This window comes from Malaclemys terrapin, chromosome 6 (assembly GCF_027887155.1).
Source record: "Malaclemys terrapin pileata isolate rMalTer1 chromosome 6, rMalTer1.hap1, whole genome shotgun sequence".
NCBI lineage: Eukaryota > Metazoa > Chordata > Testudines > Emydidae > Malaclemys > Malaclemys terrapin.
In genome coordinates, this window is record NC_071510.1 from 117796344 (window position 1) to 118023791 (window position 227448).

Sequence of the window (227448 nt, forward strand, 5' to 3'; positions counted from 1 at the left end):
CACGGAGGTGGTGGGGGGATGGTTTAGCCTCGGCTCCATGAAGAACAGACCGAGGGTGGGGGAAGGTTGGTGGTGTTATTTGCAGAGAGATGGAAAAGGGGTGAGGGTGGGAGGAGTGATTATGGGGGGACTGAGGTGGTGGCAGGTGGAAATGGGGCAGTGGGTGGGGGGATCTGGGGCCTGAAGGGGAGAGGACACCACAGTGCATGGAATGTAGGGAACTTCAGGACTAAAACAAGGGGCATTTGAGAGGTAGGAGCGTGAAGCCTTTCTGGGTTCATCCAAACCAAGCCAACTTTAGACATAAGTAAGGCTGCTGTATGTCTGTCATGGAGGTCGCAAAAGTCACAGATTCCATGACTTTCCATGACCTCCATGACTTCTGCAGCAGCCAGTGTGGCTGACCCCAGGACCAGCTGCTCGTGTGGCCCCGAGACAGCAACACTGGCCGCTGCTGGAGTGGCCCCCACAGCCAGACGCTCGGGCAGCCCTTCATTTAGCCGCGCTGGCTGCCACTGGAACAGCCCGGGGGCCAGCCCCATGAACCACTGCTCGGGCAGCTTCGGCCCCAGGGACCACCTGAGCAACAGCTGGTGCTGCGGGCCCCGTGGACAGCCTGAGCAGCAGGCAGTGGGGCTGGCCCCAGGGGCCCCCCAGAGCAGCAGCTCCCAGGGGCCCCCCAGCTAAGATTTAGTTAGGAGTATTTATAATAAAGTTCAAGGACAGGTCACGGGCCATGAATTTTTGTTTATTGCCTGTGATCTCTCCATGACTTTTACTAAAAATACCCATGCCTAAATCATAGCATTAGACATAAGCAATTGTTTGGGGCATAGGTGCCAACTCCGTGGGTGCTCCAGGGCAGAAGACATTCCTACAAGAAACAGCATATTAAATACAGCCTATTGTTAAGTGAATCTTAATCATGGCAGGCCGGGGTCCCATGGCCCAACAAAATTAGACCTATCCCAGGGCATAGAGGAAGAAGGGATGTGGAGAAGAAAGGGACCAGAAATCATAGACGTTGGGGATTCAGTTGGGGGCTGTTCTCTGTTGCTTGCTTCTGTTTGAATTTAGCATGTTACTGTATTATGCAAGAATGAACTGGGACACATCACAGTGTATAGCACAATAGTGATCTATATTAATAACACAAGGGTTGGCAAATGACAGAAGCAGGGCTGTAACTAAGGCGGGGTGAGAGGGGCAGCTGCCCAGGGTGCAGAGCCAGCAGGAATGCAAAAAAGGGGGCAGCTCAGGATCGGGCCCAGCACGTTAGTGCCCGCTGCAGGATTGGGTCCAGCAGCATCGGCTGGATCCATGGGCATAGTTTGGGCCGGGGGCGAGGGGGTGTTGCCCCCCCCCCAAACAGAGACCCAGCCCAAGAAGGGAGGGTGTGGCACAGAACTGCTTCTCCTGCCAGGACACCACCTCCTGGATCCTAGTGAAGCTGGTCAGCTTCCCCTTCTATGTGTGCTGGGTGCCCTATATGGCCACCATCCTAACAGTGAGTGCCCGAGGGAGGCCAGGGCAAGGGGATGAGTGATGAGGGATATGGGGGAAGGGAGGTGTGGTTGGGCGGGAAAGGAAGGGGATAGGGGAATGGGGCAAGAGGAGAGGGATGTGGGGGAGGGGGATATAGGCAGAGGACAGTGGGGAACGGGGAGTGGGAAAGAGAAGGGGATAAGGGAATGGGGGGAGGGAAGCGGGAGCTGCAGGCAGCGTTACCTCAGAGCAGCAGCAGCTGGGGCTCCCCTTTTAAGCTGACCCATTCCGCCTCCAGCACTGGTAGCTCACCTCCAGTGGGTATCCCTGCCACAGGTACCCCCTCTAGTGCCCTCCAAATACCCTCTCAAATACCCCCTGCAGCTCCTCCTCCCCCTGCCTGCGCCGTGTCCTCTATTTGGGAACTTGAAATATGGGGTCGCTCTTTTCTCATGGCCTTGGTTTCTGGAGCTGGCAGGAGCGAGTCCATCCTGCCAGCAGCCACCTGCTCCCAAGGCCTGGGCTGGGCACCGGCTCGCGAGGCTGAGCTCAGAGCGTAGGCTGTGTGACTGCGAGCCTGGCAGCCATGGGGCTGCAGCAGGGCAGCTAAGGGGAGCAAGGAGTGTGGGGAGACTGACCTGGCTGCAATGGCAAGTCCCCGGGTGGTGACTGGGGTGTGACCGCGCTGCTGAGAGGCAGGTGCCCAAGGGGAATGAGTATTGCAGGGAGCGCTTTGGGGAGCATCTCATGGCAGCCAGGCTGCATGGGCAGGGGACGGCTCCAGGGTTCCTTTGGGGGCGAGACAAGAGCGTATCTGGGAGACAGCTCAGAGCTGTGTTGCCCGACCTGCCTGCAGAGCACCCCCCCATGCAGAGACAGCCAGGTGGTGAGCAGGGCAGGGAGGATTGCCAGCACAAAGAATCAGGGGCCTGAGCTCCCACCAGCTTCTGATCTGCCAGCTCTTGGCAGGAGGCGACGGTTTTCAAACTGTGGGCTTCATCCCCCTAGGAAGGCATGCCCCACAGTTTTGAAAACCTCTGTGCTAAATGTGAGGCAGAAATCTGTGGGGGTGTCACATGACCCTATGTGAAACCTTGTGCATTGCCTCTGGGGGGCGCAAATACGATTGCTTGCCCCAGGCTCTGAAATGTTTTGTTACAGCTTTGGACAGAAGGGCAGCACCTGTGGCAGGCCAAACACTGTGGTAGCAGGGCCCACTGGAGAATCACAACACAAAACTGCACAGCAGTTCTTCCAGCCCCTTTCACAGAAGAAAAAATATACTTTCCCCTATGTCATAGGGGTGGTGATTGGCTTGAGGGCCAGACACAGTATGAGCCACCATTGCCCAGACCACCTGGAGCCACTTGGTTCTCCTTTCCCTGGGGACCTGTACCTCTCCAGTCTGATGCTGTGCAGTTTTGTTAATGTTAAAAGATGCAAAGCTATTAATATTGTCATGGTAGCTGTGATGACTCGGATGGGTAGGCATGCGAATGAGCACTGTGTAGTTCAGTGAGGCAGAGTTGCTATAGTAACAACTGTAATGAATATATATACTACAACCCTGTTTAACCAAAGCTCCCTCTTCTCCTAAACATGATTTTGAGCCCTGTTGTGAATTACATACCCAGCTGCTTCCTCCTCCTCTCCCCTCCATTTATCAATATGGCTTTGATGCCCCTGAAACATTTCAGATAAGCACGGTATGGAAGATGGAAACCAAAAAAACTTGTTATAGTAACATGAAAGTTCAAGGCTGCGTGTCAGGCTAAGACAGCTTGAAGGAGAGAGATTTAAAAACATTTATCCTCAATGGGCATAAATCAGTGTAGCTCCATTCATTTCAATGGTGCCATCTCAACATACACCAGTTGAGGATCTGGCCCAATATGAGTGAGGAACATTAAATGCCTTAGTCACAGTGAAACATGCTGCAACATCATTTCTTCTGAGGGAGTGATTCTTTAAAAACGGTCTTGAAATTAATCCAAGAAGAATCATAGAATCGTAGGACTGGAAGGGACCTCAAGAGGTCATCTAGTCCAGTCCCCTGCAGTCATGGCAGGACAAGTATTATCTAGACCAGTGGTTCTCAACCATTCCAGACTACTGTACCCCTTATAGGAGTCTGATTTGTTTTGCGTACCACCAAGTTTCACCTCACTCAAAAACTACTTGCTTACAAAATCAGACATAGAAATACAAGTGTCACAGCACACTATTACTGAAAAATTACTTACTTACTCATTTACTAAGCTAGACCATCCCTGACAGGTGTTTGTCTAACCTGCTCTTAAAAATCTCCAATGATGGAGATTCCACAACCTTCCTGGGCAATTTATTCCAGTGCTTAACCACCTTGACAGGAACAACACCCCTGCTAATTCATCCCAAAATGCTATTTCCTTTTTTTTGCAACAGTGCTACAATGTTGACTCATATTTAGCTTGTGATCCACTATGACCCCCAGATCCCTTTCTGCAGTACGCCTTCCTACATTTTGTATGTGTGCAACTGATTGTTCCTTCCTAAGTGGAATACTTTTGCATTTGTCTGTATTGAATTTCATCCTATTTACTTCAGACTATCTCTCCAGTTTGTCCAGATCATTTTGAATTTTAATCCTATCCTCCAAAGCACTTGCAACCTCTCCCGACTTGGTATTGTCCACAAACTTTATAAGTGTACTCTCCATGCCATTATCTAAATCATTGATGAAGATATTGAACAGAACCAGACACAGAATTGATCCCTGTGGGACCCCAGTCGATATGCCCTTCCAGCTTGACTGTGAATCACTGATAACTATTGTCTGGGAACAGTTGTCCAACCAGTTATGCACCCACTTTATAGTAGTTTCATTTAGGTTGTATTTCCCTAGTTGGTTTATGAGAAGGTCATATGAGACAGTATCAAAAGCCTTACTAAAGTCAAGATATAAATATCTATCACTTCCCCCCTATCCACAATGCTTGTTACCCTGTCAAAGAAAGCAATTATGTTGGTTTGACATTATTTGTTCTTGACAGCTCCATGCTGACTGTTACTTATCACTTTATTATCTTCTAGGTGGAGCAAATAATTAAGCAATCAATATGCAAACATTATCTTTCTGGGTACTGAAGTTAAGCTGACTAGTCTGTAATTCCTGGGTTGTCCTTATTTCCCTTTTTATAGATGGGCACTATATTTGCCCTTTTCCAGTCCTCTGGAATCTCTCCCATCTCCCATGATTTTTCAAATATAATTGGTAATGGCTCAGATATTTCCTCAGCCAGCTCTTTGAGTATTCTAGGCTGTATTTTATCAGGCCCTGGTAACTTGAAGACATCTAACTAGTCTAAGTAATTTTTAACTTGTTCTTTCCCTATTTTAGCTTCTGATCACCTCATTTTCATTGGCATTCACTGTGTCAGACATCAAATCACTACTGTCCTTTTTGGTGAAAACTGAAAAAAAGTAATTGAGCACTTTTCTGCCATATCCACATTTTCTGTTATTGTCCGTCCGTCCGTCCCCCCCATTGAGTAATGGGCCTACCCTGTCCTTGGTCTTCCTCTTGCTTCTAATGTATTTGTAGAATGTTTTCTTGTTGCCCTTTATGTCTCTAGCTAGTTTAATCTTGTTTCATGCTTTGGTCTTTCTATGTTATCCCTACATACTTCTGTTATTTGTTTATAGTCGTCCTTTGTAATTTGGAATCCTTTTGAAGTTTCAGATCATTAAGCCAAGGTGGTCTCTTGCCATACTTCCTATCTTTCCTACGCAATGGGATAGTTTGCTCTTGTGCCCTTAATAATGTCTCCTTGAAAAACTGCCAACTCTCTTGAACTGTTTTTCCCCTTAGACTTGCTTCTCTTGGGATCATAGAATCATAGAGTATTAGGGTTGGAAGAGACCTCAGGAGGTCATCTAGTCCAACCCCCTGCTTAAAGCAGGACCAGGACCAACACCAACTAAATCATCCCAGCCAAGGCTTTGTCAAGCCGGGCCTTAAAAACCTCTAAGGATGGAGATTCCACCACCTCCCTAGGTAACCCATTCCAGTGCTTCACCACCCTCCTAGTGAAACAGTGTTTCCTAATATCCAACCTAGACCTCCCCCACTACAACTTGAGACCATTGCTTCTTGTTCTGTCATCTGCCACCACTGAGAACAGCCTAGCTCCATCCTCTTTGGAATCCCCCCTTCAGGTAGTTGAAGGCTGCTATCAAATCCCCCCTCACTCTTCTCTTCTGCAGACTAAATAACCCCAGTTCCCTCAGCCTCTCCTTGTAAGTCCCAGCCCCCTAATCATTTGCCCTCTGCTGGACTCTCTCCAATTTGTCCACATCCCTTCTGTAGTGGGGGGGTTGGGGGGAGAGGATCAGAACTGGAAGCAATACTCACCAGTGTCAAATAGAGGGGAATAATCACTTCCCTCGATCTGCTGGCAATGATCCTACTAATACAACCCAATATGCCGTTGGCCTTCTTGGCAACGAGGGCGCACTGCTGACTCATATCCAGCTTCTCATCCACTGTAATCCCCAGGTCCTTTTCTGCAGAACTGCTGCTTACCCAGTCGGTCCCCAGCCTGTAGCGGTGCATGGGATTCTTCCTTCCTAAGTGCAGGACCTGCACTTGTCCTTGTTGAACCTCATCACATTTTATCTTATCTCCCCACTCCTGGAATTTGCTAAAGTCTGCCTTCTTGAAATCCATTATCTTTATTGTGCTGTTTTCCCTCCTACCTTTCTTTAGAATCATGAACTCTACTATTTCATGATCACGTTCACCTAAGCTGCCTTCCACTTTCAAATTCTCAACCAGTTCCTTCCTGTTTGTCAAAATCAAAACAGCCTCTCCCCTAGTAGTTTTTTCCACCTTCTGAACTAAAAAATTGTCTCCGATGCATTCTGAGAACTTGTTGCATAATCTGTGCCCTGCTATACTATTATTTTCCCAACAGATGTCTGGGTAGTTAAAGTCCCCCATCACCATCAAGTCCTGTGTTTTGGATGACTTTGTTAGTTGTTTAAAAAAAGCCTCAACCTTGTCTTCTTCCTGGTTAGGTGGTCTGTAGTAGACCCCTACCATGACATCACATTTGTTTTTTACCCCTTTTATCCTTACCCAGAGACTTTCAACAAGTCTGTCTCCTATTTCCATCTCAATCTCAATCCAAGTATATACATTTGTAATATACAAGACAAACCTCCTCCCTTTTTCCCCTGCCTGTCCTTCCTGAGCAAGCTGTACCCTTCTATACCAATATTCTAGTCATGTGTATTATCCCGCCAAGTGTCATAGTTGTGTTTATTAACTAGCATTTCCAGTTCTTCCTGCTTATTCCCCATACGTCGTGCATTAGCATACAGACAACTAAGATACTGATTTGATTTCCCCCCTACGTTCTCTCTTGTCTCTCCCTCATCCCTGCTATAACAGCCCATGCTCCCCACAGATTCCAACCCTTCTCCCAGGTCTCCAGGTTCTTGACTTACCTGTCACCTGCCCCCGTCGAACCTAGTTTAAAGCTCTTCTCACTAGGTTAGCCAGTCTGTAGCCAGATATGTTCTTCCCCTTCCTCCAGAGGTGGAGCCCATCTCTGCTTAGCAGCCCTTCTTCCTGGAACAGCATCCCATGGTCAAGGAAGCAAAAGCCTTCCTGGCAACACCATCCTCGCAGCCAAGCATTCATCTCCAGTTAGTGAGATGTGGCAGGTCTGGAGGTCTAAAACTCACAGCAAAAACTCTTCATAGAAGAGAGGAGTAAGGGCTGCTGTTTCGTTCATATACTGAACGCAGGCTGCACTGGTGATGCCCCACATAACTCATTAAATCATTGCTATGTTTATGTGATTTTCTAAATTGTATATAATGAAAGAAATAGTCCCCCTCTATCGCTTTTGAGCTCATGTTTGTGCTCAGCCCAGTAGCTTATTTTGGCTTCTGTGATGGTGGTGGCATTAGCTTTATTATTGCCAGAGACTTACTGGTCCCTTAGGCATCAATACATTCTGGACTCTTTAGCCGCTTCTGGAAAGTGCCTAGAAGCCATTGGAAACTGCTGCAATAAAATTAACACTATTAATAATTTGATGATCTGCAGGTAGTAACACCTGCGCTGGAGGGCCTTTTTCCACCCACTGAAGCTATGGAAAGAAAACTTGTTTCTGAGTTAAGTATATGTGATTCTTAGACCGTTAATTTTTACAGCATTAAAAAATGCAGATGGTAGAGAGGGGGATGACTGCCCTCTCCTGGTCATTTGGTATATGGTAGCTTATGATTTTCATTCTTTTACGTCACTTGATTAAAGCAGAGATTAAGCCCAGTAGCAAGTTGGGGCCAAATTCATATTGATTTACACTCCTTGCAATGCCATTGACTTTAGGGGTTTGCTTGGGGTGTAACTCAGGGCAAAGCATGACACTTTCAATGTTGTTTAATAAGGTAGCATTAAGATTTAAAGCCCAGGAACTACTATATAGCCCTCTCTCCCTCTGCGTATAAAAGGGCCTGTGCATATGAACTGCAGAATATGAATGTGGTCGTCCTAGGTACCATTACATCAGAGCTCCATCTCTGGACAGGAGTGACAGCCTCACTAAGAAAAAGCACATGAGAGAATACTCACTATTCACAGCTGAGACCAAGGACGGGCGAGATGTAATGGGATGGGAAAGGAGCCCCTAAGTGGTTTCTTTTTCTTCCTACTTATATTGACCCTTGAAAGTAATCAATCCCGTGAAAGCTCAAAAGTCCTTCAAGGTGTAATATGCCAGAATTATCAAGGCAAAAAGGGACTCTCATTTTATTTGTTGGTCCAGTAGAAAGTCTCATTGGGGGGAGAGCGGGGGACACAATACTTTGCCACAGAGCGGTGCAGACTCCCCAAGGCCCCACCTGGGCTCCCCAAGAACCTTGTGAGAGTTTCAGGCTGGTAACAAAACATTCCCGTAGCTACAATATGACCAGCCAAGATTTTTAGACTAGGCTCCTAAGTCCATATTTAGGCACCCAATTAAGTGGCCTGATTTACAATGTGAGCTGCTGGGGGCCCTTACTTCTGAAAATCTTGGCTACAGTCTTTCTACATACAAACCTCCTACTGAGAACCGTGGGCGTTACCCAGGTACAAACAGTGCAGGATCAGGCTTTCAAAATGCTTGTTGAAATGGTTTTGCTAAAATATACCCATTAAATCCCTTTATCCACTGTACTGTCCTGTCCAGCATGATGATAGTGGCAGTTGTCATTTTCTCTCATGCACCAAAACCAGCTGTTGGCCAGACATGTTATCCAGCAGTTCTTCACCAGGGCTTTAGTGTGACCTCTCCTGGAATATTTTGAAATAGAAAAGTAGTTATTGCCAGATAGGAAAGTTAGCTGTTGATTTACAGTATGGTTGGGGGCTGAAAGAGCAAAATGATAGGTGAAAGGAGAGTCTGGGCACCTTATCGTAAAGATACTGAAACTGGAGGGAGTTCAGAAAAAGGCATCAAAGGTGATCCAGAGGGCTAGAAAACATGAGTCAGAAGGGAAGATTAAGGGCACGATGTATGTGTGCAGTATGTATGCGAGCAGGAAGGGAGGGACATGGTAACAGGGTACCTGAAAGATTCAAACACCACGGAAAGAGGCATAGGCACCGACTCTGTGGGTGCTCCAGGGTTGAAGCACCGCTGGCAGCCAAGCTCCCCTCCCCTCCCCTGCTGCCCCACCTCCCCTCCCCCCTGAGTGCACCGCATCCCCACTCCTTCGCCTACCTCCCAGCGCTTCCCGTCCAGCTGCCGCTAAACCGCTGTTTGCACGCTCCGGGGGCAGGGGAGGAGGCGGGGAAGAGACGGGGCCGGGGCGGGGATTTGGGGAAGGGGTTGGAATGGGGGCAGGGAGGGGGCAGAGTTGGGGCAGGGACTTTGGGGAAGGGGCTGGCCTCGGGCAGGGCAGGGGCTGGCCTCATGGAAGGGATGGGGCTGGGGGTAGAGGGGGTATCGAGTACCCACGAAAAACAGGGGAAGTTGGCGCCTATGGAAAGAGGAATTATTTCGTGTCATCCAAGGGGAAACAATTCCCAGTTATGGGATGAAATTAAGGATGGGGAAAATTTTGACTGACTGTCACTGGAAACCGCTATGCTGTGAGAGGGCTGTGCTCCCCAATGGAAACCTCACGTAAGAGCACTGAAGTACATGCTGCAGGGAACGCTCCTGCATTGGCAGGGAGAGGGACTACAGGAGCTAACTGGTCTTTCCCAGCTTTACTTTATGAGAGCTATTCCGTATGGACAGTGATTAAGATTTGCACTATCTGAACTCTGAAAAGCCACAGGCTAGGAGTAATTTAAATAAATGCTCTCTGCTGTCCCCTCCATATGTTCAATGGATGTCGCTCTGTGATTAGACAGATTAGTTGCTCAGGGGCTCATAGAACGACATTTCCACATTTTGATTCAGTCTGAGACAAGTTCGCTTTTTTACAGTGGCCTCCGCCTTGCTGGGCCTGGCAATGATGTCATGCAAACACGCTGTCACCGGCAGTGCTCTGCAGAGAACCCTGACCCTGCACTCCATCCTCAGGCACAACCTCCTTTCACTCCAGCGGGAGAGAGGAATGCGGGGTCAGAATGTAGCCGTGCACTCTCAGAGCAAACATTTTAAATAAGAGACCCACTAGACTGAGGTGGGGGTGGTCAGAGCATGGAGACAGCATTGGCCAGTGGCCAGGGACTGCAAGTCAGTTAGACTTGGGTTCCATGCCTCATTTGCCCACTGATGTGCTGTATGATCTCGAGCAAGTCATCTCCCTCTGCCATTCAGTTCCTGCCTCTGTAGAAAGTGGGAAATGAAATTACCTCAGTAACCCACTGAGATTTCCAGATGGGAAGTACTCAGTATTAAAGGTAGAAGCACCCAAGTTAGTGCAGTAATTGCCTTATTTTGCTACAGCTGCAGCCTTTACAGTCCAGTATGGATAAATAACACGGGATTGTTACTTGCATCTGAAGAAGTGAGGTTCTTACCCACGAAAGCTTATGCTCCCAATACTTCTGTTAGTCTTAAAGGTGCCACAGGACCCTCTGTTGCTCTTAACACAGGATTGTTTCCCTTCGGTTTGCTGCTATCACACACACACACACACAAAAATCTATTCCTACTTCCCTGTCCTCCCAGGAAGGACAGATGCAGGTGATTGAATAAGTGAACCATGCAGCATCTCTGAACTGCTTTATGCTTTTTCCCATGGGTGTTCTCCCAAGTTTCTTAGACATTTCTGGAGACTAATTTATCCACACACCATGGCACAAGTGCCCTCGCACTGCCCCAACCCTGCTTCAAAGCCCCTGGCATCTAGGAATGAAAGCGTCATTAATTCTCCCTGGCCTATTCAGTATTGATCACCATGCTAAGATTGCTAACATAGGCATCAACTTGTAGGCTGCTAGGGCTTTCTCAATTCGACGGTGAACACTAGGCCCCCAGAACTTGTCTGAGTCCATTCAACTCATTGTATATGGACTACTGATCCGATGTCGATAACATTCTTTGGCTCCAATGTGTACTAGATCTGGATCTGGTGACTTAATGATGGAAAGCTTAGCATCCCACTACCTGATTCTCTGAGTATCCAGTGCCCTTAGTCATATGGGCTTAAGGAAGGAGGAAGAGAGCACAGGATCAAGAGATATAGACTGAGCTATCAAGCCCCTCCCCCAGAGTTAATAAATCAGACCCCACAGAGGAGCTTTGTGTTTTCAACCAATTTAGTCTGCATAAGTGATTCAAAGAACGGGAGGTGCAATGCACCTACAGGGTCCCCCTGCGGGGAGGGAGGGAATGTTGGGGACTGTGCCCCATGATAGTAGCCCGTGCTGTACTATGCAGGAGTGGACTGGAAATGGAGAATCATTTTAACCAACTTTGTCTGGTCTGCAACAGTCAGTGCCTCGGTTGTTTGTGCAGAGTAGATGCAAAACGAAGAAAAAAATCCTCCAAAGTTTAGTGATCAAAATTGGATTTGCCATAAACTTTAAGTAGGAGGGTGAAGGGGAAAGGGAACAAGTGATGCAAAATAGTGATTGCGTTCTGCCCGTGAAGAAATGGTGCCTGTACGGACCGGCCGACTGGAGTACGTGCATCCCCTATAAATGTTTCTATTGTTCCTCTTTCTGAGCATGCCACTTCCCCCCACACCTGGCAATGGTAATCCCACCAAAATGCAAGGCCCGCTCCCACCTGGTGGTCAGCTATGGATTGCTTCAGATAAGGAGGTGTGATTATAGAACTGCACCAAGAGATATTGACCTCGGATACCAGTTTATTTGGCTTGGCATCTTGCCTAACATGTAGCTCTGTATAGGATCAATAGGCCTGCTCGGTGTGGGGCTCTGTCCACTAATGGCACCTAAACCATTTAGAGATTGAGTCTGCTACAGCCTTGGTATGCAGTAGAGGCTCATACACTAAGCTTCAGAGATCCCAGGTTCAATCCCACCTGCTGACAACTGGGCCCGTTGGCTTTGCACCAGGAGGAGAAAAATCAAAGTATAAAGTTGCGAGAACTGCAGGCCATTCATTTAGCCCTCACTGGCCTGAAAGAACATAGATAACACAACACATTTTGTGGCTACAATCTGACCCCAACCCTAACTGCCTCACTCAATAACAGGCTGCTAATTATTGTGATTGTACTGCTGAGCCAAAAATTAGTTTTAAGAGCTAGAAAACAATTTTTAATAGCTGGATCTACAGTAGTACCAGCTAGGGGCTATATAGTATTTCAAACCCCTTTTCACTATGTGCTTTCAATGTGTGCTCAGGACATCTACAAAACGTCACTTTGTTAGTGGCCCCAGGTCACACAGCTTTGGGGTCATGGAAGAGGCCTGATGAACCCTCACCCCTGTTCAGGAGACCCCCAGCCCCTTTCTGCGAGCTGGGGTTGGCCTTCAAAGGGTCACACTCTCCTCCTTGGAGCTGGGCTGTAAGTTAGCGAGCGGTAGGGCCTTAGCCAACATCACCCTCAGCTGGCCCCTGTTCCCCAGTCAGTCCTTAAGCTCAGCGAGTTCCCAGGCTGGCCTTTTCGTGCTTGCGGCTGCCCAGCTGTGAGGGAGGAGGACAGGCAGCATATAGACTGATCCTCTTCCTTAAAGCTCACCCCAACTGGTTGGGTGAGAGGGGAGCCTTGCACCACTCCCTCTGCAAGGCTCCTGGCCCTGGGCCCTTCAAGAAACAATTACAGGATTTCTTCCCCAACCACCACTTATTCCCATGGCCACGTCCTCTCTATTATTATCTTCCAAGTCCTTACACACACACACACAAAGGGTCATGCCATGTGAAAGATGAGCTGACCCCTAGGCAGCACTACCCTTCCGGGGCAGACGACCCCAGTTGCAGCTACCAATTATGTCTGCTCATTGTATGGGGTGAAGGGATAAGGGTACAAGGAGGCTTCCTCTCCCCCCTGCAACACACGATTGCATCCCCCTGCATTTAGGGATGCACAGGGACTGTTCTCTTCTGGTGCTCCTGAAGGCACAAGTCACCCCAAAGTAAGAAGGGAGGTGGTGCCCTGGCTCCAATCCCCTCTCCACCTGCCAGTAGAGCTGGCCAGAGCTGAGCCAGGGTCATGCAGCACCATCCTAAAGAACCAAACAGCACATGCACTCCTTCTTGCATGTCAGCTGCTGTGGGAGAGAGGATGTTTGCTAAGAATCAGTTTCCCCTTGGGTGGTTAGGCTCCATGCTGCTCACAGCACAGGACAGTGTGTAAGATGTGAAGAACGGTAGTCAGCACAGCTTGGAGACAGGGAGGGGCACCCAGGCCACGTCCTGACCACTTTCATGCAGTTAGATAGGCAAATTACATCTCTTGACGGGCAAGAGACTAGTAAAACCTGCTCGGCCGGTCAAAAACCAGGCAGGTGGCAGCCCTATTTTCTTCTTTTTTGTGAGGCACGTAGAACTTCACGTACACCCATCTTGTAACTAGTGGCCACACACGTCGCAGCTGGCGCCTGGGTCCCCCTCTGCATGTTCAGGGAGCCAGGCCCTCACCTGCCGGCTGCCAAAACCCCAGCAGCTCCCAGCGCCGAGAACCAGGACCTGTCACCCAAGGGTGAGGCTCATCAGCAGGGAGGGGTAAGGTAAGGAGTGGGGTGGGGTAAGGCAGGGGCTGATGGAAGGGGCTCTCTTAAGGGCTGAGGCTTCTGGCAAGGAGCAGGTGTAGGGGGTCCTTGCTGGGGGTGGTGGTCAGGTGACTCTCGCCCTCCTCGCCCTACACAGACACTTTAAATGGCATTCCACTGCCCCCAGGCAGGAAGCATTCTGCAGAGCATAACTATAGTCGAACCCCATTTATCCGACCCTCCATTATCCGGCTCTCCATATTAACCGAACAACCAGTGCACACAGGTGCAGAAGCGGGAGATCTCTCCTGTAGCCACTAGATGGCACTGCAGCCCCGCACTTTCCCATTCTCTAGCTCGGTGGTTCTCAAACTTCATTGCACTGCGACCCCCCCTCTGACAACAAAAATTACTACATGACCCCAGGAAGGGGGACCCAAGCCTTAGTTCACCTGCTTCCCACTGCCCCAGGTGGGGGAGCCAAAGCCCAAGCCCCATTGGCCTGGGTGGGGAAGGTGTCAAAGCCAAAGCCCAAGGGCTTCAGTCCCACGCAGGGGGTCTGTAACCTGAACCCCACCGCCCAGGGCTGAATCCCTTTGGCTTTGGCCAGGGCGGTGGGGCTCTGGCTTCAGCCCTGAGCCCCAGCAAGTCTAAGCCAGCCCTGGCAACCACATTAAAACAGGGTTGTGACCTACAGATTGAGAACTGCTGCTCTAGCTTATCTGAATTTTTGATGATCAGATCTGGCCCTGGTCCTGGTCCCAGTTGGCTCGGATAAATGGGGTTCTGCTGTAGTTGTCTAGCAGACTTACAAACAATGCTACATATTTGTTTGTTAGTAGATGGCACACTTTATACTAACCAGCTACACTACAGACAACACTTAGTTATGCTCCTTTTTTAAGAGCCCTCTCCTAGCATCAGTGACCCAGACTGACTAGTGGGACTGGCTGAGCAGAAGTGTGGTCAGAATAGCTTGTCTCTGGTTGTCTTAGACTCTTCTCCATACAGCAATGTTTTGTATGGGAATTACATTCTTTGTGTGTGCTGAGCTGTCTCCTTTCACCCCTCCAAGCCAGTAGTTCGTTTATGCTCACCGTGATTCTCCTCCATAGCATTATGCAGCGGTGGAACTCAGCAGTAATGTTTTGTTGGGACAGGCACTTGTCAATACCACATATAACTGATAAATGCATTTTTTTCTTCCTGTGTGCCTATTAAGCTAGACAGCACCAAAGCAGTTAACAGTGGTTGTGAGCATGGAATCTTTCAATTTGAAAAAAAAATTAAGGAATTCTGGTTATATTAAGTGTCATTCAAAAGCCTATTTCACATCATGCACCTGGTGTCAGCTGTCCCACGATGGCTCGGATGTTGGGTGGAGTGACTGTTTGGAGCTGATGGAATGAGCTGTAAAGTGGTCTGTCCTCCTGTTGCCTATTCCTCTCTGCACTCAACTGAATATTAGTCCTAGATGGTTTCAATTCCCAGCAGCCTCAGTTCTATTGTTAGACCAGGCTGATGATTTTCATTTTTTTAATCTGTTACATTTATTGTCAGTTCATGTTGAATGCTTTGAGAGAGTGCTGAGCTCGATTGTTAAAAGAGCAATAACCACAGTGAAAACAATATAACAGAGCCGCCTATTCCGTCACAAGGATGTACATGACATCAATACTGATGGATCGCAGCCCTGCTCTGTGTGTTTGCCAATGTGTCATGCTGTTCGTTGCAATGAAATGTTTTCCCCTCCGGTCCAGCTTCACAAGTGAGAAAGATGGCTGGTTGGTAAATGTACCTTTTGGCCACTCTGAAAGCTAGAGGGTAGGCGAAGACCACATACAACTTAAAATATCCCTGGTAATTGGCCATATGTGCCCTAATGTTTTTAAGATGTGCTTATTTAATAAACCGACACTGCATCCAGCATGAAATGGCAACGGCTGATCTTTAGGGAGCGTGGCGAGCAGTCACTGCGGCAGTGCAACTCAACTCCAGCTTTTCACCTCCATGCCCTTTCTCCTGCACGCTGTTTTCAAGGCAGCAAGTTAATTGGCCATTTATAGCTTTATAGACAGGCTGGGCACAGTGTCAGCTGCTATGCTGGTCCATGCCAAAATGTACAAGACGAGAACGAAGGATCTTTGCTTCTCCAAGGCTTGATGCTTTCAGGAATTGTTTCACGAGATGCTTTTAGCACAGCTGTAAAGCACAGTCTGTACCCATATGAACCGTAAGCCATTTTCAGTACACTTGGCCGAAGCCTCCCGTTCAGATTATTTTAATCAGAGATCTCCTTATCAGCTGCATGATTAAAAAATTCTATTTCGCTCCTGTGGCAGGGCCACCTTACCCAGTCTGGTTTCAGGCGGGCTGCGGCCTCAGTTTCCCCTCACTCAGGCTGACTCTCCCACCTTCCCAGGAAGGACTTGCTGCCACGCCCATGTCTCTTTCTAGGCCCAGTTTTAGCCTTCAAACACAAAACTTAGGAAAAACATTAAACAAAAACAGCTGCTTTGCCCACGCTGGTTCCAGCTCCCAGAGGCTCACTCGGTGCTGAAAAGGAGGACAGACTCTTCCCATCAGTCCCGCTGATTCAGTGGGTACTGCAGGAGCCCACCTCCCTCCTACTGTGCTTCCTCCACCCTTTATAGAAGACACCGGACCCCTTCCCAGCTGGTTGTGATGAATGAACAGGACTGACAGCTCCCAGCCCTTAAAGGGCCAGACCACCCTGTTCCACCTCCAGAACCAGGAAGTACCAAAAGAAATCTTACATGAAAGTCCGTTCTCACAAGCCTAATTCTGAAGGCTGGGGCAGTTCAGATACAATTCGTATAGCCATCCAAATCTTCTGGCTAGGTTCTTATACCACATCCATCACAACGGTGTTCAAGTGAACACATACAGTTATGTTTTTCATTTCCCCATTCTTCTTTATGGAGATTTTTTTTTGTCTGCATCATAATGTGAACGGTGAGCAGTACTTAAGAGAACACTAAGTGAAGTTAAAATAGCAGGCTTTACAGTTCATTGTGAAGGCACTGAACTCCTTGTTCATTCTGACCTCTTCCAGAAGTCAGTTCTACTATATGGTGCCAGTTGTGCCAGAAATCTGTCTCCTGGGTAACTTTTGGATGCTTAAACCAAATGAATCAAAAAGCCAGCGCCTTCCAGAATCCCCATACACATACTTCTGTGGTAGCACAGTATCGATATAGGAAATTATGGACATTTAGAACATGAGCTTGGAAACTGGACTATCTTTTCCTTTTATTTTATAAAGCACTAAGCCCCTTGTTAATGCTCCACCAATCCTTAGATTATCAAATGTGTAGGTAATCCTGCCCTTTTCTGTCTAGAGTCAGAACATTCAGACACTATGCGATGGGGTCATTTAGTAAGTTCTGAGGCAGTTTAGAAAATAGTAAGTCGACTCTTCAAAGCATGCTTTGAACCATGATGTTCACCGTGAAATTTTCTGGGTGCAGCTCTTCATTGGTGCAACAATGAAGTATTAAAGTTGTTCTTACAGGGAATCTGTCCAAAGCATAACAATTTATGCAAATTTACTACAAAGTCATCCTTATTTTCAATGCAGGCTTAACCAGAGTCACACTCAACCATTCACGGCTCCCTTTAGACCAGCCTGTCCTGCCAGAATGGATAAGCTCTAGCAAGAAAGGGTCTTTTCAGCCAAATTTTGCTTATTTGAATAATAAAATTCTAGCCTTTCAGTTTAACAAAGTGAATATTATAAGCAGTGATCCCACCATCCAGTTTCCAGAATGTAATTGTCAAGGCTGATTCCCCACACTGGCACTTTGAGTGCAGAAGGTTGGGGCACGCAAGGATTTTAAAAATTAATACTAGCCACTCCAGGCTTGTATTACACTCCCAAGGTTATAGCTTTTCTCTGATCTTGGATGGGTAGATGCTGCCACCACCCAAGTGCAAACCCCCCTTTTTTGGAACCCAGGAAGGCGCACTTGGGAATTCCTTCCAGTGGGGTCCCCTCAAGCCCTTTCGCCCCCCACTCTGGGGAAGAGCTGAGAAAGAAAACAAAGGAAATCAGCTGTTGCCACCAGCTAATTAAACAACATGCACAAACCTCTTAGGGACACAAAAATCTAATCCTGTTCTTTAAAAAGGTACATTTTATTAAAAAGAAAGAAAATACATCTGGAACTTAGGCTTTTTGCTAGGTAAAAAAAAAAAAGCAATTACAAGGATTAAGCATCAAGATAGCTTCTTGAGTTCCAACTTAAAGGTTATAAGCAAAACAAAAGCATTTGGGGTTAGCACAGAGGAGTCCACAAGCCATAAAGAAATAAAAGATATAAACTTAATCGCGTCTTCCTAGACATTTCTTGGTCTACTTACATATCTGGGGTTCCAAATGAGTAGTTTCTAGGTATGATTTGATGATTTTCCATACCTGACCCAAAGCTTTTTACAGCGTAGTTTTAGCCCCGTCTCTGCTCTGTCCCCTCTCTCTGGAGAGCAACAGACAGAGACAAAGGAAAAGCTTTTTCCCCCCCCAAAATTTTAAAAGTTCTAACCTTCCCATTGGCTCTTTTGGTCAGGTGTCCACTCCCTTCCTTTTACCTATGCATGGAGACTTTTTAACCCTTTACAGATAAAGCAAGTAGAGAACAACTATCAAGAGGGATTCTACAGCTAACTGGCTGGGTGTCCACAAAAGGGAGCTACCCCCACTCTCATTTATCACAGTAATTAATGTAATTTTGTGGTCACTGTCTTCACAAAATTTAAGATGCCTGCACTTTGAGATTACTAGATTCATCAGAATTTTGTATTGTCTTAAAAAAAAAAAATCAAACTGTCTCTTTGAAAATGGGAGAGAATTTTATATGAATAAACACCACATAGTATATTGGTGCCCTCTTGAGCTCCCCTTACAATCAGAGAAACCTGGATCAAGTCATTAATTATAGTAACAGGGCAGCCACTTCCTGAGCACTCCCTCATGGCCAGAGCTTGCTCTGTAAGCATCCTGCCTCAGTTTACCCTCTTTAGGACTCCTTAAATAAACTCCACCAGTGCAGAGGCCTTAAAACATTCCCCTTCTAGATCAAATTTATTTATAAAATTTGAAAACAAACTCACTCCTGCAGCTTCTGCCCTTTCTGGTTCTTCCCTGATTTTGGCAGGCCACTCAGCCCTACCTGGCTGAAGTCTTTTCTTCCTGGGGTCTCAATCTCACTCCTAGAGTCTTCTAATTCTCAGTCACTTTGCTTTGCCACCATTTCCTCTTTTATAAGGCCCAGGTGCCTTCCCTTGAGCTCAACTGGGCAGCAGGTAATCAATCCCAGCTGCACTGGACCCCGGCCCCTCATTCCTTCTTCAAGGGCCCAATCACCCTGGGATACTGCTTGTATGCAACATTGTACAGTATTCTTATTGTAGATTCCAAAAGATTCTGTTGCTTTGAAGTTGCTCAAATATAGATTTTCTTAGATGAAAACAGACATTATAAATCATCACCAATAGTCTGATCTCCAACATCCCTGTTTATAATACCGCCAGCCATAGCTCTGTTCAAGGGCTCCATAGTGGCTTGTATAGGAAATAGTTATTAGAGTGCCCACACAATCATATTAAAAAGTAGGGTTTAAGTAAATCTTTTGCATAACTTCAATGCTAGCCCTAGAATAGCCCATTTAATGCAGTTCTGCGATGGGGCCAAGACTCTTTAAACAGAATTGCAATAAAAAAGGAATTCCTACAGGTTAAATATTTGAAAGTAGATCATGAATAGTCCTGGGGATGACTGCAGAATTCCTGTACAGTATTTACAGAGATCTGAGATTGTCAGCATCCATTCTGGAGGTAAGGACCTGATGAACAGCCATTCTCTAGCTGGGTAGCGAGTTATCCTCCTACAGTGAAAAGTCAATTTTTCTAAAGATTTCAAATATTCCCTGCAACTTTTGGACACACAAGGCTGTAATGTATAGGAGATCAGAACTGAGTTAGGCCACAGGTTTTGGCTGTTGGACATCCAGGGAGTAGCGGTGCTGCTTATTCTTTTAAATAAAAAACTAAATGTTGTTCACAAAATGATTTTCACCATAAATATCATTTCAGATAGAAGTAGAAGTAATTTATAAATTGTAAAGTCTATGTCATCCAGGGGGACTGAACCATGTGATTTAAGTGGCCAATCACACATTATGAATAATTAATAATGGTGACGCTTATTGTGCCAATAACCTATAGCGTAAAGTGCATGCACTAAAATGATTCAAACAATTATGAAAAGAGCAGATTTGTACAAATCACTACAATACCTATTTGTGAATAGAAAAAAGGTCTAAAATAGTCAGATAAACTATTCTTCCAAATAGGTCACTTCGCTGTGGGTCTGACCATTAAGCTGATACATTGTATTCTATTGCAACAACTGCTCTATGGAACACAAAATAACCTAAGTGCAAATGTCTGTGAATCAGAACAACTCTGACCTCTTTCATTAGACTGAGTAGCATGAATGACCAAAAAACCCCCAGCAAATAAAAAGTCAGAAGCACCAATGGTAATATCAAGAGCGGGATGAATGTCACAGCTCAGTGACATTAAACTATGGATGAAATGCAACCTTAACTAAAACGAGAAGTTTGGTTAGATCCCATCCAGTAGAAAACAACCAAGTTGCCTCCTTATAAAACTTCAAGAAGTATTCATGATAATTTACTGAATGAATTTAGAACCAAGTTCTGTTTTCAATGATATCGCACTCCATATCACAAAAAGAAAAATGACAGAACACTGTCAAGCAGGGAAGAATCAGACCTTAAATTTTATTATAGTTACATACATGAGAAAAAAACTGGTGTGTCATTGGCTGAAACAATTATGTGACGCGTTAGACACATTTCCATTGTTTACCTCCTTACAGGTGGATAATACTGACATTTGGAACAATGTTAACTGATCAGATCACAACTCAAAATGGAAAATCCTGAGTAGCTTCAATGAGTTCCATGACAATCTAGTATTTACTTCTTTGAGGTTTCTATTTCTGAGCCTCAAACGTCATCTCCCCATTACAATGCTAGTTCCAAAGGAAAAACTGATAAACTTTTGACATTCATCACCACAATGAAGAGAGTCCCAGATATTTCTGATGAAGACATTCAGATTGTATGTAGCAACAAATATAAAATGGCTTCTTGTTTCAGTGAACTTGAAGATTTATTGTCCCTTGGGGAAAATACTGACATTGTTTGATCAATATTAACTTCTCAGGCCAGTAAATATGGAGGTTTAACAGAACAGAAGTAAATATTTGCTTATTCTATCAATATACAGTGTTAAAAGTCGCTTCCCATACTACTTGTTTGATCCTACAATCTTACTCGCTCTGTTGTGTCCCAAAAGTTTTCCTCTCATTTGGGCCTCCAGCTGCAAGGTTGGTGCATCTCCTGCTAGATATTGGGCACGCTCAACTCCTGACTTCAGTGGCAACTGAGGGCACTCAGCCCACTGCAGGATTGAACCCAGGAAGGGTTTATATTCACTCTTATATATTTATATTCATTCTTATAATATAAACCCAGGCAGGGTTTATATTCACACATATTATATACTCTTTCCTGGCGGCTAAGGAGGTGGGATATGGATACCACAAATGCTGTGGTGCCATGAATAATGTTTCAGGACCTCATGGCTTGCTGCAAGGTATACTGATAAACTGACCCCGGGTGACAAGTCATAAGCTCACTGGGCCAAATTCACCTGGCATAAACAGGAGCAGCTCGACTGGAGAGACATCCACTTTCTTAGTCTGAATTTGCCTCATCATGAGTAAATGCGCTGAGCTTCTGTTGAGGTATATAAATAATTTTTAACACACTTTAAGTGATCTCTTCCTGTCCCTCCCTTATTTCTCCTTCCAGGACAATGTGTTGACATCTAAAAGTAGGGCACCCAAACATTCAACTCCAAGAACCAGGACATAGCCCTTCTCTCTGCTGGACGTTTAGGTAGTCACTTTCTTTGCATTCCAGGTGCCTTTTACCTCTGAACTAGGTTTTCCCCTGCCCCACAATCTGTTCAGCTGGCAGCCTGAACTGGGCAACTAACCAAATGGAGTAACAATATTTAAAGCAGCTTAAGTACAGTAAATTCTTAATAGTATGAACAAGCACGTTATTCAGCTCTTAAACACCCAGCACAAGTTGTCATAAAGCTGAACCTGTCCCTAAATCCTGATTCCACCAATACTAGAAATGTTGGTTAGTAGGATTAAATTCTGCATTAGTTAGTCTTTCATCCAATCCTCATAAGATTTTCCTTCATATCTCACAATATTTAATAGATCATTTTTCAAAAGGGTAAAAATAATTTGTAATGTGACAGTAGTGACATATGAACCTTCAGTAGTTTATCTTTTCACAAATAAAAGTAATGCCATCATGCTGGAAAACAAAAATGGCAGGATGACAAGAATAATACATATATTTTTTAAAACACTTACTATTTACATGTTTTCCATTTTTTAAAATTTGATCCGACTGATTAAATATACGTATATAACATTTATTCAATGTACAAATTCTAGTTAGCGGATTAGTTATTAAGGTGCTCAGAAGTGTGGATGAAAACAGAACCTACAATAGATCAGTTGTGGTTATAGTTATTTACAAAGCAGCATTGTTTTTCTACTGACTTAGTTACCTTCCAAGGAAGCTGAAAGCAAAGGGCCTTGGAAAGATCTGACTGTTTCTTCATATCTGAAGTGTATATACTTCATATATACACACTGTCTATATACATATATATAGTGTAAGAATCTAATGCCACCAGTAAGGGGATCAGCTTTCCTTGCTGGTCCCTGTTGTGCAGCCTGCACAGAGGACCATCTCCAACAGCCAAACCATTGGTTTAAGTGACCACTTGAACATATCTTGAAAGTTTCCAGTACAATTTTGTTCAAATTTTAGCCAAAGACCACCAATTTCTGTTAGAAAAAATGATATAACAATACTTAGCACTTATATAGTACTGTGGCTATTCAAAGCACTGTACAAACTTTGGCTAATTTACCTGCCCAACATCTATTTGAGCAAGGTATTATTATACCTATTTTGCAGATGGGAAATTTGTAATGGAGACATTAAGTGACTTGCCTAAGGCTACATAGCAAGTAAGTGGAAGAGCCAAGATCATAACTCAGTACTCCCGAATTTCCAACTCTCTCCTCCCTTGTAGACCACACTGCTAGTATTTGCTGGTCCTTTCAGCAGTTGCTTAAGACAGGTTTCGCTGCATTATGTTTTTTTAATTCATCCACCCATAGTTATGGTGCTGGATCTTCTAAAAATGGCAGACTTCAGATCCACATCTAGACTGCAGAAGGAAAGACTTGTTTATGTGAGGAACCAGATTAGAAGAATGTGCTTATTAGTGAAAATTCTCTCTGCCAATGAGAAAAACAAAATGACCCATACACTGTGGGTCAAATTCTTTCCCCATTAATATTCTTGCAGCCTCATTTTCTGTCCCGATGGCCAAATTCTGTCCTCAGTTACATTCTTCCAAGCCCTATTTCCTGATTAAAGGCAGAATTTGGTCAAAGGTGTATAAAGGACTAATTACTGAAAGAGATACCCTTACATTATTCCTTTTTGTATAGACAATACTCAGATGAGTTCATCAAAGAAGCCCTCTGGTTCAACGTGTTTTGAACCTGTCAAACCAGAGGAGTGTCTGACCATAATGAAGGGACTCCCCTTCATCCTTATTCCTTTAAGATATTATATATAAAAAAGGAAGTTGATTCAACTTCTGTTTGTAAACTTGTACAGTCATCTCTCCATTGTACATTGAAGTACCAAATAGGTCCCAGAAGTTACAAGGCAAGATTGTTAAGGCAGCATAAGAAACTCAGTATTTCATTCACACCTCTTGATTCCTTTAAGTGTATTTCTAAGGCATCAAAAGGGGTTCCTGGTTTGTGCTCACCTTTTAATAAAAAGGCATTCATTATAGTGTAAGAAACTGACATGTTCAACGACAGATCAAACCTTAATTACTGTTCACCGTAGGGTAATTGATGCATTATCAAAGACTTACAAAGAGATTAGCAGTGAATATCAGACATTGTTTCTTTACCACCTCTCTTTCTGAAACACCTCTGTTTGTACAATCTCATTAGGGTGTTCTGAAATACAAGCCCCGTTGATATCATTGAGCTTATTATCTGGAAGATCCTCGGGTTTTGTGCAAAGTTTCAGCGCCCTAGAGATGAAGACATCCAAGTCAAACTGAGGGTCTGTTTCACTGTTTACATCCTTGGATTCTTTATGATGATGGTGAGGAGAAGATGGCAGACTCTGTTCTTGAAGCTCTGGAAGAGGACTAGGGCATTCAAGCCCTGACTGTGTGCTCTTTACCCATTGAGCTATCTCTAGAAAGAGGTTGGATGGTTCTTCTTCCAGTGATAACTCTGCAGTGGGTGATATAGTTGCTGTTTTCCAGTGCGACAAGTCTAAGATAAGTTTGGGCTCTGAGTAGTGATGGGGTTTATTGTCTCTCCATAGCAGTTTGTCCAAGTAAGAAGGTGACCCCACTTTGTAATCACATGATTTCCCATAATCAGCATCAAACATTCGATCCATTGAGGAATGTGATTGCTCCAAGAATCTCTCTGAGCTGCTTTGAGAATATTTGCGTGGATCAACTTGTGCTTCTTCAGCAATGGAGTCGGATCCTGCTCGTGGGTCCCGTTGTACCTCATCTATATCATGGTATTTGTCGTGTCGCCACTCCAAATCAGAAGAGAGACTTACTTGATACCTGGGAAAGACATTCTGCGATTAGATGGACAATTGTTGGCTTTATTTGTAAGTAGGAGGAGTGTTTAAATAGATGTTCCCACTTCTGCTGCTGCTTTTACCTTTCCTATGCTAAAGTACCTTTTATCCAAAAATTTCAACGGTCCAGATCCTCAAAGGTATTTAGGCACCTAACTCCCATTGATTGCAACGTGTTTTACAAAGTGTATTTAATTATACCTTCAAAAGCTATTGTGAAATAAATACATTTTACATATGTGTTAAAGGCAAAGGGTTTAAGTGATTTGCCCAAGGTTATACATGCAACCAGGGGCAAAGACGGGAATAGAAACTAGTAGACCAAACATCCAGTAATTCATCTAACCACTAGACATATTCTCTCTCCCTAGAACATTAGACTCTTGGGCTAACATTAGTGAACTTTGGGGATCTCCCTAGAAACACTTTAAAAAGACTTGTTTTTCAGGGGGCAGGTGTACTTTCTGAAAATCAGATTCCTTTAAGATGTCCCCTGTTGGGCCCAAATATCACTAATGACTTTTGAAAATCTTGCCTTGTGTTCTGAAATACACTTCCCTATACCAAAGATCTCCAGGCAGCTAGGAGAACAGTCAAGACCACTGCTTTAATGTGTCATACCAGGAACTATAAAAGCAAAGGGATAAAAGAGTGACAAACTGACCTTGAGATATTGATTTGCTGCTTCGGCAACCATAACTGACAAGGATCTAGTATATGCAGGTTTACACTGACAGCATGATTAGTGAGGCTCCCAAAATTACTCCCTACTTAGTAAGATGCTTGTTCACTCAGACAGGGAAATTAATGATGTTGAACAGGACGGATTTTTAAAATTATTATTTTTTAGTGATGGTGAAATGTGGTGAATTGACAGTTCTGGAGACTTGACTCCTAACCTGATATGACACCTGGAAGGAGCAGCTGTGGGGATGTGAATAGAGTTAGGTCTCTCTGGCCTATTCTGTCATTGACCTCTCTGCTTCGACTGCCAACAGAGCTGCCAGTTAGCAAATGATAAAGGACACCTGTTCACTGGGAACGGAACCAAGACAACCAAATTCATTTCACATCGGCTGCTGAACTGCATCAGATTAGTCACTATCCACCTGCTGTGGGTTTGAATGTGCAGCCTGGACTTCAAAGGTTCCATAGCACAGTAAAAATCCTCTGAGCCAACCAGGCTCCCCAGGAAGGAAGGAGTTAAAACTGAAACATAAATTTACCTTCTCACACCTCCTCACAATTCACAGCCTCTGTCATTAAAAGTCATCATTTGCCAAGAATTGCCACAAAGTAGTTCCTGATATACCGCAGTTATTTCCTAATGAGAATCTGCAGTATCTCAGATAGCACTGCGTGGAAACTCTAGGCAAAGGTTGACTTTTTAATGGCAACTTTTAAATTACACAGTTACTAACTAAAAATCACTGATGTAATAAAAGACCAGCTTCCTAGGCACAATAAAGCTATCCTCCTGGTGTGTCACTTGTCCATATTTTTAAAACAAATGCATCTTATTTATTTTCAGTCCAAAGCATCGTAAGTCGAAACTAGTAGCATTTTTTAAACAGCAGAAACAATGGAAGAGGGTATTGAATCAGCTGTGGTCTCATAAGCAAATGCCTTTTTTAGAAAAGATGACATTTCAAAAGAACCTTGTAATTCATTCAATTGTCTTGTTCATCTCATCTACTTCTATTTCCCTCAAGACAGGAATGGAAGGAAAATTATGTCTCAGGAGGAAATCACATCAGTGATGGCTTACAAGTCTGAGCCCCACCTGGATAGCTTTCATATCCTCAAAATATAAAAGGGTTAATAATAGCCAAAGGATTGAGACATCATTTGCCTTGACAAATTTTTACTCCTGGAGAAAGAGACTCTATGAAACTCCATGAAGAGATCATTAATCTTTGAGACACTTAGCAGCTTAACAGCACTACTTTGCAAAGCTGCAGTCACTGTATCAGGAACTGCTAATGGAACGCCGACAGACCCCAGTCGTCGGCAGACGGGATCAAACCTGGGGCCTCTGGAGTTTAGTGCATGAGCCTCTACTGCATGAGCTAAAAGCCAACTGGCTGCTAGCTAAGGCTGTAGAGCAAACTCATTTTATCTCTCTCTCTAGGTGGTCTCGATGCCATTAGATGGGACAGAACACCACACCCAGCAGGTGTGTGGGTTACACTAATACACAAGGTGAATCTTCTCCAAGCTGTAGGGTTCCTCCTCGGAAATACAGGCTATATACGGAATGTCCAGTAGGGACAGGGTTTCACAACTTGTTGGTTCAAAGAAAATGTGTTGGTGGATATATAGAGAAACAGAAAGATGCTCGGCAGCAGAATTGTTTAAACATGGTTATTGCTGGCAGGGTTCTAGAGCAATTTCTCTGACCTTTGTGGACAGGGTTGATTTGTCTGAGAATCATGGCGAAGCTATGCTAACGACTGCCTAGGAGGATCATCTGCAGGCATGATTCTCGGAAAGAAATATCCCTCGCCTTATGGTTAGAAGAAGCCCCACTCAAACCCTGTTAGCTGTAACTATGTTAAAACATAATGAAGAAATAAAATAATGTAAAACACAGACCATAATCCCATTCCCAATGTGGCTATGACAATGCTGAGTGCACTTATCAGCCAGAAGCTGAGATGATTAAGTTATTATCAGACACTACAAACAGAATAGATACTTCCACTGTGCAGGTCAAAAGATCTAAGTCATTTTGCATATTATTATGATGTCTTCGTAGTTTGTATGGTTTTCCAAACAGCGACTGAGTCACCTGAACAATCTACATTAAAATGGGATGGCAGCAGCTATCTTAAATCTGTGTGTTCTGCAGAAAAGTAACTGATAAAGATGATTTTGTGGCTGATGGGCATTCATAAATTTATGGATTACAAGCCTAGAAGAGACCATTGCACCATCTAGTCTGACCCCCTGCATAACACAGGCCAATGGACTTCCCTGAATTCATTTCTGTTTCGTTAAGAGCATGTCTTTTAAAAAAAACATCCTATTTTGATTTAAAGATTTCCAGTGATGGAGAATCCACCACAACCCTTGGCAAATTGTTGCAATGTTTCATTACATGCATTGTTAAAAATGTGCACCTTCATTTATCTAGCTCAGCTCAAGCCATTGGATCTTTTATACCTTTTGGATTGAAGAGCTCTTAGCAAATTTCTGTTGCCCATATAGGTACTTACTGACTGTGACTGAGTCACACGTTAGCCTTCTCTTCGTTAACCTACACAGATTGAGCTCCTTAAGTCTTTCACTATAAGACAGGTTTTGTAACCCTCTAATCATTCTGTGGTTCTTCTCTGAACCGTCTTCAATTTATCAACATCCTTCCTGAACTGTGGACACCAGAACTGGACACAGTATTCCAGTGCCAAATGCAGAGGTTAAATAACCTACTTAATATTCTCCTGTTTTTACACCCATGGATCACATTAGCCCATTTGGCCACAGCATCGCCGTGGGAAATCATGTTCAGCACATTGGCTACCATGACTCCCAGTCGTTTTCAGAGTCACTGCTTTCCAGCATAGAGGCTCTCATCCTATAAGTATGGCCTACATTCTTTATTCTTGGATGTAGTACTTTCAATCTGGCCACATTAAAACAAACAAGTGTGTGTTTGTGCCTAGATTACCAAGCAATCCAGAGCCCTGTGTATTAGTGACCTGTCGTCTTTGTTATTTACCACTCACCCAGTTTTTGGGTCATCTGAAAATGTTTTCTTCAATCTGATTGACTTTACCCTCAACTGGCAGCATGGATGAGAATACACGCCTGATTCCTTCACCTTCGCTCTGTAGCCACTGCTGATTAGTGCCCATGTGGCTGAGCAGCATGGAGACATGGGACTTGGCAACCTTTCTGTGATGTCCTGGAGGCAGGCTCCAAGCAGGCAGCACACCTCCCGGGACAGCAGGTCAGGTCAGCAGCTGGATGCCTCCATCTATCTTATATTATCCTATATTAACTATATTACCCTCCTTTCATTCTTTATTAATCCAGTCCCATGTCAGTCATTCCCTTCGTTTGCCTTGGATTGACTTGCATCTGGTGTGTTCTTAGAGAGCCTGTTTCTCTCTACGGAAGTCATGGAAGCTCCTTCACTGGAGGGTTTCAGAAGGAGGCTGGAGAGCCATCTGTCTCGATGGTTCAAACACAACAAACCCTGCATCTTGGCAAGGGGTTAGACTAGATGACTCTTGCAGTCCCTGTTAGCCTTATGGTTCTATGAGCCAATCGTAAGAGCAGTGTAGGTCCTCTCTGCCATTGTGTGAAGTAAACAGATGTGTACAGTTCACATTTTGGAGCAATTAGACAAAATGGATATTGACATGCATTGGAACTGATCTGGACATACAAGCCAATAAGGCTGAAAGACCCTTGAAAGCGCCATAATCACAGAGGCAACCTGATTTTTTTAAGGAGATCTCCCGCCCAGTCACTTCTAGTGCCTCCAGAGTGCTAGATGGTGCTCAGTATCTGCTCCTTTTCAAGGAGTGGAGCATGAAACTGCATGAAAACTGAGCTCTTTGGGAGTATGCCCAGTAAATCCCCCGATGTGCTCAAAGAGGGCAAGTTAATTGCCAGATGAGAAAATGTCAAATATCTAAGGAAGAAGTTTTAATTGGCCACAGCTCAAAAGTATTGGGATCTCCCTGGCAGGCAGCTCCATTCTAGGTGTGCTCTAAAGAGAGGAAATGTTCAGCCATCATCCATGTGCCCTTAATATACGTGGTCCTCTGTGCTTTGGTAAATGAATTGGGAGGAACCTTATTCCCAGGTACATTTTTAGTTTCTTAAAAACATGGTGCCTCTACTAGGCTCAGACCTCTCCTCCCCTCCCTTCCACCCATCTGTGGCAACGAGGGAGGTTTATGCTAGCCATAGAGCTGTAGTAACTCAGTCAGACTGCACAGCCCAGCCCTAGGAGGGCGGATGGAGTGTCCCAAGCACTGTGAGATGCAAAGCACAGATGGGGAGAGCGCCGCATTTCACACCTGCAAAACTGGGGGCTTGTTGCCATTTTAGGCGTTCTGCAGCAAACCAGCCTTTCAGCTTTTCCATTGGCTAGGTCAGGCTACAACAGACCCAGTATCTGTGGCCTTATGCAGCTTGAAAGGTGGCAGATATAGTGTTCTTCATCAGACCTTTAATGGTCCCAAAGGGTACCAGAATGAGTATTATAGCATTTGGATCAAGAAATAGAAAATAGAGAGAGAGCGCCAAATTCTTCTCATTTAAACAGATGCAACTCAGCTATAGTGAATGTAATTCCACTCAGATAACTGAGAGCAAAATACAGCCCAGTAATTTACATGTACAGTGAAAACTTGGTCCCACTGGAAATCAATGACAAAATTCTCATTGACTTTAGTGGGACCAGATTTGAGTTAGAATGATCAGCTGTATAATAAAAGATCAGTGTCCGTCCTGGTTTTAAAGCATGTATTGCTGATTCGTGTAACAATGGATCAGAGAAATTCCAAATGAAGTCAGTGGGTTTTGCGTGAGTAAGGAGTTCATGACTGCCTAGCCTGTTAAGCCGTGGATACTGCACCTGTCCCAGTTGGACATCTGGCTCTGGTTGGCTTCCATCAGTAAAATATCATCAATCTCATCCTCAATCCGAAACGGATGCTGAGAAATTGGTTCATCTTCAGGGCAGGAGTATGGGCTCATGTAAGGATGCTGCAAACCCATCTCTGCAGTTAATCGATCCCTGGGGTTAAATGTCAGGATCTTCTCCAGAAAATCAATAGCTGTGTACCACAGAGAAACAGGTTCATTAATTCCCCAAAAGCAAAACTGATTTTATTAACAGAGAAACAGGCTCCTGAATCCATAGAGACCCATCTGTTTGATGTTAATCATCATTAAAATAAGAACAGAATTAAAGGTTAAGTCCTATGTACATCTAACACAGAAGCATATTTGTTCTGGATGCTTATGTACCGATCTTACCCTTATTGGGAGTTATGGGCATGCATTGGAACAGTACTGTAGCCTACAGTTTTTAGTTCTTTTAACAAAACACAGGGTATGGCAGAGATAGATCTACATCTCCAAGAGAGAATTGTAGAGTCAAGGCTTTGATCCAGCAAGCAGGTCCTTGTAGCTGAGCACTGATCCAATTTAAGGATAAGGGGCTAAAATGTTATTGTGGAATACTAACGTCCCAGTCCAGCTTCCACAGAAATCAATGGGACTCTTTATGGGTGATTATATAAATCATTCAGTGTCTCAGAGTAGGGACATGGCTAGTACTCTGAAACCTGCTTAATTTGGATGTGTGACCAGTACTTTCATGCTTTCAAATCCATTTTATGGACTCACCTCATAGCTGGAAACAGGGACAGCTGTAAACTGTTAAATGTTTATGTGCTTCTGAGGTGGAATTAAATTAAAAGTGCTATTTTTGAAGTGATTGGTGTAATCAAGGCTATGAAATAATTCTGTCCATTAACATTTAAAGAATTCTTTGTGCATAATTTTTTTTCCAGAAAATACAGTACAGTGTGACCATTTCAATGTACACAAACAAATGTGATGTAAGAGCAGCTATAGTGAGATTAAAGTGCATATGAAATACTATTTAAACATCTATGATTTTTCTATCTGTTTGTTTATGCTTCCTTTGCATAGGGTATGTGAAAACGTCAGCTCCTGTTGTTAAGGACATCTGGTTTACTGGGATGCTTCTCAGGCCACGGCCTTAAAGTCAGATAATAAAAATAGAGCTGTGTGTTATTTTTTCTGTCAGATCATGTTTTTAACCCTAAATCCTGGAAATATTAACTTACTGTACCTGTAACAATGCTGGTAAATATCCCAATTCATCTGGAAAGAAACTGATCTGGAGGCTTCTTTGTGTGCTCACAAGAAGAGTTAACAGTTAATCACAAAGAGGAAGGAAGGATGATACCTGTTATACCTGTGCATAAATATTAACCAATACCTGGTTGTCTCTCACTGGATGATTTTACTGTTTGCATTAATTAATTATGACAGAACCAATAGTTTTATAAGGTCATTGGCTTGCAACAAGGATCATGGTGAAACAATTCACTCAGAGTTCAAGTCATTTGGGCAAGAAAACTTCAGTAAATTACGTAAGCATGGCAAGTGACATTCCTTCCCACAAATCATCAGAGAGAATAAATCCCTTCAGTACTTAATGTTTGGAATCTGACTCAGGCTTGAGATAATGAGGGCTGATGGGTATCACTGTTGATAAGGACCAATAATGGCCTACTCTAATTAAGAGTCACACTGATCTACACGCCTAGGTCTCTGTTTTGACTCTTTACCCACATAAAAGCAATTTTTTCCTTGTAGATCTTCTGTATGGAATGCCAGCCACACTGACAGCCCAGGATTCAGAGCAAAGAGAACAGAGAAAACACACTGCCACATGGCAGCACCTGAGCAGGCTTGGCCAGCCATGGATTTCAAATAAGAGCCATGGGAGTTCCCTTCTTTTTCACCATGCAAGGGAACAGCACAAATATGAATGCCGAGCCCGTGACTTGGCATTCAGAAGCATAGAGGCAGCCTTGGCATCTGCTCCCTGCGATGCTCTTGAAATTGCCCTGCCACCCCCGCCAATTAAAAACCTGCTGCAGAGTACCAGTGAAATGCTCAAGCCAGGGTCCAAAGGCTCATTGCTTGCAGCACTCAGGCACGGAGACAGAAGTCAGTTTTCCCTGGCCCCTTGACCACAGAAGGGAACGATTGTGCTGGAAGCGATTGAAGTGCTACCAGTCATTCCAGGCGGGAAAGTCTTGAAGGTAAATACACCTTCTGCCCCAATCCCACCAAAAAAAACCAACAACAACAGCCAGGAGTTTGGGGAAAGTCCTGCCTTGGGATACTGTAGAGGGGTGTCAGGGATCTCAGATCTACATGGAAGATGTCCTCAATATTATTGCCCACAAACCTGGAGCAATTCCCCAGCATAACACTGATCCAGGTAGCATTAACTTAAGACATTTCCCCATGCCCTGATGTGATTCCTTCCTTATGATGGGGCTGGGAGCCTACTGGCCCGGGGGACACCATAGGGCCTAGTTGCTGAGGGGGTGAGTGGGGCAAGATGAATCATGGAGGGAATTCTTCCTGGAGAGAGCAGCTCTCCAGCAGCTCTCCAGTGGTGTTGTGTTTGAGCTTGGGGGATGGGTTCCTCTTGTATAGGCCACTGGGGGAGATCTGGTCTTAAAATCGGGAGTTTGAGAGAAACCTGATCAAAATGTGACTTAAAGCTACGGTACCTTCGCCGTTCACTTCCGGGAGCAGTTTGCGTAAAGGTTTCTTCACTTCCCAGGTGCTGTTGATGAAAGTTGGCATCACTTTGAGCAGCTCCTCTTTGTCCTCTTCATGGACAACGGGGATCGTCTCCAGAATGAGCTGCATCTGTTCCAGCTCATGATTCCCTATATGAGCAAACAACAGGCTGTCAGTGCTGGTGAGATTTTTTTTCATCGTTGGGTGCCTCTATGTTGTTGTGGTTTTGGTTTGGAGTTTTTGAAGACAGAGGATTTTTTCCCACTTCTTTTTTTAACCTTAGGAAAATCAAGAATATAAAGTCTTGAATTCATTGGGTATTTTCCCCCTAAAAGTCTGTGCTGTGTCTGTTGAATAGTTAAATAGAGGAGGACTTCACTCCCCTGACCCATTGACCTGGCACCTTCCATATGCTCTATATCCACTAAACAAAACAAGAGTGGTCAAACTTGGCTTTGGCACCTCCCTTTTGTTCTTGAAGAGGATGGGCCAATGACGCAGGCCAAGCCTACTCTGGAAAAGGCTGCCAGCTTAGCTATGCCAGCAAACTCTCCTAGTGGAGATGCAGTTTATATGGGCAAAAAAGTCCTTTTGCTAGTATAGCTTATATCAGAAATAAACAATACCAATAAAAGCACAGTAGTGCAGATATGTGTCTACACTAGGGCTTCTGGACGACATAGAAACATCACACACACAAAAATCACACCCCATATCACATTGCTATGACAGCAAAAGTTACTAGCGTGGACCTGGCCTTAGGCAAATCCCTAGAGGAGGCAGCATAATGACCTGTGGGGTTTCACACTGGGATGCCTAGGGAGCCCACCGGGGGGTGCCATGCTTCTCTTTCTGTGTGCAGGTCTGGAACTGGGGAGCGGGGCTGAGTTGTTTGGAAAAACTCCTGATTTAAAGCTTCAGTTCTGGAGATCGGTGGACAGGAAACTGATTCCTGATAAGAAATATGTATACGGGCAGTGTGGCTTTACCCCGTGATTTACAAACACGGGGCCAGATTACTCACTGCCCAGGCAGGATAAGAGGAAAGAAGCTCCTTCCCTTGTGCTCCCACATTGTACCTGCTGCTGTGCTTCCCCAAGTGTAAGGACTGCTTCCTCCTCGCACCCCAGGTCACCCCAATGAGTATGGTGAGTGCACGGGCAGAGGGGGCGGTTCTGGAGCTCTCGCAGTGCCTCAGCTATGACATCAGGAGAGAAAGGAAATGAGGCTGGACTGATTTTATACCCTAATGTAACCTCTATCATTAGCACACTGTATCTAGTGCAGAGGCCGGCAACGCCTCATAGAAACCAGGGCAGGGGCGGGGGGGGAGACTAGTCCTCAGTACCAACAGGACAAATGGCCTTTGCTGTCGCATTTGACTGTACCCAATTGCCATGTTATGTCTCTGATTTGGCAGCCTTGCAGAATCTTTGCTAATTAAATGTCCCCCTTGCCTCATTTTAAATTCTCATGCAAAGGAACAAACTGACACACTCCATCACGGTGTGGCTAAATGTCAGCTGCAGGCTGGTAGCTGCTCAGAAACTAGCAATGAGAACGCCCAGTGAACCTACAGCCCTGCCTGAACTCCCCATCTGTCTTTTCCAGAAATCACTTCAACAGCCAGGTATTAAAAAATCCTCTTAGCATTTGCAGACCCGGGCTTTTAGCCAGCATTTTGGCCTCACATGGGCTTTTTCAGGCCAGTGTTTTCTTGAGTACAGTTAAAGGTGACATCCTATGATTATTTATTTCTATAGCAGTAGCACTTAAGGGCTGCAAGACATCAGGCACTGCCTAAGGTTAGGCTCCTAACTCCGTACTTAGGAATTTAAATAAAAGAGGCCCGAATTCCAAGGTCCTCAGTGGGTTTTCTGGGTGCTCCGAAGGAGAGGCCTCTTATTTAAACAGACATACTGGACAAATCACACCTCCCACCTGGAACAATCTGTTCTGTTTAGCAGGGCACAGCTAGACTATATGATAGTTTAGAGTGGGTGATAAAGAATCAACTGCACTCAACTGAAACTTTGGGTAGTGTCTTAGCTGCCACCAGTGGGATTTCAGTAAGGCCAGGGGCCAACGCTCCTACTCTTATAAAAAGTGCTGTGAAATCTTTAATGATCCTCTAAAATATATGGGTGACCGCTACAGTATTACAATCTGAAGAATGTCTGGCTTACCTCCATGTGGCTGTTCTCTTTACACTATCCCAGTGCTGGTGCATTATCTGAAATGACTAGCCCAGTCCACACATGACCACTATGACAGCTAGGATATTTGTCTCAGTGTTCCCCCATCTGTTATATCCATTTGTCGTCTCTTGTGTTATGCTTAGAGTGTAAGCTCCTCTGAGCAGGGACTGTCTTTTTGTTGTGTGTTTGCACAGTGCCTAGCACAATGGTCTAGGAGTGTCCCCTAGATGCTAACACAATACAAATAATATTTAATAGGATAATAGTGGAAAAAATTTCAGTCACTGTAAAATCACATTTTTGCTTTGCCCATATTCACACTCCCTTTGTGTTCATTTCTCACAAACATTCAGTGCAGCAGAGTTTTCTTGGCATAAATGTTTGTGAAAGCGAATTTCAGAGGCCAAGAATATCCATACACATGAAAGGGAATTTTGCGTGCATCAGTATTTGCTCTAGAAATACTTGAGCACTCATCCGAGCAGGGACCAGAAACGCTATCCTGTGACTTAGCTGACAATTCGCAGTAAAGCAACACAGCTGGAACAACAGAGAGAAGGGAACTGTTTTCAAACAATCAGCAATGTTTAAAAAAATGCCATCACATAACAAATTCAAAGGAACCAAGATTGGCTCATGATAGTCTGTGACCAGAAAAAGAGGCTGAATTTTTCAAACAAGTCTTCATTACAAATTACTTGGCTCTAGAGACTAACATTCAGATCTGGTTCCACCATTCCTTCTCAGCTGAGCTCAACAATTGAAGTTTTCTAACGGCAATCTATTTAGCAATCTATCTATTAAGAGCAAATAAAGGCCAGTTTTGGTGCTTGGAGATTGGTGCTTGGAGACTGTACTAAAATATTCTTTTTCTTGAAGCATGCACAGGCTGATATAAGAAAAGATCAACACAGTGAGAATTTCTATAAAGAAGACAAACAAACGTATTAAAGCTTCACAGACAGCACAGGCAAGGATTAGCACTGCCAAGGGAAGAAGTTTATCAGTACAAGCAGTTTTCAGATGTTCTCCATGGATAAAATGGACTCCAGTGCAGAGAGGGCTGGAACAAGGCCCTATGCACCATTTAAACTTAAATTAAATCCTTGATGTGGGATTTGAGTTGCTCAGTTGCTTATTGATAGGTAATGCACAGGAGCTTTTGTTGACTCTCTGCACTAGGATGAATTTCACCTTTAGGTGAATTTTGCTCTATTCTTAGCTTTACTTTGCACGGGGCCAGCACTACCAAAGTCACTCAACCCCGGTCTACTCTAAAGAGTTAGGTTGTCAAAAGGCAGCTTACATCAACCTAACTCTCTAAGTGTCTACACTAAAATGCAGCTCCCACTGATGTCACTCTCCCATTACACCGACTTAATAACTCCACCTCCGTGAGAGGCGTAGCGCTTAGGCCGTTGTAGTTAGGTCAACATAGCATCAGTGTAGACCAGGATTGGCAACCTTTGGCACGCGGCCCGTCAGGAAAAGCCACTGGTGGGCCAGGATGGTTTGTTTACGTGCAACGTCCACAGGTTCAGCCGATTGCAGGCCAATGGGGGCTGCGGGAAGTGGCAGCCAGCACATCCTTCAGCCCGGGCTGCTTCCCGCAGTCCCCATTGGCCTGGAATGGTGAACCGCGGCCAGTGGGAGCTGCGATTGGCTGAACCTGCGAACACTGCAGCTAAACAAACTGTCCCGGCCCGCCAGCGGATTTCCCTGACGGGCCGCGTGCCAAAGATTGCCGATCCGTGGTGTAGACACTGCGTTGCTGACATCGACTGTTGCTGCCTTTCAAAAGCTGTCCCACAGTGCCCCATACTGACAGTTAAATTGGTGCAAGTGCTCCTGGGGAGGATGCACTCCACCGATACAAGGAGCATAGTGTGGAGATGCAAAAGCGATTTAATTACTGCGGTGGCTATAAGTTGATGTAACTTAGGCCGAGTTAATTTTGTAGTGTAGACTTGCTCTTAGACTACTCACCGCATAAAGTTAAGGACATGTGCAAAATTTTTCAGGTTTGGGACCTAAATGAAATGGTTGCCATGTATCAATAGAACTGTCAAAGATACCTCTTTTAATATTGGTACGTTTCTCCATTACGTAAAATCCTGAGATTTAGCAAACGATGTATTTGTCCAGATATTACTAAATTTCCATTCAGAGGTGATTATCGATCAGTGGCAAGAAGTAAATGGTGGAGGAGTTAGAATGGATCCAGAGTTCACTGTGTCATCAGCTCTTAATGGAGCAAGTCTGGGGCGAAGTCAATATTTTACCTGTTAATTCTATTCTTTATCGAATATTGAATTTGGACCAAGAGTTCCCATGACGGTTTTCACTTCCTTATGTGTACTGAGAAGCAGCACTGCATAAATACTGAGCTCTACTATCAGCCTTCTGTCTGCCTGAATCTCGGATTATAAACATCCCGTCACTAGTGCTAAGCCTATCCGCTAAGATCAGCTGCATGTCTGTAGCTGATCAACAAGAGGGGACTTTTGTACTACAAAGTTCCTTTACGGTTGAATGATTTTTTTTCAACCTGCTTTGCCAGTAAACAGTGGGCTGCAAAGCTACAGCAAGAGTAATGAGCATTTATCTGTGAAATATTTACAGGCCAGCAGTTCTGAGCATGCTGCTAGCGATGGCCAAGTGAGATAGAGCGATCCAGCCCAGAATGTGGCTACTGCAGGAGAGTTTGCTAGAATCTCATCAGTGTTGTTCTAAATTATTAACACTGCTGCCAAACTCACATCTACGTGCATTATTATTTTAGTAGCTGAAATTACCTGCCTTTATTAACCAGGGATGCTAGACAGAGACATCATTTACAGGGGGCAATCACCTCTCTGAGGCAGAACATAAGGAACCCATGACAACAAACGACAGACACCATAATCGCCAGCTGAACTACCAAACTGCAGCCTCAGTGACAGAAACTAGGACTTGCAGCTCCAAAACAAACTGGCACCTTCCACTTCAGTCACAGGAGAAAGTCTATCAGTTACAGCAGCATCGGTGCTTACCCTGTGAGCATCAGTCACTAGAGGAAAACACAGGGTCAGATTCTGCTGTCAGTTACCCTGTGTAAATCCAGAGTAACTCCCACTCCCAGTCAGTGAAATCAATGCAGATTTACAGCAGTGTAAATCAGATCAGATTCTGGCCCACTGTCACAAACACTTAAACATGCCGGACAATCCAGCTGGAAGAGGGCACTACACACTCAGTGCACATGGTGCCTGCCCCGTCTGTGGGTGCTTGGGGAAGGAGGAGACAGGGCCTGGCAGAATTATAATCCCTGGGTTTAGGGGACAGGAGTGACTCTTCTGGACCTTCTCTGCAGGGGATAGGTCACACAGAGTGTGAAAGGGGCAGGGAGGACGACCAGTGGGTAGACGGAACCATGCCTCCACCCCCAGGAACCAGCAGGTGCAGTGCGAATGGCATGCAGGTGGGAGGATAGGCTGTGCCCTAGAAATGGGTATGGTAGTGGATGGGCTCCCTCTGTGTGCTGGGGAGTTCAAGGGGGTCTTTTTTCTCCCCAGTGTATAATACCTCCCAGGGGGCTCTCTCTGGAGCAATGCATCATCACGCCGCCCCCCCACCCCCCACCACGTTCTGCCTACTGGCCTGATAGAGCCCTTACCCAGCATGTGACAATGGATTTAAATGGACATTCCAAAAGGCAGTGATTAAATTAGTGCTGATGGTCATCATCCCCCCCAATACACACCATCAGTAGGGACTCATATAAAGATATTTCAGATTTGGGGGTGAGAAGAGAAAGAAACAGCCTAATTTAAATGACAGAGAGACCTATTCCTAGGCCCTCCTGCAGCGTTCTGCTACAGTGATGCTCCCCTAATCTCCATCCAGCTGCAAATGAATACTTTCTCCTATAGAAAAGCGACGTTTTGGACATTTAGAGATTTGCATAGCGACTCCAGGTCAGGCTAAAGGAGAATAACAGAAAACAAACGGTTTGTTGTTAGGCTAAATCCCTAAGTGGGATGCAAATTACAAGTCGTTAAAAATCAAAAGGTCTTAATGGTTATTCTTATTTCACCGAAGATCCGGCCACTGTTTGCTGAATGTGTCCAACATGAGGGAAAGGCATATATCCATCCACACAAAAGCTGCTAACTGAAACCCAAAATAGCTAATGCTAAGACAGGCCTCTCTATCTGTTTATCCTGGATTTATATAACTGGTCTGGCGATTGTGAGTGCATTATTTATGAAAGACAAGAGAGGAACTAAAGATACTATGTAAATATTGTTATCTAGAGTATCAGGAGTTGAACGTCATGCCATATCTCTTTGGAAAGGTGACTTCCCCTTAGACTTGCAAACAGGTCTAGGATTTGGAGTCAGGACTTCAGTCTCAGGATAATTAAACTTTTCAAATGGATCCCTGCACTATGTTAAAAATGAGAGAAATGTGTCAGAGAAATCCCCCGTTGGCAGTGTTGTTGTAGCCGTGTTGGTCCCAGGATATGAGAGAGACAAGGTGGGTGAGGTAATATATTTTATTGAACCAACTTCTGCTGGTGAGAAAGACAAGAGCGCTTCTTCGGGTGTGTGTAAGCTCAAAGCTTGTCTCTCTCACCAAAGGACATATATCCAATAAAAGATATTACCTCACCCACCTTGTCTATTACTCCAGTTTACAAGATTGTCTTGATCTTCTTGTATGATATTCCGGTCTTCCTCTGTATTGGCAATACCTCCCTACTATGTTTCATCTGCAAATGTTATTAGCACACTCCCACTTTTTGTGCCAAGGTCAGTAATAAAGATGTTACATAAGATTGGCCCCAAGACTGATCCCTGAGGAACTTCACCTTTCAGCATGACCTGTTGTAGTCTCCCCTTTAACCAGTTCCTTATTCACCTTGCAATTCTCAAATTAATCTCAATCTTAACTAATAATTTCTCATGTAGAACTATATCAAATACCTTACTGAAATCCAGGGGGATAAGATCTCCTGCATTTCCTTTGTCTAAAAAATCAGTTCTCTCTTCAAAGAAGGAGATCATCTGGCATGATCTATCTTTTGTAAAACCATGTTGTATTTTATCCCAATTACCGTTAACCTCTATTTCCTTAACTACTTTCTCTTTCAAAATTAGTTCCAAGACCTTGCATACAATTGAGGTCAAACTAACAGGCCGGTCATTTCCCGGATCATCCCTGCCCCCCACTTATTAAAAATAGGAACTATCTTAGCAATTCTCCAGTCTTAGGGTATGACCCCCGAATTTACAGATTCATTAAAAACCCTTGCTATTGGGCTTGCAATTTTATGTGTCAGTTCCTTTAGCAGTTTGGGATGGAGATTGTCCAGGCCTCCCGATTTAATCCCACTGATCTGTTTGAGTTTGACTTCCACCTCGGATGTGGTAATTTCTACCTCCATATCCTCATTGCCATTAGCCACTCTGCCACTACCCCTAAGCTCTTCATTAGCCTCATTAAAAAGTAAGGCAAAGTATTAGTTTAGGTGTTGTGCCATGCCTAGATTATCATTAATCTCCACCCCATCCTCAGTGTTTAGCAGTCCCACTTCTTGTTTTCTTCTTATTTATATGGCTATAGAACATTTTACTATTAGTTTTAATTCCCTTTGCAAGGTCCAACTCTGCTTGGTTTTTGGCAGTTCACATTTTATCCTGGCACTTTCTGACTTCCAAGAGATAGCCTACAAGGAATGGAAAAAGGGAGGGATCAGCAAGGAAAGCTTTCTGCTTTCTCTTAATCACCTGTTTGAGATGCTTTTTCACCCAGCTTGGGGTATGCAACGCTTCCCTATGAATTTTTCCCCTTGCTCGGGATGCAGGCTTGAGCTAGCTTCTGCAACTTCGACTTAAAGTAATTCTAAGCCTCCTCCACATTCAGACCCTTCAGTTCTTCAGTCTAGTCCATTTCCCTAACTAATTCTCTTAATTTTTTAGAGTTAGCTCTTTTGAAATCAAGGACCCTAGTTGCAGATCTATTTTTGTTTATCCTTCCATTTAGTTTAAACTGAATTAACTCATGATCATTTGAACCAAGGTTGTCCTCTACAACCAGTTCTGCAATGCGGCCCTCGCTATTAGAAAGTGAATCCACAGACCATAACACACAGAAAAATTAAAAAGAGACAAAATACTCGTGACATCGGAGATATCATGAAGCAGAAGTGGAGGGGGAGGTGGTGATACTTTTTGCCACCTGATATTACACGATCACAGTACTTCCTCCTTTAATTTTTCACTCCCAATTTCATGTAGCTTTTACTTGTAAATTCATATATCTATATGAAGGACAGGTCCCATGGGCCTGGCATAAGTGGGTGCAGCTCTTTCGACTTCAGTGGAATTGCACTCAATGACCTCAGCTCTGACTTCGGCCCTAGAACGCTGGCACATAAAATATGCTGCATTGTTGGATCCTGCGATTCAATCACAGATTCCTCCTCTTGTTCACAGGAGGGAACCAATCTCACGTCCAAAAATATGTTTGTATCAGCAAAGCGATGAAACACATTCTGCATCCCCGCTGGAGCTCCCCTGGAGCTTCGCTGGGTGGAGCAGCATCGCCTCATCTTGACCTAACACACTGCTCTGTTTTTTTAATTATCAAATTTACTGTAAGTTTGCTGTGCTGGGTTGGCTGAGAACGAGCTGAGAAAGTGTCAACTTGTTTGCGCCTCTGAATCCAAACCATCCTTCTCACCAAAAATGGACTAAGCTATTGTTGTAAACAGCTAACCTCAGGGAGTGGATGGCTCGGGAGTTAGTGATGGCCTTTAGAGCCTTTGTCAGAAGGCTACCAGTTCAAATCCAGAAAAGGTCACTAGTGATAGGTGTTCAGTGGCTTCTGTGAAGCACAAGCTGGTGGGTCTGTCCTATTCTTAGTGGACACACAATACCTCTCCTCACAAAGGGCATACTTGTTGGCAGTGCCCCAAGAGGCAGAATACCGATGGAGGCATGTCGGCAGCATGTGGCAGAGGGGGAGAAACTTGCAGTGCTCCTTCCTTTGCTATACCTGCTTTGTGTGTAAACAGAGGATCAGACTCACCAGGGCTATTAGTCTGGCACCTTTCACAATCTGTTTATTGACTAAGGGCCTGAGAATCTATGAAAAGATCCCCATTGACTTCAGTGAGCCCTGGATCAGACCCATAATATGGTTTAACTGAAAATCACGGGTTTGGCAAATGTTGAGGGTAAGGGAAGCAAATAAACATGCAAGAGTCTTTTACAAACGGGGCAAGGTAGGCAAAGTGTGGAAAAGACGTTCCAAAAAGAGGGGCCCATTGTCTGATCATTACACAAAGACATAGAAAAGTTGAAGTAAGGCTACTGAATGAATTGCAAGTGGCCAGGCAGAATTTTTATTTTTATTCATGAAATTGTACCACCACATTCAGGGAGGCAGTGTGACCTAGTGGCTAGAGCAATCAGGCGACCTTGGTTCTATTCCTGGTTGTGCCACTGGCCTGCTGGGTGACTCTGGGCAAGTCATTTCCCCGCTCTGTGTCTCAGTTTCCCCACCTGAAAAATGGGGATAATGATACTGAATTCCTTTGCAAAGCACTTTGAGTTCTACCGATGAAAAGCCCTGTGTTTGTATTATAGTACAGAATGATTCATGATATGCTTTTGCATTTCAAACATTTTCTCTTAGGGGGACTGGAGAGAACAGGATTCAGGTTAGTTGCTTGGCTGTGAATTCTGTTCTCAAGGTAAAAACAATAAATCTGATTCTGGTGGTATTACAGATTACCAAAACTTCAATTTTCTGAGCTATTTTGCTATACTCAGTGCCCTTTGATGTATCTGTAGCCTTCTCATTTATTTTCATCCTCTGTCTCTCACTCCCCTCCCCCCATCTACTGTACAGATAGGCACAGAGGACAAAGGTCTAACAACAGACCCTAGTTTAAGAGCTGTTGTTTCCAATAATTGATCATCATTATTCATCTAAATTGTTTAAGCATCCCAGACAGTCTATTGAGCTAATGATATTGATTCGTGCTAAGCACCCAACTTAAACTATATCACTGAGGCATGTACAAAAACCAATTAACCCAGTAGAATGTAATTATAAAGAGGTTTACAATGGTCTCTGTGAGCAAAATCATGCAATTGTCTCTTATGGCCAGAGACAATTGCAGAAACATGCTATGTAAGCTCAGAGTGACAGGGTCAGAGACCATATGGGCACTGTGTTTGTGCAGCAGGGATGGAGCAGCTAACCTGAGCTGCTGTGCTGCCTGCGTACGCACACAACCTGACCTGCAAACAGGTGTAAACCAGACTGCTGGTCAAATCTCTGATTTAAAAACAGACTTGTAAAGAGAGAGCTGGGGGGATTCTCAATTGTAGACGGAAGCCTGCCCTTCTCTTTACACTGAGAGTTGTGTGTCCATGTAGAGAGGATCCCTCTCCTGAAGCGGTCCTTAAGCACAAAGGCCTGGGTAGGTGGGATCTCTGTGCCATACCTTGGCTCTGTAATCAGGGGAGCAGGGAGAGATGCCATGTCCACAGCCACAGAAATATTTTTAGAGTGGCAGAAACTGAAGATCAATAAGAGGTAGTGGTGCTAGGTTGCCTGGTCCCCACTGCTGTCAGAGCAGGAGTATTACAGATATATGCACACACACTATGCTTGGTCAGGTTTGAGTGATTCACACAACTGGGTTTTCATCAATCCTCCCCCCGGGATGCTGTTGCACAGTATCATGTGTCTCAGACCTGGCCTGCACACAGCTTTTGTACCAGCATAACTAAGTTGAGTAAGGGTGCAAATTTTTACTCGATATAGTTATGCTGGTACAATCCTAGTAAAAAAGTGCCTGATACTGGTATAGTTTATGACTCTTCCCATACAAGAATAGGTACACGAGTAACTTCACTTATGCTGATATAACTGTATCCATACTATAGGGGTTGTACTACATTAACTAGCCTCGTACAGTTAACATGGTACAACTTTTGTGTGTAGACACAGCCACAGTCGGGAAAGTTTTCTTCTTATGTAGCCTAAATTTTAACTTTTTAAGATGTCATCTTATTACCACTAGCTAGTAGAAAAGCCTTACAGGAGATGGAGCATAGACTAGGGGTTAACCTACAAATCTGATAGGTTGTGTCTGTGTCTACCACCGATTTTGTACAGGTCACTACACACCTCTCTATGCTTCAGCTTCCCCTCCTGTAAAACGGGAAGAGTAAGACTTACCTTACAGGGTGTTATAGGGCTTAATTCATTCATGTTTTGAAAATACTTTGAGATCCCCTGATAAAAGGTGTATAGAGATGCTAAGTACAGCACTACTCTTAGGAAAAAAATAAAACAAAGGGACAGGTGTTTCTTGCCATTTTAATTTTGATCTTCACCTTTATATTAGCATTATGGGGTCTACTAAGGAGTCATCAAATGGTGAAAATCAGAAAAACAAGGAGCCAAACACAGTTTTAAAGTTTTGTCTAATCTGGTTTATGCCAAATCCTGCTGTCTTGGACTATAATCTGGTTTGGGTTCTGAAAAAACAAACAAAGTAGGTTTCAGGTTTTGCGGAGCAGTATTTCTGAGGGTACGTGTACACTGCAGTTGGAGGATAATTCCCAGCACAGGTAGTCAGAGATGCGCTAGCTCTGCTTGAACTAGTGCCTAAATGGCGACACAGGGAGCGACTCGGGATAGCCACCCAAGGACGTACCCAGATGATCAGGAGGGTTACTCAGGCAACTACCCTTAGCTGTCACCTGTGCCATCATGACCACACTGCTATCTAGAGAACTTACAGGGGAGAGAGAGAGAGAGAAAGAAACAGAGAGAGACACACATACACAAAGACAAGGGCAATTTTAACAATCTCTTCTAAGCAACACTGAATGCTTAATTGTAGCTTTTACAAGAGAAATATGGAAGTTGAAAGCTTTGGTCCTTGACTGAAATAAAATAAAAGGGATGAAGAGATCCAGGGAGTGGCTGCAGACCAAGAGTCACACGGCTGCAGCACAATGCAGTGCACTGAAATATTTTTAAAGAAAGGGTTGTTCTACATTATTAATGGATCTGATGATTTATTTAGAAAAATCTGCGCTTGGCTGCTTATGAATGCATTAAACTCCTCCTGTCTTTCAAAATAATAATAGGCAGTGATAATGATAGAGAAGGAAGACTATTAAATACCCCAGGAAGGAAGATGGGCATTTTTGATCACTTCAGAGTATCCACTTCATTGTTGAAAAAACTACTGAATGTCCCAGCTTCATATAGTGCTTAAGGGCCCAACCAGTATTTAGCAGGTGATATGGCCCCTGCTTCTTACGGTAACAGTTTAGCAAATACCTTGGATAAAGATTTTCTTGAGAACATCAGGATATCTTCCACGCTTTTACTGCTAAAATATTGTAGGTTTCTATGTGGCGCTACAAAACAATGATCCTTTTTTATTATAGGAACATAGAAGCAAAAGGGACTTCCAGGGTCAACAAATGCAGTTATGTCATATGATCAATCAAATGCACCTTTAGAGTTCTAGTAACTACCCCTTCCATGCAGAGTTCAGCAGCCATTTTGTTCTCAGGTCTGGTTCTAGCCTGTACTAGCAGAGAAACATGCATATTGCACAGTAGCCACTGAAGTCAGTGGATACCAAGCCCTGCTCTGTGACAGGGGCGTTGACAAGACTTTCCATAGTGACTAGTGGTTTTCAGTGCCTCTATCTGTGAGTGCCCAACTTAAATTACCTTAAAGGAGCTTGCTTAGGCTTAGCACTTACTAAAAATCAGGCCTCCATAAGGTGTGTCAAGGTAAGCAGACAAAATCTTCAGTTGCTTGTAAAAATCTTGGCCATTTCTAACCTTTTCTAAACCTGATCCACTTCCACAGAGACTAGCCTCATGCCTTATAGATTCATAGATTCTAAGACTGGAAGGGACCTCGAGAGGTCATCGAGTCCAGTCCCCTGCCCTCATGGCAGGACCAAATACCGTCTAGACCATTCCTGATAGGCATTTATCTAACCTGCTCTTAAATATCTCCAGAGATGGAGATTCCACAACCCCCCTACGCAATTTGTCAGGGGGGTTAAACACTGGAATAGTTAGGAACTTTTTCCTAACGTCCAACCTAAACCTCCCTTGCTACAGTTTAATCCCATTGCTTCTTGTTCTATCCTTAGAGGCTAAGGTGAACAAGTTTTCTCCCTCCTCCTTATGACACCCTTTTAGATACCCCAAAACTGCTATCATGTTCCATCTCAGTCTTCTCTTTTCCTAACTAAACAAACCCAATTCTTTCAGCCTTCCTTCATAGGTCATGTTCTCAAGACCTTTAATCATTCTTGTTGCTCTTCTCTGGACCCTCTCCAGTTTCTCCACATCTTTCTTGAAATGCAGTGCCCAGAACTGGACACAATACTCCAGTTGAGGCCTAACCAGCGCAGAGTAGAGCGGAAGAATGACTTCTCGTGTCTCGCTCACAACACACCTGTTAATGCATCCCAGAATCATGTTTGCTTTTTTTGCAACAGCATCACACTGTTGACTCATATTTAGCTTGTGGTCCACTATAACCCCTAGATCCCTTTCTGCCGTACTCCTTCCTAGACAGTCTCTTCCCATTCTGTATGTGTGAAATTGATTTTTCCTTCCTAAGTGGAGAACTTTGCATTTGTCTTTGTTAAACTTCATCCTGCTTACCTCAGACCATTTCTCCAATTTGTCCAGATCATTTTGAATTATGACCCTGTCCTCCAAAGCAGTTGCAATCCCTCCCAGTTTGGTATCATCTGCAAACTTAATAAGCGTACTTTCTATGCCAATATTTAAGTCGTTAATGAAGATATTGAACAGAGCCGGTCCCAAAACAGACCCCTGCGGAACCCCACTTGTTATACCTTTCCAGCAGGATTGGGAACCATTAATAACAACTCTCTGAGTACAGTTATCCAGCCAGTTATGCACCCACCTTGTAGTAGCCCCATCTAAATTGTATTTGCCTAGTTTATCAATAAGAATATCATGCGAGACCGTATCAAATGCCTTACTAAAGTCTAGGTATACCACATCCACCGCTTCTCCCTTATCCACAAGGTTCGTTATCTTATCAAAGAAAACTATTAGATTGGTTTGACATGATTTGTTCTTTACAAATCCATGCTGGCTATTCCCTATCACCTTACCACCTTCCAAGTGTTTGCAGATGGTTTCCTTAATTACTTGCTCCATTATCTACCCTGGCACAGAAGTTAAACTAACTGGTCTGTAGTTTCTTGGGTTGTCCTTATTTCCCTTTTTATAGATGGGCACTATATTTGCTCTTTTCCAGTCTTCTGGAATCTCTCCCGTCTCCCATGATTTTCCAAAGATAACAGCTAGAGGCTCAGATACCTCCTCTATTAGCTCCTTGAGTATTCTAGGATGCATTTCATCAGGCCCTGGTGACTTGCAGACATCTAACTTTTCTAAGTGATTTTTAACTTGTTCTTTTTTTATTTTATTGCTAAACTTACCCCCTTCCCATTAGCATTCACTAGGTTAGGCATTCCTTATTCTTTGTTTTTGTTTTCCTTAATTAACAAGAACTCATTTTAGAGCGGACATGCATGTTTTGTAGTTAGTGCGGGGAGGGATAGCTCAGTGGTTTAAGTATTGGCCTGCTACACCCAGAGTTGTGAGTGCAATCCTTGAGGGGACCACTTAGGGATCTGGGGCAAAATCAGTACTTGGTCCTGCTAGTGAAGGCAGGGGACTGGACTCGACAACCTTTCAGGGTCCCTGCCAGTTCTATGAGATAGGTATATCTCCATATATTATTTTATTATACAGAACTCTCGCTAGCATAAACACAGCAAATGCCAGAGTCTGAAAGGAAGCAAAACTCTATCCTGAACTTCCGATGTGCTCACTAGTAGCCTGTATTCTCTTCCATGCAGCTTAAAACAATTTCAGACTTGTTTTCTGATCACACTTTTATTTTTTGCCCAGCTTCTCAGTAACTACACTCTCTTTTGCTATGTTTTTATTGTTTCATTTTTTATTTCATGCTTCTTTCTCTATTATTTGCTGATATAACTTGTCAAACTCCCAAACAGCTGTGGGCAAAGCTGTGAAAGGCAACCAAAATCATGCCTGCAAGATTTGGGGACAAGTTCATTTACAAGCCTCCATTGATACATGCCACGCAGGTGCCCTTTCAGTGCATTTCCAGAAGTGTGACCCCTGAGGAGTAGCGGTCACCTCCACAATGTGTAGCAAAAAACCAAAATGATGTCAATTTTTCATCTTGCCTTCCATTATAGTCAACACAGCCGGCCTGTTTCTGAGCTTTCTTTCACAGGTGTTAATCAGAAGGTAACACCATTGGAGCTAATGGAGGTACGGCAATATGAATACAGAATCACACTTCATATCTACTGAACACTAAAGTGGATTTTCCCAGTGAGCAGTAGGACCCAGTCTTGCAAAGGCGCATGCATGTGTTTACACAACGGCAGTATTACCCTTTGACTTAAATGGAACTACTCACAGTACAGGTGTATAAGTCTCTGCAGGACTGGATCTAAGATATTTTATAGGAGACAGTTTTTAGATTTAGCAGTTTTTACAGCTGGTTTTCAAGAATATTGTAGAAACAGTCATTGCAGGGTGACAGGATTCTGGCAGAAGAGCAGCAGGCACCAATCAGCATACAGCGAACTTCATGTCCTTTCCAAAGTGAAATGTTATTGGTGGAAATTTTGTAGCATACGTTAGGATGTTCTCTCTCACGGCAGAGGAAAAGATCTTTAAGATACTGACCACAATTCAAATCCACCACAGAGCATAAACCTCTTGGATAGGGTCATGTCATCTTATGCATCTGTACTAGAGTTGATCAAAACTTTTCATCAATTTTTTTTTTCAAACAAACTAGAAATTTTTGCAAGAAATCTCCATTTTTGTTGAAAACCCAAACGTAAAAAGTTTTCAGTTTTTAGTGTTTGATCAAAAATCTGAAAAATTCTGATAGATCTAAATCTATAGATAGATTTACATTACAAAACTGACAACTTTTCATTTTCATTTAACTGTTTATGTGGAAAATAAAATCCATTTCCTGCTCAGCTCTAGTTTGTGCAGGTCCTTGAACAGCGAGGCCCTGATCCTAAGTGCAGTCTCTATGCACTGCAGTAATAAAAATGTTTAATGATAATAACATGTTCTGTGGCCAGTTCAGTTCCCAGGGGATACAGATGTAACAAAAGCCACCATCACAAGCAGCAGAGTTGTAGGCAGGGTTACTAGGGACTGAACGGAAATGAAGATAGTGAACTATCTTCTTACTCTTCGGGCCTATCTACTGTAGGGGAATTTGCACTAATGTAGTTGCACGAGGGGCAACTCTAATGCTGCACCAGTGTAAAATGGGGCTTGGGCAGGTGCAACTTACTCTGGTGAGAGGCGTTACCTCTAGCACGAGGTATTATAGGACACTCGCCTGTGCTGTTCCTGACTGCAAGTAGACAGGGATTCAGTTAAACAGCTAAACATTCGAAACAGCTTTAAACATTTACTTGAGGAATAGAAGGGGGGAGGGGAGTAGCAAACAGGAATTAGAAACCTACCAGCAAACAACATCCTTCCCGTGAGCATTTCCGCCAGGATGCACCCTGCCGCCCACATGTCAATGGCTTTGGTGTAGGCGTTAGGTGAGAGGAGCAGGCGTGGAGATCGATACCATTTTGTTACTAGGCCTTCAGAAAGATAACCCTGAAAGATTAAAAATATACAAGTCTATATAAATAACTTTGGAAAACACACTTCATCCATCCCTGCCTTTTGCTGTCTAATCGCCGGGTGAAGGAATGAGTTTTGCACTCATAATCCCAGCTTGGAAAGACTTTGCTTTAACTCGTCCCAGTTACATCACGAAGAAGCAGGCAGCATTTTTTTTTCTTTCAAAATGTCACGAAAAAGAGGAAGGCTGAGCCAGACGATCAGTACTGTAGGAAACTGCAAGACTGACGTCCTCACTGCGCCTGACGGTGAGTGGTAAATTCAGTCAAACTGTGCGAGCGTGTGTATAAACACACACAGCCACACAGCGGTGATCTCCAGGTACCAAACTGCAGAGCCACAGGGTTGCATTGATTATGCACCTTTCACCACTTCCCCTGCACTCTGACCAAAATACCACTGCCTTTGCAAGGTTCTGATTGCTTGTTTTAATGATGGCTAGATGGCTGGAGAGCTGCATTTACTGCTACTGACTGCCCACTGATTGTACCCATGGCTAATTTAAATTAAAGCATCCTATTATTTTTGTTACCCCAGTCTCCTTGCCTGCCTCCAGACTGTGCTCATTTCATCTTCTCGTTTAGATTGCAAGCTCTTCAGGATAGGGACCGTCATTTACTAAGGGCCAGCGTTTTCAAAAGTGCTCAGCACCCACACCTGGGGCCAGGCTGTCAGAACAGCCAGTACAGTGGTTGCTGAGCTCTTGAAAATCAGGCCTGACACATTTGTACAGTGCCTAGCACAGTGGGGCCCCAACCCCAATGCTGGACTATAAAACAATGTGCTAGAGAGATGTTTTCTTCTATCCCCATACTGCTCCCATCAAAGGTGGAAATTCCCCCCTAGAGAGCACGAGTCTGAGATGCAGGACAAGCAATATAGAATCCTGGTCAAATGACAGGTTGATTGATATCGCACAGGAGGTAGAGAGGGAAACGTTCAACTCTCCGGTAAGGTGAGCACTCGCTTCTAACCCAAGACGATCTGTCTCGGGATTTTATACAGCTGCCCATCACCGTAGTGTCTGAGCACCTTCCACAGAACATCAGTAATGAAAGATAAGTGAACTTAAAATCGCAACATTATTTTGCATACAAACGCTATTTTAGATACTTGTTAAAGGATTCAGAAATGGACTGTATTAAACCCAGAGGGGTAGCCGTGTTAGTCTGGATCTGTAAAAAGCGACAAAGAGTCCTGTGACACCTTATAGACTAACAGTCGTATTGGGGCATAAGCTTTCGTGGGTGAATACCCACTTCATCAGACGCATGTCATGGGTATTCACTCACGAAAGCTTATGCCCCAATACGTCTGTTAGTCTATAAGGTGCCACAGGACAATTTGTCGTTGTATTAAACCCAATTCAGCAAAGCACTTAAGCACATGCTTAAAGTTAAACATGTGCTTTACTGAATTGGAGCTAGTTATAATTTTTCTGTGTCTCTGAAATCTGTACAGTGGACCTATTGTTTCTATGCAAAGCACCACAATGTGAGAGTGAACTGACTGATGAAGTGACGGACCAGGTCTAACATTTTGTTATTGATCTGGTTTTGGGTGGAGAACCCGAGGGTTAAAAAAACTTTACTGTTCTGGTTTTTGTTTTATGTTATTTTATTGTACGGGCATTTAGAAATATTCCCAAGTTAAAAATCATCAGTAATGCACAGAAAGACATACCGTATATTTACTACGCTCATTTGTTAGTGACTGTGTTTGTATACACACAGACATCAACACCTTAAAAGCGTAGATGAAACTGCAGCCTGAATCATAATGCTGAAGGTGTTAAATAGCTGACACTGCATAATAACTAGCTGTGGAGGCAGAAACTCTGAAAGCGCCATGTGTGATCCTGTATCTCACCTGAACTGGTACCTCAGCGAACATTAACTCTGATGAACCAGAGGTTTTTTTAATACAATTCACTGTTGAATTTTGCATGCATTCATCATTTTTATGCAGGGGCAATGGGCTTACACTTTATTCTGAAGTTTACATGAATGATTCGTCGGACCAGTACATGACAATCTGCTAATCACTCCTCAGTGTCGTTAAAATCAAAATAAAGTCTTGCATGTGAAGGAGGCCCTGATTCTGCTCTCCTCTACTTTAGAATCAATGGGCCAAATTTTGCTCAGAGTTTCCCCAGGACAAATCTAATTTCACAGTTGTTATTGACCTGTGTAACTCCATAGACCTCAATGGAGTAACATCTGATTTACACCAGTGTAAGTGACATCAGCATCAGACACAGAGCTGCAACTGGTGTACGGTATCTGAGAACTAATTTGGACCATTAAACCATGTGTTCTCTGGGCCTGGGTTTCCATTTGGTACTAATTTTAAGGAGATTGCCTTTTGATTATAATACTACTACTACTTTGCTCTTCAATAGCACCTTCCATGAAGAATTTCAGAGCACTGCAAACATTCATAGATTCGAAAGCCAGAAGGGACCACTGTGATCATGCAGTCTGACCTCCTGGATAACAAAGGTCATAGAACTTCCCCGAAATAATTCCTAGAGCAGATTTTTTAGCAAAACATCCAGCCCTGAATAACCTAAACCTCAAAACACCTTTGTAAGGCTGATATTATTGCTGCTTACAGATGGGGAAACTGAGGCACAGGAAAGTTAGCACTTAACTTGACCAGGGCCATACAGGGAGACAGGCTTTCAGCTGGTAATAAAGTCCAGATTTATTTATACCCAGGCCAGTGCTTTAACTTCTAGGGCCAAGATTGTCAAACCTGGGGCTAAAATTTTCAAAACCACCGATGATTTAGGAGCTTATGTTCTATTTTCAAAAGTGACTTAGGCATGTAGGAGCTAGAGACATAGGCTTCGAAAATAGGGCTTAGGCTCCTAAGTCACTTACTCCTTTTAAAAATGTTTACCTGGGGGAACTATCATTCGGCTCCTAAATCTTTATTCAGGCACCAGAATAAGTAATGTGGCTTTCAAAAACGCTGAGCATACAGAACTCCATTGAAGCCAATAGGACTTGTCACATTATTAACAATACCTAGCTGGAGCACAGTCCTTGATATTAAATAAAAGGTACTGCTTTGAGAATTGCCTCTCTTGTCCTCCAATAGTATTTTCCAGGTTCCTTAATTTATTCTCACCAAATTTAACCCTGGTGCACATCCACTCTGTTCGAGATTACAAGCTGATGGTTCATTTTGTAATAGCAATGCTAATATTAATTTCATAATTATTTATTGCTTTGTGGACAGAACCCAAGGCTAACGTGACCGTTACACTTTAATTCCAAGCTAAGGCATAACTTTCCCAGACAGCCACTGTTGACACACATTACAGAAGGTTAGTGGTGCTCAGCTGGGAAGGACAAGAAGTTATGCAGCAGAACCTAGGGAACTCAATTGTTACAAAAGTGCTCATAAACCAGTGATGTCTGTATAGATATAAATAGTCATTGGTAGGTGCCACTAGATGGTGCTCAAGAATACGAAGCATAGTTCCTGGGTTTGGTAGGATCCATACAAATTGTTGTTATTGTGCACTGTAAATCTCTTTAGGTGGCGTTCTTAACGTGATCAGGGCCTCACAGTAATAGTCGTGGAATAACAACGAACCACAGAGACTGTCCCCGTCCCAGACAACTCAACATCTATGGAAGGATGGGTATTAGGGTTGCCAACTTTCTGATTGCAGAAAACCAAAGACCCTTGCCCCGCCCCCTGCCCTGCCCTTCTCACGCTGTCCCCCCTCCCTCTGTCACTTGCTCTCCCCCACCCTCACTCATTTGCTCATTTTCACCAGGATGGGGCAGGGGGTCGGGGTAAGGGCTCCAGCTGGGAGTGTGGGCTCTGGGGTACAGGAGGGGGCTCCAGGCTGGGGGGTTGGGGTGTGGGGGGAGGTTAAGGGCTCCATCTGGGAGGGAGTTCTGGGGGGGGCCAGGGCTGAGGGGTTTGGGGTGCAGAATGGGGCTCTGGGCTGGGGCTGAGGGGTTTGGAGTGCAGGAGGAGGTGAGGGGCTGGGACAGGGGGTTGGGGTGTGGGAGTGAGTGAGGGGTGTGTGCGCTGGGTGGCGCTGACCTCAGCGGCAACATGTCCCTCTGGCTCCTAGGTGCAGGGGCAGCAATGGGAGCTCTGCATGCTGCGTTTCCTGGCCAACGGGGGTTGCGGAGCTGGCTCGGGGCGACGTCTGCACTGTGGGTAGGGGCAGCGCGCAGAGCCCCCTGGCTGCCCCTGCACTTAGGAGCCAGAGGGACATGCTGGCTGTTTCCAGGAGCCACTGGCTGCTGCAGCCAACCGGACTTTTAGCGGCCCAGTGGGCTGTGCTGACTAGAGCTTCCAGGGTTCCTTTTCGACAGGGCGTTCCAGTCGAAAACCAGTCGCCTGCCAACCCTAGTGGGTATACATCTCCAGACTGGCAGTGCCAGACAGTGATTTGTAGCCATTAAACTACCCATCATTCCCAGTGATCAGATTGGACCTGCATCTCTCATGGAAGCACCCTAGATTCTGTGTTAGGTTCACCTACTGCCCTTATCTTTAATATGGAAGTTCAGCGTGTCCCAGAATGCAGTGCTCCGTCTTCCTCTAAGCATCATTAAGGTTGAGCATTGCTTGCAGGCCTCAAGCTGTAACTCCATATTAAATGATGGCAGCCACGGGTTACCCCATGTGACTCTGTGAGGCTGAATTTATCCCACAGGCCACATTTTGCCTGTCTCTTATCTAATTCCTTCAAAACAACATCATCTCTGGCAGAGGCTCAAGGAGACTCTGAAAGGAAAACAGCGTGGAAGCAATTAACTGATAAAAGAGGAGACTGGGCTTGTGACATTATTGATATAATCTGGGACCATATAGATCATTGTTGCAACCAAGGTCCTGTAGTGGCACGCAAATCTTGTATAAAGGGGGTCAAATGGGGTGTCTAAGACAAGGTTATGGTTTACTGGTTATGATTATGCTGTCCATATGTGTATATCAATTTTGTAGTTGAAGTTATGAATATTGGCTCTATACGGTCTGTATTTCAAACTTATGCTATGCTGCTGGGTGACATCCCAGACAAACTGGTGTTAGCTCTGCCTAGCCTGCTTGATGGCCAATTAAGGACCATCAGCTATACAATGGACCCATTGAGAGAAGGCAAATATGCCTTGAGACTCAGCAAAGTATGCAGGAACTTGCCCATGTGACTCCAGACTCCATTTTGCTGTAATTTTCCACAGTAAGGACAAAGAGGTGTTCTTACACCTGGAAAAGACTATATAAGGCTGATGCCTCATCTCCATCTGGTCTTCAATCCTGCTTCATACCTCTGGAGGAACTTTGCTACAAACTGAAGCTCTGAACAAAGGACTGAGGACCCATCCCAGCTGGAGATGTATTCCAGAGACTTGATTTGAACCTGCAGTTTATTCTATCGCTGCTGCAAGCCTGAACCAAGAACTTTGCCATTACTGTATGTAATTGATTCCATTTAACCAATTCTAACTCTCATCGCTATCTTTTTCCTTTTATGAATAAACCTTTAGATTTTAGATTCTAAAGGATTGGCAACAACGTGATTTGTGGGTAAGATCTGATTTGTATATTGACCTGGATCTGGGGCTTGGTCCTTTGGGATCAGGAGAGCCTTTTTCTTTTACTGGGGTATTGGTTTTCATAACCATTTGTCCCCATAACGAGTGGCACTGGTGGTAATACTGGGAAACTGGAGTGTCTAAGGAGATTGCTTGTGAGACTTGCGGTTAGCCAGTGGGGTGAGACCGAAGTCCTCCTAGTCTGGCTGGTTTGGTTTGCCTTAGAGGTGGAAAAAACCCCAGCCTTGGGCTGTAACTGTCCTGTTTGAGCAATTTATCCTGAGTTGGCACTCTCAGTTGGGTTCCGCCAGAACCGCATTGTCACAGGGCTACAGGCTGCTTCGTCCTCTGAGGTCCCTGGGATGCAGAAGAGTCCCTCATTACCAGGCAATGAAGCATTTCTAGTGAGTGTTCGGAGGGAAGCTGGGAAGAGTAACGGAAGAGGAGAAGGACCTAGGGGTCCTTGTGGACCGCAGGATGACTATGAGTCGACAATGTGACGTGGCGGTGAAAAAAGCCAATGCGGTCTTGGGGTGTATTAGGCGAGGTATATCTAGTAAGGATAGGGAGGTCCTGCTTCCGTTGTATAAGGCGCTGGTGAGACCTCATTTGGAGTACTGTGTGCAGTTCTGGTCTCCCATGTTTAAAAAAGATGAACTCAAACTGGAACGGGTGCAGAGAAGGGCGACTAAGATGATCAGAGGAATGGAAAACCTGTCGTATGAAAAGAGACTAGAGGAGCTTGGGTTGTTTAGTCTGACAAAGCGAAGTCTGAGGGGGGGTATGATTGCTATCTTCAAATATATCAGAGGGGTTAATACAAGGGAGGGAGAGGAATTATTCCAGCTTAGTACTAATGTGGACACGAGAACGAATGGATATAAACTGGCCGTGGGGAAGTTCAGGCTTGAAATTAGACGAAGGTTTCTGACCGTCAGAGGGGTGAAATATTGGAACGGCCTTCCGAGGGAAACGGTGGGGGCGACGGACCTGTCTGGTTTTAAGATTAAGTTGGATAAGTTTATGGAGGGAATGGTTTAATGGTAAAACATAGTAGCCAAGGAAGACCAAGCAATGGTACATGAATAGCATAATGGCCAACAAGGGTCAGGCTAGAGACTCTTGCCTATATGCTCGGGGTATTACTGATCGCCATATTTGGGGTCGGGAAGGAATTTTCCTCCAGGGTAGATTGGCTGAGCCTCTGGAGGTTTTTCGCCTTCCTCCGCAGCATGGGGCAGGAATCACTAGCAGAAGGGTCTCAGCCGATTGAAGTCACTAAAACACAGGATTGGGGACTTCAACGGCAGAGTCCAGGGAAGGGTCTTGCGGCCTGAATCATGCAGGGGATCAGACCAGATGATCATAATGGTCCCTTCTGACCTTAAAGTCTCTGAGTCTAAGAGCGAAAGCAGAAGCCACAAGAAGCAGCAGCTAATTATGAGAATGGAGTCTGGCAAAAAGTGAAAGGCCTGCAGCAAAACAAACAACTCCATTAACCCAGGGGAAGATGGATGTGGGCCAGCACAGAGGACCTGCATCAAATGAAGATATGGTGGGGGGAACACCAGGCATGTAAGAGGAACAACAGCACCCTCTCCTCTCCTGAAGAACATAAGTACATAAGAGGATTTAATGCAGGATTTTTGTAGAGATAGGTGCTGACCCTCCACCCCCAAAACTTTGGGGAAAATCAGATGTGGATTTCAACTTTGCAGCTAGTCCCCATCTCTATAACGGGTCAAGTCAAAGCCCTAGATGTGAACGCACTGAACTCTGGATCTGAACTGTCCCAAACTTTGCTGCTTGGTCCAGCCATCTGCTCTGCAGAAACGGGTCAGATTCTTTTAGGGCCCAATACAGATGCAGAGTGTGGTTCAGATAAGTGCCAGGCAAAAGCGCTGTGCAGGACAGAGCATGGGAGGCCTGACCCCGGCCAAGTGAGAGCACTGAGTTACCGCTGCCTAGTCATGTCCAAGAGGGAATATTGTAACTCAGTGCCCCATGTTAGGAACAGCGTTTATGTCGCTCTCTCTTCAGATACACCCATTTGTTCTTCACGCCCTGCCCATTTTTTGCTCTGTGATCCTGCAAGTAAAGGAGCTGGCGAGCTGTGGCCTGGAGATCCCTTCCTAGTGTGGGGGACGATGCCTAGCATTTAACCATGGCTGCACCTGTGTGGAGCCTGCACCGCAGGCAACCTGCTGTACACCAGGGTCTGAACAGCAGACCTACACTACTAACCACATGGGCCTCTGCCACTTGAACTAAGTCCTCTCCCTGGCAGCTGTAGCAGCCTCAATAACCTCTTATGGGGACTGGTTACTAGAGGGGGGCAAAGAGCAGATAATACCTTTATGCATGTGCTTGTGAACTGATACAAAGCTACTCTGAGGCACACTAGAACCAATGTGATTCCCTGCAGCAGGTGCGACGGTGAGTTTGTGTGGCATGATCTTGGGTTGCTGTGGGCAGCGTGGAAGCAAAGTGTGATTGCTAGGTTAAACGTGCACAGGAGATTGTCTTTGAAAAGCAAAAGAAAGAGACAACTTGCCACTTGTGCTTTTGGGCTATATGCACCATTGTGGTAAGCCGGTATGGGGTGGGAACCCATTTATTTGCGAGAAAGCTGAGCGTGGTGTCCAGTGGTGAGAAAAGGAGACTGGGAACTGGATCTCTTGGGTTCTTTGCCCAGATCCTGTAAGGTATGCACAAAAGGGAGTGCACAGTGACACAAAAGAGAATGCATGGTGGTTGAACTTTTTGAACAACTTCCACACTGCATTCCCCTGCGGTGGTAATCTGTAGACACTCCCTGTGCTTGCTGGCTGTTTGCTGAGGATGACATTTCGTTTTGGAGCCCTGTTTTTGCACAGACCCCTGAGTCTCTGCTCTGTGTTACAGGTGTGGGCTGTGTGTTTAATAATAAAGAATCCTGTGTTTTCAGAAGACAGAATCTGCATTTTGACACGTGTTACACTCAGTCATTGATTCCTTGTGGGACTCTGAGCAAATCACTCAACCTTTCTGTGCCTCAACAACCCCTTCTGTAAAATGGGCCTGATACTTCCCTACCTCACAGGAGTGTGGGGAGGGTTCATTTGTAAAGTGCTTTGAGATCAGCAGATTAATCACACTATTAAGCTACTCAAAATCTAGGAAGAAAACGTGCGAGGTGACATGTTCTTGCAACATGCCAGGAAACACAGAGTTGTATTCAGAACGTGCAAAGCAATCCAAAACCTTTGAAAATATATTTGTTCAATATGTGTTTACTCCTTCAACAAAAGGATCTCTAAATTGAGAGAAGATAAACATTCACTAGCTAGGCAAAGGTCACCAGTGGGGGTACGTCAGGGTCAGCAATTGAGAACACACTTGTTTATAAGAACTGATTTAAAATGTTTATTATTTGATCAGCCAAGTAAAGAAAAGGTCAGCTGTATAAATACATGATACCTCCGAAAAAGCCAAGATAAGAACAATTTAGCCATTTAAATGGCTGAGCAAAGCATAACCACAGCTTTGTTCCTCTCCCTGTCTAGGCAAGGAACCAGTCACCTCCAATTGTGTGTTGTTCAACTGGCTCATTTACATTTTGGATTAGCCTTGGCTACACTATTTTTGTACATGTAAAGGGTGGTATTTATGTCTGTTCCTGTGTGAGGGCATTAATGGGGAAGAGGTACTGGGAGCTCTTCTCACACTTACCCCAAGGGGCAGGTAGAGGAGGAATAATGGCTCCGTGGTTAGATGCTAGCTCAGAACTTGGGAGACCTGGATACAATTTCCTGTTTTGTTATAGGCTTCTTGTGTAACTCTGGGTAAGTCACCTAGTCTCTCTGTGCCTCAGTTCCTCAGCTATAAAATGCAGATAATAGTATTTCCCTCCATTGCCAGGATGCTCTAAGGATAAATACATTAGAGACTGTGAGGTGCTCAGATACTATAGCCATGTAAGTACCTTAGATGGCCATGTAAGTACCTTAGATAGGCATTATCTGGCGCAGAACACTAGGGAGGAAGAGCCGATCAGTGCTGCCCCTTGTTAAGCCTCCCACGAAATCAAGATACCAACCCAGAGTCTTAGGATAGCTGAGAAAGAAATGAGCAGGAACTGTCAACTCTGAGGGCAGTAGACTGTATCAGGGTGAATGGCACTGGAGTAGGAAACAGAAGACCTAGGTTCTATTCCTGTCCTAATCACTAACCAATAGTGTGATCTTGGGGAAGTCACTTCATTTCACTTGTATATATCTCCATGTGTCCATCTTGGAAATAAGACACCTGAACAACAATGCTCATGAGGCATCGTGGCCCCACTATTTCCATTCTCGATATTTTGCTGAAAACTTCCATTTGTGGGTATTTTGTGTTTCTTCAGAATGTCTACATTTTCTGCAGCAAGCAGAAACTTGTAGCAAAAAGTTTTATTGAATCAAAACCCCACTTTTCCATCAAAAAAATTTTATCTGGAAATTTTTCAACCAACCCCACTAGCTCCCCACTGATGTGTGTGTCCAGTCCCCATTACTGTCAATGGGAGGTATGCTTGTTTATCAAGAGAAATACTAACACCGCCCTTAAAAATGATCATGAAATGGATTCAACTACTAAAAAGCCCAACACAGTATTGTCACTTATTAGGGTAACTCTGGATTAGATGGCTTGTGATCAATGGGCACATTATGATCCATTTTTTCTGCATAAAAACAGGGACAGCTAAATACAACAAATAAGAGAGAGTTTATATTTTTCCTGTCTTCCCATAAATGCAGGTTTTTGTTCTGATTTCTAAATGCATGAGTCAATACTTTAATCAACAGCATTTGCTATTAAAAGAATGCTGTAATTTCTCTCTCCCTAAGGTATAAATTAATTGAGACTGATTAGCCGAGCATTTGCTGCTGAATCAGATATAGCACACAAGCCCTGAAGTGTTATCAGATCAGACTATTGGTTTTCAGACACTGCTATTATTCACTTCAATGAAGATACTCTCCTTTATTGGAAGCTATACAAGAAAAATCAACAAATACTTGTTGAATAACACATGGAAATGGACAATTTGGGACAATTTGTTTTTCTATTCTCCAAATGCTCAGAAGTAATAAATATTATAAACAAACCAAGCGAACAGAATAATGAATCCAGTATTGATCGGGCCGATATCGATCCTTATATGTATAACAATTCTGGAAAAACACAAATGGGAAGATAATAAAACAGCAGCACATATAACCATCTGCGCTTCTCTTGTATATACACCCATTGTCTCTTGCCTTCTAATTAGACTGTGCACTATTCCAGGCAGGACTATCTTTTTGTTAGGTCTTAGTATATAGACTAGCACAATGGGGCCCTGGTCTCTAATAAGGTTCCTTAGGTGCTATTGTAATACAAGCAACAAGAACAAAAAAACACCCAACACTTCATTACAAGAAGCCAAAGTAGAATGAACATTCCTATGAGCAAGTGCCATGAACCACAGCTCTGTATACTATTAGAAACGAGTAAGTATACAACACTCTTATACTCACAGTAAACTAGTCTATAAGCATGAAATCGATCCCATTCACTGTGCTGGCCCACTGCATGGATGAATTTCACCCTTGAGTCTCTGCTGCTAAAGTTATTAACTAGAGATGGGCCTGATCCACAACCCTGAAGAAGTGACTAACTGATAGAGCTAATCATCTAGTGAGAATGATGGACACTAGACCATCATAGATAGGTATAATCTATTCAGAAGAAAGAGAGCAGCAAAATGGCCAATGCAGATTTGGGCTGCAGATGCAGAGACATCAAGAGCAGGGAAGTGACTGTTGTCCCTTCTATGGCTATGTCTACACTGCAAGTGAAGGTCTGATTGTAGCATAGAGAAGCATACCTTGCTAGCTTTAGTCTAGCTAGTACAGATAACAATAGTAGTGTAGATGTGGTGGCACAGGCTAGCAATCAGGGTACTTACCCAGGCTCCCCAGCAGGACACTGGTTATCAATGACCTAGATTAGAGATGTCTAACTGTGCTACAATCACACCTCCACATGCAGTGTAGACAAACCCAATAATGGCTTCAGTGCAGTCATACCTGGAATATTGTATTCAGTCCTGGGCACCACATTACTAGAATGAGAATGACAAACTGGAGGAAAGTCAGAGAGGAGACAAAAAAAAATAGTAGGGGCTGAAGTGATGAGCAAAGATTAAAACATCTAAATCAGAGTTCAAAGAGCTCAGCTAAGCAATGACTACGCTGGACATGACAGTTAAAGAATATTTGTAGGTTGCTAACACAAAGAATGGAAAGGAATTATGGAGGGCAGTACCAGAGGGGAGAGCCAGGAGCAAAGGGATAACTTGGGCTAAATATCAGTGGAAACTTTGTGACAGCAAGAGCTACTAATTTATGGTGCAGACTCCCAAAGGAAGTGCTGGAAGAACAGCCTCTTGGAGCACTTCAAATTAGATTGGACAAAGGACTGGGTGAGGCACACTGAAGAACAAGCTTGCATTGGCAGGCAGAGGGACTGGATGAGTCTCACCCATCTCTAATTCCCATGAGTGGTAATGATTCAGGTGAGTCATTGCCTGACTGAGAAACCACCCAGCTTGATCCCCTACAAATGCTGGCCTCTCGGAAACAGGAAGTCGCAAAGGTGCCACTCTAGCTGTAACTGCCTCAGTGTACTCCGTTACACTACCTGCGGGCTCGCCCCTCCATGGGCTTCCGAGGAGAGCCTTATGTTACTCCAGAGAGGTCTTAGTTGTCAGGAAGCTGCCTGTAACTGCTTGACCCAGAGTGAGAAGCAGATGTTTTGATTGCTGCCCTTTGGCATTGTTATCCAATCTTGCTGAATTAACTACTTTTTCTTTATCCCACTCAACATCCTAGGAACATCAGACTCCCTAGAACACTTAAACCTACCTTACGGCAGGCTGTTTCCCTCTGGCAACAGAAAGGTTCTAGCATCTAGTGCTGCATGCAAAATGGCACCTATGTTTGACATCACACTCAGTGAACTAACTGTATCTAATTTAGAGACTGATCCTTTGCGCTGTCTCCCATGTGCCATTTCTGCATTAGAAGAGCTTCCTGTAAAAATTCACCAAACAGTTATATTGACCTCCATCAAATCCTTGCTTAACACTCACCACTGCTGTGGGGTCGACAATATACTCAGTGATGAGACAACTGGAATGCTGTAAGTCAGTGGTTCTCAAACTTTTGTACTTGTGACCCCTTTCACACAGCAAGCTTCTGAGTGTGACCCCCCCCTAAATATATAAAAAGGTGTTTTTAATTTATACCACCATTATAAATGCTTAAGGCAAAGTGGGGTTTGGGAGGAGGCTGACAACTCGTGATCCCCTGAGGGGTCCCAACCCCCAGTTTGAGAACCCCTGCTGTAAGTGCTGCTTATTATGCTAATTATAATCATTTCACTTGTGTTTCCCTGTCTGCTTTACCCACCTGTTGCCTGTCATCATATATTTAGACTGTAATCATTTGGGGGCAAGGACCGTCTCTTACTAAGTGTTTGTATAGACCAGCGGTTCTCAAACTGAGGGTTTCACCAGGGCCAGGATCAGATGTGTTGGGGCCTGGGACTGGGGCCAAAGCCAAACCCAGAGCCCCACGGCCCAGGAACAAAGCCAAAGCCCAAGGGCTTCGGCTCTGGCCCTCCTGCCCGGGACGGTGGGGCTCGGGTTTTGGCCCTGGGCTCAGGCTTCGGTCCCCCCTCCCTGGGTCATGTAATAACTTGAAGTCTGAGGTACAATGAAGTCTGAGAACCTCTGGTATAGAGCCTAGCACAATGGAGTCCTGATATCTGTTTTCAGAGGGTTTAATGCCAGAAGGGACTATTGGGCCATCTCAATGATCTGTCATAGGCCACAGTCTTTAACCAGCCACTTCCCTTGGTAGCTTGTCCTCACTGTTAAATTTTGTGTGTGTTTTATGCCTAATCTGAATGTGTTGAAATGTATATAGAGCGGCTAACACAATGGAGACGCAGTCTGTGATTGGGACCACTAGTCACTACCATCATACAATAATGATCCTGAGAAGTGCTGAGCACCTAAACTCATTAATGGGCTCAATGCTTCTAACAATCAGGCTCTTTAGTTAAGCATTAGAGTCCTTAATGGCTTCCTTGTCCTCCCTGATCTGTCTCCACCTGCTTTGAGGCCAGGATAGTTCTTTTGTGTTTGTACAGCACCTAGCACAATGGGGTCCTGGTCCATGACTGGGGCACCTAAGCACCACAAATAATAAAGGAATACTGAAAACAGAACTCTGTTCAATGTTTGTTTCCCCTGCCTCACATCTTTTTTGTGATGCGTATTTTGGACTTGCTCTTTGCTTTTACTGCTTCCTTCACTCTGGTTTCCTGTTCCCCCCCACATTACTCCCTTCACTGAGCTTCTCATTTTTTGTCCTTTCACTGAGTGTTTTCCCAAAGTGACGCAGAACAGTTTTTCTATGGCAGCAGATCTCAGCCCGAGGTTTTGGTTCATCACGCAAGTGAACGGCCACATTGTGGGATTCCATACAAGAAAAGAAAACACAACCTCACTCCATGAACACTTATATAAATTAAGCCTTTGTTCAAAGTTCTTCCTTACAAACCATTTTCTAACGTTCAAATATTTCAGATATTGAACAACTAAGTCTCCTCATTTCCTTCCCCATCTCTACAGGAAACATAACCCGCCAACAAAGAGAATGGTTGGGGGTGACTTGATCACAATCTATATAACCAACATGGGGAACAGAAATTTGATAATAGAGGGTTCTTTAATGTAGCAGATAAAGTTATGACAAGATCCATTGACTGGAAGTTGAAGCTAGATAAATTCTAACTACAAATAAGTCACACATTATTCATGGGGAGGGTAATTAACCATGGGGACAAGTTACCAAGGGTTGTGGTGGATTCTCCATCTCTGGCAGTTTTTAAATCAAAACTGGATGGTTTTCTATCAGAGATGCTCTAGTTCAATCCACAGCTTTTGGGCTGGAAGAAGGAATTAATTCAGGAAGTCTTGTGGCCTGTCTTATGCAGGAGTGCAGACTAGATGATCAGAAAGTCCTTCCTGGCCGTCCAATCTATGCACCACCCACCTATAGGGATCTGATGGTTAAGGCCACTGGCTAGATTCTTGCACTGCACTAAAAGCCTCCTGTCCAAAAAAGGCACAAGCATCCATTCCCATACAGAATATCACCAACCAAAGAAGTATACATGGATTGCTCTGTGTTCACAGATAGTGCTAAAGTTGGATTGGCCTGTGTAGCCACAACATTCCCATGGTGATTCAATGTGACAGTTGCTATATGACACAGTACATACCCTTGAAAAATGTGATGAACTCCCCGCTCCCCTGTATTTTTCCAGAACTACATGCAGCTCTGCAGATGGAGAAATGTTATCATAGCTTAACCTCTGTTCCCAAGGCAATACATTTGCTCAGTTGTAGGAAGATTATATAAGTGTTTAAATAATCTGGCCTTAGATAATTATGCCAGATTTTAGATGTACTGTGTTAGAGTTTAGATAGTTATGGCAAAACTGACAAGGTAGAAAGGTTTTTAATCCTCTGTAGTTTTTGGTGTGCTTAAGTTTTCTCTATCTTCACATGGGCACACAGCCAAAGTGCCTGGATCCAACAAACCCTTTCGGAGTCTCATTTATTTTAATTTGTGAACAAGAACTACTTGCTTAATAGGGGGTTGCAAAATTGCCCCAGGTTACTTGCTGCTAATGCTTGTCTCTTCCTTGTAAATCTGCCTTTTTTCTGATATTACCACCTAATCTCCTCTTCCAAATAACAGACATCACTTAGACTCTCTTCGCCAGCCCAGGAGGACGGATGTGCAGACAGCAGAAGGCACAGAGTGAAGAGGCTAAGAAGATACATTTTTAGGTGGGATACTATCCACAAGAAGGAGCCATGAATGTAACAATACCTACAACACTTTAGGGACCATGATCCTAGCCCCACCGATGTCAGTGGCAAAACTCCCTTTGGCTTCAGCCTGGCCAAGATTTCACCCCTGATGTACATGAAATCTCTCGCCCATCACTGAAATGGCACTGCCTAGAGGGTACAAAGTGGCAGCCTTTGCTCAGAGAGTAGAGAGCAACCTATCATGCAACACACTGGCTAATCTCTCATGATGGACTATAAAACTGCTGTGGAGCGGTTAAACTGTATTATGCAATAAATACATCTTTCGAGAGTGACTAGTCTCTGTTTCCGGAAAGCAGATACAGCATTTAAATGTTCGGCCATTCAGTCATTTTCAGTCACTTGTCTTTCCATCTATATTCTTATCGATAAACTAGGCAAATACAATTTAGATGGGGCTACTATAAGGTGGGTGCATAACCGGCTGGATAACCGTACTCAGAGAGTTGTTATTAATGGTTCCCAATCCTGCTGGAAAGGCATAACAAGTGGGGTTCCGCAGGGGTCTGTTTTGGGACCGGCTCTGTTCAATATCTTCATTAACGACTTAGATATTGGCATAGAAAGTACGCTTATTAAGTTTGCGGATGATACCAAACTGAGAGGGATTGCAACTGCTTTGGAGGACAGGGTCATAATGGTAGAGGCAGCTCCACTGTGAGATTCATAGATTCTAGGACTGGAAGGACAAATTGGAGAAACGGTCTGAGGTAAACAGGATGAAGTTTAACAAAGACAAATGCAAAGTGCTCCACTTAGGAAGGAAAAATCAGTTTCACACATACAGAATGGGAAGAGACTGTCTAGGAAGGAGTATAGCAAAAAGGGATCTAGGGGTTATAGTGGACCACAAGCTAAATATGAGTCAACAGGGTGATGCTGTTGCAAAAAAAACAAACGTGATTCTGGGCTGTATTAACAGGTGTGTTGTGAGCAAGACACGAGAAGTCATTCTTCCGCTCTACTCTGCTCTGGTTAGGCCTCAGCTGGAGTATTGTGTCCAGTTCTGGGCATCGCATTTCAAGAAAGATGTGGAGAAATTGGATAGAGTCCAGAGAAGAGCAACAAGAATGATTAAAGGTCTTGAGAACATGACCTATGAAGGAAGGCTGAAAGAATTGGGTTTGTTTAGTTTGGAAGAGAGAAGACTGAGAGGGGACATGATAGCAGTTTTCAGGTATCTAAAAGGGTGTCATAAGGAGGAGGGAGAAAACTTGTCACCTTAGCCTCTAAGGATAGAACAAGAAGCAATGGGTTTAAACTGCAGCAAGGGAGGTTTAGGTTGGACATTAGGAAAAAGTTCCTAACTGTCAGGGTGGTTAAACACTGGAATAAATTGCCTAGGGAGGTTGTGGAATCTCCATCTCTGGAGATATTTAAGAGTAGGTTAGATAAATGTCTATCAGGGATGGTCTAGACAGTATTTGGTCCTGCTATGCGGGCAGGGGACTGGACTCGATGACCTCTCGAGGTCCCTTCCAGTCCTAGAATCTATGAATCTCACAGTGGAGCTGCCTCTACCATTTGGCTTTCATGGGGCAAATCCTGACCCTGAGGTTCTCTGGAGTTCACAGTCAGCCACAGCTCCAAGGTTCAGCAGTCTAAATTTACTCAGAGGCTTGGAATACTGCATTAGTAGTAGGTTCAGGAGAAGTAGATCAGTGGGGAGAGTTCTGGTGAGACTGGCAAAGATGCAAGACAAATGCGGTTTAGTATCAGCCCCACCACATGAAATATAAATATGCATACACAGCCATGGCAGAGCAACAGCAAACTCTATATTAAGATGGCATATGTGTTTCCACAATAACCCCACGCTTTGAATACATCAGAACTTTCTCAAACGTTCACATTTTGGAGCTGAAATATACCATGGAGTATCATTAAGAGACACTGTCAACTTGAAATCTAGATAATTTAAAAATAAATGATTTAAAAGTAGTTTCAGGTGTCCCCATATCATTTGTGTGTGTAATTTTACAGTGTCATTTTCCTATTTTTTCCTTTCTAGGCCACTATTATGCCTGAAGGCCCATATCCTCAAAGGTATTTAGACGCAAGACTCCCATTGATTTCAATAGGAGTTAAGCACTTAAATAATTGAGGATCTGAGTCAAGATCCACACAAACAATATGGGAAACTGACTAATTGGCTACAGGGAAATAGTGAAACTGACTTGTGGTGGGGGCCCTCACCCCTGAAGCACCCCCTGGCAGCCCAGTGCAGCATCACCATAATATCTGACTCAGTTTCCTCTAGTGAGCTTTCAGTAAGTCCCATGAAGCTTATGTATATTGAACAGTACCCCATCAGGGGTCTGTCTAGTTTATTTAACCCAATGGTAGATCATCATACAAACAGGGCTCCACCTCAGCATCTCTAGGTCAAGAGGGAAGAGGGCTGAATTAACCCCCAGTGGTCAAACCACAACAACCCTTCCTCAGAACAGCATATCATTCCTCTCATCTGGGGCTTCTGCTGCTACGTGGCAAAGTCCCGCCATAGGGCTAGGTTTTGCTGAAGTCAGCATTCAGAGCTCCTCCCTTGCAGAGCCTATCCCACCCAAGGAGCATTCTTCCTGGGTTCCCTTTGTGGAGCCTGGCAGAGGTAAGCTGAGCCCCTGATTAACTCAGAGGGCAAGTTACCCTCTGACACGACTACACACAAAGTAGGGTCAAACAATACACGAAAAACTGAAACATGGGGAAATAGTTGTTCTTTCTAATCTTTCAGCTACAGTAATTTTAGGTGTTGCTTGTAACAACAACAGAAGGTAAAACACAGAGAGAGAAAAGTGGTTTTTTTTGCCTGTATCCCTGTAATTCACACACTGACTGGGAGGCACATTGCACATAATGAAATTTTGTGATGTAGTAAGTGACAGATACACACACGCAATCAAGGTTACTGAATTATGAATGTACTTTGTTCTCTCTCCCCCTGCCCTGCCCTGCCCCAGGGTGTAGTTTTGTTCTGATCACGTCATAGTTTACTAGTTAATATCCCTGGAGTAATGGAAAAAATCTTACCAGCATGAGACCTCACTAAATACTTTGCTGAGAAGTGGTGAGAAGTTTTTTAAATTTGAGATTCTCCTTTACTTTTCTAGCTCTCACAAATCAGGCAGCCCTGTAAGCACATGACCCAAAGCCCACTCCGCTTCACTGGACTTACTCCAGAGTTATAGTGTATCTGACATTGGACCCCAGCCTTCTGAGAAGTGCGTAAAGAGCAAAGGATGGGTACAAGGTACCAATCTCATATGACAGCTTGTAGCTCCTGCAATCAGTGGGATTTCTGCCATTGACTTCAGTAGGAGCTGGAATGGTTCCTGGTTCTAAGAACTGCAAAGGGAGGGGGAGGGAATCTGAAATAAAAACAAATAAAAGCTTTTGGAATAATGCTGATACAACAGCAGATTGATTCCACTGCAGCTTTTTTTTTTTTTTAATGCATTTTTTTTTTAAAAAAAAAAAGCGTGGGTGACAAATTGAATTTGTCTGGTTTACAGGCCGAACACCGTTCCTGGCTCAGAGCAAAGCACAATAAAAATGTCATTTTGCATGACTCTTAAAAAACGTGACATGTATTCTCATTCTCTTTGGATTACGGAATCAGTTTATTTAATTATCCCGGCCTATTATAAGCTTCGTCAAACAGGAAGGAACAACAAGGGCAAGGGGAAAAAAATAAAAAATAACCGAAGGCTGTGCTCTTGAGAGCACCGTGTTCCAGAGGAGCAAGAGCAGCCAAGGGCTGGCTCATCCATCAAGTGCAAACATGCAATCAAGGCTTGGCATTGTCTGAATGTAGGGCATAGGCAGTACTTGAAGACAGCACCAATGGGACCACCAGAATACCAAATGTTAGCTACTTAGTAGATATTTGTTCTGCAGTGATTGTTCAGCAGTGCTGGCTAAGTTACCTCAGAAGACAACACAGGCATATAAAATAATTAGAAGAACATACGAAAGGGATGGAAAAAAAAATGCATGTTCTTTCCAGTTACTTCCTCCTTCTTAATAAAGCCATCTGCCCACATTTAACTGTGAGGGCACTGGGTTCCACCACTGTAACTAGGAGAGGTCCCATTTTTTCCTATTTTAAAGATTTCCTCATGATTAACCAACTGAAATTTTGTTTTGATTGAGCTGAGAGTGATTATATTGAACCCCTTAGCAAGTGCACAACAAATGAGAGGCTTTAACTTGCAAGATTTAGAGACATTTTGGAAACAAGATACCAACAGGTCTCCCTTAACAAGGGTAATTACGTCCCTGCTAAATGCAAATTCATGCTAATGAAAGTCATAATTAAATTCACAAGTATTAAGGAGTAAGGAACTTGCAAAAGAGACTGAAATTGTAGTACCCTGTCATATCATTTACAGGGACTTGGGCCAGAGTAGTGAACAGATTAACTCTATTAATGCAACCAAAACTTGAAGGAGAGCTATGGGTTCCAATTCTGATCTTGACTACACCTGTGTTAAAATCAGAAGAAACTCTAATGAAGTCAATAGAGTTACATGGTTGGAAGTGAGATCAGAATCAGACGTTCTGAGTTTTGTAACTCTACTGAGTGATGAGACAGCCAGTGTATTACATATTCTTCCTATTAGGTAAGCCAGTCCCAAGTGCTTGAGGTTCAATGTAGTTCAAATCCCACTTGGGGTGCCATTTTGTAACAGCTCCATGGCTGAATACACACAGACACCAGTGATCAGAATCCTTCTGAATTATGTCGTGCATACGAGAGCAAACGTGCACTTGCATTCTGAATGACCTTATTTTAGTTTAGCCGTTCTAATTGGTTTCCTTACCATACAGAATGTGGTAGAGATGGTTAGGACAAACCAACCGAAATCATACCACCCATAAAAGACAACTCCACGCAACCGGTGATTTATCCTTCTCAAATGATAAAAGCAACAGGGACCTTGGTGCAGGGATTTTATTGGAACTAAATGACCCATAGGGGTTAACAAGATGAGACTGCCCAAGGGTCTGAAAATAAACCAAATGTTCACAAGTTCCAAAACAGCAATTTTCCAGTTAGGCTACAGAAGCTGCTGCAATTGGTCAGCTAATTAGCAGAAATAGGCCTGAACTAAAACCATGTCTGAAAGGGTCCTCTTCCCCACCCTCCACCCCCAATTATGGAAAAGTCCAGATTTCACAGCTGGTCCATATAACCAAGACCCCCAGATCAAAACAGCTGCAAAACTGAGCCAACATCCAGACTCACATGTCTGGACTCAGGTCCATGGAGCCACTAACTCATGGTAACTTTGATGTTTAAAAAATACTTATTTGTATAAATCTACTGATTCCACACATCATCTAACAGCCACGTGAGACCCTGAAGGTGTGATCATTCCAGCACGGTGTGTAGTATTTTTAATCTGATACGCTGCTGTCAGGAGAGAGGCATGTGGAGGTCTACAGAATCAAACAGAACTAGATTTTCCTCTCCCCAGGTTGCTTGTGCAGTGCCAATGAAACTCAGTTGAATTAATCATTCATTTTTTCCCTCTCTCACCTCTGAGCTCCTCGGATGGAATCCTTACCACCCAACAGGAAACTTCAGTACACAGGCTTTGTGGCGGTGACACACAAAAAGGAAGTGGGAATTAAATTCTCCTCTTGGCCTGCAGAGTACCTCTGCTGTCACCCAACAACTGCTACACTGGTAATGGTCAGGGATACGTTTGTCTTACATGAGGTTTTTGGGCAAAGGAGTTGTGTAGGTCATGGTCCGGATGGCCAATGGCCACACTGCTACTGCAGACTACGCTACCCTTAAGCACTGCTCTGGATGCAGTCTCTTTGTATAGCATCTCTGGAACTCACAGGGAAACCCTGGCAGTTCCACTATAGTGGTAGAATTCAATATAAGACGGTTACTCACCGTTGTAACTGTTGTTCTTCGAGATGTGTTGCTCATATCCATTCCATTAGGTGTGTGCGCGCCGCGTGCACGATCGTCGGAAGATTTTCTACCCTAGCAACACCGGCGGGTCGGCTGTGGAGCCCCCTAGAGTGGCGCCTTCATGGCGCTGAATATATACCCCAGCCGACCCGGCGCCCCCTCAGTTCCTTCTTGCCGGCTACTCCGACAGTGGGGACGGGGGGCGGGTTTGGAATGGATATGAGCAACACATCTCGAAGAACAACAGTTACAACGGTGAGTAACCGTCTTTTCTTCTTCGAGTGCTTGCTCATATCCATTCCATTAGGTGATTCCCAAGCCCAACTTAGGTGGTGGGGTCGGAGTGAGACATTGCTGTGTGCAAAACCGCTGATCCGAAAGCAGCATCGTCTCTGGACTGCTGCACTAGTGCATAGTGAGCTGTAAATGTGTGGACTGATGACCAAACCGCTGCTCTACAAATGTCCTGGATCGGAACTTGTGCCAGGAAAGCCGTCGAGGAAGCCTGGGCCCTCGTGGAGTGAGCGGTGAGGTGCGGTGCTGAGACACCTGCCAGGTCATAGCAAGTCCGGATGCAAGACGTAATCCAGGAGGATAGGCGTTGTGAGGAGACCGGTGAGCCTTTCATTCGGTCGGCCACTGCAACGAAGAGTTGCGTCGTCTTTCTAAAGTGCTTTGTGCGGTCAATATAGAAGGCCAGGGCCCTTCGTACGTCCAGGGAATGCAAACGTTGATCCTGGCGAGTGGCATGTGGTTTGGGATGAAAGACCGGGAGAAAGATGTCCTGGTTGATATGAAAAGGAGAAACCACCTTAGGGAGAAAGGCAGGATGTGGACGAAGCTGCACTTTATCCTTATGGAAAACTGTATAAGGGGGCTCGGATGTAAGCGCCCTGAGTTCAGAAACGCGCCTTGCTGAGGTGATGGCTACAAGGAAGGCTGTCTTCCAGGATAGGTACAAAAGTGAACAGGTGGCCAGTGGCTCGAATGGAGGACCTGTGAGCTTGGAGAGAACCAGGTTGAGGTCCCACGTCTGAACGGGCTGACGTTGTTGTGGGTACATCCAGTCTAAGCCCTTGAGGAATCTAACGACCATCGGGTTAGAGAATACCGAGGACGCGAGTTCCCCTGGGTGAAAGGCCGATATAGCGGCCAGGTGAACTCTAATTGAAGATATCGCCAACCCCTGCTGTTTTAGGGAGAGGAGATATTCCAAAATGAGAGGAATGGATGCCTGCAACGGGGACATGGCTCGTTGTTCGCACCAACAGGAGAACCGCTTCCACTTGGCCAGGTATGTGGTGCGTGTTGAGGGCTTCCTACTGCTCAGCAGAATCTGTTGGACAGAGTGTGAGCATTGCTGCTCTGCCTGGGTGAACCATGGAGCAGCCACGCCGTGAGGTGGAGTGATTGCAGGTCGGGGTGACGCAGCCGGCCGTGGTCCTGAGAGATGAGATCCGGACCCAACGGAAGCGGGATCGGTGTCTGAACCGAGAGTTCCAACAGTGTGGTGTACCAATGTTGTCTCGGCCACGCTGGAGCGACCAGAATTACCCGTGCCTGGTCTCTGCGCAATTTTAACAGTACCTTGTGGACCAGAGGAAACGGAGGGAAGGCATAAAACAGGTGGTCTTTCCAGGGAAGGAGAAACGCATCCGAGAGGGAGCCCGGAGCTCGACCTTGTAGGGAGCAGAACACGTGGCACTTCCTGTTGTCTCGAGATGCAAACAGGTCTATCTGGGGAAACCCCCACTTTTGGAAGATGGAATGTATGATGTCCGGACGGATAGACCACTCGTGCGTCTGGAAGGACCTGCTGAGTCGGTCCGCTAGAGTGTTCTGGACTCCAGGGAGGAACGATGCCGTGAGATGGATTGAGTGGGCGATGCAGAAGTCCCACAGGCGAATGGCCTCTTGGCATAGAATTGACGAACATGCTCCTCCTTGCTTGTTGATGTAAAACATGGCCGTGGTGTTGTCGATGAGAACTAACACACATCGGCCACGTAGGAGGTTGAGAAATGCCTGGCACGCCAGGCGCACCGCCATCAGTTCCCGAACATTGATGTGCAGGGCTAGCTGGGGTGCAGTCCACAGGCCCTGGGTATGGTGTTCGTTGAGATGGGCGCCCCAACCCAGAGATGAAGCGTCTGTGACCAGGTGCAGAGAGGGTTGTGGGGCGTGAAATGGCATCCCCTCGCAGACCACATTGTGATCTAGCCACCAGGTGAGGGAGGTCAGGACCGAGATCGGGACCGTGACCACCATGTTCAGGCTGTCCCGATTTGGTCGATATATTGACGACACCCAGGTCTGGAGTGGGCGAAGCCGAAGTCTGGCATGCCTGGTTACGTACGTGCAGGAGGCCATGTGACCCAGCAGGGTAAGGCACGACCTCACCGTGGTAGTTGGGAACGCCTGGAGCCCTTGAATGAGGCTCGTGATGGTGCCAAATCGGTTGTCTGGCAGGATGGCTTGTGCACGTCTGGAGTCTAGAACTGCGCCTATGAATTCTATTCTCTGGGTAGGTTCTAGAGTGGATTTGTCCTTGTTGAGTAGGATGCCCAACTCGTTGAATGTGTGCACTATTATGTGGACGTGAGCTTGAACTTGCTCCTTGGTGCGACCGCGTACCAGCCAGTCGTCTAGGTACGGGAACACCTGTATCCCTTGCCGACGAAGGTACGCTGCCACGACAGCCATACATTTCGTGAACACTCTTGGGGCCGAGGATAGGCCGAAGGGAAGGACTGCAAATTGGTAGTGCACCATGTTTACCACGAATCGCAGGAAGCGTCTGTGAGGTGGGTAAATTGAGATGTGAAAGTATGCGTCTTTCATGTCGAGGGCGGCGAACCAGTCTCCAGGATCGAGGGAAGGGATAATGGCCCCCAAAGAGACCATGCGGAACTTCAACTTTACTACGAATTTGTTGAGTCCGCGCAAGTCCAAGATGGGCCGCAGACCTCCTTTGGACTTGGGGATCAGGAAGTAACGGGAATAAAATCCCCTGCCCCTTAACTCTACTGGAACCTCCTCTATGGCCCCCATAGCAAGGAGCGTGGAAACCTCCTGTATAAGAAGTTGCTCGTGAGAAGGGTCCCTGAAGAGGGACGGGGAAGGGGGGTGAGAGGGGGGGATAGAAGAAAACTGGATAGTGTATCCCCTCTCCACTGTGCGGAGGACCCAACGGTCCGAAGTTATAAGGGACCAAGCACGATGGAAGTGGGAGAGACGATCCCGAAAGGAGGGGGCTGGATCCTGGGGGATGACTGGGGCGCCGTCCTCGACCGCACCTTCAAAAGTTCTGCCTGGGGCCTGAAGGTGGTCTAGGTGGCCCTTGGTTCTGGCCGGGTTGAGGGCCGGCCCACCTTCTTCTACCACCTCGCCCTCGCCTCCGGGTCGAGTCCTGTCTCTGACGAGGCGGGGGGGGGTAGAAGCGCTGAGGCTGCGGCCTAAATGGTCTGCGCTGAGGGCCCACAACATGCATCCCCAGGGAGCGCATGATTGTTCTCGAGTCCTTGAGGCTCTGCAGGCGAGAGTCCGTCTTGTCCGAGAACAATCCATGTCCCTCAAAGGGCAGATCCTGTAGGGTTTGCTGTAGCTCCGGAGGCAAACCCGAAACTTGAAGCCAGGAGATCCTCCGCATAGCGATACCCGAAGCCAGGGTCCTCGCAGCTGAGTCTGCTATGTCCAAGGAGGCCTGCAAGGAGGTCCGAGCCACCTTCTTACCCTCCTCTACCATGGCTCCAAACTCTTCCCTGGACTCTTGGGGAATCAACTCCTTAAACTTCCCCATAGAGTTCCAGGAGTTAAAATTGTAACGGCTCAATAGCGCCTGTTGGTTCGCCGCTCTAAGTTGCAGCCCTCCGGCTGAGTAAACCTTACGGCCAAACAAATCGAGCCGCTTAGCCTCTTTTGATTTAGGCGCTGCAGCCTGCTGGCCGTGGCGCTCTCGTGCGTTCACTGATTCCACCACCAGTGAACACGGTTGGGGGTGGGTATACAAGTACCCGTAGTCCTTAGACGGGACAAAGTACTTCCTTTCCACCCCTCTCGCTGTGGGTGGGATAGAGGCAGGAGTTTGCCATATCGTATCCGCATTGGTTTGTATCGTGCGGATCAGGGGTAGCGCCACCCTCGATGGGGCATCCGCTCCGAGGATGTTCACGATAGGGTCCTGTACTTCCACTATCTCCTCCGCCTGCAGGTCCATATTTCGGGCCATCCTACGCAGGAGATCCTGGTGAGCCCGAAGATCTATCGGAGGGGGACCCGTACATGAAGTGCCCGCCACTGCCTCATCCGGAGAGGAGGAGGAAGACGCCTCTGGTGGTACTGGATCCAAGGGGGGGTCCTGATCCCCCTGCTCTTGGGCCGGAGCATCACCTGTACTCGGGTCTATGGTGTCAGGTGGCGTGGACACGGAAGCCTCCATGCCCCCTGGCGGAGGCCGAGAGATGGTGGATTCTGGGCCCCTTCTAACCGAGTGACCCGAGCGAGAGGTCGATGGTATTGGAGCCCCTTGCTCCTGGTGGTACGCCCACGGGGTCCAAAATGACCAGTGAGATGGTCCATGAGAGTGGTCCTCTGCCATCTCCTGCCAATGGCCCAAGTTCCGTTCCTCGGCTTGCCCTTGAGGGGGGTATGCCGATCTCGACAGGTCCTCCGAGGAGCGAGACACCGATCTTGACGGCCATGGCGGTGCCGAGAGAGATGAAACGACCCCCGTGGGCTGCGGTGCCGCACGGTACCGGTCCGGAGATGATCTATCTCTGCGCGGTGCCGGCGAACGGTGCCGGGACCGCGATCGGTGCCGATGACCTCGTCGGTGCCGGGAGCCGGATCTGGACCTCGACGAGGACCTGGAGTATGCCCGGTGCCGGGAGCGGCCTCTCGACGTCGAGCGTCGACCGTAGCGGTGCCGAGAACTACGTCTCGACGTTGATCGGTGCCGACGATCATAGCAGTGCCGAGACGTAGACCGGTGCCGCGACGAAGATCTTGGCCGCGAGTACGACCGGTGCCGAGGTGATATTCGGTGCCGGGACTGCGAGCGGCGTGGGGACCTGCTTCTGGACCTGGACCGGTGCCGAGGTTCCAGCCCTTGTGATGGAGGGCGCATCAAGGCAGATTTCCCCCTTGACTGGACCGGGCGGGTCAACGGTGCCGTCGGTGCCAGTGGTTGAGGCGGTGCCGGCTCCGTGAGAGCTATCAAGTCTCTCGCCGCCACGAAGGTCTCCGGAGTCGACGGGAGTTGTATTACTGCCGGTCTCGGTGGAGACGCTATCTGCACCGGACTCAACGGCCTCGGTGCCGGAGTCGACAGTGCTGGAGGCACCTGTTTCCGGTGCTCCACCGGCGCACTCGGCTCTACCCCCGGCACTGGGGGAGCCGGCGTCTTCGGTACAGAGGTCCCCGTCTTATGGGCTTTTTTATGCCCCGGGGATAATGACCGGCGCCGAGGTGCCTGCTGCGGTGCCGACGAGGTCCGGTGCCGGGGAGGTTTGTCCGACACCGCCCGCGTTGTCGGCATTGCCGGTGCTGCTGGGGCACTGCGCACCGAGGCGCTAGGTGCCTGGGCCTGGCTCGTAGAAGGAGTGTCCGGGCTAAGTGCCGCCTCCATCAGGAGTTGCCGGAGCCGAAAGTCCCGCTCTTTCTTGGTCCTTGGTCTGAAGGCCTTACAGATCTTGCACTTATCTGTTTGGTGGGACTCTCCCAGGCACTTCAGACAGGAGTCGTGCGGGTCGCTCGTGGGCATAGGTTTAGCGCAGGAGGCGCACTGCTTGAAGCCGGGAGCTCTGGGCATGAGCCCGGGCCCGCGGCCGGGGGAGAAAGGGGGCGACGACCCCCTTAGTCCCCTGGACTATTATAACAAATCTAACAACTTTAAAAACTATTTAACTATTAAACTACAAACACTAGAACTATAACTATAACTACAACTGCGAATAACTAACTAAGCTAGGGAGAGTGGAGAACAGCTATGCCGCGCTCCACAGTTCCAACGACCGTCAGGGGCGGTAAGAAGGAACTGAGGGGGCGCCGGGTCGGCTGGGGTATATATTCAGCGCCATGAAGGCGCCACTCTAGGGGGCTCCACAGCCGACCCGCCGGTGTTGCTAGGGTAGAAAATCTTCCGACGATCGTGCACGCGGCGCGCACACACCTAATGGAATGGATATGAGCAAGCACTCGAAGAAGAAATATATTTTTTTTATAATGTCGACTGAGAATATCAAAGTTTATTTTTAAGCATTTTTTTTTAATTTTTATTGATTTAAATTTTCACAGTTGTGGGCAATTGGGAGGGGTTCAGACAATAATTATTTAATGATGGTAGACATTGAGATTCACAAAGATGAAGCTTTATAATCATTTAAATATACTTATATCCAACTCTGGTAAGTTCTCAAGCAGCATTTTCCTTACTTTGCCTATCTGTACACTTCAATTTTTATCGATGGAAGTATTTTTTGTCAGCTTGTGTATATGGTGAAACTGATGTTTACTGACATTTACTGATAAAAAAATTATCCTTCCAAGCATACTTATAGTCCAGGCCTTGCACACCTGGACTAGAGAAGAAGCAGGATTTCTCCTTGAAGGTCTATTACTCCAAGCACAGCACTAACCACAAAGCCAGGGGGCATGGACCACCGCTAACGTCGCACTCCCCATCAGTATCCGGCCTGGGCCGGGAAAGCTAATGATCCAACCAGTGGACCAAATTTGGTGATGTATCCTAGTCACGTGCCACTGGAGACATGTTGTGCATACGCTAAGAAGAAGAAGACCACAAAGCCAACTCCAGCTTGCGAGATGAATGGGTCAATGAATAAATAAATACACCAGAAATATTCTCCCTCCCTCTCATAATCTTAAACAGACACAGAACAAGCATTATAAGTCCTGTTCCCACCACCACACCCAAGTCATTTCTAGAAATTTGGCAGCATTCTGGGGTTGCTGGCTAAAGTGCCAATAGATTCAAAGAGAGAAGAGAGCAGAGTGGGCAAGGGAGAGGTGGGACTGAGCCACCCAATCTGGGTCTGGAGTTCAACAGGTGCAGAACTTTTGCGATGGCCCATTACAATGAGATAGGTTTTGGTTCCAACCCACACCTAGCTAATGGTAAAAACTCCTTACAATGTTTTCATAGCTTATGTCTAAGGATTCTCCTGGCATCTAGAGATACCTTGGGTTATTCAGTGTAGGACGATGATCATTCCTGCATTGTTCAAAGAAGCTTTCCTCTTTAAAGGACAGTACTGATGATGATAAGCAGCATTCAACATAACCTACTCTCTCCCTAACAAGAAAAGTGAGACAAGGCAGAAGGGAGCCTGCAAATTTGGGTATTCCTTTATACCTAGTCAAAGTGCATATAAGACGCTACTATTGGTCTGAGCCTGCACAGGTGTCAATGAGTACACAGCATGCAAGGGAATGGAGTCTTTATCATCTTCTCTCCCCTGGTCTAGAGACACACTTTCCATTTACTGGTGAGTCTCATCTTACGCGCATTTAACATGCGCGAATTCAGCTTTGCACAGTCGGCAAAAACAACAACAAAAAGACAAAAGTAACAATTTAAATACTGTAGCTGTAGTGCAGGCGATTCTGCCCACCATTACACTCAATGTAATTTTGACTATACACGATTTTCGCTTTATGCGCTGACAGCGGAACGTAACCCCAGCGTAAGGTGAGACTCACCTGTACTTACCAGGCCCTGGTGAGAAATAGTTACTGTACTGGTATGCTTTTAAGTAGCGCTTTCCCTGAAACTACACTTCTTGCTTCAGTTAATTAGAACCTGGTGAAACAGAAATTCGACTCAGAGGAGGTCCCCACAGTTGCTTTAGACCCCCATCCTGCATTCCTTACAAAGAAAAAAAGTCTATGGACCTGAGGAAGGAGAGCAAGATCAGGCCCTGAGATGTCACTGAGCTCATCAACTGTGCAGGAGAAACAGAAATATGCGGGACTAACCACAAGTTCTGGCAGGTACCGAATCATAGATGTTGCTGAAGGAAATGAATTACGGGACCAACTCACCCATCCCCTGCCAACGCAGAATTGTTCACTATGGGAGAGATTTTCAAAGGCACAAAGGGCAGTTATTACCCAGCTCTCATTGACATTCCTCACCGAAAGTCAGTGGGATTTAGGCACGCAGCTGGCCTTTGCAAATCTCCTATAGTAGTACATGTCCAGTCTACAATTTATGCCCTAGCTGATGGGACTGCCCTTGCCAGACATCAATGCAGCTCGATAGATCTCTCACTGTCAGGGTTTTCTTCCCCTTGATATTCAGCCGATGTTTTCCCATTATTAATTTCATCCAATTACTTTTAATTAAACCCCAGTGTACTACCTCAAATATTACCTCTGCAACTTCAACGATTACATACTTCAAATATTCATAGGCTATTGTGTCCTCCACTGCAGATGGCATTAACCAAGCCATACAGTTTTTTCTTTTAAAACTTTCCTCATCAGTCAATTGCCTCAGTTCCCAATCATTTTTGTTGCTCTTCTCTGAAATGAGCTCTTAAATCTGAATTGCTTTTCTCTGAATACAGCTTGCCTATATCTTTCTGGTCCCCAAAACTGAATACAGATTCCAGATATGGTCTTCTTCATTAAGACATATTTATTTTTTATGCAAAGTCCACACATTTTCTGTTAATTATTTGGTATCTCAATTTTTTAAAAATATATTTTGCTTTTTTAAAAAGTAATTCCACTTAACTACTACTAACTTGCTACCTGACCAAGTGTGTTAATTTTGAGGCCTAACAAACTTGACATTGCCCCTTTAAATCCTGAAAATTGGTATTTCTAAAGGAAGAGCCATACCAGGTCATTTTACAAGCATCAGTGGAGATGTCAAAACAACGACAATTTCAGCTGGGAAAGAGCCTTCACACACCAACTCATGGAGTTAAAAGTTTAAAGTTTTAATTCAACCCGTCATAAAATATTAAAAGAAATAAAATAAAGAAAAGAGGAGAGAAGGGAAGAATCTAATGTTTTTGCAGCAACTTGCCAGCTTTTTGGGTCTTTGGATTCATCTTTTTGGATCTTTGCCTGAAATTCACCTCTGCATGCATGTGCACTTTCCACTGACTTCAAGCCATTGGGCTTGGCTTGTAGTGGTTCTGAGCAACTCCAGCCCCTACTGATTTTATCTGGAATTGTAGGGCCAGATGTTCAAATGAGCTCAGGGCGAGATGATCAAGTGCTCAGCTCTTATGATTGGGAACAGATTTCCCACAGTGCTTGGTACCCAGCAGCCCCCAGGAGGACACTTATGACCTGACTTTGGAAAGAGTTGAGGCCCCAACAGGTTGAGCTCTTTTGGAAGACCCAGCCATTTATTTAAGTACCCTAATGGGAGCTGAACTCTGGTTAAAATCTGGCCCTGGTTGTGGGTGCTAAACTCTTCTGAAAATTTGAGCCTTAGATATTCTTGTGTTAGAGTAAATCAGTCTTTAAGGTTAAGCAACTGATGTAGCATGACAGGGAGGGAGTGTGATATAATGGATGCAGATAGGAGTCAAGACCCTTGGGTTCTTCCCCAACTCTGCTCTGTGATTTTTAGTAGAAATTGGCCTAAACTGTAAAATTCAAATCCAGATTTTGAATCCATGGGCAACGGGACGGTGGGGTTGAGAGCTGTTTGTTTCTGTTCATTATAGAAAAAGTGCCCTGACTCTGAAATCCAGATCCATGTTCAGATTTCAGACGCTCCCCTTCCCCGAAGTCTGGGGGGTGTCTGGATCCTGGATTTTGACTGTGACCCATCTGTAGCATTTCAGAGTGATCTGAAGGTGAGGGAGGCTGCTTGATAAATGTCAATTGGGCGGCAGCTCCAAATACAAAGGCAGCCTGCAAGAAAGCACAGAATCAGGAATGAATAAGGGAAACAAAGAAATGTTAAGGAGACTTGAGCAGAGTGCTGAGTGCAGGAGGGATGTAGGAAGCAATGAGATCAGAGATGTAGGAGTGGTACTGTGGAGTGCTCTGAAGATGAGAAGCTTGAACTGAATGGCAATACAGAAATAGAGCTGGTAATTTAAGAAAGGGAAAAAGTGATCTTGGCTGTGTTTTCGATAGATGGAAAAGGCTTGGCATACTGGGGGAGGATGAATTTGATGTTTTTAGTGGGAGGAGCAGCAGGAGGATTTAGTGACTACTGGGATATGAGACAGAAGGAGCTCAGATGACCAGACTGAAGAGGTAGTATCAGTGAGAGCAGCGGGAAGGGAGAGGGGCTGGGATCAAGATGATGAACTCAGAGTTAATTATTCACCATTACTAGATTTGATATTCTCTGTCCAGCAGAAGCATTTGCAAATGTCTCAACATCCAGGGGGGAAATTTAGTAACTTGATCAGAGATGGGCCTGAGATTTAAAACTCCAGATCTGAACAGCCTCAGAATTTGGAGACCCGAATGAGTCTGAATTCTGCAGCCTGTGCTCATCTCCGTGGTTAATTGAAACATCTAATTATCTGATGCAGTGAGTACCTTTTAAAAGGTTCAGAAGGATACCTCGGTGATAAGCATTGTACAAATGCTTAGAGAGAGACAGAGATGCGTTTCTTTGTCACTGATCAATCTCAATGATGAAAGTGGCCAGTTTTTTCCATCAGCATCTTCCAGTAGTGGAGAGCGCTCCCTTTCCATATATAATTATCCTAATTAATGCCTGCTTGCTGTAATTCATATAAACAAGATACACTGCCAGGAAAAGACTATTATTAAGCCTGATTTTTTAAAGACTGTATTTACAGCATCAGTCACAATATGCAGTAGCTATTATCTGCCATTTTGTTACTCAGCTGGAGGGCTACAAGGGAGGGAGGGGTTGGACCGGAGACACATTTGGTTGGAACAGCGGCAGTATTTTATGGTAAGTGATTGATATACAATCTGCAAGTTCTCAGATCCTAGACATCAATCTAAGCACATTCCAGTGATGACAAATCACCAAAAAACAAGCACTAAAAGGTGATTTCTTGTCATGGAGTCCTACAAGTGAAATGTTCTTTAAGGGAAACAATTCTGCACTAGGCTCTAAGGGGTTGGACCTGCCAGATCTTTTATAACAATTCACTGCCTACAGATATAGCAGCTGGGAGGTGGGTTGCATTTATTATTATTATTATATATTACAGTAGAGCTTAATGGACCCAACCAACATGGGCACATAGTATGAGACAGTCTTTGCCCCAAAGAGCTTACAGTCTAAATGGACAAGACCAACAAAGGATGGGAAGTGAAACGGGCACAAAGCATTGAAGTCACTTGTCTAAGGGCCACCCAGAAGGTCAGAGGCAAAACTGGGACTAGAACAAAAGGTTTTCTCCAGCCTAGTCTAGGGGGCCTATCCACTGGACCACAGACTCTCTTCATGTCAGATGGTGCTGTGCCTACCACTTGCATCCTGGTCCTTGTAGCAATTCAGACTAACCAGGAATGCTCAAGGAACACTGCTGCTTCATTCAATATTTTCACAGGGAGTGACCCTTAGAAATGGGACAGAGCACTAAAAGAAGGGAGGCTGTGAATGTTGTTGTTGATGACACAACACTACTCAGCCTCAGATTAGACATAGAAACCATGAAACACACTCACTAGTGCTACGCAACTGCCTGCAGGAGCGATGGAGGTAAGGTGCGGATGGGAATTCCCCCGGCATATGGAAAATGTTACCTACTGTAAGTAGGAAATTCATATTGCTATGACTAGCTTTAAGCTTACGATCCTCTCCTCCGATTGGCAAATACAGCCCTCCCCCATCACCTGACTGTACAAATAACTAACATATTCCAGAGTGTCTCTGTACTGGAAGCTCATAACACAACAGTTAATCTATAGCACACAGGCCTCTGTTCTTATGCCTGACCCTGTCCTAGATTCACAGATTATGAAGCCAGAAGGGACTACTGTGATGATCTAGTCTGACCTCCTGTATAACACGGGCCATAGGATATCCCTGAATTAATTCCTGTTTGCACAAGAGCACCTCTTTTAGGAATCCTAACTGGATTGAATTTTATGTGCCCTGTTTTCCTGTTACAGAGCAGGGTGTTTTTATTCAACACTGCAATCTCTTGACACTAGGAGGGAATCAGAAGGTGTTAATGTGATGGCATTTTCCAAAGGTGTATCCCACGAGGAGGCACTGACCCCCGGCATCTCTCTTTCCGCCAGCACTGGCTGATACTAATCCAACACACAACTGCTTGGGAATAACAGTAATTCTGCTACAGAAGTGGTTAGACAACTATCATTATCTTGTACTCTGACAGGAAGATGATATTCTTTAAGTAAGTTACTTTACGTATTCATGCAGCACAGTGTTATTTGGAATACATTACTTTAAAAGTTACCCTTCCTTAGGAAAGGCATTTGCTTTGTACATGTCTGGCCAAGACACCTATTTCTAAAGGTAGGAGCCTCTTGTTGGACTGGGAGGTGGTAGTGTGCAATGACTGAACCAAGGGATTGGTAGTGTGCATTCTTGGCTTCTATTCCCTCTTCTGCCAATAATGTGCTATCTGAGGAAGGGGCTGTACGACAGCGTACAGACTGGCCAGCTGGGGAAGGAAAAAGAAGAGTCCCAAGTACAGGTCACTGCATATCCCCTTCTTCTGGGCTTGTTTTATTTCAAAACCAAGACTCAAAATCAGAACAAATCAACTCAAACCACTGGGTAAATAACCACCCAAGGTCTTTCCAGGTACAGCCAGCAGGAGAGGAGAAGGCATAGCATTCCTCTGCAATACACATTTCCCCTTTTCCTTTTATAACCCCACCCAGATCAGACATGTGATAGGCTGGAATGGAGTAATCCTATGCATGCTGGAGTGCATTTACACCTTGCCACAGGGAGAAATTCAGCAGCTGCAAAGAAAGAGACCAACTCTCCTGCTCAGAAGGACCCAGTTAAAGAGCAACAAACAACATCCTACTTTACCGACCTACTGCACAATTAACTAGTAATTGTACCAGAAACTAGTTGGGGGTATTTTCTTGTCAGCATCAGCAGACGTGATATTTTGCTCTCAGTTTGATCACAGAAATCTGTGATCATATGGAGAAGAACTGCATGTCTTGGCAGGTCAGATAATGGAAGGATAAATATGGAAGGAAACAGCAGGACCTAGCAGCACAACAGCTAGAACGAGGAGCATGTGCTGTAGGGTTTGCATTATCCCAGCAGCACAGATAACGAAGTTTTGCAGCATGGTAGCGTCTATTCCTGATAGAGAATGTTCATTAAACTTCAACCAGGCTTCACTAATACCACAAAGCCACAGACTGAGGCCATGAGGCATTAAGCATCCCTAGCTTCCATTGAAATCAGTTAGTATTAGACCTTAATTCAGCAAGTTCTTAACTCTCTTGTGTTTCCGTTACTCTGGGGGAAGCCTTAACTCTTCACACAAAGTAAGACCAGCACTAGGAAAGGAGGAATTTGATTGGTCACTGGAAGTTCTAAACCCTGCAACAATTGGGCAATATCATCAGGGCTCGGAACCTTGAGACCCTTAATGTCATAACTTGCACAAGCGTGTTTCGATGCCATCCTCATTGCCAATGTAGAATCTCTCAAAGCTGGTTGGACCCAAGCAGTAACTCTTGGTTTCCCAGTGGCACATGTAGAAGGGATTCAGGCCCCCTACCCTCCAGCTCAGGCATGGCTTCTCAAGGTGTCTGTCCCCATCTCAAGTTGCATGTATAGGAGGAAACCATTTCCCTCCTGGGGGACAATTCCTTGATCTATCCACAGAGCCAAATACCTCTCTTTGCCCCCAGCTCCTTGTGGGTCAGGAACTGGGATCCCCTGTGACAATACATCAGTTTCCACAATAAGGAGGAGGCAGTGAACTTGCCTTTCCGGTTACCAAGTCTGGCCGCCATGTGGCTGCACCTGAGCTAGTATGTTAACCTGCTGGGGCACATTGCAGCCCCATGCACCAGGATCCCTGACGGTTTGCCCACATGTGCCCTGTTCCCTGACACATAAGACACCTCAGATCTCTATGATCTCTCTTTGGTGGGTCATTATAGAGCCTCCACTCCATCCAGACTGTGATTACCCGCTTCCAGAGGGTGGGGTGCACTCATCTGTGTGTTCCTCCCCCCACTCCCTCTCCGAGAACATCCTCCTAAGGTGTCTGCCCTTGTGCCTTCTCCTCTCGTGGAGTGGAATCACCCACTTCTCCCGCTCTTAGACCTGTCCCTGTGGATCAGACGTGCTCACCTTGCAATCCAACTAGGTTCAGCACCCATGGTTCTTCACAGATGAATACGTACAGCTCCTTCTCTCCTACAGCTTCCCATAGAAAACTCAGCGAGAGAGGCTGCCAGAAAACAGCAGTGCCTTGAAAGATGGGTGATCAGTAGCATAGATAAAACATGATATGAATGGAGGGCAGCATATAGGATTACTACCCTTTGGGATGGCTTAACTGCCAAGATACTGCCATGCTGAATTAATTATGTTTGCAGCAAAAATACAGCATGGGTTGTTTTAATAACTGAGGGTGGAATTGACTTCAGTACCTTAAATAGATTACTTTGTGGGATGCTGTAGCTGCCTGTGAATATATTGCTGCACAGAGGAGGCTGCAGTATATAACTCAGTAATTGCTTTAGAGAAAGTTCCACTTTTGGAGCTGGGTCACTCCTCCAATGCAAACCCAGGGTCTGTGAGAGTGGGAAAGGGAAACTGTAAAGTAGCCCTTATTAAGCTTCCCAGATTATTCCATCGGGAGGGGTTGGCTTTATTCCCCCGCCCCTAATGAAACAAAGAGGTTCAGGCATTAGAGCTCAGATCTCTCAGATCAGTTGAAGGACACAGCATTCTCCAGGTCAGACACTGCTTACCCTGCCTGGACCCTGGGGCTCCCCTCCCTGCACATTCACACTGCTCCCAAGCAGGCCCGGTGCCACTGGAGGGACATTTGCCCCAGCAAATAATCTTAAAGGGGACCCAAATTCTGGTCAGAAAGATCAAAATTATAAATCACAGCAAAATACTAACACAGTAGCCAAATTTTACTTTTTTAAGCTCTTAAACTCCAAGATTTTCCAGGGTTCTGACTAGTTCCTGAACGCCTGGAAGGTTGTTTGTTTTTTAAAACAGCAACATCCAGAGACCCCAAAATACTCACTTGTCCCCACAATAATGATACCCTACCACCAGCCCTGCTCCCAAGGACTATCCATCTGCCACCATTTTGGGACCTTCCATCCTATAAAGTCAGGGAAGATTCAAACCACAGAAGGTTTTCCCAGAAAAGTTAGCAAAGGTTCAGGTTCTTGTCATTGGGCTAAGCTCTAGGAAGGAAGGTCTGTGTGATATACTCTTCCTACCAGCTCTTCAGTCCTGCCCCCAGAACACCCCATTCCTGTATACAGACCTAACACCACACAATGTGAGCTCCCCAGGGATAGGGCAGATGGTGCTACAGAGGCAGTTGTGAACAGGGGTGAAAGTAACTTAAAGGACTTACCAGTACGCTGGAGTCCTGAGCAGGGGCGAGGCCTCAACCAGAAGAGGTGGGGCCTTTAGAGCCCTGGACCCTTTAAATCCAGATTTAAAGGGCCGCAGGCTCTGGCTGTGGTAGTGGCGGCTGGGTGGCCCGGGGCCTTTAAATCACTGCCGGAGCTACCAGCTGCAGAGGTGGCTGGGAGCCCCAGGGCTCGGGGGCCATTTAAAGGGCCCGGGGCTCCGGCTGCCGCTACCGCCCTGGGCCCTTTAATCTCCGCTGGCTCTGGCAGCGGGGCTTGGGTGACAATTTAAAGGGTGTGAGGTGCTAGCGGCAGCCAGACCCCCGGGCCCTTTAAATCGCCACCTGAGCCCCACTGCCAGAGCCCCGGGGTAGCAGCAGCAACTGGGGGTTCTGGCAGTGATTTACAGGGCTGGGGCTCCCAGCCGCCGCTACCGCAGCGGAGCCCCGGGGCCTTTAAGCCAGAGCCCTGGGAGTCCCAGCCACCTCCACTACCCGGGGGCTCCGGCAGCGGGGCTCTGCGGCAATTTAAAGGGCCCAGGGCTCCAGCCGCTGCTGGGAGCCCCAAACCCTTTAAATTCCACCTGGGGAAGCTGGTCCGGTACAGCATACCAGCTCTTGCCGGTACATCATACCACATTTTCTGCCAATGTATGGTGAGAACCATGTATAGATTCTAAGGGGAAGAGTTGGCTTTGAAACTCTGCCCACTCCCCATCCTCCCTTGCTTTCTGCTTCTAAGGCTTTTTCTGTACAGGGACATTTTCTTGCTCTAAGCTAAGCTAAACAGATATAGTTACAATAGTTTAACCATTGTGTGGACACTCTGGTAGAAGAGTGTCCCTACATGGGACTAAATGGGTATAAATATATCTGTATAACCAGGATAGCTTCCCAGGTAAGCAGGGCCTAAAATATCCAAGTCCAACTCCTGAGCTCTTTCCTAGTCCCTGAACCTGCCTCCCTTGTAACAATGTGTTAGTACCTCATGCCCCGAGCAGTGTCTTCGATCTGGTGGAGTAAGGCGCTTACTCAACAGGAGTAAAGGTGACAGACTCTGCCCGACCTCCAATTTAAACCGTCCTGACTTCGGCAATATCCCCAGTGATGTAAATAAGAGGTTGCTCTGAGTAAGGACTTCTGGGTGTGGCCCCTGCTGGCCATGGCATAGTACTTGCCCTTTGTCCTCCTAAGTAATATTTAATGGCCGTACAGTTCTATTCTATTACTATGAGTGGTTAACTCTACTCCACCGGCTGGAACAGAAAGGGCATTTGACCTTCAACCTTTCAGCCTTGATCACAGCACAGACCATGCCGGTTTGAACTAGGTTCTCCTGGTTTAATTCAACCTTAAGCTAATTATAAGAGGACAGATAGGTTGGGTATGTACAGCACAGTACGATAGAAATCTGTGCAATGGGGACAGGTTCCGTTCATACAGCCAGTCTCCTACCTCGCTAACCTATAAACCCTACAGAACAGGATTTCTCATGAAACCTTTTTAATGCCAGATTTGTGTAGTTCACCTTTGTGCTGTTATCTGAGTCTCCCAACAGGGAATGTACAGTATTTGCATTATAATGCACTATGCAAGGTGCCAAGGAGTGGGAGGCTTTATAAAGTATTTGGTCCTTGACCTCAATGAAAGAAGATAATTGCATCTCAAAGGTTTGCTCCTGGTTACGTAAGAAGGAATAAGTATAATCCAGATAGATGTGGTAGGTTAAAAATAATGGTTTTTAAACAGGTTGCTCATGTTCAGTGAGCTCCATTCTAATCTTTGCTGCTTTCTCCCTTATAAAGGTACAGCGTCAGGCATCACTCCCCCCTTTTGGGGCATTCTGAAGTTAGACAATAACATTTCTTTCCCTCTCAGTTTTACCCTCAATAGAGCAGGCAACGTTTTTTCCACCATATGTTTCTAATAGAGATTGAAATTACCGTGGCTTTTTGAAAGAGGGATCCAAACTGAAATACAAGATCTGAACACCCACCTCCCGCAACACCCCGAAGGTATTTAAAATTCAAATCCTGATCTGCAGCCACATTTAGTGCCTTGAACCCTTTTTCACTTGTTTCCTTTTGCACCGACAGCTCTGATCATACAGGCATACTTAATCATGCCTTAGCATGGGGGGACCCCTTTCAAAGCTACGTGTCTATGAAACTACCCTTTCAGCTCAGCTCTGTGTAAAATATTACTTGACAAACCCTCACTGCAGAGCCAACAGGAGTGCACGATGGGGTGAAATCCTAGCCCCATTTAAGTCAATGGCAAAACTCCCACTGACGTCAGGAGTGCACAGATAGGCCCTGCATAAACAGCAGCCTTTGCATCTTTTGCAATATTTTTAAATTTCTCAATGGCAGAAGGATGGAGTTTTGATAAGTATCTACAAAGCCAGAGGCCAGGCTCTGCTACCTTAGACAGGCTGATTCTGCTACCCTTGGGTTCAGTGACAGCAGACTTCATGAGTAGCCCCGCTGATTTCAGTGGGATGACTCACAGAGTGAAGTGTCACTCAGTGGGTTCAATCAGAAGTCATAACCCATCCCAGGCCTGCTCATGGGTCAGCACAGCTATACAATGCCCCTTATTTGCATTACTTACTTCCTGAATTGAAAGGTGCCCATCCAGCCTGACGGGAATGAAAATGGCAGAACCTATCCGTGGTGGGAGAGACATAAGAAGCCATTACTGTGTAAGCTGAACAGACTAGACAGGACACATTGCCTTCATGGGAGGGAGACAGTGTGGACAAGTGAAGGGAGGTTTAGACAACGACTCAGAAAATCTGTTCCTGGTTCTGCCACTGGTTTGCTGGGTGACCACGGTCAAGACGCATCTCTGAGCCTCAATTTCCCCACCTGTAAAATGGGGATAATGATACTGATCTCCTTCGTAAAGCACTTTGCGATCTAGAGATAAAATCCACTCCATAAGAGCGACATGTCATTACTATTGGCTTCATTCTATGGCAAATCACAATCCTCCACAGCACAAGAAATAATCTCCCTAGTGACAGTTCTCTGATGCATTAAGTCCTAGCTCTGCCTTAAACATCACGCTTTTTCAAGTCCTATTGCTTCCTCATTGTCTTACCCAAGCAGAGGTTTGCATCATGCAATGTCAGGAGGGATTTGCTTTTATTATTCATTGCTGAAGGCAAGGGATGTTAGATAAAACCCCATGGAAATCACCACCTGCATTCCCTCCTCCCCCACAGAACATATTTTACATTCCTCATTCTGTGCATCTCTCTTTTTCATCTGGATTAGTCAGGCAGTTACGATCAGCTCCTGCTGAGCAGTAAAAGCGTACAGCAAGGGCACAAAGTGCCATTTAACAAGGTACCACGGGCATAGTTCTCAGTAACAGGATATTCCCTTTGCACAAGCATTGCACTGCAATTTGCTGTGTTAAGACAAGTTGATCATTTATCCTGCTCTCAACAGTGGAGCTGTTTGAACTAGTCCAGTCTGGTACAAAAAAAAAAAAAAAAAGACACCCCCCCCCCAAAAAAAAACAAAAAACCATCCAACCTTCAGTAGCAAACATGAAGAAACTGAAAATACTGCAGCAACACAGCTTCCAGGCTAATCCTGGTTTAACTATATGAAGGTATCTCTGCCTAAGCTCCATTCAAAATACTTTTCTAGTAAGCATTAGATATTGTAAATCTGTGGCCACCTAGAACTTCATACTTGTCAATGTGCTGAACACCACAGTGACAGACAGATCGCTGAGCCTTTTGCTCCAACTGAGCTAAAGAAGAATCTCCATTAGCTATAAGTGGTATAAGGCCTATGACACACAGCTGATCCATCCTAAGTCCTTCCAGTAGGAGAGCAGTGGTGCACGTACACACACTAATCATAGCATTACAGAATGAATGGTGCGCATTGATCATGCTGCACAAGGTCAAAAGATAGGAGCTTGCTGGCTGGACCACACACTTGGTGGTGTTGTGTTTTATATAGCTGCAGCTTCTCCTGCTTAGAGAGTTATGTAAGAATCTTAAACTGTTATATGCCATTAATTGGGCACTTAAAATGCAAGTCAGGCACTATAATCTACTTGGTTGGATTTGTGATGTTTTCTGGAGTTTACATAGTGCTTGGTGAAGCCTTAAATGACAGATTTTCTGTTTCCTAATAGGCTAGAGTCTAAAGAGAACCCAGTATTCTTATTTAGATGTCTCGTCTCGGAAACAAGCGAGAGGAACTAATTAGTGGGACTGCCAGGCTAACCAGAGCAGAACCTACATACAACAAGAATCAAGATCTGACTGATTTTGTGATAAGGGGCAAACAGATTGGCAAATATGTATCTTTAGCTGAATATAAAATATATAATGAATGATGGATGGGATGTTTTTGACATAAGAAAAACTAAGGGAGATAGACCTAGTTTACTAACAGCATCAGAATATGCACCGTGCATTGGTCAGTGATTCAGATAAAGCAGAAAAGGGGCTGCATTTCAGAGTGGTTGATACATCAGTTTATAATGTATTCTACCCTTGTTCCACATACAAAAATCCCAGATGAGGTCAGCTAGACCAGTGGCTCTCAACCTTTCCAGACTACTGTACCCCTTTCAGGAGTCTGATTTGTCTTGGGTACCCCCAAAACTACTTGCTTACAAAATCAGACATAAAAATACAAGTGTCTCAGCACACTATTACTGAAAAATGGCTTATTTTCTCATTTTACCATATCATTATAAAATAAATCAATTGGAATATAAATATTGTACTTACATTTCAGTGTATAGTATAAACAAGTAATTGTCTATATGAAACTTTTAGTTTGTACTGACTTTACTAGTGCTTTTTATGTAGCCTGTTGTAAAACTAGAAAAATACCTGGCTGAGTTGATGTACCCCCTGGAAGGCCTCTGTGTACCCCAAGAACCACTGAGCTAGAGCACTGCATAATGACCAAGCGCAATATGTGTTTCTAGGGTTCAAAAAAGAATTGGATAAGTTCACGGAGGACAGGCCCATCAATGGCTATTAACCAGGATGGGCAGAGATGCAAAAACATGCTCTGAAGGGTCCCTAGCCTCTGTTTGGCAGAAGCTGGGAATGGGCGATGGTTCACTTGATGATTACCTGCTCTGATCAGTCCCTCTGAAGCACCTGGCATTGGCTACTGTCGGAAGACAGGATACTGGGCTAGATGGACCATTGGTCTGACCCAGTATGCCCAGGCTTATGTTCTTATCACCATTTCACCTCTAAAGACTAGGCTGAGTGCGCTAGAGAAATGTGTTTGGTGGTTTCAGCTAAGTCCTCGTGGATGCTCATACACAATCCTTTCTGGCAAGATGGCACAAACTAGAAGAGCAGGGCTGTGGCAGGCCAAGAGTAACACAGAGGAAGTAACACAAGGAGAGCACAGCCTGAGTCAGGCCTGCAGGATTTGACCTTAAAGAATGAAAAGTGATATAAATGCGCCCTGCTGACGAGAGAGCCGAGGCCTGGTTCTCCACTGTTTGCACCTTGCATAGCCACTTACACTAGGCAAAGTGGGGGTAAAATTCTATCACCCGTGAGCATGAATTAAAAAGTCAGATGTGGCCACACTTTTGCATAGGTGTGAAAGGTGAAAGCACCACACGACTATGAAATGTGTGTTATAGTCCCCGTCCCCAAAGTAGCTAGGCCACGTAGAATTTAACAGCCTGCTACTGCTAGCTGCTACCTCCTCCAGCTCACGTGTGCTTTGGTGCTGAAGTGCACAAGTTCAAACCTGGCTGATGAGCTGGTAAGGAACAGAAGAGAGTGGAGAATGAGCTCCTTGGTATGCAGCCTGAAACACTCAGATCCATCCCCAGATTTCAAGTACTCCAAGAGTAGTTAGGTCTGGGGGATTAGTTTGGGCTCATGCTGTTCAAATTTCTCACTGTTCAAATTTCTGTTGAACAGCCACTAAATAGTGCATGAGAGAGAAGGTTCCATGGCATAGCTACAGCTATTCACGCTGGAACTGGAAGACAGAATTAGAACCTGACATAGGACCAACCTCAAAAAGTTTGAGCTGCTCCAATTACAACAGCAAAATTATCAGGCAGCCCCTTCCCCTTTTCCCCACTCCCATCACTGCCCAGGGGGCTGTGGCTGCAAAAAAAGCCCCTGGTGGCTGCATACGACTACGGTGACTGCATTTGAGAAATGATACACTAGAGACGGATTGCTATGATTCTGCAGTGTGCCGGGGGTTGAGGAAGTTCTATGCACTGACACCCAGAAATAGAGCATAATACTAACAGAAGGTGTTCTGGGCAGCTGCAACAGGTGCCCAGAATAGGAACAATAAGTAGTTTCCCCTTAGAAGAAGTGCTGTGGTCCTAGTGCTTGCAGTCACAAATATGTAGATACCAAGAGGCTGAAGAAGCAGCAATGGAAGAGTGGGCCTAAGATGCAGGTTCTCCTCTAACACCAGTGTTAAGTCAGGAATAACTCAAATGCAGTCTATAGAATTCTATGGATGCAAAACTAGTGTAATCAAAGTCAGAATCAGATCCACTGCCCAGAACTGAACACGAATCCAGAGCTGAGCTCTTCCAAAATTTGTGGGGGCTGATCAGTTCTGGGGATTTGGTTTGAGCCCATCTCTCCCTCGGACAGCAATCTGATTGACACAGAAAGAGTAGCGGTTTCATTTCACATACCTTATGAGAGTAATGTTGATCTACAATCCTTGCCAGCCCAAAGTCGCCAATCTTCAACACCAGGTCCTCTGTGCTGATGAAAATGTTGGCAGGCTTGAGGTCTCTGTGCAGTATATTAGCTGAGTGGATGTACTTCAGCCCTCTCAGCAGCTGGTACATGAAGAGTTTGGCATGTTCCTCTGTCAACGTTCCTTGCTCCAGCAGTCGAGCCAGGTCAGTCTCCATGTACTCCTGGATTATGTACACCGTGTTAAACTTGAAAATCTCCCCTTGCAGATCTGCTCCCTTAGGCCCCAACACCTCATACACTTTCACAACGTTGTCGTGGTCCAGCCGGCGGATGATCTTGATCTCTCGGAAGGCATGCTTCATGCTCCGCGCGTCGCTGATGGTGATCTTCTTCACAGCCACTTTGCGGCAACTTTTGCTGTCAACCGCAGACAGAACCAGTCCATTTGCACCAATGCCCAGGGGCCTGAAATCAACAAAGCGGCAACCCAGATCGTAGCCATACATGCTGGCGATACAGTCGCACTTCTCTGCCATCCTTGGGCCCCGATCTTTCTTTATCACTTGAAAAACTGAGCAAGGCAAAGAACTTCCAGATCACAAATGTATCTTGAAATAAAGCAAGTCATTATTGCCCACAGATACCTGGGGGGTTGCTTGTTCTGAGCCCATAGTTTCAAAACAAGAAACTTCCAGATACGTAGAAACGGTGAAAATAGATGTCTGAGCAAAATGATATATTTCAAAATAGATGGGGGGAGGGGTGGAGGGAGACTTTCCAAAGAGCTTTGAAATTTGGAATGCAGAAAAAACAATGAAAAAATAGTTCTTCCTATCAAAACTCAGTTAGTTTATTTTTCTTGAGGCTATTAAAAGATCCACTCCTCTAAGTTCTTCAGCCCCTCTCGCTTTTTTCTCTCAGAAGTCTACAATATATTGCTGAAATAATAGGCTAGCTGGTGTTGTAATTAGCCGTTTTCCTAGGTCTCTGTATTCTCACTTACTTCAGGTGTTGCTTCACAGTGGAGTCAAGCTAGCAGTTTCAGCATTTAACGTGGGAATCTAGAATTGCTTTGGATCCTGCTAGCTTCCAACCATGACCTTCAGCCCCCAAATTCCTCAAACAACCTTCAAACTGGAGAGCTACACTTTCCAGAGGTGAATTTGAATGCCAGTTTTCTTTCTCTGAAGCCAGTAGTTCAGCGAGACTTTGTTATTCTTTCTGCCACCCTCTCTCTATATACAGGCCCCATTTCCATTTGGTAGGCAGAAGTAAACCGCTTTTCTGATTGAAACTGGTTTTTCATCAGCTGAGCTCAGCACAGTAAATTTCCATGCTCAATATTCCAACACTTTTCCCATGTATATCTTTTATTAACCAACCCAAGTGTCATTTGATCTTTATAGCCGGTTGTAACGTTTATTGCTGGTGGAGTTTCCTGCATCATACCTCCTGGCTATCCCTCAGTGGTTCTCAGCCCTCCTCCTGGAAAAAAAGAAGAGATTGATTGATTTGATAAGAACATCAAATATGCGCCTCTTATGTAAATTCTTTCTCCTTGAAGGTTAAACATGAGCAAAGCAGTAGGTGGGAAATATCAGTTATGACCTTTAGGAAATTAATTAGTTATGCTCTCCAAACGCACACATCATTAGCAGCTTTGTTCAAATGCTTAATTCTCTCTTTTTAAACATAAAGGGCCAATAATACATACTTTGTGTTTTGCTGGGTTTTCTTTTTTAATGTTTGAATATTTGATGAGGTTATTTGCAAACGTCTAAGATTTAATAACACTTGTGTCTCCAACTGTCCAGTTAGACAGCACAGGCATGCTTAACTGAATTGCAGGAACACTGTATTAGCGGTGCATGACACGCACAAGGCATTATGTGCTAAGCAATCCAGAGTAAAGAATTTGTCATGTTTTTCCTCAGTTTGTAATTTATGTTCTTTTTGTTTAAAAGCTGGTCAGTTCGGGTTTTTTCCTCTTTTGTACGTAAATGCTGCACCGGGGGGGGGGGGGGGGGAGAGGGGGGAGGCACTCCCACCGATACACAAATACCTGGCTTGCATTCGTTCTCTGCACAAGCCAAGGTAATTGAAAAGCTGCCTCAGCCCAAGCTATGATAATGATCTTACATTTCAGTAGTGCTTTCATTCAGAAGGACTTTAACATGCTTTATAAACATTACCAACTGACACGCAAACTATACACAGGAATACGTTCACCTGCCACTGAAGAGGAGTCACCTCTAGGATTTAATCGAAACTACCGTTTAACTTTATAAAGCAGCCTCAAATAACAGGCATGCCTTATGCCGTTCTTAGACTAAATTCTTCAAGGTAATGACTGACTTTATACATGTTTGAACAGGGCTCAGCCCAATAGGATCAGGGTTCCTGACTGGGCCTTTCATGGTACTGCTGTAGTATCCATGTGAAATGAAGGTGGTTCCTCTAACAGCAGTAGACAGGAAGGATAGCTCAGCCCTTAAACCACTACCCTAAGGCTTTGGAGACCTGGCTTAAAGTCCTTGCTGTGTGTGACCTTGGGCCAGTCACTTAGAACTAGGTTCACAAAAAAACCTTAGGTGTGTGACACTGAGCATCACCATCCTTAATTTTTAGGCACCTAGAAAAAAAACACTAGGATTCACAAGGCCGGTGCTCAGCGCCTGAGCATGGGGAGATGTAGGCACCTCAGCATGGGATTCACAAAAGCCAGCAGCACTCCAGGGGGCTCCTTGCTGAAGCAAGCCAATGGGTGATGCCAATCCAAGAGCTGTGTGCTCAGACCCTAGGGTTGCCAGGTGTCCGGTTTTCGACTGGAACGCCTGGTCAAAAAGGGACCCTGGTGGCTCCAATCAGCACTGCCATTAAAAGTCCAGTTGGCGGCACAGTGGGGCTAAGGCAGGCTCCTTGCCTGCCATGGCTCCGCATGGTTCCCGGAAGTAACGGCATGTCCCCGCTCTGTTTCCTAGGTGTAGGGGCAGCCAGGGGGCTCCGCATGCTGCTCCTGCCCCAAATGCCAGCTCTGCAGCTCCCATTGGCCCAGAATCGCAGCCAATGGGAGCTGTGGGAGCAATGCCTGCGGACGGGTCAGCACGCAGAGCTGCCTGGCCGCACCTCTGCAAAGGAGCTGGAGGAGGGATATGCCATTACTTCTGGGAGCTGGAGGGGGGCCATGCCATTGCTTCCAGGAGCTGCCTGAGGTAAGCGCCACCCAGAGCCTGCACCCCTGACCCCACCCCCCATGCCTCAACCCTCTGCCCCAGTCCTGATCCCCCTCCGCCCTCCAAACCCCTCAATCCCAGCCCGCAGCACCTTCTGCACCCCAACCCCCTCATTTCTGGCCCCACCCCGGAACCCTCACTCCCTTCCTTACCCCAGCCCCCAAGCCAGCCTGGTGAAAATGAGCGAGTGAGTGAGGGTGGGGACAGCGAGCAACAGAGGGGGGGGGGATGGAGTGAGCGAGGGCAGGGCCTCAGAGGAGAGGCAGGGCAAGGGTGTTTGGTTTTGTCTGAGTAGAAAGTTGGCAACCCTATAAGCCCCACCCCTCTGTCAGAGATAAGTGCCTAGAGTCCAGGCTGCAGGGAGGCGCTTGCCTCTGCCTGGGACTCTCAGCTGTAAACCTGCCCTTGGGGTTAGGCGCCTATGCTGTTTTGTCAAGAAGCCCAAGGGGCAAAGGAGCAGCAGCTCCCTCATAACTTTTAGTCCAAGTGGTTGGGGTACTCATTTGGGATGGGGGAAACCCTCAGTTCAGGTTCCCCCCACCTGAGGGGGTTCAGGGATTTGTACAGGGACCTGCCACCTCTCAGGTGAGTGCGCTAAGTGCTGGGCTATGAGATAGTCTCTTTTAGTCTCTCCTGCTGAAGTTGTTCCACTGTGGCTTAATAACGAAAGAATCGTTGGGCCAGTGAGAGAGAAAAAGCAAGACTCTGTAGCCTGGTGGTTAGAGCCCAGACACAGAAGACCCAGGATCTGCTTCCCTCCTCCAGGGATCTTTTCACAATTATTTATCCACAGTGGAACTGCTTCAACAGGAGGGACAGATCACCCACAGCAGCGTGTCCCACAGCCTGGGATTAGGGCACTCACCTGAGAGGTAGCAGAACCAGGTTCAAATCCCTTTACCTGAGGGAAGACTTGAACTGGGGGGTCCCAAGTGAGCACCCTAACCCCTGGCCAACAGTTATGAGGGAGCACCTCCTCTTCCCTCCCCACATCACACGCAAGCTCCCCAATGGGGCCCAACCCACATAGTGAGGTCTGAGCACGCTTACAGGCTCAGGCCCCACGGGTGAGTGAAGCAGAGAAACACCTATATTCCCCTGGTTTGTGCATCCCTCTGAGACTGAGACGTCTGGCATGGGACTGCAATGCATATGCTCAGAGGCAGAAACACAGGACATTTTTACTGCCAGGTGAGTTTAGGTGCCAGGTGAATTTAGGCACCTACAGGCTCAGAGGCAATTGAGCAGGGGCTTTGTGGATCCCAGAGGGTCCTGATTTTGGTGCCTAAAGGAGCAGGTAGGTGCCTAAGTTCTGTTGTGAATCTAGCCATTTCTCGGTGCCTCTGTTCCCCATCTGGAGAAAGGATAATAGGACTTCTGTAAGGCACAGGGCTGCCGTGAGGATAAATACATTAATGACTGTGTGGTCAGGTGCTCAGATGCTGTGGTAGTGGGGCCCCAGATGCACCTAAGGTAACCATACAGCACAGCTTAACTTTGTGCTGGAGAAGAGAGTGACACCTACTGAGTTATCAGCACCAAGGGTTTTCCCAAAGACCTCCGAAGGTATGTTCTACACTGCAGTAAAACATAGGCAGCTGGCCCGTGTCAGCTGACTCGGGCTCATGGTCAGGGCCGGCTTTAGCAAGAGCGGGGCCAGATTCCTGGGAATCGAGCCGCGCCGCGGGGGGGGGGGGGGGGGGGGGAGACCCGAGCCGCGCAGGGGACGGGACCCGAGCCGCGCCGCAGAGGGGACGGGGGACCCGAGCCACGCCGCGGTGGGGAGACCCATGCCACGGGGGGGACGGGACGGGACCCGCGTCGCGGGGGGGGACGGGGGGGACCTGAGCCGGGGGGGGGGGGGGAGACCCGCGCCGCGGGACTGGGGGACCCGAGCCGCGCTGCGGGGGGGGGGGGGACGGGACCCGAGCCGCGCCGTGGGGACCGGGCCGGGCCAGAGCCACTGGGGCCTGCGGGAAGCGGCCGCGCCTACCTGGAGCCCTTCTCGAGCCCCCACCCCCGCTTACCTTGTGCTGCTGGCCCGCCCCTGCTTCTTTTCAGACTTCCCGCGATTCGCGGGAAGCAGGGGAGGGGGCGGGGCGTTCAGGGGAGGGGAGGAGGGGCCGGGGAAGTGAGCGCGGGGCCCTCTTGGCGCGGGGCCCAATTCAGCCGAATCAGCTGAATTGGCCTAAAGCCGGCCCTGCTCATGGTGCTCAGGCTGCGTGGCTATAAAACTACAGTGTAAAAATCCAGGCTTGAGCTGCAATCTGGCCTCTGGGACCCCGCAATGCGGGAAGCTCCCAGAGCCTGGGATCCAGCCCAAGCCCGCAGCCTGGACATCGAGATCCTCCAGATCTTAAAGACATGAGGCTAAATTCAAATCTGGCATAAGCAGGTGCAACTCCCTTTGAATTCAAGGTCCAGTGGTAAATATTCTAAACATTGGACTTGGTAGGTTGTTGGCCACATGCCTGTGCACTTTGGTGGCTGCCAGAATCTTACATCATGTAGACAAACCATTAGATTTAGTACATTTATAAAGACAGACAGGATCTGGGACCTTTACCAAGGAGAACAAGAGTATTATCAAGAGTGGAGTAGGATAGTCAGCTAACAATGCAGGTCATGTCTCCTCCAGAAATGCAAATAGTCCAGTGTGTTCCAAAGGGAGGAGAACATCTTTATTAAGACTCATGCTTTGTGTCATTCCAAAAGGGGGGATATGTCATTGATTGGCAGAGTCTGAGATGGAACGGTAACGTGTTCAGTTGTATTTAGGTACCAATCTGTAAGGGTAAGAATGGCAGGAATTCCTTCATTCCTTGGTCAACTCTGTGAGTGACAAATATGTGAGTGGAAAATGAAAATAAAAGTTGGCTTTACGGTTCATGGTCTCTCTCATGAAGCTATGCTTAATAGTAACATTCTCCTACCACACACCCCCAGATTGGAAGGGCTTCAAGTCTAGAGGTCCGGATCTGGATCTATATTTGGGCTTTGGGAACTGAAAAAGGCCAATTACTGATTCCAGAAACTGAAATTAAGCCTGGACTTGCCCATTCTCTGGTCCCTTGCAGCCACTGCTACTGAGTCTGTCCATCTCTACAGAGGTCATGTAGCAACCCTTATAAATCTATTTTGGGGAGGGTAATGGGGAATACTTGCTTCTTTCTCTGCCTCAAGAATCATCCACATTAATAATTTGCTGTATATGGGGCTCTTTATCCCAGAGTATCAAATCAAATCACTTATAAACACAACTCTCCCATATGGTAAGTATGTTTTATTTCCGCTTTATAGGTGGGTAAAGAGAGACAGAGATATTACATGACTTGCACGAGCCATAGAAGGAGTAATTGGCAGAATTGGGAATAGTTCCCAGAAGCCATGACTCCTAGTGCCTTGTTCTAACAATTATACCACACTGCCTCTCTTGAATTAGTGTTTCCCCTATCCAGACTCTCATTTTGTGTGGCTGCATATAGCACCTATTGCTAGTTTACTTACACAAGCACTTACATACACACTGTTAACCTCAGCACCAGTCAGCAGTGAATGAGACAGTAACATCTTTTGAAATCCATGTTTATACAAGGCTGCCCTAAAAGATCTGAACTGTAGGTTTGCAATCAAAATATGTCATATACATCAGATTGTTTTCCTTCTATTAAAAAAAAAATCCACCTCAAATGGTTTGCTCTTCATACTGTGGCAACCTGCATGGAACTTGGAAGGAGTACTACAGATTGCAGGAGGAAAGAGTTTGGAGATGGGACCAGAAAGTTAGTCTGTGTGCACATGGCTTGAATGCTAGCTGTAGTTACAGCATCTTTGTAGACCGTTCTCTTGATAAAAAGCCAATTGCATGTTAGAAACAAATTTAGTTTGGAGTCCTTTCATATTATTACCGAGCCAGCAGTATAAGAAACACATATGATGTTCAGTCTGAATAACACATTTAAAATAGCATTATACTTCATCGCAATTATGAAAGTTCAGATGGCATAGCAACAGCACACTGGCTCCTACTCCACCTTTTTTCCTTGCAGCTAGTGTATGGGCTATGACAGAAGGGACATGGCCAGGTTTCTCTCTGCACTGGACCATAGGAAGACAGAATTAGATTAGAATTCCCTGCCCACTTCTGAAATGCATTGTGCTGCCTTCAACCAGAGCCTTGTCTCTATTCCACATGTATATTATTTGTTGTAATTAAATACACAGCGTTAAAGGCAAGCAAAACATATGGGATTCTTCTTGTGTGTTTGCTACCACAGCTGTTTGGCTCTATAACATAAGCACCTAAATGGAAAATTTATTTTGTTCTATTTGCTGTGGGTAACTGCACATCCTTAGGTGAGAAGGCTCCCTTTTCAGGCATCACACAGATGCGTGGCCAAAGTGAGTCTACTCCCCTTTCACATGTGGCAAAGAGAATGAATAACCCCCAAACAAGGAAATATTGTTGTTCTCTCTGTGTCATGTCACCTGCAGGGAAATTTCACAGAAACGGGCTGTCTCTTTTCTGGATCAGGTCTCAAGAGAGAGAAGCAAACTTTTTCTTGAACAGGGAACAAACCTGTTTGTTTCTATTTAACAATTTTGTTTGAGGTTTGACACAGCTAGTGGGGTGTGTGTATACAACACCCACACACCAGAGAGAGCGTGCAGCTTGAGGAAGTGCTGTATCCGGTGGCAACAGCCGCAGTTGGAAAAAACAATACATTTGTCAGTCTAGTAAAGTATAATTCTACACGCATCCGAGACCCCAGAAGATCTTTGAGGTACAGCATGCACAGCAACATAAGATTTCGTTCTCTTCCATATGACCTGGAAAACACAGATGTGGTTCCCAAGCTGGGGTGGCAGCTTGCTATGGTCTGTGTGGTTTTCAGCTTATGAAAAAAACATTCAATCTTTGACAGAGAATAGAGCTGTAAATGCAATGCGATTTTGTAGGGTTACGTTTTTGGTTAGAATAGCTCTTCAGAATTCAGGTCAGCCTTGCAAAGTGAATGTGCCATGGGCTCTTTCCGACTGTAACAATCTGGGGGATTTCCATGTCGTGATAGAATGAGAGAGTCTGAAGGCTTGTCTAGACAAACAGTGTGCAGCAAGCTGGGGTGTAAATCTACACTGCAGTAGCCTGCTACACACTAAGGGCTTGTCTATACTTACGCGCTGGTTCGGCAGCAGGCAAGCGAACTTCTGGGTTCGATTTATCGCGTCTTGTCTGGACGCGATAAATCGAACCCAGAAGTGCTCCCCGTCGACTCCGGTAATCCTGCTCGGCGCGAGGAGTACGCGGAGTCAACGGGGGAGCCTGCCTGCCGCGTCTGGACTGCGGTAAGTTCGAACTAAGGTACGTCGACTTCAGCTACGTTATTCACGTAGCTGAAGTTGCGTACCTTAGTTCGAATTGGGGGGTTACTGTAGATCAGGCCTAAGGGTTTATCTGCACTGCACACTAAGCCCAGATCCGTGGGACCCGGGCTTGTGGACTTGAGGTTTCCAAGCCTGTGCTTGAGTGTCCACACTGCATTGTAAACCTGGATTTACAATTGCTTGACCCGGGTCTTGCAGCCCTGTTAACTTGTCCATGCTGCATAATGAAGACCTTCTGACTTGGGTCTGTGGCTTGGCCTATGTCCACACAGCACGATGACAGGGTTGGGAGCAGACTCACAGTGGGCTCTGACCCATTCCTCTAGCAGGTCCTGTGCACCTGCTGACCTGAGTCTGACTGAATTATGTATAGATGGAAGGGGGGCTTTGGCTCAAACCTGAGTCAGAGCCTGGCCTTAGTGTGAAGTGTAGACATACCCATAGTCTCCATGTGAAACCTGCTGCCACACACTAAAAGTCCTCTACTGCACTTTGACCTACCCCACTTTGAAACAGGAGTAGGTCAATATGCACCAGGAACTGTTACTGCCTGGTATCAGGATCCACATGGACATATATTGAGTGACAGCTAGTGTGCTATAGATTTACACCCCAGCTTGCTGCACGCTAACTGTTCGTCTAGATAGGCCCATAGATATCAGACCAAATTTAGAGGAGATGCAACTTAGAATATCTCACACTGATTTTAATTCCCTGTCCACTCACATTCTCTTAGACCTCCTGACTCCCGCTCAACAGATGCATAAGTGAGTCTAAATTGGTGCAGTTTACACACCAAGGAGACCAAAGGTGTAACAGAAGAGCATGTTTAAGTAACTGCTCAACCCCCTCTCCCACACTTTAACACAGTGGTTCTCAATCAGGGGTACATGTATCCCTGAAGATACGCAGAGGTCTTCCGGGGGAACATTGACTCATCTAGATACTTGCCTAGTTTTACAACAGGCTACATAAAAAGCACTAACAAAATCAGTACCAACTAAAATTTCATACAGACAATAACTTGTTTATACTGCTCTCTACTATACACTGAAATGTAAGTAAAATATTTATATTCCAATTGATTTATTTTATAATTATATGGTAAAAATGAGAAAGCAAACTACTTTTCAGTAGTAGGGGGCTGTGACACATTTGTATTTTTATGTCTGGATTTTGTAAGCAATTAGTTTTTAACTGAGGTGAAACTTGGGGGTTATGCAAGACAAATCAGATTCCTGAAAGGGGTACAGTAGTCTGGAAAGGTTGAGAGCCACTGCTTTAACACACAACTTCTCCACTATTTTTCCCAAATCCTGGTTTTCTCACAGCTTTGCTTGGGAAAGTCACCAACTCTGTATCTCAGTTTCCCCATCCATACAGAGGGGATGAAGTAGAATCTTGCTAATCACACAGATGCCTGAGTAACCCACTGTGGGTTACATGAGTGCCCAAATACTGACACAGCAAGGCTAATGCATTACAGTGTTCTCTCTCTATTTACTTTGCAATTGCAGTTTAGCTCTATTTACAAATATTCTTCGTTAAAAAAATAATGAAGCCTCAGTAACATGAGACAGGCTACAGCATCTGATAAGAAGTGTGGACAGTACCATTTTTGTGTGTAAATTAAAAGGAGCCTGTGATGGGGTGTATTCAGCCATTGCAACTCCCTGCTGGGGGCCCTTTGGTCCTACTGCACCCCACCCCAAGAAGCAGCGAGCTGGGAAGAGAGGAGCAGGGAAGGTGGGTCCTCCAAACTTGCCTAAGGAGGACTCTCCAAAGCAGCCATTCTGGAAACCATAGAGACCTGGTCCTCCAAAGGCTAGAGGAGCTAGCCACAGCCAATCAGGGCCCTGCTGGCCCAGATAAAAGGAGCTGGTTGACATTAGCAGGTCAGTCCCTGGCTGGAACCAGAGGAGTGAAGACAGGTGCTCCTCTCTGGCCAAAGGAGTCCAACAATCACAGAGAGTTTATGGCTGGCTGAACTTACACAGCTGTGATTGCAGAGGGAGCAGGACCTGGGGACGTTGGCCCCAATATAGGGCTGGAAATAAAAGGGTCCAGTAGGAAGAGGCCCAGAGAAACAGCGGTGGTAGAGTGAATCAAGCAGTACATGCCTGCTACGTGTAGAGCAGGGGTTGGCAACTTTTCAGAAGTGGTGTGCCAAGTCTTCATTTATTCACTCTGATTTAAGGTTTTGCGTGCCAGTAATACATGTTAACGTTTTTAGAAGGTCCCTTTCTATAAGTCTATAATATATAATTAAACTATTGTTTAGTATGTAAAGTAAATAAGGTTTTTAAAATGTTTAAGGAGCTTCATTTAAAATTAAATTAAAATGCAGAGTCCCCCGGACCGATGGCCAGGACCCGGGCAGTGTGAATGCCACTGAAAATCAGCTCGTGTGCCACCTTCAGCACACGTGCCATAGGTTGCCTACCCCTGGTGTAGAGTCCCTGGGTTGGAACCAAAGTTGTGGGTGGCCCTGGTTCCCCAACCACCACAGGAAGGGACAGGGCTTATATGAGAGACTGAACAACAGGCTGAATTTAAAGGGCCCAGAGACAGGTCTGGAGACCCTAGCGAGGGCAAATTTGTGGGAGTCTTTAATATTCCAGAAGGGGTCCATTAGAACTCTGACTCAGCCGGAGGGCCAAGCCACTGAAGACCTGCCAAGGTCAGCTGGCAGCCTACAGGGGACATTAGGGATGAGAAGAGGACTGTGGCACCACACCAAACCACTCAGAGATGCTCAAGAGGTGACTGCCCCTTCACAGAGTCAAATTTTGCAGCCCTTCATTGAACAAAGCTCCTGATGTCTCTGTTAATTTAGTGGGCGTGCTGCTCCATTCAAAACCGCAGGCTGAGAGAGCAAGGGGAGGAGAATTAACAGGCTATTATCACGGGTGAACGCAAATCAGGAGCCATTTCAGTTCTTCTGCCAAGGAAGTTATAGTTTTTATGACCATGCGCATTTATTTTGGATTTAGAATAAGTAAATGCATATACAAATTAGGCGGGGCTCTTGGGCTCCTGGCAAGATGCCAACACAACCTTCTGTGCAGTAGAGTCAATAGGGTTATTCACAAGAGTTAAAGGCCAGCAGGATTTGACATGGATAAATTATTAGTGCATTTTATATAGGGCTGAAAGAGAAAGACGTTTGCTTTAGTATAAGTCCAGCTCTCGTCTTCCCTCCCATGATGCCCAGCTCACGAATCATTATGACATCAGATGCCAGTCCTATGTCTGGAAAACAGGCTCTTTTTCTTTGTGCATTAGCTGGTCAGTGCCAGTGCTAAGCATGGTGGATGACAAGATACAGACCTGTTGGACTCCCAGACTATTACCAACATCTAAGCATTTTGAAATCTATGGGTGAAAAGCACTTTTCACATGTAACTGCTGAGCAACGGCATCACCAATTCACATCAATACTGCAAAAACAGACAGTTTAGTGACCTGGTTACCTACTCCAGCTATGCCATGGACTGTCTGCCATACACTGGATACACTTAAAAACTGACACTGTCATTTCTAGAATAATTCCCCATTATAGAGCTCTCTGTCTCTACCCACGGATTTGTATGGTCCTTGGCACCATAGTGCCTAAGGATGGGATTTTTTCAAAAGCACTTGGAATTGGGCGAAACCTCCTCATACTGATGTCAGGAGGAGTTTTGCCACCACTGACTTTGATGGGAGCAGAGTTAGGCCAGTGCAGAGTACTTCTGAAAAACTCTACCCACTATCCCTCCATAAGGTGTCTCTGAAGACAGCAGAACCTTTCAATACAGTAACCTTAAGTGCAATACACTATGTGTGGAGTCATTTATTTGGCAAGTCAACAATACACATCAGCATCTTGCCCCAGTTCTTCTGGAATGGCTTAGCTAATTGTATGAATTCAGTTCCACACATGAACTATATCTCTCCCGCAACTGTCTAGCCAAATACCCTGCATATAAGCATAAAATACTCTCAACAGTCGAATCCCTCTTGGATTCCTACATACCAGTGCCCCTCTGCTCTGATACAGGGGATTGTTAGCACCAACTGCTGAAACCCGGAGAAATCTGCCAATCTCCTGAAACAGTGCGTGTGACACTCTGAACGTTTTCATCACTTCAGCTCCTGCATTCTTAGTGGTTCAGCAGGAATTCCAGGCACATCACAGCTTCAGCTGCCTCTGCGTTACTCCCCCTCCACCCTCCCTCAGTAGCTCAGCTTCACGATCTGCTCCTTCATTACAAATCATAGCCCGAGCAGCCACTGCCCCATACAAAAGTTGGGGGCATCACTCCTGCTAACCCACGCAGTGCAGGAGGTTCCTCCTTTCCAAACCCATCCTGTCCCTGTGTGGTTCCAATCTGGTGATCTCTCTACGCATTCAAATCCTCCACAATTCCCAACTGCCAATGTGCCTGTTTGCTTATTCCATTTCTTCTGCCTCTTCCCTTTCTCACCTCCCGCAAGCTATTCCCTATCACGGCTCAGGGACATGTTTCTATGGCAACTAAGTACTGGGGCTGTTCAAACCATCATAGCAAAACTTAAAGGTAAAAGGTCTCCTTGCCAATTCTGTATAATATATAGTGCCCTCTGTTTGTAAGTTAGGACATATCCCATATTGTACACATGGGGAACTCAAGCACAGAGAGATTAGAGGTCAGTTTTCAAAAGAGCTTCAGCTATTTTCAGGTTTCAGAGTAGCAGCCGTGTTAGTCTGTATCCGCAAAAAGAAGAACAGGAGTACTTGTGGCACCTTAGAGACTAACAGATTTATTAGAGCATAAGCTTTCGTGGACTACAGCCCACTTCATCTGAAGAAGTGGGCTGTAGTCCACGAAAGCTTATGCTCTAATAAATCTGTTAGTCTCTAAGGTGCCACAAGTACTCCTGTTCTTCTTTTAGCTATTTTCAGGTGCTTCAGTTTTTAGGCGCCCAATGTGACACACCTGCAGCCTGAATTTCAAAGGTAACTGAAGGGGTTAGATAAATGTCTATCAGGGATGGTCTAGACAGTATTTGGTCCTGCCATATGGGTAGGGGACTGGACTCGATGACCTCTCGAGGTCCCTTCCAGTCCTAGAGTCTATGAATCTATGAAGGCAACGGGAGCTGTAAGTGCTCAGCACCTTTGAAAGCCAGGCCCTGGGTGTATCAAGGGGTTTGTTCAAGGCTGCACAGTGAGTCTGTGGCAGACATGTCATCAAATTCAGGAGAGTTCTTGGTTTCCAGGTCCGTGATCAGTCCACTAAACCACACTGCCTCCAAAAGTAAAATGGAACAGAGAATTATCCCAGGGCTGCTCCTACACCACTCTGACTGCATGATACATAGTGTTAACAGACGGCAAGTAAAACGCACAGACACACTGACCTGATTCTCCTGACTCCAGTATAAATCAGGATAACTCCACTGGCCTGAAAAAAGCTTCAGTCCCATCACATGATCAGAGCACGTCCTATTGTCTGAACTTACTCTGAGGGCAGGACACTTAAGAAGTAACTTCTAATAGCAGTTGGCTTTATAATTAACTCTTTCATACACTACACCACAAGCAATGTGAAATAGGGGTTAACAGACTCAGAGTTTGTCTACACTGGCACTTCATTGGCAAAACTTTTGTCATTCAAGGGTGTTAAAAAACACCCCCCCGAATGACAAACGTTTTACCAATGAAAAGTGCCGGTGTGAACAGCGCTTTGTCGGCAGGCGCTCTCTCCTGCCAACAAAGCCACAGCCACTCGCACGGGGGGGGGGGGGGGGGAGGGGAGGTGGGGTGGAAGTTTTTTGTCAGCAGGAGAGCTCTCTCCTTCTGACAAACAGCAGCTACACTGCACAGCTTTTAGCAGCACGGGTGTAGCGGCACAGCCATGTTGCTAAATGCTGCATAGTGTAGCCATACCCTTAGCTGAGGGACACTTTTGACTTCTACAGGCCTCATAATATCTGTGGTTTTTTTAAAAGTGCTTTTCTTTTAAACTTATTTCTCATAGTTTTTTGAGAGGAACACCTCCCCCCAACCCCATTCCCTGCCTTGGTGTTTGTTAGCTAGACACAAAACGAGAGACATTGCTTACCATCATGCACTCATACTACATCTGATCCCTGCCTCCCTTTGACACTTATGTGCTTAAAATAGGGCAAGGGGAACAGGACTCTGCCCAGGGAGGGAGGAAAATCCAGAACTGGGACCGAGTTGGGATAACAGAAGTCAAGGCTCTTGGTTGCCCCGTCATCCCTGTGGGTGACCTGACTGACACCCCACTCATGCATAATGTCAGCAGTGGTAGGGTACCCTGCTAATGGGCTCCCCTACATGATCTTTCAGCTGTTGAATCTGCCCTCAAAAATCTCAAGGCCATTCAAGTATGAAGATGACACCTCCTTTGTTTCAAGAGGCAGAGACTTCAAAATAGACTGAGGACAACCTGAACCAAGACACGGCAGCCATCAGTGGCTATTGCAAGAAGTAGAGACTTAAGCTCAATGTGCCAAAGACAGTGTTGTAATGCTTCCATCTCAACCACACCAATGCTTCGCAGGAGTTCAACATCTTCTTGAATGGAGAATGACTAGTACATGATCCAAAGCCGGTATATCTAGGAGTAACTCTAACTCACACATTTACCTACCTCAGGAAGTTAGCTCAGATGATTAAGAGCAGAAACAGACACCTAAATAAGCTTGCGGGCTCAACTTGGGGAGCTAATGTACAAATACTGCACAGCTTGGTGCTAGCTCTCTGCTACTCAGCTGGAGAATATTGTGTTAAATTCTTCCCACACAAAACTCGTTGATTATAATTGAATCAAGTTAGAAGAATAACAACAAGGACTATGAAACCAACAAACAACAAATGGCTACCAGCTCTCTCCAATATCCTGCCTCCTAACATCAGGTGTTAAAGGGCAGCAAAGAACCTCCCTGACAAAATCCAAAAGATACCACAATTCCCACTTTTCAGAGATATAGAACTCATCAGCAAAAGACCAATCTGGGCTATGTTACTGACCAGCTCTACTGCGGATGCTGCCACGTTGTGGGGAACAGAATAGGAACAAGCTGCACCCTCTGTGAAAAACGCCTTCCTCATCACTCAGCCTGATGAGAGACTGCCTGGCTTCAAACTGCCGTGCTCTCTCTGGAGCAAGCTCAACCATTTCAGATGAGAGGTGGCCAGGTGTGCAGTGAATGACACACCTGGGGACTCAGGCCCTCTGTGTAGTCGCAGTGCAGCTGGAGGTCCTGCACACCACCTGAACAGTTGCTCGTCTTACGCAGACTTATCAGAAGGCCTTCCCTGACTTCACACTGCTTACCCCAATATTAGTGAATGGCTAGAATGTGTCCGATACCTACTTAAGCTGTTCTGATATTTTCTTTTTCCTACATACCTCTGTTTTATCTTCCTATTTCATATTTTGGTATAACAACAGTTGGAAAAAAGTTCAGAGAAAATAGTCAATAATAAAATAACTGAACCCGACCAACAGTCTCATCTCCCCACTCCCCTCCTGCATCAGGATCAAGGTCAGTGATGGGATTTAAATCGATGGGGCCTAACAGCCTGCTAATCATCACATTGCTGCTCACAAGGCCTCTATTAATGAAGCCTTATGAGGCTACTCTGACAGAGCCAAGAAGTTTTCCCTGCCAGTGTGTTGCATGAAGCTCATCTAGCCCTTTAAAAAAATCCTCAATCAAGAAAACATAATAAAAGCACAAAAAAACCCACCACCCCCACCCCTGAAACCCTACGGCAGTGGTGCTCAAAGTAGGGCCACCGCTTGTTCAGGGAAAGCCCCTGGCGGGTCGGGCCGGTTTGTTTACCTGCCGCGTCTGCAGGTTTGGCCGATCACGGCTCCCACTGGCTGCGGTTTGCCGTTCCAGGCCAATGGGGGCTGCAGGAAGCGGCACGGGCCGAGGGATGTACTGGCCGCCCTACTGGAGCAGACCCAAAACTACCACACCCAATTCCAGAAGCTTCTGGATGTGGAGTGCTTAATCTGCCTAGCAACAATGACCCAGACACAACTCACTCCTACCTCCCCACAATGGGTCTCTTAAAGAGACATCTCCTTAATAGGCACGTGGGTTACATATGCACTCCCCCTTTCTGCCTATATAACACGGTATGGTGACTGACTCTTCAGACAATTTACCCGGAGAAATGATGGTTCAAGAAGCTCTAGAATTTCCTCTGTTAAAGGTGGAAAAATAATAAGTTGTTAGCTTTAAATCCATTGTACTGATGTAAAGTTCAGAAGCATGTTTAGCTGACCTTTGAAATATTAGCTTCACGGATTTAATTTCAAATAATTAGATTTCCCAAAATAGACCTTCCGAAACCTGCTTTGATTCTTCTAAAGTACTTTCCACCATTAAACTAAGTACAAAAGCACTTGTCGTGTAGCTGTGCGTTTCTTTTGCAATACCTACAGAATAATTAGCATTTTCCTTTCTAATATTCTGTTTGAGAAAGTTCAGTTTAGCAACTGTACTGCAGAATTTCTCTCTCCTCACAAGTTCCTCAGTGATTAGTCCCAGGAGCGCCGCCAGCTTTTCTGCCGCCCTAGGCGGCGGAAGGTCCCGCCCTGAAATGCCGCCCCTCACAAGGGCGGCGGAAGGTCCCACCGCCGCAATACTGCTGCAGTCACCGCCCCCCAAATTGTAGCGCCCTAGGCGACCGCCTAGGTCGCCTAATGGGTTGCGCCAGCCCTGATTAGTCCCAACCCTGAGTAAATCAAGAATGGTCTTGCATATTTGAGAAATCTTTATTACTAATTTTTATTGAAGCCAAACATCAGGTGTTTTAGGATCCCCTTGCACCATTTTTATAAATCAAGAGTCTTAATCTAGATGTCCTGGCCCAGTTAAACTCAGGTAACCCAAATCTAAATCCTCCCTTTCAGTTTCAAATGGATAAGGTATTCCTCATTTCCTGTCACAGACTCTTGTGTAGGTGTTCAGCTATTACAGCAATGCGGCTCATAAAAATACCTAGACAGATAGTGCAGTCTTGCTGTGTGCCCTTAAACAACTGCCATGTTTCACCTCAGAATGGATGTATTTTAGTGGTGGGTGAAATATTCCCTAAACTGACAAAGATGATATATACTATTGGCCAGATTCTGAAACTTTTACTTAAATTGAACAATACCTTACTTCAGAAGTAGTGTCACTGAATTCAGTAGAATCAATCATGGACTAAGGTACTACTCAGCATGAAAAAAGATCCTAAATAAGAGACTGACACTGCAGACTTACTCATGTGAGTAGCAGGGACGGCTCTATGTTTTTGGCCACACCAAGCACAGCAATCAGGCGGCCTTCGGCGGGTGATTTGCCGGACCCACACCTTCGCCGTACCCGCCACCGAATTGCCGCGGGACCGGCAGACCTCCCGCAGGTGTGCCACCGAATACTGCTTGTCTGCCGCCCTCACAGAGACCCGGCCGCCCCAGGCATGCGTTTGCTGCGCTGGTGCCTGGAGCCACCCCTGGTGAGTAGTGCTATTCAGGTGAGTAAGAGTCAGGTCTGGTATAAAATATTTTAGAATGAAAAGCATGATGATTAATAATAATACATTGCATTATGTCATAAATGACAATGTAAAAAACCTTAAAAGTAGCAGGAATGTAGATTCCATAAGATAATTTGTGCAAGTTTTGCATTGATAGGATAAGATCACTTAGTTATGTAGTGACCTTAAGAAAGGGAGAGCTAATCAATAACTCACTTATGGGAATTTACAGCATGCAAACGCTTTCAAACCACCCTTCTTGACATGATGTCCAAAGTCAGGTCTCAGTTCTAGACTCTAGAATCAAAGTTCTCCCATGTTTCTATAGCAGCAGTGATGGGATACATCCTTCCACATTCCTTAACATAATACAAACTGAGAGATACAACCCAGAATGATGCATCTGTGACAAATGAGATTTGGTATCTAAGGAAAACATCAAGCGGCAACTACCAGAGAATTGCAAACTTCAAAACAAGGGGGGATGGGAAACCCCAAACTTTTTTGGGGGTAGGAATACCAAACCAATACATCTACCCTTCCCCTGTGAGACCACTACAAGCAATGATATTACTAACTAATGAGAGTGATTGCATCAGTTACAACATTATCAATTACAGCATTAGATAATAAAATAAGCTGCCTGTAGCCAGCAGCTGTCAGACAGCCCACGTTAAAAACAGACCATCTAGCACAATAGATGTAACAATAAAATCTAGCTTTTGCCTTATTCCAAGAAAAGAGATCCCACCCTCCACCCCTGGTCACCCGACGCACCTTTCAAAACCAACCAGAGCAGGTTCCCGTATAGCCTGGACAAGAGACTTCAGATGTTTGTGGCATTTCCTTGTATGTTTAGCAAGAACTCAAACTCATGCTGCTTCAATGCAAAAGGAAAAGCATGCAAAGCCTCTGACATACAGGCAAACAAAACTGACAAGACAGGTGTCATTTCTGCAGTGCTACTGGAATTGCTTTCTCTCGTTCCATTTTCTTGCAGAGAGGCCAATTAGTTTCTTGTATTGTCAGTGTCTGGCTCATTTATTTTTCTCATAATAAATTGGTTTTGCTCTCGCTGTAATCTTGGATACTAGATGAAAGTATAACATCCCCATCTCCCCTCCCCCCATACCAAAGAATATTTTTATAACAGCACTAGCTAAAGAGCCAGTATGTGAAATAAAATCTTATGGTTTGATGTGGCCCCATAGAATAACTCTAAAGCAGGTCAGCCCTATATCTTTTGAAGGGGTGTCTACTATTAAAATAGTCCACTGGATCAGTGGTACCTCATGATAAGACTTTGTTATTTTCTGACCTGTGGCTGCTGGTTTTATTAAAAGCCAACAGACCCACCCACCCAATCAATGCACACACTGCAGGACAAGTCCAGGTGCTATTTAGAATCCTCTCAGATGTCTGCACGGTCCCCTCTGGGGCTGCAGATGACAATCCGAGAATCTTTCGGATGTAGCATTTAGAATCCTTGTTACACAGATGCAGCATTACACTGCAGGGACGTTCAAGCTCCCTTGACATTAAAAAGCTAAAACAAACTGATATGAGCATGAACCTAGGATTCAAGCCCTCTTAACACATGACAAAAGGTTACCTGGTGGCCCTCCAGTCCTGTTTATATATTCCTGATAGGCACAGAATACATTACTGCTCTCATTAGGTGGAGGCTCCTATGAACCATCCCAGTTGTTCCTTTGTCTCACTTAGTAGAGAGCTCCCATCTCATTGCCAGAATCCAATGCAAATAAGAAGAGCAAAGACAGCTTAATGTGGGGTCTCAGGAGCATAAAATTGCATTTCAAAGCCTACTTGAGCTTCTGGGTTTCAGCTGTGCTAACATACACTCCCAGGAGAGGTGGGGAGAATCTCTTAATAACTTCCATTGACCTTTAAAAGGAAAAACAGAGAAACATCTGCTGAAATGATAAGCAACTTGTTGGCCATGTTCAGCTGGAGGAGGATCTCAAGTGGAACAGTTCTACCCTAAGAATTACATGTTAGTGCAGTAGTTCCTTCTAGAAATTATATTCCAGAGAAGCAGGATGAACTAGTGGTTAGAGCAAGGAGCAGGGAGTATGGTTCCTTCGGTCTTCTTATTACAAACCATCATCTGGGCTGCTCTGTGAACGTAGGTAGATCACTTTTTGGTACTATGGGACTCCAATTCCTGCAGCTGTAACTATAAGAAGTGTGAGTAAATATTGGCTTCTATTGGACATGGAGATGCAGATTTACCTGGAGGCACAATAAAGTCTTGAAATCCACTGAAAGGAGTTAATATCCCATGGACTGGAACACCAAATGAGTGTAGCAGTCTTTTAGACAAGGCTAGGGTTCCATCTAACTGCACAAACTACCTCCAGGACTTTCAAACTAATATTCTCAAGCAGAAGGTGAAGTTGAGGGGGGAGGCAGGAAGATAACACTCCCTACCTGTGCTGAACCAGTGAATGCACGGGTGTAATCAGATTGATCAGCACTGTTCCACACTGCATGTAATGGAGTACACTGGCCCTTTAAGAGTAGATGGGGCCAGAAGATCCTGTTCCAGGAAGCTAGAACGAACAAAGGCCAAGGAAATGGCCTTGTAGCAGAAGAGAGAAAGTGATGCTGGGGAATTAGGAGTTGGACGGAGGGGGAAAAAACCCAGGACACTATCCTTTTAAGGGCCTGGAACCAGAAGCCCTGTAGTGTAGGATGGAGGCAGTGCTCCCTTCTCTTCCAGCCAATCCAGAGAGCTCTCTGGTGGAAAGCAGTATATAAACTGCTTTCTTCCTCAGCATAGGGGAGATGCTGGGAAGAGAAGGAAGCCGGAGCTAGAAGGCCGAGCGCCAGTTAGAAATGGCTAGGAGTGGTGACCCTGTGAAGAACAGGTGCTAGCAGAAAAAGAGCTCCATGTGGGTGGCAGAAGAGCCAGAGATAAGTGTGAACTCTTGGATTGCCTTGCTGCACTTGATTTTTGAGATATTAAGGACGATACAGGACAGTTAGTGGTCGTCAAACCAGCTGCAAGTGGAGAGGGATAGCTCAGTGGTTTGAGCATTGGCCTGCTAAACCCAGGGTTGTGAGTTCAATCCTTGAGGGGGCCACTTAGGGATCTGGGGCAAAATTGGTCCTGCTAGTGAAGGCAGGGGGCTGGACTCGATGACTCTTCGGGGTCCGTTCCAGTTCTAAGAGATAGAATGGGTCCACTCATACGAGAGACTGAGTAGAGCTCAGAAGGGGCCCTGAAGGAGGGAGAACAGGTGGATGCCACAGGGACCTCTTTGGAAATGTGGGGCACTCAGTAAGTGGCAGCCCAGGGCTGCCCAGAGTGGGGGGAAGTGGGGCAATTTGCCCCAGGCCCCACAGGGGCCCCCACGAGAGTTTTTCGGGGGCCCTGGAGCGGGCTCCTTCACTCGCTCTGGGGGCCCCGGAGCTTCTTCTGCTCCAGTAAATGTGGACTTTTTCATGTCAAGCCCTCAGCATGGAAATCAAATATTGCAACTAAATGGACAATCCAAAGCACATAGGATGCTTTGCACGGTAAAGAGAAAGACAAGGTGAGTGAAGTAATATCTCAACACTATATATAACAACACTGCAAACTTGCATGGTAAAGTCACATGGAGAAAACCTGAACAAAAAGGAAAAGGGGGAGAAAAAAAATCAAGTCCCAAGGTCCTGAAAAGATGGCACCTTGATGCTGAAGGTTAACAAGGTAGAGGACAATTCACAAGTCTATGTGGCAAAGAAATTACACGTGCATCACAGTTTTAGCTGTGAAGGTTGCAAAAAGGAGTCTTTGGTAGCTTAAAACCTGGGGGGAAAGATTTGGTGGTTCACAGGACTGGCAAAGAGAGATGAAGCCTAGGCTTAAGGTTCAAATCCAGGCCAGTTGACTTAGCCCCAGAGAAGGGCCAGTGACCTATGAAAAACAGTGAATTCCTAGTCTAAGGCCTCGTCTACACTATAGGAGGAGAACAATCTAAGTTACGCAACTTCAGCTATGTGAATAATGTAGCTGAAGCCGATGTACTTAGATCTACTTACTGCGATGTCAACTGAAGACGCTCTTCCATCAACTCCCCTTGCGCTTCTCATTCAGGTAGAGTACAGGAGTCGACGGGATGAGTTGATCGCTGCCCGTCGAACCCCTGGTAAGTGTAGACAAGGCCTTAGTCTAGTGTCCTATGCACAGGTGCCTGCATAACAAAAACAGTTGTCCAAACTTGTATGTATCTTTGCTGGCAGTTTCAGTAAGGAGGCATGGGAATCGAATGTGAGCTAGGACAACTCTGGATTTCAGGGGGAATAGCGTACAAATCTAAAGCCAGAATTTGGACCCATAATTTGCTGTAACTAGCCAATAAGACAAGTTAGAGTTTAGATTCCCTTCTCTGTATTTCCCTCCCACTCCATGGGTAGCGTTCACGCCACTCATGTTTGAGGCCACTTTTAAGCTTTGAACCCATGGTGAAGGGCGCTAACTAAAGCAAGGAAGCTGTGGCCAGGTGTGAGTGGATGAGACATGGTGCTAAGAGAACCACCACCAAATAAATCAAGGGGGGAAAGGGTCAGAAGCGTGATCAGAAGAGAGTGGCACCATCCTGAGCCCATCGGAATATTTTAGGTAAAATGGAAGGAGATCAAGATTTTCCTTGTCGGCGTAATTGTTAATAATTGGCACAGTCCTTGGAGCAGTGAAAGGGAAAATGCAGTGTGCATTATGAAAAAAGAAACCATTTTATTTCAGTCCATGGATATGCTGCAGTAGTTGTACATCTGCCTTAGATGCATCAAGCTGGTAATGTCTGTGAGAACAATGCACAAAAATTCAATGTGTACATGTGTTCTGAAAATGTAGATATTGGAACTGTCAGGTACTATTGGGTACTGTGGAACTGTTGGGCTTGATGTGAACAGAACCATTTAGCAGCTGGCTGGGTTTTGAGCAAGGTTTTGGATCAGAAAGGGCCGTATAAATAAAACTCTAGTCCTTCAGGAAGCAGGCTTGGTAAGGAAAATGGTAAAGAGTAATAATAATACTACCACCTAGCTCTTATGTAGCACTTTTTATCTATAGGTCAAGCAAGAAGAATCTACTATGAGGCAAACACCATGGACACAGGGGAAAATCCTACCCTGCCCACCACAATAAAAGAATGCCTGGTTGGTTCCACTGCACAGTGGGATTGGAATAGGACACCCTGGGCAGAGGGTGCATGGAAGCGCCTTCTGCCATGACAGAGGACAACATTGCACTATGATAGGCCAGGACATGCGTGATGGATCCCTGCTTATTTGGCTCCATTTTTCAATCCTATGGATGGTGATGGGGCTGCAGCAGTGGCAGAGGCTATTGCAGCCCTGAGGAAGCAGTGACACCCACAGAGCAGCTTTGTGGGTTGGGGGGAGGGTGGCATCCCATGCTTCCCTCCTCACTGCCACGGCATGTCCCCTTTCCCTAGCCTATTGAGATCAGGATTTGGCCCTTAGGGCAGAGCTCCAACAACTGACAGAATGCTGCACTACAGCAGGAAGGCAAACACGCAACCTATTCTCTATCTCAGCAGCACCAGTGGACCGAGGGATGTGTCCATCTGTGATTTTCATGTGACTGCCCTTTAGTACAGGAGGAAACCCCAGGAGGTGAGGAAGTCCAGGACCAGGCAATAAAAGACGTGACAATTCCACCCACAAGGTTAAGGCACAGCTACCACAGCAGGCAACAACCATCTCATTCTGCCTCCCCAGTCCAATAATTAATGAAGGGCCTGATCCTAGGAGGTACCGAGCCTAATACAATGGGAGTTTTGGGAGGCCAGCTCTGTCAGGGTCAATGAGCATAATAGTAATGGCACATCTACTTTCTCTCTTCTTGATTCCCAAAGCCCATTGTAAAAAAAAAAAGAAAAAAAAAAAGCATAATTTCAGTGACCTTATGAAAATAGCTGAAAACCTACAATGATCATCAAAGCAGCAGTGATGCCATTTAGCTGTGGATGGTCTATTTAAATTGGACCAGGAATTGGAGTCCAACTGATGTGAGATTATGATTAGATATTAAAAATTGACCAGGCCATACATCTGCCACCCATTTTAAAGCACTCTGGGGGAGCGTTAGGGAAAATGCAGTGGCACAGTATGGCTGGCTGTTTTGAACGGATTTCAGAATAAGTCAATCTATCCAGCAGGTGAGCATGATGAGGGGGCAAGCTCGTGGCTGCTGAGGGGGGAGTGCAGCAGAGATTTTGTTCTGGGTAGAGCAATGGACTCACTGAAATCTTTAGCTCCCAGAGCTGTTCCCACCACGGTACATTAGTGGAACATTGGGGCTAGAAGGGGTAAGACTAGAGAGGGACACCAGTTGTAGGGTATATGGATGTTCCCTTTGTTGATCCAGCCCAACTTGTGGCTATTCTCATTTATAATACCTAGAGGTGAAGCTGCAGAGAGCACAGGCTGCAAGATGCCATGCTCCCTCTCAGTCCTACTGAAAGGCCCCTTAGATTCAGGAGGACATGTGGCCAGTTGTCAGTATGGCCCTTCACTGGGAAGACATCACCCATCCATATTTTGCTGCATTCAGACTTTATGAAATTCCAGATATGACAGAGATCACATGCAGGAGAAGCACAACACAGAGGATGAAGGGGATATAACCAGCCCTGGCGGTAGGAGAACCACCTAACCAGTCAGGACGGTGATTCTGTCATTATTCTGACTGGTTACAAGCCCACATGAAAAGGTCTTGTCATCTTCCAGATTAGTGGGATCGGTGCTGAGAGCTGTTTTCCTTCCGCAGTGTGCACAGGAAAGGCTCCCATGATAAATGGCACCAGGAGAGATTACTGACTGATTAACATGAGGCAACCTCCCATTTAAACAGGTGATGCTTTACAAAGCATTCCCAACTGCTCTGAAAGCAGACAAGAAGGGGAGAGCAGAAATGCAGAAGACAACAGGGCTTAGGGTAGGGCAAAGGTTTCAGAGGCAGGACACATGGGTTCTACTCCTAAATCTGCTACCGACATGAGGGGGGGGGGACTTGGGCAAGTCACTTAATTTGCCTATGCCTCCATTTCCATAGCTATAAAATAAGGATAAGGACACTCTCCTTTAGAAAGAGCTTTGATATCTGCAGACCATAAATCTTAGCTATTATATAAATTATAAATACACATGACCTACAGAACATCACTGGCAGCACTGTAGTTCCTAGCTCAGCTTCAGGCTCCCAGCATGATCACAGCATCAGAAATTAGAGACAGAAGAGGCCTACTGGAGCTATTAGTTCATTGCCAGTGCTAGTGCAGCATGGTTCCCTGTAACCTTCTCCAGGACTTGTAAAAACGGTGCAGGAGTCATAGATTCTAAGTGTATTTTGTCACCCAGGAATGTAGTTATGTGGAATAGCATGGGATTTAGCTGCATAATGTCCGAATTGTCATAGCTGAAAAGAGGGCAGGCTTGTACCACACTCCACTTGCACCCTCCCCCCCCAATTGGTTCTTCCCTTATTGTTTGGGCAGTGGGTTGATTTTAAATTGCTACGTGAGACATCCAGTGTCTGACCATTGGCTGTGACGAGCAGAATTGTTGCCTTGCAACAGCCTTTGAGAATCTTGGGGGGGGGGGGAAAAGATCCCACAACATAAACAATACACACTGGATAATAATGATACTGAGCATTGATAAAGCACTTGTCACCTTCAAAGCACTGTACAGACACGAACTAATTCAGCAGCACAACACTCATCGCGAGGGCAATCATTATACCATCTTTGCAAATGGGGAAATGGATGTCGGAGGAGTTAAGGCCGTAAGAAGTTTTCAAAACATGATGCTTCAATGCAGGCATCTAAACATAAGGCTTGCTGACAGAGCTGCTGTGTACCCACAGCTCCCACTGAAGTCAGTAGGAGTGGTGAGTGCTTAGTAGCTATGAAAATCAGGCCATTTTTACTTGGGTGCCCATGTGTGGATTTAGACATCTGATTTGGAGAATCTTGGTCTTTTACCTGCCCAAGGACACGCATCAATTTTGTGGCACACCTGGCTCTCAATCCAGTGTTCAGACCATTAGAAGAGGGCACCACATCTTTTTCAATAAAAAGAAGAAGAAAATTGTGAACTATACAGTCAAATTCCCCAGGAATAGTTAAAGGAGCACTGTGAAGACAAAAATAACCTAAGAAATTTCTTTGCCTGGATTTAATTACATCATCAAAATTGAAAAGGTGTTCACATTTTAACACACTTTTCACTAACTTCCTGTTGATAAGTGCTGTTAAGGGCAGGGGCTATGTGTAACTCTGTTTGCAGAACTTAGCATGGCGAGAGCCTACAACTGGGGCCACTTGGTCCTACAATATTACCACTAATAAAGAATACTACCAGCTACTTATTCTGTCGATTTACTTCATGCCCTTCACTCTGTTTGGATGGTTAAAATATCCTGGTTGGTTTCACTTTATGGGTCTCGTGCATGAGCAATTATATCTGGGTTTCAACAGTGAATGGAAATGACTTTTGATTTTTGTTTAAAATAAAATATCCATGAATATAGTCATGAAAGCTGGCCGGATCCTGCTCACTTTATAGACACACACAATCCCACTGAGTACAATGTGTAAGCAAAGCACTCAGGATTTGCTCCCATGTTGCTGTTCAGACTCTTTTACAGAATCACTTTAAATTCACCCACCCTGCTGTTTTCTTTAGTGACATGTTAGTCTCTCCGGCTTACTTAGATTCTTGTGCCAGTCTACGGTATTTAGGGAGTCTTTGATGTTTTCTATTTTTTTCTTCTTTGATATGGGTTTTTTTTTTATGCTGTTAGACAGCCTTCAACTAAAATTTCCATGTGGTTTATTTATGCCCGGTGACTTGCTAGGGTTCCTTCCTCTATAATGTACAGGATCCAAAGGCACTCTCAGATAAATACTATTTAAGAAATAAGCCTTTTATTTTTGCTGGATTTATTGAAAGTCTGGAGTTCTCCCTAGTTGGATGGATAATTAAACTGTAAGTGTTGCAACATGATGGTTATTATTAACACAGCACCACAGGAACCAATTAAAGAACAAAAGCAGACAGACATATCCCTTGCCTGAGGTCCTTGTATTCTAAAAAGTCCTGATCCTGCAAACCCTCACTCATGAATAGACAAGATGACTGGGCCCTAAATTAAACAATGCACTGCAAAATGGGGCTGGGGCAGCAAAGAGGGCATTCTGGGAAAGACCATGAGGTCTGCTTATTGTATGTGCTCAGCTTATTAGCTCCTTTATAAACTGCTATACTAAAAAACCAGCAAGGGTTGAGTTGGGCACGAGCGTAACAAGACTTAATTCGCCCTTTTCTCCACTTCCCCAGCAGCACTTAATTGTTCTCTCCCTCCCCTAATCAAAGGCCTTTAGAACAGCCTTCCTTCCTGCCCCATCTCATTATTAGTTGTATTGTGGTAGCCTCAACCAGCTGGGGCCCCATTGTGCTAGGGGCTGTACAAACACAGTAGATGACGTTCCCTGCCCCAAAGAGCTTGCAGTCTGACTAGAAAAGACAGAACAGGTGAAAGAGACGAGCAGCGTGAGGGAAAGGGAATGAAGTAATAACGAAGGGGTGTTCTAGTGCAGACTGGTCGTGTGCATGATTCAAAGAATTGGACAGTTTTCTGTTCCTGATGGTGCAGGTGCTAGTGGCAGATGGGAGGTGGGCAAATTCCTTTCTCCTGTTCCCTACAGGATGGCTCCGTAGGAGCAAACAGTCAATCCAGCAGTTCCAGGAACTGCCGCCTAACGAGCCTGATTCTCTGTTCCAAAACCTACTTACCAACATGAACTAGTAGGAACCAGCAGAACGTTTTCCTGTGGAACTCTCACTACAGGAGTGACTCAACCCCTCCCCCCTACCAAGGTCTGGATTGACTTCCCCAACACCCCACTGAGAAGAATGGGGCAGTTTCCCTATCTCACAGTTATCAGGCTGTATGCAGAGTAGGCAGATGTCAGAGCATCAGTTTGCACTTGAGTCACATTTTAAAGCTTTTCCCCACAACCAGGACTAGAGAATTCCCCTTATTCAAATGAAATCTGAGATTGTGACATTCATATGGCTCAAGGAGCTCAGGGCCTTGGCCTTAATCTAGCACTACTTATTTGCAGCCGCCTCTTCTCCTTTCTAACTCCACTACCCTCCTCTGCCACCCTTCCAGCCAGAGTAGCCTGTCTGCATTTACTCTGCCCTGCTCCTTAGCATCTCCCATCTCCTCACACAGCGTTACGGTAGACGAGCTGCACATTATCAAAGAATCATAGAAGATTAGGGTCGGAAGAGACCTCAGGAGGTCATCTAGTCCAACCCCCTGCTCAAAGCAAGACCAACACCAACTAAATCATCCCAGCCAGGGCTTTGTCAAGCCGGGCCTTAAAAACCTCCAAGGAAGGAGACTCCTCCACCTAAATTATGCCACCTCCAGGTGAGGAGGAAGAGCTGCATCTGCTCTGCAGGGAGCGTGCAGCTGGGCTACAGATGAGGGCACACTGGGAGACCAGCAGAAGGACTGGATTTCAGTGGAAGGGGAAAACTGAGCCCCAGACAACCATCCACTCCCCAGGACCTCCCCACATCATACCATGAATGCAATCAGTGATGCAGACAACTTAGTTTTCCCAATGTTGCTGAAAAACAAGCAATGTTCTTGTGCAGCTTGTCCTCATTTACCTCTGCACCAGTGTTTCCCATCACAGATGTCCTGTTCCGAGGCCCCTGAAAGGATCACAAGATTATGCGCTGAGGCACTGGCAATGAATGGCACTTGGATCCATATAAAAGGAAGTTACATAATTAGAGGGTTATTGTGCTGAACTCCTCACTGAGTTAAGTTCCTTCTTATTGTGACAAGCGAAGCCACCCCTTCCCCCCATTCAGAATCATCTCCTATTATGCAGGGATGGTTTAAAGCAGAACAATCAAAGGCTATAGATATTGACACCGGCATAATACTCCAGCTGCGTCTGCCCCACCTGTTCTAATGTGGATCACCTTTATAGAAAGGGTAGGAGACCCTAGAGAAATTACCGGATATAATAACAGGGTTCTGTTATTAAACTACATCCAGGCAGTGATGAAGTGTTTTCATTACCAGTTCAAATCAATGAGCTCCCACAGGGTTTTGCAGGTTTGGGGTTTGGTTTGGTTTTTAACCTTCATCTTTTCATCTTCCCAAACAGGCAGAGAAGTAGCAGCACAGGGAGCAATTCTGCTTCAATTTTTTCCTGGGTATTGTTGGGCCTAGCAAAGCACAATACACCAGGTCCAAAATACCCTTGGGTTCAAAAAAGAACTAGGTAAGTTCACGGAGGATAGGTCCATCAATGATTAGCCTCTGTTTGCCAGAAGCTGGGAATGGGCGACAGGGGATGAATCACTTGATGATTACCTATTCTGTTCATTCCCTATGGGGCACCTGGCTTTGGCCACTGTCGGAAGACAGGATACTGGGATAAATGGACCTTTGATCTGATCCAGTATGGCCGTTCTTATGTTCTTTTATGTTTTTAGGTGTCACAGGGGCACTAGCGTAACCTGCTTTTTAATTAATCAGCAAAACAGTTAATTCTGCTTTGCAGGATGCTGTATAAACAGGAGCCGCATCTTCAGTAACATGTAAGCTACCCAGGACCAGATCATATCAGTTTTGTCAGCATGGAGGTTTTCCTCATTCTCTCATACTAGAATTCCTGGGAGAAACTACAGCTATTCTGGTCAGCATCACCAGGTGTGAGGTCTTACGTTTTTAATCCTTATAACTGGCAGTACCCAAAGATCACAAGGCATTCAGGGGCAAGATAATCTTGGATAGGGGCTTACAGCCTAAAAATTGGGTTTGTAAAAGATAAATTGCTCACAAGGTCAATCCAGACCTTTACCCTTCTGTGACAGGGAAGTTGAATTTTATGCAGTTTAATGTTTGTAGTTCTTTTAGATGAGATCTTAAAAATAAACAGTCCTATTTGCTCTGTGTGAAATTTAAAAGATGCCATGGAATAATCTGTAGGAGGGGGTTTTCCCCAGGTATCCGGGGTCAAAATGCCCCACACACTAATGTCTGCAAGACAAGATACCCTCCACCCTAAAAATGGATGCTTGCATATCAATCCAGTATCATGGTCTGAATGGTGGTAGAATATTTACAATTTATTTGGATTTAAGCACACATTACACAAAACGAACACTCCAACATAAAGCACAGCAATACCATTCAGTATGGTCCAACTGGATATTCTCCCAACACCTGCTTATATGGGGGAAGGACTTTTCTTTGTAAATTATTGTGCTTATGGTCAGGCCAAATTACACTGAGGGAATTAGACAACGCTCATTTGATCATGGAATGAATGGAAAGCAATGCAAGGCACACGGAGACTTAAATAGACCTGAAATAGTGCAGAAGTGATATTCACTCAGCAGCAGACCCACAGTCAGACAGACAATCTTACCAATTCAACCATGGTGTGAAGTGTCAGATCACCCGAATACAGAGCAGAAATGGGAAAAGATCACTTTTCCACTGGGAGATAATGTAAGAAGATGAAATGCTGGTCTAAAATCATAGATTCCAAAAGGATAACCAGATAATGCCTTGAAAAAATAATTATTCATTACATGACCTTGCTAACGCCAGTTCCTAACTTAGTGATGTATTAACAATCATCCAATGAGATCCATACATTTCTCTTACCCGATCATTTCAGCAAGCTAATTCTGACTCTCATAGTCCTCACTTTTATTGTTTTATAGCATTCCCAAGTACTTCACAGAAAAATAGACATGATCTATCCCTAAGCAGACTGGTATTATAGCTATAATCTTTTGTTACATGCGTTACAACAATTCTCCATTTGCAGCCTGGTTTAATTCTACCAACCATAAGTTTTTCAGTTTGATACACCACTCTTTTTAGAAAAAAATAACTAAAATTATTGAAGTGGTGGAATTCTTTTATTAACTAATGGATCATTTGGGACTCTCCTCCTTATGAATTAGTATGAGTGAAAACATGATGCCTAATCATGGCAAATCACTTTGCAATCTTGGATTGGTATCTACAGCCTTTTATTACAAAAAAGAAATGTGCCACCAGCAGTGTGTGTGTGTGTATATATATATGTATTTATATACTGTGCACACTCAAAAAGGAACAGACTAACATAAAAGATACTGTGGGCTTACTTCTGATCTCACACCAGTGCAACTCAGATGACTTCAGTGAAGTTCTTCCTGAGTACCCTGGTGTACATCAAGAGGAGGATCAGGTACTGTTACTGCTACTCCACTGAGATACCAACAAGAATTTGCACAAATTCAAATTCCAGAATATCAAAGGTGCTGCATGTAAAGGTTGCAAATAATGATGAGCAAAATTCAGGGGTTCCGTTTGGATGCTTTTATGATGCAGTTTGGATCTGAACTTTCCCAATGTTGAAAGTGATCAGATCTAGAATTTTAGTTTAGGCCTCAGCTCTAGGGGCACTGGTTCCAGCTCGTTTTTATGATCTCTGGAACTCGTTCACTCATCACTCGTTTAAACATGCTTAATATAGAAAAAAATAGAAAAATTACCTATTTAAATAGGTTAACACTAGAGAGCCTTATTCTGTCCTATATATGCATTAACACCAAACACCACCAAGCTCAAATGTACCAAGAGGAGACGTTCCTCCTCTTTTCAGAGCAACATTCTCTTCTAAATACAGAAATGGGGGATGCAAGTCCTTTCAAATTATTTTTTTCAGGAATTAATATGATAAAATTTTAGGAACATGTGATAATGGGAAACTGAGAGCCAGGCACTAAGTAGGCAGGCCACGTGTAAGTGTAACAGGCTTGGGGAAAGCACTATGCTAATCACTAAGTCACAGAATGTAGGGCTGGAAGGGACCTCAAGAGCTCCTCTGGTCCGGCCTGCTGCACTGAGGCAAGACCAAGTATACCTAGATCATCTCTGACAGGTGTTTGCCTACCCTGTTCTTAAAAACCTCCAATGATGGGAATTCCATGACCTCCCTTGGAAGCCTATTCCAGTGCTCAACTACCATTATAGTTAGATGTTGTATCCTAATAGCTAACCTAAATCTCCCTTGTTGCAGATTAAGCCAATTACTTCGTTTTGTGCCTTCAGTGGACATGCAGACCAAATGTTCACCACCTCTTTGACATATCTGAAGACTTATCAGGTCCTCCCTCAGACTTCTTTTTTCAAACACTAAATACGCCTAGTTTTTTTTTTTTTTTTAAACCTTTCCTCATAGGTCAGGTTTTCTAAACCTTTTATCATATTTGCTGACTCTACAATTTGTCCACATCTTTCTTATAGCCAAGATGGTCAGGGGACACAACCTCATGCTCCAGATGTCCCTAAATCTCCAATTGTCAGAAGCTGAAGTCTGATCTACGTTAGAAAATTATGTCCGTTTAACTACATTGGGCAGGGATGTGAAAAATCCATACCCATAAGTGGCGTAGTTACGCTGACCTACATCCCCATGTAGACAGCTCTAGTTCAACAGAAAAATTCTTCCTTCAACCTCGCTACTGCCTCTTGGGGATGGGAGGTAGGTAGCTGTCCCGCTGTAGCATTTTAATTGTAGACAAGCCCTTAGACTGGACGACTCAAAATCGCCCTGTTCTGTTCATTCCTTCTGAAGCATCTGTCACGAGCCATAGTCAGAAGACAGGATACTGGGATAGATAGACCATTGGTCTGACCAGTATGGTCGTTCATATATTATGTTCTTATAAACCTTTGCAACAACTGTGAATACTGTCAATAACAACTGTTAAAGACCATACTTTGAGGGGATTTTCCCCAAGTTTGAGTACTTGTGATTATCACATCTTCACATGCAAAATATAATTATGTGCACATGCATATATACCCTCTCCCCAGAGCTCTTCCCTGGGAGGATTTACCCTTCTCAGTCTCTGTGGAATGGTGTCCAATCCTCTGTTGAGCAAGACAGCTCCTTCAAACGGGGAAACAAGTGCTAGTCCCACAATCTCCTTCAAAACCCCATTGACTTTTTGCAACAGAAGTTTGCAGTTTGCACAGCCTGTTGCAGTTCTAGTCCTCTTCTCCAGTGGAGCGAGAGAACCTGCTGTCTAATCCAACAAGCCTGGCAAAGTCCCTGGAGCACAATCCTTACAACAGACCCTTCTAGTCCTTGCACTGTTACATCATTCAACCCTTCAGTCTGGCTCCCACTCTTCCTGTTTATAAACTCCGCCCTGTCCCCTTAAGTTCCTGTTGATTCCCTTCCCAGAGAGTGACCATGGGTGTGCTACCAGGCTGCTTGCCCACAATGGAAGTCACCCAAGTACTTCAAACAGCTAACGAACACACTGAGTGCCCGTCACACCCAATTTCTGGATAATTCAGGCCCATCCAATAGAATCATCCTGCGTGGCTCTGGCAAGTCTGCAGGCATGCCGAGCCACCCAAAAGAAGGGTCTAAGTATTCTCCCCACTGTTTCTTCCCTTCTTTGCACCACTAAATGCTGCCATGCAAGCATGTGGGCTACATAAGCGTCTCCAAAGACACAGCTCTGCCAGCCAATTACTGCCAGACCACACCTCCTAGACCACTCCTATGCAGAGACTAACACATAGGGCTCCCTTAGGGCCAGAATTTCATAGCCTTACTCACAATGAGTAGTCCCTTACGAGTAGTCCCACAAGCATGGATTTCAATGGGACTATTCCCACAATAAGATACTACTCAATATGAGCAACAGTATCAGGATCTGGCCCTTTAACATAGGCTAAAACCATCCATACTAGAACTGAGACTACACTGTTCGTTTTACTTGTAACCCATATACAATACATTGAAGGAACACGACGTAAATCTTCATAGAAGAAAGGCTACTGTGTGAAACTAGTGTGCCATCTAGATCTCTTTCCTATGCACTCCTTCTAGATTGCTAAACTGGGGCAATGTTCCTCCAGTAGAACAGACTATCATCACTAGATACAGAATAGGAAGATTATTGTTAAAATGGTGACAATACCAATCCAAATATTCATCCTAAGCATCTAAGGAACGTACAAGGACAATTTCGTAACCTCAGGTGCGGTAGCCTAAAAGCCTGAACACTCCAGAACCAGAACCTTACTTAGAAACTCTCTTTTACTTAGGGGGGTAAAGTATAATGTAGAAACAGCCCCAGAGGCTTTTCACAATGACCACAGGGAACTAATGCCAAGGGAAATAAAAGCAGCATTTAAAAGCTCCAGCGGGTAGAGAAATGGAATACAGCAATTCTGTCTACTAACTCCTACCTTCCGACAAACAGAAGGCTGTAATAAACCACAAGCAATCTCTGCAAGATGAGCTCCTGATATCATTAGAAACACTAAGCTATCATCTCACACGTGCTTGCATTTGTGTCTCCGAAAGCAAGGTCTGTCATCACACCCTTTATCCTGCTATTCACTGACAAAGCTCATGCTGTATTGCATTATATTTTGGGATGCTGCGCTTTATGGCTTGCAAATCTGCATGCTCAGCTTATAAACACCACAATAAAGATATGCCTTAAAAAAAGACAGAAGAAATTTCATTTGTCTGCACAATCTATTTCACAAAATGCCAGTACCTTCACTCTTCAACTCCTCGCCTTCCTTAGCAGTATTGCCTAGAGGTCCAACCAAGAATGGGGCCTCTTTGTGCTAGGCGCTGTACAAACAGAGCAAGAGACAGTTGCTGCCCCAAAGAATTTACATCTAAATAGATGAGACAACAGGTGAGAGGGGAAACAGAATCCCAGAGAGGTGAAGTGACTTGCCCAAGGTCACATAACAGGTCAGCGATGGAGCCAGGAACAGAAGCCAGGTTACCTGATTCTCAGTCCAAGTGCTCCATCTGCTAGCCCATACTGTCACCCACTTGTCCGACTTTCCTCCCTCTATACAAATATAATATATGTCAACAAGCAAACACGATGATAAAAAACAAAAGAAAGAATAGGAAGCAATGCAATGTGTATGGTCTCTTACTTCCCATATCAGTCCCTACTCCTCCAGCTTTGCTTGGCATTCCTTGCCATCCCTTCTCTGACTTCCATTCTGGATGCAAGGACCTGTCTTTTTAATGTGTCTGTCCAGTACCATGTACCACTTAAGGGCTACAGAAATAAAATACTTCTCTGGGGTGGGTTTATAGAGAACATTCATTTGATACCATGGCCTGTGGGCTCAGGAGAGAGGTCAAGGAACGAATGACTCTGGAGACTTCCTTCCATGAACAAGCTTCTCATCCTTCGATCTGTGGCACAGGTGAGGAACACTAGCTGAGTAGAACGGGGAGGTTTGTACTGACATGTCACCTGTGCTGTATAAACAGAGGACTAAGGCTTCCAGGGCTTTCCATACAACAGCTTTGGGGAACGCTGAAGTCACTTAGGTGACCTGGCATAAATTGGCACTTCACCAGGCTGCTCCAGCTTCCCAGTCATTTGTCTTCTTGCAAATTAAAGAGATTTAAGCTTTACCTGTTGGCTGGGCACACCAGCTCCTCAGAGCATTGCAGCTCCGGGCTGCCCTCCATATTAAAACTTGCAAAGGCATTGTGGGGCAGACTGTGCTACTGGTATTCAGCACAAGTTAGATCTTACTCCACAAGTAGTTCCATGCATTTTAAATAGGATTTATCAGAGGAGTCCGGTACTACTCAATATGAATAAAGGTGGCAGTCTGGTCCTATATGAGAATTAAACACTAATCAGTAGTTTTGCTGACTTGTGCAATTTTACTGGCACTATTTGGTGCTTTTCCTAGAGCTTCAGCTCTCAGAGTCTGAGGAATATGTGAGAATCTGAGCTTTCATTTAAAAAAAAAAAAAAAAAGTATGTTTCTAGACTTCATGGTTAGAGAGAGACACTGGAAAACATGAACCCTAAACTAAAGGTTCAAAACCAAGAAAACAATGATCATATTATTTTTTAAAATTCTCACGACTTTTAAGCCAATCTCATGATTTTTCGGGGCCTGGCACACGATTTTTGAATGTGTGGGGCTGGCAATGCTGAATGCCAAGGGCAATGAAAATAACATGCTGGTAGCAGCTTGTCAGTGTCAGAAATAATGTGGGAGAATTTTCTAAAGAGAATTCAAAATAAAAGTATTACAAGTCCAGGTCCCAAAATAGCATGAACCAGAACAAAGCACATACCAAGATACTTAACTATCAACATTACACGTGGAGAATAAAAAGTTATGCTGGGAACAAGCTTCAGCAGCAGCTCGGCACAATCACCTACAGGAATAATGCGATTATGTGGAATAACCTTCTGAAAAAGAGCATCACCGAATGGAGCAGCCCATCTGTGCAGAGTCTGGCTGCTATGTGGGGTGATAGAGAAGACACAGCTCAAACCAGCTGGCTATTTTTAGAAACCACTTCTGTAAATAACCTACCATGCAGAGGTATGGCAAGGAAATAGAGAAGTGTACTGTAAGAGACACAGCAGTCAGAGCATTGCACAGAAATACTGGGCCAAATTCATCCCTGGTGTCTCTTGTCTGAAGTCAGTGGGGTTGCACTAGGGATGCATCTAACCTGCAGTTCTTTACTGTTTTGATGTGAAACAGATGCAAGAAGTTTGCTTTTGGGGAAATTAAAAATCTGGGTGATGTTCTAGTAAGAGATAAAGCTGCAACATTCGGATCCAAATGTTAAACACCCCGAAGTTCAGGGGTGTTTGGGGATATGATTATTGGTATTTGGGAAGCAGAGCTCTGAGCATGCCATAACAGCAAGACACAAAAGGAAGACATAAGCCCTGCTCTGGGGAGATTACAGTCTAAGGCCCAATCCTGCCATGTGACCTGCACTGGCAAACCTTTACCCTTGAGCAACATCCCACTGAGTTCAATGTTCGATGGGACGCCACACAAGCATGTTCACACCCACACAAATCCCATTGCAGAAAAAAGGCCTAAGTAGGAAGATCACACCAGAATGCACTGGGAGACCCATAGGATAGTGCTAATTTACAGTGGGTTTTTTTTGCAGGGTAGGGTGCCCATTATGAAGATAAGAGGGGTCTGCAACAGGCCCATCTGATTTTAGATTCTGAACACCCTGAAAGCACAGGCTGTTCTGTAGAGCTGGCTGGAAAGATTCAAATAGCTCAGACCAAAGGTGCTGGTGCTGATCTCTATAGAAGTGTGCTGGGTTGATCATTCATTCCCAATTACTAAACTTCTCCTGTGGTCTGAGGTACCCCCAAGGTGGATCAAAGTAGGATCAAATAGATCAGCCAATTCAGCCACTAAGAAGGTGCCAGCATTCTCTGGAGATTATTTCCACTCCTGCCTTTGGTCCACCAAAGCACACAAATGGGCTTGGGGCCCCGTATTTTCATTTGATCCAGGCCAGGGTTATCTTGAATCTCTCCCTGATGATATATACCTTGTGAACACACCAAGAAGATGGGCAGGAATCACTGAAATTCTTGGCCCAAATTCATCTCTGATCTTATTACACTGGCTTCCATGGAGTTACACCAGGGGTGACATGGGCCTCTTTCCCTTTCTATTCCGCTAGTAATAATGAAGCCTGCTCCCCACAAAAGCTAGAATTCAGCCTCTTCCCTTCCTTGCCTCCTTAATCATCTTATTACTGCTTGTTTCTGTTTACTGGGTAGAGATTGGCTTAGAGGGTTTAAAGAGGCAACTAGATAACTCAGTAGGCCTGAAATTAGATCTTGCCACATGGAAACATGCCTGGAGTTCTGAAATGGGGCAACTATTTGCAAAGCAGAGACTGAGTCATTTAAGGTGTTGTCCTTGCAAACTGTACTGGGAAAGAACAGAAGGTTCTGTTTGTTCAGAGTTTAAAGGGGCAGTGACATTTAGGCCTCTGTTGCCATTTTGTTTAGGAACTCAATTTAGCTCTCTCTCTTTTTTTTTTTTTTTTCCCCTTCTTTTTAAGCTCAGCTAGTTTCAGGGTCTAACAAGAACTGCCAAAACAACAGTTCTTTCATTGCCTATTTGTTATGTCCCTGGAGCCCCATCAAGCAAATCTCCCACTGATTTAATTGTAAATGGGATCAGGCACACACCCCCTAATCCCCAGAACCTAAGTGCTTTGCACAAACTCGGTTGTCTTTGACTTTTTCACTGAAGAGAGGCTCAATCTGTGAAATTTTGATTTGGATTTTGAGTGTTCAGATGTTTTGGTATCCTGTGTTTAGTTCAACTTCATCTTTGTGGGGGGACATTTCCTTGTTGTTATTCAGTTGTATTGCACCTTGAGGCCCCAAGCAGGCATCAGAGCCCCATTGTGCATGGCCCCATGCAGACATACAGCAAAAGGACAGTTACTGCCCGCAGAAGTTCACAGTCTAGGTTCTGCAACTGTCACACAAGTCCAATGACTAAAATAACCCATTCAAATAGGAGTTCAGATGCCCAGTCAGTGCTTTGCAAAAGACACTTGGGAGGTCAAAATGAAAGCCTTAAGCAGTGAATTCCCATCTGTTCTTCCCCTTCTAGTCTTAAATTTTAATTGGAAAAAAAAAAAGTGACATTTGAAATGCTGCTGAAAGAAGTTTCAAGAAAAAAATCCTTTTCTGAGTTCTACTCAGAGGTACTGCATCACACATTAATTATGACACATTTGCAACATTGTAGAAAAGGGCAAAAAACTTGTGACACTGGGGCTTAAATGCAGACAGTGATACATTCTGGCGGCTCCTGTTTTTGAGTGGGATCTGGCAGGGACTCTACAGCTACGGGATCTGCCTGTATTGTTATGATAAAACCAGTTTTCCAGCCTTTATAATTGGTTCCTGCTGTTTAATTTGTTATCCCCATCACCCTAGTATCCAGACTGTGCTGAGATTTAACATAAAAGTTGTTGGCTGGATGCAATTAAGAAAGTTAGTTTGTTTTATATGTCCAGTTATTGATTTTTCATCTTGGTGGCTGAACCAAAAAAAATTGGTTCATTCTGAACCAAAACTATTTATTTTTCAGTTTTTCACACCAAAATGTTTTGACATTTTGGAAGGTGGAAAATTAACTTTTTTCAGCCAAAATATTTGCCTAATTTGACTCAAATTCACAAATAGTTTGGGTGCCCTGAAAAATGCTAATTTACTATTCACTGAAAAAGTTTGCCCAGCTCTTTCTCTTTTATACAGACACACAGAGAACGAGATTGTGAAAAGTACTAGATCAACAGCCCTAGAAAAAGGTTCTCTGTTTAGCTGCAGAACAGGAACAACATGACCAATAAACTGGTACACTACATCTATTATTATGATTTATTATTTGTATTAGTACAGCACCTAGGAGCCCTAGTCACGGACCAGGACCCCATTGTGCTAGGCGCTGTACAAACACAGAACAAAAAGATGGTCCCTGCCCCAAAGAGTTTATAATCTATAAGGTTAGAGACAACAGTTGAATACAGACTGGGGACTACAAGTAAACAAAGAGACAATATTGATCAGCAGGATGGGCAGTGGTCATTTGGCATTTTATATTGCCATTGCACTACACTATATTTCTGGCTGCATTTTCTCAAAGTAAGTCCTCTAGGAAACCAGGATGGGCAGTTGCATCCAGAAACTAAGCTAAAAAGCCAAATAAATAAGAGAGAAAAAGCAATAAGGAGTCAAGCCAAAAAGAAATTTTTAACTTGAGGGAATGGATAGCCTTTTACCTCTAGGTTACCAGTTCAAATCCAGCTCAAGACAACGGTGATAACAGGTTACCACTAGCTGATGACTGTTTATAAAATATTACAAAAAACAGCACAAAACTGGCACCCACGTGTGTCAGCTGATAAATGGATTAAATGGACATGTACATTGAAATAGACTGATAGGTTGTCCCTCTAGGTCAGGACTGAGACATGCTGGCATGGCGAGGTGGAAATCTTATATATTATTATTCTTTATTATTTGTATTACTGTAGTGTCTAGGAGCACCCGTCATGGACCAGAACCCCAGTGTGCTAGGTGCAGGACAAACACAGAACAAAAAGACATTCCATGCCCCAAACAGCTTACAATCTGTAACTGCTGCCTTCTGTTCAGGGGTGGCTCTAGCTTTATTGCCGCCTCAAGCACGGCAGGCAGGCTGCCTTCGTGTCCCGCAGATTTGGCGGTATGCCTGCGGGAGGTCCACCGGTCCTGCGGCTTCGGCGTACCCACCGCCGAATTGCCACCAAATCTGGACCTCCCGCAGGCATGCCGCCAAAGGCGGCCTGACTGCTGCCCTCGCAGGGACCGACAAGGCACCCCCCATGGCTTCCCGCCCCAGGGACGTGCTTGAAGCGCTGGTGCCTGGAGACGCCGCTGCCTCTGGTAACCTGTTCTGTGGCTATACATAGAAAGAGTATGTCAATCAGGTCCCTTATGGAAAAATTCCTTTAGAATGTCACAGGAGTCTATAGAAATGTGTTAGGATTCTACACGAATAACTTTAAAACAGAGCTAAGATCTCATTATATATTAAATTCTATAGGTGTTTTAATCACTCTACCTAATTTTAAAGCAGGGATGCAATTCTCGGTTAACTTCCACACATTGGCCAAAAAGTATATTCAATTTCTTATTTTCTATTAATTTCACAGGACTTTTCTATAAGGGGTGCCTTATAGAACTTTACATTAAAGATTTAATTTATGAATAGTCTTGCTTCATTTAAGCTGTTAACAGAATAATAAAAAATAATAAATAGGAGACTAGGCTGCATATTGACATCCAAGGATCTTTTTGACTGGGACAAAAGGATTTCTTTGGGCTGAGATTCCGCTCAATTTTTGCATTAAAAACTTAAATGAGGCTTTGGTGCTGAAGAGGGTTGGTGCCCAGCCCTCTGAACTAGTCTACATTTTGCCTTAGAGGAACACAGCGTACTAGTTTATGTGACTCTGAGGTTACTGCATTTGCTGAATACTGAAGAAAACACAGCTTGTGTTCCACAGAAAAAGTTGACATTGTTGTACCAAGGTCATTAAAAATACAAGGGTATCTAACAGCAAAAATAGATGCAATAACATAATATTGAAAGGTATACTCGTTCTGTCCTTGAGGCATGTTTGTAACTCCCATTAATCTTAGTAAGATCTAAGCAGAGGAACCAGTCCCCTGTGCACCCAAAATGGGGTGCACCACCCTCAGTGCCACTAGATTGCTAGAGAATATGAATGACCCAAGTGCCACTGGGTATTATTCTGGGGTAATCCTGCCATGAGGAGAGGGAGGGAAAGGACTGTGCTTCTTTGAGGTAATTGTGACATTAAGAGTGGGCTGCAGGGTCAGAGAGGACAGGTCAGGGCTCAGCCTTGGACACAGGAGTGAGAGAGACTCACGTTCATCTGGATCCCAGAGTATAAATGTTGCAAAGACTCAAAGGATACAAGGCCAGCTCTCAGGTTACTGGCCAAAAGAGAGAAACAAGGACCAAGAAAATCAGACACAATCAGACTCATAGGACTGGAAGGGACCTCAAGAGGTCATCTACTCCAGTCCCCTGCACTCCTGGCAGGAGTAAGTATTATCTAGACCATCCCTGACAGGTGTTTGTCTAACCTGCTCTTAAAAATCTCCAATGTGGAAATCTCCACAACCTCACTAGGCAATTTATTCCAGTGCTTAGCCACCCTGACAGTTCGCAAGTTTTTCATAATGTCCAACCTAAACGGCCCTTGCTGCAATTTAAGCCCATTGCTTCTTGTCCTATCCTCAGAGGTTAAGGAGAATAATTTCCCCCTCCGCCTTTTAACAACCTGTTATGTACTTGAAAACCGTTATCATGTCCCCTCTCAGTCTTGTCTTCTCCAGACTAAACAAACCCAATTTTTTCAATCTTCCCTCATAGGTCATGTTCTCCAGACATTTTTGTTGCTCTTCTCTGGACTTTCTCTAATTTGTCTACATCCTTCCTGAAATGTGGCACCCAGAACCAGACACAATACTCCAGCTGAGGCCTAATCAGGCCCAATCCATACCTCTGATCTGTGTTCCTTTACTAGGGTTGCTACTGAAGGGCCTGCCCGAACAACCTTCACCAGATCCTGCCCCAGGCTGGTTTCCTGAGCTAATTCTTATTTTATACACTAGAAAGGGACCTCAGCCTGCCCCGTCCTGAAAGGATCTTATCACAATGGGCCTCAAGAGCCATGGGTAGGGAGCATGAACTGTCATAGGGTTAGACTGTGTCTGGGTGTGAAGGGAGCAATGAGTGTAGAAGGAGCATTCCCCCTTCCCCTCGGAGTATGTCTACACTGCATGCTAAACCTGGGCTCTGAGTCAGGTTTGAACCACAGCCCCCATTCTGTCCACACAGAAAAATCAGTCTGACTCAGTTCAGCAAGCACTCGGGAGCCAGGTCCTAGGACTCTACTAGCGGGTTGGATCAGAGCCGGAGTCCAGCTGAGACTCAGGTCCAAGTCCTGTCATTTTGCAGGGTGGACGCAGCTCAAGCCACAGACCCGACTCAGAACATCACATTAGCATGGCTGTGAGACCAGGATCATGCAACTGTAACCCCAGGTTAGCCATGCAGCATGGACGCTCACTGCAGGCTTGGAAATAGACCTGGGTTTCTAATGTAGTGCAGACATCCCTTTAGCGCCCTGCAGAGGGGCTAGACGCAATCCCCACCCTTGCACTCAGGGATAACTCAGGGCTAGTGCCAACAGCCAATGGCCCAGCCCTTCTCCATACCAGCTCTCAGAGGTAGCCCCAATGGGGTAGAGAAGCATATGCTGCACCCGAGAGGTGATAGCAAAGGGAGTGCGAGCCATAGCTGCCCAGGAGCCCTGGGAGTAACTATACCTGCCTCTAGCACAATGGCTCCTTCCCACCTCTGCAGACCCTCTCATCCCACAAAGGGACGGCTGTTCTCCAAAGGCCCTCAGCAAGTTGCACCGCGGCCCATCTTCTGCAGAAAGTTCTCGGATAACAGAGAGCACAATAGTTCACCCCAACAGCTTGGTCTCACTGCAAAGGACGCAAACAGGGGAAGAGCTTATACTTCAATTAAGGGCCAGACGCAATTCACAGAAGCAAGGATGTGGTGTGTCACCAGAGCCCTGGTTATTGCAGCAGATATGGTCCTCTCTAAGGGGATCCTCTGAACAGCGAGCAACCCTGATCCCTTTGTAAGCTGGGCACACCAGAGCGGGGTGGGGAACGACACAGCCACCTGAAGTCAGAATTCTGGTGTGGTCTGAGTTTCTGTGTTGTTTTTAATTGCTTTTAAATGTTTATTAGACTCTGTAGATACCAGACCAGCTCCTCAGCTGGTATAAAGGGCAGCAGCTCCACTGATATCAGTGGAGTTTTTCCCCATTTACAGGAGCGGAGGATCTGGCCTGCCAATGTTTTATATTTAGCTGAATACATCTTAATAGTATCCCTGCTGCCTCAAGGTACAGTAATAACATGGTGATCTGAAAGGAGCAATTAAGGCAGGCATAATCTCACTCAACCTCTGGCCCCAGTGGGAGGTGGCATATCCATCACTGGCAGAGGAATCTTGCCAAGAAAACCTAGCTAAGTTGTTTGCTTTATAAAATCCAAGTTGAAGATTCACTCTCTCTCTGTCTGTGTCTTTATTATTATTTTATAAGGATACCTTGGATTTCCACAGCACCTTTCATCTGCAGATCTCACAGTACATTACAAGGATCAAGGAAGGCTGCAGAGTAGATATTATAGCAAGGGAAACCTGCTTTTCTTAATAGTAACAAATACATGGAATTTATTGTGATAAAGAGGCTCAGACAGAGGATAAGTTTTGCCTTGTAATCAATGCATATTACCATAGGTGCTGGAACTAGGCGTTCTGGGGATGCTGCCACACACCCTGGCTTGAAATGGTTTCCATCATATACAGGGTTTACAATTTGGTTCAACGGCTCTCACCACCCACACTAAACAAATTGTTCCAGCACCCCCTGCACATTACAGGACATAACCCTAAATTCAGATACTGTGGGGTTTAGCTAGGAGGAGTTTGATTGCATCCTCTTTTCATAGATCGGTACATATGAGCACTGTTCAACATCACAGTGAAGGAGCAACAGAGCCAGAAGCAGAACCCAGGGATGGGAAATCCAGACTTCCAGGCTCAAACCCTAAGCACTCCAATAGACCACCTGCCAACCTCTTTAGTGAGCAAACAGCCTTCATACACAGGGATTGGTGCGCTATGCAATAATGCATAGACAGTTGTCCTTGATTTCAGTTTACGGGCTGCTTTTCCCCCTTCAGTCTGTTAAACACTTAGTTTAGATAAAATAAACTAAAATATCCCATATTATTCAAAAGGGGGGAAAAAAAGCCAAATTTTCCAAACTTCAAGCTCCGATTTTTCACCCCGGCTGCTCTTTTGCTACATGAATCTCTGCACCGCCTCTGAAATTTGCAAAAACGCATGACATTTTTGTATAATGAAAAGATGTTGCAAGCATTACAAAGTGTCATTTACTTTAAACTTCTTCCCTCTTTTTAAATTGGGTTCAGCCCACTCCACTTCATTTGAAGAGCAAACTGTTGATTAACTTTCAAGATTGTGGTTTTTAATCATTTGAACCTCTTTTTCACATAAGCGTTGTGGCATTTCTAATGATTTAATGAGACAAAGACCTTAAGCCTTTCCTGAGTATGGAATCATCTTTGCACTTTATTGATATATATAATGAGGACTTTCAAGCACTGTGATCATTCCTATCAATTTGATTAACACTGCTGATGCACATTCATCTCTGCTATCGTGACAAAGTTTAGCAGAGTGGTCTTGGAAGCATTTGCATTTTGCTAATGAGCTAGCATTTATCATACAGTAGAGACAAGGAAAGTGAGGAAGTATCTTTTTTTGCACCACCAGAAGTTGGTCCAAGGCTTTCGAACCACACAGAGCTCTTCTTCAGGTCTGGTGAAGGAAGCAGAATGAGACAGATTGTTAAACAGAAGGGATAATGCATGTTGGAGGCAGTCAGTTGATATGAAGTGGACAATTGGGGGTTAGATTTGTTACACATAAAGGATTCAAGTTCCCAGGCTCACCTTTAGATGGTGTGAAGGTTTCCTTTGAGGACAAGTACAGAAAGATCAGATATGGATCAGATATGGTGTGATCGTTTTATGAGAAATTTCACCCACAGATGATATGATGTTTTTGTCTACTATCATTTCTTTGTGCGCGTTCATTCAAGAGTGTAGTGATTGTCCGGTTTCACCCAGATAGTTGTTATTGGGGCATTAAATGCAATGGATGAGGTACACCACATGCTGTGATAAGCAGGTGTAGACCCATGGATCTTGAAAGGCATGTTGTAGGGTGTATTGATCACCGTAGCAGTGGAGATATATCTGCAGGTTTTGCATCTCTGTTGTTCTGACAGGGCCTGGTGCTGTTTTGAGTTGGTATGTCCTGGTCTTGCTTCTGAGGATGAGTTTGGTGAGGTGGGGTGAGGGGGTTTGAAGGCTAGAAGTGGGCATTTGGGAAAGCTTTCTTTCAGGATGTGTTCCCCCCTGTGGTGGGGCGATTACCCCACACCCAGAGAGACTGGGCTGCGGCAGGCCTAGGCGCCTGCGTAGACGCGCGGCCAATCAGGAGAGGGCTTACCGGGAGCCAATAAGAAGGCAGATTGGAGCCAGCCAATCAGGGCCCGGCTTAGCCATATAAAAGGCTGCCCAGAGCAGGAGCAGTCAGTCTGTCCCAGGCCTTCAGAGGGGAAGGTCTGTCTCCAGAGCTGGGAGGCCAGCACCACGGACAGCGCAGTGCAGGCCAGCCTGAGAGAGTGGGAGAAGGCCCCACTCCATAGCCTGCTAGGCAGCAGGCCTGGGAGGAGGAGGCCTAGCGTAGTGAAGGGCTGTTGGGGAAGCGGTCCAGAGGGATAGTCAGAGGAGGAAAGAGAAGGAAGACAGGGAGACTGTCACCCGAGGGCCTCTGGACCGGGACTCAGAGTAGTGGGCGGGCCTGAGTCCCCCCCCCTCCTTTTCCCCCCTTTGTTTGCTGTGCTACCCCACGCACAGCCACGGGCCGCAGGGAGCGGCCGGTCAGAACCACACCAGGTCCTGGACGGTGAGGGTCGGACTCGAAGGTGTGGGGGTGTTGTTTATACCCCCCCCCCCCAGAAGGGGGTGTGAAGAGGCAAAAGGGACACTCTCGGAGGACAGTGCTCCAGAAGAGGACTCCGTACATTGAGGGTGACGCAAGTCCGCGCACCCAACGCAGGTGGAACGACAGGCGGGACGCCACCCGAAGAGGCGCCCTACTGGTTCGAGCCAATTCCCCAAGACGACCAGGAGGAGGCGCCACAGCGGTGAGCTACTACCCTGTCACACCCCCCAAATATGGCTTATAATTGTTTGATGATACCTCAGATGGGGTCCAGAGTGGGGTGGGAGGTGAGAATGAGCGAACTTAAGTTCATAACTCTGCTGGACACCAAAAAACATTGGCTTAACCGGGACACTGATTGTATAGCTCATTACAACAATTTGTAACACACCACACTGCCTGCTACCCTTAATTACCCACTTCAAACCCCGCTTAACAATCAAACCTCCGGTTGCCCACTTCATTTCAAGTGACCTCTCTAACACTCATTAACCCCTTCTGCTTAACATTCTGTCCCCACTTGTATTTAGCTCAGACACTCTGCTTCCTTCCCCAGACCTGAAGAAGAGCTCTGTGTAGCTCGGAAGCGTGTCTTTTTCACCACGAAAAGTTGGTCCAATAAAAGATATTACATTACCTCACCCACCTTCTCTCTCTCATACGTTGGGACTAACATGGCTACAACAATACTGCAAACACAGATTCTAAGTCCCTTAACCAGTCACCAGCTCTCTGTTCCTCAGTCTTCTTGTCAGCTTGGTATGGCGATGCGGTCGTATAAATTAGAGGTGTGTAGTGTACAGGAATTGGGTAATAGCCCTTTACATAGTTAGCAGCATTCTAGTGGGCCTCCCTGTCTTCTGCTGCAGTAGCCACCAGAACCCTTTTAGAGCAGCAGTATACGTACGTAGCTAGACCTAGCATATGGTTAGTAAAGGTGGGTATTTGGAATCCAACTGGGTCCATGTGGTTTCCTCATATTATTATTATGAGAGCAAAGACACAACAGAATGCTTGAACAGTGAATTGCTATGTCTGATATCCACTGGATCGCATGTGTTTGGGGCAGAACACTACTGTGATGAACCACAGCTGTATATGCATAGACACCACAGTCATCAGCAGGGATAGTACCCAGATCTTAACTACCAAACCCACAAGCCTTTAGACTCCGCGTCAAGAGAGCTCCTTTAGTGTGGAGGAAGTAGTAGGCTGTTATAGTTGCTCAGGCCACCCACTAGAGGGAGACAATATCAATTCCTAAACCAATATACACCTCTACCTCGATATAATGCGACCCGATAGAACACGAATTCGGATATAACACAGTAAAGCAGTGCTCTGGGGAGGGGAGCGGGGCTGCGCACTCCAGCGGATCAAAGCAAGTTCGATATAACGCGGTTTCACCTGTAACGCGGTAAGATTTGTTGGCTCCTGAGGACAGCGTTCTATCGAGGTAGAGGTGTATTACACTATGCTGCAAGCACAGTCTAGGGCACATAACTCCTCCCCAGTGCAGGCAAACACATGCTTTGAGAGTTGTCCCTGGATGCTGGCGAGTGGTCCTGCGATGCACTGTGGGAGGTTGAGGCTGCAGCAGGGGTCTGGGTGGTGGTGGTGGCTGAGTGCCTGTCAATTTGCTTGTTGCTACTGGCACTTGCGTATCAAAAGCTCCCTTCTCTGATGGTTTGTGAAGAATCAGCACTTAGAAGAGCTTCAGAACCGGTAAAAACAATAAGGAGTCCGATGGCACTTTAAAGACTAACAGATTTATTTGGGCATAAGCTTTCATGGGTAAAAAACCCACTTCTTCAGATGCATGGAGTGAAAATACAGAAACAGGCATAAATATACTGGAACATGAAGAGAAGGGAGTTACCTTACAAGTGGAGAACCACTGCTGACAAGGCCAATTCAGTCAGGGTGGATGTGGTCCACTCCCAATAATTGATGAGGAGGTGACAATGCCAAGAGAGGGAAAATTGCTTTTGTAGCGAGCCAGCCACTCCCAGTCCCTAGGCAAACCCAAACAACTCTTCGTTGTTTCTGTGGATACAGACTAACACAGCTACCTCTCTGATACTTAGAACCAGTAAAATATTTTATGGACAATGTTTCACTGCTCAGTCAAGTCATGAAACACTGGACTCCAAAGCATAAGTGTCTCCAAAGTCAATACAGTATTTCTCCTTTCAACTCCCCTCTCCCTCCCTCCACCCCCGCAATTTGTTATTTTTGCCTGATAAACTATTGAAATGTACTAATTAAGAAACCAAAATTGATATTTTAAATTGATGATAAAGTCATTGCGGAGAAACTAAATGGATTCTTTGCTTCAGTCTTCACGGCTGAGGATGTTAGGGAGATTCCCAAACCTGAGCCGGCTTTTGTAGGTGACAAATCTGAGGAACTGTCACGGATTGAAGTGTCACGAGAGGAGGTTTTGGAATTAATTGATAAACTTAACATTAACAAGTCACCGGGACCAGATGGCATTCACCCAAGAGTTCAGAAAGAACTCAAATGTGAAGTTGCGGAACTGTTAACTAAGGTTTGTAACCTGCCCTTTAAATCGGCTTCTGTACCCAATGACTGGAAGTTAGCTAATGTAACGCCAATATTTAAAAAGGGCTCTAGAGGTGATCGCGGCAATTACAGACCGGTAAGTCTAATGTCTGTACTGGGCAAATTAGTCGAAACAATAGTTAAGAATAAAATTGTCCGACACACAGAAAAACAAACTGTTGAGCAATAATCAACATGGTTTCTGTAAAGGGAAATCGTGTCTTACTAATCCATTAGAATTCTTTGAAGGGATCAACAAACATGTGTACAAGGGGGATCCAATGGACATAGGGTACTTAGATTTCCAAAAAGCCTTTGACAAGGTCCCTCACCAAAGGCTCTTATGTAAATTAAGCTGCTATGGGATAAAAGGGAAGGTCCTTTCATGGATTGAGAACTGGTTAAAAGACAGGAACAAAGGGTAGGAATTAATGGTAAATTCTCAGAATGGAGAGGGGTAACTAGTGGTGTTCCCCAAGGGTCAGTCCTCGGACCGATCCTATTCAACTTATCCATAAATGATCTGGAGAAAGGGGTAAACAGTGAGGTGGGAAAGTTTGCAGACTATACTAAACTGCTCAAGATAGTTAAGACCAAAGCAGACTGTGAAGAACTTCAAAAAGAGCTCACCAAACTAAGTGATTGGGCAACAAAATGGAAAATGAAATTTAATGTGGATAAATGTAAAGTAATGCACATTGGAAAAAATAACCCCAACTATTCATACAATATGATGGGGGCTAATTTAGCTACAACAAGTCAGGAAAAAGATCTTGGAGTCATTGTGGATAGTTCTCTGAAAATGTCCACGCAGTGTGCAGAGGCAGTCAAAAAAGCAAACAGGATGTTAGGAATCATTAAAGGGGATAGAGAATAAGACTGAGAATATATTATTGCCCTTATATAAATCCATGGTATGCCCTCATCTTGAATACAGATACAGATGTGGTCTCCTCATCTCAAAAAAGATATACTGGCACTAGAAAAGGTTCAGAAAAGGGCAACTAAAATGATTAAGGGTTTGGAACGGGTCCCATATGAGGAGAGATTAAAGAGGCTAGGACTCTTCAGCTTGGAAAAGAGGAGACTAAGGGGGGATATGATAGAAGTATATAAAATCATGAGTGATGTGGAGAAAGTGGATAAGGAAAAGTTATTTACTTATTCCCATAATACAAGAACTAGGGGTCATCAAATGAAATTAATAGGCAGCAGGTTTAAAACAAATAAAAGGAAGTTCTTCTTCACACAGCGCACAGTCAACTTGTGGAACTCCTTACCTGAGCAGGTTGTGAAGGCTAGGACTATAACAGAGTTTAAAAGAGAACTGGATAAATTCATGGTGGTTAAGTCCATTAATGGCTATTAGCCAGGATGGGTAAGGAATGGTGTCCCTAGCCTCTGTTTGTCAGAGGGTGGAGATGGATGGCAGGAGAGAGAGCACTTGATCAGGGCCGGCTCTGGTTTTTTTGCTGTCCAAGACAAAAAAGCCTCCCGCCGCGTGCCCCCCTCCCCCCAGTGCGGCAGGGGAGGGCGCTGAGCCGGGCCAAGGGGCCACGCTCCCCGTCCGGCCGGGGGAGGGCGGCGAGCCGGCCGGGGCTCCGCTCTCCCCGGCGGCTGGAGCCGGAGCACCGCGCCGCCCCCCTCCAGGTGCCGCCCCAAGCACAAGCTTGGTGGGCTGGTGCCTGAAGCCGGCCCTGCACTTGATCATTGCCTGTTAGGTTCATTCCCTCTGGGGCAGCTGGCATTGGCCACTGTCGGTAGACAGGATACTGGGCTGGATGGACCTTTGGTCTGACCGAGTACGGCCTTTCTTACGTTCTTATATTTGTCCCTTACTTACTTCAGTCCCAGGCTGCTGCTGCTATCACAGACAGGTCACGTTTCCAGGATTGCTAGGAGCTACATGGGCAAAGTTAGTTCAGAGGAGAAAATATCCGAGTTCTTTTGTCTTCCATCCTCCACTTGATATTTTCTTCACTGGGCAGTTGTAGCTCCCCATAAATATGGAAACAGGAAAGGCTTCTTCTGGGGTTAACAGCAGTCTACGACTTGATTGGCCACTTAGGCTCTGTTAGGAGAAGGATTCGCAGCAAGGGAAAAGTATTCAAACTACTGAAAAGTTTTATGTAATTCACATCCAACAGCAGCAAATATTGGGAGCAGCAGTTCAATTAGGTGACACTCCTGCTTTGAAGTTCTGTCATTCTGATTAAAGATGGGTAAAAAAATGGTAATGTGATAAAAGATTGATCGTGCTGTTGGCTTTTGCTCTGTAATTCCTCTCCCACTCCCATCTGTTCCATTCCTCCCTCTGCCCTTGTTCATTCGCTGTTCCCAGGGCCGGCTCCAGGGTTTTGGCCGCCCCAAGCAGCCAAAAAAAAAAGCTGTGATCACGATCTGCGGCGGCAATTCGGCGGGAAGTCCTTCACTCCCAGGCGGAGTGAGGGACCGTCCGCCGAATACCTGGACGTGCCGCCCCTCTCCGGAGCGGCCGCCCCAAGCACCTGCTTGAGAAGCTGGTGCCTGGAGCCGGCCCTGGCTGTTCCCAGAGCCTTTTGTCACCTGCACAGGCAGGCATATTTAGCATGTAGCTGTGCAATCTCTTCCCACCAGGTGGGCTCAGCTTCAGAACCCAGGGCTGTCATTAAGAAAGTATTTTTCCAACCACCCGAGTGTCTTGTAACAGCCCAGCATAGCCTAGGCCCACTCCCCATCTCCCAGGCTGGTTTGGACAAGGAGAAAGCAGCACTCCCAGTGCCTGGGTGGAAGTGGAAATTTTGCAATCCATAAATCTTGCAGAATCACAGTGAGGTGACATTCACCTTAGAGTAGACTCGTAGGGATGGTCTGTGAATCAAGTAATAGCCAGTAGGATCAAATTGCTTTGACATAACATTGTTCTCTGTAAGTGGGGAAGCTTTGGGGAAAAGAGTTTGTTCTCTCCTGCAGTTAGTATTAAGATGTAGTCTATGTTTTAGATTATCGGATACTGGCTTTGTTTCCTGTACCTATTGTTCCTTGCTTATTTTAATCACATTCCTGTTTTTTTTTAATGTTATTGCTGTTGTGTGCAAATAAATCCAACTTTTCTCTCGCCCATCTCTGTTGGGACATTACCTATTGTAACAAATCCATAGCCTAATGGTTTTCACTATGCTACACACCATGGCAACTCAGAACTGAACAGAACCATCAGCAGTAGAACTGAGATCGTCCTGCTCCATCAATATAGGCCTCCACCTCTTGGCACATCTCCAAAACTATTAGCAGTATATGATCTACAATGTACAGTTGAGTACTTCTCACCTCATGTAGCAGAGGACAGGTGTGCACATGCACAAACCAATTCATTACAATATTAGCAAATGATATAAAAGAGGAAATGTTTTCTAAGGCTGGTACACTTTGGAATCATAAAATCAAAGCCACAGAGAGATCAGGGGCGTCCCTCTTCCCTGAATGGCAGGAAGCAGGAAGGGTGGCAGCAGCGTCATAAGCATTAAAGAAACAGTCAAAGTTTCAGGGTAACTGCACCTTTAAACCCCCCTCCCTCCATCCACCCACCCCCATGGTCTGCTTCAGGAATGCCCGCTCAAGGTCTCAGGCTGTTAGCTGCCAACTTTCTCTGGGAAAGGATCAGTGTTCTTCTCCCTGCAGACCTGGGATTTAGGTGGCAGTCCCTTGCACTCACTGTGATTCTCTTTGAGCAGGTCTGACTAACATCCAAGCTCTCTGCTTTTTCTCCAAGGGCTATGACCAATGTGTCTCAGCAGCTACAAGTGACCCAAACAGCTCTTCTAAAGCAGAGTATCTTCATTTAAGGTCAAAGGCACACACAGAAAACAATAACAGAATCTAAACATACCAGAAGCCGCCCATCAGACCTATGCGGGATGTGGCAGGTTCCAGTCTTTCCAATAGTTCAGCAGGGTGAGGTGCCCCCAGGAAAAAGATAGTGTCTGTTTACTGAATCAAAAAAATGTCAGGTTAAAAACTCAGCCTTTTTATGCCAGAAGTCATGTACCTGTTTGAACTAGTATACACAAACTATCGCAAAGGCGGTACTTTTTTGGAGCGGTTTATGGACTGGTCCCAGCAAGACGGACAGACAGACACAATTTTTAGTTCCTGGAGGACTTGTAATCCTCCCCAATGGAGCTGAATTCAATCCCAAATCCATAACGATACAGAAATAATACATAAATTGTAATACAACATGGTTCTCACAGATACTGCATGTGGCTGCAATATCTGTCACAGAAACTCCCTGAAGGACGGTTAGGGCCAGTTTCAGCACTTGCACAGACATCTGTGACAGGGTCATGCACTTTATTCTACATGGGACCATACAGCACACAGACTAGCGCTCAAGGAAGACAGAGAACTGCTCTTCACTCCCTCCAGGAAGGGGGATAGGCCTGTAACGGATCACTTCCTCCCTGCCCATCGCTCTCACTTGTATATTGGGATCAGCCTCACTTGAGGCAGGTCCAGAGGAGTTTGACTTGGACAATGAGAAAGCAGCACTCCCAGTCCCTGGGTGGAAGCGGAGATTGCCATCCATCCTTAATGTCCCCCTAGGAATACATTCTCATTTTAGACCGGGCTGAGTTTTGCATTTGCATTTTAGCTCTGGCCTTCTCACAGCATGAAAGGGTTTTATTGACGCCTTTACTCGGAACATACTATCCAACATTTCAAACTTTCCATCTTCCATTGGCCTGGATGGCCCAAGGGGTGAGTTAATGGACTACATGGCCTTTCATCTGCAGGCCACTGGCTCCACTCCAGCTCAGCGATAAGTGCAAGTCCTTACCCGGGGATGGCTGTCGACTGGCCCATGCGAGGTGGGCTTGGTGGTCTCAGACTAGTTCCCCATGGATACATCACACAAGAACACCACCCTAGTTGTCACTAATTGGCCCCGGTTGGCAGTTGCGTTAGAGAGATGCCTGGGCCTGAACAGATGTGGAGAGACTGAACTACCAAATCACACCTAGAAGCATTTGCTGCAAGTCAGGCAACTGGCTAGGACACAGATAGCGTATGCTGCTGCTACCCATGCTGTGCCTTTTTGTTCAGCCAGCGCCTCTCACCAACATTAAATTCACTTGCACCATAGGAAGAAGAGCCTTTTTCACAGACTAGTGCTAGAGTCTCAAAACCTGGAGCATGATATTTCCCTACAGGCCCTTCAGGCAGTGAAAGAGCTGATTTAGTGGTGGAGCCCATAACTGATGTATTCATACAAGCAACAGCAGGAATTTCCATCACCAGCAGCTTGATTGTGAATTTCATGGGACCAGCAGAACATTTTTCTCTGGCATCTTAGGAGCAGCAAACCAGAATAACTGACCAAATGAAAGAGCAGTGTATGAATCTTGCACTCCTAATTCCTTCTACCCACAGTCTTACTGTGACACAGACTGTGCTAAGCCTGGCACTTTGTACTTGCCAATTCCAGAAAGACTCCTGAAGCAGAGATTAATTGTTAAAAGCTATTACTGGAACTCTGCTTCCGTTGTCTCACCTCGCAATGAACCCGTCTTTCCTGCAGCTTGTAAGATCTTCCCGAAACAAGACTAGTGAGTAGAACTAATATATTCCTCCTTGAATCAGTAGAGCTTAAGCTGGTGCAATGACCTGGATTTTCACATGGCTTGCGAGCATGATCTGACTTGTGCTTTGGTTTTTCCCCCCTTTTTGATATGCAAAGACGAAAGATGAGGCACGTGGATATTCTAAACCACAAGAACTGCTGGAGGCTCACGAGCAGTTGCGGGGTTAGGAATACACCCTCTCCTTTCCAAAGATAACAGCATTTTAAAATTAATACATGTTAGAGGTGGAAAAAATAATTTAACCATCTAATCCATCCAGTGGAGGATTGTTCTCTATGGTATGTCGCTTGACGGTTCCTTGGAGATCTTGGGTGAAATCCTGGCCCCACGAGAGCCAATGGAAGTTTTGCCATGGACTTCAATGGAGACAGGATTTCACCCTGTGACTTCTTACCTGTCTATAAGGCACCTACCCCACCGCTGAGGCTATACAAATAATTACATCATAATGCAGTATATTCTCAAGCCTAAATGCCTTGAGTGACAGGCTTCGAACACCTCTATCAGGAAACTATTTTACTGCCTGATGAATGTAACTATTAGGAAATTCTTCCTAATAGCCTAAGCCATCGTCTAAATGGCATTGAGGCAGATATTACGGACATATGCATCTCTTTGCGACTATTGTATCAACTTTATATACTTAATCTGTATCTTCTTGTAAATATTTGAGGCAGGCAGCTACGCTGTCATTGTGAGGGATGTTGGTATACATGGAAGTGACATCGATGGTGGGGAGGATGATATTCTGAGGGAAGCTATTTATGTTGAACAGTTTGTGGAGGAAGTAAATTGTGTCCTGGAAGAAGCTGCCCCTTTGTGTGGTGAGTGGCTTGAGGATGGTTTCTATGAGTCCCAATACTCCTTAAGTAAGAGTGCCATGGCCAGATATGATGGGTCTGCCTGGGTTCCCTTGTTTGCATATCTTGGAAGGCATGTAGAAGGTCCTGGGGTGGGTTCATGGGGGATGAGTTTGTAGAGTTTCTCTTGGAGTTGTTTGGGGAAGGATTTGATGATATCTTTAAGCAAATTGTGGTGTGGGGTCTTCTTTGAGTTCTTTATGGTAGGAGGTGTTGGAGAATTATCAGTTGGCCTCGTTAACGTATTCATCACAGTTGAGGGCTACAATGGCATACTTTTAGACTATGTCAGTTTGCATTCTACGTGTCTAGAGAATTCACTTGAGTTTTGAAGCTGTGATGGGCTAAAGTGTGAAGATGTAAGACAGAAAGAAAGATCCCATGCTTACATGAACAGAAATAATAATTAAAAAAAAAAGCATCCGATTTTCCCCAGCAGTGGTAATGTTAATTGCAACTATATCTGCTATATGCTCTTAGGCCATAACCATGGGGTTTCACTCTACTTTGTAATATTAAATTACAATCTAATATACAAAGCAGCAATATTTGCCATGTCTGCAAACCATGAGAGACAAATAAATACTACAATGATAATAATGAATCATCAATAAAAACTAATAAACCAGCTGAAATCTTTCAGCAGAAAAACCAATGGCAATTACAAGATTTTATATTTTTGGAGGGGCTACAGAGTGTCTGTTTCAGTACTACTTTCAGCATGATGTAAAATCCAGCATTATAGGACTGGTCCCACGTTCAGCGAGAACATTTATTGGGGTTCTCCCCTTCCTATACTAGCTGTACAAACAAGCACCCAAAATAATCTAATTCCTAGTTTGGCCATTCCCAGGTGGTCTGTAATCTCCTAGTGAAAGTGGAGAAAGGGCCAAAGCTGAGCGTCTTCAAAAGGGTAATTTAGTCCAGTGGTTCTCAACCTTTTGGGGTTTAGGAACCATTTGTAACTGTTTATGGCCTGTCACGACCCACTAAATAGTCTGGGGGTGGAGGCCATTGGGTGGTTTCGGTCAGATCCTACCCCCTGAAGGGTTGGGTCCTGCCTGGCACTCATCCAAGAGTGGCGGCTCCTGCAGCTCTTGTACTGTGGGGCTGGCTGGGCTTGGCTCCGGGCGTTTCAACCTCTGGGGTTGCAGTGCCCCTCAGGTTTGGCCCCACCCACCTGACTGGACCAAATTTGTGTGACCTGGCTAATGGGGTTGCCATGCCACTCACTGAGATTCGGCTTATCTGGACGCCTGTCGTCATGACGGCAGAGCTAACCCTGAGTGGTGCTGGGACCTCAGAGTTTGCAGTGCCTGGAGCAGGGAGGCGAGCCCAGCCAGTCCTGTGGGACAGGAGCCACAGGAACCATGCGACCCTTTGAAACATTTGAGCGACCCAATTTTGGCTCCCAACCCATCAGCTGAGAACCCTGATTTATTTCTCTGCTCAAGCCTCATGCAGGTCTATGCCCTACTTAAATTCCACTTAACCCTACACTTGGAGGACTTAAATGGAGAATGGCCCTTTGCACAAGGTGAATTTCACCCCGAGACAGAAACATATTCTTAATCAGGCAAACACACTCAGTGAGTTGTAGATCTATAACACCTTCCCTCCAAAGATCTCAAAACACTTTACAAACATTAACTGATCCTCACAACAGCCCCGTGCAGTAGGAAAATAGCATGCTCATTTAAAAAACAGATTAAGACAAAAGGATAAGGCCAAAGTTGGTACACTGTAGATGCCTAAACAGAAGTACTCTGAATTGCAAATGTTAATGGAAGGTGTTTCAGCCCCTCTGAAAGTCAGGGCACTTGTATTTAGGTGTCTAAATATGGATTTCAGTTCCTCATCTGGGGCACCCAAGTTTGGAAGTTTTGCCTTATGTAAGCTGCTCACAGCAGAAGAGTAGAACCATAATCCTAACTCCGAAATCCTAGCTCCTTGCTTTAACAAGGTCACAATTCCTTTTCTTGGTTTGCTTTAAATATTCTTTTTAAAAAAGTTAAAATGACATCATAGTTGTATTTTTTAAACACAGAGTCTCTGGCCATTTGCACAGGATTTATACCATTCTACAGTCTGCCCCTCTGGTTCAATATGTGATTTATTTTTATACATTAAATAAGGTAAAGTGGCTTGTATGGTGTAATGATTTAAATATTCTCCTTAAGCATAAAGGTTCCTCTGCATAATTAGGAATTTGAATGGGAATACATTGTGGGAGATCTCTGCCTCACAGTGAGGGGCACTTCAATACCCCAAGGGAACTGAACAGTTTGAAGTTGGTTGATATGCTCATTACTCAGTTTCCTGTAGTCTACCAATGGGGAAGGGCATCTGACTGGGAGTTCAGTCTCCATCTAAGGCCTCACTCACAGCCAGGCTGAATATCAGGACAAGGGAGGGGCATACAGGGATGAAATTTCAGAAAATGCTGTTTTCAGAAACAAGAACATTGGGCCCAATCTTCAAGAGGCTGAGTTCCCACGGAGGACAACAGGAGTGGAGAGTGTTCAGCATCTGTTAGAAGGCTCTCAACGCCATGTAGGACTAGGTTATTGTTAGTCGTGATGAGTAAACCACAAAGAGTTGAGAATTTGAGTCTGGATCCGTCTCAGATAAATCATATCGCATGTCTCCAAAACAAGCTGGAGACCTCATAAGAAAAGGCTTTCTCATGAGACACCTGGTATTTCTGGCTACTTATCCTGCTGGAACTCTGAATAGCACAGACCTATGATAAACTAGATGGACATGTGAGAGATACCCAAGCGTTTCGGAGCTTCAAAAAAAGGTTTGGTTCTAAAAATGGACTGTGGCTCCAATTAAGAGAAGGCTGGGGGGGACGGGAGGAGTTAGAATTGGTTTACTCAACTCTAGGGTTACTGACTTCAAGGACATTTGCCCAGATCCTGAAAGGTATTTAGGCACCTAGCTCAAGATGGGAATTAGGAACCTAAATACCTTTCAGGATCTGAGCCACTGTTACGAGTGCAATCAAGTGCCCGTGGCAATAGGAGCATAATACATGGTGTGAAGACTTGAAAGGTATGTCTACACTGCAATCAGACACCCCCGGCTGACCCGTGCCAGCTGATTCGGCCTCATAGGGCTCAGGCTAAGGGGCTGTTTAATTGCAGTGTAGATGTTCCAGTTCGGGCTGCTGCCTGAGCTTTGGGACCCTCCCACCTCGCAGAGTCCTAGAGCCCGGGCTCCTCCTAAGCTCAAACGTCTACACTGCAATTAAACAGTCCCTTAGCCCAACCCCCACAAGCCCGAGTCAGCCAGCAGGCCAGCTGTGGGTTTTTAACTGCAGTGGGAGACATATCTGAAGAGTGTAGGTAGTGGTAGATAGACAGGAGCAAACATAGAGGCCCACAAAAAGTAAGTGAAGGACATAATGATATATTGCCAAAGCATTCACTATTGGAAGATCCAGCCAGCTAAAGGGTCAGTCACCCACATACTCTGGGGAGGAGGGCCATATAGTATCTAGACAGACAGAAAGCACTATGATTTTTAACATTTCTATTTATTCAAGCTACATCTGTCTAACTTAAATCTAAGATAGGCACCTACCAGTGTATTATCTAAAGTGCTGACTTAAACTACATCAGTGGATGCCAGTAAAATCTGGGCATTTGCCACATGTGGCATTAAACAGAGCAAATCACATACTCTCAAGTCAGAATGATTTATGACTAAAAACAAAATAAATAAAACCTAGAACTAATAGAACTGTTTTGGGGAGAGAGAGACCTCCCGCTATAAAACAGCCTTCTAGACTCCCTCAGCAGACAGAATCATATGTGAAGGTAGAGTGCATAAGAAACAGAATCATAATACCTCCCATGCAATCACATAGCTGCATATGCCTCATGTAATAGCAGTTGACTTACAGAACTATTTGCAATATTTCCCATTCTAGTTATAGGAAATATCACAATAAAAGGTAATAGCAACCCACAATATGGTGGTGTATCAATTTTTTAAAATATCACCCTCTATACCACACTGAGCTGGATGACACTGTTTCACGGCATTGAGAATACTGTCTGAGAGAGAAAAACTGACAGGCAGAGCAGGAACAAGAAAAGGGGTCATGGAGTGAGGCAAACTGAACTCGATTTGGTTCTACATGGACTTGGCCTTATAAGTCAAAGCTACACATCTACCCAGATATAACGCGACCCAATATAACACAAATTCGGATATAACGTGGTAAAGCAGTGCTCCGGGGGGGCGGGGCTGCGTACTCCGGCGGATCAAAGCAAGTTCGATATAACGCAGTTTCATCTATAATGCGGTAAGATTTTTTTTGGCTCCCGAGGACACCATTATATCGGGGTAGAGGTGTATTTACAAAACCAGGGAGATACAATGACAGAGAATGGTTTTTTTTATCGTGGCTTCTCTGGCATCAATCCCAAGCTGTAGGCACCTCATATCTAGGCTTGGTAAAATTCAAGTTTATAGATAGATAGATAGAATTTCAAAGAATATCAGTGGGTTGTTGTTGTTGTTGTTGTTTTTTTAAAAATAAGTTTAATTTTTATCTATTTAAATGTTCACAGTTGAGCAAAATTATGGATTTTAAGCATTTTTTAAATTATTTACATTTTCATTCAATTTTATAGGGGTGGAGGAAATCAGACAAATGTATTTAATGCGTGGTCATTGAGATTCAAAAAGTTAACGTCTTAAAACCATTAAGATACAAATTGTTAACATCACATCCAAAATATACAAAGTAAGTAGCCTTAAATCAAATCAACATTTTTCTTACTTTGCCTAGCTGTAAATTTCAGTTCTTATCAATGGAAATATGTTGCATCTGTTTGTGTGTGTATTGTGAAATCGATTTCAACTGACATTTACCAATAAAAAAAATCTCATCCTTCCAAGCCCACTCATATCTTTTAAAAAATACCCACACAATGATAAAAATTATAGTCTCCAGTAAAAGTAATTCAGACTTTCAGGTACCCACCTACAGTTCTGCAGTTATTAAACTGGAGCAGCGAACAGCGGAGGCTAACAGAGGGAGTTTGCCTGGGATCTGTCTCAGAGGAGATACGCTAAGTGCTGCATTGGGGGGGCTGTATTGGTGAGTATCTGAGTGTCTGTTGTGGGGACAGTTGGTCAGTTTGACCATGTGCTTGATTGTTTGCTTGAAAAGTGTGAATTGGGAGTGCTTTGTTCCAGGTGGGCCTTGAGTAGGCCTGACTGTTATAAAAAGGCAATCAGCAGCAAACCAGCTGAGCGGCGAACAAGAGGCTAACAGAGGGAGTTTGCCTGGGGAGAGCCCACTGCGGCTTTCATCTTGCGGGCTTCTGTGAGTTGCTGCAACAGCTGAGGAAGCTCTTAGAAGGAAGAAATTATGGAAGGTGAGCTGTTGTAACCTGCACAGGCTGTGTCAGGTTTGTCTTTCTTCCACAGGACAGAAGCGACTTTGTTTGTACAAAATGCAAGCTAGTTTCCATATTGGAAGAGACGGTTCGAGGTCTGGAGAAACAAGTATCGACCCTGCATTGCATAGGAGAAAATGAAGATTTCCTGGACAGATGTCAGGATATGCTTCTACGGGCACAACGTTCTGAAGAATCTGAGCAGGCTGCGCAGAGGGGACAGAAGGACGGTGAAGAAATTTGGCAGCATGTGACCTCCAGAAGAAAAAAGAGGAGCGTCTATGTACCAGCAATGGAGATACAGGTGAGCAACCATTTTCAGGTTCTCTCCACAGGTACTAATGCGGAGAGTGGACTAGAGGACACATCTGAGGGAAGGGAGCAGAAGGAGACTTCACCGATTGGAAGGCATGAGATGCACTGTCCTAGGGATGGGGGTTCCACGACCACCGCTCCCAAGAGAAGGAGGCAGGTGGTGGTGGTGGTCAGGGACTCCCTCCTCAGGGGGACTGAGTCATCTATCTGCCGCCCCAACCGAGAAAACCAAGAGGTCTGCTGCTTGCCAGGAGCTAGGATTCACGATGTGACGGAGAGATTGCCGAGACTCATCAAGCCCTCGGATCGCTACCCCTTCCTGCTTCTCTACGTGGGCACCAATGATACTGCCAAGAATGACCTTGAGTGGATCACTGCAGACTACGTGGCTCTGGGAAGAAGGATAAAGGAGTTTGAGGTGCAAGTGGTGTTCTCGTGCATCCTCCCCGTGCAGGGAAAAGGCCTGGGTAGAGAACGTCGAATCGTGGAAGTCAATGAATGGCTATGCAGGTGGTATCAGAGAGAAGGCTTTGGATTCTTCGACCATGGGATGGTGTTCCAAGAAGGAGGAGTGCTAGGCAGAGATGGGCTCCACCTAACAAAGAGAGGGAAGAGCATCTTCGCAAGCAGGCTGGCTAACCTAACGAGGAGGGCTTTAAACTAGGTTCACCAGGGGAAGGAGACCAAAGCCCTGAGGTAAGTGGGGAAATGTGATACCGGGAGGAAGCGCGAGCAGGAGAGTGCAAGAGGGGAGGACTTCTGTCTCATACTGAGAAAGTGGAACAATCAGCGAGTTATCTTAAGTGCCTATACACAAATGCAAGAAGCCTGGGAAACAAGCCGGGAGAACTGGAAGTCCTGGCACAGTCAAGGAACTATGGTGTGACTGGAATAACAAAGACTTGGTGGGATAACTCGCAGGACTGGAGTACTGTCATGGATGATTATAAACTGTTCAGGAAGGACAGGTAGGGCAGAAAAGGTGGGGGTGTTGCATTGTATGTAAGAGAGGAGTAGGACTGCTCAGAGCTCTGGTATGAAACTGCAGAAAAACCTGAGTCTCTGGATTAAGTTGAGAAGTGTGAGCAACAAGGGTGATGTCGTGGTGGGAGTCTGCTATAGACCACCAGACCAGGGGGATGAGGTGGACAAGGCTTTCTTCTGGCAACTAGCAGAAGTTACTAGATCGCAGGCCCTGGTTCTCATGGGAGGCTTCAATCACCCTGATATCTGCTGGGAGAGAAATACAGCGGTGCACAGACAATCCAGGAAGTTTTTGGAAAGTGTAGGGGACAATTTCCTGGTGCAAGTGCTGGAGGAACCAACTAGGGGCAGAGCTCTTCTAGACCTGCTGCTCACAAACCAGTAAGAATTAGTAGGGGAAGCAAAAGTGGATGGGAACCTGGGAGGCAGGGACCATGAGATGGTTGAGTTCAGGATCCTGACACAAGGAAGAAAGGAGAGCAGCAGAATACGGACCCTGAACTTCAGAAAAGCAGACTTTGACTACCTCAGGGAACTGATGGGCAGGATCCCCTGGGAGAATAACATGAGGGAGAAAGGAGTCCAGGAGAGCTAGCTGTATTTTAAAGAATCCTTATTGAGGTTGCAGGAACAAACCATCCCGATGTGTAAAAAGAATAGTAAATATGGCAGGCGACCAGCTTGGCTGAACAGTGAAATCCTTGCTGATCTTAAACACAAAAGGAAGCTTACAAGAAGTGGAAGATTGGACAAATGACCAGGGAGGAGTATAAAAATACTGCTCAGGCGTGCAGGAGTGAAATCAGGAAGGCCAAATCACACTGGAGTTGCAGCTAGCAAGGGATGTTAAGAGTAACAAAGTTTTTTCAGGTATGTTAACAACAAGAAGAAAGTCAAGGAAAGTGTGGGTCCCTTTACTGAATGAGGGAGGCAACCTAGTGACAGAGGATGTGGAAAGCTAATGTACTCAATGCTTTTTTTGCCTCTGTCTTCACGAACAAGGTCAGCTCCCAGACTGCTGCACTGGGCAGCACAGTATGGAGAGGAGGTGACCAGCCCTATATGAAGAAAGAAGCGGTTCAGGACTATTTAGAAAAACTGGACGAGCACAAGTCCATGGGGCTGGATGCACTGCATCTGAGGGTGCTAAAGGAGTTGGCGGATGTGATTGCACAGCCATTGGCCATTATCTTTGAAAACTCATGGCGATCGGGGGGAGGTCCTGGACGATTGAAAAAAGGCAAATATAGTGCCCATCGTTAAAAGAAGGAAGGAGGAGGATCCAGGGAACTACAGGCCAGTCAGCCTCACCTAAGTCCCTGGAAAAATCATGGAGCAGGTCCCCAAGGAATCAATTCTGAAGCACTTAGAGGAGAAGAAAGTGATCAGGAACAGTCAGCATGGATTCACCAAGGGCAAGTCATGCCTGACTAACCTAATTGCCTTCTATGAAGAGATAACTGGGTCCATGGATGAGGGGAAAGCAGTGGATGTGTTATTCCTTGCTTTAGCAAAGCTTTTGATATGGTCTCCCACAGTATTCTTGCCACCAAGTTAAAGAAGTATGGGCTGGATGAATGGACTATAAGGTGGATAGAAAACTGGCTAGATTGTCGGGCTCAATGGGTAGTAATCAATGGCTCCATGTCTAGTTGGCAGCCGGTTTCAAGCGGAGTGCCCCAAGGGTCGGTCCTGGGGCCGGTTTTGTTCAATAGCTTCATTAATGATCTGGAGGATGGCGTGGACTGCACTCTCAGAAAGTTTGCAGATGACACTAAACTTGGAGGAGTGGTAGATATGCTGGAGGGTAGGGATAGCATACAGAGGGACCTAGACACATTAGAGGACTGGGCCAAAAGAAATCTGATGAGGTTCAACAGGGCCAAGTGCAGAGTCCTGCACTTAGGACGGAAGAATCCCATTCACTGTTACAGACTAGGGACCGAATGGCTAGGAAGCAGTTCTGCAGAAAAGGACCTAGGGGTTACAGTGGACGAGAAGCTGGATATGAGTCAACAGTGTGCCCTTGTTGCCAAGAAGGCTAACGGCATTTTGGGCTGTATAAGAAGATCGAGGGACATGATCATTCCCCTCTATTCGACATTGGTGAGGCCTTATCTAGAGTACTGTGTCCAGTTTTGGGCCCCACACTACAAGAAGGATGTGGAAAAATTGGCAAGAGTCCAGCGGAGGGCAACAAAAATGATTAGGGGGCTGGAGCACATGACTTATGAGGAGAGGCTGAGGGAACTGGGATTGTTTAGTCTGCAGAAGAGAAGAATGAGGGGGGGGGGATTTGATAGCTGCTTTCAACTACCTGAAAGGGGGTTCCAAAGAGGATGGATCTAGACTGTTCTCATTGGTAGCAGATGATAGAACAAGGAGTAATGGTCTCAAGTTGCAGTGGGGGAAGGTTTAGGTTGGATATTAGGAAAAACTTTTTCACTAGGAGGGTGGTGAAGCACTGGAATGGGTTACCTAGGGAGGTGGTGGAATCTCCTTCCTTAGAGGTTTTTAAGGTCGGGCTTGACAAAGCTGTGGCTGGGATGATTTAGTTGGGAAGTGGTCCTGCTTTGAGCAGGGGGTTGGACTAGATGACCTCCTGAGGTCCCTTCCAACCCTGATATTCTAGGATTCTATGAAACTGCCCACAAGATAATTAAAGATCAAGGCTCCCGCTGTGCCTTCCTAAGGCCTACAAACCCACTGCCAATACAGTCACCTCTTTCCCATAAAAAACAACAACAACAGATGAGTTTAGCAGCATTCCTGGACGGGTGAAGATCGCAAAATACTTGGGTAAGACAACATGAAATAAAACAGAGAAACTGCTCTGGACAAATCCCTACGATTGAAAGAGCAAGAATAAATACGGTAAATAATAAATAAATAAATAAAATAAGAACACCCACACACACCATAGACAGTTATAATGGAGTCCAAACCTGATCATATATTCCTACAGGACCAAAATGTAATCTAGATTGTAATCCCTTAGGAAAGGACCAGGACAATGATGCTACTGTGTGTGGCTAGGGAGTGACCAAAGGGGAGGGCAGGTGGAGTTAACGCCTCTGATCCCACTCAGGATTTTTGACAGAGTGGAAGCTTTAGGTTGCATCTGGAACACCATAAGAGCTCTGTCAGTTGAGAGAATACACTGGATCCATGCCCTTTCCAATCACTGCCCATCCCTCCTTTCCCCAACTGTGTGGCCCCTCTACAAATCCTCACTGGTGGGCTTCCCATCTCAAGACCCTACACATGGCCTTACAGCACTAGCACCCAGCATAAACCAGTGCTAGTTCTAGCCCATCTTGGCTCAGCAGTGCCTGAGAAGGCATAGTACTCTGTCCAGATACTAGACAGCCATTCAAACTATAAAAATACCATGGATTAAGCAATAGACATAGGACACTCTGAAGGGCATAAGCACCAAGGAGAAGGCAGGGGAAGAGGAATCATTTTAGTTAGTCCCAATGGACATAACCAGGAGCAATTTGAAGGAATATGGAAAAGGGTCAATATCAGAAAACAATTCTTAATAGTCTTTGCAGCCATCTTCCTGGGAAAGGAGTAGAAACCCCATCATTTGACTCCTTAAAAGCTATGCTGGACAAAGCAATGTAGAATACAGGCTGTAGGGAACAATTCTGCTAGATGACCTAATAGAACTTAATTCTGATTTCTCTGGAGATAGTATGGAAAAGATCTGTGGGATGAAAGTTACTGCGTCAGCTCATCCCCTATAACATCAGGGGCCTTCACCTGGAACTATAGGCACTGACTTATTTTTCCAGGTGGGCGCTCCATCCCAAGGCCACATCTCCACTCTGCCCCTTCCCCCGAGGCCCCGCCCTCGCTCCACCCCTTCCCCCGAGGTCCAGCCCTTGCTCTGCCTCTTCCCACCTCTGCTGTGCCCCTCCTCCAGCCCCCACACCCGCCCTTTGCTCGCTTCTCTCAGCTTCCTCCCCCAAGACCCCCATGCCCGCCTGCAGCTGGCTCCTCTCTGCCCTCCCCTGAGTGCATCCCGCCAGCCGCCAAACAGCTGACTAGTAGCCCCCCATATTTTCCCCCCAAAGGTACTTCAGCCCCGAAGCACCCACGGAGTCAGTGCCTATGCCTGGAACAGTAGATTGTCAGTTTTAGCTGGAAAACTGGATTTTTAATTTTTTTTTAAATGGGGAGCTCCAATTCCTAATTGGAAATGAATAGGGAAGGAGGAGCAATTTGGAGGAATCCTTCCAAAAACAGCCTGACAAAAACGAGTTCTCTTTTGTCTGGTAAACATGCAGCTTCACAACATCCTTGGAACTGTACCATTTCCCCCAAGCAAATCTTTAAAATAAATGAGAAATTGGCGAAAGCTTAGATGTTGAGGGAGTGAGGAATCCAAAGAACAGCTGGAGAGTGCTGATTGATGTCACATTATATGCTGCCACTTCATATGGCAGTGCAATGAAGCAGTGACTGCCTTAATGAAAAAAAGCTCCGAACAATACCCAGCCTTGAACATCACAGTCCCATATACAGAGACGCTTATTTCATTTTCATCTGTAGCTTTTGTCAGGTTTCAGAGTAGCAGCCGTGTTAGTCTGTATCCGCAATATATGTTCCATTCTATATGCATCCGAAGAAGTGGGCTGTAGTCCACGAAAGCTTATGCTCTAATAAATTTGTTAGTCTCTAAGGTGCCACAAGTACTCCTGTTCTTTTTGTAGCTTTTGTGCACATCCTCTGACCTATAACGTCCATAGTCAGCTGTACCTATCACTTCGGCACTGGGGGTTAGCAGAATCAGGGTGGGATCGTTGCTCACGCCCCAAGTTCCATCTGCATCTTTGAGGGATCATATTCATGTCATTAGAATATAAATGTGGCATGATTAAAACATGACATTCCCTAGGAACTCCCATTAGCTAGCATCCTAGGAGCAGGATTGTCTTGTGATTAAGGCTCTAAAATGGGACTCTGGAGAGGAGTTCAGTTCCCAATTTGTCCATAAACTCCCCTGAACAACTTATTTTGTGGCACAGTTCCCAGCCTGCAAAATGAAGATGATGCTGTCTCCACGTCTCGCAGGGGTGTTTTGAGGATAAATCCTTTACCAATAGAGAGGAATGTTTTTTCAGATAGACAGATTAGACAGACATGCTTACAGAGACAATGGATTGGCCCTGAAACAATATGTTGTCTGCTGCTATATGGTGGGAGGGCAGAAAGCAAAAAAAAAAAAAAAAATCAATAGCCCACATTTCAATGTGAAAGGTGTGTGATGCTTATGATTCTATAGCTCATTAGAATTTTATCATTAGAAAAGTTTCCCCATCTCCTCAGACATTTTCTGCTTGTACCCAAAATCAGAGAGTGCAGGAATGACATTTCTTCAGAATGATCAGAGCTGATAAAGGAGATTGAACCAAAAAGCAATGAGGGAAACTGTATATAACCCCGTGAGAAAAGAGAAAGATGGCAGGGATAGTATCATGGTACAGAACAACCTGCCACCAAAACAGGAACAGACAATAACAAATGGATATCTTCCACTGTTGTTTGCAGTGTTGTCGCAATGTGGGTCCCAGGATTCAGGAGACAAGGTAGGTGAGGTAATATCTTTTACCTTCTCTCAGAAGTTGGTCCAATAAGAGATATTACCTCATCCACCTTGTCTCTCTAATGATAAATGGACAGAAGTTATGTTGACGCAGGCACACTAAGGGTACGTCTATACTTCCCTCCTGGTCCGGTGGTAAGCAATCGATCTTCTGGGATCGATTTATCGCGTCTTCTCTAGACGCGATAAATCGATCCCGGAAGTGCTCGCCGTCGACACCGGTACTCCTGCTCCGCGAGAGGAGTACGCGGAGTCGACGGGGGAGCCTGCCTGCCACGTGTGGACCCATGGTAAGTTCGAACTAAGATACTTCGACTTCAGCTACGTTAGCGTATCTTAGTTCGAAGTCGGGGGTTAGTGTGGACCAGCCCTAAGTTGTGTGTTAGGCTTGGTAAAATTAGATTTTTATTCTTTTCTTCATAATTTCAGATCAGATCAATTTTTATTGTAGGCATTTTTCTTTAATTTCCTCAATTATGCAATATTATGGGTTTTAAGTAGGGCTGTCAAGCGATTAAAAAAATTAATCACTCTGTTATTTAAATAAATGGTATTCTTTTATTGTTTATTTTTGGATGTTTTCTACATTTTCAAATATACTGATTTCAATTACAACAGAATACAAAGTGTACAGTGCTCACTTGATATTTATTTTTTATTACAAATATTTGCACTATAAAAAACAAAAGAAATAGTTTTTTTCAATTCACCTAATACAAGTACTGTAGTGCAATCTCTATCATGAAAGTTGAACTTACAGACGTAGAATTATGTACAAAAAACTGCATTCAAAAATAAAACAATGTCAAACTTTAGAGCCGACAAGTCCACTCAGTCCTACTTCAGCCAATTGCTCAGACAAACAAGTTTGCTTACATTTGCAGGAGATAATGCTGCCCGCTTCTTGTTTACAATGTCACCTGAAAATGAGAACAGGCATTCACATGGTACTGTTGTAGCCGGCATCACAAGATATTAATGTGCCAGACAGGGGCGGCTCCAGGCACCAGCGCAACAAGTGCATGCCTGGGGCGGCCTGCCAGTCGCCGTGAGGGTGGCAGTCAGGCTGCCTTCGGTGGCATGCCTGTGGGCGGTCCACTGGTAACACGGATTCGGCGGCGGGTACACCGAAGGCGCGGGACCAGCGGACTTCCCGCAGGCATGCCGCCAAATCCGCGTTACCAGTGGACCGCCCACAGGCATGCAGCCGAAGGCTGCCTCACTGACGTGCTTGGGGTGGCAAAATACATAGAGCCGCCCCTGGTGCCAGATGTGCAAAAGATTCATATGTCCCTTCATGCTTCAACCACCATTCCAGAAGACATGCGACCATGTTGATGACAGGTTCTGCTCGATAACGATCCAAAGCAGAACAGACCGACATGTTCATTTTCATCATCTGAGTCAATGCCACCAGCAGAAGGTTGATTTTCTTTTTTAGTGGTTTGGGTTCTGTAGTTTCCGCATCTGACTGTTGTTCTTTTAAGACTTCTGAAAGCATGCTCCATACCTCATCCCTCTCAGATTTTGGACGGCACTTCAGATTCTTAAATCTTGGGTTGAGTGCTATAGCTATCTTTAGAAATCTCACGTTGGTACAGTCTTTGCTTTTTGTCAAATCTGCAGTGAAAGTGTTCTTAAAATAAACATGTGCTGGGTCATCATCCAAGACTGCTGTAACATGAAATATGTGGCAGAATGTGGGTAAAACAGAACAGGAGACATACAATTCTCCCCCCAAGGAGTTCAGTCACAAATTTAATTAATGCTAGGGTTACCATACGTCCGGATTTTCCCGGACATGTCCGGCTTTTTGGGCCTCAAATCCCCGTCCGGGAGGAAATCCCAAAAAGCCGGACATGTCCGGGAAAATAGGGAGAGAGGGGCCGGCGGTGCTCGGCCGGGGCCGGGACAGGACCGGGGCCAGCGGTGCTCGGCCTGGGGTGCTCGGTCGGGGCCGGGGCTGGCGGTGCTCGGCCGGGGCCGGCTCCGGCGCCCCAGGGCCCAAGCCGAGCCGGGCAGGAGACGCCGGGGCCACAGCCTGTTGGCCTGGGCCAGCGGGCCGCTGGAGGGAGCCGCTCGGCCGGGGGGGCCGGACTGGGCCGCGCCGCACCCTGCCCCAGCCTACCTGCTGCCTCCCTGTTTCAGGCTTCCCACAAACATTTGATTCGCGGGAAGCAGGAGAGGGGGACGAGCAGGGGGCGGAGCGTTCAGGGGAGGGGACAGAGTTGGGGCGCGGACTTTGGGGAAGGGGCGGAGTTGGGGTGGGGTCAGGGCCCCATGGAGTGTCCTTTTTTAAAACTAAAATATGGTAACCCTATTAACACATTACTTTTTTTAATGAGCATCATCAGCATGGAAGCATGGCCTTTGGAATGGTGGCCGAAGCATGAAGGGGCATACAAATGTTTAGCATATCTGGCACATATATACCTTGCAATGCTGGCTACAAACGTGCCATGCAAATGCCTGTTCTCACTTTCAGGGGATGTTAATAGGAAGCAGACAGCAGTATCAGCGATTTGCTGAACAATAAGTAGGACTGAATGGACTTGTAAGCTCTAAAGTTTTATGTTGTTTTGTTTTTGAGTGCAGTTATGTAACAAAAAAAATTCTACATTTGTAAGTTACACTTTCATGATAAAGAGATTGTATGAGATGAATTGAAAAATACTGTTTCTTTTGTTTATCATTTTATAGTGCAAATATTTGTAATAAAAAAGAATAATAATATAAAGTGAGCAGAGTACACTTTGTATTCTGTGTTGTAATAGAAATCAATATATTTGAAAATGCAGAAAAACATCCAAAAATATTTAATAAATTTCCATTGGTATTCTATTGTTTAACAGTGCGATTAATTTTTTAGTTAATTGCACGAGTTTACTGCAATTACTGGACAGCCTTAGTTTTAAGCTTCTTTTATTTTTATCAATTAGAATTTTCACAACTGCAGGAAATTAAGGGGCAGGTGTCAGACAATTATTTAATGACAGTAGATCAGGGGTCGGCAACGTTTGTCACGCGGCTCACCAGGGTAAGCACCCTGGCGGGCCAGGCCAGTTTATTTACCTGTTGACGCGGCAGGTTCAGCCGATCGCAGCCCCCACTCGCTGCGGTTCACCGTTCCGGGCCAACGGGGACGGCGAGAAGCGGCGTGGGCGAGGGATGTGCTGGCCGTGGCTTCCCGCCACCCCCATTGGCCCAGGATGGTGAACTGTGGCCAGTGTGGGCCGCGATTGGATGAACCTGCTGCATCAGCAGGTAAATAAACTGGCCTGCCCGCCAGGGTGCTTACCCTGGCGAGCCGTGTGCCAAACGTTGCCAACCCCTGCAGTAAATAGTAAGATTCAAAAAGTTAAAGTGTTATTTGTAACATGCCTAAATCACATAATTTTGTGCATAATGTCTTCAGTTCCCACAGCTAGGAGGTTTGAGCTAATAAATAAAATCTCTCAGGCTTTTTATTACATGTACTGGAATTAGTAATTATTTTCTAGAACCAGCAGATGATTTCAGATTTCAAAAGCTCTCCATGGGCGGCAGGTGGAGCCCCCCTTTGGGGAAGCTAGCCCTGGCTTCATCCCTTCTGCCACACACCCCTTGGCCGGAGGAGCCCCGAGACCCACCTCGGCCAGAGTTTATTGGGGGGAAGTTTTTGATTTATTATGCCCCATGCAGATTCTGGGGCGGCTGAGGAGATGGTAGCACATAGCCGCAATGAGGGGTCCAATGGCCACAGCAGTGCCAGCTGAGCCTCCCCTGGTCTATTATACCCACCGCCCATGCAACTCTCCAAATTTAAGCTTATATCCTTTTTGTAGTAAAAAATGTTGAGCTGCCGAAGTTGGTCTTTGAGATACTTGCATGTGATACTGGTCTTGAACTTTTCTGAACAAACTGAATGATAGGCACTGAAGTTACTGGCACTGCAAGTGCATGTAATACCACACTGGATGTGACAGGCAATGACTGGGTTTCAACTTCTCCAGTTAGGCTGTCATCACAAGGCACTTCATACTTTATGTACAAATCAAAATTGTGCTTGAACTCTTCTGCTTTGCAATGGAAAATATGCAGAATATTTTCATAGTCGCTAAAATTGTGAGAAATCTGAGGTGTGACAAATGGATCAAACACTTGACAGTTGGCAAAAAGAGATCCAGCTCCATAGAGTCTGTCTGGTACATTCCAGGTTATGGCTGCCTTCAGTGTGCTTTGAAATTCTGATGAGAAAGCATGCATTGCAGATGAAAGGAATTGCCTTTTGGAGCCCACTGACCTGAGTTCCACTTCTTTTAGGCATTAATGTACATCAGCAGGAACTTATAAGTCATAGGTAAGCAGCGTATCAAGGCAATGTATGAAGGGTGTATTTGTTTCCATTTGCAAATGAACACTGTAGATTTCCCCCAAAAATACACAAAGAAAAGGTAACTTGCAGTGCAATTCTTGCTGATTTCCATCATTCTCGACCACCTGATATAGTTTCATTGCCTTCTTTGAGATGAATGCTACCTCTTCTTTAATAAGAAAGTCCATCACACTGTCCCAATGCACATGAATGAATTTTGTTGCCTTAAGCCAGGAAAAGTAACACGACAGCACAACATGAGAGAGCACACGCTCACAATTTTGCTCACGCAGACTTTAAAAGATAACTTTAAAAGAGCCTTTGCCTGTTGGCATGTTTAAATATCGCTAGAAAATGTACAGCAAATTTGTTCATGTTGTAGAATGCATCAGGATTGATTGCATGATCAATGGCTATACAGGGATAGCTCAGTGGTTTGAGCATTGGAATGCATGGAATGTGCAGCGGATGTGGATACATTTCTTTCAAGTCCTTTACTAAGCGTGGCATGTTTATTGTGGAGTCACTGTTGACTGACATACAGTATTCCCACCTTTGGCTGTATTCTCACAACACAATTGAAACCAAATTGACACGACCCCTGCAATAGAATAGTATTAATTGATTTATTTTTGTCACTGTAGAACACTGCAAGGATGTTAATTGCTGGCGGTCCGGAAAACTCTGGGGTTCAATTCCTAAAGAGAATTTCCGATCATTCAAAAGATCCTTTATTGTAGCTTGGTGGTGAGCAAAAACTTCAGGCGGGTATTTTTCTTCCAGCTAATGTTGTTTTGGGAAGTGCACAATGTTGGTGCATACTTGTGAAGCAGAGCTAATAAAAACCTCCAACCCCATGGACAGTATTCATTGGAATTGGCTCAAAACACAACACGTGTACCAGATTGTGTGGAAAATCTGCAGCTTCTTCCTTTTCTCATTCTTCCTAAACAGGCTTCTATCAAAGCCTGGGTTACCTTTGCTTGACTTTCTTTGCTTGTCAAATGAGATTTACTGTTCAGATGATCAGCAATACTATGTACCTTTCCAGAGATTTCTGTTTTACCAACTTTGCAGCACAAAATGTCCTTGTCTCCCTTTCCAGACTTATTCACTGTTTTAAATTGGAGGTCAGGCTATTCACTGCAATATTCCTCTAGGGCAGGGGTCAGCAACCTTTCAGAAGTGGTGTGCTGAGTCTTCGTTTATTCACTCTAATTTAAGGTTTCCCATGCCAGTAATACATTTTAACGTTTTTAGAAGGTCTCTTTCTATAAGTCTATAATATATAACTAAATGATTGTAGTATGTAAAGTAAATAAGGTTTTTAAAATGTTTAAGAAGCTTCATTTACAATTAAATTAAAATGCAGAGCCCCCCGGACAGGTGGCCAGGACCCGGGCAGTGAGAGTGCCACTGAAAATCAGCTCATGTGCCACCTTTGGCACACGTGCCATAGGTTGCCTACCCCTGCTCTAGGGTTTTCCTTTTGAGACCCATTACTAACATAAAACAACAAACTTGGCCTCCCCTACTGTACTAGTGCAATTGAGGCCACACCACAAATGTAACTGCATTCATACTCTTTCTGAACTTTAATCCTAGAGCACTGTTGCGTTCATCAATCGGATCTGCAGCTGCAATACTGTTTGGCAGCCACCGCTGCCCTTTGTTACATGATTGCCACTGTTCCAGTCCCGCTAAGTGCTCCTATCCTGGCAAGGAAGGTGCCTGCTGGGACCACAACAAAGAGGATGAGTCCCTGGCTGTGGGGGAGGCCACTCCACTGCTGAACAGCCCTGGCCCCGGAGCAGCAGATACTCCTGTACTCCTGGCTGATGAATGAGTGAGCGGGGGCATGGCAGCTGGGCTGCAGGGCGCGCCTTTCACAGCTGAGGGGCCAGGATACCAAATTCCTGCAGGCACTAGGTAAGGGGGAGGCTGTGCTTACCTACTACTATCCATGGATTGATTTATTTATTTATTTTGGTCGATTGCTGCGTGTCAGGTGAAATTGACGCTTACCAACGACTAACGATTTAGAATCCTTCCAAGCCTAATGAGAAAGAGAAGGTTAAGGGGTGATTTGATTACAGTCTATAAGTATCTACACGAGGAACAAATATCTAATAATGGGCTCTTCAATCAAACAGAGAAAAGTAGAACACAATCCAATGACTGGAAGTTGAAGCTAGACAAATTCAGATTAAAAATTTGCACCTTATTTCCAACGGTGAGAGTAATTAACCATTGGAACAATCAGGAGCGGTGCCAGGCTTTTTGCTGCCCTAGGCGGCAGAGCTCCTCCTCTGAGCCTTCGGTGGGGGTCCTTCTGCTCCGCGTCTTCGCAGAGCAAGTGAAGGACCTGCCGCCGAATTGCCGCTGAAGACCTGGAGCGGAAGGACCCCCTGCTGGTGAATTTCCGCCAAGGATGGCAAAATGCCCTCCCAAATCCTGCCGCCCTATCAAGGGTTGTGGTGGATTCTTCATCACTGGCAATGGTTTAATCAAGATTGGATGTGTTTCTAAAAGATCTGCGCTAGGAAATATTTTGGGGAAGTTCTATGGCCTGTGTTATATAGGAGATCAGACATGCTCACAATGGAACCTTCTGGTTTCGGACTCTATATTATTGCAGTGAATCGTGTCTGTAGGTGTTTAGGTGCAGAGGGACATAGGTTCGTAAAGAAAACTTTCCAAAACCTGAAACCAGACAAAATTCACCTGTGTTATTACAAACACAACAGGCAGGCCATGCTCGCCAGACTCTCTCTAACTTGTCCACAACCCTCATAAGAGCAGCCATACGGGTCAGACCAAAGCCCAGTATCCAGTCTTCCAACAGTGGCCAATGCCAGGTGCCCCAGAGAGAATGAACAGAACAGGTAATCAACAAGTGATCCTTCCCCTGTCACCCATTCCCAGCTTCTGGCAAACAGAGGCTAGGGACACCATCCCTGCCCATCCTGGCTAATAGCCATTGATGGACCTATCGTCCATGAATTTAGCTAGTTTTTTTTTAAACCCTGTTATAGTCTTGGCCTTCACAACATCCTCTGGCAACATCCTGCTCTGCTCCCCCCAAACTCCCTTGCTCCCACTCTCCCATGTTGCCTGATCTATTGATTAGGTATCGATTACATTAACCATTTAAAATTCCGAATTAACACTCCAAAATGTGGTAGGTTTTTGTCCCAAGATTGGGCCCAGTATTATCAGAATTACAGTTCAGATGGGAGTCCCAATGTACACAGCAATGACCACAACACTCACACTCAGGAAGAAACATTTGAAGTTGCAGAATTTGTATTATTACTACGATTAGTCCTATAAATAAACAATCCAAACAAGTAAGGCGAAGTAATACAATCCTGTAGTTATGTCCAGCACTATTACATGTGTATGCTCACTCTATCCTTGGGGAGGACTAGAAGGGTTGAGACAGATTCTTTACAGACCATCATGCAAATTCATGAGTGGCTCCTCCCTTCTTCACCATATTTTAACTTCCTCACCCTCATAATATTGGAGTGCCCTTATCCTTTAGATTAGTATATTAATTAGTTTAAACTCATTAGCATATACATAAAAGTTAGTTACCATAGTCACCTGCGGTTAGGCATCTGCTGATATTTACCCGCAAAATACCCTAAAACTGGTACAAACTACCTTCTTGCGGTTACCGGTCAGTAGTTTTATGCTTAGTTTCAGCATTTTCTAATATTGCAAAACAAGCAAAACAAAGTCTTATGTCATCTTGTGACTTAAGGTCACTGCTAGTTTACTTACTTATGCTAACGCTATAGAGCGACTTACTTCTACTAAGGCTGCGGGGGCTTACTCTTATGCTAAACACTTAAGCTAGTTCTTATATGCCTGGACCTATAGGTATCTTGTGTTTCCGCATTCTTATTCTTTTCCCTTATAACCAACATGTGGGTTATGGGGGTTACACCCAGCCTGCTGCATGCCTTTCCCCCCCACCCCCCCATGGCGGGCCACGATGCCTACCAGGGTGTGCCTGCTGACTCTGCTCGCTGGCTCCAGCTGCTTCCTCCACTCTGCTCTCACTGCCCAGATCCTGCTGCCTGATACCACCAGCCCAGTATCTGGGGCTCAGGTGGGGCAGGGTGTGAAGTGGGAGGGGGGGGCCATAACAGGCTCTGTGAGGGGGTGGCCTCACTCTCCAATCCCTCCCCCCCAGGGCCTTCCCTCCGCACCAGGCCAGTAACAGGCACTGCAGAGGGGTGGGCTTGCTCTCCAACCCCTTCCCCCTGGGACCTCCACTTGCATGCTGGCTGCTGACATTGCATCCACCCGGGCAAGGGCACGGTCTCCACCATCTCCTACTCATCGGAAAGCAGGTAAGATGTGAGACTGCGCTACTTCACATCAGGTCCTCACACCCCCCTGATAACCTCATTGCCACCCCTGGTGGGGGGGGTGCCCTCCAGTTTGAAAAACTACGTTCTAGGAGCTCTAATCCCAACCCTGCCAATGACTTGCCATGTAGCCTCGAACAAGCTTCTTCATCTCCCCAAAGCCACAGCTTGCCTGCCTCATAAATGAGGTTTGTCATACTGACCAGTCATAGGGTCTTGTCATCTAACGGATATTCATACATTGCTTTGAAAACGTGAAGTGCTGCTAATAGTTAATAAGCAGACAGGATCTTTCATGAAGGGCAGCAGCAGAAATCAGCTGCATGTTGTAAGTCACTGATGAGGATTTATTTAAGAGGATCCGATCATTAGTTTTACACATCCAGAGACACAGCAAAGCAGAGGAGATGTAAAAGACTAAGCCTAGTATTATCAAACAACACTACGGTTAGGTCACTTATCTGACTGTCAGGCACCTGTAACTCCCTGTAAAATACAAATCACACAATTTATTTCAAGATCTAATTTTAAGCACCCAAATTGGCCAAAATTATGCCATAGGTATAATCATGTTTTGCTCCTGAGCTCAGAATCACCACTGGAATTTATTAGCAATAGATAAATCATATTAGGTCATCTAGTCCATCCCATTGGTGCAAGGTTGTTCCCAGGAGTACAGAAAATACTTGACACCCAACAGCTTTCAGGTGCAGAAGGCTGACAGTTTGTTTCCTTCACTGGGGCAATTAAGAGCCATATTAGTAACTGTGTACAGCTACGAGCTAGTGGATCACTTACACCACATCATAGTTCAGCATCCGTTACTCTAAAATGTACCTTTCCCACACAGCCAGAGAAGTATTAAAGCTCCTGCAAATGAAATGTCTGAGGTGACGCTACACTCACAAAGTCACCGTTCATTCATGCAAATGCCATTTAGACATTTGCCAGTGAAGCAAACAGGAGTATTCATGCTCTTTAGTGTACGCGAGGAAACACATATGGCCTGATTCTCTACACACTTACAGCAGTGTAAGTCAGGAGTAACTCCACTGAATTCAGTGGAGTTAACTGAGGCACGGAAAAGAGGAATCAAGCTCATAAGGTGATGACAGCCCACAGAAGTATTGGAAGCAGAGTATAAGAAATGTTATAATAGAGCGATGTGGTGCCAATAGACTCATCATCATCCCCCGCCAAGCCTTTTAAAAACCATCCTCAATTCAATGCCTCTCACAAGATAACATCCTTAAAGACACCAGTTATCACCTCCCTTAATCACCACAGGACATTGTACAGGTGCCGCATTTACCTGTCTGCCTTCCCTTAGCAGCAGCATTTGTAACTAGAGCAGGGACAGGAGAAATATATTTAGGATTTCCATGGAAGAAACAGAGCTTGTGAAAATGATGGTGCCCTTCTCCCCTAACATGCCAGGTCATGCTCCCATCACACACTCCCCCCCCCCCATCCAGCCCCTTCCAACCTCTCCTGCACTGCACCCCACAGGTTCAGGAGTGGGCAGCAAGTCCTTTCTCCCTGGGGACTGGGAGACCACTGTCCACCTCTCCATGGGGACCATTGTCCACACCGCCAGACCTAGTACAGGACAGCACATCTCCAGTGCAGCACAGGGGATAAATACAGCAGCCCCGTAACCTCACCGTTGCACTGGGGCAGGGAAGGGACTACAGCGCTGTATCGTAGAGACCCCGGGGGAACTCATGTCATCATCCCTGCTTAACTCTCTCCCCATCTCCACTCCTGTCCTGCGGGCATGAAAGCCCGCCCGGTTCCACCCCCGCTTCCCACCCCGCAGTGAACCCGAAGAGAGCAAGAAGCAAAGAGCTCCAGGAGCAGGCGAGCGAGACTCAGGTGCTGGGGAACAGCGCGAGCTCCTGCGCATTCCCCCCCCGCGGCTGGAGGGGCTGCCTGGGTTCGCTTCTTTCATTCCCGGGGCAGGTGGGGGGCAGCCCCCGAGCCCGCCCGCCCGCCCGCGCCTTCCCTACCTGGGGAAGAGCATCCCTGGCACAGGCACTTACCCCTGGGGAGAGACGCCCTGCCCGGCTGCCCGCAGCGAGCCCAGCAGCGAGCGCGCGCCTCCTCGGACGGGGCTCGCCTCGCTCCTGCCCCTCCGTCCGCAGCGCGAGCCCGAACCCGAGCCCGAGCCGCCCGGCACATCTGCCCCGGGAGAACGCCTCCCGGGGCCCCGCCCACCGCCTGACGTCACGGGGCGGCCACCTGCGCTCGCGCTGCCCCGCCGCCGCCGCAGCTTCCCCCCGCCCTCCGCAGCGAGCCGCGCCGAGCGCTGCAGGGCGCCCCGCAAACGCAGCCCTGGTTGCGCGGCTCTTTCTTCCCAGGGCCGAGCCCTGCTCCAGGGCAGCCACCAGGGCCGCCCCCGCGCACCGCCTTCGGATCGGCTGGGCCGGATTCCGCTCTCATTTACACCAGCTCCTTGGACTTCCCTCGCCCCAGGGGCATGGTCCCCAGCCAGCCCACCCACCCGGGGAAACCGCGCGTCCGGCGGCGGCAGGGAAGAAGAAAAGCCCGAAAATTCACAGCCCCAGTAACAAACAACCCAACCAGATTGGGTGTTGATTCCACCGGCGTGAATGGCCAAAGGGACCTGGTGACAGGGGCTGGTTTTGCTCTCCGCGGAGCCTTCCAGTCAAGGGCCTTGAGCCACTTGGCCATGAGTGGACACGGGGAGGTAGCCCTAGCCCCATGTTGGAGGTGGAAGGTGCTCTGATGCTATTAGTATATAGATCCCACTAGCCAGCTGGAGAGATTTTGTTAGATTAGGGGGAAACGAAGCAGAGAGAGAGTAGGTGATTTGCCAGAGTCTCCCAGGAAGTCTCTGGCATAGTTAGGAAGGTCCAAGCTGTCCTGACTCCCAGTCCTGTCCTTTAACCACAAGATCCGCCTCCCTATTGGGGTGGGACTGGGGAAGTCACAACCATTGTGAGACTAGTAATAAAGTCAGGAGAGGTAGTGATACTGGGGATGTGCTGAACAGAAGGAATATTGGAACTGGATCCTGCAGTGCCCACACCAGGGAGCTTGCTTGGGTTGCTTCTCTGAGAGAGAAGAATGAAGCTACCAGAGGGCAACTGCTTTGTCTTACCCCACCCCCACATCATCTGCCAGTGAGTCGGCATCACCTCGTGATCCCTGGACTCAAAGGTGGCTGATAGATCTAATAAATTAAGCCTGGGTCTTTATCCATTACCAGGAGAGGATCCTCGACCAGTGCAGTAATGGCTGTCTCTGTTACATAACCAGGTTAGAATCCAGATCGACAGGTGAGGGAGATGTGTGGCACTATGAGAACATGACAGTTTTCTTGCCACAACCCTTCCTATGATCTGAACCAGCACTGTGGCCCCCTTGTCCCCTTGCCCTTCCCCTCGAAGCTAATCCATGCCTGTGCTTCATTGCTATATTGTAGTTGGCCTCTGAGCAAAGCAGAGAAACATCCTTATACACGGCCATTGTTCCACCACCCATGTGCCCGTTCATCATGAAGGGCTGGCCAGGGTCAGACTCAATAAAAGGAGAGGGGAAAAGTACATTACCAGGGGCTGAGACAGCTACAGCCAGGGAACAGAGAGAGATCTTATGGACTGGGATGGGGGAATTACTGGTGCTTCCCTTAAAGCCCCAGCTCCTCTTCAGAACTGCAGCACAATTTCAGCCATGGAGTATAAACTGGCTGCAGTTTATTAGTTTGTAGTTACTACGGCTCAAATCCTGCAAACACTTCACATGAAACTCTCCATTCACCTCAATGGGAAGTCCATGCACGGAGAACCAGGGGATCAGCCTCGGGCAGGGGAGATATTTCCTGAGATCCTCTTAATGTGGTTCAGTTTGTTGTATTTTTAATTTTTAAGAAGTATGGATTATAGTCATGTAATTTTTAATCTGCAGATAAATAGGACATTTTACAAATTAAACATTGTGTTGCAACTAAAAATACTGAGTGAGGGCTAACATTTTATGAGTAGCATGTGGTTGGTACATGTGTGGAATAGGGAAGTCTAGGAAAGAATCCATTTCCCCCTCCACCTACCAAGCACTTAAACCCCCATCCTGAAGTTAGGTCCCTGTAGTCAAAAGCTTCCTATGACTCCACATAAGCTGAGGGATTTGCCCATGGGGATCTGCTTGGGGACTTCTTGTCCCCGAGTGGTTAACAATAGGTTACATTTACGTAGAAGACAAGTCTCTGGAACCTAGCGGGAGTTCACAGTTGAAATAGTGTCTTAGAATTTCAAACTTGAGGGCCAAAAGTGATCATCTCAGAAAATCAGGACACTTCCATTTAGATACCTCACTTCCAGCAATCTAGTTTGGATTGTTTTTCAAGTGTCCTTAATGTGGAAGGGAAGTCTTTGCTCCCTGCCGGTCATATAGTGTTTGTGAGGGTCTGTAAACCAGCTAATGAGTCACCCCCAACCCTGACTGCATTTCAGTAGAGGGAGAAGACAGGAGATCTTACATTGTGACTTGTAACTGTCATGTTCACAGCAGACACACAGAGAAGTTCAAAAGAGTGCTTTGTTTTCCTCCGACACTGTTATTTCTTATGTAAGCCCTGTGGCCCAAAGCCTTAGAGTAAAGAGCTCTCTATTCTCATCTGTTGGTGAAATAGGAGAACAGCAGCCCACAGTTGCTTAAGAAGTGCACATGAGCAGGTGCTCCAGGGGGGAGGAAGCTCTCTGCTGGTGTCTGTTGGAGAGAAAGGGGAATGGACTGAATGAGCCAGGCTTAATTTGCATTTTCAGCTAGGAGACATTTTGGTTACAATACAGTTAATTTGAGTTTGGGGGCAATAAAGTGCTTTTGACCTTGTTGGAAAATACATGGACAAGACATTGACATCAAATGTGCCTAGAACTTGGCAGAGACTGTGATCAGGCACAGTTGGGCAACGGAGCCTGAACAGAGCACAGAAAAGAGTAAAAGGATTTTATTGTCCAGTTGGAGTGGTTTCCTGGCAATGAGGCCCATGAAGGATATTCCGGATTCATCTCTAAAGCACTGAGATTGCCACAGAAGAGTAGATGGGCAGAGCTCAGGGTGGTTTGGGGAAAATGGATAGTAAAGGTGGCAGATTTGAGGCAATGGACAGCGCAGAGTGGTGGTGACAACGCAGAGCAGCAATAGCTGGAGCAGAGCTGGGGCAGCTTGAGCAGATGCCACAGAGAAAGCCATAGGGACTGTGGTGTGGGCCTGCCTACCCAGCATTTAAACCTAAACCCACCTCAGCTGGGTCAGAGTGTGGAGTCCCCCGAGCAGCACTGAGTTGGTGAGGAGAAACTAGCTAGAATGCACCAGCAGACAGTTGCCAGGAGGCCTGAGGTTAGGATGATGGTTAAGGAACCCAGGGAGCAGGAGTTTAACCTCACAGAATTTGTTGATTTATTAATATCTGGTTTTCTTACATTTATTCTGTTGTCTTTCACCCACCCACCCAGTTTTCTCCCCTTAGTCAAGTTCTCTCTGTTTTAAGCATTAGACTCCATGCTTGCAAGTGGGGATGTTTTGCCCCTGAGGGGCACCCAGGCTAGTGGATACAGTTTCTCAGGTTTCTGGGTGGGGCCTTGAGCCAGTGTTAATGTAGTCTTTAAGGAAACCCCTAGAAAATAGAACCCACCCCTTTCTGCTGCCGATAACACCTGGCAGAAGAGTACATTTGTAATGCAGAACGATAATGCTCACAAACCTCAAAACAGAGAAAAACAAAGCAGACTGCTCCCTGAAACAGAGAGGCACAACACACGTACCTTACTTTAGGCAGGTTGGCTGCAGACTGGCTGCTGCTAGGCCCAGTTCACATACAGAGCCCCCAGCCTGCAAATAGGCACAGGAAAAACCTCTGAGCATTTTAAGTGGCAGCTTACAAGTTCAATATCGTTTGCAATACACCACAGTTACAATGGCTGGTAAAGTACTCTGGAATCCTTCTGAATAAAGAAGGTACTATAATTACTCATACAAACACAATGGGCCAAATGCTGCCTGACATAGTCAATGGAAAATGCGTGTGCATAGCACACCTGTGCCACATCACTGAAGTCATATGGGTGTAACTGAAGACAGAATATGGTCCAATACATATAATTTGTAGTAGATGTAGCAGTAACACTGACATTATGCAATTGGGATGAAATTTGTTCCTGCACCAAGGACCAGCTCTGTACACTTAAGTCCCACTGAAACTTGTGACCCTTGGCACAAGGGTGAAGTTTCATCCTCTGAATAAAATACTGTAAGCACAACTGTTAGAGACAACAAAACAAATTTAGAACCCAAATAAAAGCCAATAAACCTTGGAAGTGGCAGAGAAGTGGGAACAAAACTAAAGGACACACAGAAGAAACAATCTCTTTCTGTAATTGTTCCACATCTACAGCCTCAGTTTCAGTGCTTATTTCTTTAAAAGGGTTCATTTGTGGGGTTTGAGACAAGGCTATGGCAAGCCCTTTGGTCTTTGACTTACCTATTCTCTGCTGCTTTCAGCTCCCTGGAAAAATTAAGGGGGGTGGGGAAGTAGATGATGAGACCCATTTGTGACAGGGTGGGGAAAAATGGTTTGTTATAGCCTCCATTATTGGCATATGCTTCAGGAAATTATGTTAATATAGGTGCTTTGATCAAGTAGTCTGGCTCCTTTCTCACCAATCACCACAAATCCTGTGTAAACAGTCAAGCACCTTTCAAGAGCTTCGATTTTCTCTGGTTTAAAAGAGGCACAATTCCTCTGACATTAATATGCAGCACAGACCAGTCATTATCAATTCAGGCTAGATAGTATTTAATTAAGTCACTTATGGTGCCATCACCTCTCCTCTCCCCATCTTGTTATTGAAATATGCTCCATTGGTATTCTGCTTCCAGCCTGTGACACTCTGTAGGCTGCAGAACCCCAGTGAAGTCCTCTTCCCTGCAATATTTGCTGTAGGTCCCACTGGGGTTCTCAGCTTGCCACATGAAGTATATAGAACCAGTATGTGTATGTGTAATGATACCACTAATTGCTGCAGGTGCCAAAGTCTGGATATGCAGCAGTCTCAGCTGTCAGTTTGAGATTCATCAGCAGACTGTACTGTAAATACTGTATATTCATTAATTACACCTGCTTGTTTAATGATTAGTGAGCTAATTACAGTTGTTTTGGGTTACTGCCATTTAACCATGCTGTTCAAAAGGAAGCCTCTTTATTTTGATAACATCAGAACTCAATCCTGCAAACACTGTCATGTGTAGCACTTGCTACTGTGAGAACCCTTGGGACTGCTCTCTAAGCCTTCTGCGTGGCAATAAATATCTGCAGAATGCTGCCCTGATGCAGCATCTCCTGAGTGGTAACTGGTAATAATAGCTTGGTTCCTGTGAGCATCTCCTTCAGCTCCAGGGGAGCTGAGAGCAATCAGCATCGTGCGGGAATAGATTCATTGCTTCATTTCCCTACAGCAGTTTGTAAATAAGCAGCTATTGACCGAATCAAGATAACCAACCTCTCAGGTGGGCCCTAAACTGTGATCCCAGAAGTTAACGAGGGCACATCCACACTTGCAAAGTTACAGCGCCGGCAGTTACAGCGCCGCTCAGAGAGCGCAGAAGGAAAACCGCCGTTGTGTGTTCACACTGACAGCTGCCTGCGCAATAGCATGTTCACACTTACGGTGCTATTCGGAGCAGTGCACTCTGGGCAGCTATCCCACAGAGCACCTCTTTCTCTTTTGCCGCTAAGACTTGTGGGAAGGCAGAAGGGATCACGGGGCATCCTGGGTCCACCCAACCTCCTTTCCCACCCTCCATTGCCAAAGTGGCTTGTTTTTTGTTTTTTGTTTTTTTTTGTGACTTTGCCTTTCTCCATCTCTATTCAGAGAGATGCTCTTGAAGATCTTTCAGATTTTAAAAGACCCAAGCTCCAATTCTTAACAAACCAATACAAATAATTCAGACTCATTTTTCATCACATAGCTTGTTTTAAGAGTTAAAAAAATCTGAATTCTGAATCTAAATCAACATTATTCTAAGGAGAAAATTCATTGTACTTATTTTTTTAATCAAATGGTTTTATAGAAGGAACCGATACAAAAACAGGGACGAGTGTAAACATTTCTTGACTTGTGAAAGATATGCTAAAAGCCCAAAGTCCTCTAATCACCCAGAAACAAAGCAGGTACAACAGAAAAGCAGACTTCCTCAAGCCAGCCTGCTAACATGTTTCAACCTTGGTCTAGATAGAAGTGCAACCTATAGGGCCAAAAGGATAATTTATTTTCAGTGCCTGTTCAATCCTTGGCATTTCAGCGAAGGGTGCAACTGGTGATAATTGTAGTGGACTGAAACCACCAAGCCATTCCACATAGGTGAGACACTAAGCCCCACGGTTACAACTTTCAGTCTTGACTAGAGAGGGGCAGACTCGCTCTTGAAACATAGGACAGCCTATTTCCCAGTCTCATCTCGAACCTTCATTTGTGTTTTAATATCCACCTTGAAAAATATATTCCTGATGGGAAGGTTATGCAGAACTAGCAATATGGGGTCACATTTATCCCTCATGTAACTCCACTGATGTCAACAGAATTAAACTAAGGATTAACTTTTGTCCAGGGTAAGCAAAAGCTCTCCATACCAGCTACAGACAAGGCAGGGATATCTTCACCATGAGCCTAGTGTCCTCATGTTCAGTGAAACAGTAATCAAGGGACAACATCTAGGTTGGAAAACAGTTTTGATCAAATATTTTGTATTAATTCCATTTTTTATTCCACTCTGCTCCTTTGGACAGAGTCTTACATACACCTGCAATTTTCTCTGTTTGTTAACCTTGTCACCAATAGACTAGGTAATCTACTGTAGGCTTAGCAGCCTGAGAGGGTCCTGGGCCAAAAATATTTTTACTTTCTATGGCCACAGCACTACTTAAGCCATTATTATTTATTATTTGTATTACCATAGCACCTAGGAGTTCCAGTCACGCACCGGGACACCATTGTGCAAGGTGCTGTACAAACACAGAACAAAAGGACAGTCCCTGCCCCAATGAGTTTGCAATCTAAGGGCTTGTCTACTCTACCTGCCGGATCGACAGGCAGCGATCGATCCAGTGGGGGGTCCATTTATCTTGTCTAGTATAGATACTATAAATCAACCGCTGATCGCTCCAGCGTCAACTCCGGTACTCCACCTCAACAAGAAGCGCAAGGGAAATTGACGAGAGAGCATCTCCCGTCGACACACTGCCATGAAGACTTTGCGGTAAGTAGCTGTAAGTACATCGACTTCAGCTACATTATTCACGTAGCTGAAGTAGCGTAACTTAGACTGACCGCCCCCCGGAATGTAGACCAGCCCTAACTATAAAAGACAACAGACAGATACAGATAGATGGGGCAATACAAGGAAACAATGAGACAATATTGTCTGAATAGACAGGACAGACGGGGGAAGGGCTATAATGTACCAGCAGAGCGAACAATGGCATGTAAGTTTGTGGGGGTGGGGTTATTTAGGAAGGGATCAGTCAAATGGAAAGAAAGGGGAGGGGAAGGAGGTGAGAGGGACGGGGCAGTGGAGATGAGGCAAGTGTGGAATGAACCTGAGGTGAAGAGACTCAGGAGGGAGGGGGACGGTTGGAGTAAGCAGCCCATCAACTCAGGGCAGGGAAAGTCAGAACATTCTACAGATTTGTCTGGGATTCCCAGAGGTCCCTGCCCGTGACCACTGTGATTCAGTGTGTACAAAATAGTTGTCTTAGGTTTTTTTATTAATCATTTTTAATGCTCCCATTACACGATATTACCTCTGATTCTTTTTACACCTGCCTGCAAAGCGATTATGTGCGGGGGCTTAAGCACCATTTTAATAACTTCTTGCTCTTAGATGAACAAGCTGGGGACAATATTTTTGGTCTCAGCCCATTTTCCTTTTTTTCCTCACTGCTTTCCATGCAGAAGACTAGACCGGTTCCATTTAACCTCTAAAAAAGCCGTACAATTGGTGGAGAGGGATCAATAACTATTGAAAAATGATGCTTCTTTCACTTAGACTGTTGGAAAAAGTAGCTCCCTTTAATTATTCTTTCACATTGTAAATATACTCTATTGTGCACTTTTCCATTAAGACTCCTGAATGGATCATAGAATCCTATAAATCAGAGATGGAAAAGGCCTCTGCTACATAGTCTGTAACAAATCTAAAACCCCTGGGTTTCTTGCAATAATTTGATTTAGCTTCTCCTTCAGCTGTCTGCATGATTTTTTTAGGTCCCATTCAGTAAAGCACTTAAACATGGGGTTTTAACATGTACTTAGGTGCTTTGGGGACTCAGGACCTTCATGAGAAAGAGAATTTCTGAGAATATTCAAGACTATCACCAAGATGTGAGAGGCTAATCCCGCCCCTCTGGTCAACTTTAGCTTTGTGTTAGACTTTGAGTTGGAAGTAATGGCAGTTCCCTCCAGTTTAATCACAGACTCCTGAAACATTGATTTGCCACAGACATAGATTACAGACTCTGGAAATCGATAAGTAAATATGTATTCATAAAAAAGCAGCACAGTACATTTTGCTCAGAAAAAAATTACAGGAATCAGCATCAAAAATATTATGATCAATCTGCAACTTTTGACCTTGGAGTTTTGGGGGAGGGAGGGGTTGGTCAAGAACAACACATGCCAGATGTGGACTTGAATCTTCTCCTGTCCAAGGAAAAGGACCCATATGCACGTTTTTATAGGTGTGACTAGTGATAGGGGGCTTCAGTTTTCTGCACATAAGAAGAGGCCAATTTTCAGGAAGTGAACCCCCCTGAAAACACTAACCACCCTGAAAACTTAAGGAGTCTCAAGATAGGCACAAACTCACTAGTCACTTGTGAAAACCTCGCCCGACAAAACTTAGGCCTTGATCTTGGGGTGAACTCAGCATGGGCAGAACCCTGCCTAAGCAGGAGATAGAGAAGGCGACTAGTTGGCTAGGTAGAATGGCCAGCAGATAAGTGGAGAAGAGACTCTAATGGTAAAAAAGAACAGGAGTACTTGTGGCACCTCAGAGACTAACAAATTTATTAGAGCATAAGCTTTCGTGGACTACAGACCACTTCGGTGCCACAAGTACTCCTGTTCTTTTTGTGGATACAGACTAACACGGCTGCTACTCTGAAACCTGTCTAATGGTAAAGTACATGTACAGGGCCAAAAGGGGTTCAAGCAACAAAGGAATATGTGCAGAGGGAGAGAAGAGAACCATGGGACAGAAAAAGGGAGAGGGAAACAAGAGTTGGGAGGGGAAGAGATTAAAAGAGACGAGCAAAAGGATGCAGTGCAATTAATTTTTTACAGAAATGATACAACACTTGTCCCATTGCAGACAGCTAACAATACCTACTTACCTTCCCAGCATGGCTTTTCCATAGACATAACCACTGCAGCTGCCAAAGGGGTATTATGTGATCAAAATGGGTGTGGGAAGGATTTGGTCCATGTGATCAAAAGTGGAAGGAGAAGTGGCCCACACAACCATTCACTAAGCTGTAGCCCACAGAAGTCAGAGAACCCTTGATCTAGGGTTCCATTCTCCTGCCAGTGAAGGTTGGTTCCCTAACGTATGTTTCGGAGGATGTCATAAAGTCTGGGTAGGACGTTCCAAACTATGGAGCTTCCCTTTGGAGGCTATTCTAGTGCCCAATGGATGGAACCATCAGGACAATTGCCCTGAAAATACTTGCAGTTTTCCTTGTTAGTTTCATCTATCACTCCTAGATATACCTCTTTCATTACCCTACACAATTCCTCCCCCTCCTTGACATTTAATGGAAGTTACGTTCAAATGGACTAGCTGTCCCAGGAGAAAACGCTGCCTTCCATGGATGCGTGTTTGAGACCAGAGTTAGGCTGCTGGCCAGTCTCAGGAGTCTGAGAATTAAGCTTTGCCACCAAGGTCTTGCTCCTGTTCCATAGAAGTGAGTGACAATACTTCCATTGCCTTCAATGGGGAGCAGTGCCAGCCCCACAGGGTAACTAGAGTGAGGCCATAGGCTAGCTTCTTGATATTTTAGTAGTTCTCGATCAACTTTCCAAGGGTGATGTTTGCACACATGAACTGCTCACAAAACCTGAGTAAAGGGGCATGGTGCAATCAAGCACATAGAACTGGAGAGTGTGTACTCTAACCAGTCAGTAGGCTCATACCCTGCTGACATCCTATACAGAGAGTTGCACAGAGATCACTGTATTGTACTAGCCTTAACTATTCTACTTAAAAAAAGTCTCCCATTTCCTTTTAATTTGCCAAATAACTGGTTATCTAAATCAAGGCTTGGAAAGAAAGAAATACACCTCCACCCCAATATAACGTGACCCAATATAACACGAATTCGGATATAATGCGGTAAAGCAGTGCTCCGGGGGGGCTGCGCACTCCGGTGGATCAAAGCAAGTTCGATATAACGCGGTTTCACCTATAACGCGGTAAGGTTTTTTGGCTCCTGAGGATAGCGTTATATCGAGGTAGAGGTGTAGTATTAAATATTTAAAGATCACCTTGAGTTCCTAATCTTTATTAAAGGAAAAGAAATACTTTTTTAAAACCAATCAAACTGATTGCTCTTCATCCAGGACTATTCCCCAAGTCCATGCTTCCTATTCTAACTAAATTTGCCACTGTTAAGGTTCATTTATATTTCTAGACACAGCATAACACACATTGGTTTGGCGTGGGGAACAAAAACATGCTGTTTAATAAAGCATATACTTTTTTATTATTGAAAAGTGCACTACCTAAGAGACTCATTTATTAAAGACTTTCACCTAAGGGAAGTGAAATGAGAGACAAAGCAATAGTAGATGCAATATTTTCTGCGAAGAATGAAAGTTCAGCAAGACAACTGTAGAAACACTTGAAATGTTTCGCATCTGTTACTGGGGTGCCCTAGACTAAGATGGATTTTGAATGGGATTCAGCTAAGAATGGGAACTTGCCAGGTTCTGTGTGATGGTATGTAGCACAGAATAGACGGTATCCATTTAATTCTTGTTTGACTAATTAAGGTTTATTGTAGATAATATAGGCCAAACTCCAGACAAATGTAAGAGGCTGTTTCTCCCAGGCAATTCTCTGGGTCAAATTCAGCAGTGACATAAATGATGATATAACTCACCACTCAAGGCCTCAATCTAATTGCATTTACACTGGTATTAAACCTCTGATGTCATTGGAGTTACCAAGAAAAGACTCACAGGGGTAGGAGGCTTCCCAGCACAGCCTATGTATTTGTGTTTTAGATTGCAAGCTAATCTAGCCAGAGAGTGTTATTTTGTGTCTTTTACAGAGCTGAGCACATTCTTAGCCCTAAATAATCAACAGCAACTCTGCATCTACTAGAGAGAAGTCTCTCAAAGGATGTGATCTTTTCAGGTAATATGGAGATATATCTATCTCATAGAGCTGGAAGGGACCTTGAAAGGTCATTGAGTGGAGTCCAGTCCCCTGCCTTCACAGCAGGACCAAGTACTGTCCCTGACAGATTTTTGTCCCAGATCCCTAAATGGCCCCTCAAGGATTGAGCTCACAACCCTGGGTTTAGCAGGCCACTGCTCAAACCACTGAGCTATCCCTCCCTGCTTTCTACTCGTTCTCCTGCCCTGTTAGTTTACCAAGGCCTCCGAGTGAATAGTTACTTTTCAAAGGTTTTGAGCATGAATGGAAGAAACTGCATCTGATTCTACATCATCATCATGTGCAAATTGTGTCTTTGTTCAATTTAGGCACATGCTTGTTTCACCCAGACAACACAATTGTTTAAACAACCACACCATCACATTGCTCTAACCCTTGTTCTTCCCAACCTAGTCCCTTCCTACTACATTCATAGTATCATGTCTAAAATTTACAATGTAAACTGCTTGGAGCAGGGACCATGTCTATTTCTTTTGTAGTTTGGGGTGCTGGGGGGGAAAAAAGCAAGCATAGCTGTGTTTCAGGGTTGAGTGAATTCAGTCCCCCTGTATGATGTGATCCACTCGCAGAATCTTTCTAGCTTTACTCACATGCTGGTATTAGTGTAATTAGATCTGTACGAAGTTGCCAGTGTGCTTTTAGCACATTTATCCATCCCAATTGTAGTATAACTTCTGTTTATAGCACTACAGTACTGTAAGCGAGGACATCGGAAGAAGAAAAGGTGAGCAAGACCAAATATAACTATATGGAAATAATTTCCTGTTCTTACCTACAGATCCAAAGCATACCCTGTCTCTTCTGAATTTAAATGGTGAAAAGTGTTAAGATATAAAATCTATTCCCACCATCTATGCTATATCCCTCAGTGCTCTTTAAAGAATGGAAAATTAAATGGATAAAGAAGGGTCTGAGATCTCTAGGAGCTATAGTAAATCCAGGACTAGATAATGTGATAGTGGACAACTAGGTGCAATTGATTCAAAGAATAATTGAGGCTCTAAATAGAGGTGGCACCTGGAAATCAAGCTCACGGGGATGACTAAATGCAATGAAATTGGTGTCAGCAGCCAATTCATTTGTTTTATATATGCTACCATTGCAAATAAAGCGGCACATACTCAGTCCCTACACAAAGCCTGAGCATGTGGGCTTTGCACAGAAGGCCTAATAATCCTTCTTCCCCAGCCCACATGGAGGGGGCTTGGAACAACTGTGCAGCCACTCCACCGTGGTTATTGGTCAGTGACCCCCTATGCACGGAGCAAGTGGACACACACCACAGGCTGAGATGCTGTCCTGTGCTTCCCAGAGGTGCAGTTTCGTGTACCATTGCAATGTGAATGGAATGTGGCTGGAACAGCAAAGGTGGCAGGACAGAAGAGTTTGGAGGAAGCACTGGGACGTCTGTGTGCACATGGTTACAATGCTAGCTGCAGTTGCAGCATCTCTGTAAATAGTTCTCTTAACAAAGAGGCGGTTTAGTTATAGCAGCATCCTTTCATCTTACTCATGAACAAAGTACATGAAATGCAGAACTTGCAGACCAGGGCGTGAAGGGGCTATGGTGGCTTTGTGCTCTCCTGGTCCTGGGCCGCTCTAAGAGCTAGAGAGGACCCCGGTGTAACTTAGACAGCGGGTCCAATCTAAGTTATGGTAGCCTCTCTGGGCTACCATACAGGCCACAGAGCTGCCTGGAATCTCCATCAAGCTACAGCCCTGCCTGACACTCCCCCTTCCACCCTAAGCCCTGCCCTTAGCACATGTCAAGGTTTACAGGGTCCTCAGAAGGTAGCCTTATGGCTACCATCCGTAGTGCCCACCTGGCAGAATCCTCCCTTGGATGGCTTTTAGTGTCAGGATCCCAACCAGGGCAGTCCGGACCAAGGGTCAGAGCAGGGGCAAACCTAAGGCTGGGAGTAGCAGAGGAGTGCGTAGTCAAGTTCCAGGCTAAGGTCAATACCAAGGGCCAGAGTCTGAGTCAGGTTTCAGGAGGCAAAGTCCAAATCAAGTCAGGGCAAGAGGCAGTCATTGCAGCTATAGGAAGTCTGCACTGCTACCTGGACACTTCCTGGAGCGCCCCTTAGGGTTATATAGGGCTGGGAATCAATCAGGAGTCATGAGGCTTCTGCCTGTCATGAGGTTTCCGTGGTCTGTGTCCACAGTGGGTCATAGGCAGTGGTGCACAAGTTAGTTATAGCTGCTGCCGGGTGGCAGCATGGCGCTATCGGCTGCCTAGCAGTTCTACAGGCCTGGCTTCTGGACCTGCAGGGCCTTCCATTTAGTGCCTTTTAACTTGAATAAAAGGACTGAAGTGGAGGTGAGGATCTCACCTATAGGTTGCAAGCCGATTGGCCATGCACCTCCTCTGCCAAGGAGAAAGCAGAGCCCCTCCCTGCACAACCTGTCCTCAACCTGTCTCCTATTCCCAGCCCAGGCAGGGGAATCACGATGATAGCACACTCCTTTTCAGACTTTTCACCTCAGTGCTGAAGAGGGCGGGATTTACCTCAAATACATACGATTAACAAAGCTCCTCAAAATCCACATGAGTGGACAACAACGCAAGAATGAAAGCAGGTGAACGACTCAGTCCGCAATATTGAAAAGGACCAACATTATGAAGTACCAGCAAGTTCTGAATCTTGTGCGGACCCTACTCTTCAGTGGGGACATGCAGCTGTGCAACTCATGGAACAACTTGGAAGTTAATAAATATTCACCTACGTCCCTTCTTTTTTACTCATGAAAACAAAACAGAGAGGGAAGGGAATTCAATCCAGCCAGCCCACTATTTCTACATAAGAATGATCAGAAGGTATAAATTCCATAACAAAGAAAGGAGAATGGCAGCATGAGGGGTATGAGCTGGACTGTGCTGGAGCTGTGACCCCAAAGGAACGCACAGGGACAAGGATGCATGTATCCAAGACCTGAAGGACAATTTCAACCAAAACCCAGTAATGCCAGGGGAGAATAGCGCTACATTTCAGTTTTGCTTCCCATCCACCAAACAACAATTAAAGACAGCAGCAAGTATGCCTGAAATGGTAATATCCCTTTGCCATGATAGCTACAAACTTGGCAGTGGTTCGGAAGCTGGTGTGCTGAGATTGCTGTCTATCATGCTGACCATTATTGGCTCATTACTTCCTTTGCTCCCCCATTTGTCTGTGGCTACCTGTTGTCTCTTGTCTTGTATGTAGATTTTAAGCTCTTTGAGGCAGGGACTGTCTTTTTGGTCTGTGTTTGTACAGCACCAAGCACAATGGGGACCTGGTCCATGAACTACCCCAGACACTCCTGCAATACAAGTAATAAATAATTATATGCCTAGCCTCACCCCCCGTCTCCAGTGTGCATGTTTAGGTTTATTTTTCTCTTTTCTTCTTGCCTCCCATTTCAATGTAATGCTGATGCCGAAGTAATTAACTAACAATCATGAACAGCCACCCAAGTGGCTGCAGAGAGCAGAAGCGCTGTGACATTTCTAGGATTCAGCGGTATTTAGAGATTTTTAGATTTTTTTCTCAATTCAAAGTATAAATTCATTTGAAAGGAGAGGGTTCTAGCAAGGCTTTGATTTCCAACGCTGTCAGCACCTTTGCATCAATTTCCTCATGAGACTTCTTTCCCTTATTAACCTGACCTAAAATTGCCAAAGCAAAAAGCTTTCTGTCTACCACAGTTCAAGAGACTCCATTTTCACAGACATCAAAAAACCTTGCGCTTCACACAGACATCTTTGCAAGTCCATCAGAATCAGGTTGCCACAATTTGTCCAGAGGGAGTTTGCCACCCTGGAGCAATCACTGTTGTATGATTAGATTACAATAATTTTCCCAATGCTGATATTAATTTTTTAAAAATATTCTGTAACTGGCCTTTAAGATCATGAATCTTACATGTAATTATTGTGTGTGTGCTCAGTGGTTTGGGCATTGGCCTGCTAAATCCAGGGTTGTGAGCTCAATCCTTGAGGGGGATGTTTAGGAATCTGGGGCAAAAATCTGTCTGGGGATTGGTCCTGCTTTGAGCAGGGGGTTGGACTAGATGATCTCCTGAGGTCCCTTCCAACCCTCATATTCTATGAAAGAGAAAACCATCAGCAGAGCAGCTGTTCTCTGCTTTATGCCATTTCTGTAGGCAAGTTGGAGAAATACAAAAAGGAGTGTTTCATTATGCAGGAATTTTTGCTGTAGTGCTTCTGTTTTCTCAACTGCCATTACAGAATCAGGTTATTTGGCAATTGCCAGCCACAGGCAGGCTTTGGGTAGCCTTTCATGCTTCCAGCTTCGAACAAGTGGAAACACACAAGAAGGACATGGCTCACATAAATTCCTCTGCCAGACTCACATCTATCATTATGCCTACATAAACTGTCTTGTGAGAAGAGCTAGTAGGGAGAATGCATGTTAGGACTCAGCTCTGTGTCCGCAGACTTCCTGTGTGACTTTGGGCAAATCATTCAGGGCCTTGTTCAAACTCACGTTGGTTTCAATAGGCTGTTTGCAATACAAATAAATACCTTCATGATCCAGAAAGTAGAGAGTCCAAGCAAAGGAAAAGCCATGCTGCATATACACCTCTATCCCGATATAATGCAACCTGATAGAACACGAATTCGGATATAACACGATAAAGCAGTGCTTGGGGGGGGCTGCGCACTCCGGCGGATCAAAGCAAGTTCGATATAACGCGGTTTCACCTATAACACGGTAAGATTTTTTGGCTCCCGAGGACAGCGTTATATCGAGGTAGAGGTGTACTACTTTTTCCATAGGAGTTTGAGATGTGAAAGTGTTATATATGTGCTTTGTAATCCAGTAACAGAAGGTTAGCTCTCTGATAGTGTATGCACATGGCTCAAGTTGGAATTAACGTGAGGAGTTGTGCTTCCATTGGTTAAAGTATCCTATGAACAGACACAAGATTGTGGTGACTAATATTGGTACCTTCAAATACCTGTGGATCGTTGCCATATCCTCGCTTTAGTTGTTTAGGAAATTATACAGAGTTAGCTCTGGTGACGTTTCCTCATGGATCAATCCCTCAAATCTTTTTATAATTTTTCTTAGTTTTGGCTGAATTCTCTCTGATTTGTCATCCATTTTCTGGCATTGAAATGATCGCAGTGTTGTAGGTGTGGTCTCACTAGAGTCCTATTAAGAGGGTCTTATCACAGACTTGCTCCCTGCCTCAGTATAGCTCCCCAAAGAGCATTATTTTAATGCTGTCCTTTTGCTCTGCAAAATTATATCCAAATTTGCTGCCCATTTTCATCCCTAGGCTTTTCTCTGCACTGCAGGTTTCTGCTTCCCACAGATGTATTAGGTTCCATTTGTCCAGGTCAGAACTCATTTGGTTTCCTGAAGACATTTCGACCCTCTCTAGTTCTTTTGAGATTATTTCACTGCCCTTATCGTCACCCACAACACTTCCCAATTTACCATCGGTTGTGACTGTAGTAGATCATAGAATCATAGAATATCAGGGATGGAAGGGACCTCAGGAGGTCATCTAGTCCAACCCCCTGCTCAAAGCAGGACCAATCCCTAGACAGATTTGCTGCTTATCCTTGCTTCCTGTCCGTTAAAAGATGCTAAATAGAACCAAGGCTAACCACCAATCTCTGGTATCAGAGGGGTAGCCGTGTTAGTCTGAATCTGTAAAAAGCAACAGAGGGTCCTGTGGCACCTTTGAGACTAACAGAAGTACTGGGAGCATAAGCTTTCGTGGGTAAGAACCTCACTTCTTCAGATGCAAGTAATGGAAATCTCCAGAGGCAGGTATATATCAGTGTGGAGATAACGAGGTTAGTTCAATCAGGGAGGGTGAGGTGCTCTGCTAGCAGTTGAGGTGTGAACACCAAGGGAGGAGAAACTGTTTCTGTAGTTGGATAGCCATTCACAGTCTTTGTTTAATCCTGATCTGATGGTGTCAAATTTGCAAATGAATTGGAGCTCAGCAGTTTCTCTTTGGAGTCTGGTCCTGAAGTTTTGCTGCCTATCTCTGTGTCAGACAATATTACTATTTTAAATGATCCTTTGCTTCTATTCCATAAGCCAGTTTTCACGACAATCTCACTTGACAGGGCCTATTTATTTAATCATAGGTATGCAACACAAGAACAGGGAGGAACAGGGAAGAATGAAAGGGAAAGCGTATGGGAGAGAACACTTGGAAGAAGAGGATTTTAAAAGCCAATCCCCTGTGTCAGACATATTATGGATTACTCTAAGCAATCACATCAATATTAAAAAATCCAGCCATAGGAAGACAAATCAATAGGATTCTTTTAAAACTGGTATTTTACAGTCCAGGCTGAAGTTATATTGGAAAAATGATACTTTCTTTTGAAACTGTGCCTTGCATCCATCTGGTTTAGAAAAATAACTGGGCTCATTATTATGGATTTAGTCCTGCAAAGTGCTGAGCATTCTGGCCCTGATTTTTACTTCAGAAAGCAATGGGATGCTTCTTGTTATTTCCCCCTGCTTGCATCCATACTGCTCCTAGGCCTGTGTCAGATGCATCATTGCACAGTTCAAATATCTTGTCAAAATCTGGACTAGCCAGAATAGGCTTTCTTGCCTTCAGTCTTCCCTCAAGAACCACCTTCTCCAGCCATGGCTCTCTGGCTCAGGAAGGGCAGCAGGCTAGTCCCTCCTGATAATTCCAGAAGGAGCTTTCCCCAGAGAATTCCTCCAGTCTCCTGACTCTCCGGTCTCTGATCATTTACAACCGCAGGTGCTGCCCCAACCTCTTATTTGGCCAAACTTGAACCACTTCTTCTGGCACATGGGAGCTGGACCTACTTCATTTACAGGGGCCAACTCCCGTTCAGAGACTTTTACCCTCTTCTGGGATCAACACTCCAGTAAGTATTGGCAGTGACACCAGCCAGCCTTTCAACACCGACTAGGGTTTATTAGTCAACTGGAACACAGCATCAGGAAGTCCTCAGGTCAGCACAGAGAAGCAACGGTAAAGACAGAGTTCATAGTGGCAGGCAAAGCCATGACTCCACCAAGCCACGTTGCTATAGAGTCCATCTTGGCTTTTTCTCTGTCCCTTTGTCACAGTGTAAGGGGACTTCTGGCCCCTTACTGAAACTTAGTGGGGGGGTTTGGTTGGCCCTCTCCCAATACCAAAAGAAAGGGGAAGGGCTGATGAGAAATCAAGACCTTGAGACTGACAGTTCCCAGGGCCGATGGGAAGAGGCCAACACCCCAGGTCAGCCCGACTGACGGGGCAGGCAGGCCAATGAGGGGGTCAGGAGCTTGGAGGTCCAATCCTCTGGGTGAGCTGGAGCTGCCTGAGCAGAGCAGGGCCGTGCTAAGGAGAGAGTGGCAGCCTGCACTGACTTGGCAGCAGAGCCGCGGCCAGATCCAGAGAGAAGCAGCCCAGAGAGCAAAGCTGAGCTGGGAACAGAGAGCTGTTGCGCTGAGGCAGAGTGGGGCTGGGACTGGGGCAGTCTGGAGCCGAGTGCGGTGAGCAGCTTGGGAGAGTGAGGGGGAACCCTGGGCAGAGGGCCCAGTGCAGGAAGACACCACCAGACAAGAGGTGTTGTAGGCCAGACTTGGAGGCAGATCATGACCCCAGTGGGGGGCGGGGAGGATTGTCTACGCTGGGAAGCTAGACGCTTCCACCTAAAGTCTGAAGGCATGTGGCCACCACTAGAGCAAGTGTCTGACCCGTGGCATCCCTGCAGCACAGCCAGGGCCTGGGCCGGAGACCTGGCACATCTGAGGTAGGGTTGCCAGGTCTCCGGCCTTCTCCGGGGCCCTGCTCCTGCTCACTACATCCCTTCATCACTCGCTCTCCCCCACTCTCACTCACTTGCTTATTTTCACTGGGCTCAGGCAAGGGGTTGAGGTATGGGAGGGGGTGATGGCTCCGGCTAGGGGTGCGGGTTCTGGTGTGGGGCTGGGAATGAGGGGTTTGGAGTGAGGGAGGGGGCTCAGGTCTAGGGCAGGGGGCTCAGGTGCAACAAGGGATGCGGGCTCTGGGAGGGAGTCTAGGTGCGGGAGGGGACTCAGGGCTGGGGCAGGGAGTTGGGGTATGGGAGGGAGTGTGGGGTGTGGGCTCCGGGAGAGAATTTGGGTGCAGGAGGGAGCTCAGGGCTGGGGCCGAGGCTTGGGGCATGACAGAGGGTGCGGGCTCCAGGCGGTGCTACCCTCAGGTGGCTCCCAGAAGCCACTGGCATTACCCTCTAGCTCCTAGGCGGAGGTGCAGCCAGGTGGCTCCGCACGCTGCCCCATCCTCAAGCGCCACCCCCACAGCTCCCATTGGCTATGGTTCCCGGCCAATGGGAGCTGGGGAGCCAGCACTTGGGGGGTGGGGGCAGTGCACGGAGCTCCTTGGCTGTCCCTGAGTGTAGGAGCTGGAGGAGGGACATGCCGCTGCTTCCAGGAGCCGTGCGGAGCCAGGGAGCCTTCCAGAAGCCTTAGCCCCCAGCTGTGCTAACTAGAGCCCCCAGAGTCCCTTTTCGACCAGGCGTTCCAGTAAAAAACCGGACGCCTGGCAACCCTAATGTGAGCAACAGACTATGAACTTTCCTTACATTCCAGAGACAGCTGTTTGTGGTTTCCCCATGCCCATAGAATGCCCATACTTGTCTCCTTTAAGCTTTCCCTAGGCAAAGAATGAGTTACAGCTCGCAAGAAATGTTAGAGACAACAAGAGGGAGTTCTTCAAATTTGTCAGACAAAAAAGAAAGATCAAGGACAGTGCGGGTCCGCTGCTCAATGGACAAGATGAGCTGGTAACGGAAGATGATAGGAAAGCAGAGCTGCTCAGTGCCTACTTTGCTTCAGTCTTCTCACAAAAAAATAACATGACCGGATGACTAGCAAAGTTACCACAGACAAAGGGGAAAGGATGCAGATCGGGGATAAATAAAGAACATGTCAGAAATCTTCTGACCAGTGTGAATGAATTCAGATCAGTGGGGCTGGATGCTATTCACCCGAGAGTATTGAAGGAATTAGCTGAAGAAATCTCAGAGCCACTGGTAATAATATTTACAAACTCATGGATGACAGAAAAGGTCCCAGAAGACTGGAATCGAGCTAACAAACTGCCCATCTTTAAAAGGGGTCCTACTTAGCTCTACCTTAACCAACCATTTTACACTAACGTGCTACAAAATGGTATTTTCCACCAATCCTGGCCCATTATGAAACAATTCTTTACCCAGACCCCACCACCTTAGTTGATTTAAATCTTGCAAAATTAGTTATGCAACAGACAGAAACAATTAAAGAATCAAACAGAGACCACATAGATAAACAAGAGGGAAGTAGGGGCCATAAAGGCAAAACAATAGAGAAGTATCAGAGGGGTAGCCGTGTTAGTCTGGATCTGTAAAAAGCAACAGAGAGTCCTGTGGCACCTTTAAGACTAACAGATGTATTGGAGCATAAGCTTTCGTGGGGGAATGCCCACTTCGTCAGATGCATGTAAGTATAGATAAGTGTTTCTTGCCAGATGGAATGCTATCAAACAACACTTTCTTTAAACATCTTAAGATCTGGTTCTTTATCTGGTGATGGTGGGTACTATTGGGACAGGAACGCCTTCTTAACAGCCCAATATTACATTGTTTTCGTGCAATTGAGATGGAACCTGAGGATGTGACTCTCTGCAGCTTAGCTCATGGCCTCTGTCTCTCACTCTGGCTGCTGTTTTTACTGCAGAAGAAGGCCTCAGACCTTACAATGAAGTCATTGATGCAAAGTTCCCAGGAACCCACACCACATGGCAAACAAGTTTTAATACAAACTCGACAACGTTCCTGTCTTCAGCATTGGGCAGCTAGAGGAAATGAAGCGTAATTACTTTCTCAGCCACCACTGGTGGTAGTAGAGTCAGTTGCCTTTCGCTAGATGGTGGTTCTGCTTTAGGAGAAGACTTTCCATCCAGCAAAGGAAGTGAGGGAAACTTGGATTTGGCATGGTATTCCCTAATGGCTCAGAGAACAGAAGGCAAATAAAAAGAACCCAACTTGTATTATTATTTTAAATCTCATGATTTTGTGATTTTTGATCATTTGAGATTGACAATACTGACTTGGTGAGGAAATTCTGCTCCATGTGTAACTGAAAGCAGAGGTGTTTCTCTAGAGTAGTACTGTTACATTGGTGTGACCAAGAACAGATTTAGCCCTAAGTAATTACCAGAGATAACATCACCCAGGGGTGCTTCCCACAGCACAGATCTTACTAACACCATGGTAAGGTATGTAGTTCAGTCCTGAGCCAGAGGAAACAAGCCCCCTGCTGAGTCATCACCACCACTTCCTGCAGCACCTAGACGTTCCTTGCAGGTTGCCCATGTAATTATTGATTTAACATGTTTGTTTTGTATGATCTGGCAGAACAAGGATCTGGGCGTATTTTATTATTTTTCACATCAGAGAAATCACTGCTCTGCTCCATTTGCAGCTAATACTGGGTAGCTGGCTCTGCATTCAGCCATCCTAAATTCTTTTAAAGGTACGCATCCGGCTACCCTTGAACTGCCACTGGGTCTGCCATGTGCTTTGACTTGTACCTTCCCTTTCTTAACAGTATGTCATTCAGCTCACCTGTAATGCAGTGCACTCTGCACTCTGTTATGCACGTGAGAATACGTTCCGGGTCACTGGCAACACAAAACAATTTGCAGCTGATAAAGCAATAATGATACAAGGAGCATGGGTTTGCTCTGACAAGCCAGATAGGCTGCCTGCTTCCATATGGCACTGTACAAATGCCATGTAATTTGTGTCATGGACTGTCGCTAGAGGTTTGTGAATGAGCCTTTTCCCCCGAAATCCAAACCTGGAACAGAACTTAAGTTAGGGCAGAACAGCTTAGGACACTAACCCACCCAAACAGCACCCCTCTTAAATCCAGAATCTGGTGGCCTCCTACCTGCACTCTTCATTCCAGAAGTAAGTCTGGAATGGGGAGTGCAGGTAGGAGTGTCCAGTTGATCTACTCTCCCTACATGGCTTTTCAAGATGTCATTGGGTGGGCCGTAGAGCCCCAAAGCCTGTTAAGGGGAGTTGTGGGAATGAGTGCCTTACCCTTAATTCTTCAGGCTCCTTCAAAGACATTTACAATAATACCTGAGGGTGCCAGCCTACCAGCTGCTCCCTGAAGAGACAGAAGCAGGGAGCAAGCCAGCTAGCAAGTGGCTAAAGAAATCAGGTATTCATTAATGCCATGGTGCATCCTGGGGCTTCCCTCAGAACCCGAGGGAGGCAAGAGCTAGTGAAACAGCAACAACAGCTGAGCTAACAGTGTAGGAGCAGGCAGGCCCTGTACATTGGGATTTCTGGGGGAGCAGGCCACAAGCAGAAGCAGGAAGGCGAAGGGAAGAGAGGCTACTGTCTGGAGGGGTAGGAGGTCACTGCCCCACCTCTGTCCCAGAGACAACTAAATACAAGCGGGGACACATTCATAGCTGCTGGGGGTGTGGGCAAGTTTCTCCCTTTTCCGATACCATCATGAAGTGTGACAGAGTGCTGGGCAACAGCAGCTGAGCCAACACTCTGACCACTGCACCTCCAATGAGTTGCCCCAGAGCACACCTGATTATGGGAACTGTGCCCCGTTGATAGATTGGGATGGGATGGAGCCAGTTAAAGAGCTAGCTAACTCAGTAGCCCAGAGGGTACAAAAGGCACAGGCCGGGGATGGGTAGAGTAAGTGAGATCTCTCCCATCCTTGACTCAGGAGCGGAGGGCTCCATGGTACAATATGCTGTGGCATAGTCTGTATAGGTGGTAGGTAAGAACACTGTAAGAACATGAGGTGTTTTACAAGAAGGTCTCTGAGCCGTTTGTGGGCTAGGAACTAGACAGGAACAAGTCAGCCCTGCCACATGAAGCCAGTGAGTTTCACTAGAATTCATTTGAGTTTATGGGTTCATGCAAACCTGGAACTCCAAGCAAAATCTTGGGTACCTGGGAACCGTGTATTGTGGTTTGAAATCCATGCACGGTGCTATTACGTGGGCTAGGACACTTGTGATATTTCTTCCCCTCCTTCACAAAGATTCAAATGTACATTGAGCTGCCTTAGTCTCAGAATCCTGTCTCCACTAGCTGACTGCAAATGACAGAAATCAGAGAAAAAGAAATACAGCCATTAATATTTACACTTCTTGGAATGAGAAAAAGGAAGGAGCCCTTGAGAAAAGAGGGGTTGCGTGTGCTGTACATTGCAGATGATTTCTCTTAGTCCCGCTCTGGGATGGAAAGATCAAAAAATCTGTTTGGGAAGGAGGGTCTTGCATAGCTCAGACTCCAGCAATGCGTTCATTTCATGCATTTTTCATAATGTTCTTGTCTTTCACCAAATGTCTACACTAGTGCCTCAAGTATGCCTGCATGGAATTCACTGCTATCGGCTTCTGCTGTGTACCAGAAATCTCAATTTCAAGCACAGGACACAAGAAAACTGATGAAAAGAAATAAAAAGCCATGCAAGTATCTGGAAAATGTGTGGCAATTACAGTCTTTCACCCTTCACATGAGATCAATACCACACTCACGCATGCCTCAATGATGAACAGAGCCTTTTATTTAAGGAATAAAAGGAAACCCAGTCCATCTTCATTTAGCAAAGAGCCCTAAAGACAGGCAAGGCGAGGCTTGAATTTATTCCCAGCTTCCCCTCATCGTGGTGTCAATAATAGATGAAGATGCTCAATTCTGCCGGCACATGTCTGCACATTGCCCTGTAGTGTCTCCCACCAAGGGAGGGATTGAATACACTCACACTGCCTCGTGTGACTGTGAAAACACTGGCTCACCTAACCAGGGCTTTAACAAATGGATTTGAAGGATATGAAGGGGTTTTGTGGCAGGACACCAAGGTGAAATACAGCCTCCTTGTTTTATTGCTCGGGTTATAAACGAGAGGGAGAAAAAATGAGCTCAGTACCACATGCTGCTTCTCCTGACCCCAGAGTGACTCGTGAAACAGAGGACGCCACAATACACTCTTCTTTCTCACAAAAGATGGGTGCACATGATACCTCTTTCCTAGTTCCTTGTAGGATTTAGGTGGCAGGTCTCACCCACCCTGCTCTCCCCAATGATACTGGCACTAAAGGGAGAGCCAACCGTCTTTACTAGCATCCTAAAACAACAGGGCATTGGGGGTATGTACAATGGAATTTAGGGGCCAGGCAGATGTAACACATATAAGCACAAGTAACGATCCTCCGGCTTCCATATCAACCAGGATCCTACTGCTATAACCACATAGCCAGACTATCACTGAGACTGACCTGCACTGGCAGGCAAGCACACACTGCATGGAACACATGCCTCTCCATCCAGCTCCCTGGCTCCTGTTACCGTCACAATCCCCCTCTGCCAACATGCCTTCACCACCCCCAGTACCACCCAGCATCACCCCCTACCAGAGAGAATAGCTGTTGTACCACCTCCCTGCAGCAGCTTTGGCACAGGCCTGGTACCCCCAGTGCAGTGTCTGTGGGCTATTACCCACCAATCCTAATGTCTATAGAAGAGCCCAGAAATTAAAATGAAAATTAATTCCTTCCTGTCATGTTATATATAGTAGAGCCAATCCAATCAGAGCCCAGAACAGAATTTTTAGGCCCTGGCCCTGCAAACACTTATTCATATGCCTAACTTTAAACATGCTTAACATTAAGCATGTGTTTCCTGTTTCAGGACTGGGACCCTAGCCAATCACCCTGCATCACTCCTTTTCAGAGTCTATTGATAATTCTATTGATAAAAGTCTATTGATCGTGGGGTTTTATATCCATGGCTTTTCTAGGTAGGAAATCCTCGTATGCAGACAGCTGCACAATGTCACCTGAAAGTGAGAAAAGGCATTCTCAAGGCACTGTTGTAGCCAGTGTCGCAAGATATTCATGTGCCCGATGCGCTAACGATTCATATGTCCCTTCATTCTTCTACCACCATTCCAGAGGATATGCTTCCATGCTGATGACAGGTTTTGCTTGATAACGATCCGAAGCAGTGCAGACCGACGCAGGTTCATTTTCATCATCTGAGTCAGATGCCACCAGCAGAAGGTTGATTTTCTTTTTGGTGGTTCGGGTTCTGTAGTTCCCAAATTGAAGTGTTGCTCTTTTAAGAAATCTGAAGCATGCTTCACACCTCATCCCTCTCAGATTTTGGTCGGCACTTCAGATTCTTAAACCTTGGGCTGAAAGCTGTAACTATCTTTAGAAATCTCACATTGGTACTTTATTTGCGTTTTGTCAAATCTGCAGTGAAAGTGTTCTTAAAACGAACATGCGCTCGGTCATCATCCAAGACTTCTATAATATGAAATATATGGCAAAATGTGGGTAAAACAGAACAGGAGACATGCAATTCTCCCCCAAGGAGTTTAGTCAAAACTTTAATTAATGCATTTTTTTTTAAATGGACATCATCAGCATGGAAGCATGTCCTCTGGAATGGTGGCCGAAGCATGATGGGGCATACAAATGTTTAGCATGTCTGGCACGTTAATACCTTGCAACACCAGCTACAAAACTACCATGCGAATGCCTGTTCTCACTTTCAGGTGACATTGTAAATAAGAAGTAGGCAGCATTATCTCCTGTAAATGTAAACAAACATGTTTGTCTTAGCTAGGACTGGGTGGACTTGTAGGCTCTAAAGTTTTACATTGTTTTGTTTTTCAGTGCAGTTATGTAACAAAAAAATATCTACATTTATAAGTTACACTTTCACGATAAAGAGATTGCACTACAGTACTTGTATGAGGTGAATTGAAATACTATTTCTTTTATCATTTTTACAGTGCAAATATTTGTAATAAAAATAATAATATAAAGTGAGCACTGTACACTTTGTATTCTGTGTTGTAATAGAAATCAATATATTTGAAAATGTAGAAAAACATCCAAATATATTTAATAAATTTCAATTGGTAGTCTATTGTTTAATAGTGCGATTAATCGAGAATAATTTTTTTAATTGTGATTAATTTTTTTTAATCGTGTGAGTTATCTGCGATTAATCGACAGTTAATTTTAATACATTTTCTCTATAGTGCTTTCACCTTAAGAATAAGTGTGCTTGCTGAGAAAGGGCAGTGAAATAACATAACGGGTGGGCAATTACGCTGTTTATGGCATCTAAGGAGAAAGCAAAGTGCAAATGCTGGCTTGTTTAGGCAGTCTGACTTGGTGGGGAATTCACAATGCCGGCAAGGAACTGTGCAGCCTGCAAAAACCCTGTCAGGTGGGAAAGAGATGCAAATATCCCCCATTAGAGGTGACAGCTGAGGAGCCAGGAGTCTAGAGTGGGTGCCCTTGCTGGACTATGGAGAGGGAATAAGGTGCAGTTCCCCTGAACTGTTGCAGCATGAACATTGCCAAAGCAACCAGCAAGAACACTGCCTCTGAGCTAGTGAAAATTGATCTCTCTCTCTCTCTCTCTCCCCGAGACAGTCCCACAAGTGCAGAGGAGATGCTAGGACTCCCTGGGCGGAAAAGGGAGGGAGCAGCTAGCAGGACATTTTCCATTAATATCCCTTGACTCTGCCTCAGCCTAAGATTGAGACATAGTGCAAAGCCCTCCATCTCCCTCTACCCCAAGTTTCTGGGTTGGGTGTGTTGAAGGCAATGGCTAGAGTAGATTGAAATAGAAGAGAGAGTTTTCACTGCAGCAGCCAATGGGAGAGGGAGCTTTGGTGGGAGCATTTCCTAAGCCGTGGAGAGCTTGCCCCTGGATTAAAGGGAAGGGCTATTTGATAACAATGCTTTTTATTTGCTAGCTTTTTTATTTTCCACTGCAAATTGCCTTTACACTGTACCGTAGTTCACATGACTGGACATGTCCACACGTACAGTGCTGCAGTTGTACTGATGCAGCGCCACTGCAACACATCTGGTGAAGATGCTCTATGCTGATGGGAGAGAGCTTTCCCGTTGGCATAATAAAACCACCGCCGTGAATGGCAGAAGCTATGTTGGCAGGAGAAGCTCTCCCACTGACAGTGATGTGCACACAAGGGCTTATGTTGGTGTAACTTATGTCGCTCACACACCTGCGGGCACTTCCATATAAATCAAAACTAAAACAATGACCCAAGTTCAGAGAGAGATTCTGGAGTCTGGATGCCTTTCCAAAGCTGGTTTGAACTATCTGATCCTCCTGAGTCTGCAAAACAGGGATGACGTTTTTGGCATTTCCTGTTTTGAGCCCAACTGGAGAACAGAAGTGAAACAGCCAATTTAAAATGGTCACAATCTGTCTTCTCCAGACTTGAGGATTCCATCTGCATCTGACAAACACACTTACCCAAGCCACTCAGAGCCTCAGCAACATGTTTGGTTCAAGTATGTTCCTTGAAAGAGGGCAAAGGTCTGGGTGGGTGTGACATTCTGTACCTCAGAGTAGCACCCTGGAACCCCCATATTCACCACTGACATATGATATGTTTTGTACAAAGTACACCTTGTGAGGTATCATTTTAAAAGTCTTGATCTGTCGAACCTTAATATCCTGATGGATTGTATGTATTATCATTGTATGTGATGTTATGAAGTACTGCTGTATGCATCACTGAAATATGTTCTGAGGTTGGGAGACGCCAACAGCTGGCTTTTCAGTAGGGACAAAGGAGCAACTATCACTGGCCAGACAGGCGTTAATGGCACATCAAGAAGAATCCGCTCTCCGAGAGGCACCTTAGGACGGCCTAACCCCCATGTCACAGCAAGGATCTTTCTAGCAGTTGGAAGAAAGTATAAAATAGAGACAGTGATATCATCACTTGACCTCTTCCCCACCTCCCCCACCATCTCAGCAGCTGGAAGATTGCCGGAAGTTGGTCCCAGGCTGGAAGGGCGTTTAGTCTGTGTATTGAGGAACTGTGAGCTGCCTGCAACGCCTGTTAGGGTGAGAGACCGTTTGATTTAAATCTTGCTTAGTCTGTTAAAGTTAGAGTTTAGACTGCGTTTCTATTTTTATTTATTAGGTAGCCAATTTTGATCTCTATGCCAGCTACAGATAATCACTTAAAATCCATCTTTCTGCAGTTAATATTTCTGTTTTATATTTTACCTAAAACAGTGTGGGTTTGGTTGACGTGCTTGCGGAATCTCGCCTCAGATTACAAAGGCTTTGAAGAAGTGGTGAACTAATTAATGATCTTGCACTGTTCAAGGGAGTCTTGAGCAGTGTCTCTTATCTCAGCTGGTTCACCCTTCTCCAATGAATGCCTTGTCTACACTAGTGAGCTTACAGTGCACTGCTGTAGTTGCTCTATGTCTACAGGAGAGAGCTCTCCTGTCGACATAATAAAACCACCTCAATAATTGGCAGTGGCTATGTTGGCGGAGAATCTCTCCCGCCAATATAGTACTGTGTACACTACCACTTATGCCGGCAAAACTTATGTCACTGAGGGGGTGTTTTTTTACCTCCCAGCCCGAGTGACAAAAGTTTTGCCAACATAAGTGCCAGTGTAGACATGGCCTAACACTCTAGTGTTCTGAGCTTATCTACATCTTATCTGAGCTATTCAAGGCTCTTGAGTTTGCAAAACTAAGCTGGAAGCAGGCTGATTTGTGCACATGGCCCCGAGTTCTGACTGCCAGGACCTCAATATTTACAAGCTTGCAGTACTATGCTCTGTTTTATAAGCAGCCTGCAGAGCTGGCAAGGAGTAATTAAACTATTTCTTTATTGCCCTAGGTCCTGAGGAAAATCTTTAAGAGGAGAACTAGAGATAAATCAGTAACAGCTGAAGGGGAGGAGACTCTCTCTCTCACTCATGCCCGTCACCCCAGTCGGGGTATGGGCCGCCAACCACAGATCTCCAGAGCCCAGGATAAAGGACTCTGGAGATCTGTGGTTGGCGGCCCATACCCCGACTGGGGTGACGGGCATGAGTGAGAGAGAGAGTCTCCTCCCCTTCAGCTGTTACTGATTTATCTCTAGTTCTCCTCTTAAAGATTTTCCTCAGGACCTAGGGCAATAAAGAAATAGTTTAATTACTCCTTGCCAGCTCTGCAGGCTGCTTATAAAACAGAGCATAGTACTGCAAGCTTGTAAATATTGAGGTCCTGGCAGTCAGAACTCGGGGCCATGTGCACAAAGAGGATGACATAAAATACCCATAACATAAAAAGAATCATTTCATGCCCAGCCATAGTGCTGGAGAATCCAGACTTCATCAACTCGTGCCTCATATACATGCCAGTCAACTTAATTTGGACAGGTATAAAGACAAAATAAAATCTTACTACAGTAATTGGTTTTCAAAGAAAGATGCCTTTTAGTCTGCATAGATTTGCTAATGGGCAAAATATTAATTCCACACCCTGCTCTGCATTTTGAGGTGTGAGCCACTTAAGTCTAACAACAATGGCACCTCTGAGGGAGGATGAATATGCTGACCAAATTACAGTCCTGGCTGCTTGCTGCTGCTGGAAATCTGTTCATCTAAATCCTCTTGCTCCACTGTAGATCAATTCCTGAACAGATGACTTGGTAGAGCAAAATCAACATCCATCTCTATTAGGGCAGGGCTAAAAAACAACGACACTACTTATCATTAAGGTTAAGATTTTGTCACAGTTATTTTTAATAAAAGTCACAGACAGGTCGAAGTCAATAACCAAAAGGTCCCGGAAGTCCGTGACATGTCTATGATTTTTACTAAAAATAATGGGGAGGGGGTGCTGATGGGGGGACAACTGAAGCCCCAGGGCTGTAGCGGAAAATGTCACAAGGGCTACTAGGATGATCTGAGGAATGGAAAACCTGTCTTATGAAAGGAGACTCAAAGAGCTTGGCTTGTTTAACCTAATCAAAAGAAGGCTGAGGGGAGATATGATTGCTCTTTATAAATATATCAGAGGGATAAATATCAGGGAGGGAGAGGAATTATTTAAGCTTAGTACCAATGTGGACACAAGAACAAATGGATAGAAACTGGACATTAGGAAGTTTAGACTTGAAATTAGACGAAGGTTTCTAACCATTAGGTTTCAGAGTAGCAGCCGTGTTAGTCTGTATCCGCAAAAAGAAGAACAGGAGTACTTGTGGCACCTTAGAGACTAACAAATTTATTAGAGCATAAGCTTTCGTGGACTACAGCCCACTATGCATCCGAAGAAGTGGGCTGTAGTCCACAAAAGCTTATGCTCTAATAAATTTGTTAGTCTCTAAGGTGCCACAAGTACTCCTGTTCTTCTTTTAACCATTAGAGGAGTGAAGTTCTGGAACAGCCTTCCAAGGGGAGTAGTGGGGGCAAAAGACATATCTGGCTTCAAGACTAAACTTGATAAGTTTATGAAGGGGATTGTATGATGGGATAGCCTAATTTTGGCAATTAATTGATCTTTGATTATTAGCAGGTAAATATGCCCAATGGTCTGTGATGGGATGTTAGATGGGGTGGGATCTGAATTACTACAGAGAATTCTTTCCTGGGTGCTGGCTGGTGAGTCTTGCCCACATGCTCAGGGTTTAACTGATCGTCATATTTGGGGTCGGGAAGGAATTTTCCTCCAGGGCAGATTGGCAGAGGCCCTGGAGGTTTTTCGCCTTCCTCTGCAGCGTAGGGCACGGGTCACTTGCTGGAGGATTCTCTGCACCTTGAGGTCTTTAAACCACGATTTGAGGACTTCAATAACTCAGGCATAGGTTAGGGGTTTGTTACAGGAGTGGGTGGGTGAGATTCTGTGGCCTGCGTTGTGCAGGAGGTCAGACTAGATGATCATAATGGTCCCTTCTGACCTTAAAGTCTATGAAAGTCACAGGATCGATGACAATCTTATCCTTACTTATCATAAAAAGAGACAGTTTTATAAGCCAGTTTCTGTTCCCCCCGGCATCTAATAAAACACAGCAGCATGCACCGCAAGAGTTTTTTGCATTAAAATTCTGTGCTTGAGCTTAAAAAATGGTGTTGCCTAAGCGGTAGCCAGGCACTAGAGCAGATTTAGGAAATGCAGCCCTTCTGCCAGCTCTTGTTGGCAGCAAGAAAGGCTAGGTTCAATAGCCAGGGGTTCCTCTTCCAATTACAAGACAAAACCAGCTAGAGACTCCACCCAGAAACCTGGGACAATGAAATACCTCCCCTGGGCATTAGGCAATACTTCCCCACTTGTAAACACAAAGAAAACTTGTATTAAGGGGAGAGGGAACACAGCACTAATTTGTGGAAATGCAGTAATGATTCAAATGTGTGCAAACAATAAGTAAAACACTGACCGTATACCGGGGGCACTGGAATGGGGGGACTAGGGACCATGAGCCCATCACTTTTTACCAACTGTAAGAGTGAGCGGCGGGGGAAAGGGGACGGACAGGAGCGAGCAGGGTCTTGCGGGAAGAGACAGCGCGGGAGCAGGGCCTCTGGGAAGAGGCAGTGTTGGGGTAGGGTCCTGGGGGAATGGGTGGTGCGAGGGCGGAGGCTCAGGGAGAAGGCATGGTGGCAAGGTGGAGGTGGGGAGGGAAGGGGCAGTGTGGGGAGGAGTCTCGGAGGGCGGGGCCACAGTTTGGGCACTAGTGGTCCCCCCACTTTTAGGCAGCTTCCGTCGCTCCTGCCCCATAGTATCTTGAGCAGTAGTCCATTGCCTCAGTTTCCCCGTGTTGTGGTGTGAAAGTCTAATGGACAAATATCCCTTCAGCATGCCACTTCCCCCTTCCCTTCACTGCACCGAGTTCACGGTGCCCCCTGGCTGCTCAGAAGAGAGGCCTTGTTCCTAGTCTCTCGTGTCACCTCTCCTCCAACGCTTTCCTGCCTCTCACACAGGGATGACAACAAGGGACAGTGGGTCCCCACCCCTAATATTTCCTGCTGCTGCTCCAGCTATTCCAGCCAATTGGAGAAGTAGAATAGCAGCACTGATGGTTTGTTCCCTTACTATAGTGCGTGAGCTGTGACTGCAGACATGCCAACTCATGAATTATTCACAAGAGATAGGATTTCTCACTAAAATGAAGCCTGACTCATGACAGAACTCTCAGACATTTGAAAGTTCTAGACCCAGATCATGAGTCAGGATTAATTTTACTTAGAAATCGCTGTGGCGTGCAGGGCTCCTGCTGTCAGACCGCCCCCGGGGCTCCCATTGGCAGCCCGCCCTGGGACTGACAGGAGCCTCTCCTCATGGTGGCCAGGACTTCCACTGTCAGCCCCAGCCCTGGGGCTCCTGCTGTCTGCCCTGGGCGGCCCGGCCTTTCCTGCCAGCCTGGGAAGTGGGAGAGGGGACCCCACTGCAGCCCCCCTAACCTGGGGAGGGTAAAGAACCCTAAGAGAAGCAGAGATCAGGCTGGGAGGGCTGAACTATGGCCTGGAGGATTCAGGGGGGCTGAAATGAGTAGGGTGAGGGCTGATGGGTGAGGGGGCTAAATAGATGGTGGGTTCTGAGCAGGTGGGGTGAGCGCTGGGAGGGTGGTGGGGGTCAATGGGGTAGGGGAACTGAACTGATGGGATGGTAGTGATGATGGGGTCTGGGGAACTGAACTGAGGCGGGGCTGAGTTGAGGGGGGTTGAGTGGGGACAGAACTGATGGGGGCTGTAGGAAAGGATTAATTGCAGGGCAGGAGATGGGAGAGGGTGAGCAGGGGCCAAAAATCACCTTATCCAGTTCACACATGAGAGTGGGCAATGCTGTGACGTGCACACATCCTGCGGCCAGGCAGGGGGAATTCAAAAATCAAGAGACTGACCTACAAAACACAGTATAATCTTGTATTAAAATCTCATGATTTGGGGGGCCAATCTCATGATTTTTGGTCTCTTGAAGGTGGCAATACTGTGACTGTGGGAGTGATCAGTGAAATACAAGCAGGTAGTTCCTTACCTCAGAGAGCAGGGAGGTTGCTGCTGAAACGCGCAGCCTACAGGACCCACACCAGCAGAAGTGAGAGGCAGACTGATGACCATCCTGTGTCCCTGCTTGCATGGGGAATATCCCCAAAGGCTATGTGGCTGCACTTCACAGACAGACACACTCACGCTCTCTCTCTTCCTCTCCTCAACCCAGCAAGCAGGCATCAGAGAAGGTAGCTGGGAGGGAGGCTGCTTCTGGCCCGGCCAGTCCCCCCCAGCTGCCTGGCCAGGGCCAATACCCAGCAAGTCCATAAGCAGGGGGCATGAGCAGTGGGTATAATAGACCAGGAAAGACTCTGTCTGAGCCGCTGCTGCGGGATGCTGAACTGGAGCTGCGCTGGCCCTGGGCCTGCAGGCCCAGCCGGGGCTGCTCAGGCCAGGGCTCGGGTCAGTCAGCTGGCCGGGGCTGGCCCAGGGCTTCTCTGGTAGCAGGGCCAGGGAGGGGCTCAGGGCTCCGGTTGCAGGGAGTGGGGCCTCATGCAGAAGGGGGGGGGCTCGCCTCCCCAAAGGGGGGGGTCCACCTGCCGCCCATGGCGGGGTGTGTGTGCAATGCATGGATCCTTTTCTTTTCCAGGTGATCTGCCCCCCTGCAGGCTTGAGCTGTGGGCTGGCACCGCCTCCCTGGGCAACTCCTTCCTGCTGCATGGACTTGGTCAGGAAGAGGAAGCTGGCCTCAGAGGTCTGGCCTAGACTAGTCCAATGCAGTAGCCTGCAAAAGGGGGTTGGCCTGGGCCCCTACCTGGGAGCCCCCCTCCCCCCCGTTTCTGAATACAAGTAGCTAAATTTTTTGTAAAAAAAAAAGTCAAGCAAATGATCAATAACAATTTCAGATCTTTTCAGCAAAAAGTGCATCAAAGAAAAACAAGTACTCTGAAAATTGCCAAGACTTACCCTCAACTTCAGAAATAGGCTTACTTTTGGAAAAATCAGTCAGCGTGCTCTACCAGTATTACCGCCAAACTTTGTACCTTAGACAACGACAAAGAAGATTGTATCACAGAAGTGGCACATTCGGCATCAGATTCTTCATCAGATGAAGAAGAGATGGTAGGATATGACTGGGTGATATGTACCATGAATGGAAACTGGAAGAGAACCCACCTAATAATAAAGTAAGCCCAGGGAGTAAGAGTCGACCAGGACCAAATTGTATCGCATGGCCCAAAACAACCACAGGTAAGATCTTATCCGTAAACGAAATACAAGAATGAGTGGAAAAGTTTGAAAAGAGAGTGGTTTGATTTATATCCCTGGGTCAAATATTGCAAAATGAAAGCTATGGCAAAGAATTCAGGATTCTGACCGCATGAAAATAGTCAGAATCACAAGAACTGTCAAGTGTTATAGGCTTTAGTCAAAAATATTGAGTTAAAAGGCAACGGTCTTTCAGTTCAGTCACAAATTACTGATGCATATTTTGCTTTAGTGCATGAGAACCTCATGAATATCAAAGTGGTGGCCCATGTCCTGCAACTCACTGTAGTCCGGGGGTTTGCTCAAAGAGGAAAAGAAAAGAGTGAAAGCAGCAACAAGGGGACTTCCGGGAGCTCCTGACTCTAATAGCAAAATACAACGATGAGGTACGAAATACAATTGAAAGTGGACCACACAATGCAAAATACACCCATTTGTCAATACAAAATGAAATCATTCACATGATGTCAGAAATGGTCTTGAATGCATAAGCCAAGATGTGAAAGAGGCAAATATTTTCTCTAATAGTTGATGAAACTAAAGATATTAGCAAAGTAGAACAAGTGTCAGTTATGTTGAGACATTATTAGCATGAAATTAGTATATGAAAGATTTCTTGCTTTCCATCCTGACAAGTCACTTAACGCAAAGTCTCTCTTTAAGTACATAAAGACCACAGTGTCACAGTGTGGTATTGATATACAGAACTGTATTGCCCAGACAATGATGGTGCTAGCATTATGAGTGGAAATGTTAATGGTGTTCAAGCTCTCTTACGGGAAGAAATCTCAAGCATTGTACATTTGCTGTTTCAACCACAGGCTTATTACTGATGTATGCAAAGGAAAAAAAAAACATGCACTGAATTTTTTCACTATCCTAGAGAAACTGTACAGTTTTCTCTCTGGATCAGCTATACATGCTAAAAGTACAACCCAGAAATAAAGTCTTGGAATTGAAGAAACTCTGTGACTCTTGATGGGCATGCCAAGTTTCTGCTTGTAATGCTGTGAAAAAGACAATTTCATCCATTCTTGTAACACTTTTTGTACTATCTCAAGATATGCCAAGCGGTGACAGGGCAGTGGGTGCATGAGGTCTTAGTTCAGTATTAGACTTTGATTTTATTGTCCTCCTTTCATGTTCACAAAAATTCAACTTCTTAAAGTTGTATCTGATTATCTGCAAGCAGTTGAGTATGACTTGTCTCAGCCAGGCTTATTTGTGGACACTAATCAGCGAATTTCTGAACATGAGAGATTCAGAAGAGGTGTTTGATGAAATATGAAGTGAAGCCATTACCATAACTTCAGAAAATGATTTGAAGTTGCCTGAAGTTTGGGGCGTTCACAGTTGTGTATAAAATTTGCCTAAAAAACTTTAGGAAAGCATTTTGACTGAAGAAGTGTCAAGTGAAGAACATCCCCTTTTAGACAAAGGAGACTTCAGGAAACATGCCTTTTTGCTAATGCTTAATCAGATAACTGGAGAACTTCACAGATTTTCTGAAAATAAATCTATTAGTCTCAACTGCCTCAACCCAAAGTATAAGAACTTTCTTGACTTTCTAAAATTAAAGCCACTCACAGAACACTATGTCTGCAATATAGACAGTATGGAGACCAAGATAAAACTCTTGCCAGAAATAATTGAACACTTGGAAGAACAGAAGAAATCCAAGACTGACAGTTTGCTGCAGCTGCTAATTTTTTTGGATAAATACAAACTTGCCTTCTATAAACTGCATACATTGTGTGTGATTGGTGTGAGTATTCCTCTGTCAAGTGCTGCATGTAAAAGAACATTCATATGCCTTCCACAGGTGAAAGAGCACCTGAGGAACTGCATGACAAGTGACCGGTTAAGGGACTTGGCTGTCATGGCTATTGAAACAGAAGTTGTTTAAGTCTCTTGATCTGAAGAGAGTTGTCAACAGATAATTTGCGTCTGCTCACCACAACAGGCACAGCCAGCTTCAATAAGGTCTTCATCACCCCTTCGTTTCCCTGAACTAATTATTCTGGCATTGCCCCTGCTCTCACTGTGCCACCACCTCCAGATGTGGTGCTATCTCTTGCTGCTGCTACCCACAATGCCTCTGATCATACTGTTGCCTCTTTGGCATCTCTCATCTCACTACTCCAGTCACACAGAGCCAAGACTGCCTGGCCCAGCATAGCTCAAGTCATACCTCTAGGACCGCTGGGTAGGAGGTACCGTGTTGCTGTGTCATTCACGACTCAGCCTGTCTGGTCCAGTCATGCAATTTCATGACCATTTAGCCCTGCTCTTAGGGATTACAACTCTAATTCACTGCTGCCACCTCGTCTGCTTTGTCTCTCACCACAACACTGTCTTCACCCCAGGTCTAAGGCTCTGCCCTAGACCAGCTATTAGTGACTTCTACTACAGTGATCACTGGGGAGAGAGAAAAGTCTCTCAGCTGAGTCTATTCTGCCCAGTCTTTAAGCTCTAGGGAAAGGAGCATTAAGGTCACTATATATATTATAAACCTCATCCAAGAAAGAGCACTCTCGTGCCGGGTATTGTACACCCACATATTGAGACAATCTCTGTCCCAAAGAGCTGACAATGTAAATAGAGAAGACAGACGAGGTTGGGAGGCGAAACAGAGGCAAAGTGACTTGCCCAAGTTCGGAGAGCAGGTCAGTGGCTGAGCTAGGAACAACCCAGTCCCAGTCTCTTGCTCTTCCCCATTAGGCCAGGCACCACCATTGCAAGACAGCATTGTGACACAGATATTTGTACATTAGACTGAGACAAAAGCACTTTCACTTGTGACTTAAACCAGTGCTCTGCTGGTGGCAGTTTGTTGCGTTAAGTCAACTTGCTACCAACAAGCCTCACCTATGAATTCCTAAACAAACTTCAGTGTGTTGCTGAAGAAATGCCAAAGTCCCAGAGCTTCCCTGCTGACAGCGGTTTTCAGAATCAGGCTGCTGCAACTAAAAATGCTTTCTTGCAAATTGAAGGAGAGACTTAAGTACCCGCTCTCTGGCCTTTTGGGCCTTCCATGGCTGTGTCTGAGTTCAGAAAACATGAATAAGTTATGACTCACCAGCTAAGAAGTTCTTTTGTCAGAAGCCCCTTTGTGCTACGCAGTCACAGTCTGCATTGTCACTGGAGTGGTAGCATCAACCCAGCCATCCTAATTCCCCTTTAGGGCTATGAGTGCTTTGTCGGTACATGTAATAGCTTCTCTCTTTCAAAAACAGACTGCTTTTATTTCAGGTTAACGCAAAGGTTAGTCTGACGATATTAATGTTTAAAAATAGATAGAGTGGGAGAAGGGAGACTTCCCAATTAGTTCAGCTTTTGTTAGTGACATTTCCTTTTCCCCCTCACACCTAAATGAATTCAGCGCTTGTCAATGTATGCAATTAAAAGCCTTGGCCTGAGATCCCGCAGCCCTTGTGGGTCAGATCTTCAAATGGTGTAAACTGGGGTCGCTCCTTTGAAATTAGTATGGCACTAAGGTAAGATTCTGGGCTGTGCCTCTGAGAACTCGCAGCCCAAGGGGAGGGAAGGAAGGCTCAGGTGCCTTTACACCACCTTTGTGCCCTCCCAATCCTGGGCTGCTCTGTGGGGTGGAGAAGCCCCTGGCATGATTTAGACAGACCTGAGGGGCCTGTATATATCACAACAGCCTGCCTGGGCTACCCTGTGTGCTGCAGCAGGGTCCCAAATCTCCAATGCTGCCTGCTACAACCCTGCCCATGACACACCCACCCTTGCACATCCCCTACATCAGGGCTTGCAAGGGGCTCCTTGGAAGCCAGCCTTATGGGTATCTTCAAAACAGTGCCTGCAACAGTTCCTCCCTCAGCCAGAACTGTGATTTGCAGGGCCTCTTTCTGCTTGTAAATGGGCTGGAGCAAGTGGGAAGGGGGTGGGGGGGGGTAGGGAATTTCATCACTAGCTCCTGTAATAATGACAGTTCAGTGACCATAACATCACTTGATTGGGATGGGTGGTCAATACCTCTATTGTTCAAAATATCTACTGAGGTATTTACCACCATAGTGTCCCATCTAAAGTGTTAAAAAAGAAGGAACAAAAGTTCAAAACAATCTGCTTGTCTTCCTTCCCCTGCTGGTAGGATTAAAATGAAGAGCTGATAGATTTTTTAAAAATGTTTTTGAATTATGTTAAGCAGTGGTTCTCAACCTTTCCAGACTCCTGTACCCCTTTCAGGAGTCTGATTTGTCTTGCATATCCCCAAGTTTCACCTCACTTAAAAACTCCTTGTTGACAAAATCAGACCTAAAAATACAAAAATGTCACCATATGAAATTTTAGTTGGTACTGACTTTGCTAGAGCTTTTTATGTAGCCTGTTGTAAAACTAGGCCAATATCTAGGTGAGTTGATGTACCCCCTGGAAGACCTCTGCATACCACCAACGGTTGGTTGAGAACCACTGATGTAAAGAAAATCCCAAAGATAAAGCAACTGGCGAGAAAAGGATGAAGCACACATAAGCCTGATCAGCGATGCTGCCCTCCCTCACTTGGTCACCTCTCTCTCTTCCCCTCCACCCCCACCGCATTGCTTTTGAGTGGTATTTGCAAAATACCCCCCAAAAATTGTCTTCACAAACCATCAAAAAAAAAAAGGGGCAGTTGTCCACTCCAACCATTTTAACTCTTCTTTTTGACCCAAACCAACCTAAATCGTCTTGAGAGGAAATCAGTACCTCTATGCATCAGAAAGCCAGAGATCTCCACTTTGGAAACAAACAAAACCCTCACAACTAGAGATGGATGACAAGGGGAGGGCAACGTGTAGAAATAGATACAGCTTCTGCTGCCTTTACTGTACTTGTCCTAGGAACAAACAAAGCCCTTTCACTTCCCTGGCTGTCCAACCTGCAAGTACTACATTCATTTTACTTTGAAGTATTCTGAAAAGTGGCTCTCTGGACATGATATATTTGCATTCTTTCAATGACTCCAGATCAAATTTGCTCAGTTTATAAGCCAAAAGGTGATTTCCCCCCCCCCCCCAAACTCTCAGGGCTCCAAACTCCACCTAGGATCTGAAAAATCTAGAGGAGTTCTTTCTGCCTTTTACCCCATCACTGGTAGCAAAGATCCTGCAATCCAGATTTTGGCTGGCATGTTTTGTTGATGATGCACAAGGCAGAGTTGAATCCAGTGTTCTCTTCAGTCTTTCTGGTCAGGAGTATTGTAAGCAAGACACAAGAGATAATTCTTCCACTCAACTCCACGCTGATTATGCCTCAATTGGAGTATTGTGTCCAGTTCTGGGCGCCACATTTCAGGAAAGATGTGGACAAATTGAAGAAAGTCCGGAGAAGAGCAACAACGATTAAAGGTCTAGAAAACATGACCTATGAGGGAAGATTAAAAAAAATTGGGTTTGTTTATCAGGAGAAGAGAAGACAGAGGGGACATGATAACAGTTTTCAAGTACATAAAAGGTTGTTTCAAGGAGGAGGGAGAAAAATTGTTCTTCTTAACCCTTGAAGATAGAACAAGAAGCAATGGGCTTAAATTGGAGCAGGGTCGTTTTAGGTTGGACATTAGGAAAAACTTCCTGTCTGTGTGGTTAAGCACTGTAATAAATTGTTAGGGAGGTTGTGGAATCTCCATCATTGGGGATTTTTAAGAGCAGGATGGACAAACACCTGTCAGGGATGGTCTAGATAATACTTGTCGTGAGTGCAGGGGGCTAGACTAGATGAGCTCTCGAGGTCCCTTCCAGTTCTATGATTCTATAGCTGTATTTACTCTCCAGTGCTAACAGTCATACGCTTTTATAGCTCCCCCAGTAAAAATAGCTTCATTTTGCAGAGCACTTTCATGCGAACAGTATTCCAGAATGTGCTTTATAAAGCTAATAAATAATGTTGTTACATGGTTGAAATAAGAAATGATGGAGCAGTGGGGAGAAATTAAGAGGGGCAGGCAAGGAAGATAAAATGTTTGTTGCTGTTCACGACTAGATGAGCTGCAGAGGAGAAAGCTTTTGCAGGAAAAGTAGGAGAGTTGAGGTGTTGGAAAGTGATTTTTAGACCTGTTTCTGGCTAAAGCTAGACTTTACAAATTTTTTTTAGAAGGAAAGTTCCCAAGTGCAGTAGTTCTATTCTATACTGGTTTTTATCACAACCTTATCACCATGGTATCTGAGTGCCTTCCTGCAGAGCATTAAGGGAAGAGACTGACACCTATCACGTGGTTCATCCTCTCCCCAATGGAGTGTTTTGGTAGGGGGTTTTGGGGGGAGCTTTTTTTTTAAAATTTATATGCTCCTTTGGGTTAGAAAAGGCAGGTAAAAGACATGCTCCTTGCATTTGGAAAGGAAAGTGGTGAGGTTTGTTAACTACACAGAGAAAGCCAGTGTTATGACGCATGCACTATTCCTGTTATGCGGCAATATGAAAGGAAATTCAATCCATGATGTCAGGCGGGCTTGGGGCTGCTGCTTTTCATCACTGTCCAGTGATTTCATCAGGGGGCAGAGCTGGGTGGATTTGGAACGTGAGTACCTGCTGGGGAGTGGCTTAGTGAGGAAAAGGAGAACTGTGATGGGAAATGCAGGGCCAAAATATCAAAGCAGCCTCGAAACCTGGGCAGAAACATTCATTCGGAGGCAATGGCTCATGTGAGCAAATGCAGCTTTGTCAGCATGAACACATATTTGGAAGCAATATGTCTAATGGTCAGAGCACATGACTGGCAGTCAGGATACATGGTTTCTATTGCCAGCTTGGCCACTAACTTCCTGGGTGGCATTAGGCAAGTAATTTAACCTCCCTGTGATTCAGTTTCCCATCTGTAAAGCATAGATAATAATTATCCACCTTTATAAAACAGGTTGAAATCTTCACATAAAAATAGCACAATGAGAGACTCCTTCCTAAGGCCCTCACTTAGACTAGGTGGCTGCTGCAGGAGTGTGAAGTATTATTATTAATTCCAAGGTCACTTGTGATGGTGTTTGATATTTCTGGGCTGTGCTCAGAGTGTACAAAGCATAGCATCACCCTTTCCGCAAGGAGCTTACAGTTTGAGATATGCATGTGGCCTTATTACCATACTATCTGAGCACCTCCAAATTTTCATTGTACTTAGCTTCACCACACTTCTGCGAGGTAGGGCGCTGCTTTTATCCCCATTTACAGATGAGGAATTGAGGCACGGAGAGGCTAAGTGACTTACTGAAGGTCACACAGGAAGTCTAAGGCAGAGAAGGGCTTGAACCCTGGTCTCCCAAGACTGAGGCAAGTGCCCTAACCAATGGACTACTCTTTCACCACTCTGGGTGGCTGTCGTCTTCCTTTTGTCATATAATCAATTTAAGCTTCTGTAACCCTTCTGCCAGTCAGAGTTGGCAGCAACCAGGGCTGGGTTCAGTATCTAGGGGTTCCCTTTCAACAATACAAAACAAAACCAGCTCGAGCCCCCACAGTGACCTGGGACAATTACACACCGCCCCCTGGGCACCTCTAAGAGGCAATACTTCCCCTCTCGCAAGCACAGAGTCTGAGTGTAGCAAAAAAACTTTTAATAAAAAGAGGGAAGTAACTCAGCATTAATTTGGGGAAACACCGCAAACAGGGCTCAAACATAAACCATGAGCAAAAGACCCACCCCCAAGTAAATTGGGCAATGTCCTTTTCCCTTCAGGTTCTTAAGTCCAGCAACCCAAAAGTCCCTTTAACGTGCCCGTCCCTTCTCTGCACCCTAATCACATTCACTATCCTTGGACAGTGCAGACCCAGAGTTCAGAGGTGCACCTGCAGAGTTCATCTCCCACCCTGGGTTGGGTGGGAGAGGTAAGGAGGCACATTACTTGCTCCGCTGCTCAGGCACTCACTCGCCGCCCCGCTCTGCACGGCTCCGCTCTGGCTCTCTCCGCCAGCTGCCCTGCTGGCCACTCACTGCGCCTTCCGTGCCCACCACTTAACACAGCCCTCAGTCATTTCAGCTGTTAGTGGGGGAGCCTCACTGCTGGTGCACACTGGGCAGTCTCTTGCATCAGAGACACCATCCCAAAGCAGGTCTAATACTTAAACCTAGATATCAGTGATGTCAGCTCTACAGCGTGTAACAAGACTCTCAATTGAGTCTAAATTAGCTCTTCTATTACACAGTGGAGAGAGGAAGAGTCAAATGGTGTCTGGGGCCCTTAGGCAGGGCCCACACCACCAGGTACAAGTACCAGGTACAAGCTCGCTCTCCCTGAACAGCTTATTCTTATACTTGATTAATCTACTGCAGGCCCCTCTGCAGTCTCCAGTATCAGCCTGGATGCCCCAGCTCGCTGCTGCTGCTGCTTTCTCTTAGCTCAGGAGCCTGTTTAAATTTTAATTAGGGTGTATACATACACATTGATACACACAAAGCTCCTAGCTGACGTGTTGCCATGGTCTTTCTTCAGCAATATGAAAGACTCACTCTGAAGGTAATTGTTCTATCAGCAGTTCCGCTGCCACCAGCAGGTCTGCTTAAATGTCAGCCCCAAAGCACCAGCATTTAACTACCATATTATTCACACTCCACATAGCTGAACAAAAGCACCAGTTAATAGTCCAAAGTCATCAAAGGGAAAAATGGGCATATTTTTTTCATTCATAGGGTTTTAATGACTCAGTGACATTGCTATTCTTCTAATTTATTATCCATTTATCAAGTTGGGAGAGGAAATCCTGGAAAGTGTCTAGCGATTCCTGATTTTACCCGAGTAGGGAAAAGCAAACATGGAGGAACTGAATTGACGTTGAATTGTTGAAAGATGTAGGGAACACATATACGTTGTTACAAACATCTGTGCCACGTGCACTGGATATTTTGCACTCCACCCACCTGCTCTGGAGGCTTAGCACAGATGCTGCAATCTAACCTGCCTGAAGCCATGTGTTCTCATTAGGTGCACAAGGATTTGCGTCATTGCAATAATGATGCTGTCATGCAACACACACAAATTTTGTACTGCAATATTTTCCAATTAATAGGAACGTTAAAATCCAATTGGTGCTGCCTGTAGGGCTTATGTGGATGAGGTGGTGTAGCACAGAGGCAAAAGGTTGAGGCAGTGCAGTCTACTGGGTAGAACACTGAACTGGGACTCCGGAGTTCTAGGTTCTATTTCCAGCTTGGCCACTGGGTGACCCTGGGTGAGTCATTTCACCGTTATGTGCCTTAGTTTCCCAGTGTGTTAAATGGAGCCAATGATGCTGACCTCCTTTGTAAAGCACTTTGAGCCCTACTGCTAAAAAATGCTATAAGAGGGATGTATAGTTAACTGTTATTTTATTTGATGGCCACATCAGTCCTGAACACTTCCCAAGAGTGTTGAGATGCCCACATCACTCACCACCGTCATCCCAGAGCACCAATAAAACCATGCCGCGCTGCCCCACATTATAGTCGGTACATGCCACATATTGTACAGAGATTCTATTTTAGAATTATTTAAGAGAGTTTGAAAATATTTTTACTAGGACTATTTTTACATCCCTCCGTCTGAAAAGCCAGTTGTTGTTGTTATATTTCATTAACATAAGTCCAGCTGTACAAAGTTTGTTAAGGGTTAATGCATTCTACAAAACAGAAACATAGCAACTATCCTGGCATGTAATAACACAACTTTAAAGTCGAGTCACAGTGTCCAAATATTATGCTATTCAATAATGGGAGTGGTGGGGAGTTTACTCCTTAAACCCATTACCCCACAATTACTCAAAGGGAAAAAGGGAGTGGGGCAAGTGGAAGAAAACCATGCTAGAGCGAGAGAGACTAAACATAGGACAATAAATATATTTCCAACTTGTAATAGACTCAGCATATTATTTAATTAAAAAAACCCTATTAAGATCACTGCAGTTTCCCAGGGGGGGAAACTATTTAAATTGGTTAAGCAGCTTACACTTTGCAGCAGCTACTATAATCCAACAAACAAGTTCTGTCCCAGGCACTGAGATCAATTGAGAGTAATGATAGGATTAATCTTTCTTTATGATACTCCTCCCATGAAGCCAGCTTAGGGGGTCACCAAGCAATCTAGATCACATTCACGGCATTTAATTATCCTAGCAGACTGAACAATTTCACAGTCTATAGCCTATTTACTCAGAAATGTTTAAATAACTAGCCCCAGCAATACATTTACGGGGGAGGGGGTGGAAGAGAGAGAGAAAATGAAGTATTGCATATTGTAAATCTAGAAAATTGAGTTAGCAAAATTATAAAAACAATTTGATTTTAATTATCTATGACGTTATGTAATGCTAGAATGAAAATATGCATTGTGATTTCATATATGTGGTTAAATTTAATATCTATCCTTATTCATTCTGTTTCTCAAAGATGCATGAGACACATGGGAATGAGTTTATAAAAGCTATGAAGACAAGGTAACTACTCAAGTTTGAATTAAAAACCCCATTGCTTTCCTTTTCTCTTGGTTTCATAACCTGCATTTCTTACCTCGTTATAAGGAAAGGAAAAGCCATCTATTACATAGCACAGATATCTGTGGCTCAGGTTGTCTTGGGTTGATGCTACCTGGAGAGATGTGTGCTTACCTGTGATTGGAACAGATAGTCTAGTGGACTGATCTTGGAGTCAGTAGACCTGTCTTTTCACAACTCTGCCAGTGATTCGCTGTGCCACGGAAAAGCCATCTAGCCTCGCTATACTTTACTCCCTCCCTCTGTACAATGGAGACAATGCATATCAACTTTGTCTTGAACTTTGAGGTCTATGGATGAAGGCTCCATATAAGTGCAAATTATTATTGATCATTGTCAAAAGGTGGTACTTAGAAGTGATCCACATCTTCAGTTTGCTTTGAGTTTCATAGATTCCAAGTCCAGAAGGGGCCACTGTTATAATCCAGTCTGACCTCCTATATAGCACAAGCCATAGAACTTCCCCAAAATAATTCCAAGAGTAGATCTTTTAGAAAAACATCCAGTCTTGATTTAAATCATGCCAGTGATGAAGAATCCACCATGGTGGCCCTTGGTATGTTGTTCCAATGGTTAATTACTCTCAACTGTTAAAAATGTACACCTTATTTCCAGTCTGATTTTATCTAGCTTCATCTTCCAGGCATTGGATTATGTTATAGCTTTTTCTGCTAGGTTGAAGAATCCATTATTAAATATTTGTTCCCTATTTAGATACTCAGAGACTGCGATCAAGTCACTTCTTAGCTTTGGGATGAATAGCACATAACTTTGGGATGAATTTCAAAGGGATTTTGAATAATGTGCATGAACAATAAGTCTACCCTCCGTTTTTGCTATTATCCTGTGATATAAAATTCTGATGGAGGAGAACTGGAAGAGTTTTCCTCCCAATAAATACCCAGGATGCAGGTGCCGATACAGTGTGTTGTAGATAGCTTGCACTGCATTTACCTAGCCTTTCTCCAGGCTAGCCCCCAGCCTACCTCAACACTGACCTGGAGGGACCTCCAGTAGGGGGTAGAAGATATTTTTGAAGCTATCCTGCCATTCAGTCCTGGTCGCTGAGGCTGCCAGCAAGTATTCCAGTTAAAGGTGGTGATCTTAAAATCCTGTTCATTAGCAACTGAATTGAGCTCACAATCTCAGCCACAGGCTGCCCACCAGCACACAAGCTGAGGCTACCAGACAACGTACATAGATCACCAGCCAACCAGCCAGCACTATCATGACCGCAGTGGATTTGATAGACATCTGGGGAAAATGACTGAAATGAAAAGGACATAGTTGAGGACGTCTATTCCAAGTCTCAGTCCTGTCTCTATTCAAATAGTTAGGAGGGGAAAAAATAATACTGTATAGCCATAGCCTTTTATACTGGATGCTGCCTCCATGGAGGAGCTAGAGGAGAGGTTTGGGAATGGAAAATCATATTGCTTTCATTTTTGTATTATGATACTTTTTCAAATGGTTATAGAATCAGGGCATCAAACCTTCGATCTATATTCTGCCAGGTTTCTGGAACTACAAAGTCAATCACATTCTTTCCTGCAGGAAACAGATTAGTTACCAACTAATGACTCTTCATTCACTATTTGTCTTACAGCTGTATAAAGTTCTGAATAATGGTATTTATCACAGCCAAGACACTCACCAACAGGATCCTAGAGAAGGAGAGGCAGATGGTAAAGGCTAAAGGGATATCTTCTTTGCTGTCATTTTGGGAGTGCTCTTGAGGTGAAGTGGACGACAACATTTGAAAGTTAATATAACAGCACTAGAAACTGGACGTCCACATGCCAGATACAGTCAGACTGAGCTGAGGTAAGGAAGCACTGTCTATTGATTAGAGACTAGGTCGAGAAAAGCAGGAGCTCCTTAGGTTCTAACTGTAACAAAAAAATTCGCAGTCTGAGCACTGAGGAGGTTTAGGTAGTACACTTCGCCCAGCCGTAATTGAAAAGAAAAGCAGATGAGGAATACAAATCAGATGCTCTGTCTATTCTGGGAGTAAGGGAGACATATAGCCACTGATCTATGTGGCAGGAATTTGGATGCAACTTCAGATATAAAATCAATCAAATCTAGCAGAGGCAGCCTACTTCTCCTGCTCCCACCTCAACATAAGTAACTCCCTGCTTTTGTAATCAAAAGGAGTCAAATGTATCCTGGGCGTATGGAGAACAGGGCTCCTGGTTGGCGTTTACCAAAAGTCGTTTCAGCTTGATGGCTGCTCAGTAGCCTGGATGAAATGAGTTGGTGTTCTAAATCCATTGTCTAGGGGACACACCACAAAACCACCCCACCAAGCATCCTTACTGGGAGTCTCAGCATAGCTGCAAAGTGCTGTAGGATGCTGTGACGCTTCCTGGGCATACCCAGGGTTGGGAGGCACCTCACTACCACTGCCCTTATCTGTGCCTGCCAGGGGCTAGCTCCCTGATTGCACCAGGTACAGGCAACACAAGCGCTCCCTTATACAGTCTCCACTGTCCCTTTGCAGGTAAGCAATAGGCACTCTCCAACTCCCAAGACACCTGAATGTCCCCCTGGCATGTCCAGTCCCTGATCCATTGGACATTCCTTTGAGAATAGTAGATCTGTGAACAGTACATCTCAGCTTACCCATTTCCCATTAGGTGACCGCTCCACTCAGCTCACAGCACTGTGATTTGTTTATAGTGAAAACCATAACAAAGAACAGAGATTCAAATAGTGGCAAGTAGGTAGAAGTATTGGAAACAGTTGGTTACATCTGAAATAAAATCATAATATGTCTTCTAGAGCAGGGGTCGGCAACCTTCGGCATGCGACCCATCAGAGTAATCTGTTGGCTGGCCGCGAGACATTCTGTTTATGTTGACCATCCACAGGCACGGCCGCCTGCAGCTCCCAGTGGCTGCGGTTCGCCATTCCCAGCCAATGGGAGCTGCGGGAAGCGGCGGCCAGCACGTCTCAGCGGGGACGTGCAAGCACCCTCCCCGCCCCACACTGTGTGTTTCCTCCTGTAAATTTTGTGATCTCTTGTCAACTTCACAATCTTCCCTATCTGGTAGCTCTGTATCAAAAGAGACTTATAGTAAGACACACAGTACACAATAGTCAACCAGGGAGGCAAACATTTCCTACCCCAGCCTGATCAAAATCTGTTTATCACCTTCTGGTGACCTGTCTTAACTTAAATACCTTAAGAACATAGCTTTAGTATAAATTCATCCTTAAATATCATCCATACATGCATCTTGCACTGATTAGGACAGCCAGTGCATTACTGACTGTTGGTAGAGACCTCACATCACCCTTTGGTGCACTCTTACGTAGACATCAGACCCAAGGGATTCCACTAAATCCCTATGCACTCCTTATGCCCTCTGCCTGTGGGCACCAAGGGGTCTCTGAGTCACAGACACAGAAATAAAACTCTCCTTTCATGCCTAGCAGTAATCTCTCCAGGTCTCAAGGTACCTTGGCTGAATTGCAGACAGCCTGTCTGGATTTGAACACTCCCTCTTAAGTGTTTGGAACCCAAACATTGCAGAATTGTGCTGGTGCAGGAGAGCCAGAAAATGAAACTCGTTTATTTATATTGTCCAGAAATGAGTGTTTACTCTCTGCTTTCCTTTCAGCATTGGTACTGAAAAGTAAATCAGATTTTTAAAATTTTCTTTTACTGATCTAAGATTATTAGTAACATGGGTAAGGAAATTGGTTTTAAAATCATGCTTAAACATGACAGTGTCCCTTTAAAGTGCCACCTAATATGAAATACATAGGTCTGTTTCACTAGTACCAGCATCTTAGTGTCATTTCACTCCTTTGAAACTAAAGGCTTTGTAGGATAAAAAAGTCAGTGCATTTCCAAAGGTTAATCTGATTTGCTGAGCCTCAGCTGAACTATTAATGATTAGCACTGTGGTTTCTATTATGGAAATGCACGGCTAGCAACCGCTATGCCAACAAATCTTTTAAACTGGAACAGCTCATGTTTACAAAGCATCCCATCTGACACCTACTTGTTCTGTTTAGACCACAGGGAAATTTAATTATTTAGGTCTCTCAGTTGCTGCAGAGATATCAAATATAAAATATTAGTCTGTAATTGTAATGCAGCTGTTCAACACAGTGAGAGAGACTTCACCAGCAATGATGACTCAGACTGAGACAGCCACTGTAAACAGACATGCAGTAATCATGATGTTGCCTTCACTTTTGAGTTGTTAGAGGATTTTGTTCACTACAAAACAAAATTCAACTTGAACACTGATCAACTCCCAAGGAGTTCTACTGAACACATAATAGGTTTCTTCAGGAACTAGCAGGATAGTCTCAGTGACCTAAACCCATTCTAGCTTTAAGAGACAAAATAAGCCAGTGTCCCAACCCTTATTCAAAAGTCATAGAATATCAGAGTTGGAAGGGACCTCAGGAGGTCATCTAGTCCAACCCCCTGCTCAAAGCAGGACCAATCCCCAGATAGATTTTTGCCCCAGATCCCTAAATGGCCCCCTCAAGGATTGAACTCACAACCTTGGGTTTAGCAGGCCAATGCTCAAACCACTGAGCTATCGCTCCCCCAAAAGTCATTGTTTTAGGTCTTCCCTCTTCTCCACAACCCAGAGGATAATTATCTCAACTATCTCAGAATTACATACTGAGTGAGTCATAGGAGTGACTAAAGCAGGGGCTGCTAACGCACGCAATGGAAAGGGCCAAATTCTATTTTAATTATGTTCCATGGGCTGCAGTACAAATTTAGGACTCCGTATCCCCCTCGATCCATAGTACAACTCCCACTGATGTCAAGGGGGGGATTTGCATAAAGATCCAGGGTAGAATCTGGCTTTTACATAGTTACTGAACTTTTATTGCCGTATACGTTCAGTATCCTTGTGACTCTCTGATGCTGTCAGCAGACTGAGGAAGAAATCAAGACATTGGTTTAAATCTGGAAGGTTTTCGATGAAGCCATTAAGGCTATTTGTTATGCAGCACTAACGGCTCAGCACTGCACAAGCAAAATAAAGCACAGGCAGCCTTTGCGCCAAAAGAGCTTAGAGTGGAAAAAGTAGGCTGGGCAAGATAGGACACACTGGAAAACAGAAGAGGAAAAATAGGAAGGCTTTTTTTTTTTTGGTTATTACGATTAATAGAAGTTCCAGTCTCTGCTATTCAGTCCTCAGTGTGTGACCAGGACATAGGCGATCTAGCCCAGTGGTTGGAGCAGGAGTACGTAGCCAGGAATTGGAGCTGAGGGTCAGGACTGGGTTACCTGGAATGAGGCAAGGCAGGGGTAAGGCTGGACCTAAGGCAGGAGCAGGGCTAGGAACAAGTAGACACAGGAGCTATCACAACGGTGGGTGAACGCTTTGAGGAACCAGTGAATTGCTGCAGAGCTTAAGAAAAGGTCTGCTGGCCAGTGTTCCCTCTCATTTTTTACGTCCATGTGCGGAATAAATTTTTTTATGTGCACCAATATGGAAGTGATGTGTGACACATCACCTTCATATTGGTGCACATAACAAAATTCACGTGGTGGGGGTGGTGCCGAGGGATTCAGGGTGCAGGACAGGGTTCTGGGATGGGGGGTGGGAATGAGGGCTCTGCCTGGGGGCATAGGTTCTGGGGTGGGGTCAGGGATGAGGGTTTCAGGGTGCACGGGGGGGCGGGGAGCTCAGAGCTGGGACAGTGGGTTGGGGTGCAAACTCTGGGGTGGGGCCAGTGATGAGAGGTTTGGGCTGCAGGCTGCCCAGGGGCTGCGGTGGGGACAAAGGACTCCCCCCAACCCTCTCTTGCTGCAGCAGCTCAGGGCCAGGGGAGAGGTGCCTCTCCCTGGCTGAGGCAGCTTTGGTGGGGCTGGGCTGAGGGAGGGGCTCTTCTCTCCCAGTCACAGCAGGTCCGTGCTGGGGCGCCTCTCTCCCAGTCGTGGCAGGTCCATGCTGGGGGAGAGGCATCTCTCCCTGCCACAGCCCTGAGCAGGGCTTAATAGGCAGCTGCGTGGCCACGCAGCTTAAAGGGAATTTAGCTGCTGACTCTTCCAGCCAATCAGGCAGTGTAGCCAATCAAGCAGACTACTACAGGCCAGCTATACTCATTAGGTAGCCCAGAGACTGGCTCTGGTGCAGGCCCTGTTTCCAGACTGTCTTTGCTGCAGGCCGATTCCTGACAGTCTCTCAAGAACATCAGCAAGATTGTCAGATAGTGTCAATTTTAGAAGCACGTTTTGTGATGTGGATACTTGTCCTCTGGGTGCTGAGCTGAGATTATCAAACTCGTTTCACATAGTCCACCAAACAGTAGCAAATTTTTGTCACCATTGACCTGAGCTGGATTTGAACTGGTGAGCTAGAGTTAAAAGGCTCTGCATACCATTACCAGTCCAAAAGCCATGCTATCCCCTACTGATGGAGCAATGTATTTCTAAACAGTAAGAGCCTGATGAATAATCCAAGCTTCCAGCATTGCTATCCCCTGTGAAAGTTACATAGGTGATGGGAATTTAGCAAAAAAAGTCATGTAAACCAAGCAAAAAGATCAATAGTTGGGGAAACCTGGGGATTCTTGAAAGTTAGGGTGAGTGCTGCCAACTGGAAGTGGCCCTCAAGGCAGAATTTATCTTTTTATGGCTGAAGTTTTGTAATTTGGTTTAAAAAATAAATAAAAGCATGCACACCTCTTCTGGGAGAGGGAATAAAGGGAAAAAACTGTAGTTTCACCCCTTTATCCAGCTAACTGAAGGCTTGATCCTGCAAACACTTACTAACCGGTGTAAGTAGTCCCACGTGAGGGGTTATCTCAGGGCCAATCCTGTAGTCAGCTGCATAGCACGAAGCCCTCTGCATCATTAAAGACTCTACTTCAAGGGTTCACTTGCTTGTTAAAAGTGAGAGCAAAAATCTTTACCCCTAACCCAGAAAACGTGGGGATTTCCATTTCTTAGGGTCCCTCATGTAGTCTATCATAGGTTTCTGTATTTATTTATTGGTATTAGTGAGATGGGCTTTATGATAGCCAGTGTTGATGTAAATTAAATACTCGCTTTATTCCCTCCCACTGTCCGCACAAAAACAAACAGGTGCTGTCTACTGTGCAAGTTGCCACATCCCCACAAGCTCCCAAACTAACAGGAGGTTGCATATTGAATGAAATACTTACATGAAAACTTCCAACATTCACCTGCCATCAAAGCCTTCTGTTTAACCAAAGGCATTTTTACCAGCAACAGAATGGCAAACTGAATAGGATTTTTCTTCTCTTGTTTGACTGGTTCACTTTGTCTCTAAAGTTCTAAGACGTCTGCTTGTGTTATTAACAAAACAAACACTAAAGCCCACCGGAAACATGAGTGTGGGTGTCTGTGCTCTTTTAAACCAATAGTAGCAAGAAGCTGGGTAGATCATTAGAGAGCCATTTATGCACCGCATTTGGGAGAAGCCACCCTTCAGCTTTTGCAAGATTCTGATCCTGAATTTGTCTTGATGCCCATTTATGGCAGACAGGGAATCATAAATCTCACACAGGAGTGGGATTAGGTCTTTTGCTTTCTCAAAGAATCCTTTCTTAACAGCAGGAATAGTTTATTTACAGGCTTTTCAAAAGGTATTGATTGCAGTATCTGAGAACCTCAAACATTAATTCGGTACCTTATTCTGTATGGCTCAGCCACAAGAAAGCAACATTCCTCTAGTAACAGATAGAGTATAGGGTGTTTTAACCCTTTGTTCTCTCCCCACAGTGCTCCATGTATTATGAAAGGGTAAAGTGCTATTAAGTAAGTCAGGGTGGGTTGGATGTCACTCAAAAAGGACAGAGGTAAGATTGTGGAGTTGGGCTAGTGTGTATTGTAACTCTGTTTCCCAGTACAGGGGTTTAAGTTTGTGTTACCTCAACTGTATTATTTCCTGTTTTTCAGAAGTCTAAGTGTCAGTGAACTTGACATTCTGGAAAAACACAAGTTAGCACTAGGCAACCTTAAGTCTGCATTAATGAAATTTTTTGGGCAATGAATTATACTATGCCATCTCACCCATCTGCTAGGATTGCTATACAAAGGTTCTCACTGTAACATTTAATGTTGCTGCCAAATGGGTGGAAATAAGAGGAGATTTGGTGAGTGCTGACCAATCAAGAAAGGGGTAAATACACGTAAACTGAGAAAAGCTGGGTGTTTGTACTTCAAGAGTGACTCCAGATAACTTACCCCTGTAACACAGTAAGAAGAGTGATTTAAGTGTAGAAACAAGAAATTGTGAGAAGGTGAAGAGACAAGATTGGTGTAATGCATTGGTGTCCCTGATCCAGCCTGCAATTCAGTGTAAACTGCCTACAGAAGAACATTACTATGGTTTTGCCATTGAGTAAAGTGACTATGAAATAGCGGTTATATTTCCTCAAGACAGTAACAGAAAAGTAATCTAAAGCAGTAGCACAGAAGCACTCAACGTCAAGAAAAGGGATTTTAAAATAATGAGGAAATTTGTTAGAATCAGCCTCAGGGAAAATAATTTAGGAAATTAAAAGCCCAGAGTAACAGAATGAAGGCTGCTTACTTTTAATATCCTGTTAATTACAGAAGGCGTGCATTCCCCAGAACAAGAGTGTTAAAAGGATTAGAGATAGGAAAAAAGCTAGTATGGCAAGGTAACCAAGCTTACTCAGTTCAAAACAAATACTAATGTAGCCAAAACGACAATGATTGAACAGAACAAACTTTGTATGCAGTGTTGTTGTAGCCATGCTGGTCAGTATATTAATGACCAAATGGGTGAAGTAATATCTTTTACTGGACCAACTTCTGTTGGTGAGAGAGACAAGATTTCGAGCTTTCTTACCGGAAGAGCTCTGTGCAAGCTCGAAAACTTGTCTCTCTCACTAGCAGAAGCTGGTCCAATAAAACATTATCTCACCTCACCTTGTCTCTCAGAACAAACTTTGGCAGGAATATTAAGAGGTTAAGAAATGTGAATAGGCAAAGATAATGCAACTTGATTTTGTATATTGTCTCCATTAGATCTGCCACCCAAAAGACTTTCTTTGTGAGACCAACAGAAGACTAGCTATAGGTCACAGACTTGGTCTAGACAAGAAAAATGACCTATTGTTGTCAGCAGCAGGTGCAGCTGAATCAATGGTGAACCTGGTCAAGCTGCAAACAGACAAAAAACTGTGCTCAACCCTATTTTAGAAACAGAGGTTAATCTTTGTGTATGCTCCCAGCTAAACCAGTTGTCTTGGTTACAGGACTAGCTGCACCTCTGTCCCCTTTCTGGTCTCTAAGTGCACCCCGCAGCTTTTTCGCCTTGTGCCTTCATCTCTCTGAGGGTGGAATTCCATAATTTACCTGATCCTAGATGAAGCCCTGGGCTACAGCATCCTGTGGATCAACCATGCTTACCAAGCAGGTCTGAATGAGTTTGAGCACCAATGGTTCTTCCTTTTGAAAACCCGTGACCAGTGGAGAATAGAATGACCAGACCTTTTAAAATCAAATTACTGTTTACTTTAACAGTAGGAACAAAGCAGTAAGCGGGACCCTAAATTCCCCGAACAACCCTCCCCTGGAGAAAAAGTATTCCTTTTTAAGCCTGCCCCTGTTCTTTTGATCTCCTGTGTTCCTGGGGATTTTTCCTGCCCTGATGTTGTCTCTTAACAACTCAAGTATTTATTGGGAAGCGGCTTATCTTGAGCCATTCTTTTTCTTTCTTCCTTGTTTTCGTCTACAGCCCCCTGTAAACTAAACCAACCTATTCATACAGTAAACATCCCACTAACCAGGTCAACATACAGTAGTCATAAATTGTTACAGAGCAGCTCCAAATGGATCACACCAGTGGTCAGCTGCAAACACACGCGTTCTCAGCAATATGTGGACTGGTGGGAAGAAGACAGAAGAGAAGTCAATCCAAGACAAGCAGAGGGAGAAGGCAGAATATAAGTCTGCCAGATAGGCTGAAGTGAGTATATGGAGGGGGATCTTGAAAGTAGAAGGCATGAATGAATGGGGAGCCAGTGGACTTGTATGATGGAGGTGATTTATTTTTATGATAGATTCAGGATATTAAGCTTTTCATCTATCCTCTGAAACACTCCTGAGAATACAAAGGGTATACTGCATGCTCTTCCACTCACCTATTCCTCTGCTACCCCTCAGAGGTACATGCAGGATGTAGGGTAGGAGAGGCTGAAGAGAGCACACAATGACTGCTGGGAGGAAGGAGTTAGCAATCCTAGACTGAAAGTGCTACTGAAAGCTAAGAGCAATGAAGGGCTCTTCCTCCCTCTCCTGTACTGCTCTTCAGACATAGCTGGCCTGTCAGCTCACTCCATTATGAGTCCCTCCCCAACCTTCAACTTTCAATTCCTAAGTCTCTGGGTCCCCCCACTTCTCCCTTCCCTCTGAACAGTACTCAGAGCTATGAACCCTCTGTGTGCCCACTATGTGGTCCTCCATCTTTGTGAGGGTAACTCTGGCATAGATGTGTTTTAGTCTGTAAGCTCCTTAGGGTAGGGCCCAGGATAGAGACTGTGTTCTGCATAGTGCTGTGCACATTGCTTCTGGTCAACAACTAAAGAGCAGGT

General features: G+C 45.3%; 1 protein-coding gene across 1 annotated transcript; it reads right to left on the reverse strand.

The window, feature by feature from the left end:
- Positions 1-20401: 20401 nt before the first annotated feature.
- On the reverse strand, positions 20402-172030 carry MAPK4 (mitogen-activated protein kinase 4). Its single transcript, XM_054033066.1, has 6 exons — positions 171919-172030; positions 93443-94937; positions 49576-49720; positions 32748-32909; positions 30038-30239; positions 20402-24427 (listed from the first exon to the last, which is right to left on the reverse strand). The coding sequence occupies exons 2-6, from the start codon at positions 93986-93988 to the stop codon at positions 23740-23742; spliced, it is 1743 nt and encodes a 580-aa protein (XP_053889041.1). The 5' UTR covers positions 93989-94937; positions 171919-172030; the 3' UTR covers positions 20402-23739.
- Positions 172031-227448: the final 55418 nt, after the last annotated feature.

Coding starts and splice junctions, on each gene's coding strand:
- MAPK4 (XM_054033066.1), bottom strand. CDS start 93,988: ATGGCAGAGAAGTGCGACTGTATCGCCAGCATGTATGGCTACGATCTG. Junction 49,721..93,442: donor ATCAACATTACTCTCATAAG/GTATGTGAAATG, acceptor TTAATCTTTCAG/GGTTATCTTTCTGAAGGCCT. Junction 30,240..32,747: donor CCCGGAAGTGAACGGCGAAG/GTACCGTAGCTT, acceptor TGTGGTACACAG/CTATTGATTTTCTGGAGAAG.